The sequence below is a fragment of the Diadema antillarum genome, unplaced genomic scaffold (genome assembly GCF_040938485.1).
Source record: "Diadema antillarum isolate AM-2024a unplaced genomic scaffold, OU_Dant_1.0 scf00000049, whole genome shotgun sequence".
NCBI lineage: Eukaryota > Metazoa > Echinodermata > Echinoidea > Diadematoida > Diadematidae > Diadema > Diadema antillarum.
The window spans coordinates 984462-1272819 of NW_027270938.1; the positions used below are offsets into that span (position 1 = coordinate 984462).

At 38.2% G+C, this 288358-nt stretch overlaps 6 protein-coding genes, 1 long non-coding RNA gene and 1 pseudogene across 10 annotated transcripts; 4 read left to right on the forward strand and 4 right to left on the reverse strand.

Moving 5' to 3' along the window:
* Positions 1–21988: 21988 nt before the first annotated feature.
* LOC139715492 (uncharacterized) lies at positions 21989–41100 on the reverse strand. Its single transcript, XM_071627061.1, has 4 exons — positions 40825–41100; positions 27138–27333; positions 24506–24622; positions 21989–23512 (listed from the first exon to the last, which is right to left on the reverse strand). The coding sequence occupies exons 1-4, from the start codon at positions 40846–40848 to the stop codon at positions 23460–23462; spliced, it is 390 nt and encodes a 129-aa protein (XP_071483162.1). The 5' UTR covers positions 40849–41100; the 3' UTR covers positions 21989–23459.
* Positions 41101–45696: 4596 nt separating this feature from the next.
* LOC139715493 (uncharacterized) lies at positions 45697–61752 on the reverse strand. The gene is made up of 3 exons (XR_011709826.1): positions 61568–61752; positions 49579–49764; positions 45697–45834 (listed from the first exon to the last, which is right to left on the reverse strand). It is a non-coding gene; the product is annotated as an uncharacterized lncRNA (long non-coding RNA).
* An 18698-nt stretch (positions 61753–80450) lies between these two features.
* Positions 80451–82436, forward strand: LOC139715433 (galactosylceramide sulfotransferase-like). Its single transcript, XM_071627005.1, has 2 exons — positions 80451–80605; positions 81326–82436. The coding sequence occupies exons 1-2, from the start codon at positions 80451–80453 to the stop codon at positions 82434–82436; spliced, it is 1266 nt and encodes a 421-aa protein (XP_071483106.1).
* Positions 82437–89234: 6798 nt separating this feature from the next.
* Positions 89235–95183, forward strand: LOC139715434 (ileal sodium/bile acid cotransporter-like). Its single transcript, XM_071627007.1, has 4 exons — positions 89235–89572; positions 91997–92201; positions 92756–92979; positions 94832–95183. The coding sequence occupies exons 1-4, from the start codon at positions 89235–89237 to the stop codon at positions 95181–95183; spliced, it is 1119 nt and encodes a 372-aa protein (XP_071483108.1).
* A 15777-nt stretch (positions 95184–110960) lies between these two features.
* Positions 110961–231645, reverse strand: LOC139715435 (uncharacterized). The gene is made up of 19 exons (XM_071627008.1): positions 229342–231645; positions 212552–212730; positions 211496–211716; positions 209900–210057; positions 205543–205631; positions 170600–170813; positions 157619–157760; positions 155168–155720; positions 151411–151680; positions 147415–147427; positions 137721–138032; positions 137113–137226; positions 136488–136715; positions 123260–123366; positions 121025–121226; positions 119964–120203; positions 116134–118596; positions 115663–115736; positions 110961–115155 (listed from the first exon to the last, which is right to left on the reverse strand). The coding sequence occupies exons 1-19, from the start codon at positions 230194–230196 to the stop codon at positions 113826–113828; spliced, it is 7764 nt and encodes a 2587-aa protein (XP_071483109.1). The 5' UTR covers positions 230197–231645; the 3' UTR covers positions 110961–113825.
* LOC139715518 (uncharacterized) lies at positions 191980–194228 on the reverse strand (annotated as a pseudogene).
* A 9766-nt stretch (positions 231646–241411) lies between the features above and the next one.
* LOC139715494 (isocitrate dehydrogenase [NAD] subunit gamma, mitochondrial-like) lies at positions 241412–270149 on the forward strand. Of its 4 annotated transcripts, none has more exons than XM_071627065.1 (11): positions 241412–241510; positions 243283–243327; positions 244249–244266; positions 253979–254076; positions 254528–254716; positions 255521–255653; positions 258274–258407; positions 263628–263730; positions 265247–265393; positions 267178–267333; positions 270060–270149. In XM_071627065.1, exons 1-11 carry the CDS (start codon positions 241424–241426, stop codon positions 270141–270143), a joined length of 1194 nt encoding a protein of 397 aa, XP_071483166.1. In that variant the 5' UTR covers positions 241412–241423; the 3' UTR covers positions 270144–270149. The 4 variants fall into 4 exon arrangements, with proteins under 4 accessions (XP_071483166.1, XP_071483164.1, XP_071483163.1 ...); XM_071627063.1 differs by lacking the exon at positions 244249–244266 and adding an exon at positions 244561–244578; XM_071627062.1 differs by lacking the exon at positions 244249–244266 and adding an exon at positions 249084–249116.
* A 4799-nt stretch (positions 270150–274948) lies between these two features.
* On the forward strand, positions 274949–278946 carry LOC139715495 (3-galactosyl-N-acetylglucosaminide 4-alpha-L-fucosyltransferase FUT3-like). Its single transcript, XM_071627067.1, has 2 exons — positions 274949–275051; positions 277348–278946. Exon 2 carries the CDS (start codon positions 277558–277560, stop codon positions 278944–278946), a length of 1389 nt encoding a protein of 462 aa, XP_071483168.1. The 5' UTR covers positions 274949–275051; positions 277348–277557.
* The last annotated feature ends 9412 nt before the right edge of the window (positions 278947–288358 follow it).

Genomic DNA, 288358 nt, shown 5'->3' on the forward strand with positions numbered 1-288358 from the left:
TGTGTGTGTAGGAACTTTCCACGTGTTGGACTTCGAATGTTGTAATTATAAGAAGAACGAGTCTCAAATACGCCATGGATCCAACAAGGTCTTTTTTTTTATTACAAAATTTTCAGCCTGCCTCAGGCCTTCGTCAGTGTAGTGCACATACTGAGACAATGATAAGTTTTTGCAAACATGAATCATAACAACATTTCGTTATTGTTCTCTCAGTATTAACGCTTGAGAAAGGGCGGCGAGACGCTCGAAAATTTGTGTGCAGAAATAGACCGTTGGTGAATACAGCATGAACTTTGTTCCAGTTTTGTTATATATATATATACACACACATATATATACATTAATTATATATATATATATATATATATATATATATATATATATATAGAATATATGAAGAGTTTGTTCTCAAAACCGATAAGTCCATATTTGCCAAATGGAGATATTTGCGATTAAAGGTCAAGAAAAATAAAGAGAATAAGAAAATGTTTGCTTCTTTTGACCATAACTTCAAAAATGTACCTTTATGTAGTGACCAATATATCATTTATTTTGTACTTTATGACAGAGACCGTACTTCAAAATCTTCAAAAATGGATTTATCGGTTTTTGCGAACAAACTTTTCATATGTAGATAGATAGAGAGATAACCTCTGGGATAATTTTCAAATTAACAGCAAAGGGATTTATTTTAAGTCTCAACAGCACTCTATATAGAGCAGAACTTCACGTTCACGTTCATCTTCTTCACACACCTTCCATCTCCCTGGCTATGTCCTGCACTAATGTCGGGCATGAACGTTAGAGATGCACCGCCGATCGAGACTTTGCATCATTCACGATGGAGAGAAGGCGGACACTATTGCCCTCCCTTGTTGGTGGCGCAAACCCTGTCATAAAAGAGAGAGAGAGAGAAAAAAAAAAACCTCGCAGGCGGGGAGTCACCGATGCTTACTCTCCCATTTATGATGGTTTTTATGTTTCCTGCTTACATTGAGGTATCACAGCTACTCAACCGTCGCATGTATGAATTAATGATTAGTATAGGTGAAAGCATCCCACTATCAGGTTGATCTATATGACTTAAAAAAGGGTAGTTTCCTGAGGTGACACAAGGCCGTGCGGACGTGTCAGATGTATAGTGCAGTCGACCTTTTGAAGGGGAATTAACTGCATGTTTATACTCACAGAGTTAAGTACTGGCAAAGCGCAGAGTCTCTGCTATTAATGACTTTCACGTATTAGTGTACATTGTGAACCTGTTATATATTTTTTCTGGTCAATGTGAAAATAATATTGTAGTGAATGTTGAACATAGCAACTACAGTGGGATAATCAATACGTCATGTAATTTGCAACGTGTGGAATCCGAAGACGCCGTCAAATGACCGTACTTCATAGCTATATACACAGAGAAAAGATTTGAAACGTGTGTAAATGTGCCATCATTTAGACGAAATAAGTCACTCATTAACTGTTTGATAAACTCAGTTGGACCATAGAAGGATGGAGCATCGAATCTGAAAATTGTTAGTGAAAGCTTATTATTCAAACGTGCAACGCGAAAAGAGAAGATTACAAAAGTAATTTGACCAAAAAACAACAACAAACAAACAGACAATTCTGCAGTAGCAACCAACTCGACAAAATACGTAAGTGTTCTCGACAGTCAAGGATTGTATTTTAGAGTAATTTTGTATGTTATTATTGTAACAGTTCTTTCCTTCCAAACGTGCAGATCGACCGTATTTATTGTTGACTGTAACTCCTGAAACCTCGCATTAGAAATCAAAGCGACGCGTTTACGAGCACGATCGATCAGTTCAGGAACATCTCTAAAGCTACCTGACATAAAGTAATCGGCAATCTAGTAAGTAATCTTCGAAACTTTTACTGACATAGACCCATGCAATGCATATTACATGTTGGCTTGTTTAGATTTGATACCCTGATTAACACTTGTAGTATGTAGCCAAACGAATGTCTAGATGTTTGCCATTATATATTTACAAATAGGTTTTTTTTTTCTTCAAATCACTGGGATACAAACACACACACACACACACACACACACACACACACACACACACAAACCAAACCAAGATACTGTCGATGATATCATCATTCAATCACTGATACGTTGTGCATTACTAAACGCTACTAATTATGATTACTAGTATAGTAATTATGATTAATATCAGGGGCGGATCCAGGAATTCTGTAAAGGGGGGGGGCGTGACTAATATTTCTGGTGCCACTTCCGGGTTTCATTTCATTGTTTTTCTTTTTATTTCTTTTGTTTTTTACGAAAAATAAAGGGGGCGTGCGCCGGTTGCGGCCCCCCCCCCCCCCCTCTGGATCCGCCACTGAATATTATCATAAAAGACACTGCAGGGAACATGCAAGTTCAGCTCAGTTCAGGGGAAGGTGCATTTCAATGTCTTTTGTTAGTCAAATTAGTGATGTATAGCAGTGGAAGACGGTTTTAAAGGAATCCTCCGGATGATTGGGTACACTGCTACACTCCTGAAATGTAAGTATTGGTTTCTCTGCTCAAGAGCCATGATAAAATTCCACAAATCTATACAAAGAGCTGTTTATTTATGTACTATAACCTTTGATGTGAAATTATGAAAATCTCTCGAATGCCCCTTCAAATGTCATCTCCATTATCTTGGTCTGGAAGATTTTTTTTTTTTTTTTTTTTTTTTTTTTTAAGGAGGAGGGGTGGAGACGTATCCAAGTAATCTAAAGAAAAGAAGCGGAAACATGATTATGAAATATGAGGGCAGGCGTTCTTTTGTCACATGAGAGTAATGATCAGGGTATCATAAATCAAGTCAACACGCAATTGCATTGCACATGTTGCTTGGATATTCTCCGTGCATTTTGAAATAACAAGGATTTTTTTTTATTTCTGTGTTAGTGGCGTACAGTTAAACAATGGAAAAATATCACGCAAATAAGTGACACTGGAACGGAAAACTAAAATAAAAATCTTTAAAGTGTTATCATAGGAAACGCTTGAATCACTGTCCGGAGGAGCTATTAATTCTCTGAGCTCGAACGGGGTTCACGTGGAGCTGGACGAAAGATGTCGACAGATTACAACGTTTGTCATACAAAATGCACAGAGGGCGTCATGTGGTATAGGATCGCATCAGGGACATTTTATTTGGTCTCACTTCCACCACGACGTGCGTCAGGTTGTCTTTACGGGACTGTTCCGGAAGGAGTTCCCATATCTGTAACTATATTGTTGACTTCGGTCGCCACGGCGTCGAGGAACAAGACGCGTGCGACTTAAGGGAAACTGTTATCTAATGCTTATAGACCTGTATCGTGTACATTATGTTTTATCAGAGACAATATGTGAATAAATCACACCTAAGCAAGGCATTCGTGTGTTAAATCTTGTTTCGAAGTTATAAACGGTATATATATGTCTGCAGTATATACTGCAGACGTATATACCGTTTCTAACAACCACCTCCCCCTACCCCCCCCCCCCAAAAAAAAAATAGTAACGGCTTTTTTTTTGGGGGGGGGATCTTTAATCAATTTTAATAACCCCTGGTATAGGCAATTAATCACTTAGGTTACATTGATATCTTTATGCGATTATTCGGCACTCAGACGAAAGCCTTGACATTGCCAGCTTTATCTTGCATCGGTGTAATTTGTTTTGTTTTGTTTTCTTTGTTTTTTATCTCTCTGATTACTGCGGTACATACGTGTAACACACGATATTAAACCGCCGCCCTCCGAACTGGCATCCGACTGTTGTGCGCCATCTTGTCTAAGCTATCGGTACAAGCGGTTCTCCATTCATGATATCTCTTACAAGCAAGGGATTCTTTATTACCCCTATAAATGAGCTGTGTTTTGTGTCATCTGCAGACTGTCAAGTGAGGGTCAATTCCACTCAGAGGCGAAAAATAGGACAACTTGTGGCGGTGACCGTCTCGAAATTCATCATTTCTGGTTCATAGTATCGATTTTTTTTCCACCTGCATATATATACACTGACAGGTAAGATTATCAGTAGTGTCTGATGAGACACACATTATACAATGATAATCATACACTCAAGTTGCAAAAGACGTTGCCTGTTGTTTTTGTTTTTGCCTAAGTATAAGGAATAGATAATAAGCTCTATTTCGCTCTTAAAGTCTGTCCTTATTGAATTATGTTGAGAAGAATTAAGATGGAACCATTGTAAGCCCCTATACCATGTAATATACCTCCACTGAAACGGCGCTTCTATCAATGTACAGACTATATGTCGAGAGCAAAAATAGGCGGCAGGCGCTCTTGAAACAGTCGTGATATTGCCGTGACATATTTTCTTTCCCAATGTGTTTGTTTGTCTGTTTTCTTTTTTTCTCTCTCTCTTTTTAACTGACTTGACAAGGAATTGAAGAATTGGTTAAATATTGTCCTGGCTATAGTCATAAATGTGTAATATTTTACCGCTGTAAATGAGAAGATTATATTCCTGCAGCAAACATCTCTTTCTGTGCCATAGTTTTTAAGAACATATGTTCTTCGGGCGTGCCAAATTATAACTTATTGGCAACTTGGTCTTCCGTCTACATCCTTTCATTAACATCATGATTACCAAACCGGTTCATTGCATACAACAGCAACGCCTAAAATACTCAATAATCCATCTCTTTTGATCAAAACTCTATATCAAAAAGAAAGGATGTATGAACCATGGCTTATTCATCGTGAACAGTCGCGAAAGGTTGACTATACTTATACTGGTTGTAGTTTTGGTCTGTTTCTTTGGAGGGGGCTTAAAATAGTGACAATCCCGACAGCATAATTCACCGTATGGCTAGCAGTGTTGTGGCTCTTATTAAGACGTGAAGGTATACAGAGTATATTATAATCTGTTTCGAGATAGTCTAACTTATTTTGTGCTCTGTTGGTGTGAAATGTATGATCTGTTGGTATAAATGTCGAGACTCGTTTCATATTCTTATGAAGCTAGTCTTATATCGAATGTAAAGTGAAGGTCAAGCTGTTATTTTTTACCTGATAATAAAAGTTCACTTGCATTTTATGCATAATGAATTCATAATATCAATTTTGAAAAGTTTCTTACATGTAAAGTGGAACTCGTAGCCTAATTTGAGCACTTGTCATATCTATGGCAGGTATTTGTAAGCGATTAAACATAATATTCATTAATTTATCTTTCAACGAAAGAAAAGGAGGATATCTTGCAAATAAGAATAGGGTTATCTACATGGATTGTACTCACTGACCTTGTAAAAATAGGACTAGACACTTCTAAACTGAAACCGATAGATGATCAATTTTGATGGAAACAATATCTCTATCTACATGTTATAGTTAGAACTAAATTGCATATTATACAAATGTAACCATTTTGTTCAACAAGATTTGTTTTGGACTTTTAGTATGGTATTTAGGGACACCGTAAGAAATTGCACTACAATGGAATTCCTGCTGTCGAGTGTGTGTGTGTGTGTGTGTGTGTGTGTTTAGTAATTCAGAAATTTGGACGAAAATCAGTTATTTGGATTCAAAGGTTTGTATACTTTCTATAATTGCTATTAGCAGCCGTACTGCAGCTTTCATACGTGTACTGTGTTTATGCACTCATTACTGTGCCACTCTGGTGCAGTCTGAATTGGCATCTTTGACCTTTAAAGGGTTCCTTGACTTGTGCGGAGATCAAAGAGCTTTACACGTAGCCATATACACTGCAGCCTCCATGTATAATACGCATAATTAGGTATTTAGATATTGTATTTTTGTGTGATTAGCGAACCGTATTTCATTTTCGAACCTAGTTATCGGGAATTTGTACATTATTGTGTTCGGGATAACTAAAGTATGTAATAAATACTCGTTTTAGTATGCACCTTCTTTTCATTTTCGGATTAACGAACCTTATTTTGTTTTGGACTAACAAACCTTCGTAATAATGGACCCTTTTTCATTTTCGGTTTAAGGAACCTGAAGAATAACAAACCTCAGGAATAAGGATCTTTCAGAATAGCTCGGCGTTACTAATTTGCATTTGGATTAACGAACCCTTTTTAATTTTTTTTTTTTTGTTGGAACTAACGAACATTTAGGTATTAATGAATTTTGGTGTTTCGGAAGAACGAACCTTCGAAATAACAAATATCACCCATTCAGAAGTGCATTCAGTGTTATCATGGGATCACAGAACTATTGAATGATACAGCAGGGTTGTAGCTGACAAGGTATTGACGGAGCATGTTTACATCGTGACCATCAAACGATCCTTACTTGTGGAAGGATACGTCGGTAATTAAAAGGGAAATTCCAGGCTATAGTTAAAAGTCATAGTCTGAGAAGAAAGACTAAAGAATAAAACTCAACAGTGAATAAAACTCAACAGTGGATAAGACCTTGGTAAGCTATGGAACTACATGTATATGGATTTTTATGTGCTAATTTCTGTCAAAAACAGTCCACGAACAGTTGATATGAATTTGTAAAGGGTGAACTGATGACGAAATTTATTTTTTTTTAATTAATATGTACACCATGATGTTATTCCGTTGCGTACAGCATAATGATATTCTAGGTTGAATAACTTCAAAAACCATTATCAGTCAAACTGGGACATCATTAATTGCATTTGAACAAAAACCTGAAAATTTCAAGATTTTGTGTGCAAACTATAATGCAAGTTGCGAGGCCATGGCATCATCAACTCATTTGCATATGCCTATTGACCAAAAAAGAACTGTTTTGTGAAAAATTAGCGAAACTATATACACAAACTTGAAGTACATGTGCAGCAGCACAAGAATGCACATACCGCCAATAATACCCAATATACCTGAGTTTACAGTTCTTTTCGTAAGAGCGAGCTCCGTTTGATAATGATTATTGGTGTGTAAGTTATCTTAATGTTCTTAATTCTACAGCTGTAACAACCAATGTTGATGTATTAGACTCCATGAAACAAGATATTTTGACAAGAAATTTGCACTCCAAATACGTGCTCCGGTTTAGTCCCGCATGCAGAATATGATATTGTAAACAGAATATGTATCAAATTGTATTTTGCCGACGCATCTCTCTACATATGCACTGTATAACTTTAAGTTATTTCATATACGGCCTTTCCTCAGCAGATGAATTTATATGTTATTCCCATATATATAATATATTATGGGTGAAAACGTTGAACGATGTACAATTGGGCAAATCAGGGGTCAAAATTAAAACATGTGACTCATTGATATAGATACATCTCAGTGAAATGTCATTATTGTCAGCTTTCTTGTAAACCCAATTATACTGGGATATCTCCAAGGGTGTTGTTTTTATTCAAGGTTAAATAGAACTGTGACATAATGGCGAACGTCTCTGACTAAAATAAACATCGTTTTAGTGAAAATTCAAATGAAGGGTGAAAAAACATTCAAATGAAGATAGTTTAATCTTGTTCATACTTTCGAAGACTGTGTTAATTTGTTCCTAAAATATTGTTTGCCTCCTGTGAAGTTTACAAAAGCTAATACACATGGAAGTTAAAGACAAAGTGGAGTTTTTGTCATTTAAGCAGAGATTTTCATATTCTTATCTTCACTTTCATCTCATTTGAACAAAACATGTAGCAGGGGTCTCATTTGTTTAAATGTTAATGTTCAGTAGATACTAATAATGAATTAGTGCATTTCGTTTGATCAAATCACCATAAAAGCCCTATACAGACGCTGGAAGTAAGCCATGTTTTGATCAGAGACGTTCTGGTTTCACTCATAGACGTTCCTCAGACATAGGCAATACAAATGATGTCCTTTGATCCATATTTAAGAGTTTTGTGAGCAAACAACATTTTCCTTTATTAAACACATGTCTTTTAATCTTTTGTCAACAATTCAGAATGGTAATTTCACCTTGAATTATTTTTCATACTAATTGATTATAACTACGAATCTCCAAATTGTAAGAGGCATTTCGATTTCTGCACCAAAAATCAACAACAAGCCTGTTCTTGATATATCATTCAGATCTTACAACACCTTTTAATGACAGACAACAAAATTACCTGAAAAATTTGCAATTTCAACTACTTTACCTAATTACTCATTTATATCAGAGACATTTGCTTTTCCATCAGGGACGTTTCGGCTGTAAGTTATCACTAAAATTAAACATCAAACTCCCTATTTTAAAAGATGCTCGCAACTGGACATTCCACATTCATTGAGAAATCATTTACCTAGGCCTAAATGTCGAGAATTGTTTTTGTTTATGATGACCACTACTTTGCATTTTACCTTCAGGTGTATATGCAGGTGTGCCCACACGCTATTAATTTTGTATATGTTTGCTTTCAATTGTAGTCCAAATCTATTAAAAAGGTAAACACAAATTTATTGATACTAATTTAATTTGACCCCTTAGTCTAAAATATAATTGTATGAGTATAAACCAGTTTGTATTTTCATTAGGGACCTTACCTGGGCCACTGTTATGATGTCGTCTCAGAAAGCTGTAATTAACCTTTGCTTATCCTAGAAACATCAAATTTCGCTACGCTTTTTTTCATACTATGGCAGATATAAATTGTAAACAATGTAATGCACTTGCCACAACACCAAACTCAAAAGAATATCGACAGTATGGTATAGCAACTGTTTGTTGACGAAAAGTGAACTGAAAACCTCTTTCAAGAGGTTGACAATGATAACATAACGATATCACATTTTATCTGTCACATCGTTAGGGGATTATAAATCCTTCTTCCTTCAACTCAAAGGCGATGCATTATAGTGTTCATAGTGGAGACTAGGTAAGGGACATTCTTAATAGACGTTTTCTTGTTTCATCACAGACGTTAGTATTTTTCCTTTTCTCCTGTATTTGGCTTACAAACCTCAAAAATATCACTAGAATATTTCACCTTACTTCCAAAGGAAAAAGCTTCATTCAAGGGGAAATTCAGCCCAAATGTATAAATTTATTCGCTGATAAGAAAGAAAATCATACGGGCTCCACAAAAATGAGAAGGTTGTGACATTTTGAAGTTTCGCTAGTTCTTCAGTAAACAGTTTTTGAATGGTCATTATGAATCTGCAAATGGCAAAATGAGCATGTCATCCCCTCACAACTTGCCATAACATTTGAACATAATATTTTGAAATTTCCAGTTTTTCATTCAAACATAATTATGCCCCAGGCTTAAATCCAGGTATATATGTAACTGAACACTATTCCGAAGGTATATAATCGACCACGAATAGCATTATGTTTCAGATTTCAATGCCAGAAACATTAAATTTTCGTTATTTTTTGTACACGATCAATGGAAAATGGAGAGGTTATGACATGGTTAGCTCACTCATTTGCATATTCTTATCCACTGTACAAAAACCTTATTGCAGAAATTGGCAAAAATTCAAAAAGGCAGTTAAGTAAGGGTGCAATTAAACATAATTAAGGGTTCAAGTGTGTCCTGCCATTGTTTCAAATTGGGTGCAAATTATTTGAACCTTTACTTCTTAGCGTATAAGCCTCAAATTTCACAGGCTCAAAAGCAAACGTAGTGACGTGCATTAAAAACGGAGTCGGCATTATAACATTGAACTGAACTTCTCCTTCATTTGGTATTCAATGTCCTCAATCAGTGCATAGTATCGACTGTGTCGCTTGCGACACCAGCTGAAACCGGGGTTGGGAAAGTCATTATTGTGTAAACAGATGGCACCTCCAATCAGATATCCGTCCGGTCTTGCCAGTACCACGGCCGTGGTCTGGAACTTGTAGGCTCCATGAACATGACTGAGACTAAAGATCCTAAACAGGATATTCGGAGTGTTTACAATCCATCCGGTCTTCCCATCTTGCTGTAAGAAAAAAAGATAGAGTAAAAATGATATTAAAGTTAACTTACCATGCACTGGAGCAATGTACGCACAAAATGAACGTCTCTGATCAAAATTATAAAATCAACATTGTTTCTAGATTGCGCAAATTACCTAGAACAATGTATGTATACGAGGGCCATCTACTGTGGAATAATGAAAGATCGATTCCCAATTGTAGTAGTTGAAAATATGTAAAACGTCCCGTATAACGTCTCTGACGTAAACATCTTTGCTTATCAGTATTTAATGGGTTTGATTTTTACAAGACATTAGCATTATATTTGGATTGAGGAACCTATGTGCTATGTCATCCCCTCACTACTTGCCATAACATTTGAACATGATATTTTGAAATTTCCAGTTTTTCATTCAAACATAATTATGCCCCAGGCTTAAATCCGGGCATATATGTAACTGAACACTATTCCGAAGGTATATAATCGACCACGAATAGCATTATGTTTCAGATTTCAATGCCAGAAACATTAAATTTTCGTTATTTTTTGTACACGATCAATGGAAAATGGAGAGGTTATGACATGGTTAGCTCACTCATTTGCATATTCTTATCCACTGTACAAAAACCTTATTGCAGAAATTGGCAAAAATTCAAAAAGGCAGTTAAGTAAGGGTGCAATTAAACATAATTAAGGGTTCAAGTGTGTCCTGCCATTGTTTCAAATTGGGTGCAAATTATTTGAACCTTTACTTCTTAGCGTATAAGCCTCAAATTTCACAGGCTCAAAAGCAAACGTAGTGACGTGCATTAAAAACGGAGTCGGCATTATAACATTGAACTGAATTTCTCCTTCATTTGGTGTTCAATGTCCTCAATCAGTGCATAGTATCGACTGTGTCGCTTGCGACACCAGCTGAAACCGGGGTTGGGAAAGTCATTATTGTGTAAACAGATGGCACCTCCAATCAGATATCCGTCCGGTCTTGCCAGTACCACGGCCGTGGTCTGGAACTTGTAGGCTCCATGAACATGACTGAGACTAAAGATCCTAAACAGGATATTCGGAGTGTTTACAATCCATCCGGTCTTCCCATCTTGCTGTAAGAAAAAAAAAATAGAGTAAAAATGATATTAAAGTTAACTTACCATGCACTGGAGCAATGTACGCACAAAATGAACGTCTCTGATCAAAATTATAAAATCAACATTGTTTCTAGATTGCGCAAATTACCTAGAACAATGTATGTATACGAGGGCCATCTACTGTGGAATAATGAAAGATCGATTCCCAATTGTAGTAGTTGAAAATATGTAAAACGTCCCGTATAACGTCTCTGACGTAAACATCTTTGCTTATCAGTATTTAATGGGTTTGATTTTTACAAGACATTAGCATTATATTTGGATTGAGGAACCTATGTGCTATGTCATCCCCTCACTACTTGCCATAACATTTTGAACATAATATTTTGAAATTTCCAGTTTTTCATTCAAACATAATTATGCCCCAGGCTTAAATCCGGGTATATATGTAACTGAACACTATTCCGAAGGTATATAATCGACCACGAATAGCATTATGTTTCAGATTTCAATGCCAGAAACATTAAATTTTCGTTATTTTTTGTACACGATCAATGGAAAATGGAGAGGTTATGACATGGTTAGCTCACTCATTTGCATATTCTTATCCACTGTACAAAAACCTTATTGCAGAAATTGGCAAAAATTCAAAAAGGCAGTTAAGTAAGGGTGCAATTAAACATAATTAAGGGTTCAAGTGTGTCCTGCCATTGTTTCAAATTGGGTGCAAATTATTTGAACCTTTACTTCTTAGCGTATAAGCCTCAAATTTCACAGGCTCAAAAGCAAACGTAGTGACGTGCATTAAAAACGGAGTCGGCATTATAACATTGAACTGAATTTCTCCTTCATTTGGTATTCAATGTCCTCAATCAGTGCATAGTATCGACTGTGTCGCTTGCGACGCCAGCTGAAACCGGGGTTGGGAAAGTCATTATTGTGTAAACAGATGGCACCTCCAATCAGATATCCGTCCGGTCTTGCCAGTACCACGGCCGTGGTCTGGAACTTGTAGGCTCCATGAACATGACTGAGACTAAAGATCCTAAACAGGATATTCGGAGTGTTTACAATCCATCCGGTCTTCCCATCTTGCTGTAAGAAAAAAAAAATAGAGTAAAAATGATATTAAAGTTAACTTACCATGCACTGGAGCAATGTACGCACAAAATGAACGTCTCTGATCAAAATTATAAAATCAACATTGTTTCTAGATTGCGCAAATTACCTAGAACAATGTATGTATACGAGGGCCATCTGTGGAATAATGAAAGATCGATTCCCAATTGTAGTAGTTGAAAATATGTAAAACGTCCCGTATAGCGTCTCTGACGTAAACATCTTTGCTTATCAGTACTTAATGGGTTTGATTTTTACAAGATATTAGCATTATATTTGGATTGAGGAACCTATGTGCTTCAAACGTAGGCACCAATTCGCCATGATGGGTCATTAATATTGGTTTGAGAACAGATCTTATTTGTTCAGAGAACGTCCCTGACCTAATCCTGTTTTTCTTACATTTCTGCTTCTCTCACAAAAAAATACGTAATTCAAAGTGACTATTACATTATAATTATATAGACTACTGACCTATTACTAGTCATAAAACACAGTTTCTGTCTAGGCAATGTGTTTAAACTTGCTCAAACAGAAAACCTTAAATTTGAAACTCTTCTACATATTTTCAACATCTTTCAGGAAGCTTCATTTTTCTTAATATTATAACACGCCCGTGTAAACTTTGTTCTTCTTGTTCCTATAATACTAACCGCACCCATCCAGACCTAATTTTACTTTAATGTTCTCATAATTTTTTAGAATGGATGTCTTTATTTCATGAAACAGTAATTATCAGAGACGTTTTTCATTTTGCTCAGAGACGTGCGGTCTTTGATCTTCATGTAGAATCTTACATATTTACTGTCCATCCTTCTTTAATTTATTTATAATCCAAAGGTTAAAATACATAATTTCACAGATGATACTAATTGGCAAATCTACGGAATGATAACTGTTATAAATCGACACAAACACCAGGAAAGTTTTTGTTATTACTCACATTTTCAGGATTTGTGGGCATTTCCGTTGTTGAATTATGCCGACTCGATTCCAAGATGGCGCGTCAGTGCGTACTATAAGCGCGCAAATAAAGTATCATGCAGTGTGTACGTGTCAGATGAGGGAATATCCCTTTAGAGATTTTCAATCAGAGACATTCGCTTTGATCAGAGACGTTTGCCAATTTGGATTTTCAACCAGAACTCATTTTTATGGACAGTATGTTGCTCTTGTTGCCAATCATCATAATCGCCTGGCTCACACTGACGTACTGATCACCAGTTTTTATCTCAAGCATAATCAACTTTCATTAATGACACCATTAACCAATGGAACATCTCTGATGGTTATTCAGTATAATTTGCTTTAATGAGCCACCACGCGATTACTTTGTACAGCTCACTCACAAATGTTGATGGAATGGTAGTATGGATAATACGCTAAATAAATATGGCCTTACATGTTTTCATATTCATCCTGGAGTTTTTGCGTCAAGGAAAAGATAATTCATTCAGAGACGTTCTTTTTCAGACATGAGTGAATTCAAAAGTTCCTGATAAGATGAATAATAAACACGTTCATGGCAGAAGTACTTGATTAAATAGTTGGAGCATGTGGGCTTACTCACAAGAAAAAACAAAGCTGTAGAATTGGATAAGAACAAAAATTGCGACGTCTGATTCTGGGATTTTTTCATAAAATATGTATTTTTGTCAATTTGTTCAGCTTTAAGGCATTATTTTTTAAGGAAATGCGGTAACAACAATACAAAGTGTATATTTTCTGAAAGGCACAACCCTCCCCTACCAAATGATACATAAAACTATGAAAAACACCCACAGGTGACAATTTTACAAGGGTTTGAATATCGCAAAGCCCGAAAATGGCCAATTGTACATCGTTCAACGTTTTCATCCATATATATATATATATATATATATATATATATATATATATATTATGTACTGATAATCCCATGGGCAGACAACTGTATGGAGTAATTCCTTATTGATCAAAACCATGTCCATTCCTTTCCTTTACCCCTTTACTCTGCATTGCTATGTGCTATGTTAGGCCATGGGGTGAAGCTGAAAAAGAGGCTTAGAAAATGGGTTTCGTTCCAGCAACACTGGCACTACTTTCTGAATGCGGAAATGTGATGTTTTGTACATCCTAAATATACTGTAAAAAGTTCTCCTCGAAATATCCTGCAGTTTTTGCGAAAATCCATATTTTATAAACTGCGACCAGCAGCCCAATACACATATCGTAATGGGGCTGCGGATTGTAGCATTTAGGATCATGACAGGGAAGTATCGCGGACAAATGTCAACCTTAAATTGAACAAAAATTCTTCAATTTGAAGACTTACAAGTAAGGTTGAAGTATTGACAACAGGGTTCGTGCAAGGTTTGGTTCTACATATAGTCATTTTCTGTTCGATTTGATGACTTAATATGACTAGGTCGAGAGGAATCTGGGAGAGCTACGCTGAATTGACGGTCAGCGGAGGCGCACACATCACTGCGCACAAATTTCGTATCCATTGACTGGATATTAGATGTCTGTGTGTGCATGCGCTGGCCGTCAATTCAGTGTAGCTCTCCCAGTTTCCTCTCGACCGAGTCACATTTAGTCATCAATTTGAACAGAAAGGAACTATTTGCAGAAGCAAACCTTGCACAAACTCTGTTATCAATACTTCAAATTTATTAATAAGTCTTCAAATTGAAGATTTTTTCCGATCTTAAGTTGATATTTGTCCGCGATAAAATATCCGTCATGATCCTGTATGCTACAGTTCACAGCCCCATGACGCTATGAGTATGGGGCTGCTGGCCGCAGTTATGCGTATGCTATGGGGCTGCTAGCCGCAGTATAGTTCCCATAGTGTTTCTAAGCTGAAATGCATATACACATTTGTAAAGCACTGCTTTTAGCCATATACCTAGAAAAAAAAAGTGAAGTTTTGGTTTAATAGTTGCATTATATCTCATGTTTCAGCTTTTCCTGATGCTGGCTATGCAAAGGAGGACAAGAGCAAAGTGGTTCAAGACCATATGAGAGAGAGCACTGACTGACCGTCAAGAGGTCAAGGCAAATGCCTTATATTCTGTTCAAAGACATGTTATTAATCAAATGACTAATCATTCAAGGCAAAAAAAAAAAGAGAAAAAAAATAAGTCTGTTTGTTTGTGTGTGTGTCCGCGTGCATGTGGGAGAATCTTATTGTACACACACACACACACACACACACATACTCACAAGAGGTACATTGTGGGGGTTTTCCTGTATGTCGTTGTGGGGGTGCCATAATAGGTATAAAAACACATTGTGAGTGTATGATTTTTTGTTGGTATGGAACTGTTCTATGGGGGCAATTGTATGTATTGTGGGGGTGATTGTGTGTGGTACAGAACCGTTCTATGGGGGTAATTCTTTGTACTGTAGGGGTGATTGTGTGTGGCATGGAACCGTTCTATGGGGGTAATTCTATGTACTGTGGGGGTGATTGTATGTGGTATGGGACTGTTCTGTGGGGGTAATTCTATGTACATGTACATGTACTGTGGGGGTAATTGTGTGTGGTATGGAACTGTTTTGTGGGGGTAATTCTATGTACTCTGGGGGTAATTGTGTGTGGTATGGAACCGTTCTGTGGGGGTAATTCTATGTACATGTACATGTACTGTGGGGGTAATTGTGTGTGGTATGGAACTGTTTTGTGGGGGTAATTCTATGTACTCTGGGGGTAATTGTGTGTGGTATGGAACCATTCTGTGGGGGTAATTCTATCTACATGTACATGTACTGTGGGGGTAAATGTGTGTGGTATGGAACTGTTTTGTGGGGGTAATTCTATGTACTCTGGGGGTAATTGTGTGTGGTATGGAATTGTTCTGTGGGAGTAATTCTATACATGCACATGTACATGTACATGTTGTACTGTGGGGGTTATTGTGTGTGGTATAGAATTGTTCGGTGGGGGTAATTATATGTACATGTCCATGCACTGTGGGGTGATTGTGTGTGGTATGGAAATGTTCTGCGGGGGTAATTCTATACAATGAAATACAATACAAACTTCAAAAGACTTGCATGCTCTGAATACATTTTAAGTGGATGTTACCTTCATCTGAATTTAATCCAGGGATTAAAAACAATACTTTTATTCTCCAAATCTAGACATTTTCTGTTATGAGTGTAACAAGTTCTCTACCATCTAATGAAATACAATACAAACTTCAATAGATTTGCATGCTTTGAATAAATTGAACCCAACATAAAAAGGATGATCAAACTTTATGCACCATTTTCCTCTTCCAGGCTGATTTACATGTGTATGGAACATATTATACACAGAATTGCAATGTTGACTAGATTCTGGCTTATTTTTGCTGATTTTTAATTAGATGTTATCTTCTTCTGAATTTAATCTGGGGATTAAAAACAATACTTTTCCCCCCTCAAAATCTAGACATTTTGTATCATGAGTGTACCAAGTTCTCTAAAATCTAATGCAACACAATACAAACTTCAAAAGGTCTGCATGCTCTGAATAAATTGAACCCAACGTACAAAGCATGATTAAACTTTATGCACATTTTCCTCTTCCAGGCTGATTTGCATGTGCACGGAACATAAATACAAGGAATTGCAATGTTGACTAGATTCTGGCATAATTTTAGCTGGTTTTCAAGTGGATGTTTTCATCTGAATTCAAACCAGGAATTAAAAAAAAAAAAAAATCCACTAATCTCCAAATCTAGAGATTTTGTGTTATGAGTGTAACAAGTTCTTTGACATCTAATGAAGTACAATACAAACTTCAATAGATTTGCATGCTCTGAATATGAACCGAACATTCTGTACAAATCATGATTAAACTTTATGCACATTTTCCTCTTCCAGGCCAATTTACACGTGTATGGAACATATACAATTTATTCCTTTGTGCGCTTGCCTGTATGACAATTTTCGAAGAAATTTTCACAATAATTGGGGGGGGGGGGGGGTTGAAATTATCTGTGCATTTCAAATATGCAGTTAGGTAAAATCATCCAGAGGACATTGTTAACCAATTATGTAAGAAATGAGTGTAAGTCATATGATATCAGGTAATTTTTTTCAAGTAGACTACCAGGTAATGTTATATTTGACACTACTCCTCTAGAAGAGGTTTCGTCTATGAAATTCTTAGGTGTTTGTGTTGATAATAAGTTATCATGGAAGTGTCACATAAACAATATTTGTAAAGTAATTGCACGTAACATAGGCATAATGAATTGATTGAAATATTATCTTCCTTCTTCGGCTTTGATTACGCTTTATTCAAGTTTGGTATAGCCGTACTTGAATTACGGAATTCTTGCTTGGGGGAATACATATTCGACATTGTTAGATAAACTTTTTCTTCTGCAAAAGATGGCGCTCAGAATCGTTTTTAACCTTCATATCCGAGCACATACTGACAAGCTTTTCCTTGAGCACAAAATTCTGAAAATAAAAGAGTTGTATTTGTTTCAACTTGGTCAATTTATGTTTAATTACAACTGCAATCATCTACCCAAAATATTTTATTCTTTATTTCACCGTAACAGCCACGTACATAATTATCCCACCAGACAATCTAAAGAATTTCATCTTCCCTTAGTTAGAACTGTACACACTCAAAATACATTTGTTTATACCGGACCCAGATTTTGGAATAGCTTAGATAATGATCTGAAAGAATCTGTGAAGTTAATTACATTTAAATACAAACACAAAAAATATTTGTTTTCTAAATATACCAGTTAATTTTGTTCAATGAAAAAAACCCGTCATGTTTCACTTTTCCTTGAGATTTTGTAGTGTGTCCACAGACCTTTTCCATCCCTCTCCTTTTCCTTCTCTATTCTTCCCTGCTCCTTTTTCCTCGTTCTTCGTTGTCCAGTATCTGTCTGAGTGCATTTCCTCAAATTCTGTTATTTCTGTGTATTGTGTTATTGTTGTTGTTGTTGTCGTCGTTATGTTTTTTGTGGCCGATTGCATATCTTCCTTTCCGTTCAATTTTCCTGGCACACCTGGCCCCATAGTGTCTGTGCCACAAATGTGATATGTTATATAGTTTATACGTTTGCATCCTAAAATCCTAGAAAGTATTGTTCATAGTATCAACATTATTATATCAATGAGTAAAATGTACAATAGTATATAGAAGAATTTAAAATGAATATGTCTCATTGGTATAACAAATTGGTGCTGTTGTTGTTTTGTTCCAGTGTTCCACGTTTTACAAGCGTGTTTTCCATCATTGTGATTATTTACTATTTTTGTTGCCATGACAAAGTGCATTGTTTCTTTTTTACGACATCATTCGTGTATAATATACTTCATATTGTATTGAAAAAAAATCCTTTATCGGACGAGTGTAAGAGAAATGAAAAAAAAAATTGTATCACTTTGGATTATGTCAACTTTTTCTTTTCTTTCTTTGTGATGATGGAAATAAATAAACTATTGAATTGAATTGAATTGAAGTAAGCGTTGTTTTCTACTGGACAAGTCTTGTTAACAGCCACCAAACCTGAAAACATTTTCCCCCTTCACACTTGCATACAATGTAATTGAAATGACATGAACACGATGAAGGCAAACACACAATTCTGGGAACATTTTCATATTTGTTTTTTTGTAAAAATTCCATATTTTCATGGATTTACCCTTAAGTGAATGTCATTCATGATCAGGATACAAATTTGGAAAATGAAGGCAAGAGGTTACAACAGCAAATGCAGAAAAAAAAAGTCCTGAATCAGCATATTTTGCTAAATCTTTGGCTGAATATCAATAAAACTTTCAGATATCATCAGATGCACATTTCCAGTAGGCTTTTTTTTTATTGCAAGCATATCTTGTAATTGATTTTGATTACATAAATTTCAATGTAAATTATGTGACATATTTACTCTTTTACCTTTCAAACTAAGCTAATAATGATAATAACAGTGTATAAAAAAAAATCACGCATCCTCATGTGCCAATCAAAGATGAAATTGTGTGTGTTCATCTGACCACTGATAATAGTTTGTTGAGTACATGTATTTAAAACTGGTATTGAAGTTAATCCACTCTACAAGTGTGAATAAATTATGTAATTGGCTATTTACAATGTAGGATTTCCATGCTTGAGACTTCTAGCACAAAAACTCAAGACCTGAAAATGTAATTGTTTTGGAGAGAAATCAATACTCAACTCAATTCTGTAATCACATGAAAATATTTTATCTACATGTGAAGGAAATCTCTATTTTCAATAGTGTGTCATAAAGGCAAAAAATCTGAATTTTATAATTTCCCCGAATGGCTCTATTACCAGAGTCAGGGTCAACCCTGAAATAAAACTCACATGTCTTGTGTAAGTATGGCAACTTGCTCCTCAGACAAATTAAGCAAAATTTGTCTGCAACTCATTGCACATGTGCAATGATGCCTGGTTTAATAAGGCTCACACAAAGTGTAATGCGTGTTACCGAAAGACACTATTTTTGATATCCTAAATAACCAGATTTCAATTAAAGCCACTTATAATTTTCTTCTACTAATGCCTTAGGTAAAAATAGTAAGCAATTGTAAAATGTCCAAATCCCCACTTCACACTGAGTTGTTAAAAATCGTAACATGTGTTACCAGTAACGCCTGTTACCATACCTAATGTGGTTCCTGTTGTACCAAAAATTCAACATACACCATCAAAAAGTTAGTGTAATGATCTAGAGTAACCCACTGTTAACACATTCTGCAATTAACAAACTCCAAGGAGTAGTCAGGGAAAGCAGCACAAATCACTTGTGATCAGACCAAGATAGCAAAGCTTAAGGGAACGCTGTACACCATATTCATTCACCTGTAAAATATTGATTTTTAAGTCTACAAATAAAGTGCTAGTAAATTTTAAGTATAAGTTTGCATTTGTTGTGTAGACTTGTAAGCTACATATTTTGCACAATGCTTACTGTATCATGGGTACGTAGATATGTGGCATTCAATTGTTGCGTTTCCTTTCAATACTCTTTAAATAATTCAGTAACCACAATAATTTCAAAAGAGAAATAATGATATTTGGATTCACCGTCATACATGCTTTAAATTTATCACAAATCATTCGCTGCAATAAATAGCTACACACGTATGTGAAATAACACGAACAACACGAATAACACCAGTAAAACTCAGGCGTTTGGTACAGCGCTCCCTTAAGTGCGATTACTTATCTAGCGCTAACCCTGTTGGCAAAATTCACATCAGCCATTTCTCTCCTTAATTCCCATAAACACTCTTTTGATATGTACTTGTAATATAGCATCACAACAGGAGCTCATTTTTGGTGAGGGGATGTACAAAGTCTCAAAATGTTATGAGGTAGCTAATTTACATATTTTGCAACAAGAATCCCAATGAATCTGACCACTTGCACTTTCCCATCAAGTTACATCCCATAATACATCTCACCAGGTCTGAAAATGAGCCTCAAAGCCAGAAGGCATATCAAATGTGCAAATTAGGTCCCTACTTTACATATTTTACATCATGATACACAGCAAATCTGACCACTAGCCCTTAGCACCTTCCCACCAAGCCCGGTTCCTCAACTTGCCTTTGACTATGTGTACGCATGTGCACTCTGAATTTCAAGGAAAAGGGGATAATTTTTCAAGCCTGTATGCATTTTCGTCCGTGATATTTCAAAAATAGAGGGAAATTTGTGTCCCCAAAATTTGAGAAAGGGTGATTTTCCTAATCCAACAACATCGCAAGTACAAGCCACTCTCTCAGCCCATTCTGATTTTTACTTCCATAGTGAATAAGTTTTTAAAGATAATAAAAAGTTTTGGTACCTCAAAAGCTTCCCTGAATTTCCTTGTCTTGGTTTGTGTTTCATGTTAAAGTACGTTGTCTGTGAGAATTACTCGCCCCAAAGTGCTCTCATGTCTTAGTAATCATGCAATAATGGTTTCGTACCAGAGCCGACGCTGACCAGCGTCGATAAATATTGTACGAAACCACTGACTGCGACCAGCAGCGTGCAGCCCATTGTACGCATAGCTAACTGCGACCAGCAGCCCCATACGCATAGCGTAATGGGGCTTCGCAATGTAGCATTCAGGATCATGACAGAATTAGTATCGCGGGTAAACGTCAACTTAAAATCCAAAACATTTTTCGATTTGAAGACTTACCAATTAAGTTGAAGTATTGAAAACAGGCTTCGAACAACGTTTGGTTCTGCCAATAGTCCCTTTCTGTTCGAATTGATGACTGAATGTGACTCGGTCGAGAGGACCTTGGGAGAGCTACATACACTGGATACCATGGCCAGCGCATGCGCACACAAACATCTTATCCGTTCATGGATTTGAAATTTGTGTGCATGTGATGTGTTCGCATGCACTGGCTGTAGTATTCAGTGTACTGTATGTAGCTCTCCTAAGGTCCTGTCAACCGAGTCACATTCAGTCATCAATTCGAACAGAAAGGGACTATAGGCAGAACCAAACGTTGCCCGAAGCCTGTTTTCAATACTTCAAGTTAATTGGTAAGTCTTCAAATTGAAGAATTTATGGGATTTTAAGTTGACATTTACCCTGCGATACTAAATCTGTCATGATCCTGAATGCTACAATGCGAAGCTCGATTACGCTATGCGTATGGGACTGCTGGTCGCTATGCGTATGGGGCTGCTGATCGCAGTTAATTGCATGATTACTAAGACATGAGAGCACTTTGGGGCGAGTAAGTCTCACAGTGTTAGTTATATGAAAGGTACTTTAACCTGAAACACAAACTAAGACAAGGAAATTCAAGGACACTTTTGAGGTACCAAAACTTTTTATTATCTTTAATTTTTAACTTTGTTTTCTTAACATATCAATTGCATTTACTCACAGCTATAATAAAATAAGATTTTCATTAATAGTGTAAAACCAAATCTACCTGACTGAAAACTTTCATTATTTACGGTGTATTTGAAATATCACAAATATGGACCCATGGTTTTAAAAACTGTCCTTGAAATATTAAAAATAGGGTTATATTTTGAAGCCAATTTGTCCTTGTTTGGAGGGAAAAAAGGGTCAAAGTGAGTCCTAATGTCCTTGAAATTGACTAAAATAGGGGGTCATGTTGAAGTTTTGGAACGAGTTAGGTTACACTTTTAAATACGCATTTAAAGGGTGTGTACAGTTCTGGTCAAGGTGAGGGTTTAGCTTTTAACGTTTTGCGAGATATTCAGAAACCAATCTATGAGATGTCAAAGAGCATGCAATTCTAAGGGGTATCAAAAGTTAATTTGATGAAAATCGATTTTGAAATGGCTGAGATATCCAAAAACAAGGTGAAACAAATAGATCCTAATAAAAGGTGTGGCCTGTCGCCTTTTATCATTACAGTGCACAAACATTACAACGAACACGGTTATAACGAAATTTCGTTATATCGAGGTAAAACTTCTGGTCCCAAGATTATCGCCATCAAAGTCTAAGGTACAAAATTCGCTTATAACAAACACGGTTATAGCGAAATTTTCGTTATAACAAAGTCTTTTCCGAGCACCACTGACAAAGAAATACAAAAGAAATGTGTTCCCTTATAACGAAATGCAGATCGCTTTCAAAAATACGTAGTGGAACAAGCATTTGTAGCGTCTCTGCATGGGCGAATGCATCACATCACTGTGTGTTCACTTGGTGTGTCACGCACAGTTTCCGAGAGGAACTTTGCATTATTGTAATACAATAATCTGAAAGAGATTAACTATTTGTGTTATTGTTCACATAGCTTCCCAGTGTATGACGAGTATTCAACAAACAGAATATCATATATGCGTGGCTTCCTTGTTTTCGTTACATATTGATTTGTTCGGTTATAAGACAGAAACCTGCCGGTCCCGAGCATTTCGTTATAACGGGAGTGCACTGTATCACTTTTTTGGATATCTCAGGCATTGAAAACCAATTTTCATCAAATAAATGTTGAATCCTTCTTAAAATTACATGCTGTTTCATATTCTATAAAATGCTTCTCATTATCTCACTTTAGGAATGCTCAAAACATGAATCCCCACCTCAACCAGTACTGTACAGTCCCTTTAAGGGACCGGGCCACCAAGTTATACCTCACCATTTCTGAAAATGAGCCACAAAAAATATGCAAATTAGCTATCTTACTAGAGACCATAACCACCATTCAACCAAGTGATCTCGCTTTTCACGTTGGAAGAACCTACTGAAGAGGGGTGTAGCTGTATTAAACCAACTGACTTTTGACTTTATGTTCCCTACTTTTAGCTTCCACATATTGTGCCTCCTTTGTTTTTACTCTTTGGCTGCGCATTCTTGACTTCTTTCTCCTCTGGTGTTTTGTCCTTAGCAAAGGAGCCCGCAAAGAGTCTTTTTAACTCTTCAATTTCATTCTCTGTCCACCTATGCCGTGCCTTGCATACTCTCTTCATCTTGAAGGATTTTGCCACCACGAGCTGCAAAATAATTAAGAACAATGTTTAAATTCTTGAAGATTCAATGACTTAAATTACAAACAATAGAGCATAAAAAATCCCTCAATTACTCAACAATTGCAAAAATACTGAAAGTCTAATACTAATTTGTGTAGATAAGCTTAAAACTTCCCACCATGATTACTAAACTGCAAGAGGGAACCTAAAATTGTTTTGCTATCCTTGGAAGTCAGGTAAAAATAAACAAGACATTGATAGCGATGTAAATTATTATGCTGTTTACAATCAACTAGGCAATGTGATTACAAATAAAATTCAATTCAATTCATTTTATTTCCATACTTCTCATTTATGGACATTATAACAGAAATCAAACAAGTTCTTTCACCTTGTAAACAACATGCAAAACACAACAATATACATGGTGATAACACAGTAATTATATGTAATAACTGGTCAAATTTGAAATCGAGATGGGGTTGATCAAAGAAAAGTATGGCGGGACCTACAAAATCTTAACATCGCCTACAAACTGAACAGATATCTCTGGGTTTTAACTAGGGACGAGTGGGGAAGCTTTTTTTTATCCGACTTGAGGCAATCCAGCAGTTACCTTATGAAATCCAACCCGACCAAGCCCAATAACCTGGAGCTATTTCCTCCCGATAGCGGCAAACAGCGCCGATGGTTTACCCCTAATGGGACCAAGCTCAACCTAAAAATCTTTATAAAACGTGCCCGAACTCGACCCGATTTTGGTCCAGTCCGTGTCGGTCTGTGAAAAACAGACAAATCCGAATTACACGCGCATCTCTAGATTTAGCATGGAATGTTGCTCCAGACTACTTAAAAATTGTCTCATCATCAGTTCAATAGTGTAATGATATTACACATAAATGAACTTAGCTACATATAGTTGTGTTTTGTGTTGCAAAATATTAGCAAAGTACATGCATGCACCTAAATCATTACTGAACAGATGGCGAGACATATTTTCAGTAAAGTGACCCTTACCAGTTTCATCCACATCTTCACAGTCAGGCATGTCTGGATAATAGTCTTCTTCTGTCACTTTCTCAGGTGCTGTCACTGTCCCACATTCTTCATTTTCCAAAGACACATCCAAGATATCTAAAAACAGGGGAAGAAGTAACTTGGCTCTTATAAATGAACCTGTACCTTAAAAGATATTACTCTTATCTACTATTGACTATATTTGAAGTGATACCGTAGCCTGTAATCAAGTTTTTGAATTCTTAGACTTGACTCTGGTCTGATGATTTTGTGAGAGAATAGTGCAAAAATGAAAATTTTAGGCAATATCCAAAAAGTTTTGTTCCCAGTCAGGCTTAATTCTATTTCTTTTGCTTGTACTGTTTAAGTGTAATAAAAAAATAAAAAAATAAAAAATAAATTTAGTGGATCTCCGCCTTCGCATTCGCTACATTCAGAGACCGTAAGCCATAGGCCGCTATTAAATGTCATTTCAGCCTATCTTACAACTTGACTTCAAATGAACTTTGACCTTGGTGACCTTTGACCTCATCAACAACTAAAGGTTATCATGTTGCGCCTATGATTCTAGTTAGGTACCAATTGGACTTTGCCATCTGGGTAAAGTTCACCTCTTTGTAAATGGCTGACGTCCACTAGAGCGCCAACAAGATTAGGAAGGGTTGCGGAAGCAAATTGTGTCACATCAGCATCCTTTCCGTGTCAGACGTGAATAAAAGTGTGAGAATTATTGTTTCCTGCGACATGACTAGGAATATCTGCGTATTGACTGCAGACATTCCAGGGAGTGTCTTGGAAGGGCGCGAAATGTCGCGGTAAATGCTGATCCTAGCAGGACAGTGCGGACACATCTAGGATTACACCAGGAGTGGTTAAAGCAAGGACTAAGACAATCAGGATGACTTTCCGACAACCATATAGATTCCCAGACAATATGAGGACATAAGGTTATAAATTCAGCGCCGGCTCTAACGAATAAGTACACGGGTGGTGAAGACTGTGGTCACTGCTTGCATTTGCCTGAACAACCTCTGCAGATATTGTACTGTTGGTATTATAATATACAGGCTTTGGCTTTGGCTTTTTACATAACTCGGACATTCACGGGTTCTCAGAGAAAAGAGATGTTCAGCTGCGGGACTGGGATGGTGACCGTTGCTTCCCTTCTTTAACTTGTTTTATTTTGGCATAATGCTGAATTTTTAATGCTGAATTTAAGTACAGTTCGACATTGATTATCCGGCCTCCTTTTATCCGAAAATCTCTATTATCCGGACGCGTTCACGCTGTGAAGGACTTCTTTTTTTTTCATTCAAATATTGAGAAAAAACAGTGACTTTAAACTCAATTAAAATTTCTACAAAACTCACACGATTTAGCTACAATATTCTCAACAGAACTAACATAAATTCACACCACATTATCATCGTAAATGTAAGCAGTCATGATCTATCGGGACTACAATTTTGCGCAGGCTAGCATAGATTACACACCGTTGCAGGGTACGCTACCAGCCTAACTGCCAGTGCACTGGGACGGCAGCTTGGACAGTAGCTATATACATTAACATTGTGTCACCCATATCTAACTGGCCAATTCGCTTATCCGGATGAGCGCCGGTCCTGACATGGCTGGATAATCGAGGTCGAACTGTAGAATGTAAAACTTTGCTCAACATCATCTAGTCTCTTCCGTCTCTTGACTGCAAATGTTCACAGCGGCTTCATGCACTCGCTCATATAGATCCGCATCAGTTCTGCGCTTTCCTGAAACATCTGCCTGGCTTCTGCACACTTTCGCAAAGTTGCCCGCACCGCGGAGGCTCTCGGGAGCATTTGTGGGGGAGACGGCAGTCTAACAGAAAGGCGGGATGTCCTGACGACGTCCGCACAAATATGCAGACAAGTTGCCGAAGCCGTCAGGAAGTTCATTTCCGAGTCAAAATTTCGATCGAGAGCAAATTTGGAATTTTTGCTCTCTCCCGAACATGCGGAATCGCCGGGAAGGGTTTAGGAATGATCAAGACAGTGAGTGGAATCTTTCAAGAAAATGCGGATGTGTCACCGAATGAATGCGGATGTACTAAATTAGCATTCCGCGTCTTGTCCGTGCCCTAGTGCAAATGAGCTCCTTAATATGCATCTGCATAACATCAAGAGTTAGCATAGGCAAGTCATGTCCCCACCACAACCCAAATACCAAGTTTCATCAAAATCAGCCTTCTGGTCAAGTTCACCTTTTTGTAAAAATTGTGGATGACAGACATACATCCATTCTTCATCTACCCATACATATGACAACCAAACGCTAAGTGTGCCTTCCCAGCTATGCTGAAGGCCCACAAGAAGAAAACATATATTTTTCTTAAATCACAAAAAAATGGGTGCTGCATTTTTTTTTCTGGAATGAAGGGAAGATAAACAGATAAACATCAGTTCAAAATTGTCTCTTTTTTCCTCTGATGAATCTGATACATAAATACAAGTATCAATTTCAACCACACTTATCAAAAATATTCCAAAACTAACTGCAATGAATTCCATATACACTGTGCCTCTAATAGCTCTTGGTTACCACATGTAAGTTATTATGAAAAAAAATCTGAATTGGCTTCTAATGTCAATTTTCTCACCTTCCATGGTGATGTCCGCCACATTCTGTCCTCTGTATTTCCCTATCTTGCAATTGTCAAGGAGCATCAGTATTTTTGCCAGGTCTAATCTTTCGATCAGGTCGCTAGTAGATCTGTAGAAAACTCTGTGCACGTCTAGAGTATGGCCCAGGTGGTCAGTTAGATACCGTTGCTGTTGATCAGTGATATTCAGTACCTAACATGTACAATGAGAATGATAAAAGTTGTATGCTTTCTGTAGTATATTAAGGGTTTCTGACATTTGCAATCAATTTCTTGACCTCAAAAACATATATCTGGACACTTAAATCATCTTCATACTCCTTTGGATAGTGAATTTATTATTTTTTCACTATATTTTGACCGACGCACGGCAGTAATTTTGCCCTCCCCCAAAATCAGTTTTTTGGCTGACTCCATCTCATTTTTCATCTGATTTTTTACTGAAAGGTGTCAAAATGCTCAGTACGATAAGCTGCTTCAAATAAGCAGGGACCATAAGGATTTCGAAACATGACCCTTTTTACCCCCTGTATAGCCCACCACTCTTGTACGTTACAATTACTGCGTAATCTCCTCTCAATACCCCGCCATCTACAAAAAAAAAACAAAAAACAAACACAAAAACAGAGCAAACACTCTATCAATGGATAATGAACTAGTGAACATGGCAAATAGAACATATTTTAATGAACCAACACATTGTAAGAAAATTAGCCAAAGGAATAAAGCCAGCTATGGATTCAACCTACCATGATGTTTATTGCCTCTACAGTTAACATCATGGAATAATGTCATCAAATACTCACTGTCAAAATTAAAAAAAAAAAAAAAACTAATTGTAACTTCTGGCATTTCCGAGTGTGAGCTACCAGGCACTTGAACTTTCCCTTGCTTCACATGACTGACAATGTTTTTATTTTAGTTGCAAACAACTATGAGATCAGAAAAGCTGTCAAAAAGTAACAAGATCTGCATGCAGGAAATATTCAAATTCATGAAATTATGTCATTGAGATGTTTTCATTGCAACTGATTGACAAATTGCCCTACATCAACGTAAATAGGCACTGAATTGATCAGTGATCAATTCAGTGCCTATTAAATTACGTCGATATAGGGCAATTTGTCAATCAGTTGCAATACAGGAAATATGTCCATGACAAATGTCTTGGATTGACAAATGTCTTGGATTGACAAAGGAAAGATTTGTATTTTTTCAACTTGGTCAGTTTATGTTTAATTACAATGTAAATGAAATGCACTTCCCATTATTTTCAATTCAATGTTCTCACGGAACCAGTCTTTTCATGATTATCCCACTAGACAATCTAATGAGTTTCATTTACCCCTCCTGAGAACTTTATTGGCCCAGAATACATTTATATACACCGGTCCTAGATTTTGGAACTCACTGAGCTGTGAAATAAAAAATTCTCCATCTTTGTATTCTTTTAAGCGCAAGTTGAAATCTTTTCTATTAAATCCTCTCTGATATGTTTTTCCCCCTTAGCTATAGGTTTCGTCAACCTCAGGGTTCATCATCCTCCCACCAATCATTCAATCATTGAATTCATTATTACGTAAAGAAGTAGCCATCACAATCCTTGCTCAGCTGCATGCAGCACCAACTCTATGAAACACATTCTCTACCATCCCCTGTTCCATTCTCCTTGTTCAGCGTGTAGGCATTCTCTCATTCTCTCTTTTTCTTTCTTTCCTCCATACTTTTCATCTATTCTGGCAAGTTGTGTCATGTTGTTGTGTTTCTTCTGTTTTGTCCTGTCCTGTCGTATATCATATTTGTCACAAGTGTTTGTAAATAAGTAATTCATAAGCTTTATGAGTGGTTCACAATCTACAAACTTTGCTTTCTAGCGGACCTCTCTATTCTTTCTTCTTTTTTTTTTTAAACTGAAGCATGACTTTGTATTATTATTTTTTTTAGACAGTATGCGCTCTTATGTTTATGGATATCCTTTATTTATTGCAAAGGCAAATGTTTTTTGTTTATGATGTAATACCTGATTCATGTTGTGTTATGTTTTTGTTGAAAGAAAAAAAAAGAAGAATGAAAATGAATGAATTGAATTGAATTGAATTATTCAGCTATATAAAATCTCTCAAAAAGCTTTAGAGTCTCTCTGGAATGGCCTCTTGAAAGCACTGTTTTTGTTACCCACTACAATAATCAGACTGCTCACAAGCTGTAGGAGTCAGACATCAATGTGTCATTTCACCACAGCTTTTTAAATGATGTTTGCACTGCATGAATGCAATATTGGGGTGAACATCTTCAGACAACATATCAACAATCTGGAGAGAAGACACTGTTTAACCTCGTCAACAAAAGCAGTTCAGCCTTCAGATTAAAGATAAATATTGCAAAAACAGAGATTCAAGCCATCTCTAAAGAAACCACCACATATGACATTAGCATCAATGGAACTCAAGTAAATCAGGTTAAAGAATTTGTCCATCTATGAGGAAAATCAGCCACAACAGTTCACACACACAAGATATCAAGTTATGCATTGGGAAAGTGGTTGGAGAAGTCCAAAAATTACATTCAATCTGGAGACCTAAAGAAATTTTCACCAACACAAAAATGGAACTCATGAGGTCCTTGTTCAATATCATTATACAGAGCCAAGACATGGACCATGAGAAAAGAAGACAATAACAGACTACTTACTTTCAAATTATTATGTCTTGGAAAAACTATGGGAGTAACAGAATTGGACAAAATCAGAAACAAAACAATTAGAAAATCCCTCGGCTGGAGCAGAGTTTTGAACAGAATATCCAGAAAGAGAATTAGGTAATACTTCAAGCCACATGTGACCCTCACACTACCCTAAGCTACCCTGGAAACCTGGCAACAAGGGAACAAACCAAGAGGAAGACCACCTAAAAGATGACCAGACTGCCTTGACTACCCGCAATAATTACCAGTTCAAATGCTAATTTGGTAGGAAAACAGGAGGAATTTTTGTTTAAGAGATATTTTGAATGCCGAAGACAAAATTGGAATCAGTCAAGTGGAGTATGTTTAAAAAGTAACCCAATGAAACTTGTTTTTGGGTATTAAATAAGCCCTTAAAAAAAAAAAAACATACTGCAAGCTGAAATCAGTTACAGTTCATGGTGACTTTTAATATCACACATACTGAACTGATTCTTTCATAGGTAAGCTGTTTTGCTGATAACTATTAAATACGTATTTCGCAAATATTATATTTGTTTGTTTGCTTTGACTATAATTATATTTACATTGCAAATTAGCCGGATTGTTTTATTACCAACTTACGTCTATTTAATAATCGTTGGTTGGTGAAATATATCATTTATCGCTGTCCTACATATTCGGAATGCAAGTGTAGACGTATATGTATCTTTTTATTTAGCGATATCCAGTATGTTATATATACTCCATACCGCGGTATCTATTTATGATTTATGATTTATTACGGAAATATTATCACGAGAGCTGGTTGTTAATTTGTAAACATACGAATATACAATGTATTTGTTTTTTTTACATGATGATTGTTTATATTCCGTCTACATGAGTTTTATTATAGCGGAACTGAACTTCTTTTATTGTGTAGGTGGCGCCTAATATGTAAACGCTAACGGATCGGCTGGCGAGGCGCCGTGGATGGTGTATTTTGCTTATTAAGGAGGTAAATATATTCTATGTGTATCTTTTACTGTAAGAGACATATCATAACATACTTATGACCTGTATTGTTATTTATTAATGTATGAGTTTGTATCATATGATAATTATTGTTTTAAATATCTTTCTGTTTTTGTTTTATATTGTACTTTCAGTTGGTTGATTCAAGATTTACATCGTAAGATTAATTATGTGTCTTGGCGTGCTGTTAGGAAATATACAAATTATTCATTTCATTCTTTTCTTATTACATATTTACAGACGTCATCTCGTGCTGTGTTGGTTTTCGCTCGTTGGTTTTCACCTTTTCCTTCTTTGAATATATTTTAAATTTTCTACGATATTTATAGTTTTCATTTTACCTGTAATTATTTTAATAAATAAGCAATAACTTGAAATTGGAAATATTGTTTGAGTTCTTCCTTTTCACCTTTTCTTCAAGTGTTTGAATCAGGGATCCCATTGTTAATGTATGTGTTGTATGGTAGTGTACGTATTTAGTCTGTCACAGTTGCAAACTCAATCCAGCTTTGTATGTCACTGTGAGGGTAAAAGCTGTGTTATTGTGGGTGTCTACAGTTAGGATTCTTAAACTAGCATTGCAAACTCAATCCAGCTTTGTATGTCACTGTGAGGGTAAAAGCTGTGTCATTGTGGGTGTCTACAGTTAGGATTCTTAAACTAGCATTGCAAACTCAATCTAGCTTTGTATGTCACTGTGAGGGTAAAACCTGTGTCATTTTGGGTGTCTACAGTTAGGATTCTAAAGTTAGGATTCCTTACATACCCAGACTTCAAGAAACCCTTCATCCTTCAGACTGATGCTTCACTTGATGGATTTGGAGCAGTTCTTGTCCAAGAACAGGAAGACAAAGAGAGGGTAATCGCATATGCAAGTAGGAGTCTTCAACAAGGTGAACGGCACTACCCTGCTCATAAACTGGAATTCATGGCATTGCACTGGGCTGCTACTGTGAAATTCGGGGATTATGTTTATGGCCAACGTGTCATTGCTGTGACAGACAATAACCCGCTGATGTATGTTCTGAAATCTGCCAAGCTTGATGCTCACGGTCAACGATGGGTCAACGACCTTGCTCAGTGTGACCTGGAGATTGTATATCGCCCTGGGAAAACGAATGACAATGCAGACAGTCTTTCGAGGATCAAACGCCATGAGGTACAACGCCTGCTGGATCAAGCATCAAGAGAAGAACCCAAAGCAAAGGTTAACACTGTCCAAGCCACTAGTGATGATGACTTTTCTTCCATGCTGTCTGGAACTGACCTTGCACAAGCTCAATCTAAGGATGTGGCAATTGTTAGAGTCATCGAGTTAATCACGAAGGGGCACAAACCAACCAGGAGACAAGCTGGAAAAGAGTCCAACCACGTCCGGAAACTTCTGGGTAGATGGAATCGTCTCGTCCTAGTCAAAGGAGTGCTGCACTATCAACCTAGTATGAAGGAGGGTATTGAGACTGTCCCAGTCATCCCGAAGTGCTGTAGGAAGAATGTCCTACAAAGTGTACATGACCAGATGGCCCACATGGGATATGAACGAACTCTAGACCTAGCACGAAGACGCTGCTACTGGGTAGGAATGACCTCAGATGTCAAGAGACATCTCCACCATTGCAGGAGATGCACCCTCAGGAAGGTAGCAGAACCTCAAGGTAATACTAAGCTTACCAGCATAAAGACTTCTTGCCCACTGGAGTTAGTGTGTCTAGACTTTCTGAGCCGCGAAACTTCTGGAGGGGGTATTGATAATGTTCTGGTCATAACAGACCATTTCACGCGTCACGCCCAAGCCTTTCCAACTCGGGACCAGACGGCACTAACCGTGGCAAGGACCCTCTTCAGGAAGTACATAGTACACTACGGTATCCCAGAGAGGATTCATTCGGACCAAGGAAAGTGCTTCGAGGCAGATATCATCAAAGAGCTGTGCGAACTCCTTGGTATGGAAAAATCAAGGACGACACCATACCATCCACAAGGAAATGGTATGACGGAACGCTTCAACAGCACACACCTGAACATGCTGGGGACTCTTCAGCCTTCCATGAAGAACAACTGGGCAAAACACGTGGAAACACTCACCCATGCATACAATTGCACAAAGCACGCCTCAACAGGGTTTTCACCGTTTTTCCTCATGTTCATGAGAGAAGCCAGGATTCCACTTGACGGAAAACTTCACAGAGAGACAAAGAAGGAAAACAGAGAGGGATACTACGATTATGTGGAACAAGTGCAAGAATCTCTCGAGGAGGCACATCACCAAGCTAACACGAATGCACAGGATTCTCGAGCAAGACAGCAGGCACACCATAACCAGAGAGTGCGGCCAGCAAAATTTTCTGCCGGGGACATTGTGCTCGTGTCAAGCAAAGGTCATCGAGGACGTCACAAGATAGCAGACAGATGGGAAGAGACCCCATACGTTATTGTTCAGAAGATCGCAGACTCTCCCGTATATGTTGTTAGGCAACAGGGCACAGAAAAGGAGCGCACCCTATATCAGGACATGTTAATTCACTGTACCTTCAGTCTCAGTGAACAAGAGGACGACGTCAATGACTTCGCCAATGACGCAAACGACGTGGATGACGAAACAAGTTCACTCTCTTCTGATGAAGATAATCTTGCTCCTCTCCAATCCTCATAATCCCGGCCAATCTGTGTGGATACATTAGTATATGCTTCATTTAATGTACGTGTAGTTATCTTCACCATTATTGATTATATCTATGTTGCCAGGGATGGCAACCTTTTAAAGCGCTGGTGAGTGTCAGGAGAAAAGATTATAATTACAACCATGTATACATGTACTATATGCTGCTATAATATTTGTGGTGTATTCTATTTTTTCGTTCATCATTGATATTGTTATGCATAATATCACGGATTCCTGGACATGTGTACGTGAGCCAATTCACTTTTATGCTTATATGCATATTTTTTTGTGTATATTATATATTCTATATTATGTAATGAGTATATGATATTATTCACTTTGCCAGGAACCGTAATTATTCCATTGGGAATGAGTGTCATGGAACAAATTTGTTGTATAGATGACATTCCTGATATTTGTGCTTGTAAGATGTGAATATTTTTTTTATCTTTTTAATCATACGATTACTATTGTTTTATGTTATATTGCCGGGGACAGCAATTATTTTAGGCGGGGGTGTGTGTGGGAGGACAGGATTGTCCCCTCCATCAGCACCATGCGGCGCAAGCCCCCGCGGTCACCATGGCGGCCTGGCCAAAGGTGCGTGTTGTTGAGGAGCGTGGTAACCGCGCGCCTTATTGTTATCACAGCGCAAAATTGTTATTACCTTCTTATACTTTAATTCATTGTTGGATTGACTCGCTAAGACTGCGGACATGAATTTTATAACACTCCATCTTGTACCGGATTTTGTCATAAACGACGAACTGATTCTTTCATAGGTAAGCTGTTTTGCTGATAACTATTAAATACGTATTTCGCAAATACTATATTTGTTTGTTTGCTTTGACTATAATTATATTTACATTGCAAATTAGCCGGATTGTTTTATTACCAACTTACGTCTATTTAATCGTTGGTTGGTGAAATATATCATTTATCGCTGTCGTACACATTCAGAATGCAAGTGTAGACGTATGTATCTTTTTATTTAGCAATATCCAGTATGTTATACTGTACATGTATATACTCCGTACCGCGGTATCTATTTATGATTTATGATTTATTACGGAAATATTATCACGAGAGCTGGGTGTTAATTTGTAAACATACGAATATACAATGTGATTGTTTATATTCCGTCTACATGAGTTTTATTATAGCGGAACTGAACTTCTTTTATTGTGTAGGTGGCGCCTATTATGTAAACGCTAACGGATCGGCTGGCGAGGCGCCGTGGATGGTGTATTTTGCTTATTAAGGAGGTAAATATATTCTATGCATATCTTTTACTATAAGAGACATATCATAACATACTTATGACCTGTATCGTTATTTATTAATGTATGAGTTTGTATCATATGATAATTATTGTTTTAAATATCTTTCTGTTTTTGTTTTATATTGTACTTTCAGTTGGTTGATTCAAGATTTACATCGTAAGATTAATTATGTGTCTTGGCGTGCTGTTAGGAAATATACAAATTATTCATTTCATTCTTTTCTTATTACATATTTACAGACGTCATCTCGTGCTGTGTTGGTTTTCGCTCGTTGGTTTTCACCTTTTCCTTCTTTGAATATATTTTAAATTTTCTACGATATTTATAGTTTTCATTTTAACTGTAATTATTTTAATAAATAAGCAATAATTTGAAATTGGAAATATTGTTTGAGTTCTTCCTTTTCACCAAGTGTTTGAATCAGGGATCCCATTGTTAATGTATGTGTTGTATGGTAGTGTACGTATTTAGTCTGTCACAATTGCAAACTCAATCCAGCTTTGTATGTCACTGTGAGGGTAAAAGCTGTGTTATTGTGGGTGTCTACAGTTAGGATTCTTAAACTAGCATTGCAAACTCAATCCAGCTTTGTATGTCACTGTGAGGGTAAAAGTTGTGTCATTGTGGGTGTCAACAGTTAGGATTCTGAAACTAGTATTGCAAACTCAATCCAGCTTTGTATATCACTGTGAGGGTAAAAGCTGTGTTATTGTGGGTGTATACAGTTAGGATTCTAAAACTAGCATTGCAAACTCAATCCAGCTTTGTATGTTACTGTGAAGGTAAAAGCTGTGTCATTATTGGTGTCTCCAGGTAGAATTCTAAAACTAGCATTGCAAACTCAATCCAGATTTGTGTGTCACTGTGAGGGTAAAAGCTGTGTCATTGTGGGTGTCTACAGTTAGGATTCTTAAACTAGCATTGCAAACTCAATCTAGCTTTGTATGTCACTGTGAGGGTAAAACCTGTGTCATTTTGGGTGTCTACAGTTAGGATTCTAAAGTTAGGATTCCTTACATACCCAGACTTCAAGAAACCCTTCATCCTTCAGACTGATGCTTCACTTGATGGATTTGGAGCAGTTCTTGTCCAAGAACAGGAAGACAAAGAGAGGGTAATCGCATATGCAAGTAGGAGTCTTCAACAAGGTGAACGGCACTACCCTGCTCATAAACTGGAATTCAAGGCATTGCACTGGGCTGCTACTGTGAAATTCGGGGATTATGTTTATGGCCAACGTGTCATTGCTGTGACAGACAATAACCCGCTGACGTATGTTCTGAAATCTGCCAAGCTTGATGCTCACGGTCAACGATGGGTCAACGACCTTGCTCAGTGTGACCTGGAGATTGTATATCACCCTGGGAAAACGAATGACAATGCAGACAGTCTTTCGAGGATCAAACGCCATGAGGTACAACGCCTGCTGGATCAAGCATCAAGAGAAGAACCCAAAGCAAAGGTTAACACTGTCCAAGCCACTAGTGATGATGACTTTTCTTCCATGCTGTCTGGAACTGACCTTGCACAAGCTCAATCTAAGGATGTGGCAATTGTTAGAGTCATCGAGTTAATCACGAAGGGGCACAAACCAACCAGGAGACAAGCTGGAAAAGAGTCCAACCACGTCCGGAAACTTCTGGGTAGATGGAATCGTCTCGTCCTAGTCAAAGGAGTGCTGCACTATCAACCTAGTATGAAGGAGGGTATTGAGACTGTCCCAGTCATCCCGAAGTGCTGTAGGAAGAATGTCCTACAAAGTGTACATGACCAGATGGCCCACATGGGATATGAACGAACTCTAGACCTAGCACGAAGACGCTGCTACTGGGTAGGAATGGCCTCAGATGTCAAGAGACATCTCCACCATTGCAGGAGATGCACCCTCAGGAAGGTAGCAGAACCTCACGGTAATACCAAGCTTACCAGCATAAAGACTTCTCGCCCACTGGAGTTAGTGTGTCTAGACTTTCTGAGCCTCGAAACTTCTGGAGGGGGTATTGATAATGTTCTGGTCATAACAGACCATTTCACGCGTCACGCCCAAGCCTTTCCAACTCGGGACCAGACGGCACTAACCGTGGCAAGGACCCTCTTCAGGAAGTACATAGTACACTACGGTATCCCAGAGAGGATTCATTCGGACCAAGGAAAGTGCTTTGAGGCAGATATCATCAAAGAGCTGTGCGAACTCCTTGGTATGGAAAAATCAAGGACGACACCATACCATCCACAAGGAAATGGTATGACGGAACGCTTCAACAGCACACTCCTGAACATGCTGGGGACTCTTCAGCCTTCCATGAAGAACAACTGGGCAGAACACGTGGAAACACTCACCCATGCATACAATTGCACAAAGCACGCCTCAACAGTTAGGATTCTAAAACTAGCATTGCAAACTCAATCCAGCTTTGTATGTCACTGTGAGGGTAAAACCTGTGTCATTGTGGGTGTCTACAGTTAGGATTCTAAAACTAGCATTGTAAACTCAATCCTGCTTTGTATGTCACTGTGAGGGTAAAAGCTGTGTCATTGTGGGTGTCTACAGTTAGGATTCTGAAACTAGCATTGTAAACTCAATCCAGCTTTGTATGTCACTGTGAGGGTAAAAGTTGTGTCATTGTGGGTGTCTACTGTTTATAGGATTCTAAAACTAGCATTGCAAACTCAATCCAGCTTTGTATGTCACTGTGAGGGTAAAAGTTGTGTCATTGTGGGTGTCTACTGTTTATAGGATTCTAAAACTAGCATTGTAAACTCAATCCAGCTTTGTATGTCACTGTGAGGGTAAAAGCTGTGTCATTGTGGGTGTCTACAGTTAGGATTCTAAAACTAGCATTGCAAACTCAATCCAGCTTTGTATGTCACTGTGAGGGTAAAAGCTGTGTCATTGTGGGTGTCTACAGTTAGGATTCTAAAACTAGCATTGCAAACTCAATCCAGCTTTGTATGTCACTGTGAGGGTAAAAGTTGTGTCATTGTGGGTGTCTACTGTTTATAGGATTCTAAAACTAGCATTGCAAACTCAATCCAGCTTTGTATGTCACTGTGAGGGTAAAAGCTGTGTTATTGTGGGTGTCTACAGTTAGGATTCTTAAACTAGCATTGCAAACTCAATCCAGCTTTGTATGTCACTGTGAGGGTAAAAGTTGTGTCATTGTGGGTGTCAACAGTTAGGATTCTGAAACTAGTATTGCAAACTCAATCCAGCTTTGTATATCACTGTGAGGGTAAAAGCTGTGTTATTGTGGGTGTATACAGTTAGGATTCTAAAACTAGCATTGCAAACTCAATCCAGCTTTGTATGTTACTGTGAAGGTAAAAGCTGTGTCATTATTGGTGTCTCCAGGTAGAATTCTAAAACTAGCATTGCAAACTCAATCCAGATTTGTGTGTCACTGTGAGGGTAAAAGCTGTGTCATTGTGGGTGTCTACAGTTAGGATTCTTAAACTAGCATTGCAAACTCAATCTAGCTTTGTATGTCACTGTGAGGGTAAAACCTGTGTCATTTTGGGTGTCTACAGTTAGGATTCTAAAGTTAGGATTCCTTACATACCCAGACTTCAAGAAACCCTTCATCCTTCAGACTGATGCTTCACTTGATGGATTTGGAGCAGTTCTTGTCCAAGAACAGGAAGACAAAGAGAGGGTAATCGCATATGCAAGTAGGAGTCTTCAACAAGGTGAACGGCACTACCCTGCTCATAAACTGGAATTCAAGGCATTGCACTGGGCTGCTACTGTGAAATTCGGGGATTATGTTTATGGCCAACGTGTCATTGCTGTGACAGACAATAACCCGCTGACGTATGTTCTGAAATCTGCCAAGCTTGATGCTCACGGTCAACGATGGGTCAACGACCTTGCTCAGTGTGACCTGGAGATTGTATATCGCCCTGGGAAAACGAATGACAATGCAGACAGTCTTTCGAGGATCAAACGCCATGAGGTACAACGCCTGCTGGATCAAGCATCAAGAGAAGAACCCAAAGCAAAGGTTAACACTGTCCAAGCCACTAGTGATGATGACTTTTCTTCCATGCTGTCTGGAACTGACCTTGCACAAGCTCAATCTAAGGATGTGGCAATTGTTAGAGTCATCGAGTTAATCACGAAGGGGCACAAACCAACCAGGAGACAAGCTGGAAAAGAGTCCAACCACGTCCGGAAACTTCTGGGTAGATGGAATCGTCTCGTCCTAGTCAAAGGAGTGCTGCACTATCAACCTAGTATGAAGGAGGGTATTGAGACTGTCCCAGTCATCCCGAAGTGCTGTAGGAAGAATGTCCTACAAAGTGTACATGACCAGATGGCCCACATGGGATATGAACGAACTCTAGACCTAGCACGAAGACGCTGCTACTGGGTAGGAATGGCCTCAGATGTCAAGAGACATCTCCACCATTGCAGGAGATGCACCCTCAGGAAGGTAGCAGAACCTCACGGTAATACCAAGCTTACCAGCATAAAGACTTCTCGCCCACTGGAGTTAGTGTGTCTAGACTTTCTGAGCCTCGAAACTTCTGGAGGGGGTATTGATAATGTTCTGGTCATAACAGATCATTTCACGCGTCACGCCCAAGCCTTTCCAACTCGGGACCAGACGGCACTAACCGTGGCAAGGACCCTCTTCAGGAAGTACATAGTACACTACGGTATCCCAGAGAGGATTCATTCGGACCAAGGAAAGTACTTTGAGGCAGATATCATCAAAGAGCTGTGCGAACTCCTTGGTATGGAAAAATCAAGGACGACACCATACCATCCACAAGGAAATGGTATGACGGAACGCTTCAACAGCACACTCCTGAACATGCTGGGGACTCTTCAGCCTTCCATGAAGAACAACTGGGCAGAACACGTGGAAACACTCACCCATGCATACAATTGCACAAAGCACGCCTCAACAGTTAGGATTCTAAAACTAGCATTGCAAACTCAATCCAGCTTTGTATGTCACTGTGAGGGTAAAACCTGTGTCATTGTGGGTGTCTACAGTTAGGATTCTAAAACTAGCATTGTAAACTCAATCCAGCTTTGTATGTCACTGTGAGGGTAAAAGCTGTGTCATTGTGGGTGTCTACAGTTTTAATAGGATTCTGAAACTAGCATTGTAAACTCAATCCAGCTTTGTATGTCACTGTGAGGGTAAAAGTTGTGTCATTGTGGGTGTCTACTGTTTATAGGATTCTAAAACTAGCATTGCAAACTCAATCCAGCTTTGTATGTCACTGTGAGGGTAAAAGTTGTGTCATTGTGGGTGTCTACTGTTTATAGGATTCTAAAACTAGCATTGTAAACTCAATCCAGCTTTGTATGTCACTGTGAGGGTAAAAGCTGTGTCATTGTGGGTGTCTACAGTTAGGATTCTAAAACTAGCATTGCAAACTCAATCCAGCTTTGTATGTCACTGTGAGGGTAAAAGCTGTGTCATTGTGGGTGTCTACAGTTAGGATTCTAAAACTAGCATTGCAAACTCAATCCAGCTTTGTATGTCACTGTGAGGGTAAAAGTTGTGTCATTGTGGGTGTCTACTGTTTATAGGATTCTAAAACTAGCATTGCAAACTCAATCCAGCTTTGTATGTCACTGTGAGGGTAAAAGTTGTGTCATTGTGGGTGTCTACTGTTTATAGGATTCTAAAACTAGCATTGCAAACTCAATCCAGCTTTGTATGTCACTGTGAGTGTCTACTGTTAAAGGGACATTCCAGTCAATTTTCATAATTTCACATCATGTACATTGTAGTACATAAATCGACAAATTCATGTACAGATATGTGGAATTTATTGTGGTTCTTTAGCAGAGAAACAATACTTAAACAAATTACACTGAACAAGGATTATGACATAGGAGGTTTCAGAAATGTAGTTTTGTGGGTGTCTACAGTTAGGATTCTTAAACTAGCATTGCAAAATCAATCCAATCCAATAAACAAACAAGAGGATGCTTTGAAACTGGAATTTTCAGGCTTATTTCTACGAGACCCTGTATATCTCCCTGTACCTTAAAAAATGCTCTGTGTACACAACTAACCTTTAGAATCTCCTGACATCTCATATGGTCCTATTGGACAAACTGCATAGCCATCACAAAGGGGTTTGCATTTCCAGGTTCTGGCCCTTTCTGGGCCTCCATGCTTCCCTCCACAAACTCAATCGCCTTGTATCTCAAAGCCTTCCTCTCCATGTAGTTCCCCAGTCCGTAGGCAGGATTCCACCCCTATACACAACATTTTGGTAAATAGGAAAATTTGTTAGTCATTTCAAAATAGGCAAAAGAAATTTCCAACTGGAAAAGGGCAATTCCACGATAAAGTGGACATGACCATCAAATTTTCAAATAGTCAAATCTCATTCATTTTGGTATCAAATGAAAGCTTAAGGTCTGAATTTTTCATATCTGACCATGTTGTTAGAAAATTACATTTAATTAACTTTGCAATTAATGTGCATAAAATCTACCTAATTTAATTTGAGATAAATATCTGAGATATAAAATGAAGTTAAATGGACGTAGCATGAGAATGACAGATGGGTCAAGCCATTTCCACAAAGATTATGAATTGTACTTGATGCCAAGCATCATTCAATTTTAACCCTTTTTGTGCCAAAAATCTAGAACTGAGTTTACAATGTCATGGGGTTTGATATTTCAATCAACACTCAGAGCACATGGAGGTTCAAAATGGCAGCAGTCCACTTACATTGTGCCATCTACCAGATTTACAACCAGAGAAATTATTTCTGAAGGTTTTGAACTTTAAATCAAGGCAACAGCTTCAGTTGAGTTAAAACCTTTGCTTAATATTCTTATCATAATTAACCATTTTATCACTTGGTTTGATTCTTCTTTTGTAGACTAAAATAGCAGAATAATAAAAGTTATTTCCACAATGCTTTTTTTACTCTGCAAACTGCAATTATAGCTACACTGTCCACTTTATATATTTTCTAGCATTATATCCAAACGCCAAAGGTTGAAACAAAAAGGGGGCAGGAGACTATGTAGTCATTGCTATACACAGTTTTGTATGCAATCATCAGAATTTGGTCCATTTATTTCTTTTTTTTTATTGTAAAAAGTGTTCTGTCTATTTCAAGAACAAGTTGATGTTGGATTCTGCCATAGATTCTTTTTTTAAAAATCTTTTGAACAGCTTCTTTAGTCTAATGGTGAATGCCATGGACTGATAATTTGCATGCAGACTGATGCTAGTATTTAAAAGGTAATCATGAACTGGTCATTTGTCACGCTCTGTGCGTTAATCACGCATTTCAGCGTGCTCCTAACATGATAAAGGGTCTGAAGTCTTGCTGCAGCTTCCCTGGTATCCTAAAGAATTGTACACTTAGGGTATACTGAAGCTAAGATCAATGTGACCACCAAAAGTTAATCTCACTGGAATACTACACGTGTACTTTCCTGTGCATGGTGCTGTGCGCAATCTCACACGTTTCACCATAAAAAGGGCCACACTCACTGTAATTTATGTGTATGAATGGGAATTTGCATTATTCATAATCGTTTTGATGTATTCATTTTCCAGTACATCTTGGAAAAAGAAGAATAAGTGTTATACATTTTGTGCCACACAAGTTGCTTAGATTGATTTTTTTTATCGTTACTGAAATTGCCACGAGTGGGTTCACCTGGCTTCACGACCAAAGGTATTCAAATCAAAGTTTCAGATTTGTATGTCATCTTTAATATACAAATTGAACGTTTAAAGAGTAGTTGTATAATGTAAACCCTAAAAAATCACTCAGAAATATTTAACAAGCTTTCAATGATGATAGAGGGAATCATGTCTCAAAACAAAGTATATTTTACTGATAGAGCAGTGTTCCTGACTGTAACATGTACAAACGTATGTCACGGTGTTACAGTGCATAATTTTTCTTTATTTAATTGTTTTTGTTAATCTGTTATGATTTCAATAATTTTTTGTTTCATCTATGTGTTATAATGTGATGTCAGGCATTCATTATGAATTATCATTTCATTCTACCTCAAGGAGAAACACCATGGCCCGAATTCACGAAGGTGGTATAAATACATCTGTAAAACCACGGTTTAAACCATGGAGCGCCAAGTGTCGCATGGAATATTTCGTTACAAAATCAGTCATTTCGTCGATGAAATGATTATTTTAAAACGAAATGACAATATTTTGTAACTAAATGAACATTTCGTCCACAAAATGATAATTTCATTGACCAAACGGTCATTTTGTCGACAAGATGACCAATTTCTTGACGAAACATTTCGTGTGACACTTGGCACTCTATGGTTTTTGTCCACGGTTTAAACCATGGTTTCATTTGTACCACCTTCGTGAATTCAGGCCTATGAGTTGTAAAGACAACAAGATTCTCCAAAGGTGTTCTACACACATTTCAGAGGTCACGGTATTACAGTCACGGTGTTACGGTGCACTTATCTATAATCTATGTCATAGTTTTCCTGTCAATTGATTCTCTAATCAAATTTTACTTTGTTATTGTCATTGAGTCTCCAGTACATCCAATGAACAGATCCACTCATCAAAATGTTCACTAACTTCACAGAGTTTGGTCAGTAAACAAAGTGCACAAAAACCCATGTCCATTTTGCCTCACGGTGTTACAGTGCTAATTAATTACGCATAACTCATTGACCCAAGCAATATTTCTTTCTTTCTTTTCTTTTCAAAGTTGCTTGTGATGATATGCATAAATACACAATGAAAATTTTTTTCTCAAGTGTTACATTTTGTTTGTTATTCACATTTGATGAGTGAAATTATACTCAGAGTGTCACGGTGTTATCGAGAAATTGCCCTATTATAAAGTCTAAGAATGATTAGTCTAGATCTAACAATAGGCCTAACAGTGCAATTGTCGGTCAAACGAGCAGGGGTACGCAATGCTACAACCTGTATATATACAGACTGTAACGACTAACTGCGACCAGCAGCAACAAACGCGTATTTAGCCTACCTTGAATTTACCTTGAAGGCCACACCTCGCTGTTACGGTCAGTCATGGTAGTACATTTCTGCAGGATAATGTGGTGTGGCGGGGTTAAGGGGGTCCCACAGGACCCATTTAAAAACCCAGTTGCATTAATTGTGTTTTGAAACTTAGGAGTGTGGGGGCATCAATGGCGATTTGTGGTAGTTTATTCCAGCCGTTGACAACTCTCTGGCTATAGAAGTTCTTCCTAATGTCCAGGCGGCTTCTCGTTTTGATTAGTTTCTTGGAGTGACCTCTTGTTTTACTCGTTGTGGCAAGCTCAAAATAGTTATCTGGTTTGGATTTGTCGATTTGTTTCATTATCCTGTAAGTTTGAAGTAGATCTCCTCTCTCTCTTCTTTTCTCCAGAGTAGTTAGTTTCAGTTTTACTACATGTAGTCGTTCTTCATACGGTAGATGCTGAATGTTTGGGATGAGTTTTGTGGCTCTTGCTTGGACTTTTTCCAACACCTTTTTGTCTTTTTCAAGGTACAGTGTATGGACTCCACGTCTGCATGGCATAGTCTAGATGGGGTCAGACATTACGCGAAACGTAATGGGGCTGCAGACTGTAGCATTCAGGATCATGACAGGGGGTAGTACCCAGATTGTAAATCAACTTAAAATTGAAAAATTTCTTCAATTTGAAGACTTACAGGTGAAGCTGAAGTGTTGACAACAGGTAACGTGCAACTTTAGGTCCTGTCAATATAGTCCCTTTCTGTTCGAAAGTTGCACATTACCTGTTGTCAACACTTCAACTTCACCTTTATCAGTCTTCAAATTGAAGAAATTTTTCAATTTTAAGTTGATATTTATCCACGATACTACCCCTGTCATGATCCTAAATGCTACAGTCAGCAGCCCCATTACGCTACGCGTTTGGGGCTGCTGGTCATAGTTACCTAACAACTAACGTTACACAATGCTGATATCTATCCATGATACTACCCCTGTCATGATCCTGAATGCTACAGTCCACAGCCTCATTACGCTACGCGTTTGGGGCTGCTGGTCGCAGTTACATGTACCTTTCATACGACTAACGTTACACAATGCTAACTTGGACAGAGGCAAATTTGACATGTTTTACAAAATTGATCGTTGTGCAGCCATCCGGGGTCACAAATGAATAAACCATCTATAAAATGAAAGAAGGATCCTACATCTACACATCTGGTCGGCATCTAAAACTAGCATTGCAAACTCAATCCAACTTTGTATGTACTAATCACTGTGAGGACAAAACCTGTGTCACTGTGGGTGTCTACTGTTAGGCTTCTAAGACTAGCATTGCAAACTCAATCCAGCTGTGTATGTCACTGTGAGGGTAAAAGCTGTGTCATTGTGGGTGTCTACAGCTGGGATTCTAAAACTAGCATTGCAAACTCAATCCAGGTTTGTATGTCACTGTGAGGGTAAAAGCTGTGTCATTTTGGGTGTCTACAGTTAGGATTCTAAAACTAGCATTGTAAACTCAATCCAGCTTTGTATGTCACTGTGAGGGTAAAAGCTGTGTCATTGTGGGTGTCTACAGTTAGGATTCTAAAACTAGCATTGCAAACTCAATCCAGCTTTGTATGTCACTGTGAGGGTAAAAGCTGTGTCATTGTGGGTGTCTACAGTTAGGATTCTAAAACTAGCATTGTAAACTCAATCCAGCTTTGTATGTCACTGTGAGGGTAAAAGTTGTGTCATTGTGGGTGTCTACTGTTTATAGGATTCTAAAACTAGCATTGCAAACTCAATCCAGCTTTGTATGTCACTGTGAAAAAATTATTGATATCATAACAGATTAACAAAAACAATTAAATAAAGAAAAATTATGCACTGTAACACCGTGACATGTCATATCTAACGTTTGTACATGTTACAGTTTGTACATGTTACAGTCCTATTGGACAAACTGCATAGCCATCACAAAGGGGTTTGCATTTCCAGGTTCTGGCCCTTTCTGGGCCTCCATGTTTCCCTCCACAAACACAATCACCTTGTATCTCAAAGCCTTCCTCTCCATGTAGTTCCCCAGTCCGTAGGCAGGATTCCACCCCTATACACAACATTTTGGTAAATAGGAAAATTTGTTAGTCATTTCAAAATAGGCAAAAGAAATTTCCAACTGGAAAAGGGCAATTCCACGATAAAGTGGACATGACCATCAAACTTTCAAATAGTCAAATCTCATTCATTTTGGTATCAAATGAAAGCTTAAGGTCTGAATTTTTCATATCTGACCATGTTGTTAGAAAATTACATTTAATTAACTTTGCAATTAATGTGCATAAAATCTACCTAATTTAATTTGAGATAAATATCTGAGATATAAAATGAAGTTAAATGGACGTAGCATGAGAAAATGAAAAAGGAGGTAAAATCTTTGCTTTTGTTTTCAGAGTTTTAGGGTTGAACATCATTACAAATTCATCAAAGTGCAAGATTTTCTATGCGTTATGCTTCAGCAAACATCGCAAATACCATAATCAATAATGTCACGGTGTTACAGTAAAACTGAAATTTTTAGAATTGTTTTAAAATTACAAACACAAAAGAAATTATTTTGATGGCCCAAATCATGACCACATATACCTACCACATACAAGTTCTAAAATGATGGTAACTCATTTTGTTAATTGATTAAAGCTGATTAAAATATGTTACGGTGTTACAGTAATTCTAACACCGTGACTGAAACACCGTGACTTGCATAAGTGTTATACATTTTGTGCCACACAAGTTGCTTACACTGTAGATTGATTTTTTTTATCGTTACTGAAATTGCCACGAGTGGGTTCACCTGGCTTCACGACCAAAGGTATTCAAATCAAAGTTTCAGATTTGTATGTCATCTTTAATATACAAATTGGACGTTTAAAGAGTAGTTGTATAATGTAAACCCTAAAAAATCACTCAGAAATATTTAACAAGCTTTCAATGATGATAGAGGGAATCATGTCTCAAAACATGTAAAGTATATTTTACTGATAGAGCAGTGTTCCTGACTGTAACATGTACAAACGTTAAATATGACATGTCACGGTGTTACAGTGCATAATTTTTCTTTATTTAATTGTTTTTGTTAATCTGTTATGATATCAATAATTTTTTGTTTCATCTATGTGTTATAATGTGATGTCAGGCATTCATCATGAATTATCATTTCATTCTACCTCAAGGAGAAACACCATGGCCCGAATTCACGAAGGTGGTATAAATACATCTGTAAAACCACGGTTTAAACCATGGAGCGCCAAGTGTCGCATGGAATATTTCGTTACAAAATCAGTCATTTCGTCGATGAAATGATTATTTTATAACGAAATGACAATATTTTGTAACTAAATGAACATTTCGTCCACAAAATGATAATTTCATTGACCAAACGGTCATTTTGTCGACAAGATGACCAATTTCTTGACGAAACATTTCGTGTGGCACTTGGCACTCTAGAAGGTTTTTATCCGCGGTTTAAACCATGGTTTCATTTGTACCACCTTCGTGAATTCAGGCCTATGAGTTGTAAAGACAACAAGATTCTCCAAAGGTGTTCTACACACATTTCAGAGGTCACGGTATTACAGTCACGGTGTTACGGTGCACTTATCTATAATCTATGTCATAGTTTTCCTGTCAATTGATTCTCTAATCAAATTTTACTTTGTTATATTCATTGAGTCTCTAGTACATCCAATGAACAGATCCACTTATCAAAATGTTCACTAACTTCACAGAGTTTGGTCAGTAAACAAAGTGCACAAAAACCCATGTCCATTTTGCCTCACGGTGTTACAGTGCTAATTAATTATGCATAACTCATTGACCCAAGCAATATTTCTTTCTTTCTTTTCTTTTCAAAGTTGCTTGTGATGATATGCCCGACCGCCCGCCCGACCGTCCACTGATTCCTATATACCCCCTTCAAACTTCGTTTGGCGGGGGTATAATGAAAGAAGGATCCTACATCTACACATCTGGTCGGCTTCTAAAACTAGCATTGCAAACTCAATCCAGCTTTGTATACTATGTACTGATCACTGTGAGGACAAAACCTGTGTCACTGTGGGTGTCTACTGTTAGGCTTCTAAGACTAGCATTGCAAACTCAATCAAGCTTTGTATGTCACTGTGAGGGTAAAAGTTGTGTCATTGTGGGTGTCTACTGTTTATAGGATTCTAAAACTAGCATTGCAAACTCAATCCAGCTTTGTATGTCACTGTGAGGGTAAAAGTTGTGTCATTTTGGGTGTCTACAGTTAGGATTCTAAAACTAGCATTGCAAACTCAATCCAGCTTTGTATGTCACTGTGAGGACAAAACCTGTGTCACTGTGGGTGTCTACTGTTAGGCTTCTAAAACTAGCATTGCAAACTCAATCCAGCTTTGTATGTCACTGTGAGGGTAAAAGCTGTGTCACTGTGGGTGTCTACTGTTTATAGGATTCTAAAACTAGCATTGCAAACTCAATCCAGCTTTGTATGTCACTGTGAGGGTAAAAGCTGTGTCATTGTGGGTGTCTACAGTTAGGCTTCTAAGACTAGCATTGCAAACTCAATCAAGCTTTGTATGTCACTGTGAGGACAAAACCTGTGTCATTGTGGGTGTCTACTGTTTATAGGATTCTAAAACTAGCATTGCAAACTCAATCCAGCTTTGTATGTCACTGTGAGGGTAAAAGCTGTGTCATTGTGGGTGTCTACAGTTAGGATTCTAAAACTAGCATTGCAAACTCAATCCAGCTTTGTATGTCACTGTGAGGGTAAAAGCTGTGTCATTGTGGGTGTCTACAGCTAGGATTCTAAAACTAGCATTGCAAACTCAATCCAGCTTTGTATGTCACTGTGAGGGTAAAAGCTGTGTCATTTTGGGTGTCTACAGTTAGGATTCTAAAACTAGCATTGCAAAGTCAATCCAGCTGTGTATATCACTGTGACGGTAAAAGCTGTGTCATTGTGGGTGTCTACAGTTAGGATTCTTAAACTAGCATTGTAAACTCAATCCAGCTTCGTATGACACTGTGAGGGTAAAACCTGTGTCATTGTGGGTGTCAAACTAGCATTGCAAACCCAATCCACCTTTGTATGTCACTGTGAGGGTAAAAGCTGTGTCATTGTGGGTGTCTACAGTTAGGATTCTAAAACTAGCATTGCAAACTCAATCCAGCTTTGTATGTCACTGTGAGGGTAAAAGTTGTGTCATTGTGGGTGTCTACTGTTTATAGGATTCTAAAACTAGCATTGCAAACTCAATCCAGCTTTGTATGTCACTGTGAGGGTAAAAGTTGTGTCATTGTGGGTGTCTACTGTTTATAGGATTCTAAAACTAGCATTGCAAACTCAATCCAGCTTTGTATGTCACTGTGAGGGTAAAAGTTGTGTCATTTTGGGTGTCTACAGTTAGGATTCTAAAACTAGCATTGCAAACTCAATCCAGCTTTGTATGTCACTGTGAGTGTCTACTGTTAAAGAGACATTCCAGTTTATTTTCATAATTTCACATCATGTACATTGTAGTACATAAATCGACAAATTCATGTACAGATATGTGGAATTTATTGTGGTTCTTTAGCAGAGAAACAATACTTAAACAAATTACACTGAACAAGGATTATGACATAGGAGGTTTCAGAAATGTAGTTTTGTGGGTGTCTACAGTTAGGATTCTTAAACTAGCATTGCAAAATCAATCCAATCCAATAAACAAACAAGAGGATGCTTTGAAACTGGAATTTTCAGGCTTATTTCTACGAGACCCTGTATATCTCCCTGTACCTTAAAAAATGCTCTGTGTACACAACTAACCTTTAGAATCTCCTGACATCTCATATGGTCCTATTGGACAAACTGCATAGCCATCACAAAGGGGTTTGCCTTTCCAGGTTCTGGCCCTTTCTGGGCCTCCATGTTTCCCTCCACAAACACAATCGCCTTGTATCTCAAAGCCTTCCTCTCCATGTAGTTCCCCAGTCCGTAGGCAGGATTCCACCCCTATACACAACATTTTGGTAAATAGGAAAATTTGTTAGTCATTTCATAATAAATAGGCAAAAGAAATTTCCAACTGGAAAAGGGCAATTCCACGATAAAGCGGACATGACCATCAAATTTTCAAATAGTCAAATCTCATTCATTTTGGTATCAAATGAAAGCTTAAGGTCTGAATTTTTCATATCTGACCATGTTGTTAGAAAATTACATTTAATTAACTTTGCAATTAATGTGCATAAAATCTACCTAATTTAATTTGAGATAAATATCTGAGATATAAAATGAAGTTAAATGGACGTAGCATGAGAAAATGAAAAAGGAGGTAAAAACTTTGCCTTTGTTTTCAGAGTTTTAGGGTTGAACATCATTACAAATTCATCAAAGTGCAAGATTGTCTATGCGTTATGCTTCAGCAAACATCGCAAATACCATAATCAATAATGTCACGGTGTTACAGTAAAACTGAAGTTTTTAGAATTGTTTTAAAATTACAAACACAAAAGAAATTATTTTGATGGCCCAAATCATGACCACATATACCTACCACATACAAGTTCTAAAATGATGGTAACTCAATTTGTTAATTGATGAAAGCCGATTAAAATGTGTTACGGTGTTACAGTAATTCTAACACCGTGACTTGCATTGCAATAACACAGGACTCATACCGGATTACCAACAACTAACCGTTGAAGTGACTATCTGATTCTCTGTCACATTTATTCAAAAGATATCTGGGTTTTGAAGGATTGTTCATAACAGATGGGTCAAGCCATATCCACAAAGATTATGAATTGTACTTGATGCCAAGCATCATTCAATTTTAACCCTTTTTGTGCCAAAAATCTAGAACTGAGTTTACAATGTCATGGGGTTTGATATGTCAATCAACACTCAGAGCACATGGAGGTTTAAAATGGCAGCAGTCCACTTACATTGTGCCACCTACCAGATTTACAACCAGAGAAATTATTTCTGAAGGTTTTGAACTTTAAATCAAGGCAACAGCTTCAGTTGAGTTAAAACCTTTGCTTAATATTCTTATCATAATTAACCATTTTATCACTTGGTTTGATTCTTCTTTTGTAGACTAAAATAGCAGAAAAATAAAAGTTATTGTCCACAATGCTTTTTTTACTCTGCAAACTGCAATTATAGCTACACTGTCCACTTTATATTTTCTAGCATTATATCCAAACGCCAAAGGTTGAAACAAAAAGGGGGCAGGAGACTATGTAGTCATTGCTATACACAGTTTTGTATGCAATCATCAGAATTTGGTCCATTTACGTGTGTACGAGTGTATTTCTTTTTTTTTATTGTAAAAAGTGTTCTGTCTATTTCAAGAACAAGTTGATGTTGGATTCTGCCATAGATTCTTTTTTTTTATAATCTTTTGAACAGCTTCTTTAGTCTAATGGTGAATGCCATGGACTGATAATTTGCATGCAGACTGATGCTAGTATTTCAAAGGTAATCATGAACTGGTCATTTGTCATGCTCTGTGCGTTAATCACGCATTTCAGCGTGTTCCTAACATGATAAAGGGTCTGAAGTCTTGCTGCAGCTTCCCTGGTATCCTAAAGAATTGTACACTTAGGGTATACTGAAGCTAAGATCAATGTGACCACCAAAATTAATCTCACTGGAATACTACATGTGTACTTTCCTGTGCATGGTGCTGTTCGCAATCTCACACGTTTCACCATAAAAAGGGCCACACTCACTGTAATTTATGTGTATGAATGGGAATTTGCATTATTCATAATCATTTCGATGTATTCATTCCCCAGTACATCTTGGAAAAAGAAGAATAAGTGTTATACATTTTGTGCCACACAAGTTGCTTAGATTGATTTTTTTTAATCGTTACTGAAATTGCCACGAGTGGGTTCACCTGGCTTCACGACCAAAGGTATTCAAATCAAAGTTTCAGATTTGTATGTCATCTTTTATATACAAATTGGACGTTTAAAGAGTAGTTGTATAATGTAAACCCTAAAAAATCACTCAGAAATATTTAACAAGCTTTCAATGATGATAGAGGGAATCATGTCTCAAAACATAAAGTATATTTTACTGATAGAGCAGTGTTCCTGACTGTAACATGTACAAACGTTAGATATGACATGTCACGGTGTTACAGTGCATAATTTTTCTTTATTTAATTGTTTTTGTTAATCTGTTATGATATCAATAATTTTTTGTTTCATCTATGTGTTATAATGTGATGTCAGGCATTCATCATGAATTATCATTTCATTCTACCTCAAGGAGAAACACCATGGCCCGAATTCACGAAGGTGGTATAAATACATCTGTAAAACCACGGTTTAAACCATGGAGCGCCAAGTGTGGCATGGAATATTTCGTTACAAAATCAGTCATTTCGTCGATGAAATGATTATTTTATAACGAAATGACAATATTTTGTAACTAAATGAACATTTCGTCCACAAAATGATAATTTCATTGACCAAACGGTCATTTTGTTGACAAGATGACCAATTTCTTGACGAAACATTTCGTGTGACACTTGGCACTCTATGGTTTTTATCCACGGTTTAAACCATGGTTTCATTTGTACCACCTTCGTGAATTCAGGCCTATGAGTTGTAAAGACAACAAGATTCTCCAAAGGTGTTCTACACACATTTCAGAGGTCACGGTATTACAGTCACGGTGTTACGGTGCACTTATCTATAATCTATGTCATAGTTTTCCTGTCAATTGATTCTCTAATCAAATTTTACTTTGTTATTGTCATTGAGTCTCCAGTACATCCAATGAACAGATCCACTTATCAAAATGTTCACTAACTTCACAGAGTTTGGTCAGTAAACAAAGTGCACAAAAACCCATGTTCATTTTGCCTCACGGTGTTACAGTGCTAATTAATTATGCATAACTCATTGACCCAAGCAATATTTCTTTCTTTCTTTTCTTTTCAAAGTTGCTTGTGATGATATGCATAAATACACAATGAAAAATTTTTTCTCAAGTGTTACATTTTGTTTGTTATTCACATTTGATGAGTGAAATTATACTCAGAGTGTCACGGTGTTATCGAGAAATTGCCCTATTATAAAGTCTAAGAATGATTAGTCTAGATCTAACAATAGGCCTAACAGTGCAATTGTCGGTCAAACGAGCAGGGGTACGCAATGCTACAACCTGTATATATACAGACTGTAACGACTAACTGCGACCAGCAGCAACAAACGCGTATTTAGCCTACCTTGAATTTACCTTGAAGGCCACACCTCGCTGTTACGGTCAGTCATGGTAGTACATTTCTGCAGGATAATGTGGTGTGGCGGGGTTAAGGGGGTTCCACAGGACCCATTTAAAAACCCAGTTGCATTAATTGTGTTTTGAAACTTAGGAGTGTGGGGGCATCAATGGCGATTTGTGGTAGTTTATTCCAGCCCTTGACAACTCTCTGGCTATAGAAGTTCTTCCTAATGTCCAGGCGGCTTCTCGTTTTGATTACTTTCTTGGAGTGACCTCTTGTTTTACTCGTTGTGGCAAGCTCAGAATAGTTATCTGGTTTGGATTTGTCGATCCTGTAAGTTTGAAGTAGATCTCCTCTCTCTCTTCTTTTCTCCAGAGTAGTTAGTTTCAGTTTTACTACATGTAGTCGTTCTTCACACGGTAGATGCTGAATGTTTGGGATGAGTTTTGTGGCTCTTGCTTGGACTTTTTCCAACAACTTTTTGTCTTTTTCAAGGTACAGTGTATGGACTCCACGTGTGCATGGCACCGTCTAGATGGGGTCTGACATTACGCGAAACGTAATGGGGCTGCAGACTGTAGCATTCAGGATCATGACAGGGGTAGTACCCAGATTGTAAATCAACTTAAAATTAAAAAATTTCTTCAATTTGAAGACTTACAGGTGAAGCTGAAGTGTTGGGCAAGTCCAAGATAATGCGCACGTTACGTATGGGACATTCAGAGACTTTTATGACCTGAAAAATAGTGTTAATGGCCTTTGATCATATTGAACTTTTTTATGGTGACTGATATCTAGGAGAAGTATAATCATGTAAAAAATGGAGAAAAATGACCTTGACAATTATATTCTAGAGGAGAAAATATGTGCCGTTACGTATGGGACCAGAAAAATTTTGTTTTTTGAACATTTTTTTCAACCTCAAAACTCTCTGAAAGTATATCATTCTACGACTTGTAACTCACTGTGACGAAAGTCACAACACTCAAGATTATCACAGGTAAGTTTCATGTCATTAGGCAAAAAGCTCTAATTACAGGTTCTAATTAAAGACAGACATGACGTGTTACGTATGGGACAGTTACGTATGGGACAGTTTGTCCCCCATTCATTTAGTGTGTGAAGAACCATGTTTATGGGTATTTTGCATAATTATTGAAGTAAAATCAGTTGAAACTACTCAAATACTGATCCAGATTGTCAAGGAAACAATATTCCCCAAATATTCACCATCATAATCATATTCAATCATATTTTTATATTTTTATGACCAACCTGGGTATGCATGTCCTCTGTCCCCCATTCGTTTAGTGTGTGGAGAACCATGTTTATGGGTATTTTGCAAAATAATTTTGCAAAATACCCATAAACAAATTTTTGCATAATTATTGAGGTGGAATCAGTTGAAAATACTCAAATACTGATCCAGATTGTCAAGGAAACAATATTCCCCAAATATTCACCATCATAATCATATTCAATCATATTTTTATATTTTTATGACCAACCTGGGTATGCATGTCCTCTGTCCCCCATTCGTTTAGTGTGTGGAGAACCATGTTTATGGGTATTTTGCAAAATAATTTTGCAAAATACCCATAAACAAATTTTTGCATAATTATTGAGGTGGAATCAGTTGAAACTACTCAAATACTGATCCAGATTGTCAAGGAAACAATATTCCCCAAATATTCACCATCATAATCATATTCAATCATATTTTTATATTTTTATGACCAACCTGGGTATGCATGTCCTCTGTCCCCCATTCGTTTAGTGTGTGGAGAACCATGTTTATGGGTATTTTGCAAAATAATTTTGCAAAATACCCATAAACAAATTTTTGCATAATTATTGAGGTGGAATCAGTTGAAAATACTCAAATACTGATCCAGATTGACAAGGGAACAATATTCCCCAGATATTTACCATCATAATCACATTCAATCATATTTTATATTTTTTATGACCAACCTGAGTATGTATACCCTGTTTTTATCAGGAGAGTTACTCCTGAAAAATTGAATAGTTTAAAGTGTTTACTTCCATTGATGAAGGGCAGTTTGCCATTTAGTTTCATTCAAAAACAACTTGACACAAGAAATATTAAGTTTAATAAATAAGCAATACCTGCTGCGTGGAACCCCAGTGATCGAGTAGATCTGTCTAGCAGTCAGGTCATTGATTCGAGTCACACCTCAGTATGTATACCCATGAATTTTGTTGTGGCTACTACTGAAAACTGAATAAGGACAATTTGTGTATCACTTGCAATAAAAAAAAATAATTTTACTTTTTATTTTTTTCTATATATATCACAACCGTTTCAAATTGGGTCTCCATCACATAAACTTTGAATTCCTCTAGTGTTAGGATTTTATGCTCTTAAGTAATTCATATAATTGGTTTCCAATCATCTCTTTAAATGTTGAAAACTGAATCCCCATTTCTACAAAAAACTATACCATCCCTTTAATACTGATTTTTCATCGTGTATTTTGCCATTTTCCCCTCCCCCTTTCTGAAAATAGTTCAGTCAAGTTCATGTATTGTTTCAAGTGTCTGTAACTCAAAAAGTAGCTACAATGTTGGGATGCTTTCTTCAGGATGATTGACCATTTGTGTACTGAGAGACCTTCCCAGCTAGCTACATGCATTCACATGCAATATGTATGAGGATGTCCCATACGTAACGCATTTGTCCCATACGTAACATTATTTCAATGCCTAATAAAAAATATTTCTTTTGCTTTTTTTTCTTTTTTCTCTGGTATTTAATTTCTCTAAACAATAAATTAGAACTTTCCAAAAGGGCATTAAAATAACCTTAGCAATTTCAGAAAAAACCTAAAAAAATGACCTCATTTTGTTACGTATGGGACATCTCATGATAGGACACGAGCTAATTTGCATAATCATTTGCATAATCCCTAAATTTTCATACAAAGTTAAACTATGTGATGAAGTTCTTATGTCCACATATTAATCAAATATCATTTGCTTTCCTTTGAATTAATATGAATTTTTATAAATGTCCCATACGTAACGCTGTGTTTCACATTTATGCAAATGAAGCCCTTGAAATTTGCATAAATTTACATAATATCATTTTTTCCTCTACGGAAATCAAAACTTCAACTCATAAGCTTCAAAATGATACCAAACTTGTCAATATTGAGCAAAGATGAAATTTTGCCTTCTGAGGGGACCTTATCTTGGACTTGCCCTGTTGACAACAGGTAACGTGCAACTTTAGGTCCTGTCAATATAGTCCCTTTCTGTTCGAAAGTTGCACATTACCTGTTGTCAACACTTCAACTTCACCTTTATCAGTCTTCAAATTGAAGAAATTTTTCGATTTTAAGTTGATATTTATCCACGATACTACCCCTGTCATGATCCTAAATGCTACAGTCCGCAGCCCCATTACGCTACGCGTTTGGGGCTGCTGGTCATAGTTACCTAACAACTAACGTTACACAATGCTGATATCTATCCATGATACTACCCCTGTCATGATCCTGAATGCTACAGTCCGCAGCCTCATTACGCTACGCGTTTGGGGCTGCTGGTCGCAGTTACATGTACCTTACGACTAACGTTACACAATGCTAACTTGGACAGAGGCAAATTTGACATGTTTTACAAAATTGATCGTTGTGCAGCCATCCGGGGTCACAAATGAATAAACCATCTATAAAACTAGAAATATCACATAAGGTGATTAATACCCCCGCCCCGTGACGACAGTCTTACCCAAGGAATGATCTTTCCTTGATCTTCTGCCATTTAAATGCTGTTACCATGGCAACGCAGCTTCTGACACGTCCGAAAAATATGTCTTGCACATCTTCCCACCAATATTGTGTGTGACATTTCATAAGCTTTTTTCAAAAACTGAGGAAGTAGTTCAATCCACAAGATCTTTCCTTGATCTTCCGCCATTAATATGCCGTTACCATGGCAACGCAGCTTCCGACACGTCCAAAAAATATGTCTTGCACATCTTCCCACCAAGACCAATGTGTGTGCCACATTTCATGAGCTTCAGTCGAATACAGAGGAAGTAGTTCAATCCGCAAGATCTTTCCTTGATCTTCTGCCATTTATATGCCGTTACCATGGCAACGCAGCTTCCGACACGTCCGAAAAATATGTCTTCCACATCTTCCCACCAAGATCAAGGTGTGTGCCACATTTCATAAGCTTTGGTCAAAAAACTGAGGAAGTAGTTAAATCCGCAAGATCTTTCCTTGATCTTCTGCCATTAATATGCCGTTACCATGGCAACATACTTTCGGGTACTGTCAAAAAATACGTCTTGCACATCTACAACCAAAGGCACACATCTGTACCAAGTTTCATGGAAATTGGGCAAAAACTGAGGAAGTAGTTTGCAACACAAAATTTTCCATCATTTTGGCTCATAATATGTGAGCTGTTACCATGGCAACATACTTTTTGTCACTGTCAAGAAATGTGTCATGCTGACCTATATCCTAAGACAAACATTCAATATGAATTCCATGAGAATTGGAAGAACACTGATGAAGCAGTTTTGCCATGCAGCATTTTGCCCTATATTTTACCAATAACATGCCGTTACCATGGCAACGCACTTTTTGCCACTGCGGAAATATGTGTCTTGCACATTAACATATTCAGATGAACATCTGTACCTAATTTCATAAAAATTGATCAAAAACTGTGGGAGGAGTTCGCGACGCAAGATTTGTACCCATTTTTACCCATAATATGCCGTTACCATGGCAACGTACTTTTGGGTACTGTCAAAAAATAAGTTTTGCAGATCTACAACCCAAGGCACACATCTGTGCCAAGTTTTATGGGAATCCGTTGAAAACTGAGGAAGTAGTTCGCGACGCAAGATTTGCAACGGACCGACCGCCCGACCGACCGCCCGACCGTCCACTGATTCCTATATACCCCCTTCAAACTTCGTTTGGCGGGGGTATAATGAAAGAAGGATCCTACATCTACACATCTGGTCGGCTTCTAAAACTAGCATTGCAAACTCAATCCAGCTTTGTATGTACTGATCACTGTGAGGACAAAACCTGTGTCACTGTGGGTGTCTACTGTTAGGCTTCTAAGACTAGCATTGCAAACTCAATCCAGCTTTGTATGTCACTGTGAGGGTAAAAGCTGTGTCATTGTGGGTGTCTACAGCTAGGATTCTAAAACTAGCATTGCAAACTCAATCCAGCTTTGTATGTCACTGTGAGGGTAAAAGCTGTGTCATTTTGGGTGTCTACAGTTAGGATTCTAAAACTAGCATTGCAAAGTCAATCCAGCTGTGTATATCACTGTGACGGTAAAAGCTGTGTCATTGTGGGTGTCTACAGTTAGGATTCTAAAACTAGCATTGCAAACTCAATCCAGCTTTGTATGTCACTGTGAGGGTAAAAGCTGTGTCATTGTGGGTGTCTACAGTTAGGATTCGGGCAAGTCCAAGATAACGCGCACGTTACGTATGGGACATTCAGAGACTTTTATGACCTGAAAAATAGTGTTAATGGCCTTTGTTCATATTGAACTTTATCATGGTGATTGATATCTAGGAGAAGTATAATCATGTAAAAAATTGAGAAAAATGACCTTGACAATTATATTCTAGAAGAGAATATATGTGCCGTTACGTATGGGACCAGAAAAATTTTGTTTTTTTGAACATTTTTTTCAACCTCAAAACTCTCTGAAAGTATATCATTCTACAACTTGTAACTCACTGTGATGAAAGTCACAACACTCAAGATTATCACAGTTAAGTTTCATGTCATTAGGCAAAAAGCTCTAATTACAGGTTCTAATTAAAGACAGACATGACGTGTTACGTATGGGACAGTTACGTATGGGACAGTTTGTCCCCCATTCATTTAGTGTGTGAAGAACCATGTTTATGGGTATTTTGCATAATTATTGAAGTAAAATCAGTTGAAACTACTCAAATACTGATCCAGATTGTCAAGGAAACAATATTCCCCAAATATTCACCATCATAATCATATTCAATCATATTTTTATATTTTTATGACCAACCTGGGTATGCATGCCCTTTGTCCCCCATTCGTTTAGTGTGTGGAGAACCATGTTTATGGGTATTTTGCAAAATAATTTTGCAAAATACCCATAAACGAATTTTTGCATAATTATTGAGGTGGAATCAGTTGAAATTACTCAAATACTGATCCAGATTGACAAGGGAACAACATTTCCCAGATATTTACCATCATAATCACATTCAATCATATTCTATATTTTTTATGACCAACCTGAGTATGTATGCCCTATTTTTATCAGGATAGTTACTACTGAAAAATTGAATAGTTTAAAGTGTTTACTTCCATTGATGAAGGGCAGTTTGCCATTTAGTTTCAATAAAAAACAACTTGACACAAGAAATATTAAGTTTAATAAATAAGCAATACCTGCTGCGTGGAACCCCAGTGATCAAGTAGATGTCTGTCTAGCAGTCAGGTCATTGATTCGAGTCACACCTCAGTATGTATACCCATGAATTTTGTTGTGGCTACTACTGAAAATTGAATAAGGACAATTTGTGTATCACTTGCAATTAAAAAAAATCATTTTACTTTTTTTTTTTTTATATCACAGCCATTTCAAATTGGATCTCCATCACATCAACTTTGAATTCCTTTAGTCTTAGGATTTTATGCTCTTAAGTGATTCATATAATTGGTTTCCAATCATCTCTTTAAATGTTGAAACTGAATCCCCATTTCTACAAAAAACTGTACCATCCCTTTAATGCTGATTTTTCATTGTGTATTTTGCCATTTTCCCCTCCCCCTTTCTGAAAATAGTTCAGTCAAGTTCATGTATTGTTTCAAGTGTCTATAACTCAAAAAGTAGCTACAATGTTGGGATGCTTTCTTCAGGATGATTGACCATTTGTGTACTGAGAGACCTTCCCAGCTAGCTACATGCATTCACATGCAATATGTATGAGGATGTCCCATACGTAACGCATTTGTCCCATACGTAACATTATTTTAATGCCTAATAAAAAATATTTCTTTTACTTTTTTTCTCTTTTCTCTGGTATTTAATTTCTCTAAACAATAAATTAGAACTTTCCAAAAGGGCATTAAAATAACCTTAGCAATTTCAGAAAAAACCTAAAAAAATGACCTCATTTTGTTACGTATGGGACATCTCATGATAGGACACGAGCTAATTTGCATAATCATTTGCATAATCCCTAAATTTTCATACCGAGTTAAACCATGTGATGAACTTCTTATGTCCACATATTAATCAAATATCATTTGCTTTCCTTTGAATTAATATGAATTTTTATAAATGTCCCATACGTAACGCTGTGTTTCACATTTATGCAAATGAACCCCTTGAAATTTGCATATATTTACATAATATCATTTTTTTCTCCACGGAAATCAAAACTTCAACTCATAAGCTTCAAAATGATACCAAACACGTCAATATTGAGCAAAGATGAAATTTTGCCTTCTGAGGGGACCTTATCTTGGACTTGCCCATTCTTAAACTAGCATTGTAAACTCAATCCAGCTTCGTATGACACTGTGAGGGTAAAACCTGTGTCATTGTGGGTGTCTACAGTTAGGATTCTAAAACTAGCATTGCAAACCCAATCCAGCTTTGTATGTCACTGTGAGGGTAAAAGCTGTGTCATTGTGGGTGTCTACAGTTTGGATTCTAAAACTAGCATTATTGCAAACTCAATCCAGCTTTGTATGTCACTGTGAGGGTAAAAGCTGTGTCATTGTGGGTGTCTACTGTTTATAGGATTCTAAAACTAGCATTGTAAACTCAATCCAGCTTTGTATGTCACTGTGAGGGTAAAAGCTGTGTCATTGTGGGTGTCTACAGTTAGGATTCTAAAACTAGCATTGCAAACTCAATCCAGCTTTGTATGTCACTGTGAGGGTAAAAGCTGTGTCATTGTGAGTGTCTACAGTTAGGATTCTAAAACTAGCATTGCAAACTCAATCCAGCTTTGTATGTCACTGTGAGGGTAAAAGTTGTGTCATTGTGGGTGTCTACTGTTTATAGGATTCTAAAACCAGCATTGCAAACTCAATCCAGCTTTGTATGTCACTGTGAGGGTAAAAGTTGTGTCATTGTGGGTGTCTACTGTTTATAGGATTCTAAAACTAGCATTGCAAACTCAATCCAGCTTTGTATGTCACTGTAAGTGTCTACTGTTAAAGGGACATTCCAGTCTATTTTCATAATTTCACATCATGTACATTGTAGTACATAAATCGACAAATTCATGTACAGATATGTGGAATTTATTGTGGTTCTTTAGCAGAGAAACAATACTTAAACAAATTACACTGAACAAGGATTATGACATAGGAGGTTTCAGAAATGTAGTTTTGTGGGTGTCTACAGTTAGGATTCTTAAACTAGCATTGCAAAATCAATCCAATCCAATAAACAAACAAGAGGATGCTTTGAAACTGGAATTTTCAGGCTTATTTCTACGAGACCCTGTATATCTCCCTGTACCTTAAAAAATGCTCTGTGTACACAACTAACCTTCAGAATCTCCTGACATCTCATATGGTCCTATTAGACAAACTGCATAGCCATCACAAAGGGGTTTGCATTTCCAGGTTCTGGCCCTTTCTGGGCCTCCATGTTTCCCTCCACAAACACAATCGCCTTGTATCTCAAAGCCTTCCTCTCCATGTAGTTCCCCAGTCCGTAGGCAGGATTCCACCCCTATACACAACATTTTGGTAAATAGGAAAATTTGTTAGTCATTTCAAAATAGGTAAAAGAAATTTCCAACTGGAAAAGGGCAATTCCACGATAAAGTGGACATGACCATCAAATTTTCAAATAGTCAAATCTCATTCATTTTGGTATCAAATGAAAGCTTAAGGTCTGAATTTTTCATATCTGACCATGTTGTTAGAAAATTACATTTAATTAACTTTGCAATTAATGTGCATAAAATCTACCTAATTTAATTTGAGATAAATATCTGAGATATAAAATGAAGTTAAATGGACGTAGCATGAGAAAATGAAAAAGGAGGTAAAAACTTTGCTTTTGTTTTCAGAGTTTTAGGGTTGAACATCATTACAAATTCATCAAAGTGCAAGATTTTCTATGCGTTATGCTTCAGCAAACATCGCAAATACCATAACCAATAATGTCACGGAGTTACAGTAAAACTGAAATTTTTAGAATTGTTTTAAAATTACAAACACAAAAGAAATTATTTTGATGGCCCAAATCATGACCACATATACCTACCACATACAAGTTCTAAAATGATGGTAACTCAATTTGTTAATTGATTAAAGCCGATTAAAATGTGTTACGGTGTTACAGTAATTCTAACACCGTGACTTGCATTGCAATAACACAGGACTCATACCGGATTACCAACAACTAACCGTTGAAGTGACTATCTGATTCTCTGTCACATTTATTCAAAAGATATCTGGGTTTTGAAGGATTGTTCATAACAGATGGGTCAAGCCATATCCACAAAGATTTAGAATTGTACTTGATGCCAAGCATCATTCAATTTTAACCCTTTTTGTGCCAAAAATCTAGAACTGAGTTTACAATGTCATGGGGTTTGATATGTCAATCAACACTCAGAGCACATGGAGGTTTAAAATGGCAGCAGTCCACTTACATTGTGCCACCTACCAGATTTACAACCAGAGAAATTATTTCTGAAGGTTTTGAACTTTAAATCAAGGCAACAGCTTCAGTTGAGTTAAAACCTTTGCTTAATATTCTTATCATAATTAACCATTTTATCACTTGGTTTGATTCTTCTTTTGTAGACTAAAATAGCAGAAAAATAAAAGTTATTGTCCACAATGCTTTTTTTACTCTGCAAACTGCAATTATAGCTACACTGTCCACTTTATATTTTCTAGCATTATATCCAAACGCCAAAGGTTGAAACAAAAAGGGGGCAGGAGACTATGTAGTCATTGCTATACACAGTTTTGTATGCAATCATCAGAATTTGGTCCATTTATTTCTTTTTTTTTTATTGTAAAAAGTGTTCTGTCTATTTCAAGAACAAGTTGATGTTGGATTCTGCCATAGATTCTTTTTTTTTTTAATCTTTTGAACAGCTTCTTTAGTCTAATGGTGAATGCCATGGACTGATAATTTGCATGCAGACTGATGCTAGTATTTCAAAGGTAATCATGAACTGGTCATTTGTCATGCTCTGTGCGTTAATCACGCATTTCAGCGTGTTCCTAACATGATAAAGGGTCTGAAGTCTTGCTGCAGCTTCCCTGGTATCCTAAAGAATTGTACACTTAGGGTATACTGAAGCTAAGATCAATGTGACCACCAAAATTAATCTCAGTGGAATACTACATGACATATTGTGTACTTTCCTGTGCATGTTTCACCGTAAAAAGGGCCACACTCACTGTAATTTATGTGTATGAATGGGAATTTGCATTATTATTTAATCATTTTGATGTATATTCATTCCCCAGTACATCTTGGAAAAAGAAGAATAAGTGTTATACATTTTGTGCCACACAAGTTGCTTACACTGTAGATTGATTTTTTTTATCGTTACTGAAATTGCCACGAGTGGGTTCACCTGGCTTCACGACCAAAGGTATTCAAATCAAAGTTTCAGATTTGTATGTCATCTTTAATATACAAATTGGACGTTTAAAGAGTAGTTGTATAATGTAAACCCTAAAAAATCACTCAGAAATATTTAACAAGCTTTCAATGATGATAGAGGGAATCATGTCTCAAAACATGTAAAGTATATTTTACTGATAGAGCAGTGTTCCTGACTGTAACATGTACAAACGTTAAATATGACATGTCACGGTGTTACAGTGCATAATTTTTCTTTATTTAATTGTTTTTGTTAATCTGTTATGATATCAATAATTTTTTGTTTCATCTATGTGTTATAATGTGATGTCAGGCATTCATCATGAATTATCATTTCATTCTACCTCAAGGAGAAACACCATGGCCCGAATTCACGAAGGTGGTATAAATACATCTGTAAAACCACGGTTTAAACCATGGAGCGCCAAGTGTCGCATGGAATATTTCGTTACAAAATCAGTCATTTCGTCGATGAAATGATTATTTTATAACGAAATGACAATATTTTGTAACTAAATGAACATTTCGTCCACAAAATGATAATTTCATTGACCAAACGGTCATTTTGTCGACAAGATGACCAATTTCTTGACGAAACATTTCGTGTGGCACTTGGCACTCTAGATGGTTTTTATCCGCGGTTTAAACCATGGTTTCATTTGTACCACCTTCGTGAATTCAGGCCTATGAGTTGTAAAGACAACAAGATTCTCCAAAGGTGTTCTACACACATTTCAGAGGTCACGGTATTACAGTCACGGTGTTACGGTGCACTTATCTATAATCTATGTCATAGTTTTCCTGTCAATTGATTCTCTAATCAAATTTTACTTTGTTATATTCAATGAGTCTCTAGTACATCCAATGAACAGATCCACTTATCAAAATGTTCACTAACTTCACAGAGTTTGGTCAGTAAACAAAGTGCACAAAAACCCATGTCCATTTTGCCTCACGGTGTTACAGTGCTAATTAATTATGCATAACTCATTGACCCAAGCAATATTTCTTTCTTTCTTTTCTTTTCAAAGTTGCTTGTGATGATATGCCCGACCGCCCGCCCGACCGTCCACTGATTCCTATATACCCCCTTCAAACTTCGTTTGGCGGGGGTATAATGAAAGAAGGATCCTACATCTACACATCTGGTCGGCTTCTAAAACTAGCATTGCAAACTCAATCCAGCTTTGTATACTATGTACTGATCACTGTGAGGACAAAACCTGTGTCACTGTGGGTGTCTACTGTTAGGCTTCTAAGACTAGCATTGCAAACTCAATCAAGCTTTGTATGTCACTGTGAGGGTAAAAGCTGTGTCATTGTGGGTGTCTACAGCTAGGATTCTAAAACTAGCATTGCAAACTCAATCCAGCTTTGTATGTCACTGTGAGGGTAAAAGCTGTGTCATTTTGGGTGTCTACAGTTAGGATTCTAAAACTAGCATTGCAAAGTCAATCCAGCTGTGTATATCACTGTGACGGTAAAAGCTGTGTCATTGTGGGTGTCTACAGTTAGGATTCTTAAACTAGCATTGTAAACTCAATCCAGCTTCGTATGACACTGTGAGGGTAAAACCTGTGTCATTGTGGGTGTCAAACTAGCATTGCAAACCCAATCCACCTTTGTATGTCACTGTGAGGGTAAAAGCTGTGTCATTGTGGGTGTCTACAGTTAGGATTCTAAAACTAGCATTGCAAACTCAATCCAGCTTTGTATGTCACTGTGAGGGTAAAAGTTGTGTCATTGTGGGTGTCTACTGTTTATAGGATTCTAAAACTAGCATTGCAAACTCAATCCAGCTTTGTATGTCACTGTGAGGGTAAAAGTTGTGTCATTGTGGGTGTCTACTGTTTATAGGATTCTAAAACTAGCATTGCAAACTCAATCCAGCTTTGTATGTCACTGTGAGGGTAAAAGTTGTGTCATTTTGGGTGTCTACAGTTAGGATTCTAAAACTAGCATTGCAAACTCAATCCAGCTTTGTATGTCACTGTGAGTGTCTACTGTTAAAGAGACATTCCAGTTTATTTTCATAATTTCACATCATGTACATTGTAGTACATAAATCGACAAATTCATGTACAGATATGTGGAATTTATTGTGGTTCTTTAGCAGAGAAACAATACTTAAACAAATTACACTGAACAAGGATTATGACATAGGAGGTTTCAGAAATGTAGTTTTGTGGGTGTCTACAGTTAGGATTCTTAAACTAGCATTGCAAAATCAATCCAATCCAATAAACAAACAAGAGGATGCTTTGAAACTGGAATTTTCAGGCTTATTTCTACGAGACCCTGTATATCTCCCTGTACCTTAAAAAATGCTCTGTGTACACAACTAATCTTTAGAATCTCCTGACATCTCATATGGTCCTATTGGACAAACTGCATAGCCATCACAAAGGGGTTTGCCTTTCCAGGTTCTGGCCCTTTCTGGGCCTCCATGTTTCCCTCCACAAACACAATCGCCTTGTATCTCAAAGCCTTCCTCTCCATGTAGTTCCCCAGTCCGTAGGCAGGATTCCACCCCTATACACAACATTTTGGTAAATAGGAAAATTTGTTAGTCATTTCATAATAAATAGGCAAAAGAAATTTCCAACTGGAAAAGGGCAATTCCACGATAAAGCGGACATGACCATCAAATTTTCAAATAGTCAAATCTCATTCATTTTGGTATCAAATGAAAGCTTAAGGTCTGAATTTTTCATATCTGACCATGTTGTTAGAAAATTACATTTAATTAACTTTGCAATTAATGTGCATAAAATCTACCTAATTTAATTTGAGATAAATATCTGAGATATAAAATGAAGTTAAATGGACGTAGCATGAGAAAATGAAAAAGGAGGTAAAAACTTTGCCTTTGTTTTCAGAGTTTTAGGGTTGAACATCATTACAAATTCATCAAAGTGCAAGATTGTCTATGCGTTATGCTTCAGCAAACATCGCAAATACCATAATCAATAATGTCACGGTGTTACAGTAAAACTGAAGTTTTTAGAATTGTTTTAAAATTACAAACACAAAAGAAATTATTTTGATGGCCCAAATCATGACCACATATACCTACCACATACAAGTTCTAAAATGATGGTAACTCAATTTGTTAATTGATGAAAGCCGATTAAAATGTGTTACGGTGTTACAGTAATTCTAACACCGTGACTTGCATTGCAATAACACAGGACTCATACCGGATTACCAACAACTAACCGTTGAAGTGACTATCTGATTCTCTGTCACATTTATTCAAAAGATATCTGGGTTTTGAAGGATTGTTCATAACAGATGGGTCAAGCCATATCCACAAAGATTATGAATTGTACTTGATGCCAAGCATCATTCAATTTTAACCCTTTTTGTGCCAAAAATCTAGAACTGAGTTTACAATGTCATGGGGTTTGATATGTCAATCAACACTCAGAGCACATGGAGGTTTAAAATGGCAGCAGTCCACTTACATTGTGCCACCTACCAGATTTACAACCAGAGAAATTATTTCTGAAGGTTTTGAACTTTAAATCAAGGCAACAGCTTCAGTTGAGTTAAAACCTTTGCTTAATATTCTTATCATAATTAACCATTTTATCACTTGGTTTGATTCTTCTTTTGTAGACTAAAATAGCAGAAAAATAAAAGTTATTGTCCACAATGCTTTTTTTACTCTGCAAACTGCAATTATAGCTACACTGTCCACTTTATATTTTCTAGCATTATATCCAAACGCCAAAGGTTGAAACAAAAAGGGGGCAGGAGACTATGTAGTCATTGCTATACACAGTTTTGTATGCAATCATCAGAATTTGGTCCATTTATTTCTTTTTTTTTATTGTAAAAAGTGTTCTGTCTATTTCAAGAACAAGTTGATGTTGGATTCTGCCATAGATTCTTTTTTTTTTAATCTTTTGAACAGCTTCTTTAGTCTAATGGTGAATGCCATGGACTGATAATTTGCATGCAGACTGATGCTAGTATTTAAAAGGTAATCATGAACTGGTCATTTGTCACGCTCTGTGCATCAATCGCGCATTTCAGCGTGTTCCTAACATAATACAGGGTCTGAAGTCTTGCTGCAGCTTTGCTGGTATCCTAAAGAATTGTACACTTAGGGTATACTGAAGCTAAGATCAATGTGACCACCAAAAGTTAATCTCACTGGAATACTACACGTGTACTTTCCTGTGCATGGTGCTGTGCGCAATGTCACAAGTTTCACCATAAAGAGGGCCACACTCACTGTAATTTATGTGTATGAATGGAAATTTGCATTATTCATAATCATTTTTATGTATTCATTCCCCAGTACATCTTGGAAAAAGAAGAATAAGTGTTATACATTTTGTACCACACAAGTTGCTTAGATTGATTTTTTTATTGTTACTGAAATTGCCACGAGTGGGTTCACCTGGCTTCACGACCAAAGGTATTCAAATCAAAGTTTCAGATTTGTATGTTATCTTTAATACACAAATTGGACGTTTAAAGAGTAGTTGTATTTAATAATGTAAACCCTAAAAAATCACTCAGAAATATTTAACAAGCTTTCAATGATGATAGAGGGAATCATGTCTCAAAACATAAAGTATATTTTACTGAAAGAGCAGAGTTCCTGACTGTAACATGTACAAACGTATATGACATGTCACGGTGTTACAGTGCATAATTTTTCTTTATTTAATTGTTTTTGTTAATCTGTTATGATTTCAATAATTTTTTGTTTCATCTATGTGTTATAATGTGATGTCAAGCATTCATCATGAATTATCATTTCATTCTACCTAAAGGAGAAACACCATGGCCCGAATTCACGAAGGTGGTACAAATAAAACCACGGTTTAAACCATGGAGCGCCACGTGTCACATGGAATATTTTGTTACAAAATCAGTCATTTCGTTGATGAAATGATTACCGGTATTTTATGATGAAATGACAATATTTTGTAACTAAATGAACATTTCGTCCCCAAAATGATAATTTCATTGACCATACGGTCATTTTTTCGACAAAATGACCAATTTCTTGACGAAACATTCCGTGCGACACTTGGCGCTCTATGGTTTTTGTCCATGGTTCAAACCATGGTTTCATTTGTACTGGTAACCTTCATGAATTCGGGCCTATGAGTTGTAAGTAAGACAACAAGATTCTCAAAAGGTGTTCTACACACATTTCAGAGGTCAAGGTGTTACGGTGCACTTATCTATAATCTATGTCATAGTTTTCCTGTCAATTGATTCTCTAATCAAATTTTACTTTATTATTGTCATTCAGTCTCTAGTACATCCAATGAACAGATCCACTTATCAAAATGTTCACTAACTTCACAGAGTTTGGTCAGTAAACAAAGTGCACAAAAACTCACGTCCATTTTGACTCACGGTGTTACAGTGCTTATTAATTATGCATAACTCATTGACCCAAGCAATATTTCTTTCTTTCTCTTCTTTTCAAAGTTGCTTATGATGATATGCATAAATAAACAATGAAACATTTTTCTCAAGTGTTACATTTTGTTTGTTATTTACATATTTGATGAGTAAAATTATACTCAGAGTGTCACGGTGTTATCGAGAAATTGCCCTATTTTAAAGTCTAAGAATGATTAGTCTAGATCTAACAACAGGCCTAACAGTGCAATTGTCGGTCAAACGAGCAGGGGTACGCAATGCTACAACCTGTATATATACAGACTGTAACGACTAACTGCGACCAGCAGCAACAAACGCGTATTTAGCCTACCTTGAATTTACCTTGAAGGCCACACCTCGCTATTACGGTCAGTCATGGTAGTATATTTCTGCAGGATAATGTGGTGTGGCAGGGTTAAGGGGGTCCCATAGGAACCATTTAAAAACCCAGTTGCGTTAATTGTCTTTTGAAACTTAGGAGTGTGGGGGCGTCAATGGCGATTTGTGGTAGTTTATTCCAGCCGTTGACAACTCTCTGGCTATAGAAGTTCTTCCTAATGTCCAGGCGGCTTCTCGTTTTGATTAGTTTCTTGGAGTAACCTCTTGTTTTACTCGTTGTGGCAAGCTCAAAATAGTCATCTGGTTTGGATTTGTCGATTTGTTTCATTATCCTGTAAGTTTGAAGTAGATCTCCTCTCTCTCTTCTTTTCTCCAGAGTAGTTAGTTTCAGTTTTACTACATGTAGTCGTTCTTCATACGGTAGATGCTGAATGTTTGGGATGAGTTTTGTGGCTCTTGCTTGGACTTTTTCGAACACCTTTTTGTCTTTTTCAAGGTATGAACTCGATCCACGTCTGCATGGCATAGTCTAGATGGGGTCTGACATTACGCGAAACGTACCATGGGGCTGCAGACTGTAGCATTCAGGATCATGACAGGGGTAGTACCCAGATTGTAAATCAACTTAAAATTGAAAAATTTCTTCAATTTGAAGACTTACAGGTGAAGTTGAAGTGTCGGCAATAGGTAACGTGCAACTTTTGGTCCTGTCAATATAGTCCCTTTCTGTTCGAAAGTTGCACATTTCCTGTGAGTGTTGTCAACACTTCGACTTCATGCACCTTTATCAGTCTTCAAATTGAAGAAATTTTTCGATTTTTAAGTTGATATTTATCCACGATACTACCCCTGTCATGATCCTAAATGCTACATTCCGCAGCCCCACTACGCTACGCGTTTGGGGCTGCTGGTCATGGTTACCTAACAACTAACGTTACCAGGTACACAATGCTGATATCTATCCATGATACTACCCCTGTCATGATCCTGAATGCTACAGTCCGCAGCCTCATTACGCTACGCGTTTGGCCTGCTGGTCGCAGTTACCTTACGACTAGCGTTACACAATGCTAACTTGGACAGAGGCAAATTTGACATGTTTTACGAAATTGATCATTGTGCAGCCATCCGCGGTCACAAATGAATAAACCATCTATAAAATGAAAGAAGGATCCTACATCTTCATCTACGTCGGTACTCGGCAGAGTCCAATTCTGGATATGATGCTAAGGATGAAACTTGAGTATGTGATGACGGTGGAAGGTTGTGCAAATATCTACATGGTGAGAGTAAAAAAAAAAAAAAAAAAAAACTCCAGTGTGGAGCTAGCATGCAGAGATGCGAGTCCTGAAGACGCCCAGTGATGTGGCGGTGAGGGCGTCTGCAGGGAGTGCATTCTACTAATAGCCTTACTGAGTACTGTTCGCATGAAGGAGTACCTATTATACATTTTAATGTTGATAGAAAGTTAGTGGAGTGAGTTGTCAGATGTTGGTAGTTGGAAGGATGGTAATTCCGCAATCTGGTGTCTGTCATTGGTTTCAGACAGAGTCTAGTTCACGTGTCTTTCGACTTTCCTTAATTGTTGATGGCTATACTGTTCAGACTGTATGCAGTAATTATTTACTGTATATAATAGGTTATTAGTGATTTTGTACTACATCATTGTCTTGATAACTGGATAAGTAGAACTATGCTATCACCCACTGAAATCAGTGTCGTTACATATTTTCTCACTTTTGAGATATTTTGAGTCAAACTTGGGTTTCCTTTTTTAACTCACACTAACGTTATGTCGTTAGACAGGTTCTAACCATTAGGAATATGGTCCACTTACTGCATAGACCCTGGCCCTAGGTGTGGGCTTAACGCTTTACCTTACTGCGCTGTTCATATCGTATCTGCAATGCATGCTGAAATCTGCGAACAAGGTGGCCTTTTCGATCCAAGAAAACATTTATTTGATCAGGAATAGTCATACTTAATACGCATGTAAACATATGGTGCGCATACAACGCGTGCATTTGAAGTTTGACTTTTCATTTTCTCTATATATTAGTCTATTATATAGCGTATCGTGGCCCTGCCCCTGGGGTGGTATTCTGAAATCCTTCCTAGGAGGAAATTTCTTCCTAACAAGTCAGGATTTTTTCCTAAGTGGTATTCTGAAAATCTTCCTAAGTTTCTTCCTAAGTAGATCTACTTAGGAAGAAACTTAGGAAGGGGGAGGGAATATGCAAATTTCTGACTTAGGAAGAAGTTGGTATTCTAGAATGCACTTAGGAAAGAATTTTAGGAAAATATTTAGGAAAGCTCCACCCCTGTCCTACAAAGTACGTTGTTAAGGTGTAGCAAACTGCAAGCATCGTGATAGGCGCGCTTGTCAGTCATTGCGCGCACATGTACTTTGATGAGCGAAATGAGCGTGAGAAAGGGGACATGCCGCGCACTCGTATATTTGACCCTACGTCATAGTAATATGCGATTGTCATTGGCAGACATCGGTTAGTTCCTTATGATACAGCATTTCGTATTGGCTTAGGAAAGGACGTGGGCGGGAATAAGGATGGCCTAATTTGCATTAAGAAGTGCGCCTAGGAAGAAATTTCAGAATATTTTGTCTTTCCTTGGCACTTCCTTAGTTTCTGACTTCGGAAGAAACTTAGGAAGAAACTTAGCTAGGAAGATTTTCAGAATACCACCCCTGGTTTCTAACGTTGGTGATCATGAAGAATAGTGAAAAACTGCTTCAATCATGGAACTCTAAATTTTGTCTGACCTGAGGCGGTAATTTTTATCAATGTACCATCGACCAATGTAAGTAACAGTTTGATCTATTCCTGAAAATTTCCAGGGAGATCTCACTCAGCATTGCAAATACAGTTAACGTTTAAACATGTACGATACAGCGCAGCCGGGCGGCAGCCGCCACGGGTGGCGACTGTCGCAAGGCTTTACCATGTTCGTGCTTGTCATTTATTCCGAGCTTGCATGACCATTATAACTAAGAAAACAAGATACTGTACAGTACATTTTTATATTCTAAAATTAAACATTTTAGCTTCCTACCTCCATGAGCTCCACTCACCACCAACCGGGCCGGAGAACTAGCAACTTTACAGGACACCGTCAACTCCCGTGCTTCGCTAGTGTGATAGATGGCGTGATCGCCTGGCTGGCTCCTCGATCCGGCTGCTGCATGCTGCGCTGGTGGGTTGGTTCCGCCCGTCCCTGCTGCATACGTGGTTACCGGGTACCGGTACCGCTGCCGGCCGCGCCCGAGCCCGAGCCCTTGCACTGGCATGGCCGTACTGCATGCAGACATAACCCGCGTACTGTGTACTGTACTGCATGCTTCCTCGCGCGCGCTCCCCTGAGGCCTGTATACGCCATCACGCAAGTCTAAATTTTCGCAAACGCGAATTCGCGACGACTTCGCGAGTAGTGCGTCACATTCACATCAGGAGCAGAGTCAATGTTTTCGCGTGTCTTTAATTTCGCGGTTAGCACCTGACCACTCTACGCCAAAAGCTGGCGCTAGTCACAAAAGTGGACAGACAGACTTCGACAGAGGCAGGACACACAACACACAAAAGACACACAATGTCATTGTGGGGGTAAAATTGCGGTTCACTTTAGCACGCCCACTAGGTTGTTTTAAACCATTTTAGAATGTTTCATTGCGGGGGTACCCCCACAATGCTGAAATACACCCACAATGCAACCTCATACTGATACATACACCCACAATGTACCTCCTGCAAACTCACACACCCTCACATGCACACACACATACGCACACACATAGTTATGAAGATTCAATATACCCTAGTGTATTAAAATATTATTCTACATGCCTTGGCCATTTATCACATCAGCATCATAAAAAAGATTATCATAAACATGAACACACACAATGATATAATACATGTACTGATCAGTGCATATACACATACACAGGTGCATAAAAACGCTGACATATTATATACACTCACACGCACACATACAAACTCATTTACACACATGAGACATTACTATTAAACAGATCATATTGTTTATCAGTAAACATGTTTTTCTTTTCTTCTTCTTTAATATACTTAGATCACATAGCAATCACGTTGTTCATGAAATATTATACATTACTTTAGCACTAGAAAATTTAATCTTCATAAAATTTCCTGAAGTTTTCATTGCTATCGTTAGGTTACAACATGGTGGGACACTACCTCCTTTCATGTAAGATAGCTCAAAATGATAATCAGTCAAATTTTCTAGTTTTAATAAATTTCCTGGAACATTCCATGGTCCAAATATCCTTGAAAGGGTGTAAAAGTTTTGAAAAATGCCAATATATAAAATAAAGGCAAAATTATAGTTTACCCATTCATGAGTGAAAACCGTTGGATTCTGCATTGGAGGCAATGTGTACCTGAAAATCTTGGAGAGAATAAAACAGGTTTGGCATTAAAAATTATGATAACATTGCAATTAACATCCAATATCAGAGGATCTGTGCAAACCTGACTCAACTTATGCACAATTTTCATTTGGCTGGTGTGTATTAGTTTTAGCAAACTGATTTTGTACTCACACCTACATTGTACTGACCTTTCTACATGAACATTCAGTTTCAGTATTAATAATAGTTACATATTTTTTCCCCAGAGTGGGGGAAACAAATTTTAATCGTAGTCATTCAGTTTTATGAAAAAAAACACACTTAGGAAAACATCTTTGTTCTTAGAATAATTCAACCCTAATCAAATCATAATAGTGGGCGAAGGGCGAACAATCACATACTGAGGCAAGGAGTCAAAATATGTTGCATAAACATTGGCATTCAAAATACAGGAAGCAATCTGTATTACAAAGACATTTTATCATGCACAACTTTGGTAAGATGTCAATTCTTGAATATCAATCACATTGACCAAAGCATTGGTGCATATACAGTACATTCTGTTGTTTCTGAACTTTGCACTGAAGTTCTTTGTGTATGTGTGTGAATGTTTCAGTGGTGTATAGGCCTATATATTGCTCCATTTTATCAAGGACAACTTATAGTAACATGACAATATTTTCATGCTTCAATATCAATCATATTAACCTATTTCCCTTGGCAAGTAATGAGCAGGTTGACTCTGTTGCAAATGATGCATTTCACAGGCAACACAGAACTTGAAGAGCTTCCAGAAGAAAATCTTGATCTTGATGTGAGCGTCTTAGGGGAGGAAACAGATGCTCCTGCTGACGGACCAGGCTCCTCCTTCAGCTTTCGTTTCCTAGTGAGATTCAGGCGTTTGCTATCTATAAACCTCTTGTAGCACGTTTCATGGAATCCTATTTAATACAATGGAGAAATGAACAGCAATGATTAGCCATTGGATTTTGTTAGGGGGAAAAAAGGCTAAATGCTAGAGGGAGGGGTTGAACATTACACTCAATATATCATTAAATGTACGGTAGACTATTGACTGCCAATATTTGAATCTTGTAATTACCAATACACAGGCCCTAGTACTATGCCAGGTAATCATTAACACCTCATGATCATTGTCATCATCAACTACTTCAACTTGTACTTGCAGTGCAATTACTGATTTTAGACATCTACAGCTTTCAGCACCTGATCACATGCAATATCAATTATCATAATTATGAATACAACTGCCTTATCATCATTAATACTAGTAATCCTTGGCCTTTCACTATCACCACCACCCACTGCTTATATAGTTTGGCACAACATAATGGTAATCATGTTTTAGGGAGTTTAATTGTTGCCATTATGTTATTGTCATTGTTGGTCTTTTAGATCTATTTATATCAACTATTAATAAGTTAATTTAATGAGATGCTAAATGTGTGTTTTGAGGGAGGATTCGCCAATTTCGGGGTGAGAGAAACAGGATGGATTTTTAATATTAATACTCCATGGCCATGATTATGAAAATATACATTTACATGCAGTTTAGACCTTTTTCAATCCAGTCCTGTGTGTCAAGACTTTTACAAAACAATATCACCGATCAGCTACATCAACCTAACCTGGGCTGTACATAGAACAACATGTAAAATTACATCTAGAGTCTAGTGAGTGTGTTAGGCGACATTATAACGGCGCTATTATAGCCATGCCAAGGTGAAATTCAAGATAATTTATCTAAGTAACAGACACGCTAACGGCTAAGCTACTGCATTAGCGCCCATTATAACATACACAAGCAACGTTCATAACATAGCTATTAAACGTTGTACAATTTTACTTGTAGTCATCACGGCTATGAGTGAGACTGCACTGCAGTGTCGACTGCTACGACTCGACTGTACGCACGTAAACTAACCTGTAAATTATCCTACTACTACGTAGGTTGCAGTCAGTCCCCCTGAGCAGCTGAATCACTTCGTTCTGGTCTGCGATTTCACGGTCTCCCCCACTCAATTTGATCCACTCTTTGGCACACAAAATAGGTTTCGTCTATCTTAGGTTTGTCATAGCCGTGAAATTTTCAAACTTCATCGATGTTACATGCATAATAACGCATACCGGTAATAAGTTTCGGCTGAGCAGACGACGTAGACGCGTCGACAGGCTCACACGGGGCGGCCATTTTGACTCGTAAACAATAATTCTCGATTCGAATTGGATAACATACATCACATGATCGTTCGCGAATGAATATCGTACACGGCAAAGTGTACATATTCAGCTCCTCAGTGACAAAAAAGTTCACTGTTTCCCCCTAAATTACCAAAATACTGCAGGAGGGTTTGTGTCGAACTTTTTCCTGTAGCCTTTTTGGTTATTTCTTTACACGTAGCTGTGGAGAAATTTTAGTGCCGCAGTTGTCGGAACGAAACAAGCGAAAAAACCAGCTCACCCCATGGCCTATGTCTTTTCTAGTTATTGTGTCTCCTGCATTGCATTCCTATCTCCTCTTATGCTTGTTATCAGTGATTCTCTTCTTAATCCTTTTTTTTTTTTAATTCGCAACGCAGTACTACTTGCATTAATAATGATCAAAAGAAAATTATATGTGATCCCAGCAAAGCAATTCTTTTGTGTTCCAAGGAAACAGCAAACACTGTGTATGGGCAATTCAACACCAAATGGGACTTCATGTGAAAATACCAAAGTCATAGGTGTGTGATATGCTTAACACCACACGATATATTACAGGATTTATGATATTTTACACTTTCAAAAGATATCTTTGATATATACTTTAGGGGGGAAGTTGTACTATCTTGTCCTTGAAAAATGGCCAGTTTTGGTAAAAATGTTTAGCCCAAAATGTAAGTATGGTTAGAAATATAAACATTGGGACTGCTACCATTTAAATTGCATTAGAATGATATAATTAGATAATATGTTATGAAATCTATAAACCCCATATTCTTTATATGTAATGTGTAATAGAAATATTCACCAAATTTGTGTATTTTGTGTAGTATCCTAAATTCTATAATATGTCACGCCGTTACATGTCACGCCTTTACATTATAACAGCATTTGTTCTCTTAAATTTTAACTTCTTGTGTGGTTTTTTGTGTAAAGCAGGTTTCAATTCATTTTCATCATCATCTTCATTGCTGGGCAATTTGGAATAAATTACATCATATCAGTGGGAGATTTTTTTTTTTAATGATTTCGTTACACCGTTTATCGTAACGGCGTGACATTTGTCCTCCATATTGTAATTCAAGAGATAATTCTGCTTGGACATGAAAGGCAAATTATTTCACTTCATCATTTAAGAATTTTTAATCAATTACATTGCAGTGTTTCTTTCCTTAACTCCAAACCTACTACAAACCACTAGGTAGTAAATATGAAGTATTATGCTATTGAATCCTAACTGTATCACTAAATCTCTGCCTATTTAAATGGCAGTCATATCGTTTACAATATTCATGCTCATCATCTGATGCCAGATTTTCAAAATTTGCTATACTCCATTGAAATTGAAATACATGTAGAATTTTTAGCTTTATAAAGTGTGTTAATTGCATTGACAAACCGACAGTTTCGATTTCAGCTGTTCGAGAAGAAAAAATGTAACATCAAATTTGTACATGTTGAACTGCAGAGGCCTCAATTTTGGTCGTTGAAGTGAAAAAAGGAAGTGATATTATTTTTTTTTCTTCTATACGAATACAATTCATGTCATGCCGTCAATCCCTCGTTTGAGGCGAGTCCCCAACTGGGGCATACCCAAAGTGGGGTGCGTATATTTGTCGTTTGGGAGTTGGGAGTCGAAGGACTTGTCCATTGCAAATAAACTTTCTGCTCAGGCGTGACAAACCTGGAGGCCAAGCCAGGGTTTGATGACTCCAGCAGCTGTCGTATTACGTAAGAGCATGATAAGGATATCTGCCTGTGGCAGACCATTCAAAGTGAACTCAATTTTCTCTATCCTTTCTAAAGTTTTCAATTTTATATTCTATTGAGAAATTCTATGGTCATCCATTTTACATTTCGAATGAAAAAAATTGACCCGTAAATAACGAAAATACAGGAATAAGAAGGAGAGCATTGCTAGTTTGCCGGTGCTGACAATGTGCTATTTGGCAGTGAGTTACAACGGGGAGGTGAGACTACCTCCCTGGTTACAATCAGCCTGCTGACTGGATCATTGAGAAAGCAGCTGTCGTATTACGTAAGAGCATGATAAGGATATCTGCCTGTGGCAGACCATTCAAAGTGAACTCAATTTTCTCTATCCTTTCTAAAGTTTTCAATTTTATATTCTATTGAGAAATTCTATGGTCATCCATTTTACATTTCGAACGAAAAAAATCGACCCGTAAATAACGAAAATACAGGAATAAGAAGGAGAGCATTGCCAGTTTGCCGGTGCTGACAATGTGCTATTTGGCAGTGAGTTACAACGGGGAGGTGAGACTACCTCCCTGGTTATAATCAGCCTGCTGACTGGATCATTGAGAAAGAGAGAGAGAGGGAGAGAGAGAGAGAGAGAGAGGGGGGGGGGGGGAGCGAGGGGGAGAGAGGGAGGGAGAGGGGGGAGAGATGGGGGAGGGAGAAGGGGAGAGCAAAATGGAATGACAATAGTTCCGGTCACTACAGTACAGGCATGCTCTGTCTGCATACGCTGAATGTCTACACTCACACACACACACGTACACACACACACGCACCATGGAGCTACATGGCCCATGCCAAAACCAAAACAATCTCCTTCTCTCGCGGTGCCCCCCCCCCCCCTCCTGTGGCGCTGTGGCGATGACTGATGCTTAGATTAGGCCAGGGTCAAGAAACAGGTGTTTTATATCTTTGACTTTAAGTCATTGATTGCCAAGATATGCACTGGCATTATTTACTGGGGTGTAGCCTCTTCAAACGAGAGATTTGCGTCATGTTGAATTGCAGAAATATATTATAGAGATTTACCTAGTTACCTAGTGTGCAGAAATTAAATTGATATCAAAAATAAAAATGTTTCCATGAATCTGTTTGAACTCTATATATGGCAGCATTTTTCATAGACATGATAGAAGTGTGGGATATAAATCTCTTTAAAACAGTATTTTTCATGTCATTTTTCTTGCTATTTCTATAAAACAGATGTTTGTTACAACATTAAACATGATAATGAAAATTAAATTTGTTTTCGCTGCTTGTCAGTGTAATTGTTCTGGAAATTGGATTTCAATTGAATTTTGAAGTGAACATTTTTTATCAATGACAAATTTTATTTTCACATTTGAAATAATTGCTGCTATTCTCACATACTGTATTATACTCCTAATTTCATACGGTATCTCCAAATAGCAAAAAAAAAAAGTGTACCTGTATACATTTGTACCTTATACAAACAGGAATGCACACGTTTAATGTGTACTGAAGATTAGAACCAATCCCTCCCCAACTGAAACTCTCTCTTCCCCTCTCCAAAGAAAAAAGGAACGTTTAACAAGAAGATGAGATTCACACTTTCAATACATGTACAGGACTTTACCACGTAAGATTTTATTTCAATGATAAGATAATTATCATTTAACTTTTTTTAATAAAACAAATTAATGGATCATGTGAAAAATATAACATCATGGTTCCTTTTACCATAACAGTAAGCTTCCCAGCCAACCCTGAGAGTAAGAGAAAACCTGGAAAATGACTTTCCTTTTTTTTCCAAGTTATATGTAAAATTCAGGGAAAATGAGAGAAGTGCCTTCAATCTCGGAAAATCAGGATTTTGTTTGCTTATTCTTATCTTTTCTATCATTCCTTTACAGTGGTCAGACTTTTTCTTTCCATATCCATATTTAAACAGTAAATCTTTTGTATAGGCACAAGTCAAAAGTAATTTGATTGAATGGGTCAAAATGAGGATTCTGGAATTTTAAACTGTCATCTGGGGAAAAAATGGAATCATATTCCTTGAAATGTGACGACAAGGAACCCTATTATAGTAATATTGATCTATTTTTATGCCTCCGCCACGAAATGTCGCCGGAGGCATTATGCTTTCGGGTTGTCCGTCCGTCCGTCCGTAATCAATTTTGTGGACAGCGTAACTAAAAAAACCGTTTGAGGTATCCTAATGAAACTTGGCATGTATAAAAATATATGAGTGGGCGAAGTTGGATGTGCCTATCAACTTTTGATTGCATATGCCCAAGGCCAAATGTCAAAAGGTCAAGGTCAAATGCTCAAAATTTGACTATTTCCCCCATATCTATGCAATGCCTAAAGGTATGATAAAAAAACCTTCGATGGAAGTTTTTATAAACTATTGGATTACTACAAACATTGTTCATTATCAACCAGTACAATACCAATAAAGAGTCATTCACTGAGGATACGAATATAGGAATTTAATAACACCAATACTTTGTTCACTATAACTTACTAACAGTGCAATTCCGGGGCAATTTCCTTGCAAAACAACCTAACTCAAATACATCTGTGTTTTCTCACTTTAACACCCTTCTAATAATCTATTCCTATCGCAATATTCAGTGATCTATTCATCATATACTATATTTACAGGTTATACTCAGTGGTAATTTGATAACCATGGCAACCAACACTTCACCACCATCAATCCTGACGTCGCTCTTTTTGCCCGTCTGCGCCGTAGTGATCATCTGCTGCTTCTTCCTGGATGCAGACCGACAGCCAACGCTTCTCTCCCACCAGTACCCCAAAGTTCGTCCCTTCCTGTCGGAAAGGTGAGCATTCTGCAACATAGCATAACAACAGTAGACGACATCCCATTGAGAACATGAACATGAGAACATTACACACAGGGGGAAACACAAAAGAAGACAGTAGGCATCACACTAAACCTGATTATGAATAATGGTGACACGGGCGAGTTGTAAAGAAAATACAAGTCAAATATCTACACTACTTACTTCAATTGCAAAGAATATTTTTCCCCTCGGAAAATCATTAATTCCTTCTTCTTTTTTGTGTGTATTTTGTGTTTGTACTTTGTATTTGTTTTGTATCCGAGTCGAGAGATCATACAGAAGTAACATGCACTCTATGAAGCGTTCCAAAACAGGCTACTCTTTTGGGCCTAGTATTGGAAAAAAAAACCCGAAATCAATAGAACAAAACAAACCAACATCCTTGTAATCACATGAGTGTCAAAGCTGATGACTGCTGTTAATACGAAACTTCTATTTCTATCACGGCAGCTGAAGACAACATGCACCGTATACTCTATAGTAACTGTTCAGTTTTAGGCCTATCATTATACTGTATATAAAATGTGTATTTCCAATGTATCTATAGGGCCTATAATATTTATTGTATTCATTTCTTGAATAGCCATCTACGTAGTTTGTATCCCTTGATTAAAAAGAAAAAGATGTATCCTCACTAACGAGGCATCATACTTAATTCAACTTTACCTTCATAAAATATGTTTCTCTTATTTACAGAACAATCTATGCGACGATGAGTAAGGGAAACCAGTCACTTTGCCCCACGGGGCCAATTTCCGTAACTTCGGTGATGCTTATTGCCGATAGCGTTCGCAATGAATCCGATGTTCCACATCAAGCAACCTGCCAACCGCTTCAAAGAGCCGTGTATGTAAAAACACACAAAACAGGATCAACGACTTTAGCATCTATATTTGAACGGTATGCATATCTTCACAGTCTGGACGTTGCAGTACCTCCACGCAGTCACATCCTTTCAAGTGACGACTTGTTTCTTACTTCGATGGTCATAAAATTCAAGAGTCGAAAGAGGAAAGATTTTGACATGTTAGTTAACCATGTTAGATACAATCGGAGGCAAATGGATATTGCTGTGCCTCATGCAAAATACATTTCAATAATTCGACACCCAGTGAAGCAGTTCGAATCATTCTTTGGATATTTTGAAATCGCAGAACGTTTGAAAATCAATGCTTCTAATCCTTTGGAAGCATTCATGTCTAATGTGAAAGTGTATAACGCCAATGACAGCTTTCTGTGGACAAGATTTAGAAATGGACAGTTGTATGATTTTGGATTTGATCATAGATATGATGAAAATTTTACAAGAATCAGGGAGAAAATCGAAGAATTGGCGCGGGAAATAGACTTAGTGATGATCAATGAGTACTTTGACGAGTCCTTGATTCTTCTGCGGAAACTGATGTGCTGGAACTACACGGATATTCTCTACGTATCTAATGCTGTCCGAAGCAAAAGCCACCGATACCCACTCACTGAGAAAACCGCAGAAAGAATCCGCTCTTGGAATGCCGGAGACATAATGCTTTATGATTATTTCAACACAACCTTCTGGAAGAAAGTTCGAGAATATGGCGAGAACTTTCACCAAGATCTGGCTTATTTTCGGGCCTTGGAGCAAAGTGTGATGGATGATTGCATCATGAAAAATGAGACGGACAATCGTGATATACGGGAGGATAAATTCATCACTAAACAGAACGCAACCAAATTCTGTGAAGACTTACTCCGTGCTGATATTTTGTACACGCGCCTTATTAGAAAGACAATGACTACTCGATTTAAAAGGCACAAAAGAAGACATTGATGCCATTTTATCCGTTTAAAGAATGTGACTCATAATTCAGTTGCAGTGCACTTGCTTTTCCATTCTTCTGTGAAAAGGACACATTTTTAATAGTAAACTCGAACGTCGCCACATTTTCATGCGGCTAGATAACTCTGTGGTTATTTCTTTAAGCTATATCACTCTTCTGCACCTGTAACTGCATTGCAGCTGGAGAGATGAACTCGTTTTTATTTTGAAAGAAGGAAAATACCCATGCAGGTTATGATGAACTTGTAAATAACTTTCTAATGGCCATATTCTCAAAGTTGTACATCCCTAGTCAATACACATTTTAAACTTATCGCTTGCAATTTATTGGCATTGTGAGAAACAATATGAAGATATCAAAAGTTATTCCTTTCCAGAAGGTATGACCTTACTAACTTGGATTATTTTTGATAATACTGTTTATCTTAAAATAAATGTGATTTTATCTAAAAACGAATGATATATTTTCAAACGTCAAATTTAGATTAAGAGAAAATCACAACACAATATACAAGAACGAAAGTTGAGAAAGTTTACTCATGCACTCTTTTTACACACAATGTGCGTCTTCCTGGAGTTTTCCAGGGATTAAACCGCACGATAAACCATGATAAACTTTTCTCATAATTATCCCCCTATACGGTAAGTATGGGAAAGCCTCGCAGTGGTTCACGAGTTACTTATCTTACAGATCCAAAGGAAAACAAAGGTACACGATAACAGCAATGGAAGGAAGCTTGCTCGTCCCACTGCTATTCATAATTTGCATTCGTGATTTCTACAGATCCTCGGACAAACTGTCATCAATATTATTCTCGGATAACCTCAACCTTTTCTTCGTTCATTATGACCCTTATATTGCGATAAAAAACAGTAAATGGGAATTAAAACATGTTACATACAATAAATATGCCAGGTGATTGTCATCTACCGTTAAAATGAAAAAATAAAACAAACAAATGTTTTGTTTCTGTTTTGTTTTTGTTTTTTAGCATAGATGGCCTTCAAGGAAATATTTCGTTTGATATATTTGATATAATATTCCCCAAGAAGAAGTCTCTTCCATCAAATAATTTTTGTAAGTAAATACATGTATTTCGTATTGAGAAAAAAAAAGTTTAACACCAATTTCAAATGTTGTTTGACTGTCGTTTATAGAGCGATCCCCGATATACAAGATCCGCTGTTCAGTGTATCACTCTTTTTCATCGCTATATGTATTCCTTTGTCTTTTTGCAAAGTGTACTTCCCTCATAAAATATACATTTGTTTATGATATAGCCCCTATTTTTGTATTAAAGTGTTCTCTCTCGAATTTTACTTTTTACAAGTTGTTACACGAGAGTGCTTAAACAAGAGTGCAAAAAATCGACTTAGGTCAACATATTAAAGTGAGAGAAACGAATTAATTGAATATGGGACACTATCTAAAATGTAATGCATATGCCTTTTTCAAAAGTAAAGTTGCGCGCGCGCACACACACGCTCCAGCACACAAACACAAACAGTCCCAAATTTCCCATTTGATCTAAAAATGGAAGTCAAATTAAATCATAATGCCTTGATGAAAGTTTGGCGCATTAGTATCACAACAATTTCTCCCAAGTGACACAGCTAATCTGCATCTTAACGTGAGATGTTATGTGCTTGTGTGTGTGTGTGTGTGTGTGCTTGCGCATGTGGTCCTTGTGTGCCTGTTTGTGTTTATGTGTGAGATTGTGTTAGTTCATTGTGTGTGTGTGTGTGTGTGAAAAAACACATACGCAATGCATTTTATTTGAGAGGATCGTACGTTCAATTTATTCGTTCTCTCACTTTGATAGTGTGATAGTGATCTGTCACTTTTTGACGCATGCCAAGTCGTGCACTCTTGCAAACGATGCCTCTTGTAAATTCAAGCATGAACACATCTGACACAAAAGTGATACCAAATGGTGGGGATAAGACAGTCAAACCATGTAGGATAATCTTTCGTTCATTTCTTTAATAAGCCTTTTTTTTTCTTTTTACTCACCCTGTAGTGTGAGAATGCGTTATGACGCAGTTATTGATACGTGCCATAACTCCACCCACTGCCCTTTGTTTCGTCAATACAGTACCGGTGAGCGCCCTCCACCTTAACCGACTTTGTACACAGTAAAGATACATACGAGGAGCAAGAGTTGACAGACACCATGCACGATTTAACCATTCAAAATTTCCTCAATAAATAGTTCCTTTTCTTATTTCTAATAGGCAATTTCCAAATAGGTCGTACTTCACGCACCAGATCATTGAACTTCAATTCTAAAAATGTGAAATCTCCCTCGTGTGAGCAAGAGATATCCCATCCTACACCCTCCTCGATCATATCCTCCAATTTTTGTCTACATCCCTTCTAATCCTGAAAAACGTTTTTTGAACTATTCTGCTTCTCAGTGACTATCAAAAAAAAAAGGACCTTACATGCGTGTAAACATGGCGGAAGCAACACGCCAACTGATTTTCAAGGAGACGTCTTAAATAATCTGTTTGTACTAATGTTTCTCGAAGTGCAGGTGTCTCATGTAAATGAGGACATTATAGATTACTTGGGATGATTTGAAGAACTTTATACAATAGCATTGTTCTTGTTTGCCTGACTTACTGTAATGTTATATGGGGAAATAAGTGCGTTTTTTACTCACTTTGATATGTTGATGGTACAGTGTATTACAAAAGAAGGCAATAAGGCTTACCAGTTAAAATCTAAGACAGCCGAGTATTAAAAAAGGCATTATTCCTTTAGTTTTATAAAGTCACTACCACTTGATGAACTAGGGTCATTTAACCATTTAACCATTTAATCATTTGATTATTTTGTTAAAACTACAGTCCCGTTTGCACTTTTGCCGATCAATTAGACCTATTTACCCTTAGCTGAATGATTCATGATGGCAACACGGGTCACAGAACCCTCCTCTATCGACCTCACGTAAGAACCAGTGTTTCTTTGAATTCTTTCCAAACCATTTTATTAAAGAATATATCAAATGCCACCTAACACGAGGAACATTACAGCATAGGTTAAAAGTTCAACGAGAAAAATAACTATTTGACAATCTGAAATCATTTAAGCCAGTGTTAAACAGTTGAATGCTTTATATAGATTGTCCAGGCTAGAAGTCCTATGCGTTCTGTGAGACGTGTGTGTGTGTGTGTGTGTGTGTGTGTGTGTGTGTGTGTATGTGTGTGAGTGTGTGTGTGTGTGTGTATACCCATCATGTATGTGTGTGTTTGTAGTCTTCATTTCCCATGAAGTTTATCTTTTCCATTGTATATATACGTTGGGTTTTTTCCTGATTTACACTTCCCATGTGGTACACCTTATTGTGTGAACGTACGCGGCAATTTGGTCTAAAGTCGGTGGTCTCAGCGACTGATCCGATTGATTGATATGGCAAATGTTCTTGTCAGCTGACATCACTGACTGTTGATGATTGTACCATTGAGTCCAAACTTACTTGTGTACTTTTGCAGAGGCCCCAACTCAAAAGCACTGCTGCTGAAAGAGGCCCTTAAAGTATTAATGTTTAACTAATGTAAATGTATGTGTGATGCATGTAATCTTGATATGTTTTGTCTGGAATAAAGTTGAAGTTGAAGTATCAATTGATAATCGATAATTTCTTGCCTTTTTCATATTACGAGGAATGCATCAGCACATGTAACATTGGAGACTCATTTTTTTCGATCTGCATTTTGAACAAACTTATAGATATGTGTTCACATATACGTCGACTGACTCAATGCATGTAGTGACAGGTTTAAAAAACATTCCAACATTTTTTTTGAGATAATAAAAACCTCTTGTGAAATGTAAAAGAACTTGTAATTCAAGGAGGGATTTCAAAGTATGACCGTATGGCAAGCCTTGTAGGCCGACTGAGTCCAGTTGACTTATAGATTAGTCTCAATCACATTCTCAAGCTGGTTAAAGTGTACGTCGGTTTCTCCAACATTTCGGCATCTCCCGCGTGCTGATTTCCATGAGCCAGGAGGCTCTATACGATAGGAAGCCTTTGCCGTGTCCCGGATATCAGAGTCTCAATACTGGTTTAATGACAATTACCCCAGATCCTTCCCCTGTCCCTAACCCTAATCTAAATCCTGAACCTAATCCAAACCCTAATCTAATTTCTTACTCTAAACCTATCCATCACCCTATTATAGTCTTTATTCTAACCGTACACTAACCGACATTTAGCCGGGAGTGATTGTCCTCGATCGGGATACCAATTGTCCTGATACGCTCAATACCATCGACTATCGGGAGAAATCCCTAGTCTCAGTTGCCTTCTAAATTATTCAAACAACAGTCACGAAAACTTATAAACTAGTAATTAGCTAGCTGGTTGTATACCAAGGTTTTGATTGATTGATTTTATTGGTTTGATATGAATTTATACACTGTAAAAACATCGGTGTTAGATTTAACACCTCGGGTGTTAAATCTAACACCGATCAAACTTCAATAAAGGACCACACCCACAGGTGTTAAAAATGCACTGTGATGGTGTTGAAAAGTGTTCACCTGACACTTCGTGGTGTTAATTTGACACTGTACCTGGTGTTATTTTGACACTGTACTGGTGTTAATTAAAAAATGACACCACATGGTGTTGATTTGATATTTGTTGGTGTTAATATCAATGGTTTAACACCCGTCCACCTTCAATAAGAGACCACACCAGCTGGTGTTACTTTGGTGTAAATTTATTTTCACATTTTTTCAAAAATCTAGTATTTTAATGTGAAATTCTTGATGGTCTTGTTTAAATTAAAAATCAACAAGAAGTGCAGTTACTAAGAAACTCTTCAAAAAACAGTTTAAAATTTGGAAATGACACCCGGAGGTCTTAATCTAACACCATAAATGAGCACCGAAAATTTAACACCAGCTCGGTGTTCACTATTTAACTCCGGACTTTTTGCAGTGTATCCACTTTGTGTTCACGAACATATGAAACAAACATAACTGAGTAACAATGATCAAATTTTGTAAATTTTTAAGTACAAAAATAATCGAAACAATAATACATGTACTAATAACATCACTTAGAGCATATAACGATATATTTTCTAATACTGCATATAATGATCGTATACAGTAACCATATATATTTTCTAATACTGCGTGCAATATAACACTCACTTCAAACTATATGCGTGAATATATAAATCTTTTCCTAACATAATTTTAGTACTATATATCAAATCAAAGTAACGCTGATCCGCCATAGCCTCCCACCGCTACATTGTATTCCTTTTCCAGTATGTACATTGATTTTATCACAGTGAAATTCGTTTCATATATGGCTACCCCTAAGGGATTGAAAGAATCAAGAGCACTAACTGCTGGGTTGGAGACTCTTTATCTCCGTAGCATGGAAAGGAAACCTGGCTTCAAAATTGTGTGGCAGGTTTGGCCAAGACTGGCTCACAAAATAATGGGTGGAAGAGGTGAGTACGCCTAGCTCCTAGTATCTCTACCACACCCCCGCTCAATTTCCCCTTCATAAAACCAATGAGGTTCAAGAGCTGGAGTTCAAACAGCCTGTCATTTTGCAATGGATACGCTAAAGAATTCCACAGGTGCAGTTGTACCATTGATGTTTGAAGCTGCCATTTCTATCTGAGAAATATGGAGATTCATTTTGAACCATTTATAATATCGAGTACATTTTGCGTGTTTATTAATGAGATGAAAGAAATTTCTCCTAAAAACAAATCATGAATATGAAACGACGGTCAATCCCATCCAGAAATAGCCTATATGTATCTGCAAAAGTGTAAATCAGACATTGTCAGACCTGTATGCCGTAAAAACCTTTGATACTATCCCCTCCCGGAAAGCAGAATTTGTCACTTTTTTATCACTTAATTCAGACAATTAAAAGTGTTATGGTATAGTTCTTCATTATTCAATAATCTTGGATTAGCGCCCGGACGTGCAAAGTCGAGTAAATTGTTGCGTGTTTATAGTATTTTATCGACATTTACGTAATTCTTTTGTGTGTGTTCGAGTGTGTGTATGCGCATGATGTGTGTTTGGATTTTTGTGTACGTGTGTATATCATATCTTATATCAATTTTGTGTAACCAAACGTAACCTAGATAGGTTAGTGTCATAGCTTGTCACAATTGGCAATGCTTTCATTCATATAAGGTGATAGCTTTCCTCGTATAGTACGCATCATAATGATAAGAAAACTACGAGAGAAATTAACATGAACCGCCTGTGCACTGGTCTGAGGTAGAACGCTTTTAACATTCGTTGCACAAGTACCAGTAAAGATAAAGTGCAGTTATTTGGTGAGTATACTCACGTGACAAAGAAAGACGATATGTTGCTGGTACACTCTGCGTCATATTATACACTATTATCCCTCCTCCTGTAACAATGTGTGTTACAGCAAATATGTTCATAGAGGACTGCTTTCACCAAACAGGACTTAGTGAAACACTTGCTCTTTTGGAGGAATTAGAAAATATTGTCGTAAGAGTGCAGCTGCTCATAAAGTATATCATACCAACTGACTATTTATCTTGTTCGTCTCGATTTCGAAGACACTTTCGAGATCTGTCACTCTTCGAAGAATCTAAAGAATACCAAAACAAAATCTTGAAAATCGGCAAAGAGGTTCCTGCACGATACCAACAATGGAGGGAGCATTACTGAACCATACTCTACCGCAGTCCCCACTGAACATTTTAGAACAGGATGTCGAACAAAAACTGCCTTCTTTAATGTTGTCTACTGCGGCTATCATGACTACACCTGAGGAGGTCGAGCCCACTGTGGTCGATCTGGACTACGTTCGCAAGGTGACGTCGATCATGATGACTGTATCCGTGGCGATGGTGAATCTTGCAATGGGTGCCTCCATTGGCAAAATCGAGCTCAGAAACCAATGGCGGGTGTCGAGTGGCCTCGTCGTCGGTTGCATCAACCAGTTCGCACTCTTCCCGGTGATGGCTTTCGGTGTTTCCTACCTGTTTCAGCTACCCGCTCCTTATCGACTGGGAATGCTGCTTGTCGGAATTTGTCCCGGAGGGTCCATGGCAAACGTCGTAACATTCTTCATCGACGGGAACATATGCCTGAGGTACGTTCCGTTCGAGATACATTATACACTTGTTCGTGCCCACAGCTTTTTTAAGGATTTGAATTACACAAGACTGCCTGGGAGGGCCGGGCGCCAGAGTTAACTGTGAGAAAGTACTTAGACGAAGTTAGCTCTTTCGAGAAATCATGTCAATGAAAATATAATTAAGTCAAGATTTGTTTTTGTTTTTCTGTTACTCTGTCAAATATGTCGAATAATTGTGAAAACAAAAATGTAATCGGCAACAGTAACTATTTGTTATTTGTTTGACATTAAGAAAGGACCATAGTTTCTTATAGACCAAAGTAAAAACTGCGGGTCTCTTAAATTCCTTCACAAAGTTCAAATCAGACCTTCAATCTTTTCTCCAGTATATAATACTCTTGCAGATATAAAACGGTGATCGAAAGCAAATTATGTATTGCAATTTTGCAAATGAAGTAAGCTTCAGTATAAGTTTCTAACACGAAAAACTACTCGACAAAACATGATTAAGGAGTAGCGGAATGGCATCTCATGGTAACCTGATAAGATGGCACGAGATCTGCCATACTACCTCAATGCACTGGTACCCGCGCTTTTCAGCTCGTGTCGTACTATTAAGATTTTTACTGCTTTTCGGGCACTGCTAATAAAATTCCTGCCCAAATAAATTAAATTAAGCCAACATGAAAAGGTATATCATATCAAATTACTGAGATTGGCCGATTTCTGATTATTTCAAACACTAAATTTTCTTAACATTTGATGTTTTTGGTCACTCTCCGTTTTTTTTTTTCAGAATAAAACCATTTAACGACCCATCAAGCTTAGTTATCGAAAAGGGTATCTCATACCGAGACCTAGAGAACTGCATACTTACCAAAAATGCATTATTTTGTTTATACAGAACTCGAGTTTGGAAGTAGCTTTGATAAAGGTTCAAACGAATATTCTTAGTTCGTCAGTAGGTATAAACAGAAAAAAAAACACGTTCTCTAAAACACGAGGCAGCAGGTTATTAAATTGCTTATTGAGAAACTTTCGTAATTTCACCCGTCCCAACCAACGATAGAGTATAGTGCGTTCACGGATGTGTTTGTATGGATTGTTTTGTCATCATATCTTCTTGGCACCCACGGCTCAATGAGAAAGATGACTAGTGTCTGTGCTGTAACATTGACATTTCTTTTTATGTACCTTGAAACAATTACTTTCTACATTATGCTTTTACGTTTTCTACATCTTATATATATATATATATATATATATATATATATATATATATTAGCTTTGAAAATGCTATAACAATAACAATGATAATGATAATGATAGCAATAATAATGATGATAATAACGATGATCATGATGATGGTACATTGTATTTGCAATGACCTTTACCATCAAGTCTGAGTACTGAAAGGCACGAAAAATTCCTCACACAGTATAAACAGAAAATATATAAAAGATAAAGGAAAGAAAAAGAGAAAGAGAAAATATCAAGTTATGAATTTTCCATGTGCCTAATGAAATAGGAGTGTTTTCATTCCTGTCTTTAAATGGTCAAGTAAGGAGATAGTATGAATGTGGAAAGCAAGTTCGTTCCAGAAAGAAGCCAGAGAGAGGAGCGTCACTGAATTTAAGCGAGATGAGATTAAAGCATGTAATATACCATCATTTCTTATACTGCACCTACTGAGTTATCAACCCTTTACATACAAGCTCCACTGTTTAGCAGATCACTCTTCAATACCTTTTTGTCATCCTTGCAAATTAAACATTGTTTCTCACATGTTTACATTTAGTCGTTAAGTTAGACTCTGTTCTGTTCCAATCAATTTCTTTAAGTTCCTTTGAGAAAAATCTCAAAGCGATTTCTTGAAATTCCATTTTTAAGTTTAAATGTCCTACTTTGATCACTGGAAATATTTTTGTGTAAGCCTGTATACTCACAATGAAGTTTCTGTCAATCGGGTGATTGAATTTTGTTTGACCAAATCGTTGCTTTGTAAGATTTGTAACTTTAAATTTGAGTTTGAACACTCTGTAATATTTTTGTGCATTACGTAACTTTATTACATAAAAGACATTTTGTGTTCTTGTACATTTCGTAATTTTTCGTCATTAATGTAATGTAGTAAACTCTGAAATTGTTACTATGCTGAGTCTACATTCTATACGAGCTTTTGCTATTTAGTGATTTTCTCAGATCACAAATTATTTATGTTCGCTTATATATTTGTCCATTTCCATCTCAAATTGAATATTTTGTGTTGTACTTCTCTCTCGAAATCAGATGGAATGTAAAATTATGGAATAATGAATGATAACAATAAAAAATACGATACAGCTCAGTTAGTTCACGGTATAGTTCCTACAGGTCAGATAAGATGAGATCCGTAACCAGGATTTTTTATTCCATCGATCCATGCATCTCTACCGACAGCACATCCATGGTCCTGGTCACTACAGTGATCTCCATTGGCTTCGTGCCTCTGGTTACCTTGATTGTAACTAGCGCGTGGTATCCCGGCACCGCCCTCGCCACTTTGTGGGTGGTTGCCATCGCTATCCTCCTGGTAGCGATTCCTCTTGCTTGCGGCATGTTCATCCGGGACCTTCGAGAGGGTTGGGCAAAGGTTGTGGTCGTGGTGAGCGTCTTTTTTTTCCTTCAAGCGTCTTTGTTTGCTGTTTACATCTGTGAATATTACATTTGACTTATTTTATACATATGACAAAAATGACAATTTTCCGACAGTCCAAACATAGCTTCTCCTTCAACATTTTTAAAAACTTTTATTTGTTTTGTAGCTGTTCTGACTATAAAGCGTCATTAAATGTCTAATCGAATCCGATGAAAAGCACGATTTACCAGTAAATTCTAAATGCTAATGTGAGATAATTCGTGTGGAAGAAAATATAGAAATACATGTACCTACATTCCCTCTACGTCAATTGTTTGCAAGCACATCCTAAATAGACATTTTTCTTTTTTTAATTACAGCAAATCTTGCTACAGTCGTATGATTTTCTTGTTCTCTTTCCTATGGTCGTTGCCTTATCATTCTTCTTCTTCTTTGTTAAAACTGAGACAATTTCTTCTTCTCCATCGCAAAAATGGCCGATATCATTTAATTCCTTTCATTTCATACTATTTTCCCTGATCCGATTCACATCTATTCAAGTTCCGATACATTATTTGCAGGTGGGACTCACTGTTGGCCTTCTGGCGTTCACGGCCAACTCCTTGGTACACCTCATCATTCATACGGAACTGTTCCACGCTCCTTTCAGGGTCTACTTTGCTACCATGTTCCTTCCCCTGGTGGGCTACGTAGTTGCTTTTTTGCTGGCGGCTCTTTTCGGACAGCATCGCACTTCCCGCCACACCCTCGCTGTGCAAGCAGTCTTCCACAACACCTGCGTGGCGTGAGTGTCCATATCGAGCGTCCTATTGTGATTTCATAAGACGCTTACTGATTGTATGCTCGCAATTTATCGAAGGAGAGAAATACATGAGTGGGAGTTTATCATCATTTTGTCTCTCCTTTCAGTGGCAAAGACAAGTTTCAAATAAGTATCATTGTTCAAGAAACCAAGTTATAGCTGTGAATTGAGAGAAAGCAGCAATTTTGGTATCGAAGAACGCATCATTGAAAGTTTGAGGAAAATCGGACGATCCGTTCAAAAGTTATGAATCTGTAAGGTTCGAATATCAAAGGTGACTAATATACACTACATGACGTCATTATGGACAACAATACGAAGAGAATATGAAGACATTTCAACGTGTTTTGATTTTGATTTTTTTTCTACCATAGTGAAATAAGAACACTTGCCTTACCTCTTTCAGAAAGCAGGGGAAATTATCATTACCCTGTGTAACATAATATAGGTTTTCCCATCCATTTTCGTACTTTTGTCATTCAATTTCAACGATTTATTATTCAATTTCGTCCCGAAAAGCACGTGGAACGCAAATCCTAACTTCAATTTCGTCAATTGTCATTGTAATTCGTTTTTCGTCAAACATATTCGAAGACATAGCATTCAGAATCGTCGATTTTCATTCAAATTCATCCCTCCCGCTAACGGATCGCAGAATGTGAAGATCAAATTCGTTTTTGTTCACACAATTTCATGAATTTTTCATTCAAATTAGTCAGATATTGCCGATTCTTTATTTTGATGGTGAACCAACTTTAAGCCGACATATTTTTTACTTTCTCTCGTAAATTGTATCGTTACACATTATTCCCTAACCATTTGCTTTGACAATACACACGAAAAACATGACTGCCAACCAAAATTGATAGAAAGATAAACGACAGTCAAAAGTCATAACCCAGGACAGTATGTCAGTGTCACCTTTTGAACTTTAACTCGTAATGTTCAGGTTTTCGCATCATAATGCATGAAGCAAACTTTAAATTTTGTACCCTGGAAAGCAGCAAACATAATTATGTTATCCATTCTTTGACATTAAACATGTTACAATTCTACACTTAAATTTTGTCTTTAATCACGTTTGCCAAGAAATCGTTTGTCAGTGTTTTCGTTTGCGAGACGGTACGTCTGATTGTATCAGTGTGTACTCTGATTGCTTGTGTGTGTGTCTGTATCTGTGGTTCTGTGTGAGTGTGTGTGTGGGGGGGGGGGGAGGAGGGGGGACACTTGTGTGTATGTTAACTCCTGAATGTAAAATTTGAGCTGTTACAGAAAAAAATACACGAATGACTGGAAAATCACACCGGATAGATATATGAGACGAATATGAATGAAAATTTATCGAAAATGATCGACAAAAGACGAAATCGATCCTGCTGTTTTGAGTGCTGCGAGTGAAACTGACGAATTTAAACTGCAAATGACAAAAATTTATTCCAAATGACTAAATTGAATGGACTTTACTTGAAAATGAACGACAAAAGACGAATTTGAAAGTAAGATTGGCCTATTCCCGACATCCTGGGACGAAATTGAAGTAACAATTTGTGAAATTGAATGAAAAAAGTTTGAAAATGAATGGGAAAACCTATATATGTCAATAACAAGTCAATGGAATATGAACTTTTCATGAAAAATGAAATCCTGTGAAATTGTCCTCATATTTTCTTTATAGTGTTGTCCATAATGTCGTCATTATGTTAGTAGTAGTCTCCATATCCAGCAATGACGGCACCAAAACTCTCAACGATCACAACTTTTGAGTCGATTTTTCCAGTTACAGATGTTAGCATCCCTCATTAATTTATATTTTCTGTCTTTATCTCGTGTACAGGATTATAATCTTGGCGTCTGTGTTTGCAAAAAGTGAAGCATGGAATGCTATGATCGTTGTTCCAGCAATCTACGGACCAATCACAGCACTTTATGGCATTGTCTACATCATTGTGTACCTGGCCGTGCTCGTCAACCAGGAGGATAATGAAAGACCTCCAGGTGGACAGATGATCGTCTCTGGATATCTCCCGATCGACGAAACGCCGCAGGGCAACAACGAATACATAGCGCTCGAAGGCGACGATGATCTCAACGTCGAGCTACGCGATCGCTCAGGTCAGCTTCAGCTTATGGAGAGTGAATCAAGCAAGTCGGTCTACGCTTCCCCGATGTCTATTCCCATCTTTTAGTGAGCCGTGATGTGTTATTTGTAACTCAAGAGATAAAACCAACATTTTTTTTTTGTCTTTGACTCAGTACGTCGTCTCGTCTTTGGTGTCTCATTTCAATGATGGATAACATAATTATTACTTTTGACCTTTATCAGAACTGGTCAAAAAGCAGTGCTGTCAACAAAAACAAAGTTACATCTTAGTAAAAAAAAAATGTGTAAAAATCTGAGAACACATTGTTTGTTACTGTTAAGAAGAGAAGAGTGTCCTAATACCAATATGAGAAGGTGTCAATGCTTACAGAGATAGTGCTTGAGTTTTTTCGCGTGTTTTCAAGTTCATGTTATACAACAGATTGCACCCACAGAGACGTCAGTCAATGACGTCATGATGTCCGCTGACGTGCTAAAATGCTCACGTTTTCACTTCCTTCATGCTTTGCATGCCATCGTAAATTGGAAGACGTGTATAGACAGATTCAGTTTTTGTGCCCTTTCTCAACCACGCACAACATTCACAATAGGGATACTTTAACGGGCTGGGAATTATTTGGGATAATCTCTCTCTTTCTCTCTCGATTTAATCAATTCGTGCTCGATTACTCCAACGAGTATGAATGCAAACATACAATATAGTTTACAGACGCTGTAAATGAAAACACACTTTACTGACAAGTGTACACAAAGGAAAATGCGAAAGAGCGTCAACCATTGACGTTAGTGATATATTCGATTGTGTTCACAATATTGAGTGTCATGTGTTATATTCCTACTCATGTCTCTGCTTGTATATTCCTGGCGTTGTGAAGGTCAGACATTGGATAAAAACATTGTTGCTGGATAGATAAAGTCGACCTTACATAACCTTTCTTTGCAAATATCAGTTATACCCTGTAATGATGACTTGACTAGGGCGTACATGGATGTAAATTAAATTTCAAATATATTGTGAAATTATTACCACCAAGCCGCATGCAATTAATAGTGGGAAAAAAAAAGAGAAGGGGGAATATAATTAAAGGTCTGTCGGATTAAACATCTAAATGAGTTTTTCATGTTTCTTTTTTTTAAGAGTTCCGTTCTATACCTGAGTACTGAATAGTGCAATTTACCGAATGTTGAAGACTTCGCAGATGAGTTGGGGTGTAAATGATATAGGTTTTCCCATCCATTTTCGCACTTTTGTCATTCAATTTCAAAGATTTATTATTCAATTTCGTCCCAAGAAGCACGTGGAACGCAAATCCTAACTTCAATTTCGTCAATTGTCATTGTAATTCGTTTTTCGTCAAATATTTTTGAAGATATAGCATTCAAAATCGTCAATTGTCATTCAAATTCATTCCTCCCGCTGACGGATCGCAGAATGTGAAGATCAAATTCGTTTTTGTTCACACGATTTCATGAATTTTTCATTCAAATTAGTGTCAGTGTTTTCGTATGCGAGACGACGTCTGTATCAGTGTGTAGGCCTACTCGGATTGCTTGTGTGTGTGTCTGTATCTATGGTTCTGTGTGTGTGTGTGTGGGGGGGGGGGGGACACTTGTGTGTATGTTAACTCCTGAATGTAAAATGTGAACGGTTACAGAAAAAAAATACATGAATGAATGGGAAATCACACCGGATAGAGATATGAGACGAATATGAATGAAAATTTAACGAAAATGATTGACAAAAGACGAAATCGATCCTGCTGTTTTGAGTGCTGCGAGTGAGACTGACGAATTTGAACTGTAAATGACAAAAATGTATGCCAAATGACTACATTGAATGGACTTTATTTGAAAATGAACGACGAAAGACGAATTTGAAAGTAAGATTGGCCTATTCCCGACATCCCGCGACGAAATTGAAGTAAACATTTGTGAAATTGAATGAAAAAAGCTTGAAAATGAATGGGAAAACCTATATGTAAAGTGGGTAGAAGTTGAATCCATTGCGTGCACACTGAATTTGGATAGACATTGATTAAAAACAAAAAACACTGAAAATGTTGGTGGCAATCCTATAAGGAATCTCTTATTTATGAATATTACATAAGGAAGTTTGGGAGATTTTCTGCCAATTCTGAATAAGAGGCCATGAATATGATCATCATCATCATCATCAGTCCCAATGTTATTCTATATACCATTCGAATAGTGTTGTTAGTGAAAGATAATACAATGTACTAGAATATTGTACTAAGTTTTTGGCTGATTTATCTGAGTTATTCTATCAATAAGTTTATCCGTGACACATTCATATTTCTTGTTTAAACTTTACCGCAGAAATTCATTATGATAGGATTTGAGTTTGCCAAAGACTTTTTATTTGTGTGTGTTGAAAAAATTTGAACATCGAAATTTTTGTCTTGAAGGTACTCTCTTGCCTATACGTTTCACACAAATCATTGAAGTCATTTTCTTAAATTTGCAATTGAAAGATAAAGCTCTTTTTTCTTTTGATTTCCTAATAGTAAATGAAGCGTCATAGTATTACGCAAACTCTAGATGGTGTATTATGTATGTATTATATATTACAGTATTTGTGTTATCATTTTCATGGCATGAGTTCGTGATGCAAGAAACAATGTGTTCATGTTTGTTAGAGCAAAAAAAAAAGAAGTAGAAGAAAAAGAAGCGACTCTTTAAAAGTGAGCGAAATAACATAGAATCTCGATTACCTTTACTGAGTATCGCGGATTATTAAATGTATATAATTATTATATCATAAATGAAGATGGAATCATGTAAAAGAAACTAGCAAGAACCTATCAACTGATATTCCCATGTGATTTACAGTGTACCTTGTATATTTTCATTTTATACATGTACTTCCTTTTCTGTAACATGTATAATGTGTGTCTCCGTATTTGGTATGTATGCACTATATTGCCCCGTGCTCTGTTGAAATTTATCCTGGGCTTGCAAGTTTTACCTTTTATCATTAAAGTAGAAAATGCCTAAAGAGCAATTAGTAAACAAGTTTTGCAGAGTTCAGCAATAACAATGTGAAGTAGTCATTTGAATAGCTATTATTGTGTAGATTCGTGGTTGTGTCTTTCTGTTCACTTGTAATGAACGAGTTCGGTATATGTCATGCAACTACTCTTATCATCCGACAACCAACAGCTATGATAAAACAGATGTTATTGACAGGTTATAATATTATGTGAGTGTGTCAGATTAAGCCTCCCAATGTTATCATTTCACAGTAATCGGCTCATGAATTGACGGTGTAAAATGAAGGCATGACCTCCACATGAATTGACAATGCTCATGATACACGTTGTAAGCTGCTATGAAATGATTTAGTAACATTGTTGTCATTGCTATAGAGGCAAAGTAGAGTGAATAACCGAATGATCGCACCAAATTGAAGGGTTGCTTATCTCGTATTCCATGTACGCTGTCCCTTATCCTTTCAATCTATCCCTTCCTCTCCACTCTTGTCCCTCTCTTCTTTCTCCATCCCCATCTCTCCATCTCTCTCTCACTCTCTCCCCTCTTGCTATTCCATTACGTCTTATGTATCCATTATGTCTTATGGTGTACGTCATGAGCTCGCTGCCCACGAGTCACACTGAGCCCACGAATCATACAGCCCACGAGTTATACAACTTACGAGTCATGCAGCCCATGAGCTAGACACTTACCTACGATTTCGACATCAACTCAAATAGGCCGATGAGCTATCACGGTCCACGAGCCGGACACTAGGCAAATAAGGCCCATAAAACTAGACACAATTTTTTTTTTTTTTTTGTGGGGGAGCATTTTGGCGGTCATCTTGAATATTTCAAAACCCTCTAAAAGAGTGCAAGAGTTGCGTCAACCAACTACAGATTAAACACAATCAAAATAGGGCAAAACCATCAATTCTTTTTCAATTTTCACCATTTAAAGGAAATATTCATATTGGAATTTCAATTTTTGAGGGCCATTTCGGCTACTATCTTGGATATTACAAAACTCTCTGGAATACAAGAGTTGCATCATGCAGATCCTGTTCAAGCACCCTCGAAATAGGGTACAACCTTCATTCTTTAATTTTGACCATTTAGAAGGAAATACATAGGAATGTAAGTTTTCGGAGGCCATCACTGAATATCTCAAAACCGTCAAGGATGCAAAAGTTGCACCATGCAGATTCGTATTCAGCACCCTAAGAATATTGTGAAACCACCAACTACTTTCAAATTTTCACTATTTTCGAAGGAAATAGTACAGGGGAGTTTCAGTTTTTGGCGGCCATCTTGAATATCTGAAAACCACCAACAGACCAAAGATGCAAAAGATGCATTATCCAGATTTGGATTCTTGAATATCTCAACTCCCTCAAGAATCTAAGATTTGCATTATCCGGATTCGGATTCAGCACCCCTGAAATCAGGTAAAACCATCAAAAAACATTGGGTGGACCGCAAAACCAGGTTAGGCCCAAAATCTGGCTTTGGCACTCGGACTGTAACCTCCTTCTTTTGGCGGAGGTATATAACAAGTGTAACATTGTGGTTTTTGCTAAAACAAAGAGAAAGAAAGATTTCTGAGAATCAAAATGAATACAAAAAGTAACATAGAAATATATTTTCTGGAAAATGAGTCACCCTGCGTCATTCAGGAAGTCCAATCCTTCCGGTCGCATTCTCCACTTTTACTTGCCAAATTTGGGCATAGTGTCCACTCTCTGCCCTCCTTGGGTCGAGCTATGACCTCATAGCCAGACATAGCCCCCACCCAAACAAAGTGGCGGTAAAAGTGACGTAGAACTGTGCGTCGGTGGATTGGAATTTAAAGTTAAAATATATCTTTGGGAAGGGTCCTAAACCCAATAAATAGAGAAAGTTTTCCTCTCCTCACTTCATATTGGAATCTTTGACAACGGGAAAGCATCGAGACATATTGTGAGCAGAATTCGTGAGAGTCAGCTATCTTCGTCTCCGGCAGAGGGCTTGTTATGAGCAGAACCTGCGAATAATAAAGAACATCAGTAACCAACATAGCGAGTCCCGGCTCCATTTGTTGTCGTTACACAATAAATAATGCGCCACGGTGTCATCTTGTGGATAATCGTCAGATTCTATATTCAAATATTGGCTCTGAATCAATTGAACATTGTACTCTACTACCTACATTGAAAGATGAGGGCGAAAACCACCTCTTCTGCAGAACCACCTCTTCTGCAGGCACTGTACTCCAATACCTATATAATGCATGATAAAGAGGAAAACTACCTGTTTGCATCTCCGTGGACTTTGACCTTTGATGCATTGATCTTCTTTTTCTTCTCTTCTTCCTACTTTCAATTTCCTCTTTCCTCAGTTTCCCGCACTCTTTGTAGTTGTCAGCTCTTCAGCTCTCAAATGAAATTGTATAGCATGCCTCTTTTTGTACCGATTATATAGACATTATGAACATGTCATCCCTAACTGTATGTGTAAACATTAGACAAAATGCATGTCAATTTTCTCATAATTCTTTGTACATTCTGCTAAAAAAAGTAAAAATAAAGATTGAATTGAAGTGAATTGAGGTAGAAGAGTAATTAACCCATTAGGCGCCAGTCCGATTGAAAAAAAATAATAGTTTTTTGCTTCACCATTTTTATTGCTTTCATATAAGAATACATAATTACGTAATTTTGAGAGAGGTCAAAGATCAACAACAGTATGTCGGAATTACTTTTTGTGACACACCATTCTCGTGGTATAGTCTTTATAGGCTTTTAAATAAACATAACTTATAATAGACACAAATAAACATGCAGTGAGCCATCTCATATAGTTTAGAAAGTTGTCGAAATGAGAATAATAATGCCGTACCTTCTAGGGAACAATAGACTAAAATGTATAGGCCTACGGAATCTTCATTTGCTATAAAGAGTAAAGTAATTCCATGCATTCGAATTCTCGTTCCCAGCAGCTACCACGACAACAATGCCAACAATTCGTGAACCCTAGAACACATTCTCTCTCCGACCAGCTCTGACTAGCTGAGTAGCTGCAGTCTATGAAGAGACATGGTTGCTACCGACGCAACGGCTTAACATCCTATGATCAATTTACAATCACATCCTGAGCTATCTAATCACTAGAAAAGTGGTGTGCAGCTAAAAGAAAACATAACTTGAAATGAACATATCGTCATCAGACAACCAACAAATTAGGTTATCCTTATACCACCTCCGTCCCTTATCATTTTAAGTTCCAAGTTCTAATTGATAACAAAAAAAAAAAAAACCTTTGTGAGCGACAACACATTTATAAGAAGATATATGCTAGTAAAATGCATTACGCAATAAGCGTATCACGACCTCAATCAATAAAGCTAACCGATATATTTGCTATAACATCTCACGTCTGGCAGGATGCAACATCCCAACATTACTATCATGCACGTCTAGACACCGATAAGCCTTTTAAAATGTCTTCAGTCGGGGAATTCCACATGCATGAGACAGATGGCGTACAAAGGTCCTAGCCGCCACGTGATTTTTTCATCTGAATGAACCAAGCACACAATGGCCCCAATTCACAGGGGTAATTCAAATCAAATCCATAGTAAATCTAATCTACGGACTAAAACAATCACGGAAAATCACGTTTTCACCAAACTGGGCATGTTCCAGATATCGCAGTGTTGAAGGGTAGGTTGATTAAGGACTTATACTGAATCAACAGAACGAGTGGGGATGGGGGTGCACGTCACGAGACCGACAACCACGAGTCATACAGCCCACGAGTCATACAGCTCACAAGTCATACAGCCCATGAGTTATACACTGTCACGAGTCATACAGCGCATTAGTTCGACACTCAGATAGCAAGGCCCACGAGACCGACACATTAAGCCCCGTGTTGTATCTGTGGACCTCGTGGGATGTTTTTACTTAATGTCGAACTCATGGGCTAGTGTATGACTCATGAGCTGTTACAGCTCATTAGCCTGTATGACTCAAGGACCTGTTTTCAGTGTCGAACTCGTGGGCTGTATGACTGGTGCAATGGGTGTTGGTCTAGTGGGATGACCCCACGATTGGTACCTCTGGGGAACCATGTAATGAGAGGAGCCAAGGGCTTAAAACTATGTGCAGTTCAGATACGGGTCTACCATTCTTCGCCAGTCTTGGAAGTAGAACAGGCACTTTGCAGTATAAATAGATTTAGAAATAATCAAGAAGCACATGTCAATGACAGCGGTTGCCCATGCACAGAGCCTAAAACTCTGTATCAGTGCTTAAGAAGGGGAAATTTCTAAGACGGTAATTCATCAAAAAAGCAACAGCAACAACAACAACAACAAAGCAAACAAAGGAAAAAACAAAAAGAAAACCAAAAAACATCAATAGCCTATATGACCTGCATGATTGTCATTGATTGGAAGGGATCATCCTCTTGTGTCTGAATGTACAACCTCATTTACATTATACACATCACTTACGGGTATTACACCTTTGCGTTGCATATCGCACATTATAAATTCATATTACACATTTGCCATGTTTATGTTACACGTTGCATATCACAAATTAATTTTACACTCTGCACATTATTCAAATGCTGAGAAATAATCAGGAAATATTCGAACATTCTATACAAGGAATTCCAAATATAAGATTTTTTTCAAATCCATCCGGTCCTGTAATATTGGTGCTCTTCAGTGAAGTTTTGAGAGTTGGTGTTATTTAAATTCAAATCAGGATTGAAATAGAATTTAGGTCATTTTATTATGGGAGCTTTGGATATCAATATTTTGATTTACACTGAAAATGAATTTTCTTCAACTATTTTGCAACTAAAATGACAGATTTACACTTATCATTGCAAGTGTATTGTCGGTTAATTTGTATGTTGCTGTACACTTTGTTACACAGTAAGGCCTATCTTACAGCATTTTCACAATTTGATAAAAGAAAAATGCATGCAAGTCAATATTCAAAATCATATGAAAATCAAATGACCCTTACGATTTTGTCATTAAGATCTAGGTTCTCCATTGGAAGTACCATTGTAATTGACTGAAATAAACTTCATTGCATGGTACAGTATTTCCACACAACTGTCACAAATTGAAGTTCATGGTCTAGCGCTCACCATAAGGTACAACCGCTCCTCCAGCTTGGAGAACTTTCATGACCATTGATCGGACACTATTGTTTTGCCTTATTTTGTGTTTTTATAAAACCCCGTACTTTTCCTGTCTTTTGATTCATAGACTAATCATTTTAAGGGGTTTTAATTGGTTTCTTCTTCTTTTTTAATGGGTGGGAGGAGTTATCTCTTTACACTTAACAACATGTGTAATAAATGTCCAACAAATCCGATTCTAAATAGGTCTTCCAGGGGTCTACAAGTTCAGAAGTCGTAATCTTATATCAAGGTCAATATGGAGACATCGTCAAAATAAACATTTAGGTAGGTAGGTTCCTTCCCTTCATGACCGCGTAACCGTTTTCGATGACCTCCCAAAAGAAACTTCCACCAGTTGTGTTTCTTTGTGTGCTCGTGCGTTTAAGTGTGCCTTTGTCTCCGACACCCAAGGAGCTGCTATTGTGAAAACTCAAAACGTCCCGAAGGTTGTGCTGCTTCAAGCCGCTGTCTCCTCCCCCCCCCCCCATCAAGCATTTGATCGCAAAAAAAAAAAAAGAGTTAACTCCATGCTTGTTAATATGAGATATTTGCGACTGCAGCTGCAACAAAAACAAAGAAAATGATATGAAACTATGGAATTTTATTGACTATGACTTGAAGAATATACCTCGTAATGTAACAGGTGAGGTGTCACTGGAAAATGTTTTTATTTTGCTCTGATGATGGACTTGCTTTAAAGGGGATGGCTAGTAACTGATCAGTGGGAATCAGTGGGAATGCTGAGGGATCCCATTTAAATTGTTTTTTTTTTAAAGTTTTGCAAACAGACTTTTCATGTAACACACACACACACACACACACACACACACACAGAGAGAGCTGTATATGCCAGTTAGGAAAAAAATACTCCTGAAACATCTCTAGTTTGCATTTAGTTATCTTTCTTTATCTCGTTTATGCTTTGTATCATTTTTGTGTCCTATCAAGTTTAGGTAAACACTGATATACAGGGTGGTTTATAGTATGGATATTGTACCATATTCTTACAGTTTTATATATATATATATATATATATATATATATATATATATATATATATATATATATATATATATTTATTTATTTATATATAAAACTTAAGCTCATGCTATCAATACCAAGTTCATTTTTTAATACACAAAATTTGGGGCTACTCTTCCTTTATCAAGTGTTAGATCTGATACACTTGATAAAGAGTGAGAAGCCCAAAAATTTGTGTCAAAAAATAACTTGGTATTGACAGCATGAACTTGAGTTCTGTTTATTTATTTTTTATATTATTGAAACCAACATGTGCCCTACAATAAATTATTCAATATACATACATATATATATATATATATATAGAGAGAGAGAGAGAGAGAGAGAGAGAGAGAGAGAATAGAGTCATCCTGTTTATTTTCATTATTGTTCATGTTGACCCTGAAAAAGGCGTGTATATGCGTTGAAAATTTGGTTTGAATAGCACTGTTGGACTAAAATGCATTACTATCCTACTTCTACCTCTTCTTATATATACTGTGATATATACATATATATATATATATATATATATATATATATATATATATATAATGTACAAATGTGTCAAATTCTGCTTTCAAGAAGAAAATGCCGCAGAAGTTGTAAACTAAATACTTCTGATCAGTGTTTAACTCCACAGGATACAAAGTCAAATTTGTTCGATTGTTCTTGCATATCATAGGACTTGCAATTCACAATCTCTCTCGTTTACTGAGTATTACATACACACGTCAATAAATCACATGACCACCATAAAATGTTATTAGTTTCTCATTTAATCACAGTGGTAATATAATAATTAATAAAGTCAAGTACTTCTTCCAACATATAATTAAGCAGTGGTAAACATATTTTGCAATAATTTGAAATTTTACCTTTCAAGTATTATTCAGGAAGGGAAAAGGATTAAATTGCTCACAGATACGTAAAATGGGAATATCTTGTGATAGAGCTCAAACCTCAGATTTCTTGTCACGGGATGCTCTCCACGTCTTTAGTTGTTTCATGCTTTATCATTTGACTCTCACGTTGGAGCAAGTCTGCATATCAACAATGTTTTATGCTCACACTTTAGGTATGGCCATAACTTGGCATGGCATGTACAAGATTCTAAAGAAACATTGCTACAAAAAGGGGTATCTGAAAGGGAACGTAACAGCACCTCAAAAACTGGGGTCAGACTGTCATGGGAAAGGTCCCATGTGAGAGAAAGAAGAGAAAAGAGAAGAAAAGAACGAGAAAGAGCATCGGAGTGCATAACCAAGATTGTTTGTATTTACATGCCTTTGGGAAGGAGTGATGCAGATTTATATACAGCACCTGGACATTACCATTCTCACACTTGTCTAGCACTACTCGGAGGAATAAACACCTGTGTCACTCTGGGGCAGTTTCCATGCCGACAACCAACTTCAAAACGCAAGTTCCTTTGTAATGTTACCAGCTCATCTCACCTTCGCACTATGTGTGCGTGTATTGCTAACAAAACATCACGACCGTTTCGCTGTGTTCACCACACTCAATTCGTCATTTGCTTTCATGCTTGTGGTATAAAAAGGAGTACATGTATAGCCCACCAACTGATCAGTGACTCCACCCATCCAAGTCTCTTCAGATTCCCCCATTTCCCCTCCACAAACCCATCGATCCCCTGCAGTGCTTTAGGCTACCCCATCGCTCCTGGCTCTCTCATAGCTAACTACCCGACATACAGCTGCTGCCATAAGATTTTATTCCACATAAAATTCCCAACAGTGAACTGGTACCCAAAAGGGCTAACCGGTAATTACAAAGCTCTTCCCATATGGGCTTATAAAAGTAACTGAACTGCAATGCAATTTTATTAAAGTTGCATGAGATATTTATGCATGGTTTACCAAATATTGATGGTTTGCAATGAACCAGGAATCAACTTTAATGGCTTGAATATAATTTGACTTCGATGTATCAACTCACAAGAGGCTCAAAATGAGTAAAAACAAACAATGTGTTCAATTAGCATTAGCAATCCAGTCTAACCTTTAAAAACAAAACAAAACAAAAAAAACTGCTAGTGAAGAGCAATCTCCAATGTGATGAAGTGCAAAATATCTCAGTGGGATTGATATAGCTCAGAAATACCTCATCTTCCTTTAACTTCAAGACCAACTCCATTTGATTTCATGTACACCTTGCGAAGAATATCCAGGATGATTCTAATCAATATGAATACTTGGTGCACCATGGCATTAACATTGCCCACACTTTAGATGACAATGTAGACATAATGTTCATCAAGATTATTGAGCCAGTCGAGTACATATAGATATGTGTATGTATTACGCGAGTACAATATACTAATAGTCAGGAGTATGCTTGAACCCTTGTTTACCTTTAATGGCTTGTTTACCTTTTTTTTTGTATTACATCATTTGTTTTTTAATGTATATTAAGCACTGCATTTCAAAACAAGTGAAAAAAAAATAATAAAAAGATCAATGGCAGCAGCTATTCACAAGCATGTGCTCATAACTAGATGAATGAAACTAGCATCCAAAGGTGGAAAACAGAGTTTCCCAACCATCCTGTCCAAATCATATTTGAAAATCTTTCATTTGTCTCTACAGCTCTGTTATATTTTAAAATCTGATGATCAAGCCAATACACAGCAATCCTCAAATGATTCCATACACCCATGATTCCTTGATTTTGTTTAGCTGAGGTTGAGCGGTATCCACACCCGTCTTGAATCATCCCACTATTTCCAGAATATTGTACTTTTCGATCATCACCACAATTATTTCTCAAATGCAAGGTAAACGGTGAGGTCAAGTAAGATCTATCTTCATTCAGAAACTTACAGTGTAGGGTAAGAGTATGACTGATCAACACCCTTGGAATATCTGCCAAAGCCACACTAGAAGAAAACATTCTTCAAGCCGCTTGGTAATCATTTGTTACGGCAGAAATGGTAATTGTGATGGTGCATTGGGACCAAGAGATATGCTTCCGACTTTCCAGACCTGTTGATTTGCTATCGTAAGACTGGTCGCCACTTCACCACGGGTTATAAAAACCTCACCTTGGTATATGTACATGTGTATGCTCTGATTTACTCTATTTTAAGCCACTAGGAACAAAACATTAGCTCATCTGTTACAAGTGAAGAATTAAAGATATATACCACTGTTTTTGAGCTCGTTACACACATCGTGCCAAGAATGGCCAAACACTAACAAGAGGCTTGAACACTGCCTAAATTGAACATGATGCATCTCTTATTCTCTCACAAGATTGCGAGCATCCACAGAATGTCTGTATTATTCTATTCTCTTTTGTTTTGATGCAAAATATGGCTTAAGAGTATCAATATTTTCCATAAAATGTCATAAAAGGAGAAAGGAAGGGACTGATTCTTTCTACTGTCATAATTATGTTGTTTACATGTTCACACGGTATCTGGAGATTAAGACATGGTATTAACACTGCATGAAGAGCCATTCCAATAAGATTCTTAGTTAAATGTATGCCACTCTACTATCATACTGTTGGATTATGTGTGTTACGCACTACACTCTTATCATAGAGGGATAACTGCCATGTTACACATTACAGTAATGATGGAAACAAGATAAATACAAACGCATTATGTACATCCCACTTACATCAACAACAAGAGCCCGGGAAGGTACACCACAGAAGGGACTGTAGTACTGCACAAAAAATAATCTTTGTTTTCCTGCTCTTGCAGTAGGCAGATAAAAGAAATCAAATGAACAAGCAACAAGGTACTCATGTACTTGATAATGACAAATGCATTATACAATAATTATCATGTAGCAGAAAATATATCATCAGTAAATTGCAATGTCAAGAAACAACACAATCAGATTTGTCATCAATTTATACTCTATGAACTGTGTTATTTTTACAATGAAAAAAATATATGCCCATAAATACATGTACATGTGTGTAAAGGAAACATAAACATGGTAAATCATAAATAAATACAAGTAGTGCAGGAGGTACGCAAGATAACATAAAAATAAGGAATTGACACATGCAAACTAAGTGATCAGCAAAAAGTAGAAAGCGCCTGTGAAATCTTCTCCCCTATGACAGCACTTACATATTGTGACTATTGACCACTTTTTATTCACACTATTTATTAGCTACATTGCAGTCAAGACGGGTTTCTATGCAAACGCGAATACCAGTGATTCCCAAGCAGGGCATTCCTACTGCGCAGCAATCCATAGACAGTAGGCACGTGTGAATGTCAAAACAGAGACTATGCTATACACAGGTGAGGGCAATTCTCAGTTGAATCTTACCCTAAGCAGAAGGAAAGCGGATCCCAATCCATTACAGAATGGAGAGAAAAGCGGGCTTTATGCCGAGGCAAGCTTCACTGTAGAAGCCACACTCTTTGCCAACAACGGTATAATTCTGGGAGAGCAAGTAACCCTCATAAGATTTTTGGTTCTATGATTATGGTAATGCAGCATCTGAAGTTAAGAATAGGTATCTCATAGCTGATGCGTGTTCTAAACAGGTTCGATTTGCCTAAAACCTGCATCATTTTCCATCTGTGCTCGTCTGTACAGATAACTGATCTCAGAGCTTTACTTTATGTATCTATTCGTTTATCTGAAATGTAAAATATTGTAAGTGTGCACGTCTCTGCGTCAGGGGAGAAAGATGATCAACAAACGCAATTCAAGCATTGGCATGAGACATGGTTTCCGAGGGTTCATCTCTTTGTTTTCTTCACAAACATCTGGCCTGTTAACATACACTGGCATAAGCTTAAGCAAAAGTATTTTTTGAACCGCAATAAGGAGGAAAGAAGACCAAAAAAAAAAAGTGTTTTAGCTGCAGGAAAAGTGGCAAGATACTTCATTTATTTTCCACATTTTCTTTTCTACTCTGTGATAATGGTAATGGATTGCCACAGAAAAAAACCCCACAAAAACCTGACATCATCAATTTATGCCCTCAACATTATTTTTGACATTGAACAAATAAATCCTAAACCCAAGATTGTCTGAAGTAAATTATCACAATGAAATCAAGAATAAATCTATGGGTAGCTTTCTCCATGGCAGGATTTCCATTTCAGTCAAAATTTTCTCTCATTTTGGGGGTGACCATTTCAGTCAAAATTTTCTCACATTGGGAGTGACCAACGTAACTCTAGCTCAATAGCTAGTCGAAATATTTCAACACATGCATAATCTTTTGTCCTAACTTCTGAATTTGAAATAAGTTTCTCACAGCACAAGCATATTATAAGTCACTGTTGCACGTGCTGTATCTATGCAAAACTGTAACCCAAACTCAGCTGCAATGCACTGTCCTGTATATACTCCTCGACTATAGACTTAGAGGCTCATTCTCCATCGTAAAACAAGAGTAAAATATTTTTGATAGGGCTATTCAGCAAAATTTAAGTCATCGCAAAACACAATAGGGTTGATGGCGACTTCTTTAAGATTGATGAATGCATATTTTGATGACATTTGGCAGAGGGATAACATGTCCCTACAAAATGAGCAGGGACACAATTCATTTCACCAGCAGCGACTGGAATAGGATGAAAATGTACATAATGCCTGAACAGGGTTGCTGCCACATTACGGTTTGTCTTTCACGTTGATGGTAATTTTTGTGATTGCATTCCAAGTGTACTAAACATCTTTTACTTTTTCATGTGGACGGGCCGTGGGAAAATATAATAAAATATTAATTAAAAATTGTAACTGCAAGTCAACAGGTGCATTTCAACAATAGAACCTTTGAAGTATGTTTTTGATACATCACTGTACAAGTACACCAAGAGAACATCACATGCATACCCTTCGGGTATGTGCATTAATGGGTGTGAAAATATACTGTAAAAATAAATAATGATAACAACAACAACAGCAGGCACCTTTCATTTTTCTTCTTTATCAATAACAAGGGGTATGATGGAAAATACGAAAAAAAAACAAACAACGACTTGAAGGGTGGTAAAGCATGTGATGTCTGGACACTTGCTGCATGCATAAAATGTAGGCAGAAGAAATGAACAGGTATCCACCATATGCAAGTGTGCATTGGGAAAAGATGTTCTGACACTAAAGCAGACATTTGTGAGCATAATGTGGTGATCAAGCCACTATACACTCACTCCAATCTTAAACGATTGCATAAAGACCGACTGGAATTAGCCCCCGACTCATGTCTTACTTACTTCCAATATGCATGCTTTATATGCATATGGTGTGTGCCTTTATCTGATACCAATATTCCTGGTAAAATATATACATAATTGGTGGAAGCGAAGAGAGGAAAAAAAAAACCAACAACAACACATACACACAGTATTACAATATTTGTGAGATTTGTTTGCTTTTTCTTTATGCCTGTACTTGTGTTTCCTACTTGAGTTGGTGACATCCGAGTGCAGGCTATACCTACCCTACTATTCCTTTAACAAGAAACAACTTTTGGACATATTTTGGACGTATTTGCTGAATATAAACACCGCCTTCACATAAAAATTCTAAATGTTAGAATATTATGAAGAACAGGCAAACCAAACACAAAGCATCTGGCGACTTATCAACCAATGATAATGTACCAAGCAGTTACTCAGTCACACACACACACACACACACACACACACACTCTCTCTCTCTCTCTCTTTCTATACATCTCTCTCTCTCTCAAGCCAAACAACTCGACATGCGCAAAGCACACTCACTAACAGCTGCAAGGCAGCATTTTATTCTGCAATTTCCCCTTCCTCACGATAATTGATTTCTTAAGTTGCTAATATCAAGTCTCATCAAACATCAAAAACTATATATAATATGGGTCATACAATTGTTACTATTTACAGAAATGTACAATTGATATTTTGTATCCCCTATGCAAGATGACTACAGCAAAAGGCATATATTACATGACCGTGACCAGTTTCTTACTGGTCGTGCCAGGGAGTGGAATGAAAGAATCCTACACGGACACATGAATGAAAGGGTATTTTAAACACTTGTCATAGATTCAAAAGAGATAATTTTTTTTTTTTTGTATTATTTGTTTGCTTTGTAACTGCATTTTGCTCACCACAAGTCATAGAATACAGTGGACTGGATCATCAATCATGAAATGTGGGAGATACATTAACTGTCTAGGACCTACAGGTATAGTGAAAATGGTAGCTGGTTCTTTCACATTTCAGCTTTAAGACTGCAACAGACATGTGGCAATGCCCAGGAACTAGAAGAAAAATCACCTGTATGCTTGAAAAGCTGGTCCCCCCCCCCCCCCCATTACTTGACAGAAATGATTCAAAATATGCTGCATGTCAACATTATATGCAAGTGCATAATCAGATATGCATGTGTAGAAATATTTGTTGATTTCATAGTTCAATTGAATGTTTCAATCACTGGTCATCCTGACACGTACTGGGTTTTCTAGTGCTTTTCAAAATGAAATCTGCCATTAGCTGTTTCATATTGCTCTGATATTTGAGTTTTGAAGAAAAGAAAATTTTAGGATATCAATAACCATTACATATATCTTTATCATAAGTCCCATGTTATAAAAGTCCACACAGAAACAACCAGGGTAGCGGTGTACCACAAAGGGAAGTGGTCCTTACAGAGTTTACTGCTTTTGGGTAGTAATCAGCTGTGTATCCATAGAATTTGACTCGCCAACCCTACACTATTAAATCCCACTAACTGGGTTCATGCACTCCTAAACTGCAAAACTACATCAGAGCTTTTTGTAGAGTGCCAGTGTGCTAGCGATTACACTTGAGTATGGCTATGACCAACCTTTCAAGAATATAGGCTTATCTTAAAGAAGTATGTATGAAATCACAGCGATTCATGACAAGTATATTTCAACTGCAGATAATTTGATTTGACAGTGCCAGAATACATTTCATGTCATAACAAAATGTTTTCCTGTATGATTGTTCATTGTTTTTATGATTCATATGAAAAATGATATGCAAACATTAATGTCTCTTGTTTTTTGTTTTTTTAAACAACTAGTAACAGAGTACAGCTTTTCTTCTTTCCATTTTTTTTTTTTTCGTTGTTGGGACAATGGGCACATTACAATTGAACACCAAGCTTAAATCTAGCTGCAAAATACACTCCAAAGACACTTGCATTCAAAATATTTACAAATCTTGGGGATAGGTGGAACACATTTCTATGCCTGTACTTTTGATTCTCTTCTCGCACTACAGCTGTCACAGAGGTGCCAGCGAAGACTCAACTCATCAGATCCGATGCTTGTTGAAAAACAGAAGCACCTCTGAAGGTTGTACAGTACAACGGAAGCTACATCCATTTCCTTCTCTCTTGCTCAGTTGCATGCTCTTCCAAATGCGCGATGTTGCAGTCCCCCAAATAAGGCAGTTTCTTTGTTTCAAAATCAAACACACAAACAAAAACGAACAACACCACTCATCTACTGAGTTCTCTTCCAACTCGGCCTAACTCATGCAGCACTAAAACCCATCGCTATCTGTAGAGAAACTTAGCTACTCACACACATAAGCAGTTCATGTAAATTAGTTCCAACAACACACCTGCACATTTTTAGCTTCAAGGAATGCAAAAGAAACTGTGACATAATTCCAGCGGGACACTGCAATTTCCTGCATGGCAGAAAACGACATCTTATAATTACAAACAGTAGTATATTCCTATGTTATACTAAGCCGTGGGCATCATGTAATAATTACGTGCTGCTCCTATATCACCAACAGCCACAGAGCGGATTTCTATTAGACCTTCCTCCCAACCAATATTTTTGAAACTGACTTTGCAATGACAGAATTGAGATTACCCTTAAATTTCTTCTAATTACTCCATATGCTGTGCATGTTATTATCATAACTGGCTATGTGAATTCATGCACTGCATCTGCATGCTTTCCTTGCAAGGAATATCATGACACCAATACACAGGTCATCAGCTGAAGAATTCCTAATATGGCCTGGAAAATATTGTTTGTTTCATCAAGTTCATGAAAACGTGTGTTGCCAAACATATACCAAAGTTAACTTGCCATGCTCTTTCCTGCATGCTCTATGCAGCAATATACAACCGTGTGAAGGAGATGCTATTCTTTTTGCCGCTCCCATTAGCATATACTCATGTGAGGCAGCAGCTCTCACGTCGTGTTCCAAATACTGGCCTTACACACAAAGAACAATACAGCCCTTTGCTATGCAGCGACACGTGAAAGCACTATGCAGTAATTGATATTAATATTACATTTTCCTTTAACAATAGCATGTTATCATCACCACAGAAAGGTGAGTATTTTCTTTTTTCTGACTGACTTCTGCACGATCAGTAATTACATTACCCAGACATGCCACTTGGATGTCACAATTTCTAGTGCATATTATCAACTTGCTTTCCAGAATTCGTTGTTTTTTGTTGCTGTTGTTGTTGTTGTTTTTTTCATTTGTCTTCTGTTGTTTTCCATCACAGCAAGTTCCAACTTCCTATGCACCATCTGACGGACTACTGAGTCCCTAGCCCCTGCAGATCTTGCTGCTGCTTGGCACGCTTCAAGTCATTCAGGCTGACTTTCTTCTCCTCCAAGCCTGGCCTTACAGGTGCCTTTTTGCTCAGGTCTGCGAGGTTCTTGAACTTGTCGTCGGCAAAGGTGCCCTTGCGCTTGGCGACTGGTTGGCCCACGGCCATGTGTGGGTGCTGCTGGGTCATTTGGTCTGCCGACATCGTATAAACACTGCTGTCAGGTCCTTTGGCTTCGCTTACAATCTGCTGGGCATCTACCATACCCCTACTGTCTCTCTGTACATACATTTCTGCGGGCTCAGTCAGCAGAGCACCTTGGTTTAGACCACCTGGTCTAGCTTCCTCCAGTCTCCTCTCGACAAGTCCTGTGTCCATCTGGGCCTGATAACCTTTTAACGCTATACTCTCAGCGACACGGTCATCCACGCCCAAATGTACGGGAGTCTTTGAGTAATCAATTTTCTCTGTCCCTGACCGTGTCCTCACGTGTGATGGCTGCCAGGGCTGCTGCTGCTGCTGCTGTGCAGGGAACTGCACTCCCGTCTTGTCGATCCCTGACGGCAGCTGCTCAGGGGACCTGTTCATGCTGACCATAACTGGCTGATCCACGGCTTCTGTGGGCATCATGGTAGTTATTGGGTTCATCCTTGCTGTGCTGACTACCGGCGTTGCTATCGGCTGGCTGGATGGGGGGTAGAAAGCTGGCTGTGCGCTAGGTTGAATGGGATACATTCCTCCTGCAGCCTGGGGCATCACAGACTGGTAGCTCACGCTCCGCTTCAATCCCTGCCCAGCAACATAACCTTGTTGGGTGATCATGTCGCTGCTAGAGTAATGGGGATGCATGGAGGTAGGCACTTGATACTGGGGAGCACTCAATGCAGGTGCGCCCGGGACCGGCCCTTGACTGGGCAAGTCCGATGAAGCCATCTCCAAATTGACGTGTCGGTACGCTAACATACCCCCATGACCTGGGACAGGAACCATGGATCCAATGGAAGACATGCCTTGTACGGTAGGTGGGCTGGCCCGCCGAAAACCTCCAAAGGCTGAGCCTGGTCCATGGGTGAACGTTGGCACCCCTTGCTGGTAGTGATTGAAGGGAAGCGGAAGGCCACCCGCATGCCACATGCCTTGGGCAGGAAAGTTCTCTTGCACTGGGTAGCCCATCATGCCGTACATGTTTGGCTGATATAGTAGATTTATATGGGGGCTTTGGGGCGGCGTTGTCTGGGGATGTTTCCGAGCAGCCAGGAACTCTCGAACTTCATTCTTATGTTTCTGAAGCATCTTATGCCTCTCCTCCTCATGCCTGATGATAAAGAAAACAACAAATAAAATCAATCGGACTTCAACCACACGGTTATAAAACAAATCAGTTCTATTAAACATTATAGACAAGACGATTGCAAATTTATGATCGACATTGTTCAACATGAAAATGTCATCAATCTTATAAAATGCTTCTCTAGACATAACTCAGCTTTCGTGCTTGGTAAGTCTGGCTGTACCAACATTCATATTGACTTCCACATGTATACTGAGCAACACCATTAGGAGCACAGTTGACTAAAATGCTCACGCCTTCAACGTTATACATTTGATACAATCATTTCTACTTTTTTTGGTCACATGACTCACGTCTGCCAGATACATACAAAGATAAAGAAGATAATTTCCCAACAGCTACTGAGTACAGCGTGCAATGATTTTGACCTCATATGTATATATATATATATATACAATGTATATATATATATATATATATATATATATATATAAATATACACACACATATAAATGATGCATGATCAATTACCTTTGTAGAAGTTCAAGTAACTCCATATCCTTGCCAGAAGCAAATAGCTGAAGTTGTGCCATTTCATTTTGATACTGCAGTAACAAATGTGATGATTGGTTGGAGACAAATATTAACTGATAGAACACATCAATATTCAAGGACATACATTTGCTAGCATTTTCACTTTTCATGTTTCCTTGTTTTTATCTTCTGCTCTTTGTACTTTGCAATGATAATAATGATAATCACATTTCACACTTGTTCAGAATTATTATGAAGAGCACAGAGAGGATCACTTGAACACTTTTATTTATGTCATACCTGTAAAATTAGATTAGAAAGAGAATAGTTGTGTGACATAAGTTGAAGACTAGCTCCTGCATGATCACGACATGCAAATAGTTTTCAAGAGAAATTACACATAGATACCTCACACATCACTCAGTAATTGTAGTAGATCAAAGTACTTCAACCATACGATGTACTTACATTGGCAGAGGGCCCAGGAGACCCTGACCCAACATCTGACAGTGGTGGTGTATTGTGTGCCTCAGACTGCGTAAACACATTGTGACTTGCTCCGGAATGAAAGGCCACACTCCCCTCGGGTGGCGGAAGAGAGGGTCCGTCAGGCGGCAGCGAGTAGTGAGAGCTTCCGTCTGACGCGATGCTATCCGGTGTTCCCCTCCCACTGCCACCTACCATGCTGCTCTTTCGCTCTGGCTTGACCACCTGTCCAACTGACTGCCAGTCTGTCCGCTGAGGAGGTGGCATTTCTCGCTCGGCTGCTTCCTTATGTGCCAAGGACATTGTCGCAGAATATGTCTGCCTCTGCCTGTCCATCTTGTCAATGGCAGCCCTTGTTGGATCCTCCCAGCTTGGTAGCCTCGGCGACATCTCTGGCTCAGGTGGTGGAGTGTCGATGACCGGCTCTGCTTGATCTACAACCTTGTCGACATGGAAACGTCCCCGTGTCTTCACTGGTGCGGGGGCGGTCTTGACGGGCTCTGGTGCCTCGTGACTGCCGCGGCCAACATTCTTTTCGGTTTGTGTGACCAACTCCGAAATCACATCCTTGACATCCTGTGCCTGCGAAGACTGGCTGACCTGCATATTGTCTCTGGTGGAACTTTCTTTTACAGGTGTTGGTGCTGGTGCAATGGTAAAACGTCCTTGCTTTTTCTCTGCCTGTTGCTGAGGCTGCTGATCTACACTAGAATTCACACTAGGCTGACTGGAAGACTTTTCTGTTAGGACTTGACTACCTTCTACGTTCTCTATCTCAGGTCCTACTGCTTTCACTGCCTCCTCCATCTTTTTCTGTGTTGTAATATCGCTTATACTTCCTTCTCTCTGTATGGCTTTTTCAGGCACTGGGTTCACATTGAAGCGTGACTTCTTTACAGGACTCAAGGTGGCCTTCGGTGAGTGAGGTGGGATGGGCTGTTCTGTCTGTAATTGTTTTTCCTCCATCTTCTCTCCACTGGCCTTTGTGAAGGGATCATCAACAGGCTCCACACTAGGGGTAGAGGGCTGCAAGCCAGGAGTGGCAGAGCCTGGTATGTGTACTTCTGGGGCAGGCTCACTTAGCGGACGGGGCAGGTAGTTGTTGATGGGGAAATTTTGAACGTCCATTGATAATTTTCTCTCATCCTGAATGGGGACAAAGTCCGGTGCCAGCATTCCACCAGATGGGTGTGCTGCAGTGACCACGGTAGCAGGTGAACTCTGGGCGTTCACGGACATTGTTGGAGCAATGCTCACACTGACTTGGCTATGAAGTGGCACTGGTGCAGCTGATGATCCAGGGAAGCTTGCATTTGATGCTGCCTGCCCCAAGTGCTGAGTTGTTTGGACTGTCTGGTGAAGGGATCCTTGTTGTTGGGCAGGAGGCACCTTGGTTGGCACTTGCTGCTGGTGGGGGGTTGGTTTCTTGTGAAGCTGTGACAATTTTGCATCAAGATCTGCCAAGCGGGCTACTCCAGATGTGGCCTGGTTTGTCTTAGCTGAAGGCTGCTGCGCCTGTGTGGATGGTGGGGCAGTTGGGTTTTGCCCAGAGGCAGCGGACACTTGAGGCGGCTGTGTTTGCACTGCTTGCACTGGTTGTGGCTGCTGAGGTGGCAGCTGTTTCTGCTGCACCGATTGTTGAGTTGACACAGGAGGTGGCTGCTGTTGAGATAAAACTTGCTGGGGCTGCTGCTGCTGGGGCTGCTGCTGAGGCTGCTGCTGTGACTGCGACTGGGGGATTTGCTGCTGTGTGGGAGCTTGAGTCTGCAACTGCTGCATCTGTGCTGGAGTTGGTCCCTGAGTATGGACCTGTACAGGGGGCTGTGATTGAGGGAGTTGGTTCTGAGGATGCCTCATCTGAGACTGGGCCTGCTGCAGCTGCTGCTGGCTGATTTGCTGCTGCTGGCTGATTTGCTGCTGCTGGCTGATTTGCTCCTGCAACTGCTGATGGGGCTGGTTTGCAACATGCTGGATACCGTACAGCTGAGTGGCTTGCTGGTTAAGGTAAACTTGGGGTGCGCCTGCCTGTGAGACAACGGGCATGTAGTAAACATTGCCTGAGGGATAAATGGGCATGGGCAGATAGGTGGGAGCACTCATCACTGGCACACCGGGCATGACTCCATGGACTGCATCTCCCACTTGACTTGGGTACACAGGCTGGGGGGTCACCACATCCATTGGCATGGGCTGGCTGGATGGCATCAGGGCCGGATTGGGTAAGCTATCAGCCATCACAGGAGGGGACTGCATAGGCTTGGGATACCCCTGCTCCACGTACAGTCCATCTGCAGAGGACATCTGAATCTGGCCGCCTCCTCCTCCTCCCACTGTCAGTGGGCTGCTGGCTTTCCTGGATAGAGGCTGATGCTGGTTCTCCTGAGGCCGCAACTGCTGGTCAGCTTGAGATGCAACGGCCATCTCAAAGCTCTGTCTCGGGGCATTCTGCAAGACATAATGATGCACAATATAATCACAAAGCCAATCAGCAAAAGTCTTGAGTCACCATACAAGAAACCTTGCACAAATCAATGAACATTCATGACAAAGTTCATGCAGTTACCACAAATCATCATTAATGGCACTATATCTACTCAAAGGCATCTGAGAAAGAAACTCTTCACACACACAGCTATCCAATTATTCAGCTTCAAAAAACACTTCAAATAACCATCACACTCAAAAGAATATACACAATCATGCTATTAGTGAAATTCACTACAATATCATTCCTAATCCATTCTATGTTGTCTCAAGGGAAAATTGATTGCAAGCATTTTGTCATCCTTCTAAAAATCATACTAAGTCAATGTTGGTCTAAATAAATCAAGGTGTGATGGTTGGTTTAATCTTCATGAAAAAGCATTATTTGGCATTCAGTCTTCTGAAGGATCATCACAACAATGGGCATGTCATCAACAAAGTCTAATTGAGATGAAAAGTCCATGATAGAAGTGGGAAAGATATAACTGAGATACGAGTATTTACGATTTACAGCATCAAATGATAAGTCACTCAATTTTTCTCTCAAATATATCACATTAGGAAGCAGAAAAGCAAGTCTTTAAGATTAGTCAGAGCTTAAAGCAAATTAGTACTGAGATGGGACAATTTCCAAAACTGACCATGACATCAGATATGCACAGATTTTTTAGAATAAAGACCACAAAAATAAGGGGTAAATACAAATGGGAGAATAAATCTTCTCAAGTGAATAAAATGCATGTGTTGTTTAGGAAAACCAATTTTGATGCTGCAGACAAATGATTATACCAGTAAAAGATACCCGAAAAGGCCGAAAAGGCACTTTCCCATACAAAGCATTATGGCAAGACTATGTGTAAGCCCTGCCTCATGAGCATGCACCATGAAATGTCATGGAAAGACCAGGGACAGGTTATCAACCCATGGAAACAAGTGCATTTTGGTATAAAGTGAGTTTGGGACCAGGATTGTGACTGGCTGCATGTCAGAATGGCCTGAGGCCATCCAACACTCTACTGCACACAGAGGAAACAGAGGTTGGGTGGGATGGCTTTACAGTGAGGTTTAGAAGGGAGTAATCAAGCCACAGACTTCAGGCTAGCGAGTCATTCCTTCACAACATATGGATATTAAGAGTTTATGTGGGATATGAGCCACACCAAGGCTTGATTCACAGCAGTCTGTTTTTGCAAATCTAGCAAATAAAGAGAGTAAGGAGAGCGGGCCAGTCCCAACCAACCCACCACAGAGGGCCAATAAAGGGGGCTGAGCCTTGGGCTTGTAGGTTCAGAGATGGGTGAGACAGGTGAGTTCAGTGGGGACCATACCAATTGCTGCTGGGATTCGTCCCCACTCGGCGGGGAGGCGTCCGACGAGGGGGCCGTCTTGGTGGGGCTGGACAGCATGTCATCCCGCAGCTGAGTGCCAGGGGCTCCGCCCTCGCCAGCCGCCGTTTGCACCTGCTCTGGGCCGGAGACCGGACCGCGGCGCTTGGCCTCCTCCGTCACCCGCAGCAACTGCTCCTTGAAGAGAGCAGCGTGCTGCTCTAGCAGATGTTTGGTTTCCACCTGGTCAGAGAAATGGAAGTCAGTTTACCCTTTCATAATTCCACAGGCGGACTTATCTTTCCCTTGTTACAGGAATTTTGCACCCAGCAAATAAGATGAAAATGGCAATGCTACAAAGCAATGGAATCAATGAAATTTTGAGAACTTTAAAACTCACAATATTGTACCTGTCCCTTGAATGCACAACCGCATAAGGAATTTACCTCGGTGTTTGATTCTCGTTTCAAATTTTGGGCACAAGCGATGTTTCCAACAAAAAGGGAAATTATGGCTCTACTAGGAATTTAGAAGATGAATGATTCATGTAAACTAGAAAAATGTAATGGAGGAGTTTTCTCCAGGGTACAATGTATAAGTCTTCTTTAGAAATTCTGATTTTGCATGCCTTAAGCACAGCACTCTCATATAAATAGCACATGTCTGCATTTAAACATGGAGAGGGACACTGAAGGAAGATTTTGACCGTAACCTACAAACAAGCAATGCACAGATGAACTAGAATATATGATGATACCATTTTCATAGGTTATCTTGATATTGCATTGTTGCATTACATTGGCTTTGGTTCTCATATTTCATAAATCAAGCTGGCATAATACTATGCTGTAAATACTGTAGGGTAATTGGAGGTAACTATGTCCCATTCACATGTAGATTCCTTCATGTGCTTTCATTCATGGCAGATAATTTATTTGCTTGAAAATTGTCAGGTCTGTGTGTTTGTAGCCAGGTCCAAGTTTGACAAGAAAATCTATAGCTACACATCCATCTGGCACGCAGGCCACAGCATGCAGACTCAAACAAGCTCAGTGGTCACTCACAAATTTGGCCACAATGCCCTCATGCTGGTCATCTTCGCTGAACTTGAAGATGACCGTGTCACCCCGGTGAGTCTCCAGCGAGCACTCGATCACTTGATCCTCGCTCACAGACAGCATGCTCAGCTTGGGCCGCTTCTTGCTGGACTTGCTGGACTTCTTCTTCTCCCGCCGCCTCTCCACATTCTGGCTCCCCTCCGTCCCACTGCAGGAACAAAAAGCCAACCCCACGATAAAAATCTAGACTACTAGGCTCCCCCTGTCACACATCTCTAAGAGACTTACAAGTCGTGTCTCTTGAACTAAACGAACCGAAAGTATGGGTAAATACATCTCACAAGCATAAAGGTCCAGAGGACCTTTGAACAATATTGACACCTGAATGACAAAAGTGTTGATTTGGCAGTCTATCCTTATCCCTTCAAGTCTTCCTTACTGAATTGAAACAAAAAATATAAAATGATAGATAAGAGTCAAGCATCCAGTTTTCTAGAAGCTGGCAGCAATTGAATTTCCTTTTTTCTTTCTTTCTTTCATTCTTCCCTGAGGATGGTTACAATTACTGGGTCACATTCATAGGCAGAGAAATAAGGGGAGAAGCTAAATGCAATGGGTTCATCATTGAATCAAGGATTTAGCAACTTTTTTCGACCTAACATGTACAATATAAAAAGTTGAATTGCCTGTCCCTTATCTTTGCTGAACATACCAATAGATTCCCCTGTGAGGAAGTGTTGTGTGTACTATTCAGAACAGGACCAGGAACATACACATAATTTCTGCAATCTTTGGAGCTTTCAGTTTTGTTTTGTTTTTCTGAAACAAGGAAGCATTGCAACATGATACAGTGGAAACCTAGCCACAATATCACAGAGGTTAGGAAATAAAACTAGAAATGTCGCTACAGCGACTGGTTATACCCCCGCCAAACAACATTTCATAAGCTTGGGTCAAAACAACATTTGATAAGCTTTGGTCAAAAAACTGAGGAAGTAGTTAAATCCGCAAGATCTTTCCTTGATCTTCTGCCATTAATATGCCGTTACCATGGCAACGTACTTTCGGGTACTGTCGAAAAATGCGTCTTGCACATCTACAACCAAAGGCACACATCTGTACCAAGTTTCATGGAAATTGGGCAAAAACTGAGGAAGTAGTTTGCAACACAAAATTTTCCATCATTTTGGCTCATAATATATGAGCTGTTACCATGGCAACATACTTTTTGTCACTGTCAAGAAATGTGTCATGCTGACCTATATCCTAAGACAAACATTCAATATGAATTCCATGAGAATTGGAAGAACACTGATGAAGCAGTTTTGCCATGAAGCATTTTGCCCTATATTTTACCAATAACATGCCGTTACCATGGCAACGCACTTTTTGCCACTGCGGAAATATGTGTCTTGCACATGAACATATTCAGATGAACATCTGTACCTAATTTCATAAAAATTGATCAAAAACTGTGGGAGGAGTTCGCGACGCAAGATTTGTACCCATTTTTGCCCATAATATGCCGTTACCATGGCAACGTACTTTTGGGTACTGTCAAAAAATACGTCTTGCACATCTACAACCCAAGGCACACATCTGTGCCAAGTTTTATGGGAATCGGTTGAAAACTGAGGAAGTAGTTCGCGACGCAAGATTTGTACCCATTTTTGCCCATAATATGCCGTTACCATGGCAACGTACTTTTGGGTACTGTTAAAAAATATGTCTTGCACATCTACAACCCAAGGCACACATCTGTGCCAAGTTTTATGGGAATCGGTTGAAAACTGAGGAAGTAGTTCGCGACGCAAGATTTGCAACGGACCGACCGCCCGACCGCCAGACCGCCCAACCGCCCGACCGCCCGACCGCCCGACCGCCCGACCGACCGTCCGCTGATTCCTATATACCCCCTTCAAACTTCGTTTGGCGGGGGTATAACAATAGCAATCAATTGCTCCTCAAAACTGTTCCATCAGAATGAATTATGAGGTTTTTTACATGATAAATAGAGATGATCAGCCCCCACTTGCTAAGTTTTACATTGTATGTTACATGCACTAGATCTACATAGAATTCATACTGTTTTGTTTCTTTGTGACATTTTGTTTGGATTCATTGTTTCAAGAAATGTTTACCTCTATTGCTAATGAAGAAGAACGAAAAGAAGAAGGAGAAGGAGAAAAAAAAAGGTGAAGGGAGGTTGATGTTCTCTTCATGTTTATCCTACAAATGTACCTCTCCTCTCCAGTGCCAGCTGTCCCAGACACGGAGTCCCCTCCTGTAGCATCCTTCCTTTCCAGGGCTGGAGATCCCCGGGACTTGGACGACCCTTCGCCTGTTGCCTATCAGAGTGTAAAGGGAGAGATCATTGGGGTACAGGTTAGGATTGCACAAACAGAACATGAATGCTCCAAACAATTCTCAAGCAATCTAAAAAGACAAAAACAATAATGATAATGATGTTAGTTAAGGGTAGGAAGAAGTGGGAATGCACATATGAAGCAGGAGATGCTCAGACAAGATATTTTGTCCTGCAGGCAATTCAGTTTTCAGGAGTAATGTTATGTTCTTGATTAATACAAGCATGCACTACCTTTCATCTTGTGTGTGTGTGTGTGTGTGTTTTATTGATAAAAGAGACCATGGAACTTTTACTGTATGCCCCAAGCATATCTTGTCAGCAAACAACATTTAAATGAGTTCTCATTTTTCCTTGATTTGTGATATTTCAGAGGTTAGGGTTAGGTCAAATGTAAGTATATGCACAGACGATTGGTTGATTACAATAATTCAGTTTGTTTTACACAAATCTGATTGGATGTACTGCTTTGGTACACATGCGAGGGGCAGAAAGGGAGGGGTGGATTTTCCCCCTCCCAACTCTTTACACTTTCAGTGTAAATATGGTCTGAGGAATGATCGATAAACCTTGTTCTTACTTTCTTGTCCAGAGCAAGTCAAATTTACAACACCTGACAGGGGTAAGACATCTGTTGACTGGGATACTACAGAGCTACAAACAGATAGAGAGATTGAAAAGGGAGACAGGAGAGGAAGGACAGAAGGAAGGAAAGACAGAAAGGAAAATACAGAGAAGCAAAGCTAGTTGCCTATACATGAATGTCATTTGAGTGTCCAAATAAAAAACAAAATATACACTGGTATTAGGTGCACAGTACACACTCCCATCTGAGACCGTTTCACACTTCACAGCCTTTAGTCAATCAATCGTTAAAAAAAGAGGAACATTCTAACATGGTCTTGTCTTTGTCAATGCTAGACTCATAGGCACTTTGAGCTTCACTGGTACCTTCATAAATACTTTTTTCTTTTACACTCCTAAATACAACTTAATGTAAAAGGACACTGGAATGACAGGGCTTCAAAAGGAAGCCATGACATGTTATGGCTAGGTAGAAAGCACTTCAATCACAAGACAGACAGATGAATGCGGATGGATGGTGACATATAGAAAGAGGGAAAATTAAACAAAAGCTGAGCAGGTGACTGCACACCTGAATTGGCATACAAGTATAATGTAAACAGAATGAGTCATTCAGCATTCCACAGATGTCTATTACCTTCAATGCACATGTGACCACTTCTCAGAAAGTCAGATTATTTGAAGGCTTGAAGATTTGAATGACAGGTGCCCTTGAGGGCCCATAACAGAGGAACCACATCACACTTGAGAAGCAAATAGTCACTGGCTTTAAAAAAAAATTTAATGTGTGGATTCTTTAACAACATATGACATGTGTTCAATGGGTTTATCTCACCCCCCCCCCCACAATGGTTTGACTTATCAGCACCATTTATCTCTATATGACATAATAACTAGATGCAATTTGAGTCACCGATAGCAATCCTAATCAATTCCTAGAAGTAAAATGACCATCACATATGATGATTAAGTCCTTCAGTCCCCAATTCCAATTTGAATGTTATTGGTTGTTTTGGTTGTTTGTTTGGTTGATTCATTTTTGGGGTGTTTTTTTTTTTTTGGGGGGGGGGGGGGGGAAATCAAGTGCACTTAGTAAAACATTAATGTCTGTAGCAATCCAGCACATTTGGCCACAGAAGAGGCAGCTGTGAATTCCACAACCACAAAGTCTTGATTCTGAAAAGGGCAATAATTATCAGGTGTATGAGCTGGGGCACTTCACCGACGATTCCTGGAAACATGACACGTAGGACTGCCTACGACTAACAAAGTTTGGAGAAGGGGCATCTGTTGCGGTTCATTTGCAGGTGTGAAACAGTAAGACTGTGTGACAACTTCCTAGAAACATTTCAGTGAAAACTGACTACATCCCATGGCCATCTCCTGCATGATGGCTCCCAAAGTGATTTTAAACAATGAGAACTGGCAGCATTGCATCGCACACGGAAAGACCTACACAATCAACTTTGTTATGTATCAAAAAAATGGGTATACGTATATTCATATGATTATAGACCCGTTGAGAAAATTTAAGTAATTAGTGATCGAGATCTCAACTATGCATACAGAGACAAGAGGAAAAAAAAAAAGATGCCAGGAATATTTGTGATCACTCCCTCTACTGCGGAATGTTCCAAGCACTGTGCAGCACTCAACATTGTATGGAATATATGTGTAGCCCATATGGCTACTAGCACATATAATACAGAAAAGAATAGAATAAGGATAGAAAGTTAAAGAAAACAGAAGCATTACAGTTGTTTTCCAAGTCACCCGGTGACGTCAATATGAATCAGTCTTTTCCCCTTCTTGGAGTTTATGAAACCCTTTATTTGGCTTCCAGCTAGACTTCCTTTTTTTTGTCAATTCTCCTCTCCCAAGAAAAGTTATTGGTCCTAGGAATTTATGAGTTTGACATTGGCTACTTTCTCCAGCTAGTGGTCAGTTCCCCGCACTCTCCATCCCCAAAGCCCCAATCCAAATTATGGGAATGACGTGGTTTTGCCCACTGATCCCTAAAACATGAATGACCCTCGCTGGGCTAGAAGGTTGTTCTCCAGCAGAACTTCTCCTTTATTTTGATGTACTTTAGTGCATTGGGTCAGACAGGAATTCCAAAGACAAATTCAGGGACAACAACCCAGAAAAATGATGACGATGACGTTGGACGTCATAAGGACACAAGCATTCATTTGTTTTATGATTTTATTATCCTAGAAACAATAAGTCTTGACCAGTGGTTACAGAGAAGAAGGAAATAAAGAAACTAAAAGACAGTGGGCAAGTTAATCAGAAATTGAGATGAATCCAAGAAAACGGAGTCCCACAGAAACGAATGGGAGGAGCTAATGGAACAACTGACCAATAAGAAATTAATTTCCAGTGAAGATCACACCCCAAAATAAGATTTAGCCAATGAAATAATTTTAGGGAAAGGATGCCAATAGTAAATTTGTTATAAAAGACCATGTTTGAGGAGAGTTAGATTATTGATAGAAGAGAGGGGACACAACAGAGGAGCTGCGTGATTAGAGAGACCGGCAGATAGAGAAGGGCCATGAATAGTTGGAGACCACATCCCCTTCCAGATCCCTTTCCTTGTACATCATGCTCCCCTCCATATTAATCAACTAAGCTCTATCAACGCTGTGAACGTGACAAGGATCTTGGTTGGACTGCCAAGAGTTAACGAGCTAACTGGTGAACAAAGTATAACTGGTTGACAACGACAAGTTGAGAAACTTTACACCACGAGGAGACAGAACTTTGGTTTACACCAATCTGGGGTGTAATGAACTCCAAATAGTCGACTGGTATGTGTCAGTAGAGATGTTGAAGCGTCCTGTCAGGTTGCCACAACGTGGACGGCAATGGTGATGAATCGTTTAAAGAAGCAGTGAAAGCAGACCGGTTAACAAACGCCCCAGTCCCGTGGACCAGCTCGATATGCAGGCGAGAACCTCATCCCGCGACCATGCCGATGTCGAGATAAGTGGCCACACCCACTAACATCATTTTCCCTATTAACCAAACCCCTCCCTTTCCCATAGATTAAGATGGTAGAATATGAAAAGGTCTCCAAAGGTGTAGAAGAGTAAAGTGATAAATGATGTGTTCAATTGAAAGTAATTGGTGTTTGTAATCAAGTATAATTTCAGACCTACGAGAAGGCAGGTCGGTGAATAAATATGCTGTTCGCAGCATCAACATTTTTGAACGTAAATTCTATCCTTCTCCCGCATTTTATATTCACTGTTGTCGTGAAGAAATATTTAGTCTCTCTCTAACTTTTGATAATTTGTTGATGATTGGTGTCTATGTGATTAGCTAACCCCCGACCAGTACAGAGAGAAGCTAACAGACCAGACCAAAATTTATCCGCCTCTGTACAACATTGGTCGCCCCTTTGAGACAGTATTAGGGGTGTGGGGGTTGCATATGTATTGCCCAGAGACCTCTCAATAAACACTCATACCTCACCTCTGGACAAAGCAGCGTGAAAATAACCACTGAATAATTGATAACAAAATGTTCACACTGCGAAACTGTCATTAGAGACACTCTTAGGCATACTGGTGAACAGTACAGACCACTTTGAAGACAGAAACCATATCACTGTTAATAGACTGAAACATTGCACATTCTGAGCATATGAACAAAAGTTTACACAATATTTCATTTCAAAAAGATATTCAGCTTATTTCTGATGAAGGTATTCAGCTCATTTCTGATGAAAGGAACAAACATTATGTATTTTTTTTTTTAAATGGCAGCTCTGTGTTCAATATCGTGGCGCCTTAGTTTAAATGCTATCACAACTTGCTGACTGAGTTGTGAAGTGATGTTGAATAGGATGAAGAAACACTCAAGCATATGAAAATGTTTGAAAATTACATTGTCACTATCAGAATGTACAGAGAAATATCATCATTCTAGTAAACTCTTTCCATATTTTGACAACTATTGCCCACTAATGTCTATGGGAGAAAACTGAGCATGGTATAAATAATGTCCCCTACAGATTTTCATTACTCGTCTTGAGGCCTTTAACTATCATTTTCAACTGTACGGTTTTCATACCATCATTTTTACACAACATCAGAGACAAGAGTGGCCATGTAGGACCATATGTCCTGTTTTGCTGTGTTTTCTTTTTTGTTTTTCAAAGTACAAATACTGTCAGACAATGCCTGTAAGAAGGGGCAGGAAGAGGGGCGCAAAGATGGAAATATTTCATGGGCAGGCAAATTTCTGCTTCAATGCCTTGACACTGCAGCACTTCTGCCCACCCGTACCCCCCCCCCTCCCTCCCTCCCCCATCCTCGTATATCTGCCACTGAATCATTAGAGGAGAGATCCCATGTGGGACAAGGACTACTGTTGACAAGTTCTCTCACACTTTGTGTGTATCCACAGCTCCCTACCTGTGACGGCACAGAAGGAAGCTGCTACACGCTGGAGACTGCTTAAGGGGCAAGGCAGGGGCTAGACGGGATTTACAACAGGAAAATTAGAATTAATTAAACTGCTTGGGTGTTTGTAACCGTACTTCCTATACCTCTCCTTCCTTGATCCCCCCCCCCCTTTCCCTTTCTCTCTTCTTTCTCTGACACAGGAGGTATAATGTGCCTAATGCTGTAATAAGTTCCTATGGGTGTATCCTACTATAAACAACAGATGAATATTATGCATCATCCACAAATATCCAAAAGAAGAGAAACACAGGACAGTTTTTGAAACCAGTCTAGGGTTCAAACGTACCAATCATTGTAATTGATAGTCTCATACATGGCCTGCATGAGATCCGCTTCCCACTATATTCAAACACAAACACTGTTGGTTGCAAGCTCTTAATGCAATCCACTAATTAGAGAATATGCAATTGGCAAAAATCCAAGGACAAATATTGTCACATCCTTCTGTATGCACTTACGTTGAGACGACGAATGCCTACCAGTAAGAATGGCACACAACGAATCTGGTCAGGGTTAGCTTGTTAGACTATACGGCTGTAATTTGATAATGCCATGACAAATACGTTTCTGTCAGCAAACGCCTGACACTTAACAAATGAAGGGGGGGGGGGGGGGTTGGGAAAACAGCCGTGTGCATTTTGACGTTTTGACACACATAAACTAATGAACAACCATTGCTACAAAGTGCAGCTCTGGTCCGTAAAACAATGTAAAATGACATTGATATTTCTCTTCAAGACAATTTCTATCTCACTCTTATGTTTGAAACAGAAGAGATGTGAAGGGAGACAGACAAGGAAAGAAAATATTAACTCTCTGACATCATCCCATAAAATTTTTAGTACAAAGATATTTAGTCTCCAGAGATCCAGCCATTCCTTGAATTATCAAGGGATAGCACTTCATCAAATTTGCAGCATTGAGGGGCAGGTGAAAACACCAAGCAATACACACTAGCCTTTCTTCTGAATTTAAAGAGTTTTATAAACTGGTGAGAGAGACAAATACTGGAGCTGAATAATACATGAGAAATATATTAATTCTCTCCCATGATGAGCAGGGATTAAAAGATCCCCATATTTTACGCATTCAACCCGTTAAGTCTCAGAAACCAACATTACTTTCGTTTGATGCTATAAATGTTTCAAAATTCAAACCATGTTATCATTTATTGCTATTACTCCAAAAGGCAGAATAACAACTTCTCCATTTCATTTGCACCTTATTTCGGTCATATACTCTTTGCTCATTTCAGTGGCAAAATTATCAAGAGCCTTTAAATAACTAAATCTGTTAATGGTTCTTAAATTGGCAACATATTGTCAAAAATTAAAATCAATGTCTGTCTGATATTGCCAAATTTTGTAATCTCTTATTGTGATTCTATGCAGATATCTTATGAATTGAACAGTGCCATCTAATCTTTCTGTAAAATAGGAAACAAATAAAATTCAGAGTTGCCAATTTAATAAGGATAAGTACAAAACACTTATTTCTGGAGAAAAATTGTCCAGGTGCATAACGGTGTAAAACAGTCATGATGGGGTATGACTTACAATCTTGAAGCCCTTTCCTTTCTAATGGAGTGTGCCTTTCTGAATGCCACAGAATTGTGTTGTATACTTCACTGGCAAAGGCACACACAGATTCTGGGCCATTTCTGACTTTTTGAACCCAACAAAGATCTCACTGGTAAATCCTCTCTATTTTAGGGATCTTACTGCCAAAAACAGTTAACAATGCAAAATATGATCATTTCTGCTGTGTCATCAATGATTCAGTTATCCCACTCCTCCCTGCAATAAATGTGTCTTGAAGCCTTTACAGTTGTGATTTATGTAATGCACGTTTCACAAAGACAACTGGAGATCAGAGCAAGAATTTACTGAAGCTGCCTTACTAGTAGCATGAGCTTTAAAATTTCAATTCTCACACTCCTTACCTTTTGTTTCTTTTGTTTTGGGGGGTTTATTTATCTCATTTTCCCAACAGTTTTTTCACATCGGTGTTTCCAATGTTCTATTGAAATCCAAACCCATCACGCTTGCCTTCACCGGTGCATGATCATCAGATTATTGAGGCTTCACAACCAGACAGTCTTCTCTAATCATTCAATTGACAGGATGGCTTGGCTTGTGCATAGAGAGCCTCTAGTACTAATGTCTACACTCTCTGATAGTTACTTCTTTGGGAAGCTAGAGCAAAGCAACCGCAGCCTGCAAGTCAACTGGGATGCCGCTGCCTTCACACGCAATCACTATTAAAGGACCCACTTCATTTAAAATCTGATAGAATGATATATCTTGAACACTGACTGTGGGTATGAACCTTTATCATTAATACTGGGGATGACAAGCAAAAGTCAGGGCCAGAATGACTTTTCTGCCTATTTTATACCTGCGAGCATGACCTTTCACTTGATATAACATGCAAAAGTTACGGCCAAAAAATTACTGTTTTGGGGGTTGATTTTGTGATACTTTTTGAGCATGACCTAAAACTTTCGGTTGTTTTTCTTGTAATATTTTTCATTCTTCTTAGCAAGAAATATTACCACTGGACATTCCTAGCATGAACTTACAACTGGAAAATGGCAATTCATCCAAATACAGACAACCTTTGACCTTAGTTGATTCACAACTATCATTCCATGCAATCAACTGTCTTATCCCCATCCTTGCTATCAGTATACTACCAGTGCACATTTACAGCTGAAGTTAGGCTAAAACAAATGACATTTGTAATCCTTGCGACCTTGACTTTGACCTTTACCAGTCATTCACACGAACAATTTGCTGCATATATCAAACCTTTCTCCTAAATTACATACATCATCTCTGGACATTCTGAGCTGAAGTCAGAAAATCGAGTTGCCAACCAGTCCCTAAACCCTTGGGACTTTGCCCAAAAGATATTCCAAGTTATATATAAAGTTCTCTGATATTGTCACTATGCCTACATATTTCTACTTGGCTACTGAATACATTTTTTTTTTCTATATGAAAAACAGATTAACATCCTACTGTTTCAAGTTATGAATAGGATCACCCTTCACTGCTTTACTTTTACAATATTTTGTTCCTTTTATGCATGAAAACATGAACTTCACTTAATGGCTTTAACTGTCTGTACAATATCTATTAGATTTTTTATTTTTTTCCGGGGGGGGGGGGGGGGGGGGAATTCTTCCTTTAATTGAAAGAGAGCTTTTGTGGTGATGATCGCAGGAAATGATACAGTCGTAAAAGTCCTTATCATGTTTTTCTCTTCCACTTCCACTGAATGTGATTCATAACCCAATTGTGATATTTAAAGAACTCTGTAATACCTGCTGTTAAATAGACATGTGCTATGTATGTTCAAAAAACCAAACCAAACCTGAAAGCATTACTGGCACAAGAATTGGCTATGAAGTCAAATCACTTGCTTGTCACTTTCTGGTCTCCCTGAAATTTGGGAAATACATCTTTTTAGGGCCAAATTTCCCTAAACTACACCTTTAGCAATGTTTAGTGTCTCACCAGCAAACTATAAATCCAGGGTGAGGTGAGCGTATGACTCATTCACGAGAGCCCAGATCTAGTCTCCAAAGAAAAGTCCTAGTTCATACTTTCCTGCCCTCGCACATCGTAAACACAAGGAAATACAGCAAATGAAATCTGGTCACGCTATCCTGCCAGGCAAATCCCTTTTCGCAGCATTCATAACATTCCCTTGCAGCCTTGCAAGTCTCCTATCACATCTCTTCTCTGATGATAATCTCTGCAAAGCATTCCTCAATTAAACAACATGTCAAACAAAAAAATGTGTATTTTTTCATTTTTAACTTAATCACAACCAGTCGCCGCAACCCAAACTAATATTTCTTTCATTTCTTCCTCTTTCTTTCAGGGGGTTGGGGGGAGAGGAGAGGAATAATGTCTTTTTCAATTTTGCATGTTTCTTTGAGGCAGGCTCATTAAACATGACATTGTGTACTTAGGCCGAGAGGGAAGACATGAGATTGTGGGTAATGTCAGGCTTCCTTCCCGACCGCTGCGGAGTGCTCAAGCCCCTAACAAGGTCAAGGAGAGGGCAGCTAGGGGGTCCAAACGGCTCTCAGATGTTGGCAAGTTGTTGCCGGCAGAATTACTCGCATAATTGGACATAGCACATGGAACACTGGTGAGCAAACATGCTAACGAACGTGGCCACACCTGTCTGAGCCCCACATGTGGCCCGTTGGCAATCCCTTGCTGCCACTTTGTTGATTGCATGCACACAGGAGATATGCCTACCACCCCTCCCCACCCTGATCCCCCACCCAAAATGTTGTCCAAACATGTTGGGTCTTTCACTCCCAGCATTAAATAATCATTTTTTTTTTTTCGTCACGGAAATCACGAGCGAGTGCAACTCTGCTGGGCGTGACTGCCGGAGAGATAAGGGGACAACCATCAAGAACATGGAACACCAGAATGGGGCTGTCTGGCACCTCTATTACACTTTGCATTCACTTTGGAGAAAAAAACAAGAAAAGGACAAAAAGCTTCCATAACGGGAGGGAAACACTTGCAGTAATATGCTACATGCATCAAGCATACAAGAAGTCACATTACAGTGTAGTTTACCTCTGCAAGACATGTACAAAAGTTAGAGCAAAATTTGCCACATCCTGTTCTTGACATTGATATCATTTTGGCAAGAAAGACTATCTGGTGAGAACGACGCGATTTCGCACCCATTTTTTTTTTTTTCAAATAATGGTTGATATACATGTGCGATCTTCTCATCTCTCCACGTCTGTGTATTTGGCGGATCACCATAAGTGATATGAAGACGGGGACATTGACCAGTGTGGGCTGACAGTGGTGCAAACACATTTTTGGCTGCCTGTCTACGATGTCACATTGCCATGATTCACGCTTCCTGCCTGAGGCGGGGGGCAAAACTATCCCCTATCCCAATGGAAGTTTCCATTCTGGTTTGCCTTGCTCCTACGACTCGAGCGTCGCCCCGCATTACCTCACCGCATTAGCTGGCAGAACAAGACAAGAAACTTCATGTATGACCTTCTGCCCATCACACTTAGTGTATGTTGGCACATTTCTTTGAAAACATAAATGTACAGATTAGGACCGTGTCCCCGAGGAATTCATTTATGGAAGATGAAAGGGTTACACAGCACAAATCTTGGCAGCTTATGTTTCCTTTTCACTAACAGCTTGAGTTATCATTAATTCTCACTGTCACATCAGATCAAACAAATATCTCAATGAAGGATTGGAGACAGATGCATCAAGTTATAGGGAGAGGGTGTGAAATACAAATTTGGATGTTCCCTGAAGCAATTTCCTTCTAGAAATACACTTAAAGAGAGTTGTTCGTGGTAATGAACTTGCCGTCTCCAGACTCCCGTTGATTTTAAGCTCGTATGAATTACATGTCCCTACACATACAGACTCCACATGTAGAAGGAATCAGGATCTGCATGCAATCTTCAAAATATTGTCGGCATCAACCATTACATTGTACACAACCACTTCACAGCAACTCAATGCCAGAGTTACTCATGCAAGCTATAAAGACATGGGTAAAAGTGAGTTTGACTTTTTGACATGCAAGAGGGTTACAGTTCTAATGTGAACAGGGAAAAGACTGAAGTGTTCAAGCCAGGCACAATGCTGTTTGTGTGCTTGCTTTTATTGCCAGTGACAACCACCAGATGGGGAGATCTCTTTTTTTAGGAGGCCTCGTGTTTGTCCCACATCCCACAGGAAAACAAAAAAACACACGCAAAGGGCGACTCCGTGACGAGATATTGAGTCCACAGCAGTCTAATCTACTGACATGCACCGGCATATGCAGGACCGGGTCTACACCATAGTCAACATCTATAAATAGAGCTTGGAAAATATCGCAACAAGAGATGAGTTGTCCTGGGACAAAGAGAGGTCATGCTATGAACATGACTGATGCTTGCTATTGACTCCCAAAAGGACATCATATTCTTATACTCATCAGAACAAAAGATGTCTAGCTAGTATATATCGTCGCTGGGGTGAAAAGACCTCGTATCTCAAAAATGACAAATGTTCAGGAGAGCAAAAAAACATGGCGGCCAAAGCACTGTAGTGAATGGGAAAGCCTTTCCTTTGACATTTCATGGTGGCTTCATTTTTGGAGTAAGACAGTTGGGATTTGGCCAAGACATCACTTGACCCATTATTTGACCATTAAGCCAAAAAAATTTTTTTTGACATTTTTGAGATACGAGGTCTTGTCACCCCATCGACGATATGTTGCTGCATCTTTACAGGATATTTCATTTTCTCTTCATTGTTAACCTCTTTTATTTAATGTTTCAGATACGGCAGAACAAGGCTAAAACTGCCAGTATTCTTTTCTTTTTTTTCTGGGTCAGAAAAATGATTGCATTTGGGGTAATTCTCACTCCTATGAGACAATTCCATTCCACCCATTCATTTTTTGTGACAATGTGTGATATGACAAAAAGACTAGAGATAAGTAACTAAGGCTATGTTCAGACCTTACACTAGAATTTGCTCCCTGCTGACCTCAAGTTTAAAGTTTCCATGACAACAGCACAAAATCTACGCTTCTAGCCTTGGTGAAGGGATAAAACTGTTTTCATCTTCCATACGCTGTGCGAATATATCCACATTACTGACAAGTTGCACTGTAACCAGTGTCGCTACACTATCATAAGTGTAGCTGCACTTACAGCTGGGCCTCAGAAGCAAAAGTCCCTCACCCCACACTGGTGCAACATGCTAGCATTTGTTTGCAGATTATTGTAATCATACTAATCACTCACTCTGGATTTCCAGGAACTCAAAAGTTGACTGTATGAACAATTATAGGATTGCCTCTGTCAATCCAAATTCCCCATATCATATCGCCAAGAAAATGTGACTATTATGCCTATTAAACATGCTTGAATTCATATACATACATTTGAACTATATTGCAGGCAATTGTGAAACTGGAAATCGGTGGTTACACAGATAAGTGCTAGAAAGTGATACTAAGTGATACAATCAATGTACAGTAATACGAAGGGTAGGAAATCTATTTCACTTTCTGCTTTTTGTTCTTGTTGTCAGAACATTGTCGGCTCTTGTTTCTTCTAACACTTAGTACCTACAGATTGCTTCATACAAATAATGTACACTATCAGTTTGCTTACAGTGCCAGCATATTCCACAGATAGAACTTCTTCAAGAAGGGTTTGAGCTGGGGCTCAAAATATGTTATTGAGCTTCAAGAAGGGTTTGAGCTGGGGCTCAAAATATGGTATTGAGGAATGGATAAGATTGGAATCATACAGAATTACTGCCACAGTGTTTTGGTAGAGAGGAGTTTAGGAATCCATCCAGGGTCTCTTGAGACATTTGCAGTCAAACACTAGTACTCCTGTGGGAGACTGCAAAGAGGTATATGGAAGGTGTATGCACACAATTTGTTTTGTTTGTTTACTTTCAAGTCTGTATATGGGACTTTCTTCCACTACTTGCCTTCCAATCCTGTGCTATGAGTTACTTCATGGTCACTGACCATAGTTTGTGGGGGCTACAATATCACACAATGACAACTCATGCATCACATGCATATCAATCTAATGCACTAAGTCAGTTGAATGAGATGAAACAAGCTGCAGATAAAGAAGGGTTTGATCTTATGCAACCCTTGGGGGGAATAAACAAAATCAGGAGGCAGTTTTGATGGGCCTTACAGTTCATCATGCATAGACGCAATAGGCGAGGCCTCACTAATGTCACTACCCATGCTACAGGGCACTGGGCATTGCTTCCCAGCATGAGCGGGTCGAGAATCATTTATCAGGCCAGCTAGGCAGGCCGGTATGCAGTACACGTATTGCTAACTAGCTAGAGGCTAGGCGCTTTGCACATGTTTTGCATTTACCTCTCGGATAGCACATTGGGTGATGTCACAGAACCTAGTCTACAGGGAGACCATTTCAGGTACTATTCGACAGAGACTAATCTAAAAATGACATTAGTGTTCCTGTATGACCAAGTACCTTGGTGGCGTCGGCAGGTTGGGGCCTGCCCTCCTGGCTGAGCTGCTGCGTTATGGGGATGGACGGGGTCGGGGTGGAAGAAGGACCTGGCATCAGGGGCTGCTGCTGGACTGGACCTGTTCCCGCTGCTGCCGATGCGGGTATTGCAACGGGTGCTGCTTGGGATTGAATCAAGGGCTGGCTGGGAGCTGCTGACTGTTGTACTGGTGGCTGTTGGGGTGGGGGCATCTGAGAGGGGAGGGAGACATGTTTGGGGAGAAAAAAGAAGAAAGAACATTTTTTTCGTTTTTTTTTTAACAAAAAGAAACAGATCTGATATCATTTTGAAGTCTTCACTACTCTATTAATAATTTACAAGTCCAGAATTGGCCATCATTTCTTAGTCATCAAAGTGTCCATTTAGTACTAGAGTTATCATGTTCTCAAGCTCAATGAGACTGGAAAACACAAGACAGTAGTATTAGATTCCAAATCCTATAAGGAAAGCAGTTTTTGAAATTTAAAAAAATGGAAATTTCAGTAACCACCACATCTAGTTCGAGGTAAAATATTTTGGGTACAACTGGTCGTCCACCACAGACATCATCCAATGCTGTTGCCATACCACAATTAAAGACAAACCCACCTGGTGAGTCTGTTGTTGAGAAAGGGCCTGATTTGCTTGCTGGACTGCAACAGACTGTTGTGACGGTGGCTGCTGGGTTGTAGCTTGGCTAATCTGCTGCTGTGAGGTTGAAGACTGCAGGCAACACAAAGCAATGGGAAGGCATCGCTGTCAGTACATTTACTATGCCATTTACAGTACTTCATACACAACATATTTGACTAGTCTAGTGTTCTGTGAATCGGGACTTCCTGACAGTTTTGCGAGCAGTTAAATTCGCGATCGTGGAGTACAACAATTATGGAGAAATTGGTATCATTTACTCCTTTTCAACATTATTAAATAAGATAAGCCACTCAAGAAGATAAATACATGGCAGGTTGTGGCAAGAAACAAACTTAACTTAATGCCTGCTGAGATATGGGGTTGTGTTTACACATAGATCATATTTCATATATGAAATTGCAGACAACAGTTTCAGAGCTACAACTTTTCAGTTGACTTTCATATTAAGTTAAAAGAAAAAGGTAATCACAATAATGATAATACTCCACGAAATCAAACAGATATCACTTGGACTAACACATAGCATGGGAAAAAGTGTTTGTGAGCAAGAATTCCTCTCTCACCTGTAGGCTTCCTGCAACACTTTGTTGCGGGATGGCAGAGGGTTGTGACACTGGCATCTGTTGCTGCTGTGGAGGCTGTTGTTGTAGCAGCTGCTGCTGAGGGGTTGGTGGTTGCGGCTGTTGTGGACCACCAGAGATGGTCCTGTGGAGCGCCTGCTTGGCCTGCTGGTCCGGCACCGTCCGCAGGGGAGTTCCTGGGCATTGTTGCTGCTGCTGCTGCTGCGGCTGTTGTTGCTGGAGTTGTGGCTGAGCTGGTTGCTGGAAGGTCTGACCTTGGGAAAACTGGGCGTAGGTACTCGCCTGTGGCATGTACTACGGGAGAAATAAAGATCATTCATAATATCAGTATCTCCTATGACAAATCAACTTAGTAAAAAAAGAAAAAAAAGTTGTAATAGCATATGGTAGGCATTGCATACTGTTTTAGGCTCCAAATACAAGAGCCCACATACAAGTAAGATATGAACATGCTTCTATGGCACATTTCTTATTTTTCCACTTTGTTTCACCCTTTATCTAAGGAACAAACGACTTATATTTCTGCACTATTGTGTGAATATCATATTTACTACCTATAATAAACTTTTTGGCAGTTCCACTGACATGCTAGCACTGTTTGTAGAATTCACATTGCATACATACATGTATCATCACAAAGAAATATGACCATGCATTATCTTTTTGCTGCACTAACTGCAAAGTACACGAGCAAGCCCACTAATTGTACTTTTTTTTCGAAATGGGGCAAGTCAAGGACACAAAACACCTACTGACGAACATTTTGTGCATTCATGTCACCATAAAATATCAAGTGCATTTTGCACTTGAGATATTAAACATTACACTCATCAGTGTTGATGTGCCCCTTGAAGGTGCAAGAGTGGTCACGTCACAACTGTGTGATGAACCCTAGTCTATACATAGGGACATTTCAACAGAGGCAGATGTCTTTAGGGGAATGCACTTAAAAAAAAAAGAAGAAGAAATGTTTGCAATGAACTCAGTGAAACAAAGCAACAGATCTGGACACATTTCATTGAAATTTGACACATGTTACATATTAATGCTTTCTGAATGTCTGTAAGTCATCTAATAAACATGGTATCATGTCCATCCCCTAAATGGCTGCACTCATCAAGTGACTGTGTTGTCACTTGTATGCACATCTGCATCTATCCATATAGCAAATGATCAAAATATGATTATCTTGCATGACCATGCAGTCATCAGCGCAGAAAATATGTGCATTTTGCAATTTTTCATGCACAAAACTGAACAGACGATATGTCACATACATGACACCACAGTCAATTGACCAACAAACTAGTAGGAAAACAACAACTGAATATTTTGAATTGTAAGTCACTGAGTCATTAACATGATCATTTCTATAACTGAGTCAGTTTTTGTCCAATTTTGTTCAAATTTAAGATGATCTGTTGCCTTAAAATCACTGCATTTACAGGTCTGTTTTTTCTTTTTTCTTTTAAATGGTAAATTCTCTAACAAATAATGATACAATTTGTCAGAATCTCAACTGAAGCACATCACAGCATATGTATGAAAACTGCATAATTATCTAAAGCGCAACTTCACTTACACATACTTTAACATGAACTGAGATCGGGGTGAAATGAATCTATGTATTATGTATAGGGTTAATTTGTACATATATGTTGCATATAGTGTAGGTACAAACACTTGTAAGTGCGAAATGTATCATGCCCCTGGATAAATGAGTGTTAAATATATCACGGATTGCCCGGTATCCATTTTCTGTTCATCAGTCCAAGCACTCATCATACTGACTTTATGGGTAACGGCAAAATCAGTACAGAATACTGTGTATCTTAATCCTCAACTTGAAACACGCACTGTAGCCCTGTGAAATCAGCCAATCAGAATGTTATGAGTACACTCTGTGCTATAAATAGTTAAAAGTCAGGTCATGACACAAAACCTGAGACAGTTTACCAGCAGTATGGGTGTTTACATGTAGGTGCATTACAAATGAGGTTGATTACCATAGAGCAGGCCTCAGTGCACATATTTGAAATGCACAGATATATGATTAACAATGTGACATGTACAGTGAACAGTTTCAATATGAAATGTTAGTTCATACATGGAATGAAGTTATAAAACAGATTGATTACATTATTCCCTTGAAGTTTCTGTAACTTGAGGACATTCTGTATCTTTAAAAACACTAAAGCATCACCTGTAATAACCATCTACCATTTTTTTGTTGTCGATATGAATCAATCATTTAAATGACGTTGATTAAAAGACACATGGAAAAAAAGTTTGAAGTTGCTGTATTTAATAACATCCATTAATACTTCCAAGCACTCTCTAAAATTTTGGCAAAGTGTGTTTTAATAAAAGCATTAAATACACATTGAAACTGTAGAAAGGATGTTTCAAATGTGACTCTTCAAACAAGATAAACAAATTGCAAAGGATGCAGCTAGAGGTGATTTCCAGTGGCAGGGTTCTTCTGCTGCTTGATACAGCCCTGGATAACTCAAAGACTTCAAAACGAAGAAGGAGGTGAGCGTTCTGTTTCCTCTCAAGCTCTGGCTGTGCCAGTTCATGACTTGAGGAACGAGAAACCTTGGCTGCACCTCATTCATTCTCGTCTTACTGGTCTCCACCCCCCCCCCCCACCACCCACCAATCCCCATTCTCCCCCAAACTTTCCATTGTTATTGTTTTTGCTTTGAATCCTTTAAATGAACAAGGGTTACCTGGCCTGTGACTCTCACTTCTGTCTGCACAGTATAAAGGGGAGGAGGGGGTGGGGGGTTAAACAAGCACCCAATCACCCACCTATCTGGTGCAGCGATGATGAACTTAACCCCCCTAAAAATCACTTTCCTGATTCAAAGCTTGGCATCTGTCATCTCCCCCTCCAGTGACAAACCAAGCACGTGGCTGTGGGTTGGCCCAACACCTCCAGGGGCTTTGTCATGTTTTACTAGTCATCATAGACCCCCCAAAAATAAAAGAACTACATGATGACATTAGTCAGAAGATACAAAAGGAGTAGAATGATGTTGCACTGTTCATGTCCTTGCATAAATGTTGTTGTTGGTTTTTTCCCCCCTGTTGCTGTTTTTAACATGGTATGCAATCTTAAAACACTTCATGCCCTTTGAGCACTCAGACAGAGTGGTAAAGGAGTATTACAAATACAAATTGTTACTACAACTATTATCATCGTCATCATTATCATTATAATCATTATTATCATTATACATGTAAATACAATCAATGACTTAGTCAAAGGGATGATTTTTTTTTTTTGTTGAGGGTGCGATATCAAATAAAGCAAATATCAACTTTGAAGAGACAGAAATTATTAAGTTGGACTACCGAATGTTCATTACTCATCATTATCATGTACAGCTGTGTAAAAATCAAATTGCTTAATATGCTATATAATATTCTGCTATATATTACACTACTTTTGAATTAGCCCTTTCCAAAAATCAAAGCAGTATTACATTTAATACTATATAACAGTTGTAAAGAAAAATACAGAAACCTTAAAAATTGTGTCTATGGGAGAAATGTTATACTACACTTGTTTGCTGTCAAATAATAGTTAACATCAGTTTGAAGAACTGATTCTTAGGGGGAGAAATAAAAATCTCTTTTCCTCCTGAAATTTGCTTCTTCCTGTCTAAGCAGCCATAGAAAACCAACATGACTACTGTCTCAGTGGAAAAACAAGAAATATGCCAGTTTTCTATTTTAGGAAACATTCGTAAGGGGGTATCTTGCTCTTTCTTGTTGCTCCCCTCCCCCATAACCCCTTATCTCTTTAGCCTTTCCTTCACTGCCCACACAAAATCTGCAAAGGTGTGCCAGAGCAGCATCATTCTAAATGCCAAGCCACAGGACAGCATGCAAACTGCATGTTAACTCATGTGCATGCATTATTGAGCAAATAATCATGTCCAGAGAGGGGCTGGGGGTGGGGGGGGGGGGGAGGGGGACATATCGCCCACAGACTCAAGACTGAAATGCTTCGGCTCAGACTCAGTCAACACATGTCCATGTTGAGCGCAAGGAGGCGCTATGTGTCGTTCAGTCCTGTGTGAGTGGGAGGAAAACCTTCATCATTCTGCACAAACAGGGGTCCCTGGATACATGTCACGTCACCCTACATGTACAGCGTACAGCCAATTGTGTCCTATTTCTCAACTTTTCTGTGCCCCTCCCCAACCCCAACTCCCCCCCCCCCCTCCTACGTCAGTCCTTGCAACACCTTCTACAACCCACTGAGAAACCATGATTGAGGTTCAAGAATATTTTGCTAATACAGACAGGAAGATTGTTCTATCACACTGTCATACCCATCAATAGCCAAATGTTCTGTTTGTTGTGTTCTGAATAAATGACTCTTTAGGTTTAATCCTCATAGAAAACATTCCCCACCTCTCTCTCACTCTTTGCATTTTATTCATAGCATAACTAATCACATCTATTACATCCTAAGAAGAAGAAAGCTGTATTTGACTGAAAATGGTGGAACACAAATCACTGAACAAGATGGTACAGTTTAAACACAAAAGTTTAAGAGTTAAAGAATGAATGAAAGTGTTTGATAGATTTTCAAGCAGGCAGAACTTCACTCAGATGCTAGTTACTGAAACAAAATTGCTCTTAATATACCTAAACATCATCAGAACAGAGTCAAAGCAAGATATCAGGCACCTGGTATAGGGCATGCACAATGAAGGGTTACCATCGGCAACATGCGATGCAAAGAGTAGGCTCGCATTCACTACTCAGAAAACGCCACAGTTGCAAATAAGACATTCCCATTAAGAAGACTAACACATCCCTTTATGCATGCTGAGGAGGAAACTTTATATGCAGTTATTCTCTGACTTTTCTTTTTTTAAAAAACCATCTTCTATGCATCTAAATTCTTTCTGACGGCTAAAATCACATAATTTGTTGAAGGGTAATCATGGGGGGGGGGGGGGGATTACTCAGTTCTAGAGCAACAGTTGCTAAAAAAATATGAAATTGGCAATTCAATTCAATTTAATTCAATTCAATTCAAAAGTCACTTTGCATCTCAACCAGCCATCAATTTACAGAATAACCACATGAGCCTCCCCCCTTCTTTATCATCAATATCATTTGGTAAAAAGATTTTTTTTTACATATCTTCCTACTAATAATTCTGTATGTTTGTTTGTTTGTTTGTTCTTTTCAATCTGCTCTATAGTTTTGTAGGAACAATAGGCATATGGCATGATAAAATGTTACTTTAATGTTGCATGAACAGGAGTTAGTAAAGTGATCTTATAATTCATTCATGCACAGACATAACCCATTGTCAACAATACACTTTTGGCATGCATTTCATCCAAATGTAGACATGAAAGGTATATAATCTTAAGTCCAGTAAAAATGATGTGCTGTAACAATTGTACTGTCTAACAAATATGTCCAGAAAGTGGCATGAAATGGAAGTATAGTAAATGATTCTATAATGAACATGTTACGCTATGAATTTCAAGACTACAATGTTTACAATTGTATGTGTAGAAATAAAGTTACTGAAATAAATAAGGGGGTAGAATTTGCATTAAATCATATTCATGAAACAGAAAAATGGTGAACTTTGCATTTTAAGACAAAGTTCTGATTTGGGGTGGAATTTTTTTTTCCTGTTTGAAAAAAAAAAAAAATCATTTGAATGGATTATGAAAAATAATTGTTCAACTTCTGGCTAAGATTAATTGAAACCAAAGGAAGAGTACAAGGTGTGCAATATCTAGAGCTTGCTCCACCAGATTAGGGTTTAGTGATCTGATTAGTATGGCTACTTCAGAGGGGATATAGGCATGTTGTGAAGAATGTCTCTTGGCTCTTGTTTAATACAAAGACTTTAAAGAGAGCAAAACCTGTGGTCGATGATAAATCACAGGAGGTGACATCGGAATAAACCACGACATGGGAACATGGTGACCATTCATGGAGTTGGTTGGACTCTGAAAATACATACAAACATTGACAGGTCTTAAGCAACATCAACTTTGGTACAGAAATTCCTGTAAATAATATATATATGCCTATGAGATAAAACAAATAAAGACAAGCAACTACAAACAGTCTTTTATACAAAACACTAAGATTACCATGCAGGCTGTCACATTTGACAGATTTCTATGTTAGTATCCAATAAATTGTGACAATCATACAGGCATCTAAACCAACACTACATCAACGGAAAAATCAGTCTAGTGTATCTGTACATGTCATGCACACTCTGCACAGGGCACAAAACACAACTTATGAACATCAAAGAGGTATCACGACTATAAATGGACCCCTCCCTCATGTTGAAGAAAAAAGAAAGATTGGAGACAGAATGGGAGATTTACTTCATATTAAAATATTTTCTAAATGATGAGACTTAAAACATGCTGTGTAACCTTTGGGATGTTGAACAAAAAAATAGGAACAACATATCAGTTGTAAAGAAAGTGTATTGACTGTTTTATGTGGGCGCATAACTGATTCAGATTTTTTCTGTCTTTCCAAAGTGCATGTCATAACAGGGATTTTCACTTGCTCAGAGCCAACGGGCAACAAGACAATACCGAAAGCTTTATGATCCTCCGGGGAAACTAATTCATATTCCTTCGCTACCTTTGCCTAGGTCCTAAGTGGGCTTGAGTGTCTCTCCACCTCATCCAAGTGTCTGTTGCCGCACATTGCATTACCATAAACCACCAAGTGAGCATTCTGTCTACGGATTGAGTGGCATTCGGGAGTCAAGATTGTGACGGCATATTTTTTCAGAGTAGAAATATGGATCAGAAAAATGATACATACGTAGCTACAACTTGTAGCTGTTTCTTTGCCCGACTACAGCTAGTGCCCTACCTATACTGATTGGCAAAGGTGCAATGAGCTAAAATGTTGCAAATGGTGCATAGAGTCACAATCCTCTGGATGTCTTTTATGATAACAGCAGCAATGCCAGGTTGCCCACCACCACATATATGACCTCTGTCAGTATTCAAGCGAACAACTCCAGCCTAAAATGGAAATCGCTCCATAATTGTGATTGCTCACAAATTTGTCGCTGCTCTTTGGCAGTCTACAGATCTACACAGTAGGCCTACACCATTTATATGGTATAGCATGTAAAGTATTCAAGCAATTAACACTGCAATATGACCTACGTGTATGCTTGTTGTTTTTTCAAAAAAGAGTTTTTCCCAGTTTATGAGCAGCACCATTTGGTCACAGACTGAGAGCATCCCAACTTTAATACAATGTATACTGGCTAGGTGTCACATACAAAACTTTTGTAGCTCCACTTAATAAAAATAAAAACAAACAATCAATCAAAAACAAAAGAAAAAACTTAAGATTTTGCACAGCACTATCATTACCAACCTCCCAGCTCTGTGGCAAACTAGCATTAGCAATGACAGAGCTAATTAGTGACAGCAATGTTGGCATTGGCCAGGTATGCGAAACTGTCATTTTGGTACCCCCTTTTGCCAATCCAACAAAGTGGCTAACCCACTTTGGGAGGCACCTACTGCATGCTGTACATGTCTGCTACAAACAAGGCACAAAGACTTATACCCACAAATATCTAAACAAATGAAGACTGTACGGGCTGCCAATGCATTCATTTTCATCATCAAAACTAGTCTCTAAAAACATAGAAATCTAGTTGATAGGCTCTTTGTTCCCTCTGGTAAACAGAACATGGAGGGTAAAATTCATTTCACCGCACATTCACGTGAGGACATGTAAACACAACAGGTGCTAAAGTATGGGCAAATGCTTCTTATCAAAACAAAAAAACAAAAAATCAAAGATATAAAACTGAATACATTTTTCCTCCCATAATTCTGTGTTTGTGTCTTTGCCATATCATCACTGCATTTGCAAAATAACAAAAAACAAACAAAGAAGCAAAGAAAGCAATGCCTAGAAAAAAGGCAACATTGAACCATAATCACTCTGTTTTCCAAAGACCTAATTGGTGCCACCTCTGGCTATGTGCCCTTGCTGATGAGGGAGAGAACCCACAGAAAAGTAAGAGCACCCAAACTTTTGCGTGCGTCATTCCAATTAGCTAACATGGATGCTTGCCAGCTGAGGTGCAGCGCAGAATTATTTCCTTTCCATCTGAAGTGAGAAGCCTTTCAAGTTTTGTCTCGCACACGTACATATATTTCTACAATTTACAGCTGATGTGCACCGATACTCTTCTTTTCGCCAATAATGCACAGTGGCAAGAAGTAGGAGATTACACTCTGGTTGTGCAAGGTATTCAAATATGTGGATATGATCTTTTCTAAACATATGGGACAGAGTCTAGACAGTGCTGCAAAGACATTTTTCTCCACTTATTTCAAGTCGCCTATGGTTTCCAGTACTGAGAGTGTGATCTAGAAGCCAACTGCTCAAATTTGACTTTAAAGCACTACTTTAGTTTCCAAGCATCAAAGCACAAAACCCAAACCACCTAGCATTCCTGATTTATAATGTCTATAAACAGAATATATAAAGGCAGGGGCATCCTGGACAGAGCTGAACAACTGAACAACTTGCAATGTTTTGCACAAGTTAATGATTAATCATTATTTCACTTTGAGCATACCAGAATGATCGTATCATCATAACTGATGCATGCACCATACACTTAACCTCATGGAAGATGAATAAATCAGGAAATGGAGGGGCACCAATGGGTGAAACCATGAGGTATATGGAAATGATTACTGAAGATGTCCTCAACCATAACCACAAGTCTGCGTGACCTTCTCATTCTCATCTTGCAAGTTTGAGTACACAGTCTTATTGACTTTAAATCCTTTGTCTGGATTGTATGCCAAGATTTCACACTCTCATCCTAAGTTGACATTTCTAGATACAAAGTGTCAGACATGTGACCTGAAATAAGGGAATCTGTTCTGACTTTAGGGGGACTGTACACCACCACCACAACTATGAATTCCATTTCAATTTATATTTACAGTAAGAGTCAATTCTTTTTGTTACCACGATGTGGGGGAAAAATGACATGACACAGCATGAATATAATGAACAATCCTCCACACCTCAAAAGTGTTCCTGAGCCTTAAAAGTCTGCCTAAGTTACTTGCAGGCATCAAAGTCATCTAATGATCAAGGAGCAAGCAGTAGTCAAGACCTGCTTCATGTTTATACTCCTTCACATTTCTGTCTGCTGACATTTCACTTCAGTGACATTTGTGAAAGCTTACAAGAGTGTAATGCAACATGTTTTTGTTTTTGTTTTGCTTTAAAAGTTTCAAATGCCACTTTTCAACCCTGAAGAGAACATTAACACTGAAAAACAACAACCCACCAACAACCCAAAAGATCTTTTTTTAATCTCATCACATACATGTAAAACTACAGAACTGCAGAAAGCATAGTGAACCTAAACTCTCAACCTGTCACACAGCTCCTTTCATTGTTGTTTCTTTAGGGGTCATTTCACAATAAGTTATGCCAACGACCCTTTGAGTCAGAGCTGTAAAAGTGGCAGGAGGAATGGGCAAAATTCCAGCAAGAGCCATTAAAACTCTGCAATTCAATTGGGGACAGTTTGTTTGTGTGTGTGTATGTGTCCCTTCAACAAAATTAGTTGCCTACACAACAAAGCTACACTCACCTTCCATGGGTCACTACACACAACGCAGGTGTACAATTCCATGAAATAGAGCATCATGCCTAATCCACCATGACCATCATTTGGACCCAAAGTTTTGCGAAGCAGTACAAACTCCCCTTTTCTTGACTGGAAGACTGGGTGGTTACTCCAGGTGTGGACTGGGCCACATGGTGAAGGATAGCTTAATGCTATAAAGTGTCCTGATACATCTAGTTTGAGCACTGGGGCCCCAGGTGACCTATCTCAACTTTGATTAAAAAACAAGATCTGTTAAAACTATCATAGCGTCATCACTTCCACCAGAGAAAATCTGTCCTGGCTGATATGGTGGCGGGGTGTGCAGGGGCAACCAGTACATTTTTTGTTCCTTTCTTTTTTTATTCTGACAGATAACATCCGAAGGGGTTTCCACTTCACTTCTGTTTATCAATGGAACAGGGATTGTGGAGGACACTACACAATCTGGATTCAACCATTGGAAGAAATATTTGGAAAGGGATGTACGGCCCAGCCTTGGCTTCTCTTGATAACTGTTTCACCATTTCCTCACAGGATCCGTCATTACAGAGCTAAAGTTCTTGGGCTGGTTCAATACGTCTATGCTTTAAACTTGGGAGTTGCTAACTCCTAATATGGAAGATTTAACAGTGACACTTGTTATTGCTTTGTTGGTTGGTTTGTTTTTTCTTCTTGGCAAGAATCTCACCATTGTATCCTTATTGCTTGATGCAAAATCATACTGCTTCACTTTTATCTTACTGACATTTGCAAGAATTACCCATTTGTTTACAAAATTACAAACTTTTCTCACATGTTTCCTTTTAAGAGATGCCTTATTTTAGAGATATCAAGACCTCTGTAAGCATACACTGTATACGCCATTATTTACAAGTATAGAGCAAGTTTAATTTTTCGTGAATCTGGACTTTCTGACATTTTAGAGAGTGGTTAAATTCGCCTGTACAGTAATGGACAAAGAAATATACACTGAGCACATTCAATTCATGTTGGGATCAAAGTTAATATTTTTGCCGGTAACTAAATTCGCCAATAGCACCGACTTGTGAAATTTGTACAAATAAAAACCTCAAAAAATGAATGATGCAAACAGTAAACTGGAATGACGACTTCTGCAAGGATCATAGGTATTCATAGCCACTCCAACAAAATCTTGTTTTATGACCTGAACAAGCAAATAATACAGGAAAAGCTTGTACTTTTTTGTAGCATGCAAATCCGTGCATAACGACCAGATTCAATGAAGGGTGTGTGTATTTATTCAGTCGAACTAACAGCGAAATGCAAGCTTGTACCACAAACATTCACATTACTTATGCCTTGCAGGCTGAAATGGACCCCTCTCCTCTGCCAAGTTTACTAGATCACAAAAGAACCATCAAGGCCAATGGACCTGAAATTTTGATACTGGATAGCTGAAGAAAACATAACTGGCAGTGTATTCCAAACTGCTTATCAACGTTCCTCACAAAAGTACACCAACCTCCCCGCCCCCCTGGGTTCACAAAAAGGTTTCACACAGAGGACTACACTGTGTAGTTGGATGATGTAATAGAATTCATGGACATTCCTGGATTCATTGCACTGTATAAAGAAATGATAATGACAATGATAACTGAAACTCTCTTCACATGTTATAATTTATTTCATGAAAAAAGCAAATTGCCTATCTGTAGGCATAGCAGTCAAAGGGCAATCCTTTATGACTGATGTAATGCATAATTTTGACTCTAATAATGACAGTCCTATTATGCATTAGTGGCTCCTCTGAATTATGAATATTCCCCATCTTGCCTTTCCATCATAATAGCTAATTTTCACATGTGTCATTAATCCCTACTTTCCTTGATTCCTTATCTCCCCAACTCCCCTCCTCCCCCCCCCCCAAAAAAAAAAAAAAAATCCAATCACATGATCTTCAGAAAATCATACCATTCCATTTCAGTTTTTTTGCATTAACCTGATTGTCTTAACAAGAGTTATCAATTTACATAAGAACTTCGCAAAATCAGCCAGAATAGAGTTTATGTAGAGCTTATCATCCAAGCAAAGACAAACAAGATTTGCATCATGCTAACGTACTTTCTCTCTCAAACGTGTAATCACGCGATAGCATGAATGAGTTCCCTGGACATCCGCTTTGGCAGTGGCATTGTGCTCCATATTTTATCTGCTATGACACGTTAAAATATCACCATAAAGTTCACACTTTCAACCCAAATGACAGGAACCCATCTGTGATGACAGCGTATCCCTTTTACATTACAACCACAGTTCAAACCATTCAAAGCACTAATTACAACAACAACAACAAAGTTCGAGTCAAGTCATCCTCACATGGCTGCCCTTCTGTCCTCTGGATTTTGAATCTTTTATATAAAGTTATATTGAAACAGTCATATCACTTTCTGACAGTTTTTGCTCCCCCCCCCCCCCCTCAGTCTGTCTGTCTGTTTGTCTGTCTCTCTCTCTCTCTCTCTTGTCTTTCCTAGTTATTTATCAATCTAGCTAGCCACAAATGTTCTACTTTCCTGCGGTCTTCATGTTAGTGGCTATATTTTCCCCTGTCTACGATTGCTTTTCTTCAATACTCTCATGTCTTTAAACTTGTCATTGATGAAAAAGATACTTTCCTATCTCGTTTCATATGCTTCTATGTACTGCCTACCATCACCAATTGAAAAAAAAAAGATATAAAAAACTGATCGTTTCTGCAGGTTAAAAAGCAATTTTTTGGAAGAGAATGAAGGTAATTGTAAGTTACAGGTGAGAGATGCCTACCCCTCTGTTTTGATATTCCTTTCATGAAGAGGCCTGAATCAGTTGTATGTTTAATGAATATAGAGTATACACCAAAGTCACAAATTTCTTCCATATATATGACCGCCCAGCTGAAAACCCACAGAAATTGGGCCAAAATGAATTTCCACTTTTCCACATCCGATCATTTAAAAGAGTAAGCTCTAAGCTCTGTAATGATCTGTAACTTGTTAGAATGAGACCATCCTAGCCTATTTAAAAGTGATTGAAATAAGAGAGAGGCAGGATGTGCAGTTTCATAGGAAAGGGAGAAAAGAGGATTTAAAGATTAGGGTCACTCAAGCATGCTGTGCACAGGTTTCAATTTCCCAGAGAAGCAGGGCGTGTCCCCAAAAATATGGTCCAGAAAAACTGTTAATATCTCAATTTCAGCTTTGTTTAACCCGCCAAATTTTGATACTACGCAGAGAAAAGATCGCTTTCCCAGGTAAGATTAACTTTAAAAATCTAAGTCCGTCAACCAAAATTACATATTTGGTCCATTACAGAGAATCCTGATCTGTGACTGTGGGTTTTGAGTTGAGCAGTCACATATGACCTTCTACCCTTATTCTTTACCACAGCACTAAATCTGCCAGCGTGATTGTTCATCTCATAGGCAAACTAGACTTAAATGACAAATCATGATACAAAATTATTTACATATATACAACAGGGAACCTAGGAAAAAAAAATGACTACCTTTCCCAATTGGATCAAAGCTAACCAATATAATTTCAGATATTTTCAACAAAACAATGATACATTTAATGATGAGTTTTCCACTGATATCCCACCAACAAGACCATTTAGCCATTGATAGGGATATATCTGATCTGAGAAACAAGAAGTTAATTCTGAGCACTCAGAACATCAAGCTTCGATTCCCTCCATGGGGCTCAGCTATTTTGTGATAATTTGAACCAGCTCAATTACTGTGCTCAGAGGAAATGCTCTGATAGGTGGTATGTGTATTCCGTTTTTAGGTATACATACAGTAGCTCAGGAGCTGACTGTTTCACACTCACACTACAGCAATGATATCGTACAGGAATTGTGAAAAGAGAGGAGAATCTATGTGTGCTTGGGTTTTGTTTTTTGTTTGTTTGTCTTTGAAATGCTTTTAATGGGCATTGGGGGTCATTGGGAGGAAGACAAGTTCATTTTCTCAAGACATACCTGCTGTGTCTGATTCTGTTGTTGCTGTTGCTGCTGGGGAGGTGGTAATGAGAGTGGAAGCTGGGGTGCTTGCTGGCCTTGCACTTGTGTCTGTGTGGCCGGTGTTGGTTGTTGGGGCTGTTGCTGCTGTTGCTGATGTGGTTGGAGTTGGTGCTGGGGTGGTACATGGGGTGGTTGCTGCTGCTGCTGCGGCTGCTGTTGCTGTGGTTGCTGCTGTGGTTGCTGCTGGGGTGGCTGCTGTTGTTGCTGCAGTTGGGTGGATGACTGGGTCTATTTGATAAGATAAGAATTGAATTGGCTATGTTACAAGATACGCTATATTTTTCTTATATTCCATGACTTTGAAACATTTTTTGTACTGTTTGGCAGATATCACAACTACAAAAGCAGATCAAATGAGAATTATTGACACATCAAACTCACATCAAAGCATGAATGCAGCCAAGTATGGCGCTATGCTATGTGAACATTTCTTGAGTCTTGCAAAAGTACATATGTATTTCACACATTATGTATGGAAAAATTGCCTCATTAATACAAACTTGATGCTAAGTATCATGACCTATTGGTATAAACCCAGGAATTCATTTTCTTCTTCTTAACTGGCTTAACATGATATATTTCAACAAATGATTGACAGTATTAACATTGTTGCAGATCATATTATGCTAGACTGTATAAAATACTCTGTAGGACCATATTCCTTTCCCTTTAAATAAAGAGGTTTTTTGTCCTTTGATGTGATGACCAAAAAAAAAAACCAAAAAAACAGACAAATTATAAGTATCATGACCTATTGGCATAAACCCAGGAATTCATTTTCTTCTTCTTAACTGGTTTACCATGATATATTTCAACAAATGATTGACAGTAATGGCATTGTTGCAGATCATATTGACCTAGACTGTATAAAGATACACATTCCTTTCCCTTTTGATTTTTTTTTCCCTTGTATCTGTCGACAAAAAAAAAAAAAAAACAAAAAAAAAGACAAATTGGGGTTAGTACCTTTAAAAAGCAGGTACAATGTAAGTGTGTACAGTGTCAATGTAGTATCATTACAAGCGGACATTGTGGAAAATATCGAAACATGTACACATAATTCGGATGTCCGAGATCTAAGCCCACGAATTTGGCTAGGTACTGGCCTTTCTCCAGATACTTGGTAAAAGAGAAATGAATGACAAAGAAACCCAAAGGAAAATCAGCACATACAAACTAAGTGGATCTCCTTATTTTAAATGAAAGTTATAAAATGACACTTATTATCAACATGGTGAGTTTCAGAAGTGGTTTAGGCTGGCTTCCACCAAAGTTACATCATCATGCAGAAATAAGTACAAATTTGGAAAAGAAGGCAATGTTGTCTTAGTATGCCCTGTCACGGCAGACAATATATGGAGATCCTGCACATGTTCATGAGAGGCATGTTTTATTGGCACATGTAAATTTGTTTTTAGATCTTCCAGACAGAGTTCCATCACGAACACTGGGAACGCTGGCCCCCCATTGGATCGAGGGTGGCTGATCTCCCCTTTGGCAAATGTGTCATGTGATCACGTTTAGGGGATGTAAAAGCTATCATGTTCCCCTCCTTGGGGAAGTCAATGTTACATCTACGAATATTAATCATCTGAACCACATCCCAAACAAATTATACAGAGATAAGTGACTTAGGGGATCAACATGGCTTCCTCTTTAGACCAATGATCCGGAGTTCTGCCAGGAAATGCTGATTTACCAAAACCCAACTCCCCCCACCCCACCCACTCCACAAAACACACATGCACAGAGAGAGAGAGGGGGGGGGGGGGGGGGGAGGGAGAGAACACACACACGTTCACACAAGCCAATTTAGCACAGTTGAAGGCTGCACTATCAATTTCTTTTCATCACATATTCAACTTTGAACAAACATCTTTTAAACGGCATGCGATATCAAGCTCATATTTTTTCTTCTTCTCATTCTCCACACTTTGCAACCCAGCACTTTTTGATTGACCAAATTGTTAAGTAGACGATGAAATTGGGGTCTAAATTACTTTGTCGCAGTGACAGTCGGGAGAAAACGAATAATTCTGTGTGAAACCCGCACATTGAAGCCGTTATATTTGTAGCCCTAACTGGATGAGTCACTGTGCAAATATGCACGACACAAACATCCACAGACCTCACTGTCTTGTTTATATATTGTGCGGCTAGATGCAGTCTTAACTCTACTTGGGAGCAGCTGTTTGTAAGTTTCAGGTCTACCAATTATTCACAATAGAATAAGAGGAAAACTGAAATCATTTAGCAGGGATGCTGCTGCTTTCCCTGAACTGCACACCTACAATGTACCCACTTCTCTTGCCACTCGCAGCAAACATGCCCCGTCCTCCCACACACGTAGCAGCCCACAAGACAATTTGGATGTGCTACGATTTGCTCTTCGGGGCATATTCCTGCCAGCGTGCAATATCGTAGACAATACAGGTAAAAGACTGTTTACCCAAGTGAATTCTGAAAGTGGGTCAGAGCTGGGGAGAGCATACAATAGGCGCACAGACACGCGCCCATTTCAGTGCTGATTAATGATTTGGGCATAATGAATGCAAGTAGGTGGGGATGTGTTCAGGCATGGTGGCAAAATGGAAAAACATATATTTCATGTTGCGATGCATCCATTATTTTTGGAAAACAAATTAACATAATTGTTTCGGCTGCATTGCCCGTTGTTTTGCTGATGATATCCAGGTTTATATTTTTGTGTTTCATCATTCACTTTTCCTACTCCGCCTTGAGCACATCAGTCATGTGGAATTGGCACATTATAAGTACCCTGTACTATTATTATTATTATTACTATTATTGCTTTTATGATGCAAAAACATCCTTTAAGATATCAGCATATGTTCTGCATGCCTATCCTCATGTTTGACATGTTGTTAGAGGAGCACAAGTGTGGAAGTTCAGCATGGATTGCCTATTTGTCAAGCACTTAATAAATTGCTGTCTTCTTAAAATTTCCTTTTATTTTCTCCGAATGCTGAACATGTCCGCCAGTCAACATTGAGACAAATCAATCTTCTGTTTCATCATTGTTTTTCTGTAGTTCCTTTTGAATGTCATACCACAATGAGCAAAAAGCAATGTATAGGGGGTAAATACCATGCGAACTGCAGCTCTAAAGGAGAATTTCACAAAGAAACTTTGCGTGATATTCTCATTTAAAGATATATAGCTGATGATGGTAGAGTACAGTATCCAAACCGGTCGATAAAAATCACATGCTCAACAGTGACAGCTTGCACTGGTACTTCTTACTGCATGTCACGTGTCAACAGTGTTTTTGTTTTTGTTTTGTTTTTTAGATGTTGTAAAATAAGTGATGCCTGTGCTGTCATAATCACATAATCAAATGATCATAGCAGCTATATGGGGATACAATGCCTGTGACTGACATGCCCTTTCACAGGGCTCTTCATACCTCACAATGTAGCTTAACATACGGATCATCTTTCTGCAACAGAAAAACACCATATCTCCTAAAATAAGCAAATTTTCTGCACCCTCCATTTGTCACTACTCACTTTTAACAAAGCATCATATTTCATTAGAATTACAAGCATTATATGTTCATGTTACCAGTAATCTATTAAATACACTATTAATTTCTGCATTTCTCTTGCTATAAATCTGGTGTTTGCTTGACAACAACAACAACAACACATACACACACACACACACATACACATGCACACACAAATTTAATTACCTGTTGAGATGGAGGGATAGTGGCTGTGGCTGCTGCCCTGCCACGTGGGCTTGTTGCTGCAGTATGGACTGTTGAGGTTGTTGCTGCGACTGATCTCGTTGTGGCAATGTGTCAGCTGCTGGTTGTTGGTTCTCCTGTGACTGCATCACAGTCTGAGATGATGGCATGACTGGCTGTGGCTGGACTTGTTGCTGCTGCTGCTGCTGCTGCTGCTGCTGCTGTTGCTGCTGCTGTTGCTGTTGCTGCTGAGCTGGAGCTTGCTGCAACTGGGGCTGCTGGCCCTGCGTGGTGGGTGCAGACTGCTGGGAGGTGGGTGCATGGCCCTGCTGGGGCAGTTGCGAGACAGCAGAGAGGGCCTGTTGAACCTGGGCTTGGCTCTGCGATGGAGCTTGAGGTTGTTGCTGCTGTTGGCCCATTGATGGCTGCGACAAAGGCCCAGTATTCTGCACCTGACTAGAAGCGGTCTTTCCTGTGGCATCTGATTGGTACGACGCACCTGACATCCCAACTCCACTGTCTGCAGTCATGGTCATGGTCATGGTCCCAGGATCTCCTTCACAAAAAAGAAAGAAAGAATAAGAATCAATCTTTTAAACATTAAAATCCTTAACTGCATAGCATCTCACCCTTGGACTATACATCAACATATCATATTCTTCAGACATTAAAGCCCTCACTTTCCACAAAGGAATTGGCTCTGCAAGTACTGGATTGAAGGAAGAGGTAAAATGATTGGCTTGGAATATATTTTTCTCTTCAAAAATATGATTCATCAAAAAGTATAGTTCAAATTTACCTTCAATAAACACCTATTTTATTGTCCAACACAAGGAAGGGGGGGGGGGGGGAGGGGGAACAGGCAATACCACTACATGGACACTATTTTTTATATGTTGGTTAAAATGTGATTATTTGGTTTTTCTAGGACTTTCATTTAGAGTATTAGAATTAGAATTGTGAAAGCAATAACTCCTGCTCCATGCTACCTACAAAGGTATCAGTTGAGAAGGGCTGCGATCTGGAAACTGAAATAAGTTTACACTCAATGTCAAGTTCAAAACTGAAATAAGTTTACGCTCTATGTCTTTCAAAACTGTATCAAATTTGCTTTGACAAACACATATCCTGGATGAATATTCATTAACGCGTACAATCTGCAGAGCGTCTTCATCATAATGAAGGTTGCACTGTTGAAATGAAATAGCAATCATCTTTGCAATTACTTCATATCAAGAAATAATAATGCCTCTAAGCATCCTTCAGGACACAGCCATACAAATAGGCAATTTTGCTCAATTGACCTACAAATCACTGTTAAACAATACCAAGATATGAACAACTGAATAAATAATCATTCAATCAATGCTGAGGCCCTTGTTCAAATTGGAGTATTTTGCAAGGTTTAATCATCATGTCTTCAAAGAAAATGCATAATTCATAAATTTCTCCTATCATGAAATTGCTATCATTTCATGGGCTAAAAACCATAAATACAAATCGGAGCACACATAGGCTATAACAACACAGCATGATGTATGTGTTTCCATATGCACGTCTCTGAAAGTGCATGGGTGGTTGTAATTTCATACATGTATAAACGAGGGTGGTATTGTGCATTGTGTATGACTTCTGACAAAATACAGGTAAGAAAAGTTCATATCACGTTTCTTGTGCTATGAAGAGGGGATTGCACTATTGAAGAGCTATTTTAGGTAAACCTAGTATCACTACATTAAAATACAATCTAGTATCTACTAGTCTAGATAGGCAGGACAGGTTTGCACGCCTACAGAATATTATCATACCCTTTTGCCATGCGTAAAGCCCTTCCTTCTCATTTTTTTTCTTTTTTCTTTTTTCGGGGGGGGGGGGGAATAGTTTAGAAATTACTACAGAAGAATTATTTTCATCAGGGAATCAAGCTGCTGCAATGCACAGAACAGCATGGAAGCACCGATCAGACTACAATGTGTATCAATGGAAAGATACCGAAGGTGACAGTACAAAAGGAGGAAAAAAAAAAAGAAAAAAAAAAAGAGGGGTGGCAGCCCTTTACCAATGACAGATTACGTGGGCTGTTGTCTGGGGAAATATGGGTTGAACCTTTTCAAGGAGGAGTAAGGAAGCCTAAAAACTAATCCGTACGATCATGAAGGGGTGACACCTAGGAGTGCTACAACATCGCCACCAAACATCAACCTCAAAGAAGTTTCCAGAAAAAACAACTATTCATCAGCCCCTTCCCTCGAAGTCATTTCTTTTTTTTTAATCCAGAAAAAACAAAGAGATGGATCAAAAACAGAGATTAAGGACTGTTTTTCATTTCAGTGGCAAACACAACTTTCTGAGATGTTTCACTCAAAAAAAAAAAAGGAAGGACTACAGAAGAAGAAATAAAAGAAAGAGACTCACAGCAGAAACGGAGACAAAAAGTTGAGTGATCATGTTTACCTTTGTCCTCCTCCTGTTTGCCTTCCTGTTTCTCTTTCTCCTGCCTCCGCTTCTCCCGGTTCTTCACCACAGCAGCCATGCGGTCCCTGATCACCTTGGTAACAGCCTTCAGGTCCTCTTCGTTCACAAAGCCCATCCGTACCTGGGATGAGTTGGTGGCAGACAAAAATAAAAGGCGAAATGAAAACGTAATGAAACCTACATGTTGCCATTGCGGAAGGCAAAATGCATCCGTCCTCTTTTATAACACTTTATGGTGTGGAGAAAGGTGCTTATTTTCATCATTTTCCAGAGGGCTTTATCCTAAAGAACTGGCAGAAATAAAGCTTTTGAGTTTGATGGAGCTTGATGTAATATTTTCCTGAAAAACTCAGCAAAAGTTCGATGTTGAATGTATTCTTCTTTACTTCACTTCACTTTACTATCCATATGCATAAATTCCTGTCACTTCTTTTCATTGCTTTATTCTTTATCTATTCATCTACCTCTCTTGTCACTCATTCACTGTTCAAAAATAATCGTCAATTTAACTATCTTTTTTTTTTTTCAACAGTATTAAAATCACTTATGCAAGTGTAAGATGGTTACTTGGGCACTGTGATTACTCGCTGTAGAAATGTACACCCCAGCCCATCTTAACAATGTGTTAGTCAATACTCTGACATCAAACAGAAAGAACAAGACGGCACTGTCGTTTGCAGTGATTCAAAAGTGGGTGAACCAAGTCTGCCAACTTTTATGCACATGTTCTGCTTCACATCTTTGTCTTGCTCAGTGAAGAATAAATGAAGCGGTTACTGACTATACTGAAACCAATGATATGAACTGATGATATAAGACACAACATGAATGTTCCATCAGTCATGTTGAGTACCTGCATTTGTATATTGATTGGCTTTTGTTCGTTATCAAATAAATCTTAACTGATAACTGAAAACTGATTTTCTCTACAAAACATTGCTATCATTTTCTATTTTTTTATTAAATCAACAAAGGTCTATACAATAAATAGAGAGGAGACATTTGATAAAACAGTCAAATGCCAAAGTATTTTTCTCCATTATGGCCATCACAGTACAACAATTAAATTTTAAAAAAAGAGCAAAACAAAGCAAAACAAAACAAACCAGAATTAGGAGGACAGGACTTCTCTTTCCCAACATTTATTCAATGTGTTGTACAGCTGTAAATCATTACTATTTCTTCTTTTTTTTTTAACTGGGTGAGAAAATTCTGCAAGCAGTCTGATATTCTCCTGTTTACAAGCAAACTGTTTCTTCATTCTTTTGCTGTTGAGCTAATAATGTCAACAAAAAACTATTGCAGAATCACAGAATTGTCTGTGATAACATTACTTTTTCTGAAATAATTGTGATTGTGTGAGAGATTTCCGACACTGAGTGACTACAGTTGAATATTGAAAACAATGTTGAAGAGATATTTATGGGGCTAAGTACATGTATCACTCCTGGTAATATATTAAACAAATATCCCTGTGATACACTGGCTACATGTGAAAAAAAAAAATAGAAGAAAAAAAGAACAATTGATGATTTGGGAGGAACTGCTTGATAATTAGAGTTGTTTTCACAGGACAGATGATGACAGCATTACCGATGATATGCATCTTTGCAGGGGGTGGGGAGGAATACATGTACTTATTGCACATTGGCACACTGCAATCTGTAAGATCTTTAATATCTGTGTAAAGTTTATAGCTATTCCTCTTTCGTGACAAACCAAGACTGACATCATGTTAGGCATGGCGTAATCTATGCGATCATGTCTCAAATGTTAGCCTTCATTCCATTCTCCACCTCTCCAATACCCCTGACATTAGCATGGAAGATAGTCTCATTCGCAGAGAAAATTATCAAAGAGTGCCCCCCCCCAAAAAAAAAAAAAAATTGAAAAGAAAAGAAAAGAAAATCACTCTGATGTTTGATTTTCATTCTTCCAATTTTGAGAGTGAGGTTCCTATAGTTTGCCCTAATATTTCCAAATAAATTTGGAGAAATTTCTGTGAAGTAAATGATGCTCACTGAAACATTTCTATAAATTCTTGAGGAGGCAGCTGATTCTTAGTATGCTGCATGGTGATGACAAAGCATCAGTGTAACTACATTAATAGTAGACTTACAGTTGTTTGCTTGTTTGTTTGTTGTTTTTCATACAGTACAGAACAGGAGAAATCACTCATTTGATACTTTTGGGTTTGGTTGTTGTTTTTTATTTGGGGGAGATGGTTAGCATGACTTAAAAGCAAGGCAGTATGAGGACATCTGTAGGTGTAAATCAGAATTCACATCTATAATTATGAGGAACATGGCATTGGCATGTAATTCTGAAGTGTGCAAATTCTTATTCACATCCAACACTTTTACTACTCTTCCTCATTCAAATCTCTTTATGTAACAAATGCCTTATGAAAAAAGAAAAAAAAAAGAAAACATTACAATATCATATTTCAGAAATTTAATTATACTGCATCCAACTTAAAACATCCCTGACATATGAAGGCTAATTACCAGTCATCCATGCTCAGCACAAAATATAGTACACAAAACAGGTAGCAGTCATCATTATACGTCAAATCAGAATGAACAGCTGGACAGGAGACTACGTCACTTCGTAATAAAGACTGCACAGGCAGTAGAGAGGGTACAAAAAAGGGGAGCAGATTTTATGTCCACACTGCACGCTCTTGTTTAGAGTCTGGCACTTCGCAAGTTATTTTGAGATTATTCGCTCAGTCATTACACAGCACTTAATACTGTTTTCGAGGTGCACTACCTACAAGATCAGAAGGGATGCACATAAATAACTCTCACACTGCAAAAGAATGAACTTTACGAATCTAAATTCCAATGGGGAGAAAAGCACACAAAAAGTAATTCACTTTGAATGATATCCTCTAAACACTACAAAATAATGCTGATCAGACAGTAAGGATACTAAAGTGAAAATGCCTGCTCATTGCTGGACTTCAGCATACAATTAAAATTTCAACAAATAGCCTGCCGTACTGGACACCATTTCAATGAAGACACTATCACAAAAGAAAGAAGGAGGACATACGCAACTTTGGTGGCTTGAAGAAAACTGAACGAGAACACCAATGCATGGAGACAGGATGAAAACAAACTCTTCAACAAGGCATCTGGCATTCATCGTTTCTCCTCTATCTTCTTACTTTCTCTGGTATACAGCATCTAGCATCAAAGACTGAATATTTTTTGTGAGGTCTCGTGCTCATCAAACGCTCACCTTCAGAGCAAAGTGATAATACGCACTTCTCTGCAGGCATATAATGTGAAGGGCTTGCTGCCCTATTTGAAGTACTCCTCTGTACATTTTAGGAAATTAGAATCGAAGTTGGGAGATTAACCGCTGAAATTTGAGCTGTAGGCAATGTTTCCCCACTAATTCACTTTTCTCAGTACTCCCCTCTCTGCTGATTATTTGCGTGATGTGGTTCATCAAACTAAGTTGCTTTTTCTAAAGCTCCTTTGTAAACCACAAAAAAAAAAGAGAGAGAAATGATGCAAGAAATGACTCAAAAGCATGTACTTTGTCAAATCAACATGAAAGGAATGACTGTGATAGAGAGAATATAGACGGAGCTAGTAATGGAGAGAGAAGAGCCATAACTAGCATTGATATTAAAAAAGAAAATAAATCAGCTGCATGAAGCTTACTATACACTTGTAAAAAAAAAAGAAAAGAAAAAGAAACTCAGTATGAAGAGACGTGTAAATGCTGTTTTAACAAACTTTTCCTTTGCTTCCAATTAGCAATTTCTCTCAGCAATGTTCTTCTTAGCAATGTTATAGGAAAACATATGCGACCCAACATTAGTGGCTTTCTGCCCATTAACTGAAATTGTAAGACAGGTCAAAAGATGAGTAGCTCCTGTCAGTAACATTTATTTAATATGACCAATTTTCTTCTCCACAGTGCAAAGTTCTGCACTTTTTTTTTCTGTTCTGTTGTTCTTTCTCTATACAACGACTATACAAGCACTCACATCCAGCCCATTGAAAACTCAACAGCATCTACAGAATGGCAAAACCATACAACCATGTAAAGAAGGGACCGTCATGACTAGACAAGCAGAATAACAAGCTTGTTTGACAGCTATGGGAAATGAAAACACAAACATCGTGAACAACATAAACACCTCGTGACCATGATTTGATATACCGACCTACAATTAACCCTGCCCCAAACTGATATCCACCCTGTCTGCACACTGAGGTTTTACCAGGGAACTACTTATCACATCTCCCTGCATTCTTTCCCTCCTCTTAAGTGTTACATGAAAATGTATCCCTGGATTTACGAGAGGATATCTTCACATGGACCTTACAGCTGAGATCAACTTCATGCATCCCCCTTCTTTTTTTTTCTCCCTTTCCTGTAAACAAATCTAGCCAGCACTGTGATATATCCTCACATAAACTATACCTTCACATTTCTGCAAATCCATCATATCAACTATGCTATAATACAAAATGCAAAATGCTTCAGTGTCATGAAATGTAAGCATATTGTGACATTGATACTGCAAAGTTACAGAAAGCGCCCACAGAGTTTCTATCCGACTTTCATTCCATCTTAGTTACAAAAATGCAAAAAAAAAAAAGTATGAAGTAAACATTCTTAGAATTGGGTTCAATTTGTTTGATGCCTTCATGACACAATACTCCTATAGCAGTATTCATTTCATTGAAACGAAAAGGTTAAATAGAGAATATTATATGCAAGACTCTTTACCTCTTTCAAAATTTACTTTAATCATGGACATGCTAGGCTTATTAATGAGATCTACCCAACAGAGAACACCTTTCTGATCAAATCAGTAAGCTACAAGTTAGTGAAAACTTGATATATGTGAGAAATCATCTGTGTGTTATACATGTATCAGCACCTGAAGAAACCTGCTGTTGGTACAACTTCTGTACATAAAAATGCATTTTTTACTGCAGTGGGATAGTTCACCTATCTTAAAAATACAGAAGCCCCTGGCAGGACACAAAGTGTTTCATAGAGATGTAATACATTGATAGGTTTTGTGCAAAAGCTACCCCTCATGTTCCATCATAGTCAAATGATGATGGCAACATTCTGTGATGCAATGGTACGATGCTGAATAATAAATATATCCAACAATCAAAAGTAAGCATTCATAACAGTCTCATCATATGTCTACTTTGTCTCTGATACTGTACGAGCCGAAATTTTCGCGTACAGATATTTTCGCGAATTGCTACTTGGAGGACGTTTTCGCGTGTTGTTCATTTCGCGGTTGCGAGGGTCTAACTGAACTTAGTTATTTGCGCGTTTTTATTTTCGCGATTCAAAGGCGATTCGCGAAATTTGCGAAAATAAAACCACCGCGAAAATTTCAGCTCGTACAGTATACTTTTAGTAGCCCACTGTCATATCTCTACTGTTTTCATCCAATACCATCGCCAACTGGAGAACCAGTTTTCCATAAACGTAACATGAAACAGGAAGACTCGAGGGCAATGTGGATCACTGCATCGAGCCCAGCTATGACTTGCTCCCATCTGGAGTGTTGTGCTTGGCAAAGGGTGCTTCAGTCACTTTCAGTCTCTAAAGTTCATTCAAAATCTGATGGTGTGTCACTGCCTAGTTTCTCATTCCAGTTCTAAGGAGACATGAAGTGTATCTGGAGTTGTCCTGCCTAGTCTTCTCTCTAGACATGGATGTATAAATCTCATCACAGAAACTTGTGGTGCCCACATGTATTATGTCACAAATGGAAGTCTTGGGGGATAAAATGTATTGGGAATGGTTCTAGGACAATTATCCCCTGGACAACTACCCCAGACCCTTCCCTTTACCTGCACTCTAACCTTAATCCTAATCCTGAACCTAACCCTAACCCACTTCTTTACTCTTACCCTATCACTAACCAGTACTGAGTACAGGGGTAATTGTCCTGATATGAGTGGGAATGTAGGCCTACAGGCCACCTCCAAGACATGGGCATATAGGAAACATATCTAACAGACTTTATGACATGATTTTGGATGGCATTATCTTTTTTCCCTAATATGAGTCACCAAATTGGCAGCGATTTGAACTAATACTTGCATGATGTCTGATCTAAACTGAAATTGCAGAAAATGGCAACCACATAAGAAAAAAACTAAAACCTTTGCTTTTTCTGTATCAAAAATTCATGGCAAATTCGTCTCTGGCAGAGATAGCACATTTTCACTATAAAACTTGGCTTCGCTCTGGAACCCAACCAAGTGCATATCTTTAATAGTCACCATATTGCTGTATCCCTATACATTACATGAGCACTGTACATGTATGTGGAGAAAGGCCCCTATAAAGGCCAAGGTGACTCGGAGTGTTCCTACATGTTTACTAGTACACTACTATGTATCTATGTCTACATTCATGTCAGCAAAACGAGCCTTGTGCAATCATATATGAAGTGTGTCAGTGTGTGTAGAGCTGTACAATGATATAAGCAGGCACACCCTGTGCACGGTAGGCTTGGACAAGCCCATTGATGTGATAGATGTTCGTTCGGCTGTCGCAAAAAAAAAGAAGAATACGAGAATGGCTTAAACTCCCGGTAGAAATTCTATTTCAGGGAGGGTAATAAATCACTCAGCCGCATCTCAGGACTTGGGAGCATCCTTCATCAACATTCCAAACCCTTCAGCATGAACATTCTCTTGACATTCCCTCCCCTGAAAGTCAGCACGCACCTGGCTGCTGATACCCCCCCCCCCCCCACTTCCCCCTCCCTCCATCACTATAATCTTCTCATTGGAAATGCACTCTACAGACGAGCCCCTGTAATTTGAAACAGCTCTACAAATCTAGCTTGACATTCATGTACCAGCAAACTGCATGTTCCTCCACCAGGCCAACTAAAGCGCAATATGCGTGATTATTCCCCATGAAATCATTTCCCATATTTAGATTTAGCCGAGGTAACAGATTTCCCTTACTTCCACCGCTATCTTCCCCTCCCCCTCATTTCTTCCCCACTTTTTCTCCTTTTTTTTGTATCTTTGAGACTCTAGGAAAATACTGTAGGGGTGACGAAAGCTACCTCATCATAGTCCAGGAAGTGACACAAGGATGCTGTTATTCCTTACTTGAAAGAGCGAGAGAGGCGAGGGAAGAGGGTTGTCTCGAGCTCATCAGTCGTCGCTATTGGCAGCAGGATCTAAATTGGGCTATTGTCCTCTTCCTACAGCGCATTAATTGAACACCTTAGCAGATGCTACCCACAGAATTTGTGCCGAGGAGGGGAAGGATTTCTCATGCATGCATGCGTGGGGCTGTCGAGCGACGGAGGTTTCCAGCTCATGATTAAAACTGATCTGTGAAACTGATTTCAGAAGAACAACCGTTTGCTGTGCATGAACATGTCACGTGTGTGCAACTTTAAGAATCAGACACAGCACTTGACCTACATGTGCAGCCCAAGAGTATTGACCGAAAAGTGACCTCGGTCCGAAGGACAAACACACTCCTGCCCTCCTTCTCCTCTCCATCCCTCCAGCCAACATTTCACTCGCAAATTAGGTCACCTTTAGACCAGAAGGTCTCTTTCAGACCCCTAATACCCCCATTCCTCTGCAGGTGTTTATTCATGGTGCCCCGTGCAATGGATGGAAGTTGTCAATACACTCTATGAGATTCAAATTCATAGGAGTGCCAAGTATAGATCATACAGGCCTACATGAAGTTTTGGGGAATTATAATCACAGTCCTTCAAGGTCTTTTTGCTGTAATACATAAATGACAGGCCATAAGGTACATCAGATTGTGCGAAAGGACAGAGATACGAACTACAAGTCAGGTGTGTTACAGGCGACTCTTGTTATAACAAAGTCCTTGGGACCAGCAGTTTTCTTTTGGTCTTTCTATCAAAATTTTCTTTTAACCCAAGGAAATTTCATACCAGACTTAAATGATAATAATTTTGGGACATAGACGTTTATGTCCCTGTAACGAAATTTCCTTACAACCATGTTCATTTCAACGGGAGCTCCATGCATTCTCATACCCCGCGTTCACATTGGTCCCCGCGACGCGGGGACAGCCACAAGAGATCTTATCTTTTTTACGACTGACAGTTCACATTGGTATCTCATCTGTCCCCGAGCTGTGGGGGCATTTTGGGGCTTGAAGCGAGCTCTACCACTTGAATCCAGGCATTGCGCATGCGCACATTTGATGACCACAGCTGGACGCTATCAATTGCGCCCCAAGGTCACTCTCCCCTCCAAATCTTGTCCCCGTACCCGACTTGCTTCGCGGGGACGAGGGGACAAGTCCCAGTGAGCGTTCACATTATGCTTTTGGAGGAGAAAGTCCCGCGGCGTGGGACTTTCCCCGCATCGCGGGGACCAATGTGAACGCGGGGATAGTTACTCTCAAAAACGAAAAGGGGGGATTTCAAACACATTGTCCAGTACATCCAGAGAATTTCAGTACTCACAGTCTAATAAGTTTGTTTGTTTTGTTTCTTCTGTTTGGTACTGCTTTTTGGTGAAAAAGTTTAAAGCAAAATAACAGATCAAGAACAAAGAATGGCCGGTTTCAAAGTGGTTACATTTAACATTGTAATGTCACAAAGCCTTGACTGATATTTTGCACATGTTTATTCTGCCATCTTAAAATATTATGCAGAGGATAGTACTGCCTTTAGTAATATTCAATATGATTTGGAAATAGCTTGCAGTCTTTTGTACGCTTTGTTAATAGTATTCTGTTGTGCAAAACTGCAACGTTCTGATGATCATAAATCTCTTTGATTCGTGACCAATTCTACAGTATCAAACTTTGCTAGCCTGATATCATCTACATGTAGGGCGTATACTTACAACAGAGAGAGTACAGATTTTTTTTCCCTGCTGAAACAAACATTTGATATACTGTGATATAGCACATTCTGTTTGTTATATAAACACTGCTTTTCTGGTACATTTTGTAACATATCACTGCCCTATACCATAGAATTAAAAAAAGAGAGGAAAATTAATTCAAATTTGATGAATACCACAAATGTATGCTGCACTTCTGCTGAAGATCTAAACCATTCAACATGTAACCAATATGGCTGGCTAATCTTGCTATACCCCATACTGAAGTACATTTGTATTAAAGCAATGTTTTCTATTTTTACAACTCAAGGTTGCAGAGCTTTGAGCAATGAGTAAGGGCTTGCTCATCAAAACAGATGTCCCTTTTCCACAAAACAATAAATACACACAGGGACAGTGCATTGTGCCCTGAGCAAAGATCACATGACCAAACACACTTTCAGCAGAGCATTTGTCCCACTATGACAAAATACATGAGTGAAAAAAAATAAACAAAACAAAAACAGATAGTCAGCCCGGCTCATGATGTATGATTCTTTTGTCTGGCCCAAGGATTAGCTGTAGTGCCTATTCCCTTCCACACACTCATGGCCATCAGTCAATCAGGGGACTTTCAATTAGAAGATTGATTCGGTAATCTATAGCTTCGCACTACCCCCCTCTCTTAATTAGAGGAAATCCAGAGACTGGGTGCATACACGGCAATCAGATCTCGAGTTTGATGCTCTTATTTGCCATATATCACTTTCACCATAGTGTGCAGTGAATATATCAACAAGGAAGAGTGTCTGTGTCCATATAGTTTGAATTGACACTAATCAGTTATTTTTAAACATATCAAGATACACACATGACACTCTGAAATTTGACTGCAAAAAATGAACAAGTTTGAAAGTCTACAGGAATGTCTCCACAAGGTTTGCTTGGTCCACATCTGCACCCACTGATCCAAGAAAATGTTTCCAAAGTAATGAAAGTGCAGCCAATATTTAAAACTCAAGCATTAAATAATGTACAAAAATGCTGAAATTTCAATTTATGGCATGGCACTTGCTTCTTGATATGGGGGGGGGGGGGGGGGGGGGAGCATAATGATAATGGTGTATGGGTATGCTTGCTGACATTAGGTAATATGGGTCTGCATTCCAGACTACAGACAGCATTGGGCAGCTAGGTTCATCAGTTTAGTAAGGGTTTTACTGTCTGGCTATACTTTCACTTGGCAAAGAACTCTCCCAGGAACGCTTAAATGGGTCAGATTACTTTGAACACCACAGTCCCTGTGATTTCGTAAAGGCTCTGTCGGGGTCCAAATTGTTCTTGCATCCCCTAGCTTCCCAAACAAGAGACCCGCGGGTCTAGCGCTCACCTGAGTATCGCAAGTTCACCTTTCACGCAGTCACTAATCTAAATTATTCACAGCTCTACCAAAATTTGACGAGGCATTCTCAAGTGGAAGATGAAAATGTACAATAAGGGCCCAATTTTTTCAAGATTCCTTAATTTGGGGGAATTGGGGCCCCCTGGGGCCCTCTGGGTGGGGCATGGTGCCCAGTTTGATAAATTGAGATCCTGACCACCTAGGGATGCTACCTGCCAAGTTTGACAAAAATCCATCATGAGGTTTTCAGGAAGAAGATGAAAATGTACAATTCAGGCCTCCATTTGGACCCTTCCAACCACCCCCCCCCCCCACCCCCAAGAGGGGCACCCCTGGATCTCCTATGAACAAACTTGAAACTACAGTCATTACTGTACTCACTCATAGTATTATCTCAGCTCTATAACTTCTGATTCTAGAGAAGATTTTTAAAGATTCCTTCATTTGGGGGGTTTGGGCCCCCTGGGGGCCCCCTGGGCGGGGCATGGTGCCCATTTTAACAAATTGAGATCCTAACCCCCTAGGGATGCTACCTGCCAAGTTTGGTGAAAATGGGTCATGGGCTTCTCAAGAAGAAGATAAAAATGTACAATTTAGGCCCCATTAGGACCCCTCCTCACCCCCACCCCCCCCCCCCCTGGGTCCAAAGGGGGGCACCCCTGATTCTGCCATGAACAAACTTGAAACTACAGTCATCAATGTGCTAACTCATAGTATTAACCTAGCTCTATCACTTCTGGTTCTAGAGAAGAAGATTTTTGCGGATTCCTTAATTTTGGGGGGTTTGGGCCCCCTGGGGGCCCCCTGGGTGGGTCATGGTGCCCATTTTAACAAATGGAGTTCCTAACCCCCTAGGGATGCTACCTGCCAAGTTTGGTGAAAATGGGTCATGGAGTTCTCAAGAAGAAGATGAAAATGTACAATTTAGGCCCCATTAGAACCCTTCCCCACCCCCCTCCCCTGGGTCCCAAGGGGGGCACCCCTGATTCTGCCATGAACAAACTTGAAACTACAGTCATCAATGTACTAACTCATATTATTAACTTAGCTCTATCACTTCTGGTTCTAGAGAAGAAGATTTTTACAGATTCCTTAATTTTGGGGGGTTTGGGCCCCCCTGGGGGCCCCCTGGGTGGGGCATGGTGCCCATTTTAACAAATTGAGTTCCTAACCCCCTAGGGATGCTACCTGCCAAGTTTGATGAAAATCGGTCTTGGGGTTTTCAAGAAGAAGATGAAAATGTAAAAAGTTTACGCACGACGCACGACGGACGACGGACGACGGACGACGGACGACGGACGACGCACGACGCACGACGCACGACGCACGACGGACGCCGGACGAAGGGCGATCGCAATAGCTCACTTGAGCCTTTGGCTCAGGTGAGCTAATAAAAAGGCTGTATCATTCAGGAGATACACTGGAGCTCACTCTCACACATCACAACCTCTCCACATGGTTTCAGGTTGCTCCAGCTCTTGCACCTACAGTAAAGCCCAAGAGCCTGGCATCTCTGTTTCCAGAGTGTGAGGCATACATTCCTTGACACATCAAGCCCCCAACAATGCTGCACTTTGGTGGCATGATGTCTAGAAATGTATACACACATTTCTCCCACATCATCTTGCAGCCTCCATAAATCATGTTTTACACTCAGAATTCAGATTCCTGCCATTCCTTGGGTTTCCTCCATTCTTGACCTTTCTATACCCACTGCATTTTATATTCACTCTCTTTCTCTCAGACTCTGCATTCTAACCCATTCAATCACTGTAATCTTCAGTACTCTACTTTTACTCTCACTACTATTCAATGTCATAATCATCAACTTCATGGCTATCATCACTATGATCATAGCAACTATATTTTCATTATTACCAATTTTTTCCATTTTTACAACTTAAATGAAAAGACAAATCTTAAATAGTTGAGTTGTGATTCATCTTTAATGGCCACTCGAGAGGTAGGCCTAATCTAATGCTCAGCAGCTTTAGTCCCCTCCAGAGGACCAGAAAATGAAAGTCATCATAAGGTACAATGCCAAAATGGGAAACTAATATCACTGTTTGTGTGAATAACAATGCAACTTTAAATTTCATGATATTTGGGCTTGATTATGCTGTAACCTCCACCATTCTGTTCTTCTAAATTTACTGCATTCATAAAAGACATTTTGAACATGATGCAGAATTGCTCCCTCTTACATTCAAGAGTAATCAGTCCATCAACCCATGATGCACCTGTGATTAACATGTACATTTTGTACTGCATTCCCATTCAAACAGCTTTTTGTAAGTGCTGGTGTTCTAAAATGGTAAGCATCGGCTGTCGGTAATATCCTAATGTAATACTGCTGACACTGTCACAGACAATGCAAGCAGTGAGCTCCAAAATGGAAACTCTTCAAAGATTGATCTCTATTTTCTTCATCTCTATCTCCGTTTTACTACGACCTACAAGGTTTCTCATCAGCACCACGACTGCCGTGGCCAATTTTTGGACAGTTTAAAAATCTGACAGGGCATCCACAGCAATCATGGTCTGTCACTTTGAACATATTGCCTCACATCCATCCCATTGTGTCCACAGTGGCCTGAAATGTGATTGCTGTGGCCGTACAGAACATGGTATAAATGTAGCAAAAGGTGGCCAAGACCACACAAATATGAATACTTGGGACAGCAAAATATACACTTTGACAATAATACGTACTATCTCCTTGGCCACTTGCTCCGGGTCATCCTTCTGCAAGGCGATGTCAAACTGCAGCGCCTCATTGTCTCGATGCTTATCCCTCCTCTTTTTGGGGTCCTCCACACGCATGATGAACTGGATCTGGTCTGTGCCATCGTCATCGTGTACGATCTCCACCCGAAAGGCGGTGTCTTCGAAGAACTCATGCTTCAGCAGCTCCTGGATCAGATACCTACAGAAAAGATAAAAAGATGACGACAGTAAGACTTTGGAATAGGCACACTTCTCAAGACTTTTTCAGACAGATCTAAAGTCTTCATTTGGTGGTTACAATAACGTTTTCATTTTATTTATCTTGTAAAATGGAAGCCAAACAAAACTGGCAAATCCAGGGGTGCCAAGCAACAGCACACAGTTTCAAAAGCAATAATAATGCTGTAAACTGATTAACTTGGATTGCTTGGTATTTGCATTTGTGCGTGTATGTGTGTGTGTGTGTGTGTGTGTGTGCGTGTGTGCTACAAGTGTAGCTAAAGTGTATGTGTTTGTGTTGAGGAAAATCGGACAAAGCTTTCAAAAGTTATGAATTTTTAAAGCTTTGGTGCCGCCATCGCTGTATGAGAAGACTATGGCATTTCATGCCATCGCATATACTGGAAAACGATATAGCGAAAATACAAAGAAAATTAAACAAAATTTCCTTTTCTAGGAAAAGTACACATTCCCGTAACTTGTTACTGACAGATGCTAAGGGTAATATCATTCCCCCTGCTTTTTGAAAGGGGAAGTAAAGTACTCTTCAATTGTGCTAGAAAAAGAAAATATGTTGAATTTTCTTTGCATTTTCTTTATATCATTTTCCATATGTGATATCACAAACTGCAGGTAGTCTTCTCATTCAGCGATGGCAGCAACAAAACTTTAAAAATCCATAACTTTTGATGGGATTGGCCAATTTTCCTAAAACTTTCACTAATGTGTCCTACTAATAATATTGCTGCATTCACTCAATCCACATGTATTTGGATTTCATTTCCCTTGCATTGGGAAGCCATACATGGGAAATTAAAGAACTACTCTGATGATTATGGAGCTTCACGACTTTGATCCACAGAACTCCACTGATGAGAAATGAGCTTCAAGACTACGATTCACACCCACTTAACTGAGCCATACTTTGGTACTCTATCAGGGCCCTACATCATGCAATACACTTGGACCATTACATTCACCCATACATGTGAGCTTGCCCTGGGGCACTTGTGTCTAATGTTGGTGCCCCCCCGCCTCCCACTTTCCCACATTTAAAGACCATATCCCACATAGTGGCACCGACAAACACTTGCTGCTTGTCATCACAGATTCCAACAGAAATATGATGAGAGATGAAACAGCAGTAAGACATGGCAGAGATAATGAAAATGCCTGTACTTTTTTTTTGTTGCTTTGTTTGTTGCTTTTTTTTTAGGTGGGGGATTTATTTGCTTGATCTGTGATTAATAATCACTTATAATGGATAATATCTATTGCCATCAGTCAGACTTGAGGTTCACCTGAAATGAGTTAACACTTACAAACTGTACGTTGGAAAGAAGGTCATTCATGTGTAGGAGGTATGCTGTTTAACCCCTTCCACATCCCCTTCCCAAATACTCTCACATTACAAGAGGATGTACTACTGGAGGGTGATGGAAAAGTTAAAACATGCTGTGCCGGCGTCGGGAATTAGTTTATCAGGAATTTCCACCGGCTTTCCACAGCAGCAAATAATGAGCCAAAGATCCTCATTCTGCAACTTTTCATCGCACTATTTCTGGTGCACCAGAAGTTATCAGGAGTGGGCTATGTGCACACAGGAAAAGGGGGAAAAATCCAGGGGATTGCCGCTCACTTCCTGAAAGTGTGCACACACTCCATCAGTGGCTACAGGCCAATGTTGCCTCATTGCTGAGATCTCTCCCAACATCAGTGCACTCATGGGTACTAATGGCTGCAACTTATAATTGATGATGCAAACGATACCAATCATGTCTCATTCTGGACAGGCAATGCTTGAAAAAGGAATGACAAATTCAATTTCACATAATTGGTGCCATATTAGCATTTTGTCGGATTCAATACAGCAATTATATTTAAGATTACATCGTCTTTATTTCAAACTTGCACAGACAAGATAAAAAAAGAAAGCACTGCTTTTCAGTACCAGCTACATCACTAACAAACCCTACAGATGTGTAATGTGATATCAATACCAGATCAAAACTTCAAGGGCAGCTCATAACTGAAACTGAGGGGAAAGATATTAATCTCTATCAATTATGTCTGACCGAGTCCTACAGTGTCATCAAAAGTTTGTCTGAACTGTTAACTGCACTATTCTGGCACAACCTCCAAATCTACAGTCTACCAATCTACTGCAAAACCAGAAATATTTGCATGCATGAAACTTCCATGAATTTCACAAGGAGCCAAGATTCGCAATAGGGAAATGCAGGCAGAAGTTTTCATCTACACAATCCAATACTTTCCATATACTCATAATGTTTTTCACGGTTGGCAATTCACGAAAGTTTCATGCAGCAAATGTTTCTGGTTTCACAGTACATGTATATCATGGTGTAAGACAACCACTCATGGAGATAAAAAAAAAAGCTAAGGGTGAGGCCTCTGCAGGCAGGTGGCCACTGTTGACAGATGCTAACAAAAAAATGTAAAACGCTTACAATATGTTACAGATTGTCTATTCCAAGAAAATAGAAAGAAAAGAAAAGTAGGTGGTAAGACAGTACTTCCTTCTTAGTTTTCTTTCACCCTGAGTCATAACACTGCGGTTTGCCTGGAAGAAGGCTGATTATTAATGTGTGAGATGTAGATAACTAACAGAATCTGGATGCTGGACAGATATGTGGTTCATCCTGGAATCTCAAGCGACTGGCATTATTTCAGACCAGTGGGCAATATACACACAAGGTCTGTAAGTTTTCTGCCAGGAGTTTGCAGCAGCCTCACATGGCCACTAGACACAGGTGGCCACTAATACAAGATTGACTCTACGTGATTTTTGGAGTGTCATCACATTTCCCAGCTGTCCAAAGGCAAACTACGGTGTGGACAACAACACGTCTACTCTTTCTATTTGTTCAGGATGTAGACTGCATACAGTGTTACAGTCAGGCTTGATACGAACTCCATAACTATGTCATATTTGACTGACAGGGTATTAATTTGCCTGACCGAGGAACGCATGCCACCTCTGGTGCCTAGATAATTGTTGATGGTAGGCAGGAGAAAAAAAATGACAAAAACAAAGATCATATTACCAAATTATGATGAAGACTAAAAATGAAAATATCATGAAGATAAACCATGGGAAGTCAATCAATGTAGAAGAAAAGAATTTTCCTCACATTCAAATTTCAGGCCTTTCTGCAAGTACACATACTGTACATGTGGGCATGTTTCTGACCATTCTTCACATGCTATAAACACAAAGTGCAAAGAGTGCTAGACAGATAACAATACATACAGTACAGTGATGATGTTGGTCCTAGGTACTTGCTCATAACCTAAAACCTCATGTGGCCAGCCATAATTGTGGCCATCAAATACAGTGTGCAGGTCATGATTTTGGTTCATTACACTGTCGCACCATTTCCATGGCACTAAAACCTCACTTGCTTTTCCTCTAAAATGCAGGTACAGTATTAGTACTTCTTCTTTTTCTTGGGGGAGGGTATCGTAAAATAAATACTCAGTCATCAAGGTAAAGCCCACGGTTGAGGATAATACAAACTAAATATCACACATACCACAAATAATTCACAAGTTCATATTAGTGCAGTTGCCATGCTAAATGCTGCGAAAATGTACTCGAGATTCCTTTCCAGATATCCACTGCTATCAATCGCTACAACTCAAAACTCTTCAGTAAATTTTCTGCGACAAATGGCGAAAAGCATGGTTACACAACAATAATAAATTCTTGTGTGACTGTCTTTTACAAAAATCTGGAACACCTTCATAGAAAAATGTTTCGTATCAAAAAAGTAAAAACTGAATCAATGCAAGAAATGTTTTCCCAATGAACATTTTACTCCACACCTTTAACCATCAAAATGCATCATGCATGCATATAAGCCATCCTGAATAAGAACTTTTCACAGAGCTGGTCTTTGACAGAGCATTTAGTTGTAATTTATTCAACTGGTGCCCTTTATAAAATGGCCTCATGCTGTGACATTATGTGTAGGGAAAGAGCTCTTGCACGCACCAATTTCAGCTACAGACCGATCATCATAATGATAACAGCGGCGGAGGAATAAAAAAAAAATCCTAGGCATCAGGGATAACCTTGTTCTCCTCATGAATATATAAACACAGGTATGTGCATCACTGGTTACCATGGTGATGTGATCATTTTCGGCTTCATTGCCATTTCTCTCCATATTCGCTTCTGGGTTGTTGTTTTTTTCTGCTGTCTGCAATGAATTGATTATGGCATCCACATAGCTTCTCACAAGGAGCAACGTTGCACTTCAGAATTAGTCATGTGAAAGTATGGCTAGAACATTATTGGCTGATTTCCTTCTTTTTTTTAATCCTAATATTATGCATTTGTAACTGAATGTGCTAGGATTTTTTTTCACAAACTGTTTTCACACAACAGCAATGAGCACTGTTACTAGTAATCAAATAGAACTGCTGAATCAAATCAATTTTGGAAAATGTACGTCGTCACATGAGAAATTCACAGCCGATTACCAAATCAGGGAGTAATTATCTCCATCCTCAAGTATATTCATCATCTACAGGCATTAATGAGATAACCTTCCCTCCCTAGAGAATACTATGTGGACTGGGTAATACATTATCAAGACACATTCCATCAACATGCAGGTTAGGAAGTAATGAGGCACAGCAGACTGTTTCTGCAAAGACAGCTGAGTGGCTGAGCGTGGCAAGAGCAGTTGAGAAAAATCAGCAATCTAAATAACACAAAGTGTTACAGTAGAAGCTCATCTGTATTGGAAATATGCAACTAAAACTGGAAGTAAATATTTTGTAATGAGATCAAAAGTTTAACTTCAATTCAACACAAAGTGTGTTTCTTTCCACTGGTTGCCATCAGTCATTGCAGTGACAGCTTACTGTTCTACAAATAAAATCCACCCAGCAAATGTTCAGTCGCATATAAATGTCAACTTTTGAATATCGTCACACAAAACAATTGCTACAAACATAAAAAAGAAACTAGGCCTGTGTATCAAGGAATCATAATAATTTTGCCTCAACTGTGTTCAAGCGTTCAACTCTTTCTGTGCTAAGAGTCAAATGTGCCAAATTTAACAGACAAACCTATGGACAGGAATTAATATAGCACACAGAGGGTTGAAGTGTTTCTTTTGCACAGTTTTTGTTTGATGATGCTTCCCAGATCCCTCCTTTCGCTCTCTCTCTTCTTTGCTATTAAACGTCATTTCAATAACTTAATCTGCCTTTTCACCCAATACTTTCTCATGTGTGTATACACACATATGTATGGTTATTACTCCCAACACCTGAAGGGGATCAAAAATACACACTTTGGACCAAAATAGTGGAAATGTAATATCTCAATCCCTGTCCACTGTATAGCTTTGACTAATATCCTGCCAGGGCTGGCTTGTTTGAGTGAGCCATGACGGGCCCGGTGCACAGGAGCCGCGTGTGGCCTGGACTGAATACGAGAAGTGAGGAATGTGCGCAAGACATGCAAGCCTTCATGCATTTGCAACAGAGTTGGCAGGGTGAGAAGATTGGGAGGTTTGCCTCTTGAGGGCGGCCATGAGTGCTCTGGGGGGCAGGCGGGAGAGAACCAACGAGGAGGGGAATTGGATCTGGCATCTGATGGAGAGGGGCTAACAGGACCCCAAATTTGCAACCAGTCCGTGCTGCCAGCGCCACGAGCTTGCATTTGATGTGCGAGAGTGCACAGAGCGCAGCAAAAAGGCGGCAACATTATGCAGGAGGCAGGCTGCCTCGACAGTGGAGCATTTGGCCGAGACGGTCTGATGACACTGGGCCCGCGCACAATTTCAAGGCCGCCAGTATGACGAAAGCAACCACCCTGGACTGAAAATTTGATTCTGATAAGAGCTATATATCCAATCGAAGTATAATAAATCACCTTGACTTTGCTGTATACCTAAAACGGTAACACGCTCACTCACCCCCCCCCCCCCCCCCAACCCCCAACCCCTATACTGGCATGATCTCTTGGTAGACAATACAATAGCATTGTCTACACTGTAGCCCTCTGAAGCAAACGCATGAAAGGTATGATGATTATAGTCATATACATGCAACATATTTTTACATATCACATACACACACTTATAAACCCACACATACTAGTATACCCACACACACATACACTGTACATTCAACATGTACGTGTACAAAATACATCTGTATCCAGACTAGAATCTGCTCGGGTGTTGGCATTGACATGCTTTCCCTCAAAGAGAGTAGGCCCAAAGGTCTGTGATGGCATGGGGACACACTGAAAGTAAAATTACATAATCTCATATTCTATACACAGTGGATAAATATCTCATCAGCTGACTTCACTGTCTTTCCTCAGTGGAGACAGCCACAGAGTCTGCACCTGGAGGCTGAAGAGACTAACGCAAGGGACAGACTTTATTGCAGTGGGAGCTGTATAATGATGAGCACAGGACGGCCGCACATCCCCACACAGAAATAATGAACAGACTGCCAGACTGCATTGATTGCCTAAATGTATGTGACCTGCATCCCCCAAAATACAACGCTGCATCAATACCCTAGCCAACGCCCCCCCATCCCTCCCCCCCCCCCATCCACCTCTGTCTTGATTTGCCCAATGCCAGCTGCTTATTGAATACACTTGGCCCGCACTGAAGTCATGTATAACCCATTCGATTCAAAGCTGTCGGACAGTTCTATTTTCACCATTCTCACAACCACTGAATTTGCCAAAGAGCGAAAGAACATCGACATGACTAGCAAGATGAGGAAAACCTACAAAGAAAAAGGCCTTCAAAATGTAAATGACTGGAATGCTGGCTTTGAATTCTTTGGCACGCTTACTGACACACACATGGATTGATCAGTATTCTAGCATGTCCTCATGTGTGACCTAAGCTGTAGGCATCCATGTTGTTTGTTTGTTTTTCTTCTTCTTCTTGAGGCCGCACTGAAGCTGGCTGAGCTGGTGATTTATTCACTACCTTCTTCGATGAAACCATAGATATTCCTTCCTGTGTACACAAACGAAGCACAGTACCCTGACAGACATCTAGCATTCCTTTCATACACCCTTTAATCTAAAATGACTCATCATTGTAATTTCTACAGAGTACACAATTCCTACATGAATGAATGATTATTCACATAGTAGTCCACTGAGCTACCACTATACTCGTAGCATTAAGATTTTCATATGCTCACTCGTCAGGATAACATCTAAACAGCTGAGAACAGGTAAAGGATATAAGTTTACATAAAGCTTTCAAATATGACTCTGCACGAAAACTTTATAAGCTAGTAGCACATAGCCAACAACCATCAATGAAGCTTTGTATATAAAGGCAGACACGGCCGACCCACCACACAAATCCAAGTGGTCGCAATGTTGGGAGAATGGAGAATTCATTATGCAAAAAAAAAAGGGGAAAAAATCCATTAAAATTTCACAAGCAGACCCAAGTGATAAATCAAAAACAAGCACAGCATCCCTCCTATTCCTCCCCTCCTCATCTCAAATGCTCCTCCACCCACCCACCCCCCCCCCCCCAATCTTCTTAGAACTGTAGGGCTCATCATGCCAACAGTACTGTCAGTGGTGTTTCAGGTCATGGCACACCCCTTCACTCAACGGCTTTGGAATTGGCTTCTCAGTTGTGCTCATCCTCTACTGGAGTGATACAGAGAGAGTGCCTGCTCCTGAGGGGAGAGAGAGGGGATGATATACAGCGAGCGAGCAGCAGCAGCTTTTAAAGCTCCACTGCTTGTATTAGCTGTGTGCGTATTTTAATCAATGAAGGGCAAATCATTTTGGTAAAACTAATGTACGTTATTAGCTCCCAACACCAGCAAAAGAAAGCTCCAGAAACAGTGCTCTGAGATGGTCTAGAGTATAGTTTAAATCATTGGGGCATTCTAGAATGTGGACATGTTCAATTCCAAACTGATTTAGTGCAAAAAAAAAATGCTACACAAATTTCATGTAAGATTATTTGATTTGATTAAATAAAGCAAAATAGATTCTACGGGAGTGGAAATGGGAGCAAAATTTTTTGTGTTAGAAAATCTACAGAATATGAGGCTCCTAAAGTCAGAATATCATAAGATATAAAACTGCCTGATCTGTCCCCTAAATATGACTTCTATTTTGCATTCCCATAGAATGCATTACTAGTATTAATTTTTTTTTTCTAAGAGCATTTACTTTGTATACATTGTACATTATCATGACATCATGAAACTATTCATAAGCATATAACTGATATTTTTGAATAATCATAAAAATAGGGTATTTTGCTTTTTCAAAAAAAAAAAGAAAAAAAAACAAAGAAATTGATGTTAAACCTTTTTCAGGTCAAAGAATTCTTCATATGGGACAAGTTGGCCTACAGATAACTTGATCATTTGTTGTTGTTTTTTATGTCATACTCATTTCACAGAGCTCCATTTAGTTACTGCACTGAACTACATAAGGGGGATGGGATAAGATGGGTCAGGATTACTTTACAAACCAAGGTGACAACACTGACTATTCAAATATCAAACTGGTCCAGTGGGTATTAGTTGACCCATGAAAAGAATACCAACAGCACACAGAGGATGGGTCTTTGAGATCATCGGGGGAGTCTTTTACACATCATGCGGTTGACCTACCAATCCAAATCTGATAGCTCTCTCCCTCCTGGACCAGGGGAGAGCAGGACAATAGTCTTCCACTTTTCACGCTCCACATAAACCACTGATCCTGCAGACTGATGATGTACTCAGCCGCACAGACAAAGGGACCCTCTCCAGTATGTATGCATCACACCTAGCGGTGAGACGCAACTGGAATGTTCATGGATGGCTTGCTTACGACCACAAGGGGTGACAGACAATGTGAATCAGACACTGCCTGTGAATCTCGCTTGTCCCGCACTGTAGTCCAGTTGCGTGTGTAGTCCATGATAACTCCCCCTCTTCTCCCCCTCCATCCACACGCTCCAGTGGAGGGGTTAATAACGGACCAATTACTACTGCCCTATGTCATCTGCAGTAGGGAGGGACATCTATTAAATATGATCTAATCAGTAGCCATTGGCAATAACCTTCATTAACTGCAGAGAGATCCCAACCCATCCCATCCTATCCGAACTTCTGCTAAATATGAGAAAAGGAAACCTTTATCTATTATCTCAATTGTCTGCTTCCACATCAATGCACTGGACTTATCAAACTTCTTTTTGTTATCAGAGCAGCATAATGGATTCATACACTAATTATTAACTCCTCCATAAGACTAAATTGGTCCTTAAATATTGCAGTGTGAGTGAGAGCATTTGTACCTTTCTAAACACTACACAGTCAGACAAATGCCCCAAATCAGCAGTAATTAGTGTAGCAATGTTGCAAGATGTCACCATTTAAAATTTAGATTTTACTTTATGTGAAATTTGCCTTCAGCATCAATCTCCATTTTTTTTTCGGTCTAAATTTCTAATTTTCCTGCTTTATTGCAACCCTTGCACTGAAATCATACAAACACTCAGTGGAAAATCTGAACAAACACTTGAGCGAGCTGACTGACACCTACAACTTGCAGGACTTGCAGAATAAAGTGCATAAAAATAATTCAAAGGAGGGCATTAGAGTATTGGAAAGTTATGCTTGTATCTACTGAAAATGCAAAGTAAATGGGAGTGGCTTTTCTTTCATAAAAATTATATTATCCTCACATGGATACTGTACTCACAACTCCCCCCCCCCCCAAAAAAAAAAAAAAAAAAAAAAAGGTCACCTGTATCATTGGTGTACGATCATTACAGCCTTGCAGGCAATTAGCAAATAATCTATGAGCAAATGAGTCTCTTAACCATGCAATATATCACAAATTGAAAAGAGGGGAGCACACAGCAGACCGGAAGACCTCAAGTACTATACTCTCAGGCAATATATATCTTACCCAAACAGCCAACCAATGGCCATTTACCATTAAGACCAGGTGATATCTAACTAGATGTGTGATATGGTACTTATTCCATACCAGTGGGTGGCAGCTAGATTATGAGACAGATAGCATTGAAAGTGGACAGTTACACATGTATCCATGACAGACATCCGTGGGTCTGGGTTCTGGCTAAACCTCTCATACTAACAACCTGACCTACTGGCATAAACATAATTAGGTGATACGCTATCAGCGTATCACCTATTGTGATTGTCAAAATCTCTCTTTATTTCTTTTTATTCTTCTTTCTTTCTGGACAATTTTGTGTCATCAATATCTCAAGAATGACATTACGGAATAACATGACATTTTCAGGGAACATGTCTCATGACAATATCTAGCCACAATAAGGTTTTCATGACAGTAACATATCTATGACGTCATCTAGGCGCCATTTTGTGATTTTCGGACCATGTTACATGATCGATCATAACTTCATAACTAAAGGTCATTTCTGTATCATTTTCGGTGGACATAAAGTTCAGGTCACGTTCTATCTTTCTTTCTCTGATCCTAATTACCTAGGACGTCATCTAGGACGCGTAAGCGCGCGTCAAACTTTTAAAAGGCTCAAAACAACTTTCCAATGGGAAATCTCGAAGTTTCAGACAAATTTAAGCGTTTCAAACGATTTTGCGCGTGCGCGTCCGTCCGCGCGTTTTCGCGTGCACAGCGCGTCAGTAACATGAAAATGCACTTTTTTTGACTGATTTGGATTCCTGATACTTTGAGTAACAATATCCATTGATTTCTGATCGTTTCTGACAAATAACAAAGCATTGCACTTGCGTCAAAGTTCAAATTTCGCCTGCGCGTCTATGTGCAAATATAGTGAAAAAACATGTCTTTGTTTATTTCGCCATAGCTCTTTAAAACGTCTGGTTACCCTATGTTTTTATTGCATATTACAAAAGCATATAAATTGGACATAACGTTTCAAGTATCATTATTTCCATAAAACATTATGACGTCATCACATCGTCATCTGAAATCAAAAAAGTGGAATTAATTTTTTTAAGGTACTGTTTCTGAGATTCATTTGCTCGTATCTCTGTTGTTTAAGCTAAATATTATCCCAAATTCAGATATGTTGTACTTTGAACATTTGCCTTTCAAGTCCATGTCATAGTTTTGAAATTTGATGACGTCATCATGCTTTAAATTGTGTTTAAAGGTAAAGATGCAAAATCGTACAAGTTTACGTGTTATGTCTATGGGAGGTGATTTTTTTAGAAACCATGCATTGACTTGACAACGTTTAAGCACCTTTATCTCAGCTGATTTTGCTTCATTTCCTTTGAAACTTAAGTATGTTGTAGATGTGACAATAAGCTGCAGTAATCATGCATTTTATTCTTTGAAATCTCCTCATGAGGTTGACAATTTTGCAATTTAAAACTGAAAATGAGAATGGAATGCGGACCAAACGATTCCTGATTCATCTTTCACGTACATAAGTTTACGTTCCTCTAATTTTCTCGTCGAGACGTATGGCCGAGTGGTTAGAGGCGTCGTCTTAGAAACGTGAGGTTGCACACGTACGGGTTCGATCCTCACAAGAGCACGAAAGAATATAATTTTTATTTTTACTTTTTTTCTTCAATGGAGTACCACACCTTCGTCCATGTAGAAATCACGTTTGCATGTAAACACACCTATACGCACACACTCACACAGTATACCTTTGTTTTGCGTTGGAGACTGCATTACTTCGACTGCTGCAAAACTTTGCAGGCTGGGCTTTCAAACTGATATAGTATATTGTAATAAAATGAAATTTGTTCATATCAATTCAGTAACACAATGTAGTCGTGGTTACTTTGTGCTGATTTATACATGTAACAAGCTATACATTGTAAAAAAGGTATTCAGTCTTCTGTATTGATGATTATTTGTCAATTAGTGGTTTTTGTGGAGTTTCAGATAGTGATAAAAAGTATGGATGATAAGTGCAGCGATACTTCCTACAGTTAGTTCAAAGTTGTGTTACAGATGTTTGATACATACATTTAGCATTGTGTGTGTATATATACGTGTGTATACAGGTTGGCCATATGACACATTCTAGACAATTAATCTTAATTGATTAGCAAACGTTATCAGCTATGGAATTGAATATGGTACTAATGTATGATGTTAATGATTCTAATTAAACTGTGACGAGTTTAAAGGGATAGCATAACTGTGTGTAAAAATAAGGCAACTATAAGGAAATTTTAGGGCAATTTGATAACCATGCCTATAATAATTTCATACAGGTACTAATGCCTGCCTCATATTCATGTGATAGATTGTCATGTCAATAGCAAACTGACAACGTACGATGAATGTGTTATACATTGAACAACTGTCTTTCAAGTCCATAACGTTCCTCATATTTTCCCGTCGAGACGTGTGGCCGAGTAGTTAAAGGCGACGTCTCAGAGACGTGAGGTTGCGGGTTCGAACCCCACAAGATCACGAAACAAAATACTTAGCTACTTTACTGTTTTTTTTCTTCAATTTTGTATTACATATTCGTCCATGTAGAAATCACGTTCGTATATAAACGCACCTATACACACACACAGACACACACACACGCCATATCCCTCTTTTTTTGTGTGTTGGAGACCACATTGCTTCGACTGCAGCAAATTTTGCAGGTTGACTTTGTCAAACCGATCATAGTATGTAATGACGACGACTGAGGTGTTGTACTTTGAACAATTGTCTTTCAAGACGATGTCATTGTTTTGTAATTTGATGACGTCATTACACTGAAAATTGTGATTAAAGGCAAGGTATCAAAACCAGCCGATTATAGGTTTTATGTCTGCGGGACGTATTTTTCCCAAGTTGCCAGAAATGGCATAGCGACCTCAGTCGTTACAAGGCCGCTTTTCCGTCTAGCAATGCAATACATGTTCACGCGGCCACGATTGTTGAGTGGGCATTGACTTTTTCCCCCTGTAATATCTATACATTTCTTTTTTGCCTTACCATTTCCGGGGATGTCCCGTGGCCGAGTGGTTAGAGAAACGGTTTTGCATGCACGCTCAATATAACTTCAAGGTGCCTATATCACATTCTTTTCTTTGTCGATCACAGATGACCGACACCTGATGACCCCAAGCGTATCACCTAACTCGTCAGCGTGACGAGTTTCATATCTCGTTTAATCTGATTTTCTGTTGGTCTGCTTTATACCCAGCTATGTGTCAATCAGCATTCAAATATTCTTCCCTGTCTGGTTATTCTATGTATGAACAGAACACTGACAGATACAAATATCAAGTCATGATAAAACACATCTGCAATTTGCTTAAATGAATGTTTCACCACTGCCTAAACCCATGATGAAACAGAGAACCACCATCTTTGTTGTGAACATGGGGGGGGGGGGGGGGGGGAGGGGGTGGTAAACATACACATTCTACTTTTCATACTGGCTTTGGAAAGTGAGTGGTAATTTTGTCTATTGCTTTGTTGAGATATCACTGAAGATTCCATAAAAAATTAAAGATGATAACAATCTTGGACAGTCCTAGTCAAAGTTTCATTTACCAATACTTAAACTGGCATATGATGGAGCTAAAAACCCTCTTATAACAGCACATCTCCTTTCATTACATTAACACAAATCTGCCCACTTAAAACAACAAATAAATAAAAAAATACATACATTTATATGTATATGTATATATTTCTTTATTGGCTAAATATTTTCATATCCTTTTCATGTATCCACTTAAGCATGACTGTTTGGGCTTACATGCCGAAGCGAAATGCCTCAAAGGTTCTCTAAATATCTGAGGCATTTTAGTTGTGTGTCTACATACATATTGTAGCTCACTGTACAGTTCTGAGAGGACAAAAGAAAAAAATGACCTCATTATTGTTTGACAAGGATAGTTCGTCAAGGATACTATTTTTTACATAATTGCCAATATAATTCCTTATTGCCTTTGTATTGTAAGAAGCAAGGTGAGCAAAGCTCTTCAGAGAGAGGACATAAATATGGGAAAATACCAATTCTACAAAAACTGGGAAATAAACATCATGAGACATGCACAAAACTCATGCTAGAGACTGTTAAAATCAAACAGGCAAGAATAGATTATTTTTTACACCATATTTTATGAGGAGTTTGTTCTGTCTTGGTAGCCATGACCTGCTCACAGTTGTGTCATCCAAGAAATTAAGGACTCACTGAATACACTCATTCTTGAAAATTACACACAGTTCTAGTATGGTTATGAGACCACAGTACAAGCTGCAATAAATTCCTTTACCTCTCTTTCTCTATCACAGCTCCAAATCCCTTTCATTTCCATAAACTTTCATGGTCCATTATCATTGTTTTATCACTACATGCTCTTGTATTTATCAAATTCCCATTCTCAGTGCTTTGTACTTTCCTACCAGCAATAGAAATAAAAAACAACAACAAATGCAAGCAGCAAAACATGAAAACATGTGGCACCTTCATGTGGGTATATGACTAGTTTTCTTATTTGTTTGGGGAGGGGGGGGGGGGGGTCCTTCTCATGCTTTGTTTTGATGATGGCAGCCCGTGAGACAATGACGCGGCCCCTTCCCTATTCTCGGCAAACAAGACACTCTTGCTGCAATACACGCTCTGATTTTTGACAGGAAGAGATCTGCTGGCTTTCAGCGCCTATTTGGGAGCAATATCCCTTGACGGAAATTCTGGTAGAAGCTGGACAGGAAGGCTAAGTAAGATGGGGTTGTACAGAGAGGGGAAAAATAGATTTGGTTCATTGGCACTGCCTGCCAGTGCAAACAAGTTGCCTTAGTTCATATACAACCCCCACCCCCCCCCCCCCCACACACACACACACACATACACACACACACAGACATCAATGCAAATTACTGCAGACAGTTTATTAGGACATTTCCTAATTAGTTGGGTCTTTCCTGTTTAGGTTTCGTGCTACTGGAATGTTTTACAAGTGGGGCCCTGTGGAGAAAAGTTGTGCCAGCACACACATCGAAACAAAGTCTGTCTGTGCCAGCCAAGTCATGGCCATGTAATACTCACAGGGGAGATTTAGTAAAGGTCTCCTAATAGAGCAAGTTCCTGATTGTTAACAAAGTCACTTTCAATGGCTGAAAAGCACAATCAATTTGCGATGTTTACATTTTCGTGATTACGATACAAGCTAGGTCACATAGGAGTGAAAAGGGTATAGCTTTGTACTTAATGGCTGAGATATTGGGGGCCAAGTCAGTCATTATAATCATCACCAATACATTCCTTTAAGATTAAGCAGGGTCATAAACAAACAACTTCAAAGTTGCATTCATCTATGACCAGTCAATCACCACGACAGTCATATCATATTCCCTTTTATTTAGAAATAGTTGTATTTTATCTGAAAGTATCTGCGAATCTGTCAGTACTTCTTTACAGAGTTTAGGAATACTTCAATGTATGATAAATTTTCAGCCTACAAACGATGTATTGACCAAACGAAAAGTAATCTTAAGAAGCGTGCAGCCAGTCATCGACTATTTAAAAAAAGACAAACAAAAAAACGCAATGCTGACCTTGTGACGAGTTAAACTACTCCTGGGGGTCAGATGACACCATCAAACACACTCTGCGACTACATATATGTTCACAGGCAGTGACAACTTATCAACTCCCTGCATCTAACCACACAGGGAAGATGACGATGTATCACAAGGTGAGGCTAACCTTAACCCTTTCCCACACATTCTATCATTCTATCTGTCCTGGCTTCATGTTATTTCTCATTGCCATAATGCATAATTGCAGCAGAAATGTTGGCATGGATTCTTGTTTATGGGGCTACACTCGAATTTATCAGGACAGAGAGTTTCAGGCAAAACCAGCGATCCCAGAGGATAGCCGCAACAGTCGCTTCTTGTTGTTGTGGTTCTGACTTCATTTCTGGAAAAATACAAATCGACTGGGGAATGGCACACAAAACCTTTCTTGAATGAGGACATGACATGATTGCTGAATACTGATACATCTAAGGAGCCTCCCACACAACCACAGTTTTGCGCAGTGCTGATGACCCCACCCATGATTGGTTTGATAAAAAAAACAATAACAAAAAACCCTCACATCTGACATGGAGAAGGAGTTGCACATTATGATGTTTATGTGTGTGTGTGGGGTGGGGGGGGCTATACTAGAAATAGGGGAATGGATAGTTTGTTGTCAATTATGTCATTTCATTTTATTGTTTCTGCATGGTACAAGTAATCAATCATGATCACTTTCGGAAATATATACAAGAAAATCAGCAGGATACTTCAGCTTAGAGTCATTCTTTCTGCACCCTTTTCTTTTCTTTTTTTGTTGTTGTCACATTAGGGCTGATATCAAACATGATTCTCCTCCATTATCATATGCCACTGTAATGACTGAGTCACTCGGGTCAACGTCAGGAAGAGAATACTTCCCTGGCCTTAACCAGCAACCACAATGTGCACAGCGGCTAAACAACTGCATCAAACCACACTGAAAGTCATACTCTTTGTATCCCCCCAGCAATTTATTAGTTGACACAAATTTGTAAATAATGAATTAAAGCAAAACATGACAAGAACCACATATAGACAAGCAGGAAAACAGAAATAAAATTGCCCACAACCTAACACAATGAACATTTTTTTTTTTCATAGGATGTATCTCATACCCCCAACCAAAAACACAAGAGCATTAAAACCATGATCAATATTATCATCAGCAGTAGAAGTAGTAGAAACAATAATAGTAATAGAAGTAGTAGAAATAAAAGTTATAATTTCATTCTTGTTATCATATCAACTAAAGCAATGCAGTTGCAAAAGTTAGTGAGGGGCACCTTGACGTGATCATGCACCATACTGATATATTTTACTTTAAATTGATGCATAAGATGCTCCAATCTACTAATATTGCGAAAAGCAATGCTTTCTTTAAAAAGAAAAAAAAATGTTTTCTTACACACACAAAAAAAAGAGACTTAACCCTTTCAAAGATATGATGAGTATATGATGAGATATGATGAGTAAAGATATGATGAGTAAAATTATGGTAATACAAAGATAAAAGCTAAACATCTCCAAGGTGCCAGTGGTAATCAAAATGGACAGATTCTGTATCATGTTAAAGCATTTTAACACGAGAATCTTAGGGAACTTGAATACCTAGGACTTGAATAGCAGGGTTCGAAATTAGCGATGGTCCGCTGGCCATTGGCCACCCAAAATCACGTCGGACTAGCTAAAAATCATAAAATTCTGAAGTTACTAGTCTGTCTGGCTAGCCAAAATATTGCTTCAGTGTCAAAATTGATTCTAAGTAGTCCGCCTGGCTAGTTTAAAAAAAAGTTAAGTGCGATCCCTGAATAGGTGTCACAAGCTCTAGTTCAGATGTTGTGGCTCTGCACATTGTGAAGAATAGTTGCGATGTGAACAGAACACCATCTCAGAGGAGAGGAAAAGGCTTGCAGCTATAATTCATTGTAGAAGAAAGATTTTGAACTTCTCTTTGGTAAACAGGTATGGCTCAATATTGGTCATGGATTTGGTGTCATCCCATGAGAAGTCAATTGCTCTGAGGAAAGACAAAGTACTCATTACTTTTTTCCACAAGTTCACTTAAATTTCAATTTCAAGTGACACCCTTTCAGTATGATTTGATGATCAGTATCTCACATCCCATCCCAAATGCCTTGTTTCCCATAGATCTACAACAAAACAGGCTTACATCCACACAAGGGAATTTCAAGAACTGGTGGTCACTCTTATTTGCTATTTTCATTTTTTTTTGAATTATCTAAAACACTGCTAGACTTGTAATTTGAAACACAAGCTAATCCTACAGAAGAAAGGTGAGTATATTGTACATCTCTTCAAAAATCTGTGTACAAATGTACTATCATGATCTCCATGTATACCTCCTATGAATGCAATTACTGAATTTCAAACTTTCAAATCACATCATTTCAAGGGATCTAATCCACATCCAGGATTTAGCCAAAGCTCTTGCTTGCACTAATCCCACTCACTCCTGTGATATTCCTTTTGCACCCCCAGACCTACTACAATCTCTGCCGTGGAATCGCTGGCAGCGAGACCCACAAATACGACTGTGGTGGGACTAAGGGACTAGGAGAGCATGTCAGAACCATCTCAAGTAGCATTGTTAGCTTTCTCCCATCTGAAACCAGACACCTGAATAAATCTGTGTTAACTCCTCTGCTACTCTACCACATGCCTCTAAAACCTAGTTATTTCCACAATACTGCTGCTACAAGAAAAAGCTGCCAATGCTCTCTGTTTGCATTCCTGAAGGGGGAATACATTATCACTGTTGATGTAACAAGGTACAAATATTAAGAAGAAATTATTTTTAAAAATCTGACAAGGATCCATTATAAATGAATTCTATGTCAAAGTGTAAAACTTAAACGTTACATACACATCTATAGGCCATTATAACAAAAATGGTACTCAATCAGCGTCAAGAAACTTGCATTTTGCAGACGGCAGAAACTTGGTTTTCTTGAAATTGACGACCCCATTACCGGTACTTAACAAACATTTCATTTATATATGAATGGAAACAAAACCCAAACTGTATCAGGGTGTCGCCATTATGAAACATGAATAGATCTGAATTTCCTTCCACTTTCACAGACTTACAGTCTCAGTTTCATCGAGCGACTGGGGTATACTACTTAGGATACAAAAAAAAAACCAAATCAACACAGACAGAAATTTAAATCTAATCTATTTCACAGATTTCCAGGAACTATCACTGCAAGCTACAACAAGCCTTCTCTCTTGGAGCCCCAGCCCTACTCTATCCAAAACTTTTTTTGAAGTACTTGAAAATAACATTTATTTTCCTACAAGGAAGGCAGACTGACATAAATATATATGTTTCGTCATAAAAATTATTTTTAGCAGCTCTGAGTTCATTTAGCATAGAAGGATATATTTACACTGTATGTAGTATCTAAATGATTGAGGTTCCTATAAAATTATGGAAATGTTCACGGCCGATTGGTTATAATCTATATAACAGCCATCGGTTGTTACTGTGAGTGCTAAGTGAAACGAGGCCCAGGTGAGAGGGAAAAACTGGAACTGACATTCCAGATCCAAGCACCTGAAGATACCCAACACTGGAAACATGAGCCATGTTCAGACGTATTTCTAGTCGGAGTAAAATTTTATGGCGCAGCAATTACAATTAAAATTTATACTTATCTTACCACGACCATGTGTCCACACGACGGTCGTGGGAAGAAACTCCGATCAATTCACCACAGTCTTCGCAGGGATCACCGTGGAGGGTCAGTTTAACTTCCGGAAGTGGTAGCGCCGCGCACGTCAACCATACCATTGTTACTTACCAACAACATTTATTTTCTCCATTCTTGTTGATGAGAATTTCTGAGCGCTAGCTTCTCCGTCGCGACTGACTAGGTTAGAATTGTACTGCACGCGCATGTGTACTCGCATTTGACTCAGGAAGTTTTACGTAGGTCGTATACGGTTTGTAAGGTCATAGATACTCTCGAGGACATGTCCGCATGGGCAATTTACTCCGACCGGCTAGTCGTGGTAGCGAGATACTCCTGAGAAAACTCAGGAGTATCTTGGTCGGAGGAAGAGGTCGTGGTAAGTTCCTCCGACCGGAGGAAGTTACCATGACCTTGTTCAGACGGGCACTACTCCGACCTTTCCTCCGAAGTTACTCCGACCAAGCTTCCTCCGACCCTTCCTCCAAAGTTACTCCGACCAAAACTGCCCTCGTCTGAACACAGCTATGGAGAGATATCTTGCTCTGAAAAATCCATTCTGACATTCTTTTTCATAGCAATCCCTGGCTTAATATACACTTCCTCATTTCACGTAAAGTCAAAGACACAGATTGAAATGATAATTCATTCAGTCTAAATGCTGAGCTGCTATACATTGTATGTAAATGTTTGTGCTGTTTCTAAACCCCAAAAATATACACAGCTGTACTGTAGCTTATCCTGACATAATTTAAAAGGAAAAAAGAAAAGCAACAAACTCAAAATATCATGTACAATGCCAATAATGATAATGACTGAGAGAGATTTGTGGAAGAGATCAGAGGATAAATCTTGCAGCTGCGATAAGCATACTCATGCATAAACAGACTGGAGGCATCGAACACTGAGAACTGTTTTGTGTGCACGACATGTGCGTTATCATTTCAGCTCTAAATCATAATACATGTACATTAGTGTATGGATGCTCCTACCCCTCCCTCCTTCTCTCCCCCCCCCCCCCTTTCTCCTCTATCATTTATTTGCATCAAACTGTCCATTTCTTTTGTCCTTCTGTCTATTTACTGTCAAGTTTGTTTTCAGGTTTTCTTGTGTGTTTTTGTAAGGGAGTGGAAAATCATACATGATATTGAGTGATATATGTTGTAGTGTGCGTAACCTTTAACAGTAAGAGGAGTCGGGCCAACATTTAAAATAGAAGAATGACATACCTGTAGCAAGTTTATTTGAGAGAGCTTACTGCGTAATTATAGCATTCATGACCAATCAAGCAAATTATTGAACTTGATCTCTTGCCAGGATTAAATACAAACCACTGCAATACATTTTTGGATATTTCAGCGCAACTGAGACACATGCATAGCTGCCAACATTTGAAATTCAAAATTAGTAATGATCAGATAAAAAACACAGAAATGTGCGCGAAGCGCACATCACGAGCGCGAAGCGCGAAGTCCTTGCGGCCGGGGTCCAGGGCCCGCTTAAGGGCCCTGGAAGCTCTGGGGTTCTAGACACTCTCTGGTGCAATCTGAGCCTTTTTTTGGAGCATTTTAACCTTTCTCCCCATTCCTGGATTACATCAATGCAAAGCTATTTCTTCACATACATAACAATTAACATATAAATCACACAGAGTTGAGATCAGCCATTTGTTAAAAGATGTGATCTCCAGTCTATTATCTACAGGGGTTTTCAGTTGTTTTTAGGGTGAATCTTAGGTTTGAGAAAATTATTGCCCAGAATATTCATAAATCTGAAGATAAATGAATAACACAATAAAATATGATTAAATGGACCATTCAAAATATCATTAATTAAAGTATGCATTTGGATTTTTACTGCCCTTAAGAAAAAAGAAAAAACTTACCACAGGCACAGGTGTTAAGAGCTCTATGTAGCTGCTGCTTTAAGTTCTTAATTTGTTGAGGTATAATGGTCCTGTCTGCTTTCACTGGAGGAAAAGTGAAGTTGAGTTTATTTCAGTAGCATTGTTCAAACATTTGTTGACTGTCTGAAATCAGTTTCTTTCCTCATGACACATAGATTGTTATTCATTGAGAGCTCTACATGTAGCTGACTTAGCTCTCCTGAGAAATTTGTCATCAAAGTCTCTCAAGTAGCAAGGTCCTGTCTGCTGAGCCTTGGTGATTAGTAAACTTGACAGAGTTTCATCACTCATTGATCCTCTGAAATCAGTTTTGTTCTTGCGTACTTGGCTGAACACCCGTTCACACTCCGCGTTTGTATGTGGTATTGTCAGGATCCCTAGCATTACTCTTCCAAGTCTATCATAGCTCAGTTCACCTGATGCACCCTTCTGTGTCATCATAACTGCCCATTGCTTGTCAGCTCCTTCTTCTCTTAGCACTGAGTCTGGAATCTGAGCAATTTGATAGCTCACAAACTGGTTTTCCACTGCATCCATCGCACTATGTCTGTCTTCTCCTTCTTTGACGAGTAACATGCACGGAAACTTGTCAATGAAAAACTTCACAGAGGTGAATTTGACATCCATTCTACATGAAATATCTGCAACCTGTGCATGGATGATGACATTGGATTTCAGTGGAAATTTTGCAACAATGTAGTCACATGCCTTTGAGTAATAAGAGTATACTGCTGCATAAAACTGTTGGCGATCAGCCTTGTCCAATGTGCTCACAGTCTCTCTTGCTTCACTTCCTATGACAATCTCACTTTCTTCTCTAAGATTCTCCTTCTTTTTGTAATCAAGAAGGGTCAGATCAGTGACTGCCATAATGGCTTGTGGAGTGACAAATTTGCTGTACAGATCACGCAGTAGGTTTTCAAGTTCTCTTTTAAGTCTGTGGATAAGAGGACTTCTGGTCTGGAGGATGACACTTTTCCTGTCAAATGAAGTAATACTTTGGCTCAGAAATTGTGCAATGGCCAACTTCAGCTTTGATTTCAGTGTCTTCAGAATTCTCACAGGTCTTGTTTCTTCCTTTTCAGTTACATTGCTGGTACCTTGACTAAGTTTAGTTGAAGTCTCAGGTGTGAGTATGTGTGAGCTTGTTTTCTTTGCAGTAGATTTTCTGGTCACTCCTGTAGTACATTTGCTAGGATGACTTGAAGTTCCAGGCTTCAGCTTCAATGTGCATACTGCCTTAGCAGAAGGTCCTTCTGTACAAGTCTTTTGTTTCTTCTGGTGAGGTACATGTACGTTTACATTATCACCATGCCGTTTCTGTCCAACTGAATCACTTGCTGCAGACACATTTACTCGTTGAGGCTGTGATGATGATGCACTCACCTCCGGCTGAAGCAGTTGAGGTTTGCTTACAGTTACATCTGGTTTTGCATGAATTGCAGATACCTTCTTTGGAATACGAAACTTCTGGAGGCTTGATGTGATCTTGGCCTTGCTGGTTTGTGGAGCAAGCTTCTTCTGCTGGGAGACACACGCAGGTTCCTGAGCAGGTTTGCTTTTCAAAGTTGGATTTGCTTTCTTCGGTACAAGGTTGGTCTTGATACTGGGTGTTGTCTTGGTCTCTTTAACAGGCTTCTGCTGCTGAGCCACTTCCTCCTCAAAAAAGAGAATGAGAGCTTCCCACTGCTGGAGAAATCGTGGTAAACACTGTCCCAAGCTCAGCCAGCGAGTACAAGCATGTTTCAAGATTGCTTGCACTTCAGTACCAAGGAGCTTTTGGAACTTTCTGAGATTAAGTTTCCTGTTTACGCTGGCTTCGAGATAATAGAACACATCAATGAGAAGCGAGTCTATTGAGCATGGTAACGCTGATGATCCAGCTTTGGCGGCAAGATCAATGAGATGATTTGGGCAACCAAGCACAATGAGCTCTGGCTGACATTTTTTGAGGCATGCTCCCACTCCTTTCTTCACACCTGTCATGACCGCTGCATTGTCTGACCCCAATGCTGTACAGTTTTGCCATGGGATACTATGCTTTTGCATTTCTGCTATAAGCAGCTGCGCAATGTTTTCGCCAGTTCCCGCTTCTTCCAAGTTTTGAAGGGAGAAAATAGAACAAGAAATTTGCTTACCGTCAAAGTAGTTGATAACTATTGGGTACAATTTACTGGTGCTTGTATTACTCCCATCAGTTGAAATTGCAAAGGGTCCTGCTTTCATTGCTAAAGCAATCCGTTCTTGTTCATCTTTGGCCATTTCTTTAACTAGACAGGAAGTTTTGGTCCTTGCACTTGAAAATTTCTTCACCTCCTCCGAATTTGGAAAGGCTTTCCGTAACAATGGCCCCATATGACTAGCAGCAGAAAGAGGAATGTTGTGCTCCAAGTAGAATGATGTAAACAAGCACTCAGCTCGCGTAACATTTAAATCCTGCGAAGTTGACATCCATGATGTTATCTTGGGTGTGGATGAAGATTCAGACTCAAAATTACCGATGTGAAGTTTTGATTTCCTATGCAAAATGATGTCACTGCGGCCACCATGAGCGATTGAAATATCCCGGCGACATATCTTACAAAATGCATGCTGTTTGCTCTTTCCAGATTTTGTGATGAAGTCGAACTCTGTTTCGTATTTGCTATTGTAACACTGTCCCTTTTTACGATCCATTCTCTGTCATTTATTGTCCAAAAGTCAAAACTAGAAAAGAAGAAGTGAGAAGATAGCGTCGAACGTTCGCTAGCAACATCGCAACTGTACTGCATCACACACAATACACATCGGTGCAGCGCACTTGCAATCATCATAAAGCTATACATAGGCAGTGTGTATGTACTAACATCAACATGCATGTACTATGAATGGCCTCTTACCTTCACACGAATGCGCTGTTTTCGTCTACACGTACGAGCGTGGTATACTGTAAACGTCAATATTTTCGCGCGATTAATTTTTCGCGCTGAGCGGCTAAAACCACCGCGAAAGAAACCACGTAAACAGTATTCGCGGGTTCTTAAATTCGCGGTCCGCAGCAGGTTACTTTACTGTAGTACACATTCACTGCTTTCATCCAAAGCCTCTGCTACATAGCTTGCTATGCGCATATGCCAGCATACGACAAGCGACGTAGCGAGCGACTCGACTGCGAGTACAAGCACTCAAATACGTAGTACAGCTGTGACTGTACCGTAGTCACGGGGGAATGTAGCATCGGTGCGCGCGGTGCACACTGCATGCTACATACAGTACACAGCAATCTACCGTCTCTTTGCACAGTTACAGTAATGGTCCACGCCATGCATGTGCACGTACGTACGTGGATAGAATTGCGCTGACATGTTGTATAACACATGCGTGAATGGGCATAGTATAATACATGTATAATGGCGCTCATATTCGTAAAATTTAAAGGTGCATTCGTATTTTCGTAAAATAGGTAAAAATTCGTAATATTTACGAATTTTTCGTAATACTTGGCAGCTATGCACATGCATGATAGCAGTGAACTTAATGCCTAAAATATACCGATAAGAATAGAATATGATGTGTACGAAGGTAATGGTAGGATAGGGACTGCTGCAACATGGTTGCTTTGGCATATTCATCATACCATCACATTTTGAGGAAGTTGCATGCAAATCTACCCACATTTTTGTAAAACTGCATTGATGCCCCACATAAATAGGATGGGTAAATGTCATAATCCTGAAGGGACATATTGTCAGTATAAAGTCCGGAACATGAATACTCTGTCAGCTAGCTGGCAAGCCCTGGCCTCACTACATAAAGCACTAATGTTTACAGCTCCAGCTAAGGATTACATTGTGGTTCATCTCTTTTTCATGGACTTAAGGGGCGTTCATACAGGTCCTCTATAGAGTTACATAGTGCGGCATACCAAATACACATTGCTTACGCTGCTTGATGCTGTGCCTATGCTTGGCCTACAAGGTGAGGGATACAAAGGGGTGCGGAAGATGGACACAGAAAAATTAAACATGTTTAATTTTTTTCACATATTTTTTTACGTAGAGCACAGGATGCAATAAGCATGCAGTTTTCTGCAGGCAAACAGGAGGGGATTCAGAAACAGAAAACTAAGTTTATATACATGTAGTAGCAAAGGGCTACATAAACATGATTCTTACTGTTTGTAATAATTTATTGCATTTTTGATCAGCACTTGCTCACACACAGTTAGCAATTGTACACAAACGTATGCGAGCACCAGACATTTGTATACATACCACATGCAACCCGACGCCTCCTATGATATACTGCAATGCTACTTGAAGGTACACCAATTGCATATGAATATGATGCAATTTACACGGTGCTCATAGTGTACACACAGGGTACGCAACCATATCCGTTGTACGCCAACCAACACACTGGTTATCTCTAAAGATTTCATTCTATTAATTTTTAGCTATCTATCTTGTTGCACTGAATTTTCTCCTGAGCAAGCAGCGATGCATTGTTGGAACTGTTCTTCTTGACTTTTGCTCTCTGGTCTTCTGACACCTGGCCTCAGACCTAATGTGGACAAGAATGTATCACTTTGCATGGCATAACTTTGCAGGAGAGAGAAAACAAACAGAACAACTAAGAATCTCTGCTCTGCAATCATATAAAATGATATGTCACAAGTGACAAATTCTATTTTTTTCATTGGGGGGGGGGGGGGGGAGTTATAATTGCACTTGCCAGATTTAGAATCATGAATCCTAGTGATTTTAGATATAAAAAATGAAGAAAAGAAAATGAAGCTTCTTGTGGAATTCAGTGTATGTGTCATTACCATACATCAGTATGACACAAAAGTATTCCTTTTCATAACCCATCATGTATCCAAACATGTTTATGTACAAATGTACTTGTATATAATGTAAGATGTATCACATTTCCTATTAAAGTGGTCAAGTCAGAGAAGTCCTTATCAATTCTAAGAAGTTGCAATCTACATCCTTAATCTTGTGTCAGACACCACTGTCACCAAAATCACACATCAGCATTGCTTTCAAGAAGAGAAAAAGGAACTGCAAAGTGGACTTGCAAATTGTGCAGACCAATTCAATTGTCATTCCAAACCCAGCTCAAAATAGCCTCATTAGGCGCAGTCACACTGCACGAAACTACCTGTATGCATAGTTTCACTTCCCGGTACTTTGCTTCATATAGTTTGGGAAGTGTGACCACTAACTTCTTAAGAAGATAGATACCTGCGAAACTTCCTGCAAAACTTCTTGCATGCACTTGGGAAGTTTCTCACTTCTCGCAACACTATGTATAGCGGTAGTTTTGTGGAGTGTGACCAGGAATGGCTGAAACTTCCGAGAAGTTTGTGACGTACTAATAGATCCATTCATGTTGTTTATGCACATCGTGCATTCTTTAGTATGCTGATGCGTGTTTGTATTTTGTTTTCCTGCAAGAGACCAAAAGTAGGGGTAGTTTCCTTTCACTGTGTCTGTTGTGTGACAGCGTGCTCAAACTTCTGGAAGTTATCAGGAAGTAATCTACTAGTTGTTTCACATAGTGTGACCATGGCCATTATAACTAATGCTAACGATCATAGTAGAAGCCAAATACAGTAAAAGTTGACATTTTTGCACTGTCAAAATTTTTGTGCATTTCGTGTGGCCAGAAAACCAGCGGGAAAATGAAAGCATGCAAATACTTTTGTGCCACAATGCGATGTCTTGATTCCGCAGAATTGAAAACACAAGAAATTCATCTTACTCAGCAGAGTGCAAAAAATTATTTTCATGATACTATCCACTTTTACAGTACCAAGAATTAGCTGGCTCTTGCGATGTTTGTGCTGGGCAGAAAAAATTCACCCTCCAAAATGAATAACAGCCATCTAATGAATAGTATTATTCTACAGAAACTTATTAAATAGTCTGAATTATTATCATGAGATGATAGATATAGTTACCCTGTAAGATAACTTTGCATTTGTTCAAATATTAGGTAGCATATAAGTTTTTGTATGCTACTGTTGGCACATCTTGCTCTCATATCAAGTGGAGATTAATACGGCTAGACAGTATCAATTAGTTTTCCTGTAAGCCATGCAAACAATCCAACTTGCTTTCTGTCGCATGAATACATAGTAATGTTATCTCAATTCTGTCTAAACCTGCTAATGCACTAATCAGCTAGTTCCTGGCGAACAAGCAATATCTCTCTTCTCCTTCAACGAAAAGTACAATGGTGTCATGTTTATCAGGATCAAAGAGTCGCGGGGGAAACACATTGCAGTTCGGCATCATGAGGGAAGAGAAGTCAGCAGATAATCATTGCTTCCTTTCAATGATAATTCCACCAAGGATTACAGCGACCGCAAGCTGAAACCCCCAGGTCCCAACATTCACTTCAACATTCAACCATAAACGAACTAGCACACAAACTAAGTTGATACCACAATCTCATTTTCGCATGTATTTGGCTTGATTATGGGCAAGTCCAAGATAAGGTCCCCTCAGAAGGCAAAATTTCATCTTTGCTCAATATTGACATGTTTGGTATCATTTTAAAGCTTATGAGTTGAAGTTTTGATTTCCGTGAAGGAAAAAATGAGATTATGTAAATTTATGCAAATTTCAAGGGCTTCATTTGCATAAATGTGAAACACAGCGTTACGTATGGGACATTTATAAAAATTCATATTAATTCGAAGGAAAGCAAATAATAATTGATTAATATGTGGACATAGGAAGTTCATCACATAGTTTAACTTGGTATGAAAATTTAGGGATTATGCAAATGATTATGCAAATTAGCTCGTGTCCTATCATGAGATGTCCCATACGTAACAAAATGAGGTCATTTTTTTAGGTTTTTTCTGAAATTGCTAAGGTTATTTTAATGCCCTTTTGGAAAGTTCTAATTTATTGTTTAGAGAAATTAAATACCAGAGAAAAAAGAAAAAAAAGTAAAAGAAATATTTTTTATTAGGCATTGAAATAATGTTACGTATGAGACAAATGCGTTACGTATGGGACATCCTGATACATATTGCATGTGAATGCATGTAGCTAGTTGGGAAGGTCTCTCAGTACACAAATGGTCAATCATCCTGAAGAAAGCATCCCAACATTGTGGCTACTTTTTGAGTTATAGACACTTGAAACAATACATGAACTTGACTGAACAATTTTCAGAAAGGGGAGGTGAAAATGGCAAAATTATTACACAATGAAAAATCAGCATTAAAGGGATGGTATAGTTTTTTGTAGAAATGGGGATTCAGTTTTCAACATTTAAAGAGATGATTGGAAACCAATTATATGAATTACTTAAGAGCATAAAATCCTAAGACTAGAGGAATTCAAAGTTTATGTGATGGAGATCCAATTTGAAAGGGTTGTGATATGGAAGAAAAAAAAATTAAAATGATTTTTTTTTTATTGCAAGCGATACACAAATTGTCCTTATTCAGTTTTCAGTAGTAGCCACAACAAAATTCATGGGTATACATACTGAGTTGTGACTCGAATCAATGACCTGACTGCTAGACAGACATCATATATCTACTCGATCACTGGGGTTCCACGCAGCAGGTATTGCTTATTTATTAAACTTAATATTTCTTGTGTCAAGTTCTTTTTTATTGAAACTAAATGGCAAACTGCCCTTCATCAATGCAAGTAAACACTTTAAACTATACAATTTTTCAGTAGTAACTATCCTGATAAAAATAGGGCATACATACTCAGGTTGGTCATAGAAAATATAGAATATGATTGAATGTGATTATGATGGTAAATACAGGGAATATTGTTCCCTTGTCAATCTGGATCAGTATTTGAGTAATTTCAACTGATTCCACCTCAATAATTATGCAAAAATTTGTTTAAATGGGTATTTTGCAAAATTATTTTGCAAAATACCCATAAACATGGTTCTCCACACACTAAACGAATGGGGGACAAAGGACATGCATACCCAGGTTGGTCATAAAAATATAAAAATATGATTGAATATGATTATGATGGTGAATATTTGGGGAATATTGTTTCCTTGACAATCTTGATCAGTATTTGAGTAGTTTCAACTGATTTTACTTCAATAATTATGCAAAATACCCATAAACATGGTTCTTTACACACTAAATGAATGGGGGACAAACTGTCCCATACGTAACTGTCCCATACGTAACACGACATGTCTGTCTTTAATTAGAACCTGTAATTAGAGTTTTTTGCCTAATGACATGAAACTTACCTGTGATAATCTTGAGTGTTGTGACTTTCATCACAGTGAGTTACAAGTTGTAGAATGAAATACTTTCAGAGAGTTTTGAGGTTGAAAAAAATGTTCAAAAAAACAAACTTTTTCTGGTCCCATACGTAACGGCACATATTTTCTCTTCTAGAATATAATTGTCAAGGTCATTTTTCTCAATTTTTTACATGATTATACTTCTTCTAGATATCAATCACCATGATGAAGTTCAATATGATCAAAGGCCATTAACACTATTTTTCAGGTCATAAAAGTCTCTGAATGTCCCATACGTAACATGCGCGTTATCTTGGACTTGCCCCTATATGAATGCATCTGGGGCATGATACTGAGCTGTCAGAAAAGTTATCACTCTACAGCTTCTTGTCCCTATCCTGTTCCTGTCAAATTCGTGTGGCGTTGTCTCTTCTTTCTAAAAAAAAAAATAATAATAATAATCAAGACACACAAGTTGACATGCAACCAAGCCTACATTCATATAATTATCATAAATTATCCAAAATATACCATCTTCCCTACTCAACATGTTAATTTCTATCGATAAATATACAATTTGTGATCATTTCATTTTCAGGAAAAATGCATCCTGACTTGCATGACAGTGCACTGAGAAAGCTAATGTACAACTTGTTTCAGCCAGTTACATGCATGCAATCACAGATTTTTGGCCCAAATTCGAAAACATCCCCTGGATTTAGTCCATGGATTAAATGCATCATTTGACATCATCTAGTCCATGGTCTAAAATTGTGCATTTCCCAAAAGCAGTTTAGATTTAGTCCATGGTCAGATTTAGTTCCAGTGTCAGTACATTTTTTTTTTCCCTGTACCATTTCACAAGCAAGCTACGACAAACAAGCATGATTTACAGAGACACAGAAGAAATCCACTGTGACTCAACACTACCAATCAACTTGAAGTCACCATCCGCATCGTTTTACATGGACAAGGTTAATTCATTAAACAACAATTATGCTGATAATAACAACAATCATCATCGTTATCATCATCATGTGAGTCATCAACATCATCCTGCTACTGCCACTCCTGATAAGATATGTATATCATATACATTATTATAATGTGAATCACATTTGATTCTATGTGGAAGCACATTATTCAAATTATAATTGTCAATTTCACAGATGAATAGCAACAAATAATTTGTCCAAGAGCCTACAACACTGAAATGATCTCATTTCTGCAGGGGGATATTATATGAAAAACTATCAACTCCTTAGTAAGCTTGGAATACTGGATTTGATATGAAATCAAGATAATGTTCCACTTCTTGTACAACAATGACCCTTACAACTGCCTTGTTTGCTTCTCCTCAGTTCTTGCTACTTTTCTGCTGTTGTCACTGTACTCTGCCTTTAGGAGGAACTAGGGCTATCTTTGCAGTACAAACAGCATTGTAAACAATCGGTAGTACTGCAAGCGTGAGCATGTACGATCAACTACCTTTAAAATCACTGATGCATTCAGACTTATGACTCAGCCAAATATTTCTGACACATGCACAAACAAAGGTTGTTGTTTTTTTCAGTACGCCACTGAAACATGCTGTGTACATATTCCATGTCTAATCAGCTGTGAATCTTTAATGTGGATAACGTTAGAAAAGGGTGTTTTCCAGTACTGTAAATTGCATTCTCCCATTCCATGCAAATGAAATTTGGAAATGGTGACGACCACCTTGTAACTGAGGGGGAGATATCTGGGTTGTGTTTACCTGGATTATTTTGCTGTTTTGTTTGGGGTGATGTTTTTTCTTAGCCCAGCCAGTATGTCATATAATTATGGCTACACACTGTAAGGTATATTTTGCACAATGATATCTATAAGAACAAATGCATTAATCCACACAGTCTACACAATTCAAATGATCTTTAAAAAAAATTAACCCCCCCCCCAAAAAAAAAAAAAAAATCTCTGCACACACTTCTTAAATTCAAATTTATGTTTTTCTTTACAGTCTCTGACACCTTGCTTCCAATTGTAAGCAATACGGAAATTACGCAACCAAATATACGATTAGGCATCAAAGTAAAAATTAGTATGTAGTGATATGGTGATGCTTGATTTAACAGTGCATGGATGCTTCCCATACGTTTGTTGAGGGCTTCGTATCAATAATGGAATAAAATTCTGATGCTAGTAAGTATTACAACATATTTCTCTTCATAAGAGGTGGCATGTACACCACATTCCAGAACCACTAGATCTAGGAGCCTACAACTCACGCCAGAAATTAGTCCCATACTTGTATATTGCCGATTCACTGGGGGAAACAAACCATTAAAAAAACAAAAACAAAAAAACAGAAAGCTTCTCTGGTCTGAAGAACACATCTAACTTTCATTTCTGATGCTGGCTAAATTAGAAGTGACAAAGGATGATTACATGGAGAGCAACATGCAATCCCCTGTGTCACTGTCTCTCAGGGCTTCTAGGCAATGTGAATTGTGACTAATGACGTGTCCAGAAGGCATTAATTACCAAACCATACGCGCGAGGGACAAGCCTAGTCTTAACTACAGGAAGATCATAGGAAAGGCGTATTCCAGCACTCATAGTACAGGCTGGCGGCTACTGTTCAAATCTAGCGTACGGACACTGGTTTACGGCAGATGATGCCTTCAGGTCACATCTTCAGCCTACTGCTACAGATGATGTAAGAGGAAAGAAGGCGTATCATGGTTATCATGAACATAACCCGCATTCTGAACAAAGGACGCTATGTGGAGATTAACACGCTCAATCAGCAAACAGTGACAGTCAGTGTAGTCATTAGCGCCACCACAGGTATCATGTGCAGCTATTGATTGAACAATCCTGGCTGGCTTCCAACACTCTGAACAAACCCGAGGCGATGGAGGGGGGCAGGGAAGAGGAAACTACACAAGGCATAGATTGGGGGGAAATGAGTGCAGCACCAACAGCACAGAGCAAAACAAAACGCAAGGGGACTTGAGGGGGAGACCCAACAAGCTCTGGGATGATTGCACTAGACACATGGCATGCAGGACAGTACAGTCCATGCAACTGGTTAAATTCAAATCTTGTGGCTTGGTGAGATGGCATGTGATGAAATGCCTTGTGTAATAACGTTTCCGTTTTGAAAGATTAGGGGTTAGGTTTATGGGCAACCACAGTCTCTGCTACAGTACGGAAGCAAAGCAATAAAAAAAACCTGGGGCTAAAATCTGAAAGTTGATTGTTTCAAAAAGTAAAAACCTGTGAGCAATCAGATTTACCGTACTCAATTTCTTCTTAAACGGTCTACTTACACAGTGGGATATTTTTTTGTAGACAGTTCAATAGCATCAGCATATAAAAACTGTTGTATTCTTTAATGTTTCTTCATCAAATTGAATACCATTAGCCATTATACAGTTCAGTTTAGCAATTTCAGTCCATTTTCAAAGTTGAGCAACTACAATGTATGCAACTATAAAGTGAAACAGTGTCTTCAAGCCTTAGACTACAGTGTACACTCTGTACTTTTTCATTTCTTGTGATGAAATAAAACTTAAAAATTGAAACACATTGCAGGTTTACAGTGTCCACACTAGAAGTGTGAAGAAAAATATATGGCAGTTGAATGTAGTTCTGAGTGGTCATCATTGTGCGGAACCACAGGCTTAATGCAAAATCAATCCGAGTCTTGCACAGAAATTTCCTCAAACTCACAAGGGTGATCAGAATAGCACATTCTTTGACTTCCACTACACTTCCCTCATATCAGGAAATCATGTGCAAAAAGCATTCACATTATCTCGGTTAACTTTCTAAATAAAGAGCGACTGCAGCAATGAAGAGCAGAGGGAGAAGATTATGTCTACTCTGTGTTCTACTGATCCAGCATTTGAAATGCTCCTTTCAAAAAAAGTAATGAAAAAAAAAATGATTGATTGGGTACCTGAAGGGGGATCACACTACCAAAGCCAATCTATTAAGTAGAAGCATTTTTTTTTTTTCCAGGAAGGTCAAGTGTACCCATTTCCATTACAGACCACAAATACAAACAAGCTGGCTCCACAGCTAGTCAGTGCAAAAATAACGGATGCAATCCTGTGTACGCAACCTGCATGTAAATGTGTGTGTCCCTAGCTCAGCACAACAGATATTTCAAGCAGGCCCCGTACAACTTCTAAAACGAAATCCAAGATCATTTTCAGCACAAAACCCCTCAATAATCATCCAATCAAGTTAAACACATAACATTAGCACAAATGGATGCAGTAAAAAATGACACTGATAAAGAACAAAAGCACCATTAATTTTTCTTCCTTTTTAACGGCTACCTGCTTTCTCAAAACGTTTCTTTTTCAGGTACTGCTGTATTAATGCTATAAATGCAAAATACTCTATGCGTGACTTTGTGTTCACGTGTATGCCCTTGAAATGTAGAAAGTACACTGACATATTGAGGCAATTTAGCATCCCGTAAATTCATAATCTGCTTTACTCAATGCTGTTTTATGAGAAGAAATTTCCCTATGATGACATGGTACAAGTTCAGATTTTATCCCTGCAATAAAATCTCTAATCTAAACCACAGTGGATGTCTTACCAAGACAAGAGACGGTACCCATGTGCGGCACTGCACTTCAATGAATTCCTACACCGTTTTATCACACACCTTTATCAGATAAAGGTCAAGCATTTCACACCACATGATATTGATAATTAACTTGAATGAGGCAACGTCCTACCTCCGCAATCTTTCGCTCGCGAGGAGCAAGATTCAGCAAATTTTCTTTGTCACAACCTGTAATTCCAGATCCACGCATAAAGTGTGGTGAGCAGAAGCCAAAGTACAAGAGGAGAGCAGGGCACACAGAGGCCAGGGTACAGGTGTGCACATGGATTCTTTTAAAGGGCATCTTAGGTTATGAGAGAAAGATAACAGCCAGTAGGAAGTTGAACTAGCCAGCCAGAACTGGACAGGATTACAGCAAACTGGCAAATTGGATTTACCATGTAATGGAGTGAGATAACACTCTCTTTCAGAATGTACAAACCACACGAGCTAAAGACCTGCATTCTGGACTCTGACATCTTGGCTGTAGAAGCACAAGAACCTGCTCATGTGGTTTAACACTATGAATGAATGAACTGCCTTTGAAAAAAAAGAACAAACAAACAAACAAAGAGGGAAGAGTGGAGCAGATATCAACTTATTATACCAGCAAGACATAACTGGATCATCTTCTCATCATTCCTATAAGAACTTGCACATTTAATCAATGAAACATACCTCTCTTCTTTGTTTCTTTTGGTACAACCGTCGATGATTTCTTTAACCTTTGGGTCGGTGACTTTGTCAAAGCTGGCAGGCTTTACTCCCTGATGGTAACATGAAAAGAGAAGAAAACATACAAATGAGCAGGGTCACTCCTATATTCAACACTTCCTCAAATGCAGACAAGACATATCTTGTTTGCTCATTTCTTAAATATCAATTTCTGTCCCCAAGGAACTAGTAATTATCATTTTCATCCCAATGGAAAGAAGCGTGAAGTTGTTTTTCTCTTTCATCTTTGCTCTTTCTCCGTAAACCGAGTCATAATCTGCTCCAGGGGTCACACACACACACACACACACACACACTCACACACACACACACACACACACACACACACACACACACACACTACATGACAGTAGGTCCTTAGGATGCCAATCTTCCACTCACACCAAGCACTTGACTATCTGTTTGGTTTCACCGTAATGCCTTGATGACATACAGCAGTCCTTGTCTCATGACAAACCTAGGCTATCAAAGAATGTGCACAGTTATTCTATTGAGTGCATCTTCAAGGCTGCAAATTTCTTGCACTTTCAAATATCATACAAGATAATGTATTATTGCATTCACAGCATATATCATTACACTATATCATACAGGCATTACTAATCATTCTAAATGTTCAGTCATGATTGCATAGAGTAAAACAATAATTTGGGACAAGAAAATGTCTTATTCCGAATGTAACAACAGCAAAGCCAACAATCACATCAACACCTTTCCCCATGCCAGGATGTGCTGCATTGTTTCACTGAACAGGAAACATCATTGTTAATAACATAAAACAGCAAACCATATAATAGCTCACAGACATAAATTTTGCCGCATCGAAATGTTTATCTACCTTGCATTTAAACATGTTATTAACAACACATTGATTACTCTTTGCATTAGTGAAAGCCAATGCATATATTTAGAATAATTATATGCACAGGAATTCAGACACCACGAGCGAGAGAAGACGCACCTATGGTTGTAATTCCTGATAGTGCTTGAACGGGTATGAGACAGATTCTCACAATGAAATAATTCATGTGGAACAGTCATCACTTGCTAAGAATAACTGGTTAGAAATGCATTACAAATGCATTGAAGCACACCAGACAATTAGATTAGTGTCTGCAGTCTCAGGGCAGAGCCAATGACAACCCTACCATGGTATGCCGTTCAATTTCAGTTTATTAGATCCAGGAGGAAATGTGAGCAGACAGGCTGCCTCCCTCAAGTCCCAGGTTTCCACAACTGACCATCGCACTCACATTTGCCATTCCAACCCCTTCCCCCTTAACCTTTTCCTTCCTTCAAAGCATTCACTATTAGCCTGTCCCTACGCACAGACTTGCCAAACACTGCTATAGTCTAGATTCTTTCATTACATCTGTACCCCTATCCGCAAATTCAGTCTCTCATTTCATTCCTATATGCAGATAGCCCTTTAATTTGTCAGCCTCCATTTCTTAGCAATGTCATCATTTTTTACTGCACTTAATAAAATGTACAACATGAAGTTGGGTACGGGATATGAAGAGGTTATAAAACAATATGATACATACATTGTAGTTACTATTTATACACTGACTGATCTCAAGGCTGTTTGCAGAAATTAAATTGGAAAGCCTGCACAGGGTAACAACTAAAACAACTTCTATTGTGTTTTACATTATAATGCTTGAATGCACTCATAAGATACAAGTAGCTTTACTGGTTTCACTATACTTCATATTTTTACACAGGAAACTGAGAACATTCAGAACACTAAATTCTGATTAGACTTTAAGTTTTAATGTTAATATGTTCCCCCATCCCTACACACACAATCAACTTTGTTTCAGGAATATTCATTTCTTTAAGGAACAAGCAACACAAAACAAAACATGAGCAAATTCTATGTACTTTCACTACTAGTCATGAGTAACATCATACATAAAAAGCAGGGTGAAAACAAACAAACAAACAAATCTTAGCAGGCTAGCATGTCCATGATTGATAGCATCCTGGCCATTACTCAGAGACAAGAATCATACACTATGCAACAAACACTCGTTTCTTTCTGGCTACTTAATGGGAAATGTTGGACCAATTAAAAATATCTGAATAGAAAGAGTAAAATTTTATAAGCACATCAGTGAAAATTTGATAAAAATTGAATAGAAATTACTTAGGGAAGTTACCAAATTGTGAGGTTTTGCTACTTTTTGCAATAACAATTCTCAAATATTTGATATGAATATGAAAATGAGTGAGCTGATTATATCCTCATTTACAGCAAGTTAAATGTCATGGGATGAATACTTGTAATAATTTCTGGGACAGTCTCTATCTCTGCAGAATCCTCTCCTCCCAACAACAACAAATGAAAAACAAAAAACAAAAAACAAAAAACAGACATCATCACATATCCTTGTCCTGCATCGTTTTAATTGCAAGATCAGAGTATGTTATCTTCCAACTGACACATACAAATACAAACAAGTAACTTGTTTTCTACTATCTTGAACCTCCAATGCATACAACCTCTGTAAATATAAAGCAAACTAAGAACATGCCAGATATCCAACTTCTAAACTATAATGACATAAAAATCTGAGAGTTTTATGAAGGGAGTATGAGAGATACACAAGTCATTGCTTCTCAAGAACTGCCGATCCATTCCCCCCCCCCCCCAAACACACACACACACGGAGCCCACACACATAAGTGTTAAGGATTCTACAAAGCAGCACAATTGGGGCTCATGATGCGTTATTTAGACAGAAGACGTCATATGTTGTGCACCTGCTGAGGGAATGACTTGTCTTGTTGGCATAACTCCCCGTGTAAAAATCATCCACACAGTAGTGTATGAGTAAATTTCGAAGAAAGGAAGGGCGTTTACATGTGTGAGCAAGCATACACTTGTATCCACATATCTGCCCACATACATACACACACACACACACACACACACACACACACACACTCAATCATACTCAAGAATACATGTACACAATTGACAGTTTACGCAATTTCCCATTGGCATGACAGGTGAGCTGTGATGTCATACACTCATCCCATCCCACTCGTACAACGGGGTTTGTATATGTTTCACTAAAATCAAAACAATTTCGCAAGAGCAATGAGACCGAAGCCATCTCCTCTGCCCTTTGTTCGGGCATGTTTGGAGATTCAGTCACACACACACAGACTCAGTCAAACAACGGTCAAGAAAAGAAATTTGAGCCGATCACAGTAGCTGTCAGCAATAGAGTTCACGTTGAACAGGAACAGAGCCCTTGTCATAAAAAAGTCTATTACGACAAGGCCCTTAATCCAACTTCCTGTGACCAGACAGACCCAAGACCGCAGCCGGAACCCGGCATGATGATGTGACAGTTGATGAAATCTCTGAGGCAATGATGAGGCACACAAACCTACATCCACATACCTCCAGAACAACAAATGGAGATGATTCAACACACAATATTCCTACACACACACACACACACATGCACACACGCACATACACATACCCCGTACACTCTTACAGCTATTCTTGACGAGTGAAACTACATTTGTTCTATTTCAGGCAGTATCCTTTAATCCTCTTCTGCGTCCTCTAATTTTTTTTCAGTACATTTACAATTGGCATTTGAATAAAAAATTTAAATATTATCAGCCTGCATTGCCCACTAAATCCCACGGCATAATATTTGCAATGACTGCACGTTGCAAGTGCTACTGCTTTGAGCTGATTGGTCGACACCTCTTTGCTGCCATGGCAACTGCAACTACTGCAGGTGGCATTTGTTGTGAAGGCCTTGATCAGATGGGGGCCCTGGTTTGCCTCAATTGGCAAACAAAAAGGAGAACTTTTGCAATGCCTTCTCCTTTCTCGCTATGCCTCCCCCAGCAGTCTTGAGTTAAATATATCTTATTTCTCTCATAGAGGAGGCCATACATAAATAGAAGGGTGAGTCACCCTCTGAAGTTTTACAGAGGCTATTTCTGTTCGAGGACCCCCTCCCTCCAACATGATGATTTGTAGGTGAGGCTTACGCAGGAAGGTTGATGTTCTCTCAATTCATTCCGCCACTAGTCTACAAAGGAAACACTGTCTTGCATTGTCGAAAATGAGACTCAACAGATTCATCTGCACCACATATGCCCCCTTCATAACATTTATCAACACTCACAGCTGTTACAGTATTAGATAATTTCATAATTTATAGAGTTAGACATGATGATTATTTTTCATAACAATGCACAGACAAACATTTCACACAGGCATAGCAAAGGTAATAGTATGGTTGCTCTCTGTAACTCTTACCGATGTAACTCGCCGATAGATCTGGGCGGCATTGGAGCACTCTATGTAGGGGTATTCCGACGTGGCCATCTCCAGCATACACATGCCAAAGGCATACACATCCACCGCTTCATCGTAGTGCTCCTCGTACATTTCGGGCGCCATGAACTCTGGCGTACCTTGAATGCAAACAGGAGGGAGGAGGGAGTGGAATGTTTGAGAACTTTCAAACCTGTTTCGAGAGAGCAAAGGAGGGAAGAGAAATGCCACAGCAAATGAGGGAGAGAAAAATTGATTAGTGACGTTCTCGCCTGGAACACGTCCTCGTCAACTCTAACAAAGTTGTCTGCAACAAAAGCAGAGATTATCAAAAGAATATAGTGAGGATCCTCTTACGGTAGTAAACAAGTATGGCAATGGTAGTTAACATATAAACTGCATCACAATGTATCATAAGACAGCAAGCATAGTGAAGATCAGTAACTACTGATTACAATAGAGCAAAAATGCTAAACAACATAACACTTCCATACCTCCACATTCATACATCACACTCATACCAACCATCAAATTCAACAATTCTATAAAAAGTGATAAAAGCTTCAACACAAACTCTAGAGCCCTATGCATATAACATGTTAGTAGATACTTTCCTTATAAAATAAATATCAAGTGTGTCAATACATACCATTCCCCTACCAATAGTCCTTAATGAAAGTAAAACATTTGAATCATAATTAGAGATGAATATTTCACCTTAATACAATATGGACATGTCACTATATGACAATCATAAACAAATTATAAATATAATTTCCGAAGTACAGATCTCACCTCCACAGAGCTGCAATCATGAAACCTGAATAAAATAAACTGAGGTCAGAATCAGGATTACAAACCTAAACTACATATAACATCCACTCTCATCTAAAAATAAAAAGAGTTATAACAGTTCAAACATACTGCATTTAAAAACAACACATCAGCTGCTCACATATGACCCTCTGTATCATCAGATACAACATGAACAATCCTTTTTAGGTTACCACCAATGAATAATCAATTTGCTTTCAAACACTACATACACTGTAATTATCAGGAAGGTACTGCATCAAGAGATATTCAATATTCAATCTCATTACCTCTTTTTTTTTCCCCCCGGAATAAATGGGCTTCTTAACTTCATTTCTTTTCCACCTCATATCATAACTAAATGATCAGTTTTGCTTTTCATTCAAAGTATTAATGTTTCATAACAGGACAAAATACAGCCTTCATACAAATGTCTATTTCATTTTCCACGTAATGCTGCTCACTTAAACATCAATAAGATTTCATTACCTTCACAAGGAGTGGTAGAGACATGAAAATTAATCCATGAAAGCAGTTGAACAGACATATTTCCTATACCACAGACTTAAAATGTCAAAACGTAAATGTCAAACATTTGATCATCCAGTCAGGATTTCCATCTTGCCACAAAATATACCAAAAGCTATCAGGCAGCCAACAACCCATGCACCTGAACGCAATCCATCAGGTTTGATATCTGAATAATCCTCCAAACACCAAATGATGAAAACTAACTAAAGAAGAAACAGATATCCAATCTCTTACCTATGACACTTTTGGCGAATGAACTCTTTTTGAGGGTGGCGAGGCCTAGATCCCCGATCTTGACAGCACCAGATGTGCCCGTGATGAAGATGTTGTCACACTTGAGGTCACGGTGGATGATAGGCGGTTGTCGTGTGTGCAGAAAGTGGAGCCCTTTCAGGATCTGGCGGCACCAGTTACGGAGCACGCGGTTCTTCACACCTTTGAAACGCTTCAGGTATCTGCAGTGATCACACAGTACAGAAAAGACCCACGACAGGAGTGGGATGAGATACATAAGACTGAAACTTATTCTCAGGCTAAAACTCCTCTGAAAGAACAAATGTACATGAATAAGCATTTAGATAGTAACAAAGGAAGCACCTGCTAAATGCAATTATTTAATCCTGTACACATCCAGGGCCCGTTGCATAAAAGTTGCTATTATGGTAACTTTGCCATCCAATGGTAACTACCATGGTAACTACCATGGCAACAATACTCAACAGCCAATCAAAATCAAGAATTCCATGGAAGTTACCATTGGAAGGCAAAGTTACCATAATAGCAACTTTTATGCAATGGGCCCCTAGACTTGATATGTCATTAATGTCAGCATGTACATATGCAACATAAGTATAAAATTTAAGATACATGTACTTGTATAATGTAAGTCATGAAGGCAAGGCTAAATTTCAAAAATTATCCTGATTAAGACATGAGTCTTTCCCATACGTCTGAATGAAACCGATTCATATGGTATGTCCAAAATGGTCAAAATAATGTCAATATCAGTTTATGTGGAATGTGAACGAAAGTGACAGAATCGTGAAGAACTATTGAAGCAGTAGAAAAGACAGCACATGTAATACACGTCCACTATCCACTTTGACTGGTAGTTAACTACATCGGTATAGCTTTACACTAGCTTGTCACTAGCAGCGATTATCACGCCATCCAGCAGCGCCATCTTGAATGCTGAATCTGTATGCCTCGAACCCTACAGTATAACCCACTGCAAAAGATATCACACAGGTTAATATGATTTTTGTGCCTTTTTGGAAGATGGGTTCTTACGTTTTCAAGGTTCCAGACGTCATGAGTTCAGTAACAAGTACTATGTGCTTCTTGCGCTGAGAACTGCTGACTTCTTCCCAGTAGTCATAGAAGCTGACGATGTTGGGATGACTGAGTCCTTTCAACATCTCTGCCTCCTCTTTGAATCTCTGACGCTCTGTTCGACTCAGCTTTCGCTCCTGGTTTTACAAAAGAAAGCAAAGATGGAAATGTTTACCCCACTGTCAACATATAAGGTACTTACTGTATGTTCACTGTGCAATTTACAAATGATTACGATAGTGAATACCATGCAGAAGAATAGACAAAAACATACATGTGAACATATAATCAACATAATGTATGTAAACATGTAGAGGTGGAGGTACATTTTTGTACATATATTGTATGTACAATGTATCCATCTACACTACATGTACACTTCTGGATACTTTAAAAGCATGCACTCTGATAAAGGACACATCATTTACACTATCACAGCATACTCAACGTGCATAATTGCATTTAACCATCAAAGCATATCCATTTTTTATATGGATTTCATATTCCCACAATTATCAAAACCATACAAGATGTAGGCCTACATGGTACATGTAGTACATTTCACATTTCATCCACTTTACTATAGAAACTGAATGCTTTTCCCAATATGAGTACAACACAACTTCTCTTTACAAGGTAGACAGGGACAAAGAATTACAACAGAACAAAACAAAATATTGCCCACATGAATGCACTGTACAACTCTACATAGAGTACATGTGTACATTGTACATGTATGTCACTTCCCCACACCCATAAAGGAATATGTGTGCATGCTGTGTCTACACTTCAAAATCAAACTCTGTGACCACAGCTCTTGCAGCACAGCTCAAGATGTACATACTCTGTCGATACTCTCACAGTTGCTTCATTGGATAAATATTGCCAACACAGCAATCTACATCTGTAACTGATTCCTAAGTGGCATACACATTGTACACTTTAATTAATACACAATGCTTTCAAGTAGGCCTACTCACTAACTTTCTGTATATCCACACACAACTACAACTACATATACATCATGTATCATTATTTGGGGCACTTGATACAGGATGCACAGGCTACAGGACATAAAGCTCTTTATAAAATGGGTTCAAGAATGTAGCCAATTGGAAGCGCTGAAATGAGTCACGTGTGCGTGCATTAATTTCTTAGTAAATGCACGGCCGGGGCCTGACGTACGTCACAATGTTTACACTAGCAGTGCGCACTCAATCAGTTGTTACAAGTGCGTCACGCGCTACTATACGCGCTGTCAATCCTGTAAACAACTTCTAGTTCGGGCTGCCACAACAGCCGGCGGCCTTTCTTGTGCATAACACGTGGCGTACGTATACTCTTATACGTACGTACAGTACTTATGTGCGGGATTTCCGAGTGCGACGTGCGTAAATGTTTGGGACGAACATCTTCGGACATCTTGACTTTTGAGCGAGTGCTACATGTAGCTGACTGGTATTGACCCACAAAGGTACGTGAATAATGCTGTTAGTTTTTGACCCATTTTATAAAACAAATGATGCACAGGATTATACTATCACACTCTATCCTGTGCATCATTTGTATAGTATACACACTTTGTGTCACATCAGCTACACAAGTATAATGTACGTGATAATAAACAAGTCGAGAATGTACAGTGTGTTCAGTGCATCTTGGACAGGTCTGTTTAATACATTGTACACTATACCATACAAATGTATGTCATACATTGTACTGTACATTATGTACTGTAAGTTCAACATACAATGCACAAGGACACAACACAAAATTTACCACAGCCATCATCACTAAAGTTTGCATTTATAAGGAAATGTGTGACTACAACATGTGTATACTCAATTTGGTAAATGCAAAGCATTATTTCATCAACAAAGAAGGTTGTATCTTATCATGCATGAAGACAATTCATCCTTGTCTGCACGTCGAAAACAACATGGTATCATTCTTAGTCTAATCATCAGATTTTTATTTATTTTTTTATTTTTTGTCTGAGCTGTATTTTCACCATCACTTGGTTACACAGCATATCATAATTGCACATTTTCTCCATTTAACTTGCACTAAAATTGTTACAATATTCTTCCTGATTGTTACCTAACTTTTCAAACATCAAAATCAGTACAAGTTTCCCAGCAGTAGGCCTACACCTTTGTAATAGCACAAATACACATACAGGGTCTAAAACAAAAACCACCTGTCCAAATTTTAAAATGACTCTTTTGTATCAAAATATTGCTGTTTACAGTACATACAGTATCTGAAAGTTTTCCATTCATTTGAAGAAAACAGAAAATACTTAGAGAATCAATGAAGAATGAATTTTTCTTTGTTAAAGCTCTGCATACGGTAGTTGAAGTTACAGTTGTGACATCTACAATGTAATGAGCACTGTATCAACTACATGTAAAAGAATGATCAACTTTGGTTGATTTGTCAGAAGTTCAGTAGAAAAGACAGTCACTACCCTCTCAGGGTCAATATTGCTATGACAGTTGATTTAGGTAAAATTCTGCTTAAAGTCACTTTGTAACGAATATAAAGTACATGTGAATATACAGTACTGTACATGCACACAAAAATGCAAGCAATAAGAATGGTGTAAACACTGGCATCTTGTCACTGCGCAAAGATGACTGTACAGCTGATAACTACAACATACAATTGTACATGTACAATTGTACATGGCTACACATGCTATGTACATTGCACCAGTTCTTTGTGTTTATAATCCCCCCGGTACACCCACTGACTTCACATAATCCCATTAAATCAGTGATTCATTATGTATGAATATGATTGGACTGTGAGTGCATGTCTTCTGCCCGCTTGGGCTGGTCTGTCATGCTGCATACAATGTTACATGTATACACCCGTAAATTGTAAATGCACAAGCATGTAATGTATGTACAACTGTTTAGACTTTTAGTTAATGCACATAAATTTGAATGAGGACATTCCATTGCATAATATTATATAAAATACATGGGCATGACAGCAATGAAATCCAAATGTACATTTGTACACTGTATGTACTTGTACATTCTATGAAACAGTTCACATGGACATTTGTACACTGCATGACATCAACAGTGCTGATGAATCTGTTGCCCAGTACTAGATTGGCACCCCAAGGGTGTGGAGTCCATGGAGGCGCAAATGGAATATGCACATGCCCCACATAGTCGTGGTGTCTCCAGTGACGCAAAAACTTTCTTGAAAGTGGTGTCAACCTCTCTCTCGTGGCAATGCCTTCCCTTTAGTTTACTCATGAATACTGACAGTGTCATTAATATTATGTGAGCATGAAGGAAGGAGAAATCTGTGTACATGTACAGTATGGTAAAATGCATACAGTGAATGAAATGGATGATATTACTGACCGTACATTTAGAAAAGGGCTACAGTATGAGTTGGATACCAACATTACCATACACAAAAACAAAGTTAATACTTCTACAAATGTACATGAGACTATCTAAGTATGTAGCTGTACAGTGTAGGCATAACTTGTGATTAATTGTGCGTTTCACTCATGTTGTCACATAAACTTGTGCCAGTGGTGGAACTACACAATGTCGATTTGTAGGCCTACAGTGTATTATATGGTGAACAGAGTCCATGCTTCCTTGAGGAAACTACATTTGTACAATGCACCATGTAAAAAATAACAGACCAAGTATTTCATTTACAGTATGTTGCCAAATAATTTCTATAGAGAACTACAGTGTATATATTGTATAGCTCAAGGCAATTGAAGGAAACAAGAGCTGTAGTATAGAAAAACAGAATACTACTGCAACACATCCGAGGTACATACGTAGGCCTACATTGTACAAAGGTACATACAATTGTACATGTACATACATGTACACTGTACATTATTAATACCTCAGTTTCTTGGTGCTAAAATATGAGACATAAGGCTGAACTTTGATAAATGCTCTCTCCATGATGTAATGTAGAATGCCATCATTTTATTTAAAACAGCAAATAGAATTTCAAAATAAAAAGTGAGATATTGAAATTTCAAAAGGGGACTGAGGTCTTTAGATCAGTTCTTGGGTTTTGTTTTTTTTCTCTTTAATCCCTTTATTAAACTTGGTCATGTCTACATACATAATGTACAATGTACATGTACACCTATATAAAGGTTGATCACCTACAGTCTGTACAAGTATACAAGATTTTGTACTACAAGTACACAGAATGACATTCCAAAGTTCTGTCATAACAAAAAAGTTTATAGTGGCATGAAAATTTATTGCTCGCTGAGCTGAAACATACAACACTGTAAGTTCATGGTGTTTGCATTGTAGATGCAGTACACAACTTAAAAACTTTCTCAGGACTGAAAAGCTGTTTATGATTGTACTTTTTTTTTACATGGTGACCTAAATGGTAGCCTCTAACAAGTGAAGGACAGTACAAGGGGCATACCAGAATCGGTGCTGTATGATGTACATACATGTACAACTGCACAAGTAACAAAAACGCCAGCCTCCGCTCACTGTTTTTTGTCAATACATGGAAACAACCATGCCCTCAAATTTAGTCGTATCTGTCTTCCGCCACACTCTGTCGGCCAGAACGGCAAAGAGTTGTTTACCACCAGGACGCAGCTGTACATGGGTATGGGTCAGCTCCGGGTCGAACTTGGCATAAACTGGCTGATGGATTCTCAATATGACCACTGTCAGACAGGAACAAGTCCTAAAACATGCACTACACTGCCTCATCTGCCAGGATGCGGTGTGTAACATTCTCTGCCCCAGATGGCTGGGGTATTCCACCACAATTCTGCCTTTCCAGCAGAAACTTGACATTGAGAGAAAAGTGGAATGATTTTCCCACATGGCCAGCAAATCTCATCAGTGATTGAAGTAGAAGAAACTGAGAGAATATGTACAATCCCTCTTGCACTTGTGCGGTACAGTGCAGTAATCTTATGGGAAGCGCAGTTGTAAAATTACACTTGTACATTACACTGTATAATGTACAACCTATGTACAATGTGCAAATTAAAAACATTTTATGATCAACTTTTATTGAACAGTTCAGGTTTATGCTGGAGGCTATATTCAAAATACAGTGTTTTGTCTACGATATACACCATAACATGTCCATTTACCTAACAACTAAATTTCATGACATGATCACATACACTACACTGGTGTAGTACAATCATGCAAGTTGCAATCTTCTTCTACCCATTATCCATAAATCAAATAATGTGTCTCAAACCTTGCTTCATGAGTTTTCACAATGTATACAATTGTATAATGTACAACATGTGTATGTCAACATTCCTTGTCTACACAAATTGTACATTGTTCTTGTGCATACTGATATTGCACCATCATCTAACTGGTATCGCAATGAACCTTCACACATTTACTGTACATTTACAGTTGTGGATGTGTACATGTATATGGTATTGTACGTATGTTCAGCCTTTGAACCATTCAGAAGTTAATGACCTGTTCTACATGTACAGCTACATGCAGTGTATCAAAATGATGCCAAGAAGAAAAAAGAACAACAAAAAACTGGTCTGTGAAAACATGAATGTACAAAGACCTTCAGTCAATAAAGGGATGCATCGAGAAGCCAAATCAAATGCCTCCTACACTACTAGTCCATGGACCATAGTGTACAACAAATATGTTGGTCCAGGCTCCTACAGTTTGCATTATAAGCCACACAGAACAGTGAGGGAGGGAGAAATGGATTTCAGGGTTACCCCTTTATTCCCCTCTGAAAAACAGCGCTGCGTCAAACCCACTCTGCAATTATTCATGCAAGAGTGCAGCCAGTACAGAGAGGGGTTCAGCCCTGATGAACGTAGTGTTGTACTCAGAAATACAGTCACCAAGAAAAAAAAAGTGAAAAACAAAACATTAATATAAGATACAAAATTGAATAAAGGGGCAACTATAACTTTATAGACTACATTGTATCTTTTCAGAGTTTTAATGATTTACTGTATGATTTACAAAAGCAAAGATTTTCCTTGAGGGAAAACCTACTACATGTACATCAAATACATTACACGTGTACAAGGTACATGTACATGTACTATACAATTTATTGTACATGTAATTCATTATCAAATTTTTAAAGTACTGTATTGCATAACACTCGTAAAATATACCAATATACAAAATGTATCGCTCATTTCATATCACTGATACTGTACAACTGTGTCATAAAAAAGAAAGATTTACTTATACAATGTGCTACAGTACTTTATTAATTTCTCCATTTTTCAATCCGATTTCAATGACACTTTAATTGCTGAGGTGGACTTTCCTTATCATACGTAGAATTGTACAGTACATGTACACATCCTGTATAATAGTAAATCAGGGAATAATTTTCCTGGAATCGCGTACACAGGGTTGTAGCAGTTTGCTGTGCATTTTTGTATGACTGCTTTGCAAAATATCATTTGCATAGCAATTTAATTGCATAGACTTGTACACCGTTTTGTTCAAAATGTATCACTATCAACTAAAATTGCTATTCAATTTCAAGAAGGAAAATTATTCCCTGTAAATGATGTACAGCTGTACTGTGGTAATAACCGGGGGGCCAAAAGCTAAAAACAGAGGTCGAGTTGCACTCTCTCTACAAACTAAGTAGACCATGCTTATTTTCAAGTTTTTATTGTAACAAACAATATTCCACTGGTCTACCTCAAAAAATTTGTTGCGAAAGCCTCCAAATCCAAGATGGCGTCCAAGATGGCCGCCATATTTACTGAATTTGTTATTTAAATGATAGAATTCGATAGAAACATCAGATTTCAACAAATGTGATGTCATATGACAGAGAATACAATTTTCTACAAGTTGATACCATTTTGGTGGGTTATTGTGATAACTGGATTGAGATTTTAAGGAAAAAACACTCATTTTTTGACATTTTTCTGAAAAAAGGAAAATCATGAAAATGCTTGATTCAGCATAAATCAGAGAAAGACTGAAGATTTATCTTGAAACGTTTCAAGAATTTTGTTTGACATATAATTAATATTTGGAGAAAATTAGGGGTCAGTACCATTTTCGGTTCAGGAGTTATAATGTCTCAAACTTGAAAACTCACTACGTAAAAATGGCCACTTTAGTTGTGACCAAGACCTTGTTGGTCATAAAAAGGTCTGCGCGCGCCAAGACTACTACACGCACCACTGGCACTGGCGCTTCAGTGCCAGTGGTGCGTGTAGTAGTCTTGGCAAATGCAGACATTTTCTTTGACAAACAAGGGTTTGTACCTGCAAACTAACTTTTCATACCAAGTGGTAGCTCAGGTGATACTGATCGCTACTATTTCACAGTAGATTGTTCTGAAGCAGATGAGATGAAGCCAAAAAAGAATTTCAAATAGAGGTAGTAGCTTGAAACTTGGCACCAATCTTGTTTTAGATAGTTTAAGACAGAATTTAGATCAACCGCTCAAAAAAAAAAAATCAAGATGACAGCCATCAAAGTTGACGTAGTGCATTGCGCCAAATTAAATGTATTATTTCGATTTTGATACAATTTTGTCTGTTGCGCTATCTTAAACCGTCTTAGGTTTTTATGGACACATTTTTAAAATCAGTGATATTCTACTCTTCGAAAAAGAAAAAACAAATCGAATGGAAGTTTTTACTTTTGATGTGAGGAGTGAATAACAGAAAACGGTGAATTTAGAGTGAAATTGGAGTGACTTTTGAGTGAAAATGTTCATTTTCACTCATTTTAGAGTGACCTTAGGCAGGGCCCCACATTAACTTTTATTTTTGGTGGTCCAAAGGCAAATATCTTACCTTTTTCGGTGGCACGATCAGGCCACCAAATTCTTCATTTCTGACATTTTGGTGGCCCGACGTGCGTTCGAATTTTTGGTGGCCCTGGGCCACCGGACCACCGTTAGTGTCGAGCCCTGCCTTAGGGATCACTCGTCACTCTTCGAGTGATCCCCGAGGTCACTCTAAAATGAATGAAAATGAACATTTTCACTCTCGAGTGATCCTGATATCTATGTTATGGGAAAGCATCTACCAATGGCATAAGTTCAGATTGTGACACTATAACCCACATGAAATCAGCCTAAAATCAATGTAAGAAAAATCTGATAACAGTAAATACAGTTTCAGCATGCTTATTTGTAAATGTGAATATACAGCACGAATAATCAATTTGGACAATTTTATTCGAATAATATACTGAAAAAGTAATTTCGCACAACACATTTAAGAGCAAAGATGAGAAATTGCCGCCATGTCGGATTTTTTTTTTTTTTTTTTTTTTGGGGGGGGGGTTCGGATCAGAAGGGCTTTTCAAGTCATCTGCGGATCAGACATTACTACACATATTGTACCATCATCATTCACGTTTCTACAACAGGAGAGTAACATACAAGTAAAAAAGCATATCTTTGATATAGAAGCATTTCTTTTTTATCAAAGATTGGGCCTTACCCAAACACTGGAATGAGCTCCACCCCCACCCCCCCCCCCCCCAAAAAAAAGACCCTCGATATGGTTTACATATAGTACAATATCGTTCGGATGTATAGAAACATGTAATAGACAGCAATATAAGAAGATTGAACAAAATATATCAAATTATAAGTTATAAGTTGAGATTTAACTTTCACGCAACACACTAAAGGTATTGTTTACCATTGGGAGAGATATCACATTCGATTTATATGTGCAGGTTAGTTGTATCACAAAACATTCTACCATGTAAAAAAATTATAATAAAGCCTAAAACATACGGAGATAACACCATCTCTTTTCAAGAAACCATGACCATGATAACTGTTAACAATTCAGTATATAAAAAGACATTCTTATCAGATCTATTTAGTATATCTAACAATATTTAGCATTAATTATACTGATTTACGTTTGTACATTAGTTGATCTATCCCTAACTCACAGTTTAGAACTAGTTTTAGGAATTAAGTAAAGCTGGGTTTTTGTTTTATGTGCACTAATGGTAAATAATGCCTTGAACGACAACCTCGATTAATTACCGCCATCTTGAATTTTGTGTGGATACTAGTTTTATCGCTAAATATTACACATTGGCAAAATTTGTGCCAAATTCCAAGCTCCTATCTCTTTTTGGAAAATACTTTCTGTTCAATCTTATCTGCCTCAGAACAATCTACTATGATGAAATGCTACAGTAATAGCGACCAGCGTCGCTTATACCACTTGGCATGAAAAGTTTAATAGTTTGCAGGTACTTGCAAGTCACTACACCATAACAATATTACATGTAACCATGTAAACACATTGTATGCAAAATGTATAATACATAAATATAATTTTTTCAAGTTTTAGATGTTAACTTGTCAACAGTGTATATATGATATTGCCTATACTTCCAGAAATATGAATTATGTCTCAATCTCAGTAAATCTCAATCTCAATCGCAGGTTTCAAAACAATTCTTCAGTTCTTCTTTGATGAATATTAAATCATGCATTTTTACATTTCTTCCTTTTTTCAAAACAATATAAAAATATGTATTCCCCCCCCCCCAAAAAAAGAAGCAAACAACACCCCCCCCCCAATTTATCACAATACACAGCTAAAGTGGTATCAACTTTTAGGAAGTTTTGCTCTCCTTCATATGACATCAAGTTTGTTGCAATCCAATGTCTCTATCAATTTTTATGTTTGAAATGTTAAAATCAATAAAAATGGCGGCCCTATTGGACCGCATCTGTACTTTGGAGGTTTTTGCAACAAATCTACCGAGGTGTACTTACGGAACATTGCTTAGTATACTTAATATTATGTATGGTCTTGTTTATAGAGAGAGTGGAACTCGAAAAGTCAGCACGATCTCGGATTTAACCCTCTGTGACGTCTTTGGGAACAGATGCGTGCAAATATATTATTTAAAATTGGATTTCAAGTTATAGACATTATAACTCCTGAACCAAATACAATACTGACCCCTAATTTTCTCCAAATATTGATTATATTATGGGAAAGATGTTAATTTCTGCATGGTTTTCATAAACATTTTTACTTTTTTTTCTTTCACTTTTTAGAGAAATATTCATGGTGCATTCTGAAAAATGTCTCCATAAAAACCTAAGATGGTCTGAAATACCATTAAAATGTTCAGAATATATAAAAAACATATAAATAGACAGCAAAACAGACAAAATTGTATCAAAATCGAAATGATACATTTACTTTGGCGCAATACACTATGTCAGCTTTGATGGCCTGCAATTTTGAATTTTTTGAGTGATTGATCCAAATTTTGTTTTAAACTTTCTATAGCAAGGTTAGTGTTTCAAGCTTCTACCTCTATTTGAAAGATATTTTTTGCTTCATCTCATCTGCTTCAGAACAATCTACTTTGAAATAATAGCAATCAGCGTCACCTGAGCTACCACTTGGTATGAAAAGTTAGTTTGCAGGCACAAACCCTTGTTTGTCAAAGAAAATGTCTGCGTTTGCCAAGACTACTACACGCACCACTGGCACTGCTACAATGGCCAGTGCCAGTGGTGCGTGTAGTAGTCTTGGCGCGCGCAGGCCTTTTTTACGACCAACAAGGTCTTGTCACAACTAAAGTGGCCATTTTTACATAGTGAGTTTTCAAGTTTGAGACATTATAACTCCTGAACCGAAAATGGTACTGACCCCTAATTTTCTCCAAATATTAATTATATGTCAAACAAAATTCTTGAAACGTTTCAAGATAATCCTTCAGTTTTTCTGTGATTTATGCTGAATCAAGCATTTTCATGATTTTCCTTTTTTCAGAAAAATATCAAAAAATGAGTGTTTTTTCCTTAAAATCTCAATCCAGTTATCATAATAACCCACAAAAATGATATCAACTTGTAGAAAATTTTATTTTCTTTCATATGACATCAAATTTGTTGAAGTCTGATGTTTCAATCAAATTCTATCTTTCAAATAACAAATTCAGTAAATATGGCGGCCATCTTGGACGCCATCTTGGATTTGGAGGCTTTCGCAACAAATTTTTTGAGGTAGACCAGTGGAATGTTGTTTGTTACAATAAAAACTTGAAAATAAGCATGGTCTACTTAGTTTGTAGAGAGAGTGCAACTCACTCGTTAAGTAAGCGACTTTTTGGGGTTTGGCCCTCCGGTTATAAGCAAGTTCTGTACAATATCCATACATACAGTACATACTGTACTGTAACTTCTGATGATTAATGCATTACAAGTTGTACACCGCATGTTGCAAAAATATCAAAGGGAGCTGATCAGAGCTTCTGAAACCAATTATTCTAAATATCAAATGATACCAAAACTACAGAAAACAGTTGTTCCAGAGATTGTTATGGCATACAATGTAGATCTATACACTGTACATGTAACTTCTAAAATATCAGTGGCAATTTGCCCAAGACATGCAGCATAACCAAATGCGATCCCAGGAAATCAATTCCCTTATAAAAATCTACATCACAGTGAAAGCAAAATTGTACCCAAACAATACCAGGATATGTATTGTACCAAACCATGCAGTCTGCAAACCCCATGTACACTGTACATGTATGCACAAAATGTACATACCCTGCAGGAAGACTGGATCAAATTTCAGTGCATATCTCATGTCAGCATCCACTACTATCAGGAAGGATATTTCTTGCATGATCTCCATGTTAAAGTCTACATGTGTACGTTGCACAAACAGAAAAAACTGTACTCATCAAAACAAACTCTGTGACAATAAACTTTACTACACTATTTACAGGTACAGTTGTTTACTGTATGACCAGATTAGTAATTGATCAGCAATAATTATTTCTTTCTTCATATTTTTAAGTCTCTCATGCTTTACCATGTCATGATAGAAAAATGTTCAAACAGGATATATGTACAGCAGTACAAGTGTAGAGTGTGATGTACACATACACTTTGCAATGTAGGCCCTACACCTATACTTTATGCCATATTGCCTCACAATAACAATTTGGCAACTGCAACAGCAGCCTTACATTGAACATCGTGTACGATACATGTACAGTAGGGCCTACTTACAATGCACGTGTATACAACCATGTACAGTACATGTGTACATATACAAATTGTACAAGTGTAATCTCCTAAAATTTGAATAGCGTACTTAAAAATCATAGGCTTGAAAATTTCTTTGACACATGTGCATACAATTGTACTTCAAACTACCACCACCTTTATTACTCTGTAGAAGTACTGTACTGTACCTGTGTAACACACCAAACATGCACATGTGTACAGTGTACACCATATACTGTACAATGTACATTCATTTCAGTTACAAATCTACTGTACCGATTTGTACTGTACAGTATGTACTACATTGTACAATCTGAGCATCAGGGAGTGACATGTATTATTTTGTACTGTAAATTTTTTTTTTTCTCTTTATTCTCATTCTCCATCTTATGAAATGTTGCCATTTAGAAGTCACATTTCTTATTTGGTTCATACAATGTGTACTGTACATATTACGCTCTATTTACATATATTTACTTTTTAATTCTACAGTGTACAATGTACAGTAGTTACTTACAGTACGTGTACTGTATATTGGTGTCTGTTTTTTTTTTTTTTTAAGATTCAGCAAACTGCCTGACTTTTTCACCTTTGCACAAGTATTTGAAGATACAAATTGATGTACATATTGAATCAGCAGAGATTGGATTTTACAATTGTAGGTGTTTTCAAATGTTGTACACTGTACTCCCTGTACCTGCAAGTGTGTCTACAGAGGAAGGTGTCATGGAGCAACAACCAATTCTATTCTGTCGGAGATTCCTGAAGTGCTTACGAGAAAAGAGGAACTGTCTACAAGTTGTACAGTATACATATGTAGGCCTATACAGTACACAACAGCTGTAGGTCCAGCTTGGTTTAGGAAAACAGCACAGAAGAACTGGCATAGCTTTTTTTTTCTTTTTCTTTTTTTTGCACATCAATTACTCTTAAAATACTGTACAGTTGTACATAAGTATGAATCTTCACGAATAATTTGCAGCTGTGCTACCTACATTTTGTACTGTACATACAATTGTAAGAGAAACTAAAAGACAAAAAAATTACAATAAGTACTAGAGTACATTGTATTCCCCATTATACAATCACACAGGTTTGTACATCTCTCTTAATCCTCTGAACACCCAGTGGAATGTGTGCTATTCATTCTAGACTTCAAAGGCTTCTTTAAATAGAGAATGAACAATTACATAATAGCAGAGTTTAAAACTCTCCGTTTGGGATACAGTGCATGTTGCAAAGGTAGTGTAAACTACAGTGTACGTATGTACAACAGATTTGTGACTTCACTCTTCTCTATTGAAGGATATCTTATATCATTCTACAATTAAAATGATAATTCTTGGGAAATGTGATCTTCCATGTTTAAGTCTCCTAAGGCCAGAGGAAGTCTGCGTCTTCATGCACAATTACAAAAACTACACGTACATACTGGACATGTACAGGCGTATCACTGTGCATTGAATGCAGGCTGGTCCATAGGGAGTTTTAGTGATAAGCCTACAATGTATACTGCAACATAACATGTTTGCACAACAATCTACACTGTATGCCATGATGTTCCAAATATTACTGACATGCTAAAAAAAAAAGAAGAAAAAAAAATTGCTAATGAGTCAAATGTGTCTGTAAACTTACAAAAATATTTACTATTGTACAAATACATGTATGTTGTATCTGGCCAAAAATGTGTATCCATCGATTACAGCCCATTCACTGAATAAAATGGTCAAAATAGGGCTTACCTGTACATAGCACCAGAGAGTATCTAGATAGATACAAATGTAACATAGAGAATTTCTAGTTTTATACCAATGATGATTTTTTTTTTCATGTAACAAGCTATTAAAGTTCAATCTATGGACTACCCTGTTCCACATCAAGAGAAAAGAAGAGAAAGGAAAAGAGAAAAGAGAAAAGAAAAGAACAATGTCCTAGACACCATACATTGTACTAGCCTTAATGATATTTTGAACAGGCAATGAGATACAATGGCGGATGCATACAGCTATATTAGAGTACATGTACATTTCCCTATTGGTTTTATAGACTGGATGAGGCACATAATGTGTATCATGATCATAGGGATAAGCATACAACTTGTCCATGTAGTCCTCTCTACAATATTCTTTGAGTAGGGAGATGTTGCCCCTTTCTTCCAGCACAATACATTTCATACTACACTGCTAATCATTGTTTTCTTCAACAAACAAGCTGACTTTTTGTACTTCAGACAGATGAGAGAAAAGTACGAAAATACACTTAGTTTAGGGGTTTACTTTCATTCAAGAACACCTCACAAAGCATATTGCCAGTTTGTATTCAATGCATGCTACTCATTCTCAACATCCATGAATTCATTGTACACAATCTCATGTGGAAAAATTGACATCCAATGAATGTGGAAAACACACACAAGTACTTGAAATTCACATTCACAATATCCAATGTACAGTGTACATGTACTAGCTACATGTAGGATTGAAAACACACTCTGTTCTTGTAAATTCATGATCACTAATTGCAGTGCTTTGAAATCCAGGCAGCAAATCATGTTATTCCCGAAAACTGAAAAAGATATATGTCAATGCAAAATGTACAAACTGAATTAAATGTTAAGACAATTGGTATAATGTGGCCAACACAGCATCCATACAAGGAATCCACAAGGGAAATTCAAGCATAATCACTTATTTTCCAATACACTGTCCCTGTAATCATCATCACCAATTATACAAGGAAAAGTAGAAATTACGCGGTGCGTAACATATGTCCCCGCCGGAAGTAGCATTTTGTAACAAAATGTGCAATATAGGTAAAAAATCAAGGTCAAAGGTCAAAGAAGTCAAAGGTCAAAATTCTGTGTAGAAGTTTTGAAGCCCTCACCTAGTGCCATCACATAAAGCAAATGGAATCGAAATTGGGTTAGAAATGGCGAAGGAGTAGCATTTTGTAGCCAATGTACAATATAGGTCAAAAATCAAGGTCAAAGGTCAAAGAAGTCAAAGGTCAAAATTCTGTGTAGAAGTTTTGAAGCCCTCACCTAGTGCTATCACATAAAGCAAACGGAATCGAAATCGGGTTAGAAATGGCGCAGGAGTAGCATTCTGTAGCAAAATGCACAAAATAGGTCAAAAATCAAGGTCAAAGGTCAAAGAAGTCAAAGGTCAAAATTCTGTGTAGAAGTTTTGAAGCCCTCAACTAGTGCCATCATATAAAGCAAACGGAATCGAAATCGGGTTAAAAATGGCGAAGGAGTAGCATTTCGTAGCAAAATGTACAATATAGGTCAAAAATCAAGGTCAAAGGTCAAAGAAGTCAAAGGTCAAAATTCTGTGTAGAAGTTTTGAAGCCCTCACCTAGTGCCATCACATAAAGCAAACGGAATCGAAATCGGGTTAGAAATGGCGAAGGAGTAGCATTTTGTAGCAAAATGTACAATATAGGTCAAAAAATCAAGGTCAAAGGTCAAAGAAGTCAAAGGTCAAAATTCTGTGTAGAAGTTTTGAAGCCCTCACCTAGTGCCATCACATAAAGCAAACGGAATCGAAATCGGGTTAGAAATGGCGAAGGAGTAGCATTTTGTAGCAAAATGTACAATATAGGTCAAAGGTCAAGGTCAAAGGTCACGACTGAAATTCTGTGTAGAAGTTTCAAAGCTCCCATGTAGTGCTATCATATAAAGCAAACAGAATCAAAATTGGCTCATAAATGACAGAGAAGTAGCAAATTGAAGATTTTGATCACACACGGACGCACACACGGACACACGGACACACGGACACACGGACGGACGGACGGACAGACGGACGGACACACGGACACACACACGTACGGAGCCCGTTTCATAGTCCCCTGCTCGAACTCGTTCGGCGGGGACAAAAATTGGGCTCCCATATGTGCAATTTACAAAAACAACTCAAAAGACGGATACCTGTTAGAATTCGAGCTTTGGTAAAAGTGGGTAGTTTACAACAGCACAAAATATTGCCTCTTCATGATGCTTACAATGTACTTGCAACACAAGAAGAATATCATGCAGGTACATCCTGAACAGTTGTGTCAATAATCACACTTAAATATTACAATGACTATGAAAATGTCATGGACAGGCCTTTTAAAGGACAAGTCCACCTTCACATACATTGTAAAGGATTGAGAGCATGCAGCAATATTAGGAGAACACATCCGTGAAAGTTTGAGGAAAATCGGACATTCCGTTCAAAAGTTAGGAATTTTTAAAGTGTTTGCGCAGTCACTGCTGAATGAGAAGACTAACGTACTACATCGTATGATGTCAGATGCGTACAACGATACTAAAGGAAAATAAAAAGAGAATTTCACAAAACTTTACTTTTTGAATAAAGTGCACATTCTTTGACTTGTTAATGACAAATATGTTAAGGGAAATATTATTCCCCTGCCTTCTGAAAGAGAGAAATCAAGTGTTCTATTGTTATGCGAGAAAAATTGAAATATATTGAATTCTCTTTATTCTTTCTTTCAATCCTTGTACACATGTGACATCACAAGCTATAGTAATCTTTTCGTCCAGCTGTGACTGAGCATAAATTTCAAAAATTCATAACTTTTGAACGGATTGCCCAATTTTCCTCAAACTCTCGCTGATGTGTTTTACTAATGTTGCTGCATTCAGTAAACCCACATACCTATGAAGGTGAACTTGTCCTTTAGGTTTTACTAACCTGCAATTCACACCATGCCACTGCTACTCCAGTCTCAGTATCCAGACCCCTGAAGACTGTCTTGAAGGACCCCCGTCCAACCTCCACATTAAATTTCATGAAACGTCCATCAGCCGACCTTGCAATGGCCTTTTCTTCCACTGCTTCTTGCTCTACTTCACTTTCGGCTGGCAGTCGTTTCTCTGCATCTGACACAGGTATCCCTTCCACATCCACACCAAGGCGCTCCCCCTTCTCTTCTTTGTGCACTTCAATATGACCATTTTCTGTGAAATTCTTTTCAGGTGCCATGAAAGCAACTGATTTCTGCTGTTTCCCAATGTTCCCTGTCCCATTCCCACCGGTGGAGATCCTGCTCCTGTCTGGTTTCATGTTACTTAGCTCTTTTCTTACACTTATTAGAGTGGTACCATTTGGCTGTGTACTCGCTAAGTGAACCGAAGTATCAGGCACTTTTTCCTTTATAGGTTCTTTGTCTTCAATGCTATCTAATCTACTGCTAGATCCAGTGGCATTATCATCATCACTGATTCCTGTGTGTTTTGCTACAGCTGCACTTTCCGGGTTCTCTGTAACCTGGGGGTGGAAGGATTCAACGCTTACATTGGTACCGTCAAAATTCTGTGATCCACGATCAGACATCCCCGGACTGTTTCCCATACTGGATTCCCCATTCACATGCTTGTCGGGAGCGGCAGCCTCCTCTGCCTGTGTGTCACCAGACTTCTCTTTGCTGCCCTGCTTAGTCACACTCCCACTGCTATGAGTCTCATGCGGGACGTCCGCGTCTCTTTCCTCCAACGACACAACTCCGTTTGACAGCGAGCTGCCGTGGTGTCTCTCTGGCTTACTCATTGTGATTCGTAACTCAGTTCACCTCAACGCGTCAGTTAAGGCAGTCCCGGGGGAGGGAAGTTACTAACTTAAAGATACAATGGTGTGCCTACAAGTATACACCTATGTACACATATCAATTGCACTGGATAAAAATCCAGTTCTGTGGACTACCTAGACACAATAGGGTCCCAAGTGAAATGCCTTTCACTTGCCAGCGCTAACTTGCAAAATGGTTCATCACCACCTGCAAGACTCGACAGTTTGTTTGATACATAGATATCCTCCATGATGACAGTTGCTGAAAAACCACATTCCTTGCATTAGCAGATCTGTGGTTAAACAAACAAATCAGGATATGTAATCCCAACTTTTAGTTTGAAAGCAGATTTACTGGTTTGCTGTTCAAAATTTCTCAGCAGCAGGAGGCTGCAAATGTGATATTAGTTGTAGGTTGCCAGAAACTTGACTTTGAAGGTCGAGCCAAAATTGCTGCAGTAAGATTTAGAAAATATCTTTCAGTATTTACGAGAATATGAGGGGACAATGGTTGAGATACAGCTGCAGAGATTACAGCAGCATGCTCAACAGGAGGCCCAACTTTTGATACATTTTGTTTTTCTTTGTGTCTCTTCATCAATTCGAGGGGGGGGGGGGAATGACTACAACGGGTTCATGGTCTTCACCAATATTATAATAATTTCAGAACCAGGGGCAGGGTATGAAAATGATCAGTCTGGTCAGACCTTGTCCATTCCAGAGTTTAAGGATGTTGTTTCTAAGTTTCTTGCAGTGGTTGTGTGATGGTACAATAATGCAATCCAAATTGTGTGAGAATGAACGTCGGTAGATGTTGAACTAACTGAACCACTGGCACTGTCTACAATGGACTGTCTACACTGCAATCTGCGCAACTGGCACTACTGACGTGCTTGTGTGATTTGTAACAGCACAGGCAGGCTGGCAACTGCATCAGTGTTGATGTTCATTCACTGACTGTGTGCTGCAGATCAGTTTGCCTCAGTTGAAGTCCTGTCGTCCCTTGATGTGTTTTAATGAAACTAAGAACTGGAGACAGGCAGGGGAAGGAAATGAACTGATACGTTTCACACACTGACAAATAAACAGCAGTGATTTCTAGAAATTATGCAGATCACAGTGTACGAGAGTAGACCTTTGATAATCCATGTCAGGCTTCACCTCGCCGTACGTTTCACACACAAGACTTGCACGACGAGAAGAGCTGAAATGGACGAAGTCTCCTGCGCTTCCTTGCATGTATTTATGCTTCATAACTTACAGTTTTTGTTGAACTCTCCGTTCCCATAGGACGACACCTTCCATGACTCTATCCAATTGTTCTTTTGTACAGGGACACTAAAAATCTTGTTTTCAACCCCTCCTCGTTGCTGGTGTTCAGTCGCAGGACACTACCCCTCCATGATTGCACACACATACACCATGTTTACCCTTCCCTAACCGCCGTGCGTACGTACGTACGTAGTAGGTTCATTCCAGGCCTATTCATTTACGTGTGTTGCTCGTAGTAGGACTGTTTACCCCCACGGATGAATCGTTTCGAACCAAGTTTTCTTCTATTTCATATAATTTTAAAAAGTCTTTTTTATGTAATATACGAGATAAATGCAATACATATGGTTTCCATAGCCTCCGAATACAGTAAAAGGTAACATCAACATTAAATCATTCTACATCATTGGATCTATTTTCCATACGCGTAGTAATTTCAGCTACCACTGAGCTGTACAAACCAAAGGCATGGCAGGTGTCGTATGAACTGACGCAGATTCATCGGTCGTCCGCAAATGAGTGAGGCCGGTGAGGCCGCTACATTTTTGTCAATACATGAGCTTACATGTAGTAGTTTGGGGGAAAGTTTATTGCTTGTGTTTGCAGCTTTCGCTCTTCTTTCTTCCTTTTCTATCATCCATACATCCAAACAGTGTTTGGAAATTCAATGTACCCGATTCTGACTAGAAAAAAAAAAAGGAAAGCACCCATTAAAGATGTTTACAACGCAGAGCTGGTTTTAGGCATGTGTGCCATAAGACAGGTGTCAAATGAAGACGTCAATAAACTTTTAGAGAAGAAAGAATAAGAAAAGAAACGATAGCAGAAGAAGAAGAAGAAGAAAAGAACAAGAGGGATATTCATTGGATTTTTAAAGGTATAGATTTATTACAATAATCTAACGTGAAATTCTTCTCGATAATTTGAGTTCCACTTCGTTGTAGTACCTTGATGCACTGCAATCCTTCAATGAAAAAAAAAAGAAGAAAGTGTCATGATGCACGTAGAATACCCTGAGAGAAATCAGGACACTGTAACCAATTAATTTCTTCGTGCTTGTCTATAATTGATAACAATGACGATGCAACTGAATTTTTACAAAATGGATCAAAATAAAATTCTTTGTGATTATAACAATTTAGTAGGAAAAACTTGAAACAAACCTAGTCATTAAAAGTGACAAGGAAAACAGTATAACTCTGGTCGGAAACCGATTTCCTGAAAATCATGTATTGAATTTTTTTCTAGAAGTGAATTCCGATGAAATATATTCCTAGACCACCAATCACTGTAGGCCTAGTGTGATGCATAATCTAGGCGTAAACTTTGTAAAACGCAGTGCTTCTCTCTGATCACTTCTGCGCAGGTCTCCACCTACTGCGTGTGTGTGCGTGTGTACGTACCTAGTACCTAGACTACTAGTACCTACCTTGCGTTTGACAGTGCTATTTACGACGAGTGACGTCATTGTAGATGGCGCTGTAACGACTGAAAGCGGCTTTTGCGCGCCATGAATAGCATCGCCAGTTCGTGACTGTCAGCATTCCGTTCTTCACCTTTGCGTGCGGTATTTAGGATATTCGTAGAGTTTTCTTTTCAATGAAACAAAAAAGATCAAATATTGCATTAAATAAACAGCGATTCTCTGGTGTAGGGACTTGAAGATAATGAATTGCAGCAGGATCATCCTATACCCACGACTAAGCCCAAGTCATCAGAATGATGATTTTCTGTTTTTGTTTTCACAACACGCATTGAATTCATGAATGAGCGCTTACAAATTGTTCAGTTTTCATAATTACAATTATCACACAAGCAGCGTATAAACCGAGACATGAATCCAAGTGATTAATAGGGTATTATAGGACAAATAATGAATGAATACGACACATGCATATAAATCACATAATATTATGAAATACATTGTACTGAACAAAAAATAACGGCGGAGATCATTCAAATCTTTCACAAAGTAAAGACTCCTTACTATATACTTGTTGTTAGAACAACTAATTTATCATGACTAGGGCCTATCAATAAATGTGATAATACCTCCAATACCCGGGAGTCGTATGGCGAGAATGTTGTCCACTGGCTCGTGATGAGCAAGAGAACAAGTGTAGATATGGTTAAACAAAATGAATATTCATACATAATATTTGTATATTATTTTCATTATTACTATCATTAACCGAAATACGGTCACAATCGAAAAATTTTCATGTATCTATAGTTTTTGTGTATGTCACAGTGCATTTCTTTTTTTACTTCAATTATCAGTATATTTGAAGACGTTAAAATTGGCATTTTATTTCAGATATACATACACATAATATAACAGAGAGAGAGAGAGAGAGAGAGAGTATCTGATGTGTGAGCTGGAGGGAGCAGGTAGCAAAGGTAGAAAGAAGACGAAAATTAGATGGCGAGAGAGAGATCCAGAGAGGGAGATTTTTATTGAAATAAAGAATGCTGAATAAAGAAAATATGTATGCATCACTTTTCTCTTTTTCTTTTGTTGTTGTTGTTGTTGTTGTTTTGCTTTGTTTTTGTTTTTGTTTTATTTTTTTGTGGAAATCATGACTGGCTTGCATATAAGTGTATAGCCCTTATAGGAATGAAAATATAGGAGGCATCAAATCAAAACGCACTGGCACTTCTTTGGTAAGTGATATCGTAGCAGTGTATTAGGCCTATTTGGGCGCACTCCCGATTTCGACATCATCAAACAGCTTTTCGCCCATGTTGCAATCGTGACAATAATGAGACGATGAAAGTCCCATTGCGGACATGGCAGTATACTGCCTGGTATATTATTCTATTTTTATTCCCTAAAAAGTTTTGTTACGTTTTGGCCGCATGTGCTGTTTAAAATAAATATTTCGTCGGAAGCATTGTTAAATATAACTTTGACCGAAATAACAATCACAATGGTGTTTAATCCCATCTATATACATTTCAGATCAACTTCATGATTATATTTTCATATTTCACATGTGAAATAGTGTGAAAAAAGCACATTTGCAATGATAAGTATTAGTATTAAAAAAATGCATAAACAACCATATGCTTTTTGCATTACTAAACAAAGTGTACATAAACATGTCGACAACGACTGAAACGGAAGCACGGGACAGTGGCGGAACCTATACACGAAAACGAATGTGAAACTAAAAAAGTGAGAGAACTGTCAACTGCTGGAGCATCCAGGAAGTGTGTGTGTGTGTGTGTGTGTGTGTGTGTGTGTGTGTGTGTGTGTGTGTGTGTGTGTGTTGCCTGACCCCCCCCCCCCCCCCCCCCCCCCTAGTCAGAAATTGCTGCGGCAGAAAACCCGGAAAATCCGGAGGGAGGTGTGGGTTTGGTAACTAATAGTTTGTGCATGGGAGTACAAAATCATTATGACACAAAATGAGCCATTGTGAGAGAGACTGGGAACTCATTCCCCCCCCCCCCCCGGGGGGGGGGGGGGGGGGGGGACGATCACAGAGCAATCACTACACTGAATGCCCGCGGTTAAGCATATTACTGTATACTATGATGCAATAAGGCCACCATGAAGAACCCGCCAATAAGAAACGATTTCAACAGAAAGAAAACAACTACTGATATAGTAATGTTCGGACAAATTCCACAAATCTCTTTCGTTCACGATTATTATTCGTCATTGTGTCTCTGAACACAGACAAAAAATCAAAAATACACACGGAATAGCTTCAGTCTGATCTCATTTGAATTAAGGACTCGTTGCACTGATTGGAAATTTGCCTGCATTTTCGTGTAAGTAGTTCTTTTTTTTTCAGACAAAAAAAAAACAAATTACATTATCATGAAGCCATCACTGCATTAATAATCTTCGTAAATAAGTGATAGCATTTAGCGGTCATGAAACATGAACGGTCAGTTTTCAAAACAGTTTGCTGGTTGAGTGGTGTCGTCATTCCAGGAAGTGATGAGAATGCGTCGCCCAACGTGTTCTGCACTTCCCGAGAGCCCCTGAAGTATATACCAGCACAAAATGCACCATAGACGAACTCCTTCCACAAAAGCAAAGTATATTGCCATAAAAAGTATCAAGTGTGGCTTTCCCGGAAAGAAAGACAGAAAAGAAAGACATATAAACCACGTACATTAAAAACAGCATGTCCGCTTTAGAATCCTGTCAATAGCTTTGATCATAAAGCTTGGTTGAAAATACGTTGGCTGAATTTTGTTTAAGGCTGTACAACGTTGGCTATGAATAGATTTACCAAGCTTGCGATGGTAATGCAGCTGCATCAACATAATCTTATAGCAATAGCATGTATGGATATGGCGAGACAAAACGATTCCTTATCTTTTCTTCTTCTTTTATTCCTTGCTTCCATGTACAACCCAACGGCCCTTTTCAGGACCACCGTATCAATTTACAGTTTTCTTCACAGGCTTATTTCTCTTGCCTTCTCCCCTCAGGACTACACTTAACTTTATTTGATTTCTCATTTTGCCTTTCTCCCTCACGAACCTTTTTCCATTTTTTTTTTCTCTCCTCTGCAGCATTTATTCATAGGATCCACTCAAGCCCCATCCCCTTTACTTTCTTAACGTTAATTCCTCTTCTTTTTCTTCTTCTAAAAATTCTTCTCTTGGTTTTCTCCCCCCCCCCCCCCTCTCTCTCTCTCCCTTCTCTCAACATAGTTTTATATCTCGACTTACCTTTCCTCCGCGGGATTATTCATCCTTTCTCCATTCCGCATTCTATAGTGAACATTATTCGCCGACCTTTAATTCGTTCTTCTCTTGGGTTTTATGAATCTTCACTTCTCTCTCCTATCTCAATGATTTTCCAACCTTTGACTCCTCCCTCTTCCTCTTCCTATCTATTTCATCTTTCTCCTCCTAACGATGTCAGAACATCTTACTTGATTCTCACTCTATTCTTTCTTCCCACTCTCTCTTTGTTCCCCAATTCTCTACCGTCTCCACTAGTGCAACTTCAACTTCCAGCCCATTATACTGTCTCCCACTCTTCACTTTTTGCCCTCCGTCGCTTCCTCTTTCCAGACTCTTCTTCTGCTAAGCAACGATCCGGTTAAGGACCAGATACATTAATACACATGGTATCATCACCGCAAACCTTTCTCCCTCAAAACGATTCCTTTCATCTCTCTCCTTATACGGACTGTATGTCCTAAAAACAATAACTACCACATAGACCTAATTTTGGGAATGATTTGGACAGAGAAATAATCCAGTGCACAATCTCTAATCCATTAAAGCATAAACACAAATGCATTCTTCGAAATCTTCCAAGCTGGGTTTTCTATGTTCGTTTTATAGTTTGCGTTTCTGTCGCTCACGATGCATGGGTTTGCTCCTTTTTTAGGTGATCATGCCTCTCTCTTGTAGTTGCATGTAATCTTCATTTCTTTTTATTTTTTGTTTAATTTTAGTGTATTCTTCGACATATGAATATTCCCTCTTTTACCTTCTGTAGATTTAATGTAAGAATAATCTTTAAACCAGCTTCCGGAAATCTACACCCTACAATATACGTGCAATGATGTAGATTCCTATAATATTTCACATGTAGACTATTTACTCTCTTGCTTGTTAGTACAGTATAAACAATGTGTTATGAATAGTGATGATGACAATCTTTTGTTAGCTCATTTGAATATACGAAGCATATAAGTAGAAATTTTGATAAGTTGCGATTATTTTTAGAAAACTCTGGTAATAACTGTTCTGTTATAGGTCTGACCGAAACATGATTGACTCCCAATATAAGTCATTTATTTTCTATATCCGGCTTTGATTTCGTGTACAGAAATAGAAAAGAAAGAATGGGTGGTGGCGTGGGTTTATACATCCCCAACAAATTTGAATATTCTATCCACGAAGAATTGAATGTCATGACTGATGTAGTTGAATCTCTTTTTGTTGAAATGGTAAACCCGAATGGGAAAAACATACTGATTGGAGTTGTTTACAGACCCCCTGGATCGAATTCGAATGATTTTTTGTTGTATATACAAAATTTAATGCAGAACTCTATATGTATATTTAATGGGTGATTTCAATATTGATCTTATGAAATGTAACTCCCAACATATTTCGCAAGAATTTGTAGAAACCTTAATGTCTGTTTCTTTATTACCGTTAATTTCTAAGCCGACCCATGTTACTGACCGATCTGCCACTTTGATTGATAATATTTTTTGCAATATTCTCCCAATTCCCGAGTCTGGTATTGTTTTATCTGACATCTCTGATCATTATCCAATCTTTACACAAGTGCCAATTAAGTTATCTCCTAGGCAAAATAATTATCAGAGACGTCGTAAGATTACGGCCAATAATCTTATTAATTTGCAAAATAGTTTAAAAGATATTGATTGGTTTTTGTATACAACAATACCGATCTTGATTTGTGTTATGATTATTTTATGAAAACTATCACTTCTAAAATTGATGAACATATTCCGTTTTGCACAAGGAAAAGTTCTTATAAAAGAACTCCAAGACTCCCGTGGATAACCCAATCACTTTTAAGATCGATTAATAGAAAAAATAATTTGTTTTATAAATACAGGAGTAACCCTACGGATAAAAACAGACACAAATATGTGACTTATAAAAACACGCTTACTAATTTATTGCGTTTGCAAAAGAGAAAATTTTATGTCAACCAGATAATGAAATATAAAAATGATATTAAGAATACTTGGAAAACAATAAAAGATGTTATGAATACATCTAATGATGTATCTAGTATTTCAGAAGTACGATGGGGTAATACCTCAAGCAATGTACCTGCTGGTATGGCCGAAATTTTTAATGATTTTTTTGCATCGATTGGGAAAAATTTATCACAAAGTATCCCTTCATCTAATAAAGTGTTTTATGATTTTTTAGATATACCTAATCCTAAAACTATATTTTTGGACCCTACGTATAATGAAGAAGTTATTGATATTATTCATAATTTGAAAGAAGGGAAAAGCCCAGGTTGTGATGGAATCGATAATTATTTGTTGACAAATATAATTCTTCAAATAACAGATCCTTTAGTATATATTATTAATTTATCACTTAGTACTGGGCTTGTACCAAGTCAAATGAAGACTGCCAAAGTTATATCTATATATAAGAAAGGGGAGAAAAATGATGTCAATAATTACAGACCAATATCGTTATTAACTTCAATTTCTAAAATTTTGGAAAGAATAGTATATATCCGAAATGTAAAATTTTTCAATATGAGTAATATATTTACGAATTTTCAATTTGGATTCAGAGAAAATCACAACACCACCCACGCTTTACTTACCTTTGTGGAAAAGATTACACATGCACTTGATACATTTTCGCATACAATAGGCATCTTCCTGGACTTTTCAAAGGCTTTTGATTCGATTAATCACGGTATACTTCTTTCTAAGTTATCCCATTATGGTATTCGCGGAAAAGCCTTGCAATGGTTTACGAGTTATTTATCTGACAGATTTCAATATGTACATGTGAACAGTTTTGATTCTCCTATGAAGAAAATAGAATGTGGTGTTCCACAAGGAAGTTTGTTAGGCCCACTGTTATCTATAGTTTACATTAATGATTTTTATAGATCTTCAGATAAACTCTCTTTCATATTATTCGCGGATGATTCCAATCTTTTTTATTCCCACCCTGACCCTAATACTTTGATTAGTACAGTGAATGATGAATTGAAGAATGTCTCACAATGGATATATGCAAATAAATTGTCACTGAATATTGAGAAGACAAAGTATATGTTTTTCAGTAATTCTTTAGATAGATTATCAGGTAATGTTATATTTGACACTGGCACTCCTCTAGAAGAGGTTTCGTCTATTAAATTCTTAGGTGTTTGTGTTGATAATAAGTTATCATGGAAGTGTCACATAAACAATATTTGTAAAGTAATTGCACGTAACATAGGCATAATGAATAGATTGAAATATTATCTTCCTTCTTCGGCTTTGATTACGCTTTATTCAAGTTTGGTATTGCCGTACTTGAATTACGGAATTCTTGCTTGGGGGAATACATATTCGACATTGTTAGATAAACTTTTTCTTCTGCAAAAGATGGCGCTCAGAATCGTTTTTAACCTTCATATCCGAGCACATACTGACAAGCTTTTCCTTGAGCACAAAATTCTGAAAATAAAAGAGTTGTATTTGTTTCAACTTGGTCAATTTATGTTTAATTACAACTGCAATCATCTACCCAAAATATTTTATTCCTTATTTCACCGTAACAGCCACGTACATAATTATCCCACTAGACAATCTAAAGAATTTCATCTTCCCTTAGTTAGAACTGTACACACTCAAAATACATTTGTTTATACCGGACCCAGATTTTGGAATAGCTTAGATAATGATCTAAAAGAATCTGTGAAGTTAATCACATTTAAGTATAAACTCAAAAAATATTTGTTTTCTAAATATACCAGTTAATTCTGTTCAATGAAAAAACCCGTCATGTTTCACTTTTCCTTGAGATTCTGTAGTGTGTCCACAGACCTTTTCCATCCCTCTCCTTTTCCTTCTCTATTCTTCCCTGCTCCTTTTTCCTCGTTCTTCGTTGTCCAGTATCTGTCTGAGTGCATTTCCTCAAATTCTGTTATTTCTGTGTATTGTGTTATTGTTCTTGTTGTCGTCGTTATGTTTTTTGTGGCCGATTGCATATCTTCCTTTCCGTTCAATTTTCCTGGCACACCTGGCCCTATAGTGTCTGTGCCACAAATGTGATATGTTCATAGTTTATACGTTTGCATCCTAAAATCCTAGTATTGTTCATAGTATCAACATCATTATATCAATGAGTAAAATGTACAATAGTATATAGAAGAATTTAAAATGAATATGTCTTATTGGTATAACAAATTGGTGCTGTTGTTGTTTTGTTCCAGTGTTCCACGTTTTACAAGCGTGGCTTTTTTAGTGGAACACTGTTTTCCATCATTGTGATTAATTACTATTTTTGTTGCCATGACAAAGTGCATTGTTTCTTTTTTACGACATCATTCGTGTATAATATACTTTATATTGTATTGAAAAAATCCTTTATCGGACGAGTGTAAGAGAAATGAAAAAAAAATGTATCACTTTGGATTATGTCAACTTTTTCTTTTCTTTTCTTTGTGATAATGGAAATAAATAAACTATAGAATTGAATTGAATTGAATTGAATACATGTAATTACATTAGACAATTCACACATTCATATTCCTGTTATGTTTAGGTTTATTTGTAAAAACGTGGAATATGAAGCAATTTTTTTTTTCTCATTAAACCATAACTGTAGACTGTTTAGTCTGGAAACATCTTTATTGTAACTATTGTTCACATTTGGTGTATTTAACAATACTTAACATCGATTACACTGATTCAGATTTTTGCAGTGGTTGTTTCTATCCCTAACTCACATTTGAGAACTATAGTTTTCTGAAGCACTAATGCTGGGTTTTTGTTTCATCTACAAATGGTAAATTATGCCTTTAATGTCAATGATGCACATTTATATCCCTGACAAGGGTCCTCAAAAATTTGGATATGAATAGAAAATGGAGAGACTAGAGAATAGTGAAACGAATGCAATATTTAAATCAAATATATCTCACAATCGATAGCTTCTCTACTCAAGAGAGATATCCCCTTTAATTCTTATGGAATGAAATACAATGTATGATTGATTATTGCAGGTCCATAATACGTCATCAATTATAGCTGGTGTACTTTACTTGCGGTGTTACTAAAGATCGTAATCATTGGTGTTAGTAATGCTGCGTAGTGTTCGTGATAGGTGTATTGTGATGTGTTTTGGTTGGTGCAAAAGGTTTACTTTGCAATGTCTCTGCCCAGTGCAAGTGCAGTGCAGTGCAGTGTACTTTTTCAAGGCCCAGCAGCGTTCAGTGTTTAATGCCGGCAAAATGGCTACTTCCTTACGCTTGAGCAGAACACTTACAAGATGCCTACCTACTGTATCGTTATGTCACCATATTGGCCGAGGGGAAAGGGTACGTCTTCAGTTAGGGTTCACGCTGATTTCATTTTGTCGAGATTTGTGCTGAGATATACGACCTGTACCTAATATACCTTCAGCAGATTTTCGAAATAGCCCGAATAACAGTCCCACGTACTTCCGTTCGTGTGCTGAACGTACAAGAATAAAAAGATGCATGGTAGAACCTCTAGCAGTTACCTAGATAACTGTTACTAGACTAGACATAAATTTAATGTTATGTAAAATGTATGTTTTCATGATGTTATTTTTAATTCAGACAATGGAGCAGTACCGTAGCTAACTGTGCCTCTGGCATATTCTTGAATTCATGACCAGCTCTAAATTAGAGCCTCTTATCATCTCTAGACTCTATATAGGGAAATGGATCAGGATAGATTATGATTAGGTTTCTTCTTCCACTCATCTAGTCTGGAGTCAAGTCCTCCACTGGCGTATTATCGTACCTTGTTAATTTCAAAATACATGTAAATTATAATAGTTCTGGGTGCGGCGGTCAAATTTTGGATAATGTTATGGCTAAATTATGTAGGCAGCTTGCTTTCAAAGCTTATACATGTGTATTTAATACTGCTAAAGGGTGAAGTTGAGGTAAAGCCACATGTATGGTGTAAAGCAAGCCGGCCCATGATTCAACCATTAATACATTATAAACGGCTTAACGCCATCCAAAATTTGACCACCTGCCACAGCACATGTAGAAACCTATGGTTTTGGGCGCAGTCATATTTTGGCATGGGAGGTCGAACCTTGGTACAGGTTTTGTTACTTTTGTGGCTGCATTTACTGTTAGGCCTCACTTTGATCTACTCTCAAGTATTATTATTACTGTTAAAGATGTGTGTTAATTCATTTTCATTATTGTTGTTAAAGTTGATGTGGTCAGTCATGCTTGACAATTATCAGTACAATTTGGTACCAATGGAAAGAAGAGTTCCTCTTTCCCCACAACTAACATTGTGCACTCCATAGTTAACAATTATGAAAGAGTAGCTCGCTGAAGTTGGATTGCCTTTTTTTTTTTTTTTTGATAGGCACTGTAGAATGAATGTTTAGATGAATTCGAGGCTCACAGATCTGAATTTTTGTAATGAAATGACATACAATGTAAATGCATACTTCTGTATACTCTTAGAAATATGCAGTCTTTCTTGTAAAATTGCTGGACACATCACTTCAATTTTTGTAGGACATGAAGAGAAAAAGCTGTATTAAATTCCTCGGAATATACCTGCATTCATAATGCACAATGCACTTTCTACATTTCCTGGGATATTTTTGTTTTGCTTTTTTTTTGTCCTGAAGCCATGTCTAGAAGGTTGGATATAGGTCAGATGGAAGAAATACATTAGTATATGGAGTGATGCACTTTCGTCAAAGAATGAGGCACAAGCGGAAACCAAGTTTAATGCCAAGGGGTGTAATTGATAATTTGATCGATAATTTTTACAAGAGTTGACGAGGTTTTGCCCTGTACAAAATTTTGTAAGACAAATCTGTGAAGAGCAATGTTAAACTGACTGGATCATACACTATGACAGTGGTAGATGGGGCTTGTAAATGTTCTATGAAATTTTAGGTTTGTTTTAAACATTTTAGTCAGAGTTTTAAGAAAACGAATCTTTTCAGTTTGACAGCACCAAGATGTTCATTTCAAGGAAAATGGTACGCTGGCTACAATCATGTGGTGACTTCTCTATCATTGGTTCATATCCAAAGTAAAAATTGTGATAATTTACTCATTCTGATTATTTTTTATCTTTATAGATTGCAGCAATTACACATTCACAACAACGCTGTCTTTCCAGTGGGGTGAGTTGAATCTTTAGCCAGTGTTGGTTTCCAATAGAAATATCCACACTTTAAAAAAGTCATTGCATATGATTGAAGCATCCTATGCTCCTGAATATAGCACAGGCTGTGTTGCATCTTCAGTTACTGACTTGTAAACATAGTGTTATGAATATATGCAGTTTATTGTCACATGTAAATTGAGAGAGAGTTCCAAATAATGGCGAAGTACACAAGTTGGCATCAAATTTGCTCAACTTTACAAATACGCCTTTAGAAGTCTTCATCTGTGGTGTTCATCAGTGGATGGGTTGGTTGGTTACCATGTGATGGTGACTTCTAGTCCAATAACACACAGGTACAGACAGATGAAGCATGTTAATGCGGATTTTATTGTGCTGAAGAGCAACAAGATGAGGTATTTCTTTTGACCAAGTGTTTGAGATTATTTTGTTTGTGTTGTTATCATTACATAAATTTTGTACCTGTGTGTAGGTTGATTTGTCTGTTCATTTGTTTTGTAGTTATTCCTTTACACAATGATCCCAAATACAAGTTAGTGAAACAGCAGGAACTTTTCCATTCAAATTGTGTTCTAAAGGAATGTGCTTCATAGATGATAGTTCTTCAAAAGTAAATAGTTCATTTTTTAACTTTGTAATTGTATTGCGCGTGTCCCTGAAGACCCTTTACTTCTATGACATCAAATGCCTGAGAGTATCAGCTACAGGCTACTTGTAGCATCTAGTATGCCTTTAAGAAGCCGACTTCGCACTCTGATAAAACTTTGATAAACAATATGATGCTCATGAATAGAAGTTTCTAGAAATGTGATATTTGAAACACTTAATGCTAATTTACCCAAAAGTATTGAAGTATTTATTTATTCCTTTTATTAGTTTCTGAAATGACACCAGCTTTCCCTTGAATTTCCCCTCTTAGGTTTATGCAACAGAAAAGGTGATATTTCCTGGGGATTGTGTGTATTTTAACCCCAAGTCCAGGAAAATGTGTATATTGTATGCGTGTCTGTCTGTGCTGTGTACCGCTTGCTATTTTATTGATTATAGCTAGCTACACAAAGAAAGTTTAACCTGTGCTGTATTGCCACTCTTTGTATGACTAAAATGGTGGAGTTGCTGTGGCTGTTATGACATTAATCCTACATTTTTCATGATTCTAGGCTCTTCTTCTTTATTGACATTGTTTGATCACAGTGTAACCACATAGTTATTCTGTTTTTCTTCACTGAAGCCTGTAACTGACTACAGAGTAAGTCCTTTATGATGATTTAGTTTGGTTTGTTTAAGTTTAACATTTTGGGCTCATAAAATATTTCTCTTTGCCTTGCAAATTTGCAGTGTGGGCTAAAATCATCAGCAATTACAGTCCATCATTTTCTGTTTTTACTTGTTGCTTTTTCTCTGTTTGTAATACACAGTATTTTCAAGAATTCTTCAAATTTTAAGTGTTACTCATATTCTTATGCTTGTGATAAATCAGTCTCAATACAGTACAAACTGTTATTCAAAATCACCTGTGTACGAAGACCTTACAAGATGTTGGCCTACACTGTACATTCTGAAAATCATTATTCAAATCTTACATACATTGTATAACCAGTACATTTATTAAACTGGACCTCACAACCATTCTGGATGTGGAGGAAAGACTGTGAATTTTGACTATTCTCAGGGCATGTTTTTAATAGGAGTTTTCTATTTTTCTTGATAATTTTACTACACACTCCTATGGAAACTGCTCTTTCTTTCCTCCTTTTAAGCCAAATCATCCCTATTTTTCAGAACCAGTTAGAAAGGTTGGGAGATCTGTTAAAGATATGTCAAATATCAATACACATTCGTTTTGGTACAAGTTTCAATGCCCATAATTCTTGTTGATTGATTTTAAATGTAAAGTTTTAAAAAGTAATCTCCACTCACTTGACATTAAAGGACAAGTTCACCTTCATAAACATAAGGATCGAGAACATGCAACAATATTAGTAGAACACATCAGTGAAAGTTTGAGGAAAATTGGACAATCGATGCAAAAGTTATGAATTTTTTAAATTTTTGTGTTGGAACCGCTGGATGAGGAGACTACTGCAGCTTGTGAGTCATATGCGTACAACAGTATAAAGAAAATGTAAAAGAGAATTCAACATATTTTCACTTTTTTCGCATAATAAAAGAGCACTTGACTTGCCTCTTTCTAAAGGCAGGGGGAATAATATTACCCATAACATTTGTCGGTAATGATTCAGGGGAATGTGTACTTTTTTCAAAAGATGGAATTTTGTGAAATTCTCTTTATATTTTCCTTATATTGTTGTACGCATGTGACATCTATGTAAGTTGTTCATACACTGCAGTAGTCTTCTCATCCAGCGGGTACTGCACAAAAACTTCAAAAATGCATAACTTTTGAACGGATTGTCTGATTTTCCTCAAACTTTCAATGATGCGTTCTACTAATATTGCTACATTCTCTCAATCCTTATGTTTATGAAGGTGAACTTGTCCTTTAAGCATAGATCTTTATAATGTTAGATTTATAGGAAAACACAATCTCTACCTGTTTGAGTGGACACAAAAAGGGAGAGTGAAGTAAAATGTCAGGAAGTAAAAGTTCCATCAAAATCATACACGTAGTAACAAAGAACAATCATAAAATCTAGGTTTCACATGTGTTTGCCAAATGTTTGATGCTATTACTTTACATCTACATGTAGAATATAACAAGAAGATTAGGTGATGATGTCATTGCCATGCTACTCTTTCATTATTTTGCACATCAAGATATTATAGACAATTAGTGGACTTGTTTTATGAAGGCCAATAAGAAAGAAAGACAAAGACAAACAAAAAACAAACTCACAAGGAGACAATTTTCCGCATAATTTGTTGGTTTGAATATGAAAGACTACAGGGAAAGCCATTTTAACATTATGAAACAGGTAATAGGCGAAGGAAGAAAACAAAAATGTTTTGAGAATCAAACCAGAAGTAAAGAATTTCACTTCATATTCAGTTTACCTCATAACAGCCTGGTGGTTATTCAGGCATCTTGCATTATTTATTTCTTGTGGCTCATGGGTGTGACATGCATCCCCACTTTGCCCGACTGTATGGTGGTTGATAAACTTCAGTGTGGTCCATGGTTTTCCTAATACTAACAACTGATATGATACTTTACCAATGCACTTTTGTTTTGTATTTTTGAATTTGAAATACAAATGAATGTAGAGAGATCCGGATAAAGGGAGACCGGATGAGAGAGGTTCAACTGTACTAGCACATGCTTTCTTGTCATACAGTGTAATAATAGTCACTTACTCATTAGGGGTGTTTGATGAAGTGTGCTATGACACTTACAAATTTCAGTACACAGCTGTGGATGCAAGAACAAGTGACCTTGTAGAGTCATCTTGTTATATTATATGGGTTAGTCAAATACCGGTTAGTGATTGGCTGAACACAGTCACGTGATGGAGGTACATTCGTTATGTTCGCCCATGGGCGAACATTCTAGTGAATGTTCTCCCATGGGACAACACTTTCACATAACAAATGACAGAAGGCCTAGGACCGCGCGCGCACAGTGAATTTGGCTCTGCATGCGCGATCGAGCGACGCGAGCGATCGAGTGCGTTGTGCTTGTGCGGTGGTTAACATTGACGCATTGGACTAACCCATATGATATAACAAATGATGACTTTTGTTGTCGGGAACATGTACCAAACGTTCCACCCTCAGGGTTTGAAATGCTATTTCGGGAGGCTATAAGTCCCTCAACAGCATTTCAAACCCTTCGCGTGGAACATTCGGTATGTTCCCTCCCCCGCCAGTCATCATCTATATGATATGCTTGCTTTCTAAATTCATGGAAGTTGCTGATTGAAAAGTAAATGTTTCATGATTAAAAAGGAGGGAAAAAAAATGATAGCAGAGGCCAGACCACTATCAGCAAAGGTTTAAATTGACAAGAATGGTTCAGTGCACCAACAAATTTTAAAGGGGATGGCTAGTAACTGATCAGTGGGAATCAGTGGGAATGCTGAGGGATGATTGTTCCAATCCTTGTGGGATTCATTTAAGAGTACATTATATATCTACTGTTGTGTGAAAATTATTTGCTTCAGAACGGTCTCATATTCAAGTAATGTGCAGATTAATGCCCCGTCACTGACCAGGGACTCTTACCTGGAAGCATTAAACTGCACATTACTTGAATATGAGACCATTCTGAAGCAAATAATTTCCACACAAGAATAGATATAAAATGTACTCTTAAATGAATCCCACAAGGATCGGAACAATCATCCCCCGGCATTCCCACTGATTCCCACTGATCAGTTACTAGCCATCCCCTTTAAGCTGAATAAAAAATAGTGGTTTGTATTATTTTTAGTGCAGTCTTGCCATGCAACATCTTGTATCTTCATTACATTAGTCCTTAGTGTATCAGTAAATTTCTGAAAACTGTGTACTTATGAAAAAGGCGGAATTGCATTACCTATTTTCTTTAATGTTGAAGTATGACAAGTGATATGAAAACAATACATTGTATCCTAAATTATTGCACAGCACCCTAAACACTCCAAAGGATTCTGGAGAAACCACCACAAAATGAGATTTACCAAAGTCATTGTGATATCGCAATCTGAAAAAAAAAGTATCTTATAGTTCGAATAGAGATCAAAGTTGTTATTGTTGTTTTTTAATATAGAAAACCTTGTGTGTACATGTATGTCAGGGGGCCAAGATTTTATCACAGAATTTAATGTTTCTGCTTTAAAAAGCCACCAAAAAAAAAAAAAAAAATTAACAGAAGTATACGTGCACCTTGTTTGTTTAAGTCCTTTAGATGATGGTTTGACAAGTTTTTCATAAAAGCTTTTAGTATCGAAGCGTAGATTTGAAGGTTTGACAGGTAGTGACACAATATCTTTATACATGCACACACACACACACATTTTTATAAGAATGATCTATTTGTGTGTTTCATTGTTTTGTGCATGTTGCAGTGCTTTATAGTACAACTGTAGCAAAAAATTCCATTTCATATGCTCAACTCTTGCCATGTTACTGCTTCAATCTTGTTGACTGTAAATGATGAAGTATGAATTTATGCTTCACTCTCTACCCAATCATCATAGTAGTCATTTGTTGAATTACAGAGATAATGCTTGCAGTGTAAACAGTGGAAGTTATCCAGACCATTTTTATCAGAAATTGGGTGTTCATGTTGTTTGTTTGGTTCATTTCAAAATAGTTTGCGGATTGTTTTTTTTTTTTCCAGCTGTTTATATTTCTGGAGCTATTGCTTCTGAATAAATGTGAATTCCTGAATATGTGTTTGCAAGCTCAACCTGTGGTTATGGTGCACAATATATTTTGAATAGAGAAGTGTATCCATTGTCAGACATCCAGTACCAATCAATCTAAATACCTGAAATTTTGGTAAGCCGACCCAATTTTGAATGTTACATTCAGGGAGTAGATGTCTTAATATAAAGACAGTATGCATTAATTTTGTGAAGTCTATAATATTGCTAGTAGCATGCATGGGGCATGTTGAAAATGGACCCATTTTTCAAGCTTATCAAAAAATGCATACATCTACATATATGTGTATGTATACATAGATTTCAGTGTATTGTTGCATTTAAAAAAAAAAAAAGAAAACAAACTTTCACCCAAGTTTTACTTGCCTTTCATACTGTTTTCTGAATGTCATATTCCATGAAATAAATTGTGATTGTTAATATTCAGCTTCATCAGAGACCAAGCATGTCTCAGCACATGGTAAGGCAGCCTCATGTTATAGAGGACTTTCTTGTACACACCTCACACCTATCACTCACAGTCACTATCCATTGCGCTCTAATCACTATCAATCAGCATTTCACTGCATTCCTTTAATAGTGTAGTCATGTTTAGTGTGCCTCAACTAGCTGTACATGTACACTATGCATTGCTGTTAATCTTGTGCAATTGTCTAAAAACCACAGCAAAACTTTTGTAATGTTATGCAATTAGTGTACATGTACACTGTAGAACTTGTCAGATTAGGATCAGATTTCGTTTCAGTGGTTGGATTAATGTTAATGCATGCATTTAAGTAAAACTTGAGATATGGGGAATAGCAGAAAGAGATTTGTTTGATTCATTGCATCTTTCATATAAATGACAAACAGTATTATAAATGTTTTTGGAATGTAATGATCATAGTCATTCATTAGTGCAATTTATGTTAGATTTTTAGTAACTGTTTTGTGTTATGTACAATATGCTTGGAACAGTGTCAGTATCACTTTTAGAGCTTGATTTGACAGACTACATGTATCATAATTGCCTTTGTGACATTACCCAAATTCTATTCAGCAACAAGTAATGTAACGTATAGTCTTGATTATTTATATAATTTTTCCCCTTTTATAAGTTTGACAGGTCAAGTTGACGGTGTCTAGAAATTTGTAAATTATTGTATTGGCAGAAGTGTATGAAATATTGCAAAAGCTAAATACTGGTACAGTAGGGGTTACACTTCACAGATACAGTAGAATCAATGAACAAAGTGAGGAAATAATCCCTTTAAACATCTACATTGTATTTGCTATACAACAGTCTAATCTTTCTAAACAAAACCATCATGTTTTGTGGTGTATTTAGGAGAGCTTTAAAAAAAAAATAGAAATCTAGAGTTTTATAGTTACATGCCTAGAGCTTGTTTACATGAAAGCTTGGAATTTGAAAGATTGAAGAAATCATGTGAGCCTTGCATTCCCTTCAACTTTGGCCAGGTAGCAGTTTGACAAGGAACTTTAACAGATAAAAGCTCATTGCTTTTTGAATATAGTGATTGTTTCCCTTTGTGTGACTGCAGTTAAAGGACAAGTTCACCTTCATAGACATGTGGGTTGAGTGAATGCAGCAACAATAGTAGAACACATCAGTGAGAGTTTGAGGAAAATCGGACAATCCATTCAAAAGTTATGAATTTTTGAAGTTTCTGCTCAGTCACGGCTGGATGAGAAGACTACTATACCCTGTGATGTCACATGTGTACAACGATATAAAGAAAGAATAAAGAAAATTCAATATTTTCCCTTTTCTTGCATAACAAAAGAATACTTGACTTCTCTCTTTCAGAAGGCAGGGGGAATGATATTACCCTTAACATACATGTACATGTACATCAGTAAAGTCAAAGAAATGTGCACTTTATTCAAAAAGTAAAGTTTTGTGAAATTCTCTTTTTATTTTTCTTATATCGTTGTACGCATGTGACATCATACACTGTAATAGTCTTCTCATCCAGCAGTGACTGCGCAGATATTTTAACAATTTGCAACTTTTGAACGGATCGTCCAATCTTTCCCAAACTTTCACTGATGTGTCCTACTAATATTGTTGCATTCACTCAATCCATGTACTGTAAACATGGAAATTTTCGCGGTACATTAATTTTCGCGGATTTCGCGCTACGTTCGGCTAGCGCGAATTCAAAAACGCGCGAATATATCTTCACAATTTTCTATGCACATTTTGAACGGGATGAATGTGTGCGCTTCATCGATGATACTGCTACGTAGTACAATGTACAGGCATGTTTACGCTACTAGTACTGTGTGAAGAGACGATAGATTGCTGTGTACTTTGTACTGTAGCAAGCATGTGTGCACCGCACGCACCGATGCTACATTCCCCGTGACTACGGTACTACAGTCACAGCTGTACTACGTATTTGAGTGCTTGTACTCGCAGTCGAGCCGCTCGCTACGTCGCTTGTCGTACGCTGGCATAGCAAGCTATGTAGCAGAGGCTTTGGATGAAAGCAGTGAATGTGTACTACAGTAAAGTAACCTGCTGCGGAGCGCGAATTTAAGAACCCGCGAATACATTTTCGAGCTGCTCAGCGCGAAAAATTAATCGCGCGAAAATATTGACGTTTACAGTATATGGAGGTGGACTTGTCCTTTAAGTAAGATTGTCAGGCTAAGGTATGAACAAGAAAAAAAAAAAGATGCTGGGATGGGTCTTTCGATGTCTGTGCAGGATCTTTCCATTTGGTATGAAGCTTCACAACAAATTCAAAATATTTCATATTGTGAAGAATCTTTCAAGATGTACCTGTAGGCAAAACTGATCTTTGTATTGTGCTTTTGTGTTGATTCATGTAATGTCTCTTCTCTCTGTCTGCTTCAATTCATTTTTATGAAACTTTTAGGGGATAATTTCTTGTTGTGCATTGTGCTATTATGATGGAGTTGTTGCAGTCTACAGTTGTATACAATATTCTCACAGCCAGCTACTATTATAATCATTATTACAGTACAAGAGCATACATATTGGATTTGCTTTATTTTTTTTTTCAAGCACAGCTAAAATATGTTTGGTTTGACATTAATGGATGCCTTCATATCAGCTGCAAGCTAGCACTGTCCATAGTTGCAATGGGCATATCTTTGTAAGGATAATGTACACACATTTCATTTTTATGAATACAACATTGCTGTAGCTATGGGTGCATTTGAGCACTCTCCTGAAGCGAACTATACCATACCATACCCGCACCAGAGGAGCGCTAGAATGCTCCTAAAGTGTACTGTACCGTACTGAACTGAGCCAAAAGTGTACCACTTCTTGATGTGCTAATTCCCTAGGGTACCAAAAGCATTCCAAAAATTTGCATGTGAAGAATGTGCGTAACATGCACATTGATATGTCATAATGCAAAGAGTTCATTCTCTTTGTTCAGGACATCTGTATTAAGTAGTTTAAGCATGCCAGGTGAATGACCCTCTTGCTAAAAAATGAGTGACCCCCTCTAAAACTAACTCATGAGGTACACTTTCTCAACAGAGTGCTCGAACGCTCCAAATCTGGCACAGCTCAGTACGGTACGCTTTGGTTCAGTTCACTCTGGTTCGCTTTAGAGCACTCGAATGCACCCTTTGGTTTTCAGAACATTATTTTCAAAAAGCATTCAACAGTTATAACTTTTAGACATTTAAAAATAAGATAAAGGCATGCTGATGTTTCTTTTTTAAATTCAGAGATATGTTATATGCATGTTTGATGTCCTACAGCATGAAAGTATTTTTTCAAACACTGGATTTTATGATTTTTGTTTTGTTTTGCATGAATTTACTTTATGTTGCCATTAGAATGTACACTTTGATGAAAATTTATGATTTTTATCATGTAACTATGAAGTGTTTTGAACAGTGTTGTATCATAAGTGATATATTTTAGGGGTTACTGTAATTCAGTGGTGTCAAGTACATATGTAAAATACCACATTGTGCCTCATTTTTTACAATTTTGGATTTGTGTAAGATTTGTTCATCACAAACATTTCATTTTTTCTAGATATGCCACCACATATGTTTTTGAAACAATCCATATAATGTGAAGTATTTGAAAACTTTAATGATTATTCATTCTATCTTCTACTGATTAGGCTGATCGGTCAAGGAATTATCTATCATTTGAATTAGAATAAAAATCATTATCCCTTGTATCATTATTATCAGCATTCAAATATTTTTGTAGGAAGGGATGATATGAAAAATCGGAATCTGTTGAATGTGTTCATGCCATCAGCTTGCATCTCTGTACAATTTCAAAATTGTGAAAATGAGGCACTATGTGGAATTGTTTTTGCACAGGTCTGCATGAATGTATAGGGGTATAACTCAAATACTGTTTGTCTTGACTTGTAACTTTATATACCAATCTGTCTGTGTCCAATGTTTCCAGTTTATTTGATATCATGATAAAAGGATTGGGTCTGAAAAGTTCATGTGACTACTGTATTTTAGCTGGTGCAATGCGATATTATTGGAATGATCATGCAGTTATCTGCATTAGAATGAGAATATAATTTAGATACATATTATGACAAATCATCTGTGCCTGAAAATTTGCAATAAAAGTGTCAGTTTTCACTGAAGCTTGCCCCTAGATGATGAATCCTGTCCAAAAGGATAAGAATGGACATAAATGTCATTCTGAATTTGAGTTCATTAGTTTGTATCTAAGTAAATTTATTGATAAAATGCAAAGCTTTGCCACTCAACATAAAAGTATTCCTTTCAGAGTAATCATGTGTAATGAATGGATGTCTGATGCAGTTTATAACCTCCTATTAGTTTTAGGAGTCTTAAAAGAAAAGAATATTAAATGTAATTCAAGAACGTACATAATGACAATATTCTATAAAGAAATGTAGTGAATGGTAGTCTTGTAAATGCAGTTTTTGTCTTTCACAAATTCCTCTCCTTCAGATACTCTACTACTCTACAGTGTACAGTGTATGGTTTTAACCAGTTGTGTTCAACATAGCTTATATAAGTATGTTACTATAAACTGGATTGATATCTATAACTTTAATGATTATTATGATGGTTATGATTGTGGGTATCACTATTATTATCATTATTCATACAATACAATTATTACCATAATTATTAACATTATAGCCTGATACAATACTAATTGCATAAAGTACCAATGTAGTCATTGGGATTTCCTTGTGAGCTGCAAAACACATAATTTAGGAGAGGACTTTGAAGCTGTAGAGACTGCTCTGTTGCATGTGTCATCTTTGTTAATGATGAAATGATTTGTGAAAATACCCCCCCCCCCCCTCTCATTTATAGCCTCCTCCTGCCTGCTATGGAGGTCGACATACAGTGACCCTTATTCCGGGTGATGGCATTGGACCAGAACTCATGCTGCATCTCAGACAAGTCTTCAGGTAATGCTGCATCAGTGTATTATTCTGGGGTTTGGGGAGTGTTCAAGCTAAGAATCGCTTTGTTAATTGTTCAAAGTTGAATGTTGGAGAAATATAGAAGGACGTACAAAATAGAGAGAGTTTTGATGCAGTACTCTTGTTTCATTAATATTTTATGGAGTACTTCTGTATGCTTCATGCCTTGCTTATCATACATTTTATATTTGTTTGTTTGTTTGTTTGTGTGTGTGTGTGTGTGTGTGTGTCTGCTCAGGCAGGAAATATTCTTTTTTAATTATATCCATATTATGTGAATATTTTGTTACTTTGTATAATAATACCAGTTTAGATTACTGTATTCATATCATTGAATGGAAATGATTAAATTCAATGAAAAACAAAATATATTCCCTATTCTCTCCCCCCCCCCAAAAAAAAACCAACCAAACAAACAAAATAAACAAACACCCAGACATGCAGAAGCCCCAGTGGATTTTGAGGAGCACAGCCTCAGTGGGGAGTCTCAGGACAGTGCAATGAAGGACGTGGAGGCAGCCATCATGGCTGTTAAGAGGAATGGTGTGGCTCTCAAGGGCAACATCCACACTGACCTGGACAAATTCATGTTCACCGAAGAGAAGTCGATGAACGTCAAGCTGAGGTAAGATCCGTCCCCTGCTGATCCTGTGAAAGTTAGACTTCCTGTGATGAGACCCCCCATTCTGCTGGCCTTTCTAATCTCAACCATATTGTACCTGGAGATGTTTCGTGGTATGCTAACAGCACTGTATGAGAAATTCTAGCGTGTATCTCCATGACCATCTGGATTTGGAGTGAGAAATCTGTTGTTTGTATTTACAGCATTTTACATTCACATCAGAAATCTTTTGTTTGTATAATTTACAGCATTTTACAGTCATACCAAAGGCATCTGGTGGTTTCCTTGGGATATCAATACATAATTCTTATCTTGAATGACACATCTGACTACAGATGTATGACTGCCATGTCAACTTTTCCTCTATCAGTTGTTAACAGTAGGCAAAACCTATTTCAGAAACCTCTCTTACCCCCACCCTTTCCTGCGAAGGATTACCTCACTGCTAACCAGTCATGCCGTTCTTGCATTCGTGCAGTTTTGCGGACATGAATGACATGACAAAAAGAGAGTGGAACTACTATCTATTGTCACATTAATGCGTTTGAATAGCATATGTTCACAGCACTGGAGCTTTCTGCATTTGTATGTTATGATTCAGACAGAACAGGAAGCCAATTCTGGTCTGTGTTTGCTTCTGTATATAATCATAATGCAGAGCCATGACACATAATATTTGGAAATGTGCACCCTTTGTGAAATTTACTTCCCATACAATATTTACACAAAGTCAATGCAGGATTACAAGGGTGTCGGGTCAATAGATTGTGTCTGTATTAATGCTATGCTTTGGGTTCTTACCACCAGGGTGGGGCTGGACGTGTTTGCCAATGTGATCCGGTGTAAGAGCATCCCGGGCGTGAAGACGAGGCACGAGGATATCGATATCATCATCATCCGGGAGAACACGGAGGGGGAATACTCAAGCCTTGAGCATGAGGTAAGGTGGACTGAGGTTACTCACATATCATCAATTAACTTATATATTTTCTCTATCATTTTTCTTTTGCCACTTACAAAAACAAATGGCTATTAATATGGCCATCAGTGGACACACAATGTACTTTGTTGCACGAGACCAAAATCAATTTGGTACAGTGTACTTTGTAGGTCCTAAAATAATCGTCACATTATCCTAGAACTATTAAGATAATGCCATCAAGTTAGGATATGAAATACAAATATACTTACACAAAGATATTTAACATACATGAATGTAAGGACAAAGAGATGAAAAAGAAATGTCTGTCTCAGTTATGTATTCAAAAAAAGAATAAATGTATTGGAGACTGTCTTTCTATAGTGCATGAAGAATCTAGAGTTGTGTAGTTTACTGGATAAATTTCTCCATGATATGAGACCTCAGCAGAAACTTGTTGGCTCTGGGAAGTCAGATTGGTGAAAGGCTTGGTAGAAGGGAAAGCTTTCTAGATTTCTTGCACTGTAGGAGTGAAAATTGCTTTTCAAATAAAAATGTTCTTGTAGAGAGACCGGTAACGTACCACTCAGACATTTAGCATAGAAGATAAATGTTTATGAGGATGTAATCGTTAATTATCATTTACTTTTATTCTTGTTTGAATAACACAGAAGTTAAGAATATGAAATGTAAGTTATGATGTACACTGCAGTCTTTTGGAAGTGAGTTAAATATAGTGGCTCTCATGCCATTAATACTGTATATGCAATATATTTAGCGAGTCTAAATTTTTTGCAAATCGGGACTTCGCGACGATTTCGCCAGTGGTTAAAATCGCGATCATGGAGTACTGTTCTGAACGGAGAAATGTATACGTGTGTGTCACATTCATGTGGGATCAGAGTTGTTATTTTGGCATTTTTTAATTTCACGAATAGCACCTTACTCTCACGAAATTCGCAAAAATAAAAAGCTCACAAAATATTCAGCATATACAGTAGTATATGACACGTGGAATGTAGCACATACATCACTTTTGAAAAGGGTTTACAAGCATTTACATCAAAGAGGAAGTTATAATGACATCGTGTAAATTTAAGAAAAACCCAAAGAAATTAGGTCAGTTAGTGAAATATAATGATTCTGCTCATACAAGGTCAAGATTGGATTCTGCTGGTACATGATGCATTGTGCATTAAATATTTTTGTACTACACACTGTAAATTACGATTAGGACATACACCTGTATACAGTATCAGTGAAGCTAGGTCATAAGAAAGACGGAATGGGATCTTTGTCTTATGTGCACTTTGTATACTGCTACAACTGTATGATAATCTACAACAATCAAAGCAATTTATCTTTCTGATCTTAAAGGAATGGTACAGTATTGGTGGAGATGAGAATTGGGCTTTTAACTTTTTGCGAGATACCAAGAAAACACTTATGATATAGTACAGAGCATACCATTTTAAGAGGAATTTAAAGTTTATTTGATAAAAATCAGGTTTGGAATGACTGAAACATCCCAAAACAAAGTAAAACAAAGCGATCGTAATAAAGTGTGGGTCCCACACTTTAGTAGAATCGCTCTTTTTGGGATATCTCAGCCATTTCAAAACCAATTTTCATGAAATAAACGTTGAATTCCTTATAGAATTACATGCTCTTTCATATTCAATAAGAGGTTTATCATTATCTCACCAAAAAATGTTAGAAACCTGAAATTAGGTCTCAACCAAAACTATACGATCCCTTTAATGGCCTTCCTGTTCATACCATGCTTTATAATCTGTATTAGAATCTGTACTACTGTAATGTTGATGGAATGAAATCAGTGCTTTCCAGCTTAGTGTTGTTTGTTCAGTAAATTTTGCATGTAACAATATGAATCAGTGTCCATGTGTTAATTATTATTTACAGTAGGGGTAGCTTTGCTTGAGAACAAGTTACACTAATGCTACTAGAGCATAGTAGGAAAAAAATTTGGGTAGGACATAGAGTAAACTTGGACTACAGTTGTAGTTGCACCATGGTTTCAGCAGTGTTCATGGCAATAAATTATTCACCATGGTATTCCATTGTAGATGTCGCAGCAGCAGTATTCAGTCATAAATGTTTGACTGTGGTATCCCATTCTACACCTCACATTGGTGTATAGCCATGAATGATTTACTTTGGTATCCCACTTTAAACCTTGCATTGGTATTCAGCCATGAATGATTTATGGTGGTATCTCATTTTAAACCTCACAGTGGTGTTCAGTCATGGAGGAAAGGATATTGGTCTGTATCCCCATGGATTGAGGAAGTATTCCCTTTAACTAAACACCAAGAAAACAATCAAGGACCTGGTATCGCACTGGTATTGCACCACAGCTCCTCTGATATGTCATGTTGGAGAATTTACTTTCAAAACTGCTTTATTATGTCTCTGTATCCACGTCTCAAGCTGTTATTATTCTCCAAAATATTGGATTGTTTTCACTTGACTACATTTTCTTTCTGTAAAAAAACAACAACAAAAACCAAAAAACACCATGAGGTAGTTTGTGGTAGTGCAAATGTCAAAGGTTATGGACAGCATTATCCAATTTTCACAAACAGCATCCTGCCTTTCTTGACACCTTTCCCACCGGCAGAATGTAGACGGCGTCGTTGAGAGTCTAAAGATCATCACGGCTGAGAGATCACGGAGAATAGCCAAGTACGCCTTTGACTACGCCGTCAAGCATAATCGCAACAAGGTCACCGCCATTCACAAGGCCAATATCATGTAAGTCGTTAGGTGTGTCTGAATAGATCACTTGCATAATGCTGTGGAATACATCCACAGTTCCTCACCGCAGGGCCATTCATGAGAATATGGTTTAATTTCACAGAGACTTGTTCGACCTACTTTGTATGACAATGACGTTAGCAACATGCACTGTTGATGTACGACTCTGACAAAGAGCTAGCATCCTAATGCACCATCACTCTATAGTAACATCATTAAAGGCTCAGCACAATGATGCATGGCAAATGTCATGATGCACTGGGAGGGAGATCATTGCAAATTCCCAACCATTCTTTGTCGGAATGAGTTGAGCACAGATGTTAAAGGGAAACATCACTCCATTTTCAAGTAGACTTTAATGTTGACAGTAATATAAAGCTTCATCGAATCAGGCAAAAGAAATGGAGAAAGTTATGGAAGTTTCAGGTGGTAGATGGCTTTGCTCAAGACTGATATACTGATGATGATTATAGTTATAAATATGTAACGCACACCAGGCAATTATATCCCCTCCTAACAACTCTCGTGTTGGTTTGTATTTAGATGGGATGGGAATTTGATTTTCTTAACTCATGTTTACAGAAGGAGGTTTATTGATAATTCTTATGCAAGCAGATAGGAGATCTGTGAGGCAACAACATGATCACCTCATGTAATCTGTATCAAAGACAGATTGATTATAACTTTTCTCAAGAACTCTGAGACATAAGTAGGATTTTGTCACTTTTTGTGTGTTTGTTGCACTTTTTAGGGGGGGGGGGAAGAAAGGGGTGTTGAGCACTTTGAATAAATTGTCAGTTCATCTGACATAACTCTCTATATCAAAGCAAACTGTTGCATAGAGTGGCATTATAACTGCCTTCAGAAGAAACAGTATTTACTATTAACAATCTTCATCTACTTGGACTACTACTATACACCCACTGTGTCCAATATATAACTTTCCTGTTGAATGATATGATCATCTATTGCGCAAAATTGCACATTTTGGAACATTGCATTCATCTAGGCAGAAGTTTCACATGTCAGACATACATATATTCACATGAATATATTATTTCTTTATCGATGTGTTCTTTTATTTCATACATTGCGTCACGATCACATTGTGATTACCTATTGATTATTACCTAATAAAAGAAAAATTCATACTGTCATACACCAGGGTTCTCGCCAGGAATTTCTTCACGCTTGTCGGCACTAATTCGCGCTGTTCTGGGGGTGGGTACGAAGCGCGGAAGCCTTCGCTAATGCTCAATACAACACAGATAAATCGCCGCTAAAATGCCACTAAATGCGACATTTTCACGGAGATGTAATGAACGTTGTGAGGGGCATATTCTCACAGAAACAATGCAGAAACTCCATACCTTTTGTTGGCGGCACCCCCTAAATAATAAATGAAAGAGATGTAGGTGCCGATGGTGAAGGTTCCGATTTCTTTTAGGTCTTTCCTGTTTCACTGTTGCAATAATTAGCCGTCTCTGCATCGCAACAACGCGCGCCGTGTATACCCGTAGTGTTTTTGCTTTCTCGCCGCCTGCTCGACCACGTGGTAGGCCTATTGCATGCAGATGCGCGAGAAGCGATCGAGAACTTTCGGGACATCATTGCACTTTCCTTTCTGGGTATACTGCGGTAGTTTGGACATCAAAGAGATATCATACAAAAATGTAATGATGGTCATTATTCCGAAGGTTTGTTTAATCATAAAATGAAACGATTCATTACTGAGTACAGTGTACTTCGAAGGTTTGTAATCGAAAACAACAACAACACCAAAGGTCGGTACTACAGATGAACGTTCAAAATAAACAAAACTGATTTCGTTCGGAGATTTAATTATTTTCCGATCAACAAACCTTCAGAAAGGAATCTGTCTATCATCGTTCTTGTTTCAGAATAACAAACCTTCAGAGTATAGAAAACAAACTGGCAGAACGTTCGAAATAACAACACTGATTTCGTTTGGATATAAACGAATATTATTTTCTCCTTTATCATTTTTCGATTAACGATCATTCAGAATTAAGAATGTAGAGTATCATTTTACCATCATTCTTTCGGAGTAACGAACCCTCAGAGAACGAAAACTGTAACCGTTTTGGGGCCGTCGTTTTATTCCGTAATTATACTGGCAGAACGTTCGAAATAACAAAACTGATTTCGTTATGAAATGAACGGACATTTTTTCTTAATCATTTTTGGATTAACGAACCTTCAGAATAAAAAATCTAGCATCATTTTATCATTAATCTGTCGGAGTAATGAATCCTCAGAGTAAGAAAACTGCAACTGTTTTTGGGCAGTCGTTTTTTCCGAAATTTCACTGGCAAAACGTTCGAAATGATGCACTGATTTCGTTTTGAAATTTACGGACATTTTTCTTTTTTCAATTTTCGGTTAACGAACCTTCAGAATAAAGAATCTACAATGTATTATTTTATCATTGCTATTTATAAACAGACCCTTAGAGTACGAAAACACGCTGTTTTGTGCCGTCATTTTATTCCGAAATTTCACTGGCAGAACGTTCGAAATGACAATTGATTTCGTTTTGAAATTTACGGATATATTTTGTTTCTTTATTATCTTTCGGTTAACGAACCTTCAGAATATAGAATCTAGTATCTATTTTGTTACTTTTTTTTTCTGTCGGAGTAACGAACCCTCAGAGTAAGAAAACTGTTACTGTTTCATTCCAAAATTTCATTGGCAGAACGTTCGAAACAACAAAACTGATTTTGTTTGGAAATTAACGGACATTGTTTCTTTATTATTGTCAGATTAACAAACCTTCAGAATAATAAGGAATGTAGTATTATTCTGTTATTATTTCGGAACAAACCCTCAGAGTAAACCCGTTTGGGGCATCGCTTTATTTAGAAAATTCATTGACAGCGAACTGAACACAGGCAAACCAAACTGCTTTTATGAATGTGAAACACATTGTTAACTTTCACTAAATCAAGAACTGATCTGGAAAGAGAACAATTCACGTGTTCACGAAAATCAAAACTGCGTCACAATATATGATATGTATATATGCCTATGTACGCCGTCATTGGTCATTGCTAAAGAGAAGAACATTTCGCTCTCTCCCGTAAAAGAAAAAAAAAAGAAAATGCTCGGCAGTTAAGCGCATGAAATGTCAAAATAATATTTTTCACATTACTTGAACAACCAAACATTCTTTATTTTAGATTTTTTTAAAAAATCATTATGAATAGATAAAGAATGTATGGTTCTTCCCGTCAAAACGTGGGCCTCTGCATGCGGTATCCATTATTAATTTTACGCGGGAAAAGCGTAGCTCCTTGAAGCAAGAGCATGATAAAAAAAAAATGAATAAACACAGACACACACTGATGCTGGTGTAGAGAAAAACGAAAGACAGCTTGCTCAAAAGATGCTTCCTTCTTTCAGTTTATTTTCTCCCCAGTCATTCCTATCGTTCTACTCCCATGAACCCCTGCCATGCACGGACGATGAACAAAACAAAATATTACCAACACTGCAATAAAAAAAAGAAAGAAACACGTGCTCGAAGCAAATTATCTACACTTTTCAAGTTGAACAAATTGATGTTCGTAATGAAGAATTAAAAAAAAAAAAACACGACCACCGGCAATGAGGAAACTTGATATCATGGCTTGTGGAAATTTCCACGAAATGTCCACGAAAGCCAGGTGTCAGATAAAGGAATGCCGCGCGTACTGCCACCTTGCTTCAGTGGTCGTAAACAGCGTGTAAATAGCATGTAAACCAAATGGGAACATTGATGGATGATTATCCATTTATTTTCTGCCCATGAAGGCCCCCTAACCCACCTGTTAACAAGCCAAGCCAGAAGCACGTGGAGCATTACGTATGTTGAACTTGAAAGACCATTATGACAGAATTACTATAAATGTCGGCCCGGAGAAGGAAAATGGAATATTCACGAATGACGTTTACAAATCCATGGAAAGTGAAAAGGCTCAAATGGAACGCATGGCTTCTTAAATAATAATAATAAAAAAAAATAACCCGCTGAAACTACAAAAAAAAAATAACAATTTGCATTTGCTTACTCCATCGCACTTTCTTTTTTCTTCTTTTTTTTTAACGAAAGATGGAGTTAATTTTCACTCTGCGGCAATGCTTTGAACGCACCTAATTTTGCGTCATTGCCGATGGCCAGCTTCCTACAGAATTGATACGAATCCTTTCAAATATACGAAACAAAGTCTAAAAATCCTGGATTCTGGCGGTGAATTCCGGTGGTATTATAAATCCTGCTCACTATCAAAATTCAATCATCTGTTCCTTGCGCCATTTTACACCAACTGTTCCTGAAAATTTCATCCTAATCTGTTCGCAAAATGTTCACTTATTTTGCGAATAGAGAGACAGACAGGCAGATAAACGAACAAACAAACCAAAGCAGCAAAAAAAAAAAAAAAAAACATAAAAATACAACCTTTGGCGAGAGGGGGCATGCATTTCATATCGTTTGTTTTTGCGTAACCCGACAACAAGCGTGACAACAAGCGAGCACGTGTCAGCCTTCCTCAGCCTCCCTCGCTGGTCGGCCTCCGACCCTCTTTTCGTCCTCTCTCTCCCTCTCACAATACCGTCGGACACACAGGCGGCTGTTTGTGGCCGGCTAGTGTGTGGATCCCGAATCAGAGCGCATGTGAGTGAGCAAGTGTGTGATGTGGTGTGTATGCAGCTAGTACATGTACAATTGTATGTCGCTATGTTGAGCCGCGTTGTTGTGATCGGTGCGTTAACTTTTTGCGCTTGTAAACTGCTGCTCCTTTCAACTCTAGCTTCTTTTCTAGCCAGATAATAAAGAGTAAAAAAGGCGAGAAATTGGTCCGAACTTGGCTCGTCAAGCAAGTTCACGCGTGCATGGTGTTACCCTTGTCGGCAAGTTCACGCGTGGTGTTACCCCTGTCGGCAAGTTTTACCCTTGTCGGCAATTCTTTCTTCAAACCGCACGCTTGTCGGCACCGACAAGGGTGATATACGCTGGCGAGATCCCTGATACACTCATCCTTTTTAGATGGTCTTGGTAAAAGGAAATCAGATCAAACAGAATTCAAGGTTTTGGTGCAAGACACTTCACAGCAATTTTGTTAAACGAGAATTCAAAATATGCCTATCCTACAATCAAGTTACATGCATTCCTTTTGTTATAGATTGTAACAAGATGTTTTGTGTTCCTTCCAGGAAACTTGGGGATGGTCTCTTCCTCCAGTCTTGCAGGGATGTAGCAGCGGAGTATCCTGAGATTGAGTTCAACGACCTCATCGTGGACAACTGCTGCATGCAGGTATAGGTTACAGCTGCCCTAATTTGTGCCTGTTTGTTGACATCTCTGCCGCCTGCAATGCAATATGATACATCATGTACCAGCATATGTTGCAGTAATCTCAATTTCTTGTCACATGGGTTAAAGCGAAAATCTAATGCCAGGTTCAAGTTGGCTTTGGTAAAAAAAAGAGGAAAACAAATACTTCAGTCAAATGAACAGAATGATGGAAATTTTATTGAAAATTGGGCATAATGTAATGAATGCATAGAATATCAAAATGATAGTGATATCAGCCCCAACCAAATAAATTTGCCAATTAGATGTGGCATTGATGTCACCCCCTCATAATTCTCCTACTGGCTTGTACAAGTGTACAAAAACAAACAAACAAACAAACAAACAAACAAACAAACAAACAAACAAACAAACAAACAAACAAACAAACTAAACAGATGAATCGTGTTATGGTCAATGTTTTAGTAGATGCATGCTATTGTCCTTGAAAGTCGCCATTTGTAGGTTGTCATAAAAACAGAAAATAGATGTGAGAGATGCGAGTTAACGGCATGATTTTCTTTCACAGAGGGAAACGGAGCAAAGAAATTTGTGAAGGTCGGTGGAGATTTGAAGAGATGCATAGCTGTCAAGTCTTACATCATTTTGTAGTAGTTTATGTCTGAAATGATTAAGCTTCCGCTGTTCTGTTTGGCTGATTTATTGGTGATAACTTGAACTTTGAGTGGAATACCGCTGTAAGTCACGACACTTGAGTCTGTTTCCAGGACTGTAGTCGGAGCTATTACTGTGTAGACAAAGGTAACCCCTTCTCTGTATAGTTTTAGTAACCTTTTTCAGTATTAAACAAAAGGGACTAAAGTCAAACAAACAGAAATTATGAAGCTTTATTGAAATAGGACAAATATAACAAACTACATGAGTTTTGTGAAGCTATGATGTTTGTTCCCAATCATATATATAAAAATATGACAAGGCAATGGTCTCCAATTGCTTTTTTACAAGATATTATACCAGGTATAATGAAATAATACTATATGTCAATCAATGAGTAGCAGCTATGATTCCCCTTCCCTCTCCTGCTTCCCTTTCACTTCATAAATTCATGTTCACAATTTGGAACAATTTGATATGTAGGATGATATTTCATGTTTTTAAATTCATGTTCAAAAATTTTAATAATGATGCACATATGTTTACCAGTGAAGGGAATCACTAATAAGGCCATAATATTACCTAATTTTGTTTTCATTTAAATTCATATGTAACTTGGCTGGCTAATATCTCTGCTTTCAAAACACATGGGAAATTTTGAAGTCCGATGACATTTTGGTTTTGTGAATGATTTGAATGAAGACTCCACTGTTCTCTTTGTTCAGTTTCATTTCAGTCTACAAGTCAACTTCAATGAGGACGAACTGATTTTGTTGTAACATGCATTTTCCATAGACACCTGCCCGAGTATACTCGGAACTAATCTTCAACGGGTTAAAGTGAATTGTCCTCTCTCTTTATACAGCTGGTTTCCAGACCTCAACAGTTTGATGTGATGGTCATGCCCAATCTCTATGGGAACATCATCAGCAACATAGGATGTGGACTGGTGGGAGGGCCGGGCATCGTTGCAGGCCAAAACGTCGGGGAGGACTACGCAATATTTGAAACGGTAGAGCTACTTACTATTTGAAATGGCACGCATTCACGCACATACACAACCACATAGTGATCTCTCACTACAAAGAGTGTACATAGCTTCTTCCACATTGGTCACACTCCCCTGATTTTCTCATGAATTTATGTGTACGTAGTATAGCAAATTCCATTAGAATTGTATCATACCGCTCTGTTTGTTTTTTCCTTTGTTTATACCTTCAGCTAAATTCCTGCAAAGTGTGGCAAGGATAACAAATTATTTCACAAATTCAGTCTGAAGGCTGGGGGTGATGATGCAGCGCTCGGGCAAGCATGGGTCATGCAGCTCTTTGATGTATGATTCCATAGTAGCTTTGTTTTAAGCCATAACAAGCCCTATTAGTGGTCTTTTGTATCGTTATACCGGGGAAAGAGAGATGATGACTTTAAATAGCTAGACTGTATCATTGGGCGGTGTTTTCCCTTCAGTGGAAAATTGCATGTCCATGTGATGTTACCTTGGCTGTTTCTGACTGCATGCATTGAATGCCTGTGCTCTTTCCATGTCATACAAATGATGGGTCAGAACTCTGTATGTGCCTCAGTTCAGTGCTTTAGTCATATATATAACATCATACTGAGCTGCATTTTTCACTTGACACCAACAGTCCTTTCAACCATTGTGATAAGCTGGGGGGGGGGGGGGTGGGAGGAATAGTAGGGAATGGGCAAAAATGTTCCTGCACAATGTGGTAGACTGAGGCTAGTTGCAACTCATATTGCTGCATTCCTCGACTGTGTGTGTAGGGAAGCCATAATTGAGAGATTGTGAACAATTGGTATTTTCCTCGATTCTGATTTTGTGTTGCTGTGGCGTATATAGGCCAATATTGACATGATTCGTGCAGATTCAATTCAGTAATTGAAATTTCGGTATTTAAGCAGAGAGATAGAAAGATATTGGTTTACTTATTTGAGTGGCCTTCCTGTACGGGTTTGCATAAATCACAACTGTTTAGCTGTTGGATCCACATCATTGTAACAACATGCCTAGGAATTACTTGAATGCTCATTGACAACCTTTCATGCTCCTGTGCACTAAAAAAAAAGAAATATCAAAGCAGCAAAAGCACAATTTAGTCATTGTGTACATTTGGTTGGCTTAATAAAGGGGTTAATGATACTATGTTTCTATACAAAAGCCATTGTGATACCCTGATTAACTGTGTGGCTAACGGGTCTAGGGCAATTACCCCCTGGACAATTACCACCCCCCCCCCCCCCTGACCCTTCCCCTGACCCTAACCCTAATCCTAATCCTGAACCTAATCCTAACCCTAAACCTAATTTTTACTCTAACCTTGCCACTAACCAGTATTTTGCGGGGGGGGGGGGGGGGGGGGGGGTAATTGCCCTCGGGGAGTAATTGCCCTGATACAGTGGCCAACAAAGCACAATCGTGGATGGGCTGATTGCTGAGCAACGCATAGTAAAACTTTGCTTTGTGAATGTTATGCACATATCATTGTTCATTATTTATTTAAGGAAGGAAGTAAAGATGGATGAGAAGTATGTGTAGGAAATTATATTTGATTTTTGGCAGTGCTGCATTTTGTTTTCTGTTTACTTTCTCTTGACTCAAAATGCTATGAGGTTAAAATTAGGAATTAATACTTGATTTCTTCCAAGTTCTGCATTTTCCTTTGCTGTTCCAGTTGATGGATTTTCCTTTCTGTTGACCCAAGATGTCGTGAGTTATATTTTCTAGTCTTTTCTTTTTAACTTGTTCATTTGTTTTGTTTTGTTTTGTCTACAAAGGCCACAAGGAACACTGGTAAGACGATTGCAGGCCAGAACCTTGCCAACCCGACTGCCACCCTGCTGGCAGGGGCACTGCTGCTAGACCACCTCGGCCTGGAGAAGCATGCCAAGACAATCCGCAAGGCAACGATTCAGACACTGACAGAGGAGAGGGTGAGTCTAGGGGTGCGTTTGAGCGCTCTAAAGTGAACCAAAGCAAACTGAACTAAAGCGCACCGTACTGAACTGTGTCAGATTATGGGCGTCCGAGTACTCTGTTGAGAAAGCGCACCTCATGAGTTATCTTTAGAGGGGGTGGTGCATTTTGTATCAAAAGGATCATTCACCTGGCAAGCTTGAAATACTTCAAGCTGTCCCGAACAAAGAGATTGAACTCTATGCATTATGACGTATGTGCATGATATGCACATTCTCACATGCGAACTTTGGGTACACTTTTGGTACTCTTTTGGAACACATCGGGAAGTGGTCCACTTTTGGCTCGGTTCAGTACGGTACGGTACACTTTAGGAGTGTTCGAGCGCTCCTCTGGCGCGGGTATGGTACGGTACAGTTCGCTTTAGGAGAGCCCTTGAACGCGCCCTATAACTCCTTTGTTTGTGTCCCATGCTGATCTGATTCTCCTGTGACAATCAGGATCTTATTTTGTGCATTCAACTCATTGAACATAGATGTAAACATTTAAAAAATTTACTGTGCAAGAAATTCAGTATTTCCTGTTCAGGATTTTGAATGATTTCAGTTCTCTTCCTGGCACCCCTCCAAAGTATGTGGTACACTGTATTGGAATAGTAGGTGGCAATTATCAGCTTGCTCCACAACCAGGTTTAGCTGTGAGAACTTGAAAACTTTCATAAGATTTTTTTAAGTTTGTTTGTTCGTTTGTTTTCTGTTTGCACTATTAGCACTTAATGAACATTCTAGTTTTGATTTCATAAACTTCTTTATTCTTTCATATTCTGACTGGAGAATTTGATAATGGTAACCACGTGTGTCACAATTTGAAATGTCAACATTTTTAATCTACATTCTTGTGTTCTGATGAAGAAATTGTCAAATGCTTTGCAACTGCTCATATGCAGTTGATTTCAAACGGCGTGTACTTAAGTTACAAATGTTAAGAAAACATTTCCTTTCTATTCTTTTTTATTTTCTACCCAAATATTTACTGTACCAAAGCACCCATAGTTTACTGCATCTAAAACAGAATGTGTGTGTTTGTGTATATGATTTTTTTTTTTTTTGGGGGGGGGGGGGTGGGAGTTTCCAGAATGAAGTCTATGACACCTTGTAAAAGCTAAGAAGAGAAAAGCTAGATTTTTGTCAAATTTGATGAAGCAAAATGATGCTTTCATTGTCAACACACTCAAGGCCACACATACATAGAAATGTATTAATGTTTAAATGCTGAACATTTAACACCTGGGAGTACTTCATCAAGTATTTTGTCAGTGATTTTTCACTGACAAATTTGCTCTCAGCCAATCAGATGCAAGGATTTCAGTAGCTTAAAACAGTTGTCAGTGACTGACAAGCTTCATGGAACACTGCCCACGGTCACACACACTTTGTGTGCTCACACCTGATCTTGTGCACTCAAACTACTATGCACCTTTCATTAAAGCATGAACTGTACATGACATAAACCTGGATGTCAAATGTTAAGTCATCTGTATCACTACAGGGGAGGCCCATATGGGAGGGCAAGAGAGAACTTTCTACTGGATCACAAAGACACAATCATGCTTTGATACAAGCACACCACACAGTAATCAGAAACCTGCACCCTGGTCTCACTCTTAGTGAATAGAAGGATTAACCTGTCAGTGAATAGATAAGGCCGCAGCTGGGGTTTGCTATTGTCACACGTACCATTATGCTTTGATGAGGCAAGGTACTGGGTTTGTGATTTACCCATCATGTATGTCTACAGAATTCATCACCCAGCTATTTTCTTTTCTGACATAAATTGAATAGTACTCTCCTGGAAAAAAAAAAAAATCATGAATGTATTTACATTCAATATGTAACTAAGTTTCTAAAGAGCTGAGACTGTGCCTATGCTCAGCTTTAAAGTTTTGGCCATTGAAAAAAAAGAGGAAAATTCTTGTATACCACCCAATGTCCACACAATTATGGGGGATCTGGCATTTCATGGCATAGCGAGCAAAGGATTGCAGAGCCTGTATTGATGTGTGATATAAAAGAAACTTTGCCTACCATTTATATTTTGGAAAACGTTGATCTTGTCATATTCAATACTGAGATAGGTGTCCATGCATGCAGTTAATTCTTTTTCTCCAAATTTTGTATGGAATATATCATCAGTTTGGCTAAAGTGATGCATAGAAAAAATGTCGTACGAAGACTGCATGATGCCATCGGTTATGGCTGACAGTGTTTTATGCACTCAGTGTTTCCCAAGGAGTTTTCAAGGTTGATGGCCATTTTCATTTGCACCAAAGATCTTGAAGCGTGAGCGAAGACAAATTACTTAAGCGATTAGCTGTAGAACGCACATGGCCACCATTTTAGTAAGCAAACTGCTGGATTTTCCATGTACGTGTATCCCCTGACCCTATGGAGTGAATTCTGTGTGCCCTGGCCTCCCCCCTAAAGCGGAGAAAATGAAAAGGAGGCAGAATGCACTTGATGGGTCATGTAATATACAAGCATGGTGAGTCCAGTGGTTTGCTCGTTATGGAAATGGTGCCCATGTGCTCTAGATATATATTGCTTACCAGGCACATTTGTGCGTAAAATCGGGTATTAGCGCACTCTGTGCACTTTATGATCTTTCATTTGCACACTGTTTCACAGAAGTCAACCTGTTGGCCATCACTTGTCATCTTATTATTACTGACTGTTTGTCTTTCCAGATTCACACCCCAGACCTGGGAGGCACTGCTTCCTCCAGCGATGTCATCCAACACGTGATTAGTGTCATTGATAGCACAAAATAGAGCTATTTAAGACAGGAGCCTGGGAAGAGACTAGTGATACAACCACAAGGGGTGATGCAGTCTAGAGGTGTAAACCAGGCAGAACAAGTCCTAACATGTTGGTTGCAGGACTGACACAGATGTGGGGTTAACATTGTCCATAATACGTGAAAGTGACTGTAAGGCAAAAGCATAATATTATTACTAGCATCAATGCCTGGAGACATGGTTTTCACTTATGGATTTAAAGGCAGGGAAAGGCAAGGGAAATGTTACTGTTGAGACTTAGTTGTACCATAACTGGCCAAAATGTGAGCAGGTGTATGGTGCTGGACATTCGTATTTGACATGTCCATGAGTGGAGAAGAGTGTACCTGAACTTTACTAGTACATGTATAACAAGGAGTCTTTTGAAGGGTATGTTTAATATTGGTGTTGATGCTTTTGAGGGTATTGATATTTAGAGCTATTTATTTTGTACATGAATGTTATTGCACAAAGCAATCTTGGCAGTAAGTTTTCATTCTAATGATGAAAACACAGACATAGAAAAGAATGCAAAGAATATGCAACATAATATGAATGATGTAGGTCTCTAAAATAGCACTCCAGTGTTGATAGGATTTTGAGACTGATTTTACAAAACTGCAAACATTGTCAGATTACAAAATATTGCACAAATTATCGTCGCATTCTCTGCAATGATAGCATGTCAATTGTGGTGATATGTCTTACAATGTATTTACAACTCAGATTTGTGATGACTATTTTCAATATGTGGCAATGTTCTTTAGTATGTGGTGCTGAAGTACATGGAGTCCAACTTGACTAAGAAAGATGTGTGATAATTGGAATTGCTTCCTCACTTTGTTTTTGTTTGTTGTTGTTCCAGTTTATGTATGCTTCAGAGTGAATACTTTTTAATTAATGATATCTCTAGCTGTCAGCACAAAGTTTGAAATACTGTATCTGCAGATTCTACTTAAGAATATTATTCATGCATTATTGTGTGATGTCCTAAGGAGACTGTACACACATATGAAGGTGGTTTTAAAGAATTAAAAGCAGATATACAGAAAAGTGCAAATTTGAACCCAATCAGACAGGTGAACAGTAAAATCATGACAGATTGAATTTTAATGATTTGCCCTAAATTATGTCCTGTGGACACATATCTAAAACTTAGTTTCTATAATATTCATATTCTACGGTTTTCTGGCAGTCGTCTGTTTGGTTTGGATATAAAAGTACTGTCACACACTACAAATTAAAAGAAAGAACAACTTATGCAACTGATTGACAAATTGCCCTACATTGGCGTAATTAGGCACTGAATTGATCATTGTTTTAGTAGTAGCCATGATAAAAGAAATCATTGGCGTACATGTATACTCGAGCAGGATTCGAACCTACCTTAGTATTTACACCCATGATTTCTTTTATCATGGCTGCTACTAAAACACTGATCAGTTCAGTGCTTGGTTATGTCGATGTAGGGCAATTTGTCAATCAGTTGCATCAAAACATCTGGACAGAAGAATTTCATGAATTTGAAGTAGACAACTTGTTTTTACGTACATCATTCTAAAGAGTTTCACTTCTGTTTTTGTGGATGATGAGTAAGGGCATAGTACACTATTAAACTGGTGCTCAGAATCTTGAAAGAAAAATGGAATAACTGCATTCGTTCAAGAAATTTTTGAAGATAGTGGCAGTTTATGTGAAGGGCATGCAGAGTCCTCCACAAGCAACATTAGCAATCAATGCATGGAGGAGTGTGAATTTGCATTCGCAGGTACACTGTAGGTTTGATTTTTTTTTTAAAATCTGGCAAAGATATTTGTGTCATGCCATCTTGTAGATGGTGGGTGCCAATGATAACCAAGTGACTATGACTGAAGTAAGATGTTTTTCCTTTCAGAATGTTTTTTCCCTTTTGCGAGATTAAAAGCACAATTCTACCCCAGGTTCAAGTTGGCTTCATTGAATAGCTAGAGTTAAGTCAAAGAAACGGAATAGTAAAATGTTTAATCAACATCAGGCATAGAATAAACTTGGATGTCATTGCAATTCTCTGCTCTCAGAGTAAATGCTTGACAGTTCAATACCTGAATTCCAATAAATCTCTGCAGCATGTATTTGTGTCAAACTGGTGGCCTGTTTTGTTGCACTGAGTGTTATGTGCAATACAGCCTAACTGAAACTAGTGTACCTGAGTAATGATGTGCAAAATGATTATAGTTTTGGGTTTTTTTTTAGAGTCCCATGCTTTGAAATCTGGTGTTGATGTAGAAAAAGCAGGGGGGGGGGGGGGAGACATTCAGTGCAAGGTTCATTGGTGTTTCACTGCTTGTCACATTATTATTGAGTGAAATGTGTCGTTGAAGAATGTCTGTGTCATGTAAGATACCTTTTCTCCTCTTTTGTATACATTTACTGGACTCAAAAGGAGACTGGCTACAATGAAAGGGAAGCATTTGACCTGGGTCATGCGACTGTATGTATACTGTTATGATAGCTAATATGTGTCCAATATATGTCTCTGAACACTGGTGTATGCTTATAAATCAATCTGCTTTGTGAAGGATTGGAAAGTATTCTGTGACATGCATCTCATAATTTTGAAATTTATTCCCCCCCCCCCAGAAAAAAAGGAAAAAAAAATCAAACACACAAATGAAATATGAAATCCTGAACATGTAGCAGTGAAGCAGTTTATGGGATGATGCTACAATGCACTGAAAGGCAAATTTGTGTGGGATTGTTTAATCCATTAAATAAAGTCTTGACCTTGACTCCTCTTGTGTTATCTTGTCATTTACTGGCTTGGTGAGCTTTTGGAATTCTGCAATAGGAATTTATATCATAGAGAGTTATTTGTGATGAAGGTATAGTGCAACAGGAAGAAAATTTTTTGGAAAATTGAGCAAAATTGGGTAAATGATGCACATTTCTTGACCTGCTCAAAGTCAGGACTGTACAGTTCTGGTTGAGGTGAGGATTTAGCTTTTAACGTTTTGCAAGATATTCAGAAACCACTCTGAGATGTCAAAGAGCATGCAATTCTAAGGGGTATCAAAAGTTTATTTGATGAAAATCGGTTTTGAAATAGCCGAGATATCCAAAAATAATGTGAAACAAAGAGATCCTAATAAAAGGCATGGCCTGTCGCCTTTTATCATTATCACCTTTTTTGGTAATCTCAGCCATTGGAAAACCAATTTTCATCAAACAAACATTGAATCCTTCTTAAAATTACATGCTCTTCCATATTCCATAAGAGGTTTCTCATTATCTCACTTAGGAATGTTCAAAACATGAATTCCCACCTCAACCAGTACTGTACAGTCCCTTTAGAGCTAAACTCTCACCCTACCAGAACTGTACATGCCCTTTAAAATCGAGTGAACTTTTGCAGTAATTACATCATGGAGCTAGGGCACATGTAGTTCCATGTTATATGTGACAGTGGAGTGACAAATACTTTTGCTCATTACTTCAAATGAATAATAATTATATTAATGCATTTGTAGCAGGTCATATAATTAGCTAACTAAAACATTTAATTGACCCAAATAAATAGACCTCTTTGGGAATGTGGATAACAGGTCTTGCTATAGACCTTTATTTGTCATGAACAAGATATCATGTAATTCACAATGTATTTTATACACTTTTCTGTTATCAAGACTTTTCCCAAGATGCATCAACAGCATGTGCCATGATGTTTATCAGTTGTCTCCCCTGTACCGGTACAAATGTTTTTGTAAGATTGTAACTGATGATCTATATTTTCACAAACGTGCTGGAAATAAGGAACCCGTTGGAATCAAACCTGTCATCTATACTGCTCTCCGGGCAGCGACACTACCACCTGCTAGGCTATCCGCAGTTGCAGGCAGTGACACAATGAACTTGGAACATATACATGTACCCAGGCTCTGAAATTACACATTAACACAGTTCTGTTTTAACACATCAATGTAAACAAGGCAACATAGCAGTTGTAACAATTGATATGCAGAACTATATATGTGAGAACTACACAATAAGACACAGTCATCTGTTTGAATAATTTTATGAATTGGAAAGTTAAAGTCATGTGAAAAGAGTTGGTTTGGTAGCTACTCTGAGCCCAAGACTCAGGGTGAAACTGTTGCAATGAGCACTTTTTTGTCTTCCATTTTTGTCATTTAGAATCTTCACACTGTTTCATATTCTCTAAAGGAGAATTCTGGACCAGTTAAAAGTTAGTCTGAATAGAAAGAGTAAAATTTTACAAGCATGACAGTGAAAATTCGATCAAAATCAGATCAAAAGTAAGGAAGTAATGAAATTGTAAATTGAATTGAGGAGTAAGATACTCTCAAGCAGATTAACAGACAGTATTACACCAACATATCCGATAATCACAAAACTTTTATTTTTACAAGGCTGCAGGGACATAACCCAGACAACCCATTTACCAGCACAAGAGGGCGACATCCCGTCTCCTTTCTTGAGCAGGGGTTGCTTTGATCCATGTTGGTATGGATCGTACAGATGAGGAGAGACATCTAATAGAATACGCTACACACAAGTCCTGCATTTGCCACACCGCACCACAGACCGCTAGCTCCGGCCTTTCCTTTCTCCGATCCCTTGCGCGGAGCTACCGGAGGGCTCGGGGCTGATTGTTTTTATCCATACCCCTTATTATCTTCCCTGCGAGCAGCGTATGCACAGCATGCATGCATGCATACAGCTAGCTAGCTCAGAGTGCCGTTTCATCTGTTCACGTGAACCATGTACCACCACTCACTCGTAACACGTTTACGTTAGACATACTCTCGGGATCTCCACGGAAGACCGACACTTGCACTACTCGGTACGGATTTCAGCGTTACTGGGAATCATAAGATGTCTTGAATGGTGCCCTGTGGTAGTGTGGTAAGTGTCTATTATTATGAATATTTTACAAGCTGAAAATAGAAAGGTAAATTTTACGGATGGTATGTATGCTGGTATGCTTGGCATCAAGAACCAGTTTACATGGTTAGCAGTGCAGTAGATCTAGTTGTTTCTCTACCCGTGGGACGTGGTAGCTATACATTGCAATTGCTTTCGTGGTACAGTGTACACGTGTAGCGTCTAAGCTCATTTTGGAGCAATATAAAAACACACTAAAAATAAGAGTATCGGGTAATAAAAAGTGACGCGTGTCGCCTAGGTTGTATCTAGCAGAGATTTAGATCTAACCCCGTTAGAGACTTCCGAGACAGAGTTTCTAGATGTTCCATCTGCCAGAATTTGTGGCGAATAAACATTAATTCTAAAACTTTCCCAGTGGCAGTGTTGTTTAATAATGTTGCCAAATTTTGTTGGTTTAGATCTACAGTAAATTTATAGGGTATAGAGTCTAACGTTAATTGATTCATACATGCAAATGCAGGATCTGAATGGGGATCTTCGGCTTGAAACTTACTCCTGTGTCCTGATCATTGCTAGAAGTTTGACGTCACAACTTACCTAACAACCAATTTTGACGCCATTTTTAAAGGACAAACAATGTCTTGACAACGTACTCAAGTGTGTAAATTACTACGACTGTGTGTGACAGCGAAACTTGATTCACTCAACATCAGTTCGGGAAACCCACTCACAAGGGGGGCCCCTCCTTATAAGTAACCCGTCCCCCTTATAAATATAAGTAACCCCGTCCCCCTTATAAGTAACCCCCGGGGCACCCCTTATAAGGAGTCTCCACGCTTTTTTGCAATGCAACGCGAAAATGAAAGGACTGCGGCAATTCGCTTGATTATGTCCATAAAGCTTCACAAGTTTCCTAGTTACTCACGAAATTTGAGCAAAATCGGTTCGAGGCATCATATCTAAAATCATGGATTTAAATGCGATGTCAAACGACCCATGCGAATGCTGAAATGCGAGCGATTACTGGCGTGAGTGTCGCCAGGCGCGGCGGCGCGGCAATGCTTGAGTGCAGACGTGGCGACTGAGTACGGAGACTTTCGTTCATTCAGGTGGCTTTAAATGCAGGAAAAATAACAAAAGTAACGAAATAGTCAACCACCTACCTTTGCAATTGGTATGCATATATATATGCATACCACCTACCTTTGCAATTGGTATGCATATATATGCATACCAATTGCAAAGGTAGGTGGTTGACTATTTCGTTACTTTTGTTATTTTTCCTTCATTTAAAGCCACCTGAATGAACGAAAGTCTCCATACTCAGTCGCCACGTCTGCACTCAAGCATTGCCGCGCCGCCGCGCCTGGCGACACTCACGCCAGTAATCGCTCGCATTTCAGCATTCGCATGGGTCGTTTGACATCGCATTTAAATCCATGATTTTAGATATGATGCCTCGAACCGATTTTGCTCAAATTTCGTGAGTAACTAGGAAACTTGTGAAGCTTTATGGACATAATCAAGCGAATTGCCGCAGTCCTTTCATTTTCGCGTTGCATTGCAAAAAAGCGTGGAGACTCCTTATAAGGGGTGCCCCGGGGGTTACTTATAAGGGGGACGGGGTTACTTATAAGGGGGACGGGTTACTTGTAAGGAGGGGCCCCCCTTGTGAGTGGGTTTCCCGAACTGACATGGCCTTAAGTTAGAATGACATTATTTATTGACTACGTAATTAATGGATATTTTTTAATGCTACAGACATCTATTAGGCTTATATCAGTATCACATGTTTCAGCTTCTCAACGACATCACTGTGAGTGAACTACGGCCATTGAAAAAAAAAAAGATTATTGCTACAAACTCTGGCTCTGCCAGATGTTTGCAAGATCGCATACTACTATTTCTGAGTCAATGTAACATTATTTTTTCATTTAATATGAAAGCATTAAATGTATTAAAGATGAATGCAGTGACTGTTATATACAGTACAAGTTGAAATTTGCTGTAAAACCAGACCTCAGGAGGAGCCAAGACTGCCAGTCACCCTTCACCAATTCACAAAGTTTCACGCCATGAAAAATGCTGTTGGCTCCAATTTGCAAAAAATATAATCTATAAATTCCACTCATGTAGAAAATTCATTGATTCAAGATTTTTTATAGGAAGAGCTGAAGGGTAGAACTGTCTGTTCTTCAGTTTCAGTCATTGCTCTCTTGTCCAGTATCTATTCTAAAGAAAGTGATGAGCTACATTTTGCATTTCTGTAAGTGAAATTTAATTCTAATTTCAACTTTTCTCCATCCTTGTCCAGATTAATTTCTTGGGCTCAAGGAACTCCAGTTTCACCGTAGGAATGCTGCCACCAGGACTTCAGGGAGTATTGAATTTCAGTGTCCCATCCCTCCACCTGCCTGTCTTTGTTTAGACTGCATCTGATCATAACATGCTGATCCACCACCAGTGAGTTACTGTGCATGTTGCTGACAAATTATCTGAGGACTGCCCATTTATAAGCTTGGATATGGCGCGCAGAAATAACGGGTTTGTCCCCATTCTAATTCCCCTGGCTCTGATGAGCTTGATGGTATTCAATGGAAATGTCCTGATTAAGGCAGGCCAAGATATTTATCTCTTTTTCAATGGTGGCAGGCTTGAAAGGAAACAGCCAGACATACTGAGCCCCAACAAGAATGTGGTCGTTCCGGTGATGGACAAACTGCTAAAGAGATCTGAAGTGATGAAAGGCCCACATAGGGCGAGACAGCCAACTGCGATCCCAGTTTCTTCTCAGAATATACCCCAAGACTTCAGTGACCCTGTCAATGGCATCACCTATGAGCAGAATCGGGTGTTGTACAAGTTCTATCGAGCAACTCAGGACCCTAATTTTGAGTGCGTCATAAGGATATTGAAATACAGGAGACCGAAAGCAGAGGAAAGGTTTCTGAACCATAACCAGTACCTACGGTCAACCTGTGAGGGCATTCCATGCAGTGTTGAGACAAAGTACAGCCTTCAGTTGGAGAGCTTCTGGGATGCTGATGTGGTAATTATCATGCCTGGACCATTCGAGGGCTTCCAGTGGAACAAACTGCTGAAGGCAAGGCCCAAGGGCCAACTTTGGGCCCTGTACTCCAAGGAGAGCCCTGTTCATGAACCCCAGTTTGCCCCACCCTCAGCAATATTCAAAGGCAATCCCTATAACCTCAGCATGACCTTCCGCACGGGATCTGACATTGATCTCTTCTATGGGCATTTTGTGCGTGGTGCTAAGCAAAACAAGCAAATTTTGAAGAAGTCAAAGCTTATCATGTGGATGGCATCGCGATGTGACCCCTTGGGTTGGGAAAGGACACTGTTTGTCAAGGAACTGCAGAAGCACATTCCTGTGGATATCTATGGCAAGTGTGGAACCTTTGAATGCCCTAAAAAGAGCTATGAACAGTGTTTGCAGATCATGCAGCAGTACAAGTTTTATCTTGCCCTGGAAAATAGCGAGTGCAAGGAATACATCACCGAAAAGTTCTGGTCCAATGCGTTCTCCACTGGAATGGTGCCTATTGCATTTGGGGCCCCTCGTGAGGACTACGAAAGGACAGCACCACCAAACTCATTTATTCATCTCAATGACTTTGCGACGATGCAGGAGTTCCTGGATTATATTAATTTGCTAGATCGGAATGACACTCTCTACATGAAGTACTTTGAGTGGCGTAAACTTGGGAAGACTTTCATGGGCCCGGGGTTCAGAACTGCCTTAAGTCCACCAAATCTCTGCAACTTGACAAAAAAGTTGGTGGAGATATCAGTTTACCCAGAGAATTCTTGGAGGGCCAAAAATCCTGACTTTGAGAAATGGTGGACCCCTACATGTCATCATCAAAGTGAATTATTAGGGATAAAGATATGACATCTGTTTTCAGCATGCAAATTCAGTTGTCAACATGAGTAATTTATTTTGTACAGTGTGTTACAATCAAAAGGTGGAGTATGTCGAAAGTACATTGTAAACAAAAAAGTAACTTATATTTGTACAGTAGCTGCCCATTGTTCTCTATTTTCGCAAGTTTCAGCATTTAGTGTCAAAGACACATAAACAGTGCATGATTTGTGTTTTTACGCTGTTGTGAGATTTTCATGGTAAAATGGCTAAGATTAGAGGAGCTTTTGTGGCTCAGTGGGTAGGACCACAGAGTGTGAAACATGAGATGAGGTCCCTGGTTCAACAAGTCCCATGGCTACAGTAGTTGTGCCCCTACAAAGGTAAGGCACTTTACCCTCTTTGCCTGGTCCTTTGTACGGGACAAAAAGCTAATGAGTCATGTTCTTGCTTGTTTGTAAGCATTCATTGCCTCTGTATCTGTCACATAAAATCAATCAAGATCAAATTTAAAAAGAATTCATATGAAATACCAAAAGACCAAATTTTAATGATCACGTATGAAGAAAGATGATTGCTTATGGATCATCTCCAAGCCTACTAACCGGGGGGCCAAAAGCTAAAAACAGAGGTCGAGTTGCACTCTCTCTACAAACTAAGTAGACCATGCTTATTTTCAAGTTTTTATTGTAACAAACAACATTCCACTGGTCTACCTCAAAAAATTTGTTGCGAAAGCCTCCAAATCCAAGATGGCGTCCAAGATGGCCGCCATATTTACTGAATTTGTTATTTGAAAGATAGAATTTGATTGAAACTTCAGACTTCAACAAATTTGATGTCATATAAAAGAGAATAAAATTTTCTACTAGTTGATACCATTTTTGTGGGTTATTGTGATAATCGGATTGAGATTTTAAGGAAAAAACACTCATTTTTTGATATTTTTCTGAAAAAAGGAAAATCATGAAAATGCTTGATTCAGCATAAATCACAGAAAAACTGGAAGATTATCTTGAAACGTTTCAAGAATTTTGTTTGACATATAATTAATATTTGGAGAAAAATAGGGGTCAGTACCATATTCGGTTCAGGAGTTATAATGTCTCAAACTTGAAAACTCACTATGTAAAAAGGCCACTTTAGTTGTGACAAGACCTTGTTGGTCGTAAAAAAAGCCTGCGCGCGCCAATACTACTACATGCACCACTGGCACTGGCGCTTGTAGCAGTGCCAGTGGTGCGTGTAGTAGTCTTTGCAAACGCAGACTTTTTCTTTGACAAACAAGGGTTTGTGCCTGCAAACTAAATTTTCATGCCAAGTGGTAACTCAGGTGACGCTGATTGCTATTATTTCAAAGTAGATTGTTCTGAAGCAGACGAGATGAAGCAAAAAATATCTTTCAAATAGAGGTAGAAGCTTGAAACACTAACCTTGCTACAGAAAGTTTAAAACAAAATTTGGATCAATCACTCAAAAAATTCAAAATTGCAGGCCATCGAAGCTGACATAGTGTATTGCGCCAAAGTAAATGTATCATTTCGATTTTGATACAATTTTGTCTGTATCGCTGTCTATTTATATGGTTTTTATATATTCTGAATATTTTAATGGTATTTCAAACCATCTTAGGTTTTTATGGAGACATTTTTCAGAATGCACCATGAATATTTCTCTAAAAAGTAAAAAAGAAATAAAATTAAAAATGTTTATGAAAACCATGCAGAAATTAACATCTTTCCCATAATATAATCAATATTTGGAGAAAATCAGGGGTCAGTTTTGTATTTGGTTCAGGAGTTATAATGTCTAAAACTTGAAATCGAACCACCGAACCACCGTTAGTGTCGAGCTCTGCCTTAGGGATCACTCGTCACTCTTCGAGTGATCCCCGAGGTCACTCTAAAATGAATGAAAATGAACATTTTCACTCTCGAGTGATCCTGATATCTATATTATGGGAAAGTATCTACCAATGGCATAAGTTCAGATCAATTGTGACACTATAACCCACATGAAATCAGCCTAAAAACAATGTAAGAAAAATCTGATAACAGTAAAATACAGTTTCAGCATGCTCATTTGTAAATGTGAATATACAGCACGACTAATCAATTTGGACAATTTTATTCGAACAATATACTGAAAAAAGTAATTTCGCACAACACATTTAAGAGCAAAGTTGGGAAATTGCCGCCATGTCAGATTTTTTTTTTTTTTTTTGGGGGGGGGGTTCGGATCAGAAGGGCTTTCAAGGACATCTGCGCATCAGACATTATTACACATATTATACCATCATCATTCACGTTTCTACAACAGAAGAGTAACATACAAGTAAAAAAGCATATCTTTGATACAGAAGCATTTCTTTTTTATCAAAAATTGGGCCTTACCCAAACACTGGAATGAGCTCCACCCCCCCCCCCCAAAAAAAAAAGACCCTCAATATGGTTTACACTAGTACAATATCGTTCGGATGTATAGAAACATGTAATAGACAGCAATATAAGAAGATTGAACAAAATATATCAAATTATAAGTTATAAGTTGAGATTTAACTTTCACGCAACACACTAAAGGTATTGTTTACCACTGGGAGAGATATCACATTCGATTTATATGTGCAGGTTAGTTGTATCACAAAACATTCTACCAGGCAAAAAAAAATTATAATAAAGCCTAAAACATACGGAGATGACACCATTTCTTTTCAAGAAACCATAACCTAAACCATGATAACTGTTAACAATTTAGTATATAAAAAGATCTTATCAGATCGATTTAGTATATCTAACAATATTTAGCATTAATTATACTGATTTAAGTTTGTACATTAGTTGTTCTATCCCTAACTCACAGTTTAGAACTACTTTGAGGAATTAACTAAAGTTGGGTTTTTGTTTTACGTGCACTAATGGTAAATAATGCCTGAACGACAACCTCGATTAATTACCGCCATCTTGAATTTTGTGTGAATACTATTTTTATCGCTAAATATTACACATTGGCAAAATTTGTGCCAAATTCCAAGCTCCTATATCTTTTTGGAAAATACTTTCTGTTCAATCTTATCTGCCTCAAAACAATCTACTATGATGAAATGCTACAGTAATAGCGATCAGCGTCACCTACCACTTGGCATGAAAAGTTAGTTTGCAGGTACTTGCAAGTCACTAGACGATAACAATATTATATGTGACCATGTAAACACATTGTATGCAAAATTCATAATGCATAAATATAATTTTTTCAAGTTTTAGATGTTAACTTGTCAACAGTGTATGATATTGCCTATAATTCCAGAAATATGAATTATGTCTCAATCTCAGTAAATCTCAATCTCAATCGCAGGTTTCAAAACAATTTTTCAGTTCTTCTTTGATAAATATTAAATCATGCATTTTTACATTTCTTCCTTTTTTTCAAAACAATATAAAAATATGTATCCCCCCAAAAAAAGAGAAGCAAACAACACCCCCCCCCCCCAATTTATCACAATACACAGCTAAAGTGGTATCAACTTTTAGGAAGTTTTGCTCTCCTAATTCATAATCAATGACATCAAATTTGTTGCAATCCAATGTCTCTATCAAATTTTATGTTTGAAATGTTAAATTCAATAAAAACGGCGGCCCTATTGGACCGCATCTGTACTTTGGAGGTTTTTGCAACAAATCTACTAAGGTGTACTTACGGAACATTGCTTAGTATACTTAATATTATGTATGGTCTTGTTTATAGAGAGAGTGGAACTCGAGAAGTAAGCACGATCCTGGATTTGACCCTCCGTGACGTCTTTGGGAACAGATGCGTGCAAATATATATTATGTAAAATTGGATTTCAAATTTTAGACATTATAACTCCTGAACCAAATACAAAACTGACCCTTAATTTTCTCCAAATATTGATTATATTATGGGAAAGATGTTAATTTCTGCATGGTTTTCAGAAACATTTTTAATTTTATTTTATTTTTACTTTTTAGAGAAATATTCATGGTGCATTCTGAAAAATGTCTCCATAAAAACCTAAGATGGTTTGAAATACCATTAAAATATTCAGAATATATAAAAACCATATAAATAGACAGCGATACAGACAAAATTGTATCAAAATCGAAATGATACATTTACTTTGGCGCAATACACTATGTCAGCTTCGATGGCCTGCAATTTTGAATTTTTTGAGTGATTGATCCAAATTTTGTTTTAAACTTTCTGTAGCAAGGTTAGTGTTTCAAGCTTCTACCTCTATTTGAAAGATATTTTTTGCTTCATCTCGTCTGCTTCAGAACAATCTACTTTGAAATAATTGCAATCAGCGTCACCTGAGTTACCACTTGGCATGAAAATTTAGTTTGCAGGCACAAACCCTTGTTTGTCAAAGAAAAAGTCTGCGTTTGCAAAGACTACTACACGCACCACTGGCACTGCTACAAGCGCCAGTGCCAGTGGTGCGTGTAGTAGTCTTGGCGCGCGCAGGCTTTTTTTACGACCAACAAGGTCTTGTCACAACTAAAGTGGCCTTTTTACATAGTGAGTTTTCAAGTTTGAGACATTATAACTCCTGAACCGAAAATGGTACTGACCCCTATTTTTCTCCAAATATTAATTATATGTCAAACAAAATTCTTGAAACGTTTCAAGATAATCCTCCAGTTTTTCTGTGATTTATGCTGAATCAAGCATTTTCATGATTTTCCTTTTTTCAGAAAATATCAAAACATGAGTGTTTTTTCCTTAAAATCTCAATCCAATTATCACAATAACCCACAAAAATGGTATCAACTTGTAGAAAATTTTATTCTCTTTCATATGACATCAAATTTGTTGAAGTCTGAAGTTTCAATCAAATTCTATCTTTCAAATAACAAATTCAGTAAATATGGCGGCCATCTTGGACGCCATCTTGGATTTGGAGGCTTTTGCAACAAATTTTTTGAGGTAGACCAGTGGAATGTTGTTTGTTACAATAAAAACTTGAAAATAAGCATGGTCTACTTAGTTTGTAGAGAGAGTGCAACTCACTCGTTAAGTAAGCGACTTTTTGGGGTTTGGCCCTCCGGTTATACACTTCTGCTCTCTCATAGGCATGCAGGTATACAGTGCAGAAATATGGTGATCAATAAGTGTTTGTGATTTTACGAACAGTTTGTCTTGTCGACCACAACCATACTACCATGGAGCTACAAGTTGTATAGTATCTCCATGATACTACTGTAGATGTGAGCTGTGAGTCTTACACACCACCCAGTAAACTATTCATGACACATGGTTTTGTGTAGTGTACATTTCTGTTCTGAGACAACTAGGTGCTTGAGTGAGGTTTTGGGGTTGTGTTTGTACTGTATATAAATGCACTTGTTTTTTTATTGTGCTGTATGATATGAAATCATGACCACTAATGTCTATCAGAAATTGTTTAACATTTTAAGATGTGAAATAGAAGAGATTTGTACAGTCAGGCACCAACGATCATTGTTTTAATGCATGCTGTGGAGTTTGCACAGTTGAATATATTTATTGCTGTTACAGTTGATGTTTTCGATTGTTGATTGCTTGAATAATTATTCATTGTCAGAGAAATTTGAAACCAAATGGCAGCGAACAGAATTATGGTCCTATAGATGATTGAGATTATTGGGTATTTTGATTGATGAAAGGGGAGTTATACTGTATAATATTTCATTTCCAAGGAACAAAATGAATCATTGATAACTTATGTAAGGTTTGTATTCCTTGTGGGCTACTCTGTCAAAAATCTTGAATGAAATGGTTGTAGGATAATACTTTATATTACCTGGGCACACGATTAACCTCAACGTCATTAAAAAGCACTTCTTATCTATTTTTCATCGATATACACATTATGAACAAACTCTCCTTGAGTCATGGAAAGGTCCTGATAATACTTTAGGTGCAGGGAAGCAGCCTTTAACTCTTTATGTGCCATGGTGTAAACCCCCTGTGTGCCACATTATTCTGAGACAGCAACGTAGTTAAGACTTGGGGAAACATCCTGTTTTTCAAGTCTACATGTATGTAATTTTTTACAGATTTCTGTTTCCCTGGACATGTAATGTACAAAGTTGTAGAGAAAATGCCAAGCTTTGCCTTGATGTACATTGTATGGCAAATCTATGTTGTATTTCTTTTAATGACTGGTAGCTACAATGACTGGTAGCTACATGTGCTGTACATTATTTTAGAGGCATGACTTCTGCACACGAAATAATAACAAAACTTAGAATTTACTCGCAAATCCAGTAGCGAACACAGCTTGACAGTGAATTATCGCATGTACATGTGACAGGAATGGAATCGCGAGAAACACTTTTATTGTCGTGTGGCATTTGGCGATTTATCAATCATTTTGGGCGGGTTTGTCTGTTTGAGCAGAATACAATAATGAAGTTGGCACACTGTTGACCGAGTCGGGGGTGCAAACATAGCCCATAAAGAGTTAAAGGCTTAATGCCATTCCATAGCACAATTAAGTGTGATAGATAAACATAGAGTAAAATCAAACCAGTAATGAATTAAGAATGGAAATGAGACCTACATCTAAATGTACATCGATAGATAAATTGATGGAATATTTCAATCTTTTTATCCCAAGAAGAATGTTGCATTTAGATTCATGAGGTTAATAATGTCAAACTTCACATTTTCCAGATGGCTCTTTTTCTTCTTCTTTTTCTCTTTTACAAAAGAAAAGAAGAAGATAAATACAGTATATTGTACCTGTATCAGGTTTACGGTTGATACGTGCAATTCAGGAAAAGCTAGAAAGGCTTCGAGCTGAAAGATGTCATTAATGAGGTCTATCAATGCAGCAATAATTCTATGAGTAGGATGGCATTTAAATTTTAATCTTTTTGATTGCATTCAGGAAAGAGATCTTAGTGCGGACTCATGTGTACAATGGTGTAAATGCAGGGAGTGTCTTGTTGTACCTCCCTGGTCTATGGGAGACTTTCTACAAGTGATTACCCTGGTATAGAAGTCAGAGGGAAAACTCACGAGGTGGTGACATTTTTGCAGATCATCTAATGCAATATTACAAAACTCAATCATGTTTTGTGAAAACACTTGAAACTGTCTTTACGTCTTGGGGTGCGTTTATAAGATTTTTCTTCTGGCCAGAAACAGTGTTTTGAAACACTGTTTCTGGCCAAACAGTGTTTCTAGCTCGAAAAAAAAAAATCTTATAAACGCTAGCCGTGATTTGAAACAGTGTTTTGAAACACTGTTTCAAATCGCTCAAAATAGTGCGTTTCAAAACAGTGTTTCTGTAGAAACAGTGTTTCAAAAATCTTATAAACGCAACCGCGATCTCAAACACTGTTTAAATGACGTCACAGTGCCTTGCGCGCACCCTGTTTGACCTTTTGCTGAGGAAAAACTGCGCAGAGTGAGTTGCGCAATGGCACAGTCTGAGCGAGAGCCCCAACACGCTCGGAGAAAAACTCTTAAACGCTCTCCTGACGAAACTGTGATTTGAAACAGTGTTTCAAAACAGTGATTCTAGGCCCGCAAAATCTGATAAACGCACCCTAAGTCTGATGAAACTACAAGTATTACTGTTCTGTTGGTTTGATTTTACTCTATTTGAGTGAGGTTGAATGTAGAGTGGCATTTCCATATAGATTAAGGACATTGGGTATCTACCCCTGGATGTCAGTGTAATCATGGACCCTTCCAAGGTGTTAAATGTCATTTGTCATCTTTAAGCCTGTAGGGGAGTGCGATTGGGGCTCAAAATGAAATGAAGTCATGTGCATTTTGCACATTACGTCCAAAAGAACAGGCCATACTCAGAAAAGATAATGGGATACTCAGAGAATTCATTTTATAACCAGTATTAAAGTGGTATGAGGCTTACAACGTGTATGTGCAGTGAACCTGCTGCTTTCATGCAATTCTTTGCAGATCTGCTGTTTCTTTTACTTCATACATTCATTCATTCTCTCTCTCTCCCCTCTCAATATACTTAAGTTAAAGTCTCACTTTAAGGAGATCAATGGATTTGTCCACATTCATTGCACAATAGGAGGTTCACATCCGTTGTTTACTGGTTCAATTGTATTCATTTCCTTGCTGATTAAGTGGAATTAGGCAGTGGCATGTAAGCAGCACCTGTAAGGATGCACTTCATGCTCTTACAAACTTTCAGTGCAAGGGTCATTTGTAGAGAGAGGTAGATTGTATGATGGGTGTGTGTACTGTGTGTCTTCCTTCATTTACATCTCACTTGTACATTTGTATCAAGCCAATAGTCATACAGTGTATCTCTCTCAGTGTTCGTTATTGTACGGACCTCAAAGTCACATGCTCTACTGCAGGGTGCAACATACTCACAGGCCCATTTGTTCTGCATTTTAACCAAAAGGCATTATATAAATTATTATGGGGACCAAGGAGCTCAGAATAGCCCTGGTGCCGTTTATGACACCCACCCTACAGATTCTAACATGAATAATGGGTGCGTCGCGGTGCACTATTTATACTCCTGCATGGAATGGTTTCTGATGTGAATTGATGGTTTTTCACTCAATGTGAATTGACGGTGTTTACTCACTCTTTCATGTTTTTGGATACTCTAAAAGAGTTTGGATGAAAGACCAGTTCACTATTCATGTTTCCACAAAGCTTGCCAAAGGGCGTGTCTGCCCTTCAAATTATTTGCATGTGTAAATGTATAACTCATAGCATGAGTACTTTATGTTGACAACAGCAGCTCATTGGGTCATCCTTTGAAACCATTCATTCATGCAAGAAGTACACATTTTCTTAGAGACTGCTCACGAAAGTTTCTTTAAAGGGTTCATTTGTTAGTTGTTGTTTTTTTCCAATATGTTATAATGTACACTGTACAAAATGCACAATGCGTTGTCACAAACTACAGTATGTCATGGAGTGTGGTCCTGTATTGTAAATTGTGTGCAAGTTATACCATACATCACTATCATTGTGTACTGGAAATAACAGGAAAGCTGGTATACATGTAAATGACACCGTGCAATCACAGCAATGCACACATCTTCATCCACACCAGTGTTAATGATATGGTACTTCAGCATGAAGCGCTCTCCCTGGTGGTGTGAACAGACACGTTATCGTTCTTCATGATTGGAGACGAACAGCTTGAGACCCTTCTTTTCGATAACAACTGATACTGTAGATTTGAATCAATGACTATTACAAATTATGTGCAGGCTGTTATATGATATAGTGACTATTAATTATGCCCGTGCACTTGATTCTGTGAGAGACAGTAGGGCCACTTTCACCTGTGGAAAGTACATTGAATTCTTTAATCTTGATGTTGCAGCAGATGTCTGCCATTTTATAGCCATGTAACATTTATAATCCTGTACATCTAGTGCTCAAGATGTCTTCCACTAGCCACAAAATGAAATATCCAGTGACTTGCAGAAAA

Bases quoted from the DNA above. Each gene is read 5' to 3' on its own strand.
- LOC139715492 (XM_071627061.1), bottom strand. From the start codon at position 40,848: ATGAGATGTCAGGAGATTCTAAAG. The intron at 24,623-27,137 runs GTGAGAAAATTG...CCCTGTTTTTAG, and splicing joins GGCGGACATCACCATGGAAG to ATATCTTGGATGTGTCTTTG. The intron at 23,513-24,505 runs GTAAGGGTCACT...ATTATTTTGCAG, and splicing joins TGAAGATGTGGATGAAACTG to CTCGTGGTGGCAAAATCCTT.
- LOC139715433 (XM_071627005.1), top strand. From the start codon at position 80,451: ATGGCAACCAACACTTCACCACCATCAATCCTGACGTCGCTCTTTTTG. The intron at 80,606-81,325 runs GTGAGCATTCTG...TCTTATTTACAG, and splicing joins CGTCCCTTCCTGTCGGAAAG to AACAATCTATGCGACGATGA.
- LOC139715434 (XM_071627007.1), top strand. From the start codon at position 89,235: ATGACTACACCTGAGGAGGTCGAGCCCACTGTGGTCGATCTGGACTAC. The intron at 89,573-91,996 runs GTACGTTCCGTT...CTCTACCGACAG, and splicing joins GACGGGAACATATGCCTGAG to CACATCCATGGTCCTGGTCA. The intron at 92,980-94,831 runs GTGAGTGTCCAT...TCTCGTGTACAG, and splicing joins TTCCACAACACCTGCGTGGC to GATTATAATCTTGGCGTCTG.
- LOC139715435 (XM_071627008.1), bottom strand. From the start codon at position 230,196: ATGAGTAAGCCAGAGAGACACCACGGCAGCTCGCTGTCAAACGGAGTT. The intron at 137,227-137,720 runs GTGAGAGAGGAA...TGTTGCCTGCAG, and splicing joins GTGTTGCAGGAAGCCTACAG to TCTTCAACCTCACAGCAGCA. The intron at 120,204-121,024 runs GTGAGTGACCAC...TTCTCTGACCAG, and splicing joins AGGGCATTGTGGCCAAATTT to GTGGAAACCAAACATCTGCT.
- LOC139715494 (XM_071627062.1), top strand. From the start codon at position 241,424: ATGGCTACTTCCTTACGCTTGAGCAGAACACTTACAAGATGCCTACCT. The intron at 249,117-253,978 runs GTAAGGCAGCCT...TCTCATTTATAG, and splicing joins CAAGCATGTCTCAGCACATG to CCTCCTCCTGCCTGCTATGG. The intron at 263,731-265,246 runs GTATAGGTTACA...CTCTTTATACAG, and splicing joins TGGACAACTGCTGCATGCAG to CTGGTTTCCAGACCTCAACA.
- LOC139715495 (XM_071627067.1), top strand. From the start codon at position 277,558: ATGGCGCGCAGAAATAACGGGTTTGTCCCCATTCTAATTCCCCTGGCT.